Genomic DNA, 288,358 nt, shown 5'->3' with positions numbered 1-288,358 from the left:
CAGGTAGGAGTGATAGAGATGCAGTGTTCATGTATGAAGTTCTCAAAAATTAAACTGAAAAAAAAAAGAAAAATGTGGCAAACAAACCCTACTTACTGGAACTTTGACAGTTTATCTTTAGGAAAGATAAGGATGACTAAGCCAAAGATGACTCAAGTTCTAAAGCACCACACTAGAACAGCGTAAGCAAAGGAGTTTAGAGACCTAACATTAATGGTGGTTTATTTTACACAACTGACTTAGCACGGCAACAGCAACCAAGATTAAATTGTACTTTATTATGAAAATATGGACATTTTAAATTGTATTAACGAACAATCTAAGCATTCATTAGGTCATGTTAAGCTATGTAATTTTGTTTTTCATGGGGTAAAGAAGACTTGATTTCTTCTTTATTTTTTTAATTTTTTTGGTTTTTTGAGACAGTGTTTCTCCGTAGCTTTGGAGCTTGTCCTAGAACTTACTTTCTAGACCAAGCTGACCTTGAACTCACAGAGATCCACCTGCCTCTGCCTCTCAAGTGCCTGGCTGATTCCTTCCTTTACTTAGCTCTAGTGATACGTTATGACAACTTTTATGAGTTCTCACCCCTCCCCCAGTGTTAAGTAACCACTTTCTTTCTCCTCTTAACAGAAGTTTTGTTTTGTTTTGTTTTGATTGTGCCCTAGTGTATCTTCTTCAGTTAGTAAAACAAAGACAGAATTTGGTAATTAGATATTTTAGCTGTGAATTTACTACCATTAGCTTTATGACTTTAAGTAGCTTAATTTTTCCAGACCTCTGAGTCCCCACCTTTTACACTGGGATTAAAAAAAAGTTAAATAAAAGGCAAGCATATTGGGTAAATGCCTAGTAAAATATCTGGCACCTAGTTTAATAAATGGCAAGTAAAAAGTAATCTTACTACTTAGAGTTTGGGACATTTTACCTCAGTGTATAATACATATTTCTTGTCTTATAAATTGACTATGACAGGGTAGTGGTGGCACATGCCTTTAATCCCAGCACTCAGGAGGCAGAGGCAGGTGGATCTCTGTGAGTTTGAGACCAGCTTGGTTTACAAGAGCTAGTTCCAGGACAGTCTTCAAAGCTATAGAGAAACCCTGTCTCAAAAAAAGGAAAAATTGACTATGAAGAGCTAGGTGGTGGTGGCCCATGCCTTTAATCCCAGCACTCAGAAGGCAGAGGCAGGCACTCTGAGTTCAAGGCCAGCCTGGTCTACAGAGCAAGTTCCAGAACTACAAGGGCTACACAGAGAAATCCTGCCTCAAAATAAATCAACAAATAAACAAGCAAATAAATAAACAGACTCTCAGATGTATATGTATGTTTGTTTCATAAGCTCAATTTCAATAAATTATGTGTTAGCTTTCAAGATTCCCACTTGAGACTGCTTATGGTGGCACATACCTCTAATTCCAGCCTTCAGGAGGCTAAGCTGCTGGCAAAGAATGGAATTGGGAGTTCCTGCAAACTGCTCATTTCTTAGCCATTGTGCTCAACTAAGGGACTAAGGAGATAACAGTTATATTTGATGATGCTATTCAGAGGGTCTTATGATAGTCCTCTATATATTTTATGTAAATAAATTTTAATATATCTAAGTTTTCCAGTATTAGAAAGCTAGAATGAAGATAAGCTCCCCTCAAAAGGAAAAGATATTAACTCTATTTCATGATTAAAGCATTTGTAGTATATAGTCTTGATTGTTCAATGAATCAGGAAGTGAGAACCTATTTTCTTTTCGTTGTTATTGTTGTTGTTGTTGTTGTTGTTGTTTGCTTGCTTCTTTGTTTTTCAAGACAGGGTTTCTCTGTAGCTTTGGAGCCTGTCCTGGAACTAACTCTTGTAGACCAGGATGGCCTCGAACTCACAAAGACCCGCCTGCCTCTGCCTTCCAAGTGCTGGGATTAAAGGCATGCGCCACCATGGCCTGGCGAGAGTTTATTTTCTTTTTCTTTTTCATTTTTTAATATCAGAAATTTGAAAACAACCTGAACATTCAGCTGTACCAAGAATGAAATGCAAGTAAAAATATTTGAAAACCATGTTCATCTTTTGGAGAAACATGTCTTACAGTTCCAAGAGCATATTTTCTTGTAAAGATTTTTCTTTGTAAATTCTGTTATTGGAGCTGGAGAAATGGCTCAGTAGTTAAGAGTGCATACTGTTCTTGCAGAGGACCTAAGCACATCACAAGACTCACAGATAACTTCAGCTCCAGGAAATCCAACACTCTTTTCTGGCCTCCTAGGGTGTCTATGTTCATGAGCTTATAACACACACACACACACACACACACACACACACACACACAAAAATAAATAAATAAATAAATAAATAAATAAATAAATAAATAAATAAACATAAATTATATTATTAATTTTTGGTGTCTTTTTGTTTTGTTTTATTTTTTATTTTATTTTTATTTTTTTCCAAGATGGGGTCTTTATATTATATAGCCCTGGCTATCCTGAAACTTGCTATAGAGATCAGGCTGGACTCAAACTCACAGAGATCTATCCTCTGCTCCTTGAGTTTTGAAATTAAAGACATACACCACCACACTGGACTTGTTTGCTTTTTAAAAAAGTTCTTTCTATTTATGTGTTTGTCTGTACCACATGGGTTGTGCCTGAAGATGCCAGAAAGGAGCATCAGATCTTGGAGCTGGAGCTCCAGACAGCTGAGAGCCACCTAACTTGGGTGCCGGGAACTGAATTCAGGTTGTTAGAAAAAGCAGTGAGCCTTTTTTTAACCACTAACCCATCTCTCAGGCCTCCTATTACTGGTTGGTTTTGATTATTATTAAAGAGAGTAGCCTAAATTCAGTAGTGAAGATTTTTCTCTCTCGTGGGCTGAACTGCTCCTGGCCTGCGGCTGCACACTCGAATGACAGACACTCCAGGGCAATCAGAGAAAGAAGCAAGGTTGATAAGTCAGCCCGTGGCACACTTTCCCTGCACAGTCCTAACTCAACGCTTCAGTTAAAGACAAGGCTTTCTTTGTTTCTGAGGAGCTTGTCTAGGGAGTGACAAGATTGAAGGGATACCATTAATAGCCTCTAACACGTCTTTGTTTTATTGATGATATTTGTTGCAAAAGTCCAATTGTTGCTTGTGGAAACCTACAGAAGTCATTATTTAGATATTTTCTTTCTTAAATCCCATTTTTTTTCATCCTCCCTCCCTCCCTCCCTCCCTCTCTCCATTCCTTCCTTCCTTCTTTCCCTGTCTCTTCACTACATCATGTAGTCCAGGCTGGCTTAGAACTCAAGCTTCTCTCCCTTCAGCCTCCTGAGTGCTCACCACACCCAAACTCTTTTTAATTTTTTGTTTTAAATTAAAAAATGATGCCTCCTTCCCTGCCCTAAAGTATTTGACTAGGTCGCTTATGCACTAAGTTGTGCCAAGCCTATTCTTTCCCATAAAAGCTATGTTTTGCTGGTCTTTGGGGTGATTCATCCACTATGTATGCATACAAATTATACTTCAGAAGGCTGTTGTAAGAATTAATTAGTGTTTTCTGCATGCTTTATGATCTTCAGATGAAAGGCACAAGATGAATAGCCGTGTGTCTACATAAAATAATAATACTGGGACAGATTATAAAGAATGCGAGGAATCTTTCTGAACAAAAGGTTGTACAGAGTATTAACTACATTGTCTTTCTTATTGTTTAAAATAGAATGAAACAGTATTTGAAGGAACACAGAGGAACTCAAGAGATTGTTCAGGTGAGTATACAAATGGTCAAGATGGTCTTATAGACTTTAGCTTTGTATAGTAAATATCAAAAAGGAAAAAGGCAGCAGGAAAGAAATGAAGCAGGGTAGGGGGGCATATAAGATGGAAGAAGACAGCTTACAGCAATAATAAAGATCCCTTGCCCAGAGTCCTGGCACACATCTGAAATTCCAGACCCTGGGGGGGGGGGTGGATGGTGACGAGGGGATCAACAAACAGCTCAAGGCCTTCCTCATCTGCAAAGTGAGTTCAACAATGGCTGTGGACTACACGAGACCTTGTCTCCAACAAACAAACAAATAAAACTGATTCTTGAGACTTTCCTCACTGAGATAGACATCTATTTATAAATTGTCAGGAATTAGCTTACTAGAAATATTTATCTATCTATCTATTTATTTATTTTGGTTTTTCGATACAGGGTTTCTCTGTAGTTTTGGAGCCTGTCCTGGAACTAGCTCTTGTAGACCAGGCTGGCCTCAAACTCACAGAGATCTGCCTGCCTCTGCCTCCTGAGTGTTGGGATTAAAGGCATGCACCACCACCGGCCGGCTAGCTTATTAGAAATCTTTTATTCCTCAAAGTTTTACATGTAGGTGGGAAGAAAGGTTTAAAGAAACAGGACAAAGAAAGGACAAAGGAAAACTGCGTAAATATAAATATCAGTGAGCATAAGAGGAACAAGTCGCTTTTTAGTGTTTTGATTGTTTATTTGTTTTTTTGAGGCAAGGATTTCTCTGGATAGCCCTGGCTGTCTTAGAACTCACTATGTAGACCAGGCTGGCCTTAAACACGAAGATCCGGCTACTATCGCCTGGTGAGAAACCATTTTTTTTAACCTATCCTTTTTTAAGATTTATTTTTAATTTTTAGTTAGGTGCATATGCGTGGGGGTGGGGTGCGAGGACGTTAGCTGCTCTGAAGCTGGAGTTACAGGTAGTTGTGAGCCACCCAGTGCGGATGCTTGGAAACCAAACTTGCTTTCTCCACAAAACACAAACAAAATACTCTTAACTGCTGAGTCATCTCTCCAGCCCCAAACCTGAGTAATCTTCTATTTTATTCCCCTAATGATAAGACCTTCCAAGTATCAATGTATCCTGTTCATCCAGTCCCATCTGCTTCAGTTGGGTCCCTCGACATCTCAGACCTGGACTACCACAACCGTTCCCTCGCTACACACCTGAACTTATTTTAAGCCTGCATTCCCAACTAATCATGTCTAAATCCCTTTCTGCCTTGGAAGGCCTGCTGTTATCAAGCCCAATTTACCCATCCCACAGTGACCATCCATCCCCTGCCGTTGTTCCCCGGAAAGAATGGTCTCGTTCAGAACTCTGATGCCATCAGGGTGTCCCACATTTCCCCTTTCCCTGCTCTAAACTTAACTCACTCCTGTGGTTTGCTGTCAATTTAAAAGCTTTCCGTGATTACTCTAGCTCTCCGTAATCTTTCTGTTCTGTCCTAGTTGGCTTCTGGACATGTAGGGTTTACACCACAGGTTTTCCTGTTTGTTAGTTTTATCTACGTAAAATTGTGGGGTGAAGCTGTAACTTCCTGGATGCAGGGACCACTCTTTATGCACACGGTAGCTTGCCCTGGAGTTTAATGACTTACAGAGCATCATCAGTGTGGGTAAGGCCTTTATTTTCAAAAACAGGACAAATATTTTGACAATTACTATGTACGTCAATCTCAGTTTCTGACTCATGAAGAAAGACTTTAATCCTGAGACTATAGACCGTCGGCTGAGTTTTCTGGCATAGAAGGAATATTGACTATTGCATTCATCATGCAATATGAATATAAGGGAAATATTACCCCTCAAATTTTCTGTTTCTCTTGCTTGTTCCACTCTCATTAATAAAGTCTTAGGCATCCCAGTGAGGGTAGCAAACAGTTTTAATCCCAGCATTTGGGAGGCAGAAGCAGGCAGATCTCTGAGTTTGAAGCCAGGCTGGTCAACAGAGTGAGTTCCAAAAAACCAGGGCAACACAGAACAAATAAATACATAGAGAGAGAGAGAGAGAGAGAGAGAGAGAGAGAGAGAGAGAGAGAGAGAGAGATTTAAAAGTTCCCCCCCCAGGCTTTCTAGGTTCCCTGATAGCAAAGGACTGAGTTCCAGATAGGGAGAAAATGTTTTCTTACTGGAAAAAATGTGCCTTTGTGAGGTTGTAACAGTAACACCCTGTACATTTTATCAGTGTGGATTTCCTTCAAGATATACGTCATCTCTGGTTAATCGAGAGAATCAAGTTTATGAATCTCCAAAGCTGAGGAACAGTCACCAAGGCAATGGTGACCTTGCCAAGTCGTCTGGCCAAGAGAGGCTGCCAGAGCTGTGTTCACACAGCAGCAACCACGTCCACCAAAACAGAGAGCAAACAAGCAAACCTGTCCCACAGTTCTGCTTGTCAAAGCATCTGTCCTGGCGTGGGCTACTCCAGATAGGCCACAGGCTTTATGAGCCAGGCAGTCTCACAAACTGTGACTCATGCATCACTGTGATTTATTAAGTCACAGTGTTAGTCAGGTTTTCATCACCAAAACAAATGCCAAAGATAAGCAACTTAGAGGAAAAAAAAAAGATTGATTCGGGCTCACATTTGTAGAGATTTCAGTTCAGGATTGCTTGGTCCTACCGTTTTGTGGGCCTGTTGTAAAGCTGTAGCATAATGCTAGAATACAAAACAAAAAGCACATCTGTGTCCTCACATGCCGGGGAGCAAAGGGAGAGAAAGGGAAGAGAGCTACACTCTAACAGCTCCTTTCAAGGGCACACTACAGGTGACCTGTAGGCCTCTCTCACCTCAAGTTTGTACAAGCTCCCACTAGCATTTTCCCAAGCAAGGGCCTTTGGGGAGATATTTAAGACATAAACTGCCACAACCACACTGGGCCAATAGCCAATCATAATGTGTCTGTTTCCTCGTGTGAAATAGGATTCTAAGGAGTTGATGTGTGTAAAGTGACTGACTCATACAGTGCCCAGCATCTAAAAGCTAATAAATACCAGTCATGGAAAAAAAAAGCAAGCTCCAAAACAGATTATAATGATAAAGCTATCTTAGGCTCAGCCTACTGACTCATTTTGGTAAAACATAAGGATAGCTTGGCGAATTTGTTAAAATTTGGTGAAGATTTATAACTTCCTCCTTGTTTTTGTCAGTTTCTTTATACTGTAAATGTGTTTTCCCATGAACTGAAAGCAATTCTTTGAAAGAAAAGGGTCTGTAGATTTTCCTTCTGAAGTAATAAGGATAGCTGGAGGATGCTAGCCTGGAGTCTCATAAGGGATGCATAGACAGGTGTGATGGCAAATATAAAGACCGCGGGAATACAGGGTGAATGACACGAACCCCAGAGAAAAGAGAAGTGTCCGGGTGTCCAGAGGGGTCACTGAACTTGCAGAAATATTTCACAACATCCTTATGAAGAAGAACTGTTGTTGTAACTAAAGATGGGCCCAAAGCTTGCTCTCACGCTCAGCTCTGTCTTAAATAGAGTTTCTGAACCTTTGACTGATAAAATTATTTATAATACAAGTGAGTTCTTGCTTAATAGCCAAGAATGTGCTCCTTGTGAACACTTCCTAAGGTACTGAAATCCATCATGTTTAAGGAATTTTCTGGATTATGTAGAACACCGGTGGATCTTTGTCAAATGCACCCAAACCACCAACAAACATTTCTAAGTTTTCAACATTTTCTGAACATTCAAAATCAAACTTATTTATTGGTTTAACTTCAGAACCTCCATTAAGTATATACATTTTTTTTGCATATTCGGAAACATTGGGTGGTTTTGGTCCTACACCAAGAGACCCAATTCTGATTCCACTACAAAGCCTCAGTTACCAGCTCTGCCACTTTTTTGATGTATGACCTCTGGGCAATTAACAACCTTGCTATTTCCTCAGCCTCCTTGCTGTTTTTAATATGGTGATTATAATGGTGTTTGTTAGCTTTTGTCAACTTGACACAGCCTAGAGTCACCTGGCAAGTTGAGAAATGACCCTCATCAAATTGACCTGTGGCAATGTTTGTGAGAGCCCTTTTGCTTGTTTGTTTGTTTTAAAAAACATTTGAAAAAAAGTTATTTTATATGTATGAGTGTTTTGTGTGCATGTATGTTTATCCATATGAGTGCTTGGTGCCCATGGAAACCAGAAGAGGGCATTGGATATCCTGGAAGTGGAGTTACAACTGTTGTGGTGAGTGGCTGTGCATCTGCTCATTCAAACCCAGATCTTCTGGAAGAACAATCAGTGCTGTTAACCTCTGAACCATCTCTCTAACACCCAGAGGTGGTTTTGATTGGTGATTTGATGTGGGAAGTCCCAGTCCACTGTGGGTGGCACCATCCCTAGACAAACTGGCCTAAGTTTAAAAAAAGTTAGATGTTGCAGATGAGAGTAAGAAATGGCTGTGGCTCTTGTTTAGACCCACAGGCACTCAGGAAGTTGCACAGCCCCCAGCAGCTCCAGCAGTTTCTGTGCACCCAGGTAGTAGACGGTCCTGAACCATGATTAATGCAGCTCTTAGACGTCATCAGAGAAGTTTCTTCGTGCAGTGGATGTTGTTAATGCAAAAACTCACAATTTGTCAAAGCGAAGAGAATAAACGAGTGGAGATTGCCCAGTCACAAAGGGGACACCTGTATCACAACACCTTCTCAAAGCTCAGATACCATCTCAGAAAGAACAGAAAGATTGGAAGAGCCAGAATTCAGAGAGGATCAGAGCAAAATAGTGTCTTCTGCATTCATGAAGGCACAGCAGGTTGTAGCTGCCTTTCAAGACCTGCACAGAATCAAGCCACTCAACATTCTAGCACAGGGTGGGGAAGAGGTTAAGCCTCTGTCCGCAAGGAGGGGGCGATGGTCACTTCCTGGATTCTGGGCTTTGGAGAGTCAGGGTTTTGTTTTTGTCTTTTTTTTTTTTTTTGGTTCCTGTTTTTTGAGACATGGTTTTTACATATAATAGGCCTGGCTGTCCTGGAACTCACTTTGTAGACCAGGCTGGCCTCAAATTTAAGATTTACAGGGATCCACCTGTCTCTGCCTTTTGAGTACTGGAATTAAAGGTGTCCATCACAATGTCCAGCTCGAGTCAGGGTTTTTTTTTTTTTTTTTTTTTTAATGACTATGGTTTCTGGTAAATCAACCACACTCCAGTGGATGATCCAATACCAAAAAGTATATGGACAGAACAAATTCGAGTAGCTGAGTTATATAATAATAATAATAATAATAATAATAATAGTAATAATAATAAATAAGGCATGAAGATGGAGTTAGGGCAGGGAGGTAGGATGAATCTGGGAAGAGTTAAGGAGAAGAACTGGGTAAATATAATCAAAATATATTATACAAAATTATCAGAGAATTAATGAACATATTTTTAAAAGAAAAGAAAAGTTGAGTGAACTAGAGATCTAAGCCATAAGCACATAAGCAGCATTCCTCCATAAATTCTGCTTCAGTTTCTTCATAAGTTCCTACTGTGATTTCCCTCAATGATGAACTGTGACCTAGAACTGTAAGCTAAATAAACTCTTTACTCCCCAGGTTGCTTTTGGTCATAGAGTGTTATCACAGCAACAGAAACCAAACTAAAACAATTGCACTCCCCATTTATAATGCTGTTGTAAAATTTTTATTGGGAGCTAGAGAAGTGGCTACAAAGTTAAGAGCACTGGATACACCTCAGAAGCCAGCAGGCACCCACATGACAGCTCACAACTGTCTGTAGCTCTAGCTCCAAGAGAAGTCTGAAATTGTCTAATCTCTGTGAGCATGAGTCTTGCACATGGTATACATACACTCATGAAGGTAAACACTCACTCATACACATAAAATAAAGTAAACAAATATTTAAAAAGTAAAAAATAATTTTAAAAAATTTAAGTGAGTAAGTACACTAAGAACTTTATGTGATGCCAGGTGGTGGTGGTGCACTCCTTTAATGGCAGCGCTTGGGAGACAGAGGCAGGCAGATCTCTGAGTTCGAGTTCAGCCTAGTCTACAGAGTAAGTTCCAGGACAACCAGAGCTCCACAGAAAAATTCTGTCTCAAAAAAACAAATAACAATCCAACAAACAAACAGGAAAACCCTATATGTGACACACAGCAAACACTCAACGAGAAGATGGTACAGTGATGGGGCCTGTAACCACACCTACTTAGGAGGCTGAGATGGAAGGATTAAAAGTTCAATGATGCCTGGGCTACAGATCAAATTCAAGGCCACTATGGACAATTTAGTGAGACTCTGTCTCAAAACAAAAAAATGGAAAAATAGGGGTGGGAATGGGGATATAACTGAGTAGTGAAGCAATTGCTAACCTGTGCCAGGCTCTGGATTCAATCCCAATACCAACACCAGCAATAAAAAAGAGTAGTTACTATTGACATTTCTATTCTTGTTTAGTAGAACTTTCTAAAAATAAGTTTTAATACAGTTTATATAAAATTCAAAGTACAGTGAGCCCATGGTTTTAAGAGGCACTGTCTCATATAACAAAAGTCATATGCTTTGTCCCACTTGCCTTTCGGGGGACTTGGTACAATTACTCATCAAGCCTGACTTCTGTAGCTATCAGAATGGGCACATGACACAGTTGAGGCCTGTCCCTTCCTTTCCTGCTTGCTATGTTGAGGTTGGGGAGGGAGATGCTAGTTCACATTTGCCTTTGAATGAGTATCTATAATAATTTAAGACTGGGACTGCCAGCTATATGATTGGTCTCTATTTTATGACCAAGGAAAATGATGTCATCAGAATAGGACTGGCAGATAGTCCTACAATTCAGAGAGAATATCCATCTCCAATCCGCACATGGCCTTAGTCACAATAGGGAAACAGGAAATTCTATTCTGGACTTCCAAATGTGATTATCAACTTTGGAAAGGGGTTCTGGCATGTTTCCATCATCTCTGAGATTCCTGGAACACGATTTCCATACAGTACCTCTGGTATATTTGTACTCCTTATTTGGTATCCCATGGCATTCTGGTTTAATTAGTTCTCCTTCCTTGTTTTGAAAACATCTTGGAATTTGTTAAGGATGTCCTATTTGCTGTGCCAATTAGTCCTATCTTAATAAACATGACTGTTGATAGGTGCTTCTGTTTTATGTATATACACTTCTATCTACATATCACGTATTTTTGCCAGAAACCATCTCCCCCTGGTCATGGAAATCATCTCTCATCCCTCTGGGTTTTTGTTTGGTTTGTTTGAGGGGGGTTGTTGTTGGTGGTTCCACAGGAATTTAATCCATCTGTCTTACTTTTCCATTGCTGTGACAACATACCGTGACAAGGCAATTTATTAAAGAAGGCATTTAATTTGGGGCTCACAATTTGAGGCGGTAGAGTCCATGCCCATCAAAACCAGGACCATGGCAGCAGGCAGGCAACTGGACCAGCAGCTGAGATCTTATATTTATCTTATCCACACGCATGAGGCAGAAGGAGAAAGAGAGCTAACTGGGAATAGTGTGGGCTTTTGGAAGCTCAAAGCCCACCTGCAGTGACATTCCTCCTCCTAGGCCATGCCTCCTTATCTTCCTAAATAGTTCTACCAACTGGGGACCAAACATTCAAATATATGAACCCTTGGAAGCCATTCTCATGAAAGCCACCACACCACCATAGTGGGGAAAACTTGACAGAGTGTCTTCAGGCAGCTGCTCACGTACAGTGAACCAGGAAGCAAAAACTCCTAAGTGGGACTAAAATCCTGACCCCAGTGATCTACTTCCACCAGTCTGGCCTGCCTCCTCAAACCGCCACAGCATTCCAGATATCATCGCAAACAGTGACCAGCACTTGACACAGCCTTTGGGGAACATTCTACATTCTATTCATAGTCTATGCCAAATATTATTTCTTCAAGTAAGCTTTTCCTGAATTCTTCCCACACAGAGCTCACACACCTTCATCTAGTCTGTGTTTGTGATTCTGGTCCCTTTTTAGCATATCCTCATCCATATTCGCTACCTCTCTCTGTCTCCTGCTTTGAGATGAAAATTCCTGTGGGCAAGGATGTTTTATTCATCTCTGTATCCTCAACTTCTCCTTCCCCCACAGGGTTTCTCTGTGTAACAGCAGCCTTGGCTGTCCTGGAACTAGACCAGGCTGGCCTTGAATTTAAAGAGATCCACCTGCCTCTGCCTCGCCCAGTGCTGGGATTAAAGGCGTGCGCCACCACTGCCTGGCTGTATCCTCAACTCTTAATAAGTTCTTACCACAGAGTATTTTCCCAATAAAGGCTTCTGAAATAAATTAAATAAATGCATGTGACTCACTAACTCAACTTGATCTTTCTTTTGTTCAACAAGAAAGTCATTATCCTAAAAAAGATGTCTAGAAATGTAGATTTTCCATGGTTTTAAAAGATACTTGAATACTCAGTAGTGAATATCTGATACTTAGTATATCTGAACATCTATTTCCTTACTATGCAAACCATATTTGCTTGTATAGTCATGGGAATTACAGACCAGTAGCAAAACATCTGGACTGGAGTTCTGTCAAAGGCAACAGGGAAGACACAGCCTAGTAGCCATCAGGAGCTGAGGAGTTCTCTACGCAGGGATCCCCATTCAGGAAAAGCCAGATTCTTGACTGCCCTGAAGAAAAATTCGGGATGAGTCAGAGGGAAGCAAAGCTAATAGCTAACTAAGTAGAGATGCTTCAAACAGGGGTAAATTGGGCATTTAAAGAATGGCATGCAGTCAGGTAATTTAACAACAGATACACACTTAGGTATCTCCACAGTTGACACATAGCCCCCCCACACGCATGCACGCTCACACACACACACACACACACACACACACACACACACACACATTTCTGTGACTTTTTATGCTACATTGCTCAAAGAATGCCATGTACAACAAAGATTAAAAATTAAGAAGTTGGGGAAAGGGAAATAGTCTGATCAAAATATACAGTATGAAAAAAATTTAGTTAAAAAAAAATGGAAAAGCCAGAGGCGGTGACACACACCTTTATTCCCAGCACTCAGGAGGCAGAGGTAGACAGGTCTCTATGAGTTCAAGGCCTATTTGATCTACTTAAAGAATTCCAGTACCTCCAGGGGTACATGGAGAGACCCTGTCTCAAAAACCCTAAATAAATAAATAAATAAATAAATATTACAGGGGCAGTGGTGGTGCATGTTTTTGGGAGTTCGAGGCCAACTTGGTCTAGAAGAGCTAGTACCAGGACAAGCTCCAAAGCTACAGAGAAATCTTGTCTTGAAAAACCAAAAAAAAAAAAAAAAAATTACACTTATGTTTTACAATTACACTTTAAAATGCCAACAGTGGAGGGATTGGTATACTTTTTTTTTTTAATCTTAAGGATTTGCTTTTGTAAATGAAGCTGTAAGGTTTTATAAGGTGAATAATTTAGGTTTAGTGAGGAGAGAGGAATGTTTCTTTCCTCTACAGGCATGTGCACACACCTATACTCCACACTCAAGTACATCCAAAAACAGATACACAACACACATGCACACAAACAGCAATGATAATAATGATTTTATCTTCTCACCAGGAGGGTGAGAAGATGGAACCTTTAGTTCAAACTAGCAATATCCTATCTGTGACACTGGCCGGTGAAATGTCTGTACCAGGTAGATCTCCATCAGATTTAGAAGAGTACTTAAGTATCTAAATCAAACAGTTTTCACCCAAAAAATGGGAGTTAGGAAAGGCAACCCAGAGGTTAGCCACTAACACTGCCGGCTATAGAGACAAAGAGCAGAAGAAGGAAAAGAGTTCTGGGCCTATGATTACCTGCAGTAGCACCTAAGGCCTTCGAGGGTATAGGGTGTCCTGATAACACCTCAAGTGGTAGGGAGGCATCTGCAGGGAGGAACCTGGAGTTTGCACTCCAAACTCATTCCATCAGTCAAAGATGTCAAGAAGACACCTGACACAGGCACATCCTCTGTGGGCTATGGAGATCAAGGCTAAAAGAATCAAAGAAGCCCCTTGTGTAGACAGCATTTGGGGATCATTCAACAATGTTATCTTTTGTTTGGTTTCGTGTTTGTTTCAGTCAGAGTGTCACTGTATGGGACTATGGCTAGCCTGGAACTTTTATTGTAGACTAGGCTCATGTGAAACTCTTTGTGTAGACCAGGCTGGCCTCGAACTCAGACAATACCTTTAAGGTTAGCAATAACAAGTCACATAACAAATTTCACCACCATTCTGGACACGGTGGCAACACACCTTTAATCTCAGCACTCAAGAGGCAGAGGCAGGTGGATCTCTGTGTGTTCACAGCCAGCCTGGTCTCACAGAGTACCAGGCCAGCCAGGACTACATAGTGAGGCCTTGTCTCCAGAAATTAATAAGCAAACAAACAAATAAATTCATCATCCTTGTCATTTTAAGTGTATTGTTCAGTTGTATTAACTGTGTTTGTGCTCTAATCTTCAGATTTGTTCATTTTAGAAGCTCTACACTCATCAAACAACTTCCCTAAGCCCCTAGTTGCCATAACCACAGTTCTTTATGTTAGGAATTTTTCCTAATGCGAGCTCTCTGCTGACACAAAAATCCCAATCAAGCCAAATTTAAAAATGTCCAGGTTTAATGGGATTCCTGCGTTCTTGGGTGGCCCTGAGGGGGAACCAGGAGAAGAAAGAGACCCATGTTTTTCTTTTGGGAGCTCACTCAAACACCCTGTGGGAGTGGTCCTGACACCCCTCCCCCAGGGCTCAGGACCTGGCATGCTGGGATTTGGAGTCCAGACCAATACAACTCCCAGGCCTGGGGGCTACGCTCCCAACTTAACAACCTCCAGGAGTTTAACTACTTCAGATACTTCACATAATAGGAATCTTACAGTAGCTGCTGTTTTGAAAGTTACTTCATTTAGCATGATACTTTGTTTTGCATCTATTTATTTGTTTATCTTGTGCATGTGCGTATGGGGAGTACATGTGATACACTGCATGTGACAGCTTGTAGGAGTTGGCAGGCACCTTTACTCACTGAACCTGTGGGGAAAGAACTGAGTTATCATATCTTCAAGTCTGACCGATGTGACAGAATCCTCTTCCTTCTAAAATATAGAAATTGAATAAAAGCCATATGTGTGCACAGTTAAGCCATGCATTAGAAATTCATTCCTAATAGACACTGGGTTTGCTTTCTCCTGCCCTTTCTTCCTTCTTGTAACAAAGTGTTTTGCCCAAGTACCCTAAGCCAAGCATCTGTGAATGAGTCCTCTGAAACTGTGAGCCACAACAGACCTTCCCCCTTGAAACTGTTTCTATCCAGGGTTAGGTCACAATGACAACAGAACTAATGTGGCAACTATGTTTCAATGCTTTTAGATGTAGACTCATAAGTAGGGTTGCTGGATCACAGATTTTATTTTTATTGGTCTTTGTTTATCTTTTCAGGTTTTATTCTATTTACTTTTGTTTTATTTGATTGTTTATTTTTCAATACAGGGTTTCTCTGCCTAGCTATGGCTGTACTAGAACTCACCATATAGACCATGCTGGCCTTACTAAGATCTGCCAGTCTCTGCTAAAGGCGTGTACCACCATACCCTGCCTCTTTTCAAGCTTTTAAGACAGGCCATCTTGTAGTCCAGGTTAAAATCAAACTCCTGTTCCTCCTGCCTCCACTTCTCAAATACTGTAATGGTAGGCGTATGCTATCATGCCTACTTTTGATGCCTTAAAAACAAAAGATCTCTTTTATTTTGAATTATGTATGTGTGTATGTATCTGAATATGGGTATATGGACATGAGTGCAGGTGCCTAAGGAGACCAGAAAAGGGTGTCAGATGCCATGGAGCTGGAGCTACAAGTAGCTGTCAGCTGCCTCACATAGGTTCTCAAAACCAAACGGCTCCTCTGCAAAAGCGTACACTTGCTTAACCGTTGAACCCTCTCTCCGGTACCTGATGCTTTACTTTTATAAAAAAATAAACTCATCACGGCGGCACACACTTTTAATCTCAGCACCAGGGAGGCAGTAGAGGCAGGCAAACCTCTGAGTTTGAAGCCAGCTTGGTATACAGACAAGTGTCAAGCAGCCAAGGCTACTCAGAAAGACCCTGACTCTGAAAAACTAAAATAAATGAATAACTGAGCTGGGTGTGATGAGCACACTTATAATCTGAGGATCAAGAATTCCAAGCCAGGTTTGACTATATAGCAAGACCCTATTGCCAAACAACCATAAAATAACGAAGTCAAAAATCAAAACAAAGCAAAGCCTTGATACAAGACTTTTTCAAAGCATTTTACACCTCCACTGATAATACTTAAGAGAGCCCATATCTGATATAGATATGAATAATTTGAATTGGTATGGATTTTAAGGTCAATTTTGTTATATGTATATGTATTTCTGATCTTGATTAAGGTATTGTGATTGTGTAGTTCATTTTAAGAATGTAATGTATAATTAGGAAATATAGGTTGTTAATGGATAATCATCGATAATAGTAAAGCTTGTAGTCATGTTAATTAGATTTTCTAGATATATAGAGATATATTTCAATTAAATAGGCATTCTTCATGTCTTTAAAAAACTACAGAATATGGCATCTAATGTTTTAATAACTTAGGGTTTTTCATGAAAATGAGACACGTCTGCTCCTGGCAGCACCAGCTATTTCAAGAGGAAGATGGGCATCGAAGAGGCTCTTTATGGGGTTTGATAGCCATTTGGGCAAGAAACTGCTCTTGCGTGGACTGTTGCATAAACAGGACATGAAGAACCTGCAGAAAGAGGACAGCTGAACTTGCCTAAAGGTGAGATGGTCTTTCAGGGGTTCCTGATTTATGAAAGAGTCTACGAGACATTCTTCAGGACACAGCAAAAAATGACTAAACTGTCTTTGAATTTTTCTGCTTCATGGAAATGTCTGCTGGATACTATTGGCCTGTAGGCTGAAGATGGAAGCCCCAACGGTACAAAAAAAACCTTTGGGTGACTGTATAGGCAGCGAGATGTCTCTGTCATTTCTAGAGTTTTGGAAGTTGCTTATTTCTTGTTTACTTAGGAAATATTATATCCTTCTGGAGTCTTTGATGGAGTTGGAGAATGGTTAGTTATTGCTATAGTTTTCCTTAGGTATGATAAAAGATAAAATAGATTTAAATATTGTAACTATAATTCTTGCTTTATAACTGTTTTGTTATATGTAATTTTACTATGTTAAAGTTAAAGCCTTTCTTTTTTGTTTAAACAGAAGAAGGGGAAATGACGTAGAAGGGTCTTCTATCTATCTGTTGCTTTCATTGGTTAATTAATAAAGAAAACTGTTTGGCCTAATAGATCAGAACATAGGTAGGCGGGGAAGACAGAACAGAATTGTGGGAGAAAGAAAGCAGAGGCGGAACCACCATGAAGCTCTGGCCCAAGATGGACGTGGGTTAGAATCTTCCTGGTAAGCCACCACTTTGTGGTGCTGCACAAATATTAGAAATGGGTTAGATCAATATGTGATAGTTAGCCAATAAGAGACTGGAGATAATGGGCCAGGCAGTGTTTAAATGAATGCAATTTGTATGTTATTATTTCGTGTGTAAAGCTAGCCATGCGGGAGCTGGGTGGGACAAAAAGCGGGCCTGCTTGCCTCATCACTACACATATCCCTGAAAACTTCCATGTGTGGTCAGTCTTATGAGAGCAACATTTAAATGTCTAATTGAGGTAGTTCCCTTAAAGAAAAGTAGTGGGAAGCCCGGCAGTGGTGGCCATGCCTTTAATCCCCCACTTGGGAGGCAGAGGCAGACAGATATCTATGAGTTTGAGGCCAGCCTGGTATGCGTATTGAATTCCAGGACAGCCAGCATAACACAAAGAAACCCTGTCTTGAAACAATAACAACAACACACACAGTAAAAAAAAAGAGGGGGGGAGGCGAGTGGGCCCAGAGTAGGACAAAAACCAGGTGAAATTTCCTGAGTCTAAGGAAGAGAGGTTTTCAAGCAATGGAGTGATAAAGATCTTCTCACTCATTTGCCTCCAATACATTTTTTTACTCTTTTATTACAATATTATTTCCTTATCAAGCAAATCTTATCATGTTCCTCTTCTGTCTCTCAGACCTCATGTGGCTGTTTGGGAATGATCAGGATGTGTGACTTTATGTTGGAAGAGATATGTGGGTTTTGGTGTTTCAAAAGCTATTCCCAGTTAGGTCTCTCTACCTTGCCCTTGTTTATTAAGATGTAAGACCTCAGCTGCTTGGGGCAGGAGAGATGGTTCAGTGGTTCAGAGCACTGGATGCTCTTCCAGAGATCCTGAATTCAATTTCTAACAACTGCATGGTGATTCACAACCATCTATAATGGATCTGATGCCCTCTTTCACACAGGAATACATGCAAATAGGGTATTCATGTACATAAAATACATAAATAAATATTTTTTAAAAATCTCAGCTACTGCTCCAGCACCATTCCTGCATGCCTGCTTCCAGGAGCGTATGATGGTCATGGAGTCTTGCCCTCTGGAACTGTGATTCCCCAAATTAGATGCTTTCTTTAATAAGTTGCCTTGGCCAAGGTGTTTTGTCGGGTCAGTGGGAAAGAATCTAAGACAAGTGGTGACACAAGACTGTAATCTCGGCACTTTGGAGTCTGAGATAGGAGTGAATCCTGGACCAGTCTGGGCTACATAGCAAGGCCATATTTCAAAAATCAATTTCTGTGATTTTTTTTTAATGTGCTCACTAGAGAACAACTATGGTTTTGATTAGATGCTACAGAAACAAGGTTTAGACTCTCTGCACAAAAGAACTATAGACAAACATTTCAATTTGGCAATTTAAATATTTTTGCAAAAACTTAAAAACGAATCTTTTTTACATGCAATTTTAATGAGGAACATTTGATTGCCCCGGATGAAGTGCTTGATTAAGAAATTTCTTGTTGGCAAAAGGAATAGGAAGCACAATGTGCTTGTAATGATCTTCAGCAAAGAGAGATTCAGACAGCTCTTTCCCTTTGAGAAACCTGCAATATTGGTTTTTAAATTAGATACTAAATAGTCTTGGCTGATGAATTAAAAATTCGAATCAAATTGTGAGAAGAGTGCTTATTATATTTGGAGATAATCAGCTAAGTTCACAGGGGAAACATGTAGTTTCAGATACCTTTGTTCTAGTTACAGTGAAATGGATCCAGCCGGACCTTTAAGTTTTAAGGCTGATGACTCTGGTCATAAAAATCAGAGCACCGATAGGAAAATACAGACAATTCCAGTAAGCTGAGAAAAGGGCAGCTATATAAGAAATGGAAAAATACATTGTTACTGTAGTCCCTTGATTTTTGCTCTTTTCCTTGTTTGTGTTAACCATCCCAGTGTCCAGCTTAAGCAGAAGGGGAGTTGACTGGGAAAGATTGGGTAATGAGTAGTTCTGAAAGTCAAGAAGTAAGGAATCCAAAGCTAGTCTTGAAATGGTCTGATGTCACTGATACCAGGCATGAGTCCAGGCATTGCAGCCGTTGGTCTATGGTGTCCTTCCTGCTAGTCTCTGTGCACCTCTGTGCTGTGGGATGACACCTGCTTACTTTCCTGTAACTCACTGCAGATTCAAAGTCCAAACCAAGGACATATAGTTAACCAAGACCATGCCTTTAATTCCAGCATTTGGGAGGCAGAGGCAGGTGGATCTCTGTGAGTTCGAGGCCAGCCTGGTCTACAAGAACTAGTTCCAGGATGGACTCCAAAGCTACAGAGAAACTCTGTCTCAAAAAACAAAACAAAAAAAATTCAAAATTTTTGGGTTTATTTTTCAAGACAGGGTTCTCTGTGTAGTGTTGGTTGTCCTGGAACTCAGTCTGTAGACCATGTTGGACTGTAAATTCAGAGATCAGTCTGCCTTTGCCTCGCAAGCACTGGGATTAAAGGCATGTGCCACCACCCTCCAGCCTGAATTTAGCTTTTCTAAAACTAACTTTTAATCATATTGCTAATTAACCAGATCGCATAGCAGGAGATGGCTCAGCAGTAAAGACTATGGATGGCTATTGCAGAGGAACAGAGTTCCATCCTCAGCATCTACACGAGATAGCTTTCAACCACCTTAACAGAACTATGTGGATCTGACACTCTCTCTGGCTTCCAAGGACATGCACCACATGTCCATTTATCTCCACTACACACATATAAACATAAAAAAATCATAAATAAGAGTAAAATTATATAGCTACATAGCTAGTTGGTAGGAGACAAGGGTTTGGATTCAGTCTCTTTGTTGAAAGGGACAACAGAGCTCTTGTCTCTGGCAAGATGGCTTCAAGGTTCCTTCGTGGAGTGGGCACTCTGGTGGCTCAGGCCCTGAGGGCCCACGGGCCCCATGGCAGGGTTGCGTTCCTTGGCTTCTGGAGGTGGTGCTTCTACTGATGAGGTGCAGGCTACAGGGCTGGAGAGGGAGATCATGATAGCCACAGAGAAGGGACTGGATCCATACAATATGCTACCTCCGAAGGCAGCTTCAGGCACCAAGGAAGATTCTAATTTAGTCCTGTCCAACACCAACAAGAGGAATTATCCTGCATAATAGCGCTGCATCTGTGAAGAGGGCAATTGTACAGTCTTCTGGTTTTGACTGCACAAAGGCGAGACTCAGCGATGCCCAAGCTGTGGAACCCATTATAATCTGGTGCCCCACCAACAGCCCACTAAACCCTGCGTTAACTTTTCATAATGTGATGGAAAACTTCCCTCCAATAAGACTAGTCATTGTATTGGCTCCTGTCCATTGTTTTCCCAGCCGCCCACACCAGAATAAGCACACAGAAACTATATTAATTGCAACACTGTTTGGCCTATTAGCTCAAACTTCTTATTAATTAACTCTTATATATTAAATTAACCCATTTCTATTAATCTATGTATCATCATGAGGCTGTGGCCTACTGCTAAGGTTTTGGCATCTGTCTCCTTTGGCAGCTACATGGCATCTCCCTGACTCTACCTACTCTCTCTCTGTCTCTTCCAGCCTACCTATATTCTGCCCTGTTATAGACCAAAGCAGCATCTTTATTAACCAATGGAAATAAAACATATTCATAGCATACAGAGGGGAATCCCGCATCAAGATACATAAGAACTCTGACACTTTATGTGAGGTTTGCACCTGCAGGGACTCCCAGAGATATTTCCTATCACCCACCATTGCTACTCTGGGCTGTGGGAAAATGACTGGCCTAGTATGTTTGCAGAACAGATAGCACCGGTTTGAGAAGATGGGAACATTCAAAGACTTGATTCAAACTCCAAGGAAAACAGAAAGGAATAAATGGAAGTAGCAAATACGAAGCTGAATATTCAATCACCTTCTACTGTAGGCTTGTATTTCCATCTGGCTCATGACATGCCCTGAAGAGACAGAGATCAGAATAAAGAAGTCACGGGGCTAGAGAGATTGCTCATCAGTAAAAAGCGCTCCTGCTCTTCAAAAGTATGGTTCCCAGCCATGGCCTAGAATTCTATGGCCTAGAATTCTAGCTGCCTTTTTCCTTTCCTTTTCTTTTCTTTTCTTTTCTTTTTTTTTTTTTTTTGTCTCTTGGGCATCTAGATATATATTCACACAGATACAAATGTACACATAAAATAAAAACAAAATCTTAAAAATAGAAAAACACCCACAAATACCATAAAACAAACAAACAAACAAACAGACCTCCAGGTCTCCCTAAACTCAGAACCTACAAGTAAGGCATTGAGCAGAGAAAAGTTTCCTCTTTACATTGTGAAAAGCACATTTTAGGTTAACCTATCTTCTCTTCCTCTACTGCAAAATACCAGAAGTTGAGTAAGAAAAAGGTTTGGTCCCGAAGTGGTGTCACACACCTTTAATCCCAGCACTTGAGAGGCAGAGGCAGATGGATCTTTCCAAGTTCCAGACCAGCCTAATCTACAGAGTGAGTTGCAAGCCATCCAGGGATACACAGAGAAACCTTGTCTCAAAAAAACCACACACACACACACACACACACACACACACACACACAAATGCATACACAAAAAAAACAAAAGAAAGAGAGAAAGGAAGAGAAGAAGGAAGGAAGAAAGGAGGGAGGGAGGGAGGAAGGAAGGAAGGAAAGAAAGAAAGAAAGAAAAGAAGAAAGAAAGAAAGAAGAAAAGAAAAGAAAAGAAAAAAAGATTTGAATAAGTAAAGGAAAAATGATTTCAGCCAGGTGGTGATGGCACACACCTTTAATCCCAGCACTTGGAAGGCAGAGGCAGGCAGATCTCTGTGAGTTCAGGGCCAGCCTGGTCTACAAGAGCCAGTTCCAGAACAGGTTCCAAAGCCACAGAGAAAAACCCTGTCTCGAAAAAAAAAAAAGAAAGAAAGAAAAAAGAAAAGAAAAGAAAAGAAAAAGATTTCGCTTACAGTTTTGGAGATATGGAAAAATAACATCAATATTTATTCAGATCTCTCAAGGGTCCCTCAATAGACACATATCATGACAGAAGACCTTAAGGTGGAAATTTATAATTGTTATGTAATGATATACCCTCCATAAATATGTTGATACCCTCAGACCAGGTACTTAGAGATGAGATAGGACCTTCTAAAAAGGTAATTAAGGTAGTCAGGCGTGGTGACACAAACCTTTAATCCCAGTACTCAGAGGTTGAGACAGAATCTCTGAGTTCAAGGCTAGCCTGGTCTACAGAGTGAGTTCCAGGACAGCCAGGGTTACACAGAGAAACCCAGTCTCGAAAAATCAAAATCAATAAATAATTAAGGTAAAGAAGGTCAAGTGGGTAGGCCCTAATCCAAAAGAAGAGATTAGGACAGACCCTACAGTCTTGTGAGTATGATACTAGTAGGTGCCTATCTGGAAGTCAAGGAGAGTGGCCTCTGAGGGTCTAAACTGCTGACCTTGACTTTGGGAGTCTAGCCTCCAACAGGTAAGAAAATTGTTTATGCCGTCTAGTCATAGAGCTGTTTGGTAAGGCTGCTCTAACAAACTAGCACAAGAAGACGGCCAGGAGCTTCCAGTGCATTTGGCCTGGAGAAAAGTGGAAGTGCTCTCTCTTTGGCACTGTTTAGGGAAGTGCCTAGAATGCTCGCCATTGACTAAAGATTCTTTCGCTAAGGCCCTGTGTTTACTCTCACCAGGAGTTGAAGTTCAGATTGTTCAGTGTGGGGCTGGAGATTTCCAAGAAAGGCACAACAGTTTAGGAACAGTTTCATGCATGGCTCAGAAATATTTTTTAAATAGTTCTTTAGAAATCATGTCTCCAAGGATATGACTGTGTAAATTCTACTTGGGCTGCATCTTTTGAAGAGCGTTATGCTAAACCTAAGGCAACCATTTAGGGCTCCCTTACACATTTGATTTATGCTGGCTTTGGGCTGGACTCAGAGATGAAGGGGTAACAGACAACATTGGTTTCATATATCCTGAGTGTAATTGCTTAAGATGTCTCCCTGAAGCATTATTTCAATGAATACTAGTTTCTCTTCTTTTGTCCTCTTTCACCCACCATGTCTCAAATTGAGAACTTCAGGATACGTCAAAGTATTGTCACTGTTAAGCCCAAATCACAGAGTGCCCCCAAAACCAACCAGAGACCAAGTCCTCTATGTAAAAGCAAAGAGCCTTTATTCTAACACAAGTTTGTAAACTCAGACTCTCTATGTCCAATGTATTGGAGTGACTGGAGAGCCCTGAGCTCTGGTAGGGTTGGGTTTTTATAGTAGTGAAGGTGGGGGTGAGGGATTTCTAAGGTTCAGGACCCCTGATTGGCTGACATTTGTCTAGGGGTGTCCTGATGAAAAGCGATGTGGTGTGTTGGCAGGTGATCTTATCTACAGCAGTTAGAATGTTAGGAATTTCTTTTTTGGGGGGCCTGTTCCTGGGTGGTGCCTGGGTAATCTCAGTTTGTGGTCTTTCTTGGAACCAGGTATTTCTTTTGTATAAACTACTGAGACTCAGGCCTATATTGAGCTTGTCATGACTGGGTCCTATACTCACATGTCAGAACATTCAAAACATTAAAGAGAAGATTTAACTCTTGCGAAACTTATGATTTCTTAGCACTTTTTCTTTTCTGGGTTTTTTGCTTGTTTGTTTTGTTTTTTTGAGGCAGGCTCTTGATGGGGGATTCCCCTCTGTATGCTATGAATATGTTTTATTGCCATTGGTTTATAAAGAAGCTGCTTTTAGCCAATGTCTTCACAGGCTGAAATATAGTCAGGCTGGAAGATATTATAGATATAGATATAGATGTAGATATAGATATAGATATAGATATCTATCTATAGACATAGATAGATATGTATCTATCTATATATATCTATATATAGATATATAGATATAGATATAGACATATAGATAGATAGATAGATAGATAGATAGATAGATAGATAGATAGATAGATAGATAGATATAGAGAGTAGGCAGAGTCAATGAGACACAATGTAGCTGCTGCAGGAGACAGACATACCAGTACCTTGCCGGTAAACCACGAGCCTTGTGGTAAAATATAAAATAATGAAACTGGGTTAATTTAAGATATAGAAGCTAGCTAGTAACATATTTAAGCTATTGGCCAAACAATTTTGCAACTAATATAGATTCTGAGTGATTATTTTGGGTCTGGATAGCAGGGAACAAATGAGCAGCCTCTGGCAACAGGCTTTCTCTGTAGCTTTGGAGCCTGTCCTGGAACTCACTTTGTAGACCATGCTGGCTTTGAACTCACAAAGATCTTCCTGCCTCTGCCTCCTGAGTGAACTACCACTACCAGGTGCTTCTTTGCACTTTATAAAGGAGAGTTAGAAAGACAGGTAGACAAAGTCAAAGTGGGCACCCCTACCCAGATGGTAACCTCTTGTTCCCAGAAGACACTGTGAGCAGAAAGGGTGGGGAGGCACAGGGGCCAGTATCTAAACTAGCCCAATAGGGGAAATGGGAGGAAGTCGGAGTAGGAGGGAGGGTTCTAAAATGTCTAGTTGGAGTCCCAGACTTAGGACCTTCCTATCTGGAAGAAAAAAAAACCTGTTATTTTCCCCTTTTCAGAATTTTCCCAGACATTCAATTCTTTGTCCATTCCATGGGATGAGTTTGGTCACCCTACTAGATGACTGCATCCACCTGCATTCAGGTTACATTTCATACTTTGGTCATTAAAATGTGTACGTTATTAAAGCTGGATCATACAAGGAGTTCTATTTTTAGGATTTTATTTTTTCCTCTGTAATTTCCGGTATTGATTTGCTTTCTGTTGCTGTGCTAAAACACCATGACCTGGTTTTGGCTTAAGGTTCCAGAGGAATAAGAGTTTGTCATGGAGGGTGAGCAGGTGGGGTAAGGTAAGAGTATAGGGGAGAGGGAGAGAAAGAAAGGGCAGGGACTGGCCTGAGGTTTCTTATTCTCAAAGTCCCCCTCCCGTGATTGACTCTTCCCCAATGAGCACCACCAACTGAGGATGAAGAGCTCAAACTCCAACCTGTGGGGGCTATTTTCCACTGAAGCGATTACACCTCCGGACTGGTTTCTATGGCGGCTGTACCATCCCACTAGCAGTCCCAAATTAATTTTTCGTTTTCAGTCTTTAAACCAAAGACAGAACACAGTATAGCACGGGTATATTAGGAAACATTGAAAAATTAACAGAGCATCAGCAGATTTGTGTATATCTAAAAATAGCATCAATCTCTTTTAAAGTTCAAGGTAAGAAAAATATTGTTCTATAATCTGGTACAAAATTGTTCTAAAATCTGGCACTTGAGAGGTGAAGACAGGGGACTCAGGTATTAAGGTCCCCTCAGCTACATGGTGAACTTTAGACCAGTATAGGCAGAGTCTTCCTATCCAGACCACCTGCTTCCAAATAACCAACACGAAGATTTAGGATTACTTATGAATGCTGGGACAATAGTTCAGGCTTGTTACTACCTAACTCTTATATTTTAAATTAACGCATATTTCTTATTTACACTCTGCCACAAGGTGGTACATTCTTTCAACACAGTATGATCAGGCCAGCCTTGGCTATACAAGACCCTATCAAGAACAGCAAAGGTACTAACTGTAGTTAATGTCTTACATTGATTTTTGTTTTATTTTGCTGTCAGTTATTTGGTTGGTTTCTATTTCTTTTAGACAGAATCTTGCTGTGTACATAGCCTGGGCTAGTCTTCAGCTAGAGATCCTCCTGCCTCTGTCTTCTGAGTCTTTGTGTTACAAGTATGTGCCACCAATCAGCTCATTGTCATTACTTGCTTTATTTTTTTCTGTTTTTGAGACCGAATCTTACTCTATAGCCCAGGCTGCTGTCAAACTAGGGGCAATTATCCTGCCTCAGTTTCCCAAGTACTAAAAGTGTTATCCACTATGCTTGGCATAATCAGTAAAATAATGATTTTAATGATGTCCATAAAATGAATTTTATAAATTATTTATTGAGCTGCATATGGTGATTGTGATAGTTTGAATGTAATTGGCCCCCATAATCTCACAGGGAGTGGCACTATTAGGATGTGCAGCTTTGTTGGAGTGGGTAAGGCCACACTGGAGCAAGTGTGTCACTGTGGTGACAGGCTTTGAGGTTTCCTATACTCAGGATATCTCCCAGTGTCTCAGTTGACTTCCTGTTGCCTGCAAGATAAAGGACTCTCAGCTACTCCTCCAACACCCTGTCTGTCATGTTCCCAGCAATAATGATAATGGACTGAACCTCTAAAAGCTGTAAGTGAGCCCCCTCAATTAAATGTTTTACTTGTAAGAGTTGCTGTGGTCATGGTGTCTCTTCATAGCAATAGAAACCCTAAGACAGTGGCACACACCTGAAGTCTTAGCATTTAGGAGGTAGAGGCAGGAGGATTGTAGTAAGTTAGACTTGGTGGGTGTACAAAGTGAGTTCCAGGCCAGTGATGGATGCACAGTGAAACCCAATCTCACTATACAAAATTTACAGAGGGAAATAGAGACAGGGGGAGTCACTGAGTATTTACTATATGCTGCAAACCAGTGGTTTTACACAAAGTGGTTCATTTTAGTAGTATATTAGTGGTGGAGAAATGGGCAGAATTTAAATTTCTAACCATTCCACATTAAAGTTAAATAAACTAGTAAGCCGGGTGGTGGTGGCAGATGCCTTTAATCCCAGCCCTTGGGAGGCAGAGGCAGAGGTGGGGGCTGGAATCCCTGAGTTTGCAGCCATCCTTGTCTACAGAGTGAGATCCAGGACAGTTAGAGCTGCACAGAAAAACCCTGTCTCGAACACCCTCTCTGTTGTAGGAGGCCGCTTGTTTGTTTCCCAGCCGCCCAGATTCCCGAGATAATCACACAGAAACTACATTATTTAAATCACTTACTGTCCAATGACTCTAGTGTATTCCTAGCAAGCTCTTACATATTCAATTAACCTTTTTTTGAGACAAGGTTTTGTTGTAGTTTTAGAGTCTGTCCTGGGACTAGCTCTTTTAGACCAGGCTGGCCTCGAACTCACAGAAATCCTCCTGCCTCTGCCTCCCGAGCGCTGGCCACGTGGCTGTGGCTTACTGGGTAAAGTTCCACCCAGGAGTCTGTCTCTGGGAGAGGGGGCCACACTGCATCTCCCTGACCCTGCCTTCTTTCTCCCAGCATTCAGTTTAATTTTCCTCTGCCTAGCTCTGTTCTGCCCTGCTCTGCTATAGGCTCAAAGCAGTTTCTTTATTAGCCAATGGTATTCACAGCATGAAGAGGGGAATCCCATATCACTCCTCCCCCAATAAATGAAATAAAACTAAATGGCTTAGATTTCTAAGCACTTGACTACAAAATACTTAAATTGTTTGTCTTAAGTGACAGTTTTGAAACCAAACACTCTTACTATGTAGCCCAGAACTTGTAACATGACTAGTTTGGCTTCAATCTCACCAAGATCCACCTTTCTCTGCCTCCTGAGTACTATGAATGTACCACCACCCAGAAGTAACAGTTTTGCTTGTTTTTTGTTTTGTTTTGTTTTGTTTTTGCTTTTGGTTTTTGGTTTTTGGTTTTTGGTTTTTTTTTTTTAAGATTAATTAACTTTGGGTACAATCTTACACTATAACCTGAGGGGAAAGGCTTCCCCGACAGAAGTGTTGCAGATCTGAAAGGGGAGTTTTCCCCAGTGGAAGGGTCACAGCTCTGGAGGCAAAGATATCCTGACAGTCAGGAGTCAAGAATTACTACAAAGTCACACAAGAAACTTCACACAAGAAGTTTATCTATCAGGAAAGACACAAGAGGGTGGCTGCCTCTTCTCTGGGGGAGAAACAACAGAGAACTGAGCAGGAAGCAGACTTTATATAGGATTTCTTGGGGGTAGAGTTTTCTAAGGTAGAGATTTCCAGGGTGGGGATTGGTGAATTAACCTTGAAATTTTAGCCCTTCTGCCTCAGCTTCCTGAGTGCTGGGACTAAAGACCTATGTCAGCAAACTTAGTAGTCTTTGTCAATATATTTTTAATCTAATTAATTAATTAATTTAAAAAATTTAATTTAAAAAGGTCTGTCTTCCTTCCTTCTTTCCTTCCTTTCTTTCTTTTTTTCCTGCAGGGTCTCACTAGAAAGCCTTGACTGACCTGGAGTGCACTGTACAGACTAGGTACAGACTAGGTACAGAGGTACACTTGAGTGCTGTACGCTTGCCTGAGTGCTGGATTGAAGGTAACCAAGTCTGGCTTCAATTTCTAAAGGTTTTTGTTTGTTTTTCAAGACAGAGTTTCTCTGTGTGATAGTCTTGGCTGTTTTGTAGAACAGGCTGACCTTGAACTCACAGAGATTTGCCTATCTCTGCCTCCTGAGTGCTGGGTTAAATTATATACACATATAAACTTCAACCTCCTATCAAATACAATTTTTTAATTAGTTTCTAGCTATTTTCAAGACTTTAGTATTTTTTTGTTTTGTTTTAACTTAAACAGCAAAATTAAAAGGAGAGAGATTCATTTTTTTGTTTTTGTTTGTTTGTTTTTGTTTTTTGTTTTTTCTAGACAGGGTTTATCTGTGTATCAGCCCTGGCTGTCCTGGAAGCACTCTTTAGACCAGGTTTCCCTCGAACTCACAGAAAGCTACAGGTGAGAGATTAATTTACTAGCTAAAAAATTATAAATAGATATTAATTTGGGAGTAAAATTTACACTACCTCTTTTTTCCCCTTGGAGAATTACCACATCTCTTTTAAATAAACGTGGTCTCAAGGGGCTCATTATCTTCCGTATCTTGCTTCTAGTCTAATTCAAGACAAACGACTGCTTGCAGGTTAGTTTTATTATAACCAGTTGTTTCTTCAGAGATGTGTTCTTCTGTCAAGTATTTGCTTAATTATATAGTTAAAATGAACATTGAACAACCTCTGTTTTTAACTTATTTTTAGTTGAAATATTGAAACAAATTTAACTTTTTTAAAAAAAAATCATATTTCATATGGTATTTTGAAGGACCCTTGCCAACTGAGGTATTCCTATTCCTATTTTAAGGGACTTTCCTGATTGAGGTTGTTTGTAATGGAAGCTGAGTTACTTGCTTTCACCTAAACAGAGAAGTTGGCATGTCTGCCTAGCAACAGCAGCCGAAACCTTCTGTTGTGGAAGGTTCCCTAGGAGTGAGAAGGGAGGAGGAGGAGCAGGAGGAACAGATGAATCTGATTTTCCTAGTAGGAGACAGAGGCCTGGCTGTTTGAGGAGGGACAGGTTTTCCAAGAGATAGCTTTTAGGTTAGTACATGGCTGGACTAACCTTATGACTGATAGAAATTAGGCCTGAGTTTACTGCAAGAGCCAGACTCTTATCTGGCGATGTGTTCCCAGGTGTTGAGCAGACTACTAGACTGAAAAAAAATAGTACAGAACCCTCTCTGCGTTTACCTATGCAGAAGACTGACTCGGTTTAATTTACAAGTTAGGCACAGTTAGCAACTAATGATAAGTAGAACAATTACAACAATATATTAGAGAAATCCAAAACTCATAAATTATTTCTGGATTTTTTTCACAGCATTTTTGGTTTGCAGTTGTCCAGAGGTGACTGAAATCACAGAACCTTCAGATAAGTGGGGACTGCTGTGTTTAGTAAAGAGATTATAGATTTAGGTCACATCAAAAGCAGCAAACAGATTCAATAAAGACACCAAGAAATAATATAAATAAAATATAATTAATATAAATAAATATGAATATAAGCTGAAATTTTTACCGCCATGAAGTTACAATTGCCATCAAAGAACTTTTCCTAGATGTTTAGGAAAGGGTGTGGTATTTTGGAGATAATTATAAAAACTACTTGACCTGATGTGGTGGCTCACACCTTTAGTCCCCCAAAGTTAAGAGGAAGAGAGGCTACCCCTCCCCCCCAAAGAAAAAGAACCAAAGACTAGCCAGGCATGGGGACATACAGCTGTAATCTCTCAGGAGTCTGGGGATAGGGATTTCTAGCCAGTCTGTGCTACAGGATAACTTGTTATAAAAACAAAACAAACCCAGGCAAACTAAAACCAAACCAACTAACTAATCAACCATCAAAACAAACCAATAACAACCACCAAGTTATTGTTTATTGAGGAAGAGGTAGTAGTTGAAGTTGTTTTTGTTTTGTTTTTGATTTTGATTTTTCGAGACAGGGTTTCTCTGTAGCTTTGAAGCCTGTCCAGAAACTTGCTCTGTAGACCAGGCTGGCCTTGAACCCACAGAGATTCACCTGTCTCTGCCCTGCCTCCCAAGTGCTGGGATTAAAGGCATGTACCACCAAAGTCTGGTTATTTGTTTTTGGTTTTGTTGTTGTTGATGCTTTTCTCTGTAGCTTTGGAGTCTGTCCTGGAACTAGCTAGTTCTTGTAGACCAGGCTGGCCTCGAACTCAGATATCTGCCTGCCTCTGCCTCCCGAGTGCTAGGATTAAAGGCATTTGCACCACCACGGCCCACCAGTTATTTGGTTTTTTTAATTATACACCGAAGAAAGGACAGACTGGTCACAGGGCACATGTATTTAATCCCAGCACTCAGGAGGGAGAGGCAGGAGGATCTCTGTGAATTGGAGATCAGCCTGGTCTATAGAGTGAGTTTCAGGACAGCCAAGGCTACATAATAGAAACAGGATCTCTCAGAAAACAGAAACAAAATAAACAACACAAAAAAGAAAGGTCAGAATTACAAATTCTCTGCTTTCACAACCAAAGTTGAAGCAAAAAGCAGAGTGGGGAGTATTAAAACAGGTGTAGATCTGAGGATTGTTTTAATGAGAAATTAGTACTTCATTGTATCAGAATTCCATTTCTTTCTGTTCTCTATAACAAGTGTTTGGCTAAACTGAATTCTGTTAAAAAAAAAAAAAGCCCATTTTCCCAAACGAAACCAAGCATCTTTATTCCAGTAGGAGTCAAAATTGTCTGCAGAAAGTTCCAAAGTCTAGAAGTTCTTTCCTCCAAATCTTTTTCTCTCGTTTTGGTATGGAGTATCAGCACAGCTTAAGACACGAAGGGGCAGTCCCATAGAGGCCTTGGGGACAGAGGCGGGACTCTTTGAGGACTCGGTAAGAATGCCGACAAAGGCAAAACTGGCGGGACAGAGGCCGGGATAAAAGAAACCATCTAACACACACACACACACACACACACACACACACACACACACGACATACACAGACGGTCGGACGGACACACACACACACACACACACACAACACGACATACACAGACGGACACATACACAATACGGTTGGGAAAAGATGGGATGTAAAAAGATACAACAGTAGAAGAAGGGTCCAGCGTTGAGAAAGTGACAAGCTCAGAGCTCAGAGGCAGCGGGAGACTCCGTAGGAGAGAGCCTACGGGCACCACCTGGCTACTTGCCTGCCGGGATCAAAGGCACTGTGGCCACGAACCTGGCGGGCGGCGGGGGAGGAGGTGGGACCAGTTTCCCCACTCCGGGCGCGACGGCGCTCGAGACACGGGCGGGGCGCGTCGCCCGCTCGGGGCAGGGCGTTGGGGCTGGTGACTCAGAGTATTTCTTCGGGCCACGCCCTCCGCCGGCCCCGCCCTGCCTGGTTGACCACGCCCTCCACTCCGTTGGCCCCACCCATGAGGAGGAGCCTCGCCCTCATCTCCGCCCCACTCTCGGGGCGGGCCGGAGTCTGAGGAAGAGGAAGGGGACTAGGACAACGAGCGACGGGCGGCGGAGGACGCGGAGGAGGAAGGGGAGGCCGACCAACAAGATGGCCCCTGCTGCAGGAGCAGCCTCAGCAGCAGCAGGTGGGGGGCTGGAGGCGGCGCTGGCGGTGGCGGCTACGGCCGTGGTCCCGCGGCCTGGGACAGAGTCAGAGTCGATGGTGGCGGCGGCGGCGGCGGCTGCCGCGACAGTAGCGACGGCCGCAGGGACTCGGAGCTGAGAGGAGCTGCTGCTCGGACCAGCGCGGTGAGCAAGTGGCGGGCGGCAGCGTGCGGAGCGGGGCGGCTGCGGCCGAGAACAATAGGCGGCGGCGGCGGGGATGGGGCTGTCCTCACCCGCCCTGCGCTCGGGACCGGCCCCGGGGCTTGTCAGTGGCCGGCGTCCTTTAGGCCTCAGGCCTCCGCGTGCCGCCCGGAGGGCCTGCCGGAGTAGGTAGGCCGAGGGGCGGTGCAGACACCGCCCTGGACCAAAAGAAGGCTGGGAAGGCGGGAGGGGTAAGGGGTCCGAGGCTGCCGGGTCCGCTGTCCCTTGGAGGACAGCCGGCGGGCTGAGAGTTGCTCGCTCGCAGGAAATGTTGTTTGGACCCCTGTCTGTGCGGTGGGGGAGGGAGAAGGCGCCTGTAAACAGCCGCCGCTTCTGCCTCGCTGCCAGGCGTGGCTGCTCCCTCCCCAGCCCCCTTCCTCGGCCAAGTGGGTTTTAGGGTGTCGGTTTCCCTGGAGTTCCTGTAGATACACCCTATTGGCCAAGGCGAAACCATGTGCAGGTGCCTTTTTCAAAAAGGCGTAAGTACCACAACAACAAAAATACACAAAATATGGTTGTCGGTAAAGGATGGAGTTCTAAGGGGTGGACCTTTCCTAACACCATTCTAAACATCAGGTCTCTGTAAACATCACTGGACTCACATCCCTGTGAGAATGAACTGAAACAAGGGCTCTTTTGAAGCAGCAATAATATAACTCCTGACATCCCAGAATAGTCTGTGAAACTGGAAACAAAGCCACTTACTGGCAACGCAGAGACAGATTGTTAAGGTTTGAGCAGAACTTTTCCAGCTAGCTGTTTTGAATTGTGTACGGCAGAGGAAATAACATTAACCATTCTGGTACAGTGACGATCTTCTCTGAAACACTCAGGAGAAGACTGGTTCATTTGTCCCCTTAGGATTTCTTGTGTCTGTTACATGTCCTGATATTTTCACCAGTTTGCCCTCAAAAAGTAATTGGAATGGAACCTTTTTCTCTGTTTGAATTTTCACATTTAAAGCTTACTTTCTAAGATTTCAAGAAACTTTTAGCCTGACATTATGATGCATGCCTATAATCCTAGCACTCCAGAGGCTGAGACAGAAAGATTCTGAGTTCAAGGCTGACAAGACCAGCCTCAAAAAACCAAATCAGAGCTGGAGAGATTGCTCAACAATTAAAAGCAGTACTTCCAGAGGACCCGGGTTCAATTCCCAGCACCCACATGTCACCGAACAACTGTCTATAACTCCAAGATATGACACCTCACATGGATATATATGCAGGCAAAACACCAATGCATATAAAAATAAATAATTAAAAAAATCAATCAACCAAACACTAAATAGTGGAAAGTTTACTGATAATTTTCAAAAACAAGGAAGAGTTGTGCTCTTACGTGCCTAGGCTTAGGGTGAGACAACCCTTCTTTTATATTAGTTTGTTATACTTCAGTAATATCTTAAAACTTAAAAGTTAACTATTTCAACTAAACGTTAACTTTTCAAGTCGTTTACCACATGTATTTTCAAGTAAAGGGATAAGAGGAGAATTCTATTCCAGCTTCTAGTGCGTATGCAGAATATTATATTAAAAAGCTTGAATGCATTCAAGGAGCCTGCGTAATATTCACTTGCAGGATCTATTAGGGACTTTGTATTTCTTCCTTTTATTGTTTTAGAGACAGGGTCTTGTAACACAGGCTTGTCAGGAATTAACAGTTTTCCTGTCTCAGCATCCTGAATGCTGGGCTGAGTTAATGTTCTTTTTTTCTGTTTTTTTCCCGTTTGAGACAGGGTTTCTCTGCATCCCTGACTGTTCTGGATCACAATCAGTAGACCAGGCTGGCCTCAAATGCAGGGATCCACCTGCCTCTGCCTCCTGAGTGATGGTATTAAAGGTGTTTGCCACCACTGTGCAACTGAGTTAACATTCTTTTTTTTTTTTTTTTCAAGACAAGGTTTCTCTGTAGCTTTGGTGGCTGTCCTGGAACTAGCTCTTGTAGACCAGGTTGGTAGGCGAGTGCTGGGATTAAAGGCGCGTGCCACCACCGCCTGGTGAGTTAACATTCTTAAAAAGAAAGTTGACCTGTACAAACAAAATACTGGCCAGACAGTGGTGGTACTAGCCTTTAATCCCAGTATTCGGGAGGCAGAGGCAGGTACATCTCTGTGAGTTTGAGATCAGCCAGGTCTACAAGAGCTAGTTCCAGGACAGGCTTCAAAGCTACAGAGAAACTCTGTCTTGAAAAATGAGAGAGAGAATGAGAGAGAGAATATTGATTGATTGCTTTTGCCAAAATTTCTAGGGTAAATTCCTAATTAGAATTTATCTCTGTCATTGTTCAGTAATATGAAATTTAATTAGCAGTACTAGTTTCTAGTAATGCTGCAAGAATTGGTGGTGAATAATTATAACATAAACTGAGCCATCTTGTTTATGATTTGAAGTATAGTATAGCGGATTCATATCAGCAATCTTATTTTATGCCTTAGATAGCATTGTCATGGATGAATTGATCTTTGGAGTCATGGAGAAACAACTTTTACATGGTTCCTGCTAATGTTGCTTGTGACTTTTGGAGGGGGTGACTAAGAATTTCAGAACACTTTCTTGTTGTTGAAGAACTCAAATTGCTTTTTTTTTCATACTGAATTTTGTTAGACACAGATGGAGTATCATTTGTATTATAATGATACTTTTTAATTTGTAACCCTAAACATATTACAAGAAATACATAATACTAACTTATGAGTTTGTAGGGTTTTTTTTTTAAATCTTATTTCCTTTTTTGGTGAAGTTGCTTTATTTATGTTTTTATATATGAGTGCTCTGCATATATGCCTACATGCCAGAAGAGGGTACCAGATCTCATAACAGGTGGTTGTGAGCCACCCATCATGTGGTTGCCAGGAATTGAACTCAGGACCTCTGGAAGAACAGCCAGTGCTCTTAAAGGCTGAGCTACCTTTCCAGCCCAAGTTTGTAGGTTTTAAGTTAGAAAAAATACATTGTTTCATCAAGGATTTACTAATCTCATTTGCTACAGTTTTTCTAAAGACAAAAGTCTTCAATTAGGGAATTATGGAGAGATGCTCAGTGGGTAAGAGTGGATGCTGTGCAGGTGTGAGAACAGAAGTTCAAATCCTCAGCACTCATGTAAAAAATGGTGTATTATGCATGCCTCCAACCTCTCATTATGGTGGGGGCAGAACAGGAGGATCAGTGAGTGGGGTTTATTGGTCACCAGCCTAGCTTCAGGTTTGGTGAGAATCCTGTCTCAAAGGAATAAGGCAGAATGCTAGAGAGCAGCAGGTGAGCACTCCCTGTGTGTTGTTTATCTGCATATAAACACACACATATTAACCCCACACACTCTTTTGTTTGTTTGTTTGTTTTTGAAGATAGTTTCTCTGTGTAGCCCTGGCTGTTCTAGAACTTGTTTTGTAGATCAGGCTGGCCTTGAACTCAACTCCTCTTGCCTCTGCCTCTCAAGTGCTGGGGTTAAAGGCGCAGTATACCACCAAAAGAAAAATTTAAATCTGAAATTGGATATTGACCATTTGTGGATAGACTCAGTATCCTTTTGTTTTATTTTGTTGTTTTTTTTTTTGAGTCAGCATCCTTATTTTTATTGAACATTAAAATGTTTCCTAGGGTATTGTTTTGATTTTTTTTTGTCAAACTGTTTTAAGATATGATTCCTTAGTTTTCATATCTTCATATTTTAGTTCAGATTTTCTCAAATATTTAAACATTTCCTGTGTAAATCTTTGAAACTGTAGTTTAAGTATTAAATTACAGTTCTGTGTGGTGGCTCATGCCTATTACCCCTGCACTTAAGACACAAAGGCAGAAGTGTTGTCTCAAGTTTGAAACTATTCTGGGCTACAAGGTGAGATCTTGTCTCAAAAAAAAAAGAATAGTTTTAAAATTTTCTTTATTTTGTTTTTTTCAGACAGGGTTTCTCTGTGTAACAGTCCTGACTGTCCTGGAAATTGCTTTGTAGACAGTGCTGTGTAGGCCGGTCTCGAACTCACAGAGATCTGCCTCCCAAGCGCTGTGATTATAGTTGTGCACCACCACTGCCTGGGGCAGGGTTTTATTATGTTACTAAGTTATGTTGACTTTGTAGACCAGGCTGGCTTCAAACTCTTAGCGATTGTTACTTTTCTGCCTCTTGAGTACTGGAATTAAAGGCTTGTATCACCATGTCCAGCCTTTAGATTTACAGTTTCTTAGTAATAGAGTTAAAAAATTTGTTGACTCCTATGAAGAGATTGGAAAGGGAAATATTTAAAAAATTATAGGATTGGGGTGTATGACTCTGTGCTTGCCTAGCATTCATGGAGGCTTAGATTCTAGCCCCAGCACAAAACATTGAAACTCAAAAAAGACCCCCAAAGCTGTGGGTAATTGCTCTTAGCATTGTTGAGACAGAGATAGTAGGATCACTGTGAACTTGAGGCTAATCTGGGCTACAGAGTAAGTTTCAGATAAATCTGGACTAGAATGAGGCCTCCCTCAAGAAAACAAACAAAACTCTCTCTCTCTCTCTCTCTCTCTCTCTCTCTCTCTCTCTCTCTCTCTCTCTCTCTCTCCCTCTCTCCCTGTGTGTGTGTGTGTGTGGTTTTTGTGTGCATGTTCATTAAAACCATTTATTTAGTCCTTCCAGTTATGTTGCTTTGTTATCCATATTTTACACATACAGAATCTGGGGTTAGAAGCAGCTAAGTAAATAGCAAAAAGGTCACATAATTAATAGGTAAGAATGACCTCAAATCTAGCTCAAATTTGCTGTTTACAACAGCCACCATATGTATCATTATTAATCCTAAAAACATCTTTTGTAGTGACAAATATCTTTTTCCTACTATGAATTATGTTTTATAATAGTGTACTTGACCCCTAACTTACTGTTATTTGTATACTGCCAAACACTTATATGATCAAAAAGGTATACATTTAAATTCTTTTTTAAAAAAAATCCTTTTTTAAATCAGGTCCAAATGCTATAAAATATGGACATTCATATTTTTTATATCTCAATTTTTATTTTGTGTGTATGAGTGTGTGTACACCATTCTGGTTCCTGCAGAAGTCAGAAAAGGATAGATTTCTCCAGATGGCCGTGAGCCCCCAGATGGCCGTGAGCCACCATATGGGAACTAAACTCAGATTCTCTGCAAGAACAACAGGTGCCCTCAACCTCTAAGTCATCTCTCCAGTACCTTTGACCATTTTTAGAAATTGACCATTTTTAGCAAGACAGATTTTTGGCATTACTATAGTTTGTCACATAATTACTAAACTGTACCTTTGAATTACTTTATGAAAAATTAAAAATAATTTTAATAATATTTAATATTGTTAAGCTTGGTTATCTGTTACTTGAACTTCTTCACTGATGTTTTTCTTTCCTTTATTATGCCATAGCGCATTTAGAATTTTGCAAAGTCTTCAAGACTTTAGGGGCTTAGTATGGATTTGGTGGGGTCTGATTAGTCTGTTTTTCGTGTATCTATTAGTGGTCAGCCTGCCACACAGTGAATAAACTGTTAAGTGATCCCTGTTTGGTGACTGTCTCGGGTCAGGATGTTCCTTGGCAGGGTTTTCTGACCTGGTTTAGCTTTGGTACTGACTATATTTATGCTCAGGAGTCAGGAATTCTTCAGGATTTGGTTCCGAAAAACTTCTCAGATTTGTCTGTACCAGAACTCTTAAGATTTGAAAATCAGTGTGCTTCCTAGGATTTATTTAGTTCAATATCTCCTGGGCAAGACTGAATTTGAATTACCTTTGGAGGTTAGAATGTTTCATCAGACATTTGTACAAAGAAATTATTTTACTTTAGAGTTTAAGATATTTCTTATATTTTCAGGCATGAGATTTCTCAGTCTGCAGACCCTATGCATCCTTTAGTCCTTTAGTATTTTCTTTTGTGTGTATGTTTTTGTGTGTACATATGCCTATTAGCATGAGTATGTGTTTGCAAGTGAAAGCCAGAGGAAGGTGTTGAGAATCTTCCCGGTATCACTATGACCTTTGTGTGTGTGTGGGAGTGTATGCATGCCACAGCATGCATGTGGAGGTCAGGGGTCACCTTGAAGAAGTTGGTTCTCTTCTACTTTTTTGTTCCCAGGGGTTGAATTCAGGTTGTCAGGTACTTTTACCTACTGAGCAATCGTCTCTGAGGCCTGTCCACCTTTAATTTTTGAGACAGGATCTCTTAGTGAATTTGAAGCTCATCTAATAGCTGGACTGTCTGGCCAATGAGACTAGTGCCACCAACACTGTGGCTATAGGCACATTAACCTGTGCCCTTAGGTTCTAGGGATCTGAATTCAGGTTCTCATGCTTGCATGGCTAGCATTTACTGGCTTGAGTCATTTCCATAAGTTCCTTGTCTGTCTGTCTTTTTTAAAGATTTATTTTTTTAAAAAATATTATGTATAGTGTTCTGCCTGCATGCTAGAAGAGGGAACCAGGTCTCATTACAGATGTTTGTAAGCCACCATGTGGTTCCTGGTACTTGAACTCAGGACTTCTGGAAGAGCAGCCAATGCTCTTAACTTCTGAGCCATCTCTCCAGCCCCCCCCAAAGATTCATTCATTCATTCATTTATTGAGGCAGGGTTTCTCTGTAGCTTTGGAGCCTGCCCTGGAACTAGCTCTTGTAGACCAGGCTGGACTCGAACTCACAGAGTTCCGGTTGCCTCTGCTTCCCGGGTGCTGGGATTAAAGGAATGCGCTGCCACTGCCTGGCTAAAGATTTATTTTTAAAGTAAGTCTCTGTTTCTGTCTCTCTGTATGTGGCTCTCTGTCCCTCCCCTTTGTGTGTGGTATGTGTGTGTGTACCTGTAAAGTGCAGGTGCCCACAGAGTCCAGAAGAGGATGTCAGGTCCTCTAGAGTTATAGTTGTGAATTGCTGTGAACCACCCAATTTTGGAGCTGGGAACCAAACTCAGGTTATCTGGAAAGACCACCAAGGCTCTTAAGTGCGGATCAATCCTGCTAGCCCTCTCTTCAGTATTTCTTAATGAATACAGGAATCTTGAAATCTGAACAAAAGGAGCTAGACCTGGTTTTTTATTCCTATAATCTCAGCACTGGAGGGGCTGAGTCAGAAGGATGAGAAGTTTGCAGTCTGTCTAAGGTATATAGAGAGTTCCAGGACAGTTCAGACCCAAGGACTTAATTAAGCATCTTTGGAAAATGCCTTACTCATAATTATGCAAAGCTTGACTACCTTTTGTGTAGTTGTAAAGCAGAATAAAAGTTGTAAATTGTGAGAGTAGAAGAGCTATAGGTAAGATATTTAACAAGAAGACTAGTAAAAGAAATTGCCCTCCGCGCCCCCCCCCCTCCAGGGGGACTGGAGAGATGGCTCAGAGCACTGGTTAAGAGCACTGGCTGCTCTTTCAGAGGACCCGGGTTCCATTCCCAGCACCCACATGTCAGCTCACAACTGTCTGTATCTCCAGTTTCAGGGGATCTGACACCCTCATACAGACATACATGCAGGCAAAGCTTTAATGTACATAAAATAAACATAAATTAATTATTAAAAAAAGAAATTGCCCCCAACAATAACAAAAAAAATCCCACCACCTATGTTATCCTAGAGCAGCATCTACCTGCCTAATACTTGTAGACGTTTGAGAGTGTCATTAAATATTATGCCTTATATCCCTGACAATAAATTCATTGTGGAAATTTTAAAGTATTTTTGTAATAAGAATAATAAAAAAGTTATAGAAGTATATAGTAGAGTAGAAAATAGTAGTGGGTTTTGTGTTATTTTGTTTTGCTTTGTGTGAGATAGTCTCTTGTAGTTCAGGCTGGCCTCAAACTTAGGCAGTGGTGGTGCGCCTTTTATCTAGGCACTAGGAAGGCAGAGACAGGTGGATCTCTGAGTTCTAGGCCAACTTGGTCTACAGAGTAAATTCCAGGACAGGCAGGACTATTTCATATAGAAACCCTGTCTCGATAAATGAAAACAAAAAGATCCGCTGTGTAGCCAACTTCTCATCCTCCTACTTCCATCTGATTCTTTTGCCTCAACCTCCCAAGTGCTGGGATTCCAGGGGTGTGCTACCACATCTAGTTTTATGGTAGGTCTGGAATCTTAGGCCTAAGGCATGCTAGGCAAACATGCCACCAACTGAGCCACATCCCCAACATAAGAGAAAGCTGTTAGAGTATAGACTTTCAAGTGAAAACTATCCAAGTGCTCTTTTCTTTAAACAAGCTCCTTTTTTTTTTTTCTTTTGGCTTTTTCTTTTTTTCTTTTTTTTTTCCCCCCAAGACAGGGTTTCTCTGTGTAGCTTTGGATCCTGTCTTGGAACTCGCTCTGTAGAGCAGGCTGGCCTCGAACTCACAGAGATCCACCAGCCTCTGCTCCCTGCTCCCCGGAGTGCTGGGATTAAAGGCATGCTGAAGTTCTTTTAAGATTTACATTTTATAATCCCTCATCCTTCTTTTCCTTCCTTTGTTCCTTCGTTTGTTCCTTTCTTTCTTCCTTCCTTCCTTCCTTCCTTCCTTCCTTCCTTCCTTCCTTCCTTCCTTTCTTTCTTTCTTTCTTTCTTTCTTTCTTTCTTTCATTTCTTAAGACAAGGTTTCTGTTCTGGAACTCACTCTTGACCAGGCTTACCTTGAACTCACAGAGATCCGCCTGCCTCTGCCTTCCAAGTGCTGTTACAAAAGGCAGGTGTTACTACACCTGGCTTGTTTTGTTTTTGTTTTTAAATGTTGGAACTGGGGATTTAAACTCAAGTCCTTGTGTCTTTATAGCAAGTGTTCATACCCACTGAGCCATTTCACCAGCATCTTGAATGTAAGCTTTTAAATAGATTTTATTTATTGTTTATTTATTTTTGTGGCAGGCTATATAGGGTCTTGCTATATAGCCCTGGCTGTCCTGGATGGAACTCACTATGTAGACCTGGTTGGCAGAGATCCACCTGCTTCTGCCTGCTGAGAGCTGGAATAAAGGTGTATACTACTATATCTGGCAATAAATTTTATTTATTTATTTATTTATGGCTTTTTTCAAGACAAGGTTTTTCTGTAGCTTTGGTGTCTGTCCTGGAACTAGCTCGTAGACCAGGCTGGCCTCGAACTCACAGAGTATCTCCTGCCTCTGCCTCCCAAGTGCTGGGATTAAAGGCATGTGACACCACCACCCAGCAATAGATTTTATTTTTAAGAAACATTTTATTATATTTATTTAATTAGTTTGTGTGTGTGTGTGTGTGTGTGTGTGTGTGTCACAGTGCTTGTGGGTCATTGGGGCTTGGCAGCAAAGGTTTTTACCCAATAACCCCATCTCTCTAGGCCCTTATATAAATTCCTATTAGAGAAGTTTGGATTTATAGAAAAATTGTGCAAAAAGATTTATTTGTGACTTAATTTGTGACTTTTGCCAAACACATAATGCTATATAATCTCTGTGTATAACATATATCTATGTACATGTTGCACTTGTTTATTTCCTTCCCATTCCTCTTAAGCTCCAGGCAATGATTGCTCCTTTTACTGGCTCCATAGTTTTCCTTTCCCTGAATGCCAGGTGGTATGAAGCATTTTAGACTGCCTTTTTCCTTTCCATGGTATGTAAAGTTCCTTCATGTCTTTTCATCGCTGGATAGCTCATCCATTTACTACTGAATAATATTTTTGCTTGCATCAATGTAAGTGTCAGTTAAATAAAATTTAAAATTTAGTTCCTCAGTTGCACCAGCATATTTCAGAGGATTAGTAGCCATACATAGCTAGTGTCTGTTGCTTTGAGCCAGTCATAGTGGAGCATGCCTTTAGTCCCATCACTCCAGAAGCAGAGGCATACGTGAGAGTTCAAGGCTAGTCTTGTCTACATGGAGAGTTCAGGTCAACCAGGGTTACACAGTGAGACCCTGTATCCAAAAAATAGAAAAAGTTACGGGTTCTCTGGGTATTTTAGGAAATGCCATTTTATTATATAGGTCTCCTGTTGATAAAAGTCTGCTCACGGGGCTGAAGAAATGGCTCAGTGGTTAAAATGTATATTGCTTTCTCAGAGGACCCCAGTTTGGATCCCAGGATTCAGGTTGGTGCTCATAATTGCTTGTAACTTTAGTTCTGGGGGGATCTGATCTTCTGATCTCCTTGGGCATGCATATACATGTGATACACACAGTTTTAAAAAATGAAAATGGACCTTTAAAAAAAAAAACAACAGACTTACTCCTTAGAGCAAAAAAAGAAAGAAAGAAAGAAAAAGAAAGAAAAAACCTTCCAAATCACTTTCTACCAGTATAAATAAAATTTGATAGTTTTTTTTTTAGAAAGTAATTTTATTAAATTATAAAAGTTTCCATTTCCGCCCCTCCTCCCAACACCCTCCCACTCCCCCTACTCCCTCTCCTCCTCCCTCTCCATCCCTAAGAGCAGTCAGGGTTTCCTGCCCCGTGGAAGTTCCTCCCCCCTCCCTCCAGGTCCAGGAAGGTGAGCCTCCAAACAGACTGGATCCCAAAAATCCAGTATATGCAGAGGAAACAAGTCCCAGTGTCATTGTCAATGGCTTTTCAGAAAGACCCCGTGCCAGCCACAGATTCCAATTTATTTAAAAAAAATATTTATGCTGGGCGGTGATGGCGTATGCCTTTAATCCCAGCACTTGGGAGGCAGAGGCAGGCGGATTTCTGTGAGTTCGAGGCCAGCCTGGTCTACAAGAGCTAGTTCCTGGACAGGCTCCAAAGCCACAGAGAAACCCTGTCTCGAAACACCCCCCCCCCCAAAAAAAATTTATTTATTTATTATGCATATAATATTCTGTCTGTGTGTAATATTCTGTCTGTCTGGCTTGCAGGCCAGAAGAGGGCACCAGACCTCATTATAGATGGTTTTGAGCCACCATGTGGTTGCTGGGGAATTGAGCTTTAACCTCTGAACCATCTCTCCAGCTCTTAACCTCTGAACCATCTCTCCAATTCTTTGCTTTAGTGAACAAAGTATCAATAAACATGGGGACGCAGGTATCTCTATCGTAGAGTAGATTTCCCTGGGTATATGCCTAGGAGTAAAATAGCGGTGTAATATGGTGGGTCTGTTTTTTTTTTTTTTTTGAGAAATTTCCAAGCTAATTTTTACAATGGCTGTATTAATTTGCACCACTATCAACAGGGCATAAGGGGTCCTTACTATATTCTCTCCAATGTACATCAGATTTATTGATGACAGCCATTCTGACTGGGTAAGGTAGTTTTGATTTACATTTCCATGATGGCTAGGGATGTTGAACGCAAATGTTGAAAATAATTACTGGCTATTTGTATTTCTTTTTTAGAAAGTGTCTATCCCTATCATTTGCCTGTTAGTTGGTAGTTTTTATTTCCTTGGTATAACTTTTGCATAAATTCTGAATATTTATTCTCTTGTCTAAAGTGTAGCCAGTAAGTATTTCCTCCCATTCTATAGTTTGTTCTGACAATTTTCTTTGTTGAATAGAAACTTTTTTTTGGAGACAGGGTCTCTACATAATTCTGTCTGTTGGAGCTGGCTGTGTAGACCAAGACTCAGTGATCCCCTTGCCTCTGTCTTCCAAGTGCTGGCATTAAAGGTGTGCACTACCATACCTGGCAAATTTTGAATAGATCTTTTTTAAAGATTTATTTATTAATTATGTATACAGTAGTCTGTCTGCATGTATGCTGCAGGCCAGTAGGGGGCACCAGATCTCATTACAGATGGTTGTGAGCCACCATGTGGTTACTGGGAATTGAGCTCAGGACCTCTGGAAGAGCAGCCAGTGCTCTTAACCTCTGAGCCATCTCTAGCCAGACTTTTTTTTTCTGTACATGATCAAAGATGAGAATCTAATTTCATTCTTCTGCAGTTAGAAAATCCAGTTTTACCAGCACCATTCGTTGAATAAGCGGTCTTTTCTATTGTATATTTTTGCTTCCTTTGTCAAAAAATAAGTGGGCATAGCTTTGTTGTTTTATTTCAGGGTAGTCTGTTGTATTCCATTGATCTTCCTGTTTTTGCACCAGTTACCAGACTGTCTTTATGACTACATTCCTGTAGTATAATTTGAGGTTGAATGTTGTAATGCCTCTAGCAGTGTTCTTGTTCCTTCTTTGGCTATTCTGGGTGTGGTGGTTTGAATAGGAATAACCCCCTTAGACTCATGTGTTTGAATGATTGACCCATCGAGAATGGCACTATTAGGAGGTATGGTAATGTTGCAGTAGGTGTGGTCTGGTTTAAGAAAGTGTGTCACTGTGGGGGTGATCTTAGAGGTCTCAGATGCTCAAACTAGGCCTACTCATTCTTTTTCCTGTTTCCTACAGATCAAGATATAAAATTCTTAGTTCCTTCTCCAGCACCATGTCTGCCTGCACACTGCCATGCTTCCTGCCGTGGCATTAATGGACTAAACCTCTGAACCTGTAAACCAGCCCCAATTAAATGTTTTTTCTTTATAAGAGTTGCTGTGGTCATAGTGTCTCTTCATATCAGTAAAACCCTAAGACACATGGTCTTTTTTTGGTTCCATATATATGCTTGTATTTTTTTTTTGTCTAAGCTTGTGAAATATATCAAAATTTTGATAGGTGTTGCATTAAATGTAAATTGATTTTGGTAGTATAGCCGTTTCTACAATATTAATTCTGCCAATGTGGAATGGCTTTGTTGTCTAGTATCTTCTGTGATTCCCTTTCTTAGTATCTTGAAGTTTGTTACAGGGTCTTTTACTTTGTGGTTAGATGTATTTTCAAATACTTTTTTTCTTTTTATTGGAGTTCTTTTGAATGCAATTATTTTTTTCCTGACTTCTTTCCCTAAGAGTATACTGCTTATATTAGAGAAGGCTACTTTTCTTTTTTGCATTGACTTTGTATATTGCAACTTTACTGTGTTTGTTAGTCTGATAGTTTTCTAGTAGACCCAATTTGACTTCTTCCTTTTCTTGTTATCCATTTTATGTCTTGCTCTTGTCTAATTGCTATAGCTAAGACTTGGCGCACTATATTATGTAATAAAAGGGAGAGTGGACAATCCTGTCTTTTTCTTTATTTTAGAGAAAATGTTCTCAGTTCCTCTGTAATACTTTTTTGTTTTGTTTTGTGATCAGTTGTCAGTATGTAGCCCAGGCTGGCTTAGAATACACAATTCTCTCATCTCAGCCTCCTGAGTACTTTTATTACAGGTGTGTGCCATGAGGAAGTAACTCACTGTTCTTCCCACCTCCCTCACACACCTATTTTCCCCATTATATTTTTTTCCATTTGGCATATGTGTTTGCATGAATATCATGGTGCATATGTGGAGGTCATAGGACAACTTGGAGTAGTTGGTTCTCTCCTTTCATGTGGGTTTCAGGGACTGAACTCGGGTTGTCAAACTTGAGAGGGTAGGTGCTTTTTATTTAACTCAGTGAGCCATTGTGTTGGCTCTGGAACTCATTATGTTCTACGGAGTGAGAATGTCTCAGAAAATATGGTTGAGGATAGAGCATTATCCGGAATTAAGAAAACTTCTAGAATACCAGGGTTCAACTCCCAGCATTCACAAGGAGACTCAACAAACATCTGTAACTGTAGCTGGCCTCTATGTGTACCAGGTATACACATGGTGCACGTAGGTACATACGGGCAAAACACTCTTACACGTAAAAATAAATCAGTTGATCTTGGCAGCTGGAGGTGATGCTGCAGGGCAGAATGGAAGTGCCTATACAGGTTCTTGGATTCTGAGGCGAGCTCTGGCCCCTGCCCTACTGGCCATCCTCCTGAAACATGTGAGAGACTGCAGCTCTGCAGCAGAGTTACACAATATCTGAAGGGGACACTGTTGGAGACTGTGTCCATGGGAAACCCTCAGTGGTTTACTGGTTTTTCACATAGCTAGACAGATTTATTAATCCTGGCCTATCCTTTTCATCACTAAGGGTTATGATACTAGGCCTGAGTATTGTCTCCATGATTAGAGTTTACCTGTTACAGGGTTGATACATTGTGACCTTTGCCGTGGGAATTTACTACTTAAACCTTTTCATGGTGTTCCTTTCTCCCAAAGTGGATCCTTCTTCGATGGAAGACCCACACCATGACGGGCTCTTCATTACCAACAGAGTGAGGAGTTTCGCCCTTCATTCAAAGGCTTACAGAATTCAAATTTTAATGCAGCTATGAAAGGCATTATTATGTCTATGATCTTTACCTTCTGTAGTTGACTTTTTCTTTGGGTTGCCTGCTTGTGAATAACAGAGACTTAATATTAATTATGAAAGTTTGGCCTTAGCTTAGGCTTGTCCCACTAACTCTTATAACTTAAATTAACCTGCTTCTATAAATCTACATTTACCATGTGGCTTTTTTCCTTTCTCTCATTATGTTCAGTTCCCTCCATGTCTCATTGGTGTCTCACTGGAGTAATTCACTGGCATAATTGTGTGCCTAGGTTCCTCCTTAAAAGTAAGCCAGCTAGCCAACTGGAGGCAGAGGCAAGGAGATCCCCGTGAGTTTAAGGCCAGCCTAGTTTACTTAGGACAATGGTTCCCAATCTTGCTAATCCTGAGACTCTTCATTATAGTTCTCCACATTATAGTAACTCCTAGCTATAGAATCCTTTTCGTTGCTACTTCGTAACTATAATTTTGCTACTGTTATGAAGTCATAATGTAAAAACATATGATTTGACCCCTGTGAAAGGGTCTCTCCATCCCAAAGGGATTATAACCCACAGGTTGAGAATCACTGACTTAGCAATTTCCAGGCTAACCCTATAAGGGAATGTGGTACAGTAGTGGTATTGGGATAACCTGACTTATTGGGAAGCCAGGATATACTTAGAACCGCAATAGGAAAGCTCTGGAGGGGTAGAACCGCAGTAGGACAGCTCTGGGGGACGGAGTAAAGCCTGACAAAATTGGGAGCATAGGGGTGAGGGGAGAAAGGAGGGTGGAAGGGGAAGAGGAGGGGAGAAAAGGAGGGTTGAGGAGAACTTGAGGGAATGGAATAGTCGAGATGGAGGAAGGACAGAGGTGAGAGCAAGGAAAGAGATATCTTGATTGAGGGAGCCATTATAGGGTTAGCAGAAACCTGGCTCTAAAGAAATTCCCAGGAATCCATGAGGCTGACTCCAGCTAAGACCCTAAGCAATAGAGGAGAGGGGGCCTAGTCTTCATTTGCCCTGTTGTCAGACTGATGAATATTTTAAATGTCACCATAGAACCTTCATCCAGCAACTGATAGAAACAGAGGCAGAGACCCGCATCGAAAAAGGAATTTTATTATATACATCAAGTTCTATTTGTCAGGCTTTTAACCCTCTAACTCAATACCTTTTTACTTAATGTATGTCTTGGGTAGTTAGTTGTACATTTATAGAAACATTAGCATATGAAATATATCTAGTGTATTGTATTCTATATGGTTAGAATTCAATCCATATATTTTATGGAGAGATATTTTTACAGTCAGAATTGTGTCTTTCCTCAAAAAGGGTGTCATTACTAGAAACTTCTAATCTTCAAGGCTTAAACTATAATTTCCTCTGTACGTTACTGATGCTCCACTGGGAATTACATCACTTAAGTGTAATAATAAGCCTTTAATTTTCTTTGCGTTATTTCTTACTTAGCTTCAGTTTTCAGCACAGTTACAAATTTTCTCTTCTCTGATGTGGTCCCTTCATGCTGGTTGCTATAGAAATGTTTCAGAGAAGTGACAAATTGGGTTAAGGTCAAGAATAGTGGTTCTTAAAAAGTTGTTGTCTTTCTATTGCTGTGGGTTTTTATTGCTGTGAAGAGACACTATGACCATGACAACTCTTCATTATTATTTTTTATTTGGAAGCATTAAAAGCATCTTTTAGCTCTGGGATTCAGTTATATATATATATATATATATATATATATATATATATATATATATATATATATATATAAGAAATATTAAAAGCTCATCCCATTTTTATTTTATTAACATTTTTCATTTATTTATTGTTTGGAGAATATTTTTTTTAAGAAAAAAACTATCTTTTTTCATTATACATACCAATCTGAGTTCCCACCCTCTCCCCTCCTCCCATTCCCTCTACCTATCTTCCCACCCCATCCCCATCCAGTCCTCAGAGAGGGTAAGGCACATTGCTTTGGTGAAGGTCCAAGGCCCTCCCTACTATATGTAGGCTGAGCAGGCTATCATCCAACGAGAGTAGGTTCCCAAAAAACCAGAATATGCAGTAGGGATAAATCCTGGTGCTACCGCCAGTGGCCCCTCAGTCTGCCCCAGTCATGCAACTGTCAACCACATTCAGAGGGACCCCATCATGGTCTTGACCTCTTTGCTCATATTCTCATTCCTTCCACTCTTCAACTGGACATTGGGAGCTCAGTCCAGTGTTCCGATGCGGGTCTCTGCCTCTGTTTCCATCAGTGGCTGGATGAAAGTTCTGTGGTGACGTTTAAGATATTCATCAGTCTGACGACTACAGGGCAAGGCCAGATTGAGCCCTCTCTCGTCTATTGCTTAGGGCCTTAGCTGGGGTCATCCTTGCAGATTCCTGGGAATTTCTCTAGAGCTAGGTTTCTTGCTAATCCTATAATGGCTCCCTGAATCAAGATATCTCTTTTCCTTGCTTTCATCTATGTCCTTCCTCATTCTCGACTATTGTGTTCCCTCGAGTTCTCATCCCTCCCCTTCTCCTCTTCACTTCCCCTTCCACCCTTCCTTCTCCCCCTACCCCCATACTCCCAATTTTGTCAGGTGATCTTATCTGTTTCCACTTTCCAGGTGGATCTATATATGTTTTTCTTAGGATTTACCTTATTACTTAGCCGTTCTAGGATCATGAATTATTGGCTTAGTACCTTTTGTTTATAGCTAGTATCCACTTATGAGTGAGTACATACTATATTCATCTTTTTGGGTCTGGGTTTCCTCACTCAGGATAGTGTTTTCCAATTCCATCTATTTGCACGCAAAATTCAAGATGTTGCTGTTTTTTACCGATGAGTAGTACTCTAATGTGTAAAAGTGCCGTATTTTCTTTATTCATTCTTTGGTTGAGGGGCATTTAGGTTGTTTCCAGGTTCTGGCTATTAAAAATAATGGTGCTATGAGCATAGTTGAACAAATGCCTTTGTAGTATGATTGAGCATCTTTTGGGTATATGCCCAAGACTGGTATTGCTGGATCCTGAGGTAGGTTGATTCCCAATTTTCTGAGAAACCGCCATACTGATTTCTGAAGTGGTTTTTTTTTTCATGACTTGAACAATGCATGGCACATAAAAGTGAGATAGGCCTGAGTTCTTCCCCCTCCATTAAGGCTGAGCAATTTAATCCAGCATGGATAACAGGTTCCCAAAACACGGCAACTCTTATAAAGGAAAACATTTAATTGGTGTGGCTTGTTTACAGTTCAGAGTTCAGTCCATTATCATCATAGTGGGACATGGTGATGTGCAGGCAGACATGGTGCTGGAGAAGTAGTTGAGAGTCCTATATATTGTAGGCCACAGGAAGTGGCCTGAGACTCTGGGTGATATCTTGAGCATATATGAGACCTCAAAGCCTGGCTCCACAGACACACTTCCTCCAACAAGACCATACCTACTCCAATAAGGCTACACTTCCTAATAGTGTAAACTATTATAATTTTTTTATTTTAATAATTTTTATTTATTATTTTATTTTTTTATATTTATTATTATAAACAACTCTCAAACAACTCTTTGAGAGTTGTTTTCTTTCAAATTATCACAGTTGCCATGTGGGGTAGAATTAGAAGTGATCTAAGAATTTTTCTTTTCTTTTATTTATTTATTTATTTATTTATTTGGTGAGACAGAGTTGTGCTGTAGTTTTAGAACCTGTCCTGGAACTAGCTCTTGTAGACCAGGCTGGCCTCTAATTCACAGAGATCTGCCTGCCTCTGCCTCCCAAGTGCTGGAATTAAAGTCATGTGCTACCACCGCCCAGCTCTAAGAATTTTTTCTTTACTTAAGTAAGGTTTTGTTTTTAATAGTTTTTCTAAGGCACCCTAAACCTAAAGTAAACTAAAACCTGTGTTTAAGTCCTAACTCAAGACTTAATTAGCCTTGGCTGAATATTGCCCACTATCATCAAGTGTTTAGCATCTATAAACAGGTATACTTACAGTAGGTAATGATGAATTCTAGTTTCTAATTTTCTCTAAATTAGGGAAGTATAAAATTAACCTGTAGTTTTAAGGCAAATTATGGTGTAATTTAACTGTTTAGTAAGGCTATTGCTGTGCTCACAGAAAAAGCTGACCAGTGGACATTTGAAAATTAAAATAAACTTTTGAGAAACAAAGCTATAAAAAGACTTTTAATGATTTTAGTAGGTTTATTGATAATTTACAGAAAATAAAGTTCACATAAGTGTAGAATTCAGTGACTTTAGTTTATAGAGCTGTGCAACTATCACAGTTAATCTGGTTTTAGGTTTAAAGGTAGCAACTTAGGAGTTTGGCTTCCCTGAATCATAGCCCTACCATTTACTTTGAGCACCTCTCTGTATGCAACCTTTTAAAATTTTAAATTGGGTAGTAACTGTATTACAGCATTGATAGCACTTCATTGCAACTCCCTTGTCTTCAGGGGGTAATTTTCAAGACCCCCAGCAGATGCCTTAAATCATAGGTAGTGCTACTCTAGGGATAGAACATAGTACATAGTCTCTCTTGTGTGGTTCATACCCTGATACCTCCTTTGCATCATTGATTTTGTACTTCTTTGGGACCTTTTTTTTTTTTTCAGAGATTATTCAACACAAATGGGTACTTAGTGGGTTCCAGACCAGCAAGGCCTACCTTGTCAAGTCCCATGTCAGCCCCTTGCCCAACAGCAGGAGTATATCGTCTATAAATAGGTATAATGGTTCCTAAGAAGAAAAACTAGTTTAAAACAGGTATTTGATAAATTTTAAATTTAATCTTTCTCTAAATCAGGGATCTGAGAGCCAAGATGGCTATTAAGTAGCAATTAGATAACATATACAGTATAAATCAACAGTGACTCAAAATATATTAAACAAGAACTCCTGAAATAAGTCCTAAATTTTAAATTATACTCTATTCTGAGTAACATGATGGAATTGTGCTATCTGGGAGATGAGTCACCTCTTTGTCCAAGAATCTAGATATTAGTATTTTAATAATTTTATTTCATGTGTTTGCTATTAGCCCAAGTAGAAGAATGTTTATTGCATTCACTAAACCAAACTATATCTCCTGTATGGTGTGTGTATGTATGTGTATGTGTGTATATGTACATATATGTGTTGTATATATGTTAGAGATGATGTGAATAACCATATTTGATAAACTTTGAATATTTTGAATAAGTTAGAAAAAGAAACTTAAAGAATGAAAAAGTAGGAATTCTTAGATCATTTTCTACAGTTAACTCAAACTTTGAGAATCTTTGCTTTGTAGTTTATCGTTCTTGCAATAGTTTATGACTTATAGGGTTTTGGGTTTTTTTTGGAGTTTTTTGTTGTTGTTTTTTTTCCTTGGTTTTTCGAGACAGGGTTTCTCTGTGGCTTTGGAGCCTGTCCTAGAACTAGATCTTGTAGACCAGGCTAGCCTTGAACTCACAGAGATCCACCTGCCTCTGCCTCCTGAGTGCTGGGATTAAAGGCATGGCGCCGCCACCACCCGGCGACTTATAGGTTTTTTAAAATTGATTTTTAAGTTAATTAGGGAGAGAGAAAAATATGAATGAGTATGGTTTATGAGTATAGATACATGTGCATTTGATCTTTGAGACCACAGGACTTAAGGTAGCCTGCTCTATTACTTGCTGCATAATTCCTTTGAGATAGAGTTTCTTGTTAAACATGGCGCTAGGCTGATGACCAACAAGCACCATCTACCCTCTGTCTCCATTTATTTATGTGTATATGTATGAGCATGTGTGTGGAGCTGCCCACAGAGGCCAAAAGAGGTGTCAAGTCTCTGAAATTAAGGTTACAAGTTACTGTGAGCTGGCCTGCTTGTGTACTGAGAATCAAACTCAGGTCCTCTGGAAGAGCTAGTTCTCTTAACTACTGAGCCATCTCTCCAGCCCTCAAAGCTTTTTAATTGATGTAATCCAATTTCTATTCTTAGTTTTGTTTCCTGAGCTTTTTAGGGTAGCCTTAAACAATAATAACAACAAAACCCCAACTCATCGTAACATCCTGATGTTTTCTTGTAGCAGTGTCAGATCTCATATAAATCCATAATATGTTTTTATTTGGTTCTTGTAACTAATAAGAAAGAGGGATCTATTTTCATTCTTCATATGGATGTCCAATTTTCTCAGCACCATTTATTAAAAAGGCTGTTCTTTTCTCCGATTATATTTTTAGCACCTTTGTCAAACCAATGATTTGGCTTGAAAATGAAAGTGCATGAAATTCCACTCCTTCAAATGAGCACATACCATAATGAGTTGGAAGGTCTTGCGTTGAGCTCTGCTAATTCTTTTGTGACCACTCTCTTTTTAAATTAAGAAATTATTTTTATGTGTATGGGTGTTTTGCCTTCTTTTATGATTGTGTAGTGTGTATGTGGGGTTGCTGGTGGGGACCAGACAAGGATGTTGCATTCCCTGGATCTAGAATTACAGCAGGTTGTGAGCCACTATGTGGGTGCAGCTTGTCTGGAAGAACAGCAAGTGCTCTCAGTGGTCTCTGCAGCCCCATCTTTTTTTTACATGTAGAGTGTGTGCCATGACGCACATGTGGAGGCAAGAGAACAACTTGTAGAAATTCTCTCCTTCCACCACATGGGTTCCAGGGATTGAACTCAGGATATCAAATCTTGGTGGCAAGTGTCTGTACTCACTGAATCATCTCACTAGCCCTTGTGTTCTCTTTTAACCTTTCTTGTTGTCTGCTATATTTTGTTTTGTTTTGTTTTGTTGGCCTTTCACTTATTTTATAATCTATCTAGGCTCAGAAATCTATGGTTTTGCCTTACTTTACCTAGAATATTAGGAATTATTTTTACCATATCTTTTAACTTTCATTATAAATATCATTACTTTAGTGCACAATATCCCACACATGCCTTCCAAATTTGGTACAGTTCCATTGTATATATGTGCTTTTATCTCCCTGTACTATACCATCCATTCATAAATGTACAACAATTTGCAACCATCAGTTTAACTGTGATTATTGTTTATATAATGTAGCAGAAGGAGACATAATAGACTTGTGACTTAACTTACTTGCCACTGTAATGCTTAGCACCAGACTTAGCAAAGAACAAAAGAGCCAAAATAAGTATGCTTCTTAAAAAAAAAAAAAAAAAAGGCCAGGTATCCTTATGCAGTCCTGGTTGGCCTCAGACCTAGAGAGATCTACCTACCTCTCCAGCGCTGAGATGAATGATGTTAGCCACCATGCCAAGCCCACGTATTTTATTTTTACTGGGATAAATTATTTTAGAAAGGGTATCTTTAAAATGTATTATTTGGCAATTTTATATACTTATACAATGTATTTTCATCCTATCTATCCCCAATACTTCCTCTTACTTTATCTTAGAACATGCTGCAAACACATTTTATTGTAGCAGTTGACTCTGCAATACAAGTTCTATTTTAGTATCCACATGATGTCTCAAATAGTAAGTGTTAATAACTTAACACAAACCTGTTAGGTATTATTTATAGCTGAGATTTATTTAAAGTATTTATGATATGTTATAGAAGTTAAAATGTAGGCAGTTTTACAGTTTACTGTTTTTGTTTATGAGAACAGTTTGAACATATGCAAATAGCTGATTTAGAAATTGTATAGAATTTGGATCTGGTTAAGTTCAGCGTGTGATTTTTTTTTTATTTTCAAGTTTTTTTAGTATAGTATATAAAATTAAGAAAAAAGAAATGTTAGTCAGGTATGGAAGTAAACATCTGCAATCAAGACATGTGGGAAGGGGAGGCATATGAGACTCATTGCTAGCTAGAGGCCAGTCACACAGTGAGTTGTTTTGTTATGTTCCCCACAATTAATTCAGAGTCAGGTGCATAGTATTGTTTTAAGTATTTGTTGGATGAAGGTTTTTAGCATACCTAGTAATAGAAACTTTTCTCTCATCAACAGTGAGTTTGTGTTTGAGGTTGCGTGATTGATTTCTTTTTTCTTTTTGTTTTTGTTTGTTTTATTGAGACAGAGTCTCACACTATAGCCCAGTCTGGCCTAGAACTCACCATGTACTTTGCAGCAGCCTCAAAGTTGCAGTGGTCCCCCTGCCTTAGTTTCCCAAGTGTTGGACTTACAATTCTGAGCCACAATACTTAGCACTATTGAGAACTTTAAATAAAATGTGAATTACTTGTAATTACTTTAAGTAATTACTTTAAGAATAAGATGCAGTAGATAATTTTCTATTTAATTACAGATGAAATTAAATATGAAATTGTTTTCATATTTGTAAGCATACTACTAAGCATAATCAAATCATTAATAGTGTGTAATATTAGCCAGGCAGTGGTGGCACACACCTTTAACCCCAATACTTGGGAGGCAGAGACAGGCAGCTCTCTGTGAGTTCTAGGAGAGCTAGGACTGTTACACAGAGAAACCTTGTCTTGAAACAAAAAAAAAGTGTGTAATATTATATTGCTAGCTACTTTTCTCATCGCCATAAAAACATCTGGCATACTGGATGTGGCAACACACACTTTTAATCCCTGCACTGAGTAGACAGAGACAGGGGCTGTCCTGTAAGTCTGCGGCCAGTGTGAACCATTAGTGAATTCCAGGCCATCCTTGGACACATAGCAATACCTTGACCACCACCATCCCTTTACCCTCCCTCCCCAAAAATAAAAACCTAAAACTATTGGTAAAATTAAGTAATAGTTCAGATGTTTCGAAGACTGGAGTGCGAGCCCATTGGTTGGGATCCTGGCTTAACCTCTTTACAACAAAGAAATGTATTAAAGGTTTTAGGTTGGGTTATATAGTTCTGAAATTTTCTAATAGGGTGGGTGAGGTAGTAGCTCAGAGGGCAGAGAGGCTAATTGCCAAGACTGACAATTGTAGTTTAATCCTTGGAAGCCATGCATTAGGAAAGAACTGACTCCTGCACGTTATGTGCTAACTTTCACATGTATGCCAGTGCCCTTCTCCCATGAACAAATGAGAAGTAATTCTTAAAAATGAAAATATTTTCTGATATTTAGTTTTTATCTCTAACCAAAAAAAAGAATATTGAGGAAATTTAACTATGTATGGGATCTAGTTAATTGTAATTTTCTGGTCTTTAAATTAAGTTTTAAAAAAAATCTTTGAAGTAGATGTTTTAACCATCTTGTTCTCAGAATACACTATGTAGCAAAGACATGTAGGTCATACAATGACAAATTTTTTCTACTAGGATATAAAACTCATAGCAATGTCTAAAACTTATAAAAATAACATACAATCTCATTTTTCTTATTACTCCCACCAGATTTAATAAAGTAATTAGAAGTAGTGGGGATTTTGGTAAAGTAAGTTTTGTGTGAGACTTACCTCAAATTTGTTATAAGCTGAGGATGATCTTGAACATCTCCAGGGCTCGGGATTGAAGAGCTTTGTGCATCCTGGGTAAACTAGAGAAAAACAAAACAAGACTTTCTTTGTTGATGCATAACTTACAGAAAAGCACATACATGAGAATTCAATAAATTCTCACAACAGACACTTGGAGGTCAAGAAATGGAGTATTATGGGTTTCCTTAAAAAGAAACATGATGACCAGGTGTTGTGAGAGTCTTTAATCTCAGCACTTGGGAGACAAAGGCAGGGCATTCTCTTTCACATATCAAGACTACAACCAAGATGATATAGAGAAATTTGTTTTGTGTTGTGGCCATTTTTGTCATGTATGTGTCTTTAAGAGAATGAGATCCTAATTTCAACCTTTGGGCAAGCTAATTCACCCTTCTTAGAAATATGCTTCTCTCTAAAATGGAAGATGGAACTGATTATTTACCATAGCTTTGTTTTTATAAAAATGTGAAAAGAGATTATTATGATATTAAAGTGATATGAAGGTGGTAGAGTCAAAATTGGACTTAATGATTTCTTTTCAACAGTTTAATTGAAATTAAAAAAAATAAATGGCAAATCATTCTAATTTTTTTCCTTTCTCCATTTTCCAGGTTATATTTCACACTATGTGCTGACTGTATCTACAGAAGATATTTAAAAAAAGATAAACTTTTTTCCAAGATTTTGATTCCAGTGGAATCTTTGCTTTAGATTGTGTGTGTGTGTGTATGTGTGTATGTGTGTGTATTAGTGAATTGTAACTCCAGAAGCAATGCCTGTACAAGCTCCACAATGGACGGATTTCCTTTCCTGCCCAATTTGCACTCAGACTTTCGACGAAACAATTCGAAAGCCCATCAGTTTGGGCTGTGGCCATACTGTCTGCAAAATGTGCCTGAATAAACTCCACCGTAAGGCTTGCCCATTTGACCAGACCACTATCAATACAGACATTGAGCTCCTTCCTGTGAACTCAGCATTACTGCAACTAGTGGGTGCTCAGGTAAGATAGTAACTTAGTACTGATTATTGTCTTTAATTGACTATTTTTAATTATATGTGTCTATGTTTGGATATGTTTACTTAATTATGTAGATACAGATGTTGCATACAGAAATATTTATAGATATGTATATACATTGATTATTTGTGTATTTCCTTGCCCTATTAGCCAAAAATTTTTTCTTTTCTTAGGTTTTTTGAGACAATATTTTTTTGTGTAGGTCTGGAGCCTGTCCTGGAACTCATTCTGTAGACCAGGCTGTTCTCGAATTTTGAGAGATCCACCTACCTTTGTCTCCCAAGTGCTGAGATTAAAGGAATGCACCATCACTGCCTGGCCGCCAAGATAATCGTAAGGGCACCACAGTTCCAATAGCATTGCACATATTTCATGTTTAGATATTGGTTTCTAAACAACTCTTCAATAAAAGGAACCAGAACTCTTGGGAGAAATGGTCAGTTCTAGGGCTAGGACAGCATGTACTCAAACAATCCTGGAGTATTTTGTGCAAGTATTCAAACAAAGTGATAGGACCATGTCAAGGGCAAACCAGAGCTAGTTGAAAGAGCTCCCAGTGTCAAAAGCTGGAAGGGTTTGAGCAAAATAAATAGTCATATACTGAATTGTAACAGAGTATAAAAAGAATCAAAGACTCTATGCAGATAAAATTGAAATAGAAAGATAATACAAAGATATAGCTTTGTTTAGGTGTTCATAATTTTACTTTTCTTCCACCTGTGATTTAATTTCATTTAGGGAATTTAAGGTTATTGTCTCAAACCTGATTTTTATTATTTCTTCTTCTTTTTAAACCTTATTTTCAAAGACTTATTTACTACTTATTTATCTATCTGTCTATTTATTTATTCATTTTTGGTTTTTCAAGACAGGTTTCTCTGTGTAGCTTTAGGTCCTGCCCTGGAACTGTCTCTGTAGACCAGACTGGCCTCGAATTTACAGAGATCTGTCTGCCTCTGCTTGCCAAGTGCTGGGATTAAAGGTGTGCACCACCACCACCCGGCTCAAAGGCTTGTTTTATAAAGCTCATTTTCACTGGGCCAAAGTTGTGGTGCATGCCTTTATTCCTAACACTGGAGGGACAGGTGGGTGAATCTCTAGATCAGTTTCAGGACAGCAGGATAAATAAATAAATAATAAAACAAGTATTTTATTGTAATTTATGTAGCTGTGTGTGTGCATATGTTCAGGTACCCTCGGAAGCCAGAAGAGGGTATTAGACCCCCTAATGTTGAAGTTATAGGTGTTTGTGAGCCACCTAATGTGGGTGCTGGGAATTGAATTTGTGTCCTGGAAGAGCAACAACTATTCTTGGATGCTAAGCCACCTCTCTAGCCCTTTAAAAAGTTACCATATATACCCTATTGGGAAGTGGATTGTCCATGTAACCATCATTTTGCTATAACTTACAGTAGCTCTTATCTAAGTGATAAGGGCTGCATAGGCCTTCCTTAACTATTTATGTAGAATATTCATGTAAGTACTTGTGATGTTTGAGAAAGAGGAGGAAACAGGAAACAGAAAGAGCTTTCTCCCAACTGCATTATACACAAGATTCAAGTCATGATAAAGACACATATACAATCCCTCTAAGTACAACCATACCAATAGCATTTTAAAGTAAAAAATTTTAATTAGATATTTTTGAAAAGAAAAAAAAAAACATTCAGAGACTCTTTTCAAGTTTTCTGTAAATGTAAAATTATCCCCAAATAATTTTAAAAGCTTAGTGAGGCCAGAATTCATTTTGCTTTTTAGCTAACTACAGTTTGATTGGTCCTCTGAAAATCTGGTTTTTTATCTATGTGATATTATGGTAAGTGATCTTGTGTTTTTGGTTTTGTTTTTTTTAAGTGTGTTTTTTAAATTTTATTTAATTATTTATTTATTTTTTACTTTTATCTGCATTTATTTCATGTTGAATTTATTCCCGTGCCAGAAGTTTTTGTTTCTTCAATTTCTTCTGGGATATCTTTTTCTTCTGTGCAACCTCCTCTTCTGGCTTTGGAACAATCTATTCCTTTTCAGTGAGGATCATCTCAATGTGGCAGGGAGAGCTCATGTATGGGTTAATTCGGCCATGAGCTCTGTAAATTCTTCGGCGCATCTTAGGGGCTTTGTTCACCTGGATGTGCTCAATGACCAGAGAGTCTACATCTAAACCCTTCAGTTCAGCATTGCTCTCTGCATTTTTTAGCATGTGCAACAAAAATTCCGCACTCTTTTTTGGCCAACGACCCTGTGTCCAGCCCCACTGTTTGGCCTGGGCGCACCTACCGACTCCACCATTGTACCGTCGGAATGGCACACACTGCTTCTTCAAAGTGACATCTTTCAGATACTTGGTGGCTTTTCGGATATGCATACCCTTGATGGCCTGGGCCGTTTCACGGGTGTTCTTAAAGTGAGCCCGAAGGTTAGATCCTCTCTATTTGCATGATTTTGTAGGGTTTTCCGGGTCAAGAGAGTAGCGAACCATCTTCACGGGTCACCTCTGGCCGCTTACAGGAAGAGCAAGTGTGTTTTTAAAAACAAACAAACAAACTTATCTTTTCATTTTACAAACCAATCCCAGTTCCTACTCTTTCCTCCTCCCATTCCCTTCACCTACTCCCCCTTTCCAGCCCCTATCAACTCCTCAGAGAGGGTAAGGCTCATTTCTTTGGGGGAAGTTCCAAGGCCGTCCCTACTATATCAAGGCTGAGCAAGGTATCCATCCAAAGAGAATAGGTTCCCAAAAAGCCAGTATAAGCAGTGTGGATAAATCCTGGTGCCACTGCCAATGACCCTACGGTCTGTCCCAGCCATACAACTGTCAACCACAGTCAGAGGATCTAGTTTGGTACTATGTTGTTCTTTCCCTGTCCAGCTAGAGTTGGTAAGCTCCCTTTAGCTTAGGTAAACTGTTTCAGTGGATATACCCATCATGGTCTTGACCTCTTTGCTGATATTTTCACTCCTCCCACTCTTCAACTGAACTTTTGGAGCTCAACCCAGTGTGGGTCTAAGTAACCTAGAAAGGGGAAATAGACATGATTGCCTGACAAAATTGGGAGCATGGGGGTAGGGGGAATAGGGAAGGTAAAAGAGGAAGATGAGGGAAGAAGGGGAATAGGAAAGAGAACTTGCGGGAATGGGATAGTCATGGTGGAGGAAGGACAGAGATGAGAGCAAGGAAAGAGATATTTTGATTGAGGGAGCCATTTGGGAGCTAAAACCTGGCACTAGAGAAATTCCCAGAAATCCACAAGGATTACCCCAGTTAAGACCTTTAGCAAGTAGAGCAGAGGGTGCCCAAACTGGCCTTGCCCTGGTAGTCAGAGTGATGAATATCTTAAATATCACCATAGAATCTTCATCAGCAACTGATGGAAACAGACAATGTTTTTTTTTATTACACCCTTTTTAATTGTATTTTTTGTTCATTGCTGTTTTTTGTATCTGAAGATCAGATGATGTGGGATTCCCCTCCATCCTGTGACTATCTTTTATTATCATTGGTTAATAAAGAAACTGCTTCGGCCTGTGGCAAGGCAGAATATAGCTAGGCAGAAAAACTAAACTGAAACTGAATGCAGGGAGAAAGAAGGCAGAGTCAGGGAGATACCATGTTGCCACCCAAGAAACAAGAGGTAACAAACCATGACCCTCGTGGTAAAATAAAAAATAGCAGAAATTGATTAATTTAAGATATAAATAAGACTTAATTAATAAGAAGCTTGAGCTAATAGGCTAAAGAGTATGTAATTAATATTAAGCCTCAGTGGTTATTTCATAAACAGCTGTAGGATCCAATGAGTGGGACCAGGTGAGTGAAGAGAAACCAGTTCAGGGAGACCAGCAGAATAGAGAATATTTGTAGCTACAGTCACAAACAAAGGATTGGCTTCCTACTTCCACCATGTGGGTCCAAAATTGAGCTCAGGTCTTCAGGTTCAGTGGCAAGCACCTTCATCCTTTGAGCCATCTTGATGTTCCTTGTCATATTACATCTTTGAACTTTATTACAGTTCTGAAAATATATGTATAATCTCTGGCTTTTTCAGTTGTTCATTTAAGTAGCACATGTGTTCATTGCTGATTAAAGAGTGGTTTTGATGGATAACTTAAGTCATATACAAATATTTTTAAATTTATTTTTATTTTATTTGCATTGGTGTTTTGCCTGCATGTATCTCTGTGTGAGGGTGTCATATCTTAGAGATAGAGATAGTTGTTAGCTGCAAGGTGGGTGCTGGGAATGGAACCCTAGATCCTCTGGAAGAGTCAGTGCTCTTAACCACTGAGCCATCTCTCCAGCCTCCGTCATATACAAATATTAATGTTGGAGGAACCTAGCAAATGCTGTCTTAGCCAGGTGAACTAGATTAATGTGAACAGATATAAATCATATTGATAGTAGATCTTTGGCATGATGTGATGAAAGTGGGATTTTTTTCCTCTATGGACCTAATACCAAAAATATCTAACTCCAACCTCTTTATGAGAAAAACAATATCCTGTCAAAAGTCAGTATATATATAACATGCATACCAGAGATACATACAACTGAAAATCATCAAAACATAGGCGGTACTGGAAAATAGTCAAAACTTCTGGAATCTTATAAAAAGTAATATATTAGGTATCCTGGATGAGATTTTGGAACATAGGAAGGCTGTTAGGTGAAAGTGAGGCATTCTGAGTAAAATCAGGATTTTTAGCTGTAAGGATGATGAGTCTTAACTTTGGCTTATTAATATCAGTAATCCTACCAACACAACATTATAGTAAGGACAAGGTGTGGTATGATAAGAATTCTCTGAACTGTCTTTGCCATTTTCTTGTAAATTTAAAATGCTTTTATAAAATCTCTTTTTTTTAAACCAGAAAAAAAATGTTTAATCTTACTAATAATTAGGAAAATGCAGGTTTAGATAGTTGCTTTTTTTTTTTTTTAAACCTCCTCTGCTTGCCACAAACAGTGTCTGACTAGTGGTTGTCACAGACTTGGAAATGCAGACTTTTGTGTGTTGCTAGGGAGAGTGTTTTCTGGGAAGCTCTGGAAAATAAAACTGACGTGCATACAGCCCTGTAGCTGTAGCAGTTGCACTTCCAGGTATTTAACACATGCTTACAAGGGGGACTGGTAGAGGGATGTCACCATGTCTATAAAAGCAACATATTAGAAATAGCCTAAACATCACAATGATTCACTGTGTAGTCTGTACTGCAGAAATACTACACATTTACAGAAGTTTCCTAAATCCCCACAAATATATAAAATTATTTTTTTAAAAAAACAGAATCTTGTATATCTCAAGCTGTCTCAGATTCACATGAGCATAAGTGTTTATGAAGTATAATATGATTCCCATATCAGCCTGGTTTACATACAGATTGAGTTTCAGGACAGCCAAGGATGACCTTAAACTCCTGATCCTCTTGCCCTTTTCCCTCCTGAGTGCTGGAATTACAGGCACATGCCATCACCTGGTTTATGAGATGCTAAGGATTGACTACAGGACTTTTATGCATGTGAGGAAAGCACTACCAGTTGAGCCACATCCCAGGCCTCAGATCAATTTTAAAAGCCACTGACAGTTTGGGAGACAGAGGCCGGCTAATCTCTGTGAGTTTGATTGAGGTCTCATAGTGAGTTCCAGGGCAGCCAGAACTATATAGTTGAGAGTCTGTCTCAAAAACAAAACAAACAAACAGACCAAAAGATCCAGTGATAAAGTTTAGCATACTAGTAAGTTCTGTAAATTAGCATACACATGATTAGATATTCAAGGATATATTACTATGCATATCAAATACAGGGAATGAGAAGAGTCAAGGGGAACTCACAACATCACCTCAAGAAGGCATTTACATAGGCAAAAAAAGACATCCTTCCCACCAAAAAAACCATTGAGTTTTAAAATCTAAATCTTTTGTACCAAAATATTTTAAATAAGTTTATGCCAATCTTCGTGTTTTCATCAGAACAAAGGGCATTGTAGTTGAGTAGAAAATTTCCTAGGCCTCAGAGTTATGACTCCAAATACTAAACCTTGAATTAACTTTATATCTGTGTGATACATTTGGCCCTGAAAACACAAATTTTTCTTAAAAAATTTGAATGACAGTTTGAGGCATAAGCCACTCCTGCACTGCTTGCAGTTGGCTGTTCTACTTTGTTGAAGCTCCCTCTAGTGACACAAAAGTATATCTACTCCTTAAATTACTAAATTCCTTTCTCCTACTTAGTATCATACACAACAATATCTGAGCTTCATAAAAAACAAAGGCTTGCAGCAGTTAATCAGATTTTACAGATTAGGGACTGTAGAGATAGTTCAGTAGTTAATTGTTCCCAGCTCCCGCATCAGGCAGCTCTTCTGGCGTGAGTACTCAAATACAGACAGGTACACATAAGGAGAAACAAAGTTTAAATCTTTAAAAAAATTAACTTGTTTGTTTTGGTGTGTGATACTTATTTGCAAGTTTTTTATAATAAAGCTTTAATAAATGTTTAAATTATATACAGTTTAATCCTTTTACTTAGCTTTGGTATTGTTTACAATGTCAAGTGTTTTCAGCTTTGGTTTTGCCACCTGTATGTCTCAGCTTAAGCATTTTGTGTTCTATTTCATCGCTGATTCTGACCTCTTCATCCTGTATATTATCTGTAAAATCATGTCGGGATGTCAGAGAATTAAATACATAAACATTTAGCAAGTCTCAAAACGTTTCATATATATATATATATATATACATACTTTAGTATAATTAATGTTTATTATTATTATTAAAGCAAGGCTGGAGAGATCTGGCTTGATAGTTAAGAGAACTTGCTGCTCTGGCAGAGGACCCAGGTTCAGCTCTAAGTCCCTACAAAAGTCACTCATAACCATCGCTGTTCCTTCTGTACCTGCATCTGGCCTCTTTGGACACCAGACATGTTCATGGTGTACTTACATGCATGCAGGCAAAACATTCATACAGATAAAATAAATGAATAAATATATTAATCTAATTCATGTGTATTTTGAACTTTATTTTTAACTTTTGAGATAGGATCTGTGTAGCCTTGGCTGCCCTGGAATTTGCTATATAGACTATGCTGGTCTTGAACCCAAAGATCTGCCTTCCTCTGCCTTCTGAGTGTTTTGGGATTAAATCCATACACCACCACACTGACTGAAAGAGATTTTTAAATACTTTTGCCACAAGGTATCTGAAATGATAATAATCATCTTTTTTCTTCTTCTTCTTCCTCCTCCTTCTTTTTTGTTTTAAGTGGTTTTTCAAAAGAAACAAGGTTTCTCTGTATAGCCTTGACTGTCCTGAACTCGATCTGTATGTAAACCAGGCTCATAAGGGAATCATATTACACTTCATAAACGTTTATGCTCAACACTAAGACATTTAATTGAGTTAAAAATCATATGTTGAGGCACTACTTTGTACCCAATGCCATGACTCTTTAAGAAAACTAAATAGGGTATATTGAGACACACTTGTAGTCTAAGCACTAAGAGGCTGAAGCTCAAGACTAACCTGGGTTGTTTAAACCCCACCTCAAAAACAAACAAAAAAGGTGGGTAATAAGTAGGTGTTAAGTATAAAAGGGTTTGTAAGCAGATTATTTTATCTATTGGAGACCACATAAATACAATGAGATATAATTAAATAATGAAATAATAATTAAAAATAAGTGAAGTATTGAGGACTGAGGAAGTAGCTTAACTGGTAAAGCACTTTCCTTGCAAGCATGGAATCTTGAATTTACTTCCAAGAATCAAGATGGAAGAAGTGGGTATGGAGGCTAGAGAGATGACCCAGTGATTAAATCACTGACTAGTCTTTTAGAGGACCTAGGTTTGATTCCCAGCACCCATATGGCAGCTTACAACCCAACTAATGTAATATGTGGGGTACATAGACATATTTGCAGGCAAAATACATATACACATTAAGTAAACATTACAAAAAGAAGCGAGTATGGTAGCACATCCTTATAATCTCAGGGCTGGAAATTTATTTAGAAGTCAGGCTAGCCTACTTTAAAAGTTCTAGGCCAGTGAGAAACCCTGTCTCTAGGTAATTGAGAAACAACCACTGAGGTTTTCCTCTTTTCTCTGTATGTATTCATCAAAAGAAGAAAGTCAATGGGCTGGAGAGATGGCTCAGTGGTTAAGAGCACCGGCTGCTCTTCCAGAGTCCAGAGTTTAATTCCTAGCAACCACATGGTGGCTCACAACCATCTGTAATGAGATCTGGCGCCCTCCACTGGCATATGGGCATACATGGAGGCAGAATGTTGTATACATAATAAATAGTCAACCAGGTTGATTAATCCCAGTACTTCAAAGGCAGACTACCAGCATGGTCTGCATAACAAGTTCAAGATCAACCAGGGCTGCGATTGAGGCCTTGTCCCGGGGTGGGGATGAGAGTAGGGGCAAAAGAGTTTCCTTTGTGAGTGAGGAAAATTTTCAGTTAGTGGTACTGGCTGTTAATACTACAAATCATTGAATTGTGTGTGTTAAGCCTATTAATGATAGTATTTGAATTCTCTTTTAGTAAGGCTGCTATAGAAAAATAATAGATGGTGTATGTACAAGAAAATTTTTGAAAAGCAATTTACAAATTTAGTAGTTTTAATGTTGCAAGCATCAGGACTATCAACAGGTAAATTGTACTCAATAAAACATTTAATAAATTAATGAAATATTCAAAACTTTTCTTTTGGCCTCCAGATCCCTGAGCAACAGCCCATTACTTTGTGTAGTGGGGTTGAAGATACAAAGCATTATGAGGAAGCCAAGAAATGTGTAGAAGAATTAGCCTTGTACCTGAAACCACTCAGCAGTGCTAGAGGTAAATGCAATTATAAAACCCATGCCAAACAAACAGTAGTTTGTTTTTTGAGACAGGGTTTCAATGTATATCCCTGGTTGGCCTGGAATCTTCTATGTCGATCAGGCTGGCCACATTGATGGAGATCCACCTGCCTCTACTCAAGAGTTGGGATTAAAGTTGCGCCTCACCACACTTGGCCAAATGTCTGTTAAGGATATTTCTATTACCATAAAAATTGCATGTTATAAATGAATACTAATGTATGAAAACTTTCTCTCTCTCCTCCCGTTCTCATTCATTTCTCATTCTCATTCAAGAGAAATCTTGCACTCTTTTCCCTGCTTAGTTTTCAGTGTTAGACATTCTACCACTGAGCTATCTCTACTGCCAGCCCTAGTGAATGCTAATGAATTCGTTTATTCATTATAAACCAAACCTACTTTATAGTGATATTTCATTTGTATTTTAATAAATAAAGCTTGCCTGAAGATCAGAGAGTAAAATGGCCCCATTAGTCAGCCTTACAGACCAGGCAGTGATGACCCACACCTTTAATAATCCCAGCAGCCACACTAGTTTGCCATAGAAACCAAGTGGTAGTAGTGCACTCCTTTAATCCCAGCCCTAGAGAGAATTATAAGACGGGAGGTGACAGCTGTCAGACACAGTCTCATTCTGAGATTCCTGGAGGCAGGATTGTCATTTCAGACTGAGGTAGAGGTAAGAGTCAGTGGCTGGCTGTTTTGCTTTTCTGACCTTCAGGTTGAACCCCAATATCTGTCTCTGGATTTTTATTAATCATGCTACACTACTTCATGCTAAATAATAATATAAATCACATCAAATAAAGTAGTACTAAATCCAGAGTTTAAGTAATGTTGGAAATATGAATGGCTGTAGAAATGACTGCATATAATAGTGGTTTAGAAGGGCTTTGCATCAGTTGACAGCCCCTTCTTCCCCCTTGGAGACAAGGTCTAGTCCAGATTGGCTTAAAGTTGCCTTATAGCTGAGGATGACTTTGAACTACTTCTGATCCTCCTGTTTATACCTCCCAGTGCTAAGATTAATAAATAAATGAATAATAAATAGTATTTTGAATGTCATAATGAATGGTGCCTATATATATTCATTTATTTTACTTTTAAATGATAGTCTTGTATAGTTATTCATCTATTTTTTTTTTTTTTTCAAGACGGGGTTTCTCTATGTAGGTAGCTCTGTCTGTCCTGGAACTCTGTAGATCAGGCTGGCCTCAAACTTACAGAGATCTGCCTGCCTCTGTCTCTCAAGTGCTGGAATTAAAAACGTGGGACACCGAACTGATGACTTATTGTTTACTTTAAGTTCTCTGAGAGGACCAAGAACTAGTCACATGTCCACAAATCAGCCACTCTAGAGGAAGTGCTCTTGGATCACAAAATTGCCCAGTAAACCTGGAAATAGCTTCTTTGTTCTCGTCTGCAGGAGTGGGTCTGAATAGCACTACTCAGAGTGTTCTGAGTCGCCCAATGCAGAGGAAGCTTGTGACTCTAGTCCACTGCCAGCTAGTGGAAGAAGAAGGAAGGATCCGTGCTATGAGGGCTGCTCGATCTTTAGGTGAACGCACAGTTACAGAGCTCATTCTCCAGCACCAAAATCCTCAGCAGCTCTCCTCTAATCTCTGGGCAGCAGTAAGAGCTAGGGGCTGCCAGTTCCTTGGACCAGGTATGTAATTAAAGTTTGGTTGTTACTGTTGTTGTTGTTGACTGCCCAGTCCCACCCTTACAAGGTATTCTAAAAGTATAGGATAAAACAAACCCTTAAGTAATGTACAAATCCTCATCTTTTGTTAAATTCTCTTATCAAGTACTATCCCATTGATAATCCTGACTTGATGTTAATTTTTTCGAGAATTCACTGATTTTGAAATGTTTGAAAACATTTTGAAATGTTTTTTTCTATATCAATGACTTATCTACTTAATAAAATACATATAAGACAGAATTGTCCACAAGCATGGCTTTAAAATGTAATTTTAAATACATAGTATTGCTTGGGTTTTTTGTTTTGTTTTTATTTTTGTTTGAGACAAGATTTTGCTGTATAGCCCCGACTGTCCTAGAACTCAGTCTGTAGATTTGGCTTACCAGGAGCCCAGAGAGTGCTGGGATGGAAGATGTGCACCACTATGCCAGCTTGTTAATTGCATGGTATTATGTTGCTCTTCAGATAGTAGATTTATGTCATCATTGTTCATGATTTTGATTTGTACTATTTTTTCTAGCAATGCAGGAGGAAGCACTGAAGCTTGTCTTGCTGGCCTTGGAAGATGGTTCTGCTTTGTCACGGAAAGTGTTGGTTCTCTTTGTGGTGCAAAGACTGGAACCACGTTTTCCTCAAGCCTCTAAAACCAGCATTGGACATGTTGTTCAGCTCCTTTACAGAGCTTCCTGCTTCAAGGTATGAATCTAACTAAACTTGAGTTCAGGCTGGAACATTGCTTTCTCTCCAGACTTTAAATGTTGACCTTGTACTTTAATACAATTTTCTGTGCTTTTCTTAAAATAATCAGCATTTTTTTCTTTTTTAAAGAAGGCAGATTGTATAATACTCTAGTTAGTCCTATTGTATTGTTGTGTTTCATGTGTTTGGTTTTGTTTTTGGTTTGTCTGTTTGCACTGGTGGGAATTTAATCTAGAGCCTTCCATATGTTAGTCAAGTACTCTATTGCTGAAATATAGTCTCAAACCCTTAGACTTAAATGAAGAGACTAATCACCTGTTATTTCCCACTGTCTTAGGATTTCTACTTAGTTAGGGTTTCTATTGCAGTGAGAAAACATGACCAAACTTAGGAAGGAAAGAGTTTATTTTTCATATACTTCCACACCATAATCCATCATTGAAGGAATTCAAGACAGGAATTAAGCAGAGTCTGTGGAGGAGTGCTGCTTACTCAGCATGCTACCTTATAGCACCCAAGACCACCAACCAGCCCAGGGGTGACATTGCTCACAGTGAGTAGGGCCTGCTCACAACAATCATTGATGAAAAGAATGCACCACAGACTTGCCTACACACCAGTCTAGTGGGAGCATTTTTTTTTTCAGTTGAAGTTCTATCTTCCCAAACGACAATCTAGTTGACATAAAACTAGCCAGCCAACGCACCAAGACTCTTAAGTTTGTTCCTACCCAGGCTGTGGTAGCAAATGCCTTTAATCTCAGCACTCAGTAGGGAGAGGCAGGGTAACCTCTGAATTCGAGGCCATCCTGGTCTACAGAATGAGTTTCAGGGCTACAGAGTGAAACCCTGTCTCAAAAACAAAAACAAAAGTAGGGGAGAGAGGCTGTTCCTTTTGTAATTATGCTTGTACAGTTCCAGACATATAGTTACCATTTGACTTTAGTATAAAAGATAATGCTGGACATATTTTCTTGTATTCCAGGTTAAATCTTCACTGTCTCAAACATTGATAGTCATCATGTGTCTCTTATTGTTCATTCTGTTTCATTTTTCCTTTTTTTTTCTTATATTTATTTATTTATTATGTATACAATATCCTGTCTACATGTATACCTGCAGGCCAGAAGAGGGCACCAGACCTCATTAGAGATGGTTGTGAGCCACCATGTGGTTGCTGGGAGTTGAACTCAGGACCTTTGGAAGAGCAGGCAATGCTCTTAACCTCTGAGCCATCTCTCCAGCCCTTCATTTTCCTTTCTTTTTAAAAGTTTTCTTTCTTCTGATATAACCTACAACTAATACTTTATTAGCTTGCTAACTATAAGAAAACTCCTGAAATCACCATAATTCTTCAACTGATAGTTTACTGAATGGTGTCTCATTTTTTTGTATGGACTTATAACCACAATTACTCTCTTCAGTTCAGATTGTTTCTAGATATAGTATTTTACATTTATTGTAATGGTTAAAAAGAATAATGTAATTCTTCAGTAAATATAATTTAGAATATATTTGAGAATGTTTATGTTTTCCATGTTATTGTTCTTTATGTTGTAATTTAAAAAAAAAAGCAGTGAGAGAAGACTGCTTGCAACAGACCTCAGATGGAGTTTGAGGATGTCCTGGTCTACAAAGCTACAAAGAAGCCCTGTCTCAAAACAACAACAACAACAAAAATAATGTGTATATGTGTGTGTGTGCGTACACGCATATATGTGTGTACATGTGTAGGCACTCACATGCCATGGCACATGAATAGTGGTCACAGGACAGTTTTGTGACTTGGTTTTCTCCTTCCACTTTTGTGTGGTTTCTGAGGTTGTTAGGGTTATGCCAAGTGTAGAGCATCTTGCTGTCCTGCATGACCAGTTCTTGATTATTTTTAGAATGATGAAGGTGTTGGGAATATAGTTCAGTGATAGAGTGTTAATGGAATATCCAAGGCTCTGGATTCAATCCTCAGCAGTCACAACCCAAATAAAATGTCCAGGGAACCACTGTATCATGTAGAAAGCTTATTCTACCTTTTAAAGAGGGTTAGCCTATGTTGAGGAATTATTTTCATACATGTACATGTTTTGGGAGACTTTTGTCTTTGGAAAATGGCAAAGTGTAGTTAAGTTTTTCTGACTACAGTACTTTTGTGTTTGTTCACTTGACTTCCTAATGAAAACTTTAGTTAGACCTTACTTTGTTATAAGGATGAAGTTGTGTTGTTTCTTTTAACACCCATACTTGAATCTTTCTCTGAGACTGTACTTTTTACTTCATAAAACCCAGTATTGCTTTAGAAAAAATAAATAAGAGTACATTTTTAAATCTTTTAAGTAGGATCTATAATTTCTGACTGTTGTAGTTGGCGGTGTTTTTAGGTAAAAGGTTAAAAAATTGGAAATTTTCTATATTCGTAACATGGGTCCTTCTGGGAATAAAAGGTTAATATAATAAGATTTTTAATTTTGGCAATATGGGGAAACCACTCTGCCACAAGCTACAGCTCCAACCTCCAAATACCTTTCAAAATGTGTTAAGGAATTGGTGAGTCTAGGTTAGAATTATTTTAAGCTTTTAAGCCTTTGGCCTAAATCCCCCTGACTTAAAGTATCAGTTACTGGGATAACAATAACACTTATGTCAGACATGCTGCAAGATTTAAAGTGAGTTAATACAGCATTAAAATGGTTTCATTAGGTAATTTAACATACCAACTAGCACATACCAAGGTAGCTTTTTTAAAGAATATTTTTGAGCCAAGCAGTGATGGCACATGCCTTTAATCTCAGTGTTCGGGATACAGAGGCAGATAGATCTCCGAGTTTGGGCCTAACCTGGTCTACAGAATGAGTTCCAGGGCTACACAGAAAAATCCTGTATAGGAAAACCATATTTATGTAAATATATGGAGTGCAGATGCATGCAGAGGCTGGAGGCCAGCATCAGGTGTCTTCCCCAGTTGCTCTCTACTTTAATTTTTATGTGGGTGGTCTCATTGACCCTGGGGCTTACTGACTGAGATAGCTGGGTACAAGCCTAAGGAGGTCTGTGTCTCTTCAGTGCTCTTTATAGACGTGGGTCTAAAGTTATGCCTGGGTCGTTCCTCCCCACCCCCCAATTTGGTAGTACTGGATTTCTGAAGCAAGTAAGCACTTTACCATCTGAGCCATCTCTCCAGCTCCCTCCCTGCCCTTTCATTTTTTAAAAAAGGTTGTTTTTTGTCTTAAAAACAGACTTAGTTTTTGTTGTTTGTTTTTGTAACAGTGTTCTGTAGCCCTCCCTGATCTTGAACTTGTTAAATAGATAAGGCTGACCTTGAACTCCTGATTGTCTTGCCTCAACCCCAAGTATTAAGATTGTAAGTGAGTATTGCCACATCTAGCTGCAAGTCTATACTTTTTGACTGTGGCCTGTTTCACAAAACTTGATGGAAAAATTAAGATAGTTCAAATTAGTCACATTTAAAATTACACACATTAGAAGTTCTGTTATTAGTGTCAGATAACTTTATATTAGGTAAGCCCTAGAGTTGTAATCTACATTATGAATGGTTTTTTTGCACTCATTACATATTTTTTTAAAATGCCTGTGTACAAGTATAATAATTGTATTGTTTCTATGAGAAGATTTTGACATCTGTGGCTGGGTATGGTGTTGCAAGTCTTTAATCCCATCACTTGGGGGTGCAGAAGCAGACAGATCTTTGAGTTCCAGATCAGCCAGAACTACATAGCAAAAAGCTGTGTCAAAAAAAAAAAAGTGCAAGATTTTGACATCTATAATGGGATGTATTGAGGGCAGAATGATATATCTTGCTATTGCTGCTAAAAAGAAATTATTATTTTGAAATTTTTTGTTGGGACAATGGTACAATGGTAGTCTTGGAACCCACATAAAGAAGAGAACTAATTTCTGGGAGTTGTTTCTATATGCCTGCCACATGCAGTGCTTGCACACATCAAACTAAGACATACAAAAGTTAAGTTACAGTTTTGTCTACATGTGTTTACGTTATTAAATATTTTTTTGTATGTGTGTGTTTTTTTAGGTCACCAAACGTGATGAAGATTCTTCTTTGATGCAGCTGAAAGAAGAATTTAGGACTTATGAAGCTCTGCGACGAGAACATGACTCCCAGATAGTGCAGATTGCTATGGAAGCAGGCTTAAGAATTGCACCAGACCAGTGGTCCTCTTTGCTTTATGGAGACCAGTCTCACAAATCTCATATGCAGTCCATTATTGACAAGGTAGGCTCTTTTTGTTTCTTACCTCATGAATAATTTTAGAGTCTTGATAAGTTATTATTTTAACCAATAAATATTGACATGATAGTAGCATATATCAGGTTTCTGTAAATGTGGCTGAGAATCGGATCACAGTTAGTCCATCAGAATGACATTTGGTTAGTGTTGCAGTGCTTCAGCTGGTCTTCGCCCATATTCCTTATCATCATTGCTCTTCCTTTATTATTCTCTTGAATTTGGATCACTGTAATAGTTACAGCATATTTCTAGGTTTATTTATTTATTTTTATTTTATGTGTATTACAGTTTACATACATGTATGGCAGTGCTTCACATAGTGCCTGGTTCCTGAAAAAGCCAGAAGAGTGTAGTAGGAGGGCCTGCTCCTTAGGGTTTCTGTCCTGCCCAGTTCCCACAGCTGGCAAGTCCCAAAGAAAATCACACAGAGGTCTCCATAAGTTATAAACTGATTGGCCCATTAGCTCAGGCTTTATATTAGCTCTTATAACTTATATTAACCCATTATTCTTATCTATGTTAGCCATATGGCTCAGTACTTTTATCAGGAGGGAGGGAGCGGGGGGGGGGGGCAGGCCACATCCTGCTTCTTTCTTCATCTGGGCAGGACTTGGGGGAATGGGCTTCCTCTTTCCTAGTAATCTCCTGTTCTCATGGCCCCACCTCTACTTCCTGTCTGGTTGACCCGCCTATACTTCCTGCCTGGCCAATCAGCGTTTATTTGAAACATGATTGACAGAATACAGACAATTCTCCCGCACCAGAAGAGGGCTTTGGATTTCCTGGAACTAGAGTTACAAATAGTTGTGAGCTTCCACGTGTATATTGGGAGTTGAATATATATAGTTGAACTATATCTGGAAGAACAGCCAGTACTTTTAACCACTGAACCATCTCTCTAGTCCCTAAACCCTGTTTCCAAATGCTTTTATCTAATCTTACATAGTAGCAATTTAATGAATGATCTATTGAGGCTTTATGATTCTCACTCAGAATAATTTTTACATATACTAAAGTTACCTTCCATGGTGAGTTTGAAATTTTCAGTAAGCTCCTTCAAAAGGTAGGAGTAGAACAAAAGGACTGTATTAGCATACAAATTGAAAGTCATGGGGTACATTCATCGTTCATGCCCTAGATCTAACACTCTGTAGGCAAACCCTCTCCCTAGGTGGATTCCCTAGTTATTTCCATAAAGGGAACTAGAACTTAGTTGGATCCTTAGGATTACTTTAGGTAGGAACCAACTACTTCCCTACTTCAGGAGCACAATGTCTGGCAACTAGCCACACTCGTTGAAGATATTCTTGAGAGAACATAACTCTGATTTACAGATAGCTGTGACCTTTGTTTGAGTAGAAGCACAATAACCTTGAATGAACTAAAAGCAAGTCCCAAACTCTCTGACCTTTGACCCCTTTGGACCTCCACACTATAAAGTAACGTGGAGAAACCTTGTCTCAAAAACCAAACAAAAGTATTAATAATAATGAGTACTTGGAGAAAGAAACACGAGCTAGCAATTCACAAAGAAGATGCATTAGCATATCAAGATCTAGGAAAGAATTTGACCCTAGAGTATACATCTAAATATTTGGGCATGGTGAAACAAATGACTTGTTTGTATCACTTAGGAAGATCAAGATTTCACATCTAAACAGTTATTTAAGATACACAAACTGAGTTTGTTTTTGGTTGGCTGGCCTGGAACTCAAAAAGATATGCTGCCTCTGCCTCCTGAGTGTTGGGGTTAAAGGCGTGTGCCACCAAGCGTTACTGATTGAGTTTTAGTTTTAAAATTATATATATATATATATATATATATATAATTTTTTGTATTATATATATATATAGAGAGAGAGAGAGAGAGAAAGAGAGAGAGAGAGAGAGAGAGAGCTAGGCAGTGGTGTTGCACGCCTTTAATCCCAGCACTCGGGAGGCAGAGGCAGGTGGATCTATGTGAGTTTGAGGCTAGCCTGGTGTACAAGAGCTACAGGGCCCCAAAGCTACAGAGAAACCTTGTCTCAAAAAAAAACAAAAAAATATGTGTATATTAAAACATAAAGTCATCCCAGGATTCTAATGGTAGTTGTGTTAATTTTTAAAAAAAAAAAATGTATGTTTTTGAAGTAACCTTTTACAGAATGAACTTTTGAGAGAGGAATTAGCTGCCAAAAGAGCTAAATGTTTTCAAGTAAGAACTCATAATTACTGTTAGGAGAAAAATCAACTTTTTCCCAGCTGAAAATCATGTATGCATGGTCAGCAGAGGGGAGTTTGTGTGAGAGCATGTCTCAGAAGTCTTATAGAAACATACAACCTTTAAGAATCCCAAGCTAAATCAGAATATTTTTTACAATATTTTTTCTTTGACAATTTTATCTTGATCATATCTACTCCAGCTCCCTATTCTCATTTTCCATACCCCATCTTACTCAAGATGATGTCTTCCTACTTTCATATTCTCTCTCCCTTTTTTTCTTCACACTATCCCACTGAGTCTAGTTAGTGATACCTGCATGCACATGAATTCAGGGTCATCCACAGGAACAGGGGCACCCTACCAGGGCCCACACCTTAAAGAAAGGTAACTGTTTCTTCTCCAGCAGCCATCAGTGTCCTAGACATTCAAAATTATTTAGACTATTTAATGAATGAAATTTATTTGTGCAGTTTATATATTTAGTGTCATGATCTTTGGTCTTAAGAACTTGAACTCATTCAGTACGACTATACTCAGTGGCATTATTCTATCATCTCATTATTTCTAGGTTTTATGCCTTCAAATTTCAGTTATGTTTGGAAAGACTACCAATAACCCAACTAAAAGATAGTATCAGAAGAAAGGCCTTGCGTTTCAAGTCTGTGATAGAAGAGGACGCTTAGCATTGTACATAATGTACCAAGCTGTGGATAGAGAGATCTTGTTTAGCCAGCAAGTAATTCAGTCTGGCCAAAGTATAGGTTAGGTGGATAGATACAAACTAAATAAATTGCAAAAATGAAGGTGTAAACAAACTGTGTTTTTAAAAGGGGTTTTAATGTTTTAAATGGCAAATTAATGCTGACCTTTTCTTTTTAAGTTGCAGACCCCTGCCTCCTTTGCACAGAGTGTTCAGGAGCTAACAATTGCTCTCCAGCGAACTGGAGACCCAGCAAACTTGAACCGACTAAGACCCCACTTGGAGCTACTAGCAAACATTGACCCTAGTCCAGGTAAAACCAAGAGAAATTAATGAACTATTTTATATGTAACTCAGTACTGCTTGGTGATTCTTCAATTATGTTTTGTACATTCCTGTAAAGTTTCCCAAAGTAGTTTCCCAGATATTTTCAGCAGTATTTTAAGTTTTGCCACAGATAATGTCCTCTTTATCTCATTAGTTCACCTCAACTAAAATTCATTCAATACTTTATATTGTACTGCCTCGCTCACTAAGAAAATAGCTCTCCTGCCACACCATTCTGCATTTTACTCTTTTCACATCTGTGCCACAACTTGTTTCCTCAGGTTTCCTTTAGTGCCTTCTTCTTACCCCATCTTCACATATATTGTTCCATTAATAGTACTTGGGTATTCCTTTCTCACCCATCCTTGACCTGAAAATGTACCCAGTGACATGTTAGCTGAACAATATTTTAGCTGCTGTCTTCTCAAGGTTTCCTTCTAAGCAGAGGTAGCACTCCATACAGAGACTACAGTTTCCTAGTTACTACTCCCTGAGACAATGTCAAACTCTTAAGCTACTTCCTATATTTTCAGCACTTATTAATATTGGCTGCCTCTTTGCTACAGAAAAGCTTCTGCTGCTTTATTTTTAATATGCATCTCTGTTTGAGGAAGGCCCGCTTGTTCATCCCAGCCGCCTAGAACCTAAATAACCACACAGAAACTATTAATTAAATCACTGATTGGCCCATTAGCTCTAGCTTCTTATTGGCTAACTCTTATATCTTAATTTAATCCATTTCTATTAATCTGTGCATCACCATGAGGCCGTGGCCTACTAGCTAAAGTTACCAACATCTTTCTCCGGTGGCTCCATGGCTTCTCATTGACTCTGCCTCCTTTCTCCCAACATGCCATTTAGTTTTTCTTGCCTACCTAAGTTCTGCCCTATCAACAGGCCAAGGCAGTTTCTTTATTCATTAACCAATAAAAGCAACACATAGACAGAAGGACTGTTTCCCCTTTTCTGTTTAAACAAAAAGGAAAGCTTTAACATAATAAAATTACATATAAAACAGGTATCAAGCCAGAAATAGTTACAATATTTACATCTACTTTATCTTTTATCACAACTAAGGAAAGCTATTACTATAAATTCTTCAGCTCCATCAAAGACCACAGAAGAATACAATATTAGCTAAGTAAACAGGAAGTGCATTATAAGCTTCCAAAACTCTAGAATTGACAGAGACTTCTCGCTGCCTGGACAGTCAACCAAAGTTCTGTACCTTTGGGGCATCTATCTTCAGAGCCCATAGCATCCAGCAGACTTCCATGAAGCAGGAAATTTCAAAGACAGGTCTGCCTTTATTGGCAGTTTGTTAATCACTTTCTTCTGCAGAATGTCTGGCAGACTCTTTCATGAAGCAGGAACCCCGAAGGATCATCTCACCTTTAGGCAAGTTCAGCGGTCATTTCTCTGTGGGTCCTGCATTTCCAATTAAGCAGTCCAGGCAAAAGCAGTTTCTTGCCCAAATGGCTAGCAAACTCCATAAGGAACATCTTTGATGCCCATCTTCCTCTTGAAGTAATTGGTACTGCCAGGAGCAGGTGTGTCTCATTGTCATGAAAAGTTCTAAGTTATTAAAACATTTTAAATGCCGTATTTTTTAGTTCTCTGAAAGATTTGAAGAATACCTATCCATCTAAAATACATCTCTGTACATCTAGAAAAATCTAACTAACATAACGACAATCTTGACTATTATAGATGACTCTATTAAGTTATATTTCTTAATTATACATTACATTTTTAAATGAGCTGTACAAACACAATACCTTAATCAAGAGCACAATTATACATATAACAAAGTTGACTTTAAGTTTCTATCAATAAACCAAGATCCATACCAATGCAAATTATCTGTATCATATCCCCCTTTAAATATAAACATTTATAAACAATATTTAGGAATATGGGCATAGTTATTTCTCTCCAAACTGCTTCCTGCTGTTTATTGGGTAAAGTAAGTTTTTGAGGGTATTTTTTGGGGTGTTCACAGTGACCTTTCAGGGAGCCTTGGTCCATCAAACCACACCAGTCTGGAAGTAATCCACAGATTCTCATCCTCTGTGGAAACAGAAGACCCTTTTTTCCAAAGCAACATATCCTTAGACCCAAATTTGGAAGTCATGATACCTTATAATATACATGCTGGTTTAGCTTATTTAAAACACTGCTTGGCCCATTAGCTCTAGCTTCTTATTGGCTAAATCTTACGTCTTAATTTATCCCATGTTGACAGTGGCTTACAGCATGTCTCCATAGTGTGTCTCTGACTCCGCCCTTCTTCCTCCCAGCATTCAGCCTAGCTTTCCCTGCCTACCTAAGTTCTGCCTTGCTGTAGATCTAAAGCAGTTTCTTTATTGGTTAATGGTAATCACAGCACACCAAGTGGACTCCCACATCATATCACCCCACCCTACCCCCATCCGCAGAAGTAGTGTCTGTGCCCTTGGAGCTATTTCCTCAGCATTCTTAGTATCAAGTTTTACCTCTGTAAATAGATTTCCAAAGAACTCTGTCAATGTTGGTATCATCACTCCAGACCCATTTCCCAAATGCTTCCTGATATGCACCATGATTTGTCCCGTGTTTCAAAGTGAGTTCATCTTTGATGCCTATTCTTCTAGTTGTGTTTTTTTTTTTCATCTGAATGTTCTTTCACTTGTTCTGCATACCCTTTGAGACATAGTTTATCTGCTCTTCTTTAGTAAGTCCCTTGAGGCCAGTAGAAAGCACTGGATCCCCTGGAGCTAGAGTTACTGCTGTTTGTGAATGCCCTGTGTGCGTGCTGGCAACTGAACTTGGGTCTTCTGAAGAACAGACTCATTTTGACTGCTGCCCGTCTCTCCAGCCCCTACCTCCAGCATGGCTTGTCATTGTCACTGAATCAATTTTCTTGACTTCTAGGTCACCCTGTTCTGTCAGTTTCATTTGTCATTGCCATCTGCTTATTTCACATTTCCATAATCTCTGACTTTACTTTTTTTTTTTTTTTGGTTTTTCGAGACAGGGTTTCTCTGTAGCTTTGGAGCCTGTCTTGGAACTAGCTCTTGTAGACCAGGCTGGCCTCAAACGCACGGAGATCCACCTGCCTCTGCCTCCCAAGTGCTGGGATGAAAGGCGTGCGCCACCATCGCCCGGCCTGACTTTACTTTTTGAATGTCAATTTAAACTCATTCCCAAGAAAGATTATATCTTTAAATATCATTATTGAACAGATTTTCCACACTTTTATTACTTTGTAAATCCTTTTAATAGTTGTTTTTAGGATGGGTGGTTGCGCACACCTTTAATCCCAGCACTCGGGAGGCAGAGGTAGGCAGATCTCTGAGAGTCTGAAGCCAACCTGGTCTACAAGAGCTAGTTCTAGGACAGGCCCCAAAGCTGCAGAGAAACTTTGTCCCAAAAAAACTAAAAAAGAAAGGAAGGAGGAAAGAATGAAAGAAAGAGAAAAGAAAGAGTTGTTTTTAGATTTATTTTCTGTGTATCAAGGTTTTGCTTGCATGTGTGTGACTGTCTTCATGCCTGGTATCTTTGGAGGTCAAAAGAGGATGTCAGATTTTCTTTTTTTTTTAATTTATAAAAGTGTATTAATTTATAAAAGTTTCCATTTCCTCCCCTCCTCCCAACACCCTCCCACTCCCCCCACTCCCTCTCCATCCCTAAGAGCAGTCAGGGTTTCCTGCCCTGTGGGAAGTTCAAGTTCCTCCCCCCTCCCTCCAGGTCCAGGAAGGTGAGCATCCAAACAGACTGGATCCCAAAAATCCAGTGTATGCAGAGGAAACAAGTCCCAGTGTCATTGTCAATGGCTTTTCAGAAAGACCCCGTGCCCGCCACATTCAGAGAATCCGGCCACATTCAGAGAATCTGGTTGGATCACGTGCTCGTTCAGTCCCAGTCCAACTGGCCTTGGTGAACTCTCATTAGATCAGTCCCCTTGTATCAGTGGGTGAACGCACTCCTCACGGTCCTGCCTTTCTTGTTCATGTTCTCCCTCGTTCTGCTCCTCATTTAGACCTTGGGGGCTCAGTCCAGTGCTCCAATGTGGGTCTCTGTCTCAATCTCCATCCATCAACGGGTGAAGGTTCCCTCTGATCTTGCCTTCTTTGCTCACGTTCTCTTTCCTTCTGCTTCTCGTTTGGACCTAGGGAGTTAAGTCCAGTGTTCCAATGTGGGTCTCTGTCTCTATCTCCATCCATCGCCAGATGAAGATTCTATAGTGATAGCAAAATATTCATCAGTATGGTTATGGGCCAAGACCGGTTCAGGCACCCTCTCCTCTGTCCAGAGAACAAACTGGGGATCTCTCCTTGGACCTGTGATCCCGTTTATAATCAAGTCTCTTGTAAACCCTAAAATGACTCCCTTAGTTGAGATATATACTTCCCTTCTCCCATATCCATCCTTCCTCCCTCCCCCCCATCCCAATCCCCCGAGCTTTCCCCATTCCTCCCCTATTCCCTTCTCTCTAACCCTCTCCCCTTCCAACAGCCCCTCATCCCCCATGCACCCGAGGTAGCCTGGCACTCTTGTCAACTTCCAATCTCCAGAAGGATAACTACATGATTTTCTTCAGGTTCACCTTCTTTTTTAGCTTCTCTAGGATCATGAATAATAGGCTCAAAGACCTTTAATTATGGCTAGAATCCACTTATGAGTGAGTACATACCATATTCCTCTTTTTGGGTCTGGGTTACCTCACTCAGTAAAGCGTTTTCTATGTCCACCCATTTGCATGGAAAATTCAAGATGTCATTGTTTTTTACCGCTGAGTAAAACTCTAATGTATTTGTGTTCCACACCTTTTTTAACCATTCTTCTATTGAGGGAGATTTTCTTTTTCTTTTCTTTTCTTTTCTTTTCTTTTCTTTTCTTTTCTTTTCTTTTCTTTTCTTTTTTTTTTCTTTCTTTTACCAGGCCAGATTTTCTGCAATTGGAGTTAAAGATGGTTGTGGACCGTCATGTTGGATTTTTTTTTGTTTGCCAGTTTGTTTGTTTTTTTTTTAACTTAGTTTTTCTAAAACTTAAGTAAATTTGTACTTCGTACAGTGGTATAAATTCATCTCCCCCCTCACCTTTTGGTGGCACAAAATATAATGGCATGTATGTTAATTGATGGTCCTTTAGGTTCAGACCCTTTCCCCTAGCACTGTGTTGTTATGTGTGTGTCCATCTAGCATGTCCTTTTGAATGTCTCGTAAACATTTCAGACTTTATCTCTCCAAATGTGGGACCTTAATCCCTGTCCTCCTAGTGACTGCTCCATTCTTCCATTTGTTGGTCCAGAATCCTTAGAGAAATCCCACTCTTCTTTTTCTCATAATGTATATATGATTCATTGGCATATTGCCTGGGCCCTTTCAAAATCCAGTGGCCTTCCCTTCTATAAGCCTGATCTCTCCATGTAGATTATGAACTAACTGCCTGTTTCTCACGGGATTTGAGTTCTTCTTCATGCTGCTATTTCTGTGCTCAGAATTCTACTGTGTAGTTCCATACTCAGAATAAAGGTTAAAGTTTTTTCTGTGATGTAGGGTGATCTAAAATAATCTCTTATCATGGTCTTCTCTTCCATTACCTCTGTCTAAATTTGCCACCGCTATGGAAAACGTCATTTATACTTCCATACCAAGGTCTTTACACTTGCTCTTTTCTCTGAATAATGTTTCTCCCTTAATAACTTTATTGAACATGTTTAAACCTTTCTTTTGGGTCTTTAACCATATTTAACTTTGTTTCTCTCTTTTTGTTTTATTTTTAAGCCTCCAGGAGTAGAAACCAAGACCTTGGAGCATGTTAGGCAACATTGTATTATATCCCCCACCCTCATTTTCAAGGAGACCATCTCTGTCTAAAGTTTACATGTACTTGTTCCACTTTTGTAACATGAGGGCCGGCTTGTTGGGGTTTCTGTCCCACAGCCGGCATACCCCAAGGAAAATCACACACAGGACTCCATAAGATTATAAACTGATTGGCCCATTAGGTCAGACTTCTTATTAGTCCTTGTAACTTATATTAATCCATTATCGTTATCTATGTTAGCCACATGGCTCAGTACCTTTCTCAGCATGGCAGCTCACATGTTGCCTCTTCAGTGGTATGGGCAGGAATGAAGGAAGAGCTTCCTTCTTCCCAGAAGAAATACTCCTGTTCTCATTACCCCGCCTCTACTTCCTGTCTGGTTGACCCACCTATACTTCCTGCCTGGCCAATCAGCGTTTTATTAAAATACATGATTGATAGAATACAAACAATTCTCCCACACCACACTTTCTTTGCTCTGTTTTTTCAATTCATCATTATCTAAGTACTCTTACATTTTTATCATTCTTCTTATTGTCTAGATCTTCACCTTGAATATAGTAGGGGAATTTGTTTTGATTATTATTACTTCTGCAACAACTATAATAATAATAATGTCTGTTGCTTGCATTGCTTCTGTTGAAGCATTGCACTGCCATGCTTCTCACCATGAAGATAAATAATGGATGAAACCTCTGAAACTATAAACTAGCCCCAATTAAATGTCATATATTTATCAGGTAGGGTTAGTGGTCTTTTGTGTGCTTTTCCTGTATTTTCAAACCTGATTCTCCCTCCCAGAGTTAAAATGCCATTTGTGTTTTAAAACCCAGTTCAAATGCCATCAACAGTAGTCTTATATAGAATTAATCTATGAAAATGTCTTCTCGGCTGGGCAGTGATGGCCCACGCCTTTAATCCTAGCACTTGGGAGGCAGATGCAGGCAGATCTCTGAGGTTGTGGCCAACTTGGTCTACAGAGCTAGTTCCAGGACAAGCTCCAAAGCTACAGAGAAACCCTGTCTCGAAAAACCAAAACTAATACAAAGAAAGAAAGAAAAGAAAGAAAGAAGAAAGAGAGAAAGAAACAAAGAAAGAAGAAAAAGAAAGAAAGAAAAAAAGAAAGAAAGAAAGAAGAGAATGTCTTCTCACTTTATTCTGTGTTAGTATGTGTTACTGTGTGTGTTGTGGAGGCAGTTTAAGAGAGGGTTTATTTTAGCTCTCAGCTCAAGGTACTGTCTATCATATCATGGCTGGGAAGTTAAGGCAGGGTGAGCTTGAGGCAGGTGCTCACATCATATCAACTGTCAGGAAACAGAGAGGGATGAATGTAACTATTGCCTAGCTGGCTTTCCATTTTATACGATCCATAATCTTCTGCCTAGGGGATAGTCTTTTACATACGTTAACATAATCAAGAGAATCTCTCTCAGGCAAGCCCTGAGACCCACCCTCAGGTGATCCTAGGTCCTTGATCACAGATGAGTAAGTGTCTGAAAGCTCTGTAATGATCAACTTTATTGCATCAAAGTGTTAATATACTTCTTTCATTAGTTTAATATTGGATAAAACATTGCATAAGATTATAGATTTTGTTTAATTTTTCATTTTATAGATGCTCCTCCTCCAACATGGGAACAGTTAGAAAATGGCCTGGTTGCTGTACGTACAGTAGTACATGGACTGGTTGATTATATTCAGAACCACAGCAAAAAAGGAGCAGACCAACAGCAGGTAAGAGGTTGCTGTTTGAAATCTGCAGATAAGTCACTCTAGGTATACCTAGAAACTGGCCAGTATAGGTAGAGATATAAAACAGAAAATAATGATATGGATATTTTAAGTTTCTGATTATAGGGGCTGAAGAAAGTTTCTGTGGTTAAGAGTACTGGCTGCATTTCCAGAGAGCCCAGGTTCAAGTCCCAACACCCACATCATGGTTTACAACCTCCTTAACTCCATTTTCAAGGGAATCAGATGCCCTGTTCTAGCCTCTGTGGGTACCAGGCATGCTCTGGTGCACAGACAAACATGTAGGCAAAACACCCATACATATAAAATAATTTTTAAAATTGTTTTTCAAAGAAAAAAACTGTAGAAATTATAAGTTAACATGGTTAACAGTTAGTGTGTTTGTTTTGCTTAAGTAATTTTATTTGACAATAATTCTTATTGGTCATTGTTCTGGGGTTATTTTACATCTTATGCAACATTTGATGGATAAAATTTGATTCTGTGGTAAAGCTTATTCCATTTAAAAATGATTACTCTCTTCACTTTATATTATATTTCAGTATAATAATGTCACTTTTGGTACTAATGTTGTATCACTAGTATCTAAGATTTTTTTTAATCTGTTGGTATTTTAAGGAATTTCATTAATAATGTTTATATTCACATGTGTGCCAAGTCATCTTCTAATTTTAAAAAATATTTTTTACACTTATTTCTGTTTATGTGTGGGCATGCACGTTTAGGTGAGAGGACCTTGTGGGTCCTAAAGATCAAACTTGGGTTGATAGGCTTGGCAGCATTACCCACTGAACCATCTTGCTGGCCCAAGATTGGGTTTTTTTTTTTTAATGCACAGTTATATGTTATAACTACACAAATGTTAAAAGAGTATAAATTTTGAAAATTTTTTGTTTTATTTTTTGTGAGACAGGGACTCACATAGCCCACTCTTAATCCCACTGAACAAGTATAAAGACATTAAGTTAACTAAATTCTTTGGCCAAATTATGCAAGCTTTGTTAAGCGGAGCTATCTCCCTAAAATGGGGTTTATATTAGCCCCTACAAGACTAGAGGATTGGGTTTTTGGTTACATAGGAACTTGGCCCAACATCTCAAAAATTATTTGTTGGAACATATTACTTACCAGGGTGAAGATTAGGCTATAGGTTGTGGAACATACTAAATTCCAAAAATTTGGTCAAGATATGGTTGAACCCAAGTTTTACAGGAAACAGGAATGAACTTATTTTGACCTTATAACAAGATAGAGTCAGGCTGGTCCATTGCTCCTCTACCATGAGCTCACTGTATAGTTGAAAAAGACTTTGAACTGCTTGGTCTTCCTTCCTCAACTTCTAGATGCTGAGACTATTGTCAAAGTCTTAAACTCTTTAAAATATAGAAAGATAACCCTGAAATTTATTGAGGGGGAAAAAAGTTCAACATTTTATGTGTATGTATGTTTTTTTCTGTGTATATATTTGCAACATGTTTGGCCTGGTGCCCTCATAAGTCAGAAGAGGGCATTGGATCCCCTTGAACTCAAGTTATAGATACCTGTAAGTCTCCACCTGTGTGCAGGGAACTAAACTGAACCTCCCAGTATTCTACAAAAATATTCTTAACCTCTGAGTCATATCTAGCTTATTAATAATTAAAATTAATAGTTTTTGGTACCACATGTATTTGAGAATATCAGCATGTTAGAACTTTTTTTTATTTTCTTTGAGAAGTTTATATAGTGATGATCATGCTCATTCCCCAGCTCCTCCCCTTAACTCCTGAGCTCAGACTTACCTGTACCTCCAATTTAATGTCCTCTTTTTTAAAATTTAAATTTCATAACCCACCAATTTGTACTATCTATATACTTCTGTAACATGAAGGACCAGCTTGTTGGGGTATCTGTCCCGCCCAGTATCCCACAGCCAGCAAGCCCCAAAGAAATCACACACAGGACTCCATAAGATTATAAACTGATTGGCCTATTAGCTCAGGCTTCTTGTTTTTTTTGTTTTGTTTTGGTTTGGTTTGGTTTTTTAATATTTATTTTATTATGTATACAATATTCTTTCTGTGTGTATGCCTGAAGGCCAGAAGAGGGCACCAGACCTCATTATAGATGGTTGTGAGCCACCATGTGGTTGCTGGGAATTGAACTCAGGACCTTTGGAAGAGCAGGCAAGGCTTTTAACCACTGAACCATCTCTCCAGCCCCCAGCTCAGGCTTCTTGTTAACTCTTATAGCGTATATTAACCCATTATTCTGATCTATGTTAGCCATATGGCTTGGTACCTTTTTCAGCTGTCAGCTCACATGTTGCTTCTTCGGTGATCTGGGCAGGAATGGCAGAGGGAGCTTCCTGCTTCCCAGATTATTCCTGTTCTCATCGCCCCGCCTCTACTTCCTGTCTGGTTGACCCACCTATACTTCCTGCCTGGCCAATCAGCGTTTTAATAAAATACATGATTGACAGAATACAGATAATTCTCCCGCACCATACTTCTGAATGTGAGAGCAACCCTGGAGCACGGTCAACATACTTCAAGTTGTCCTCCTTCATGAGCCATCACTGTTCAAAGCTTCTCAGTTGGTTCAGGAGCTCATGAGCCTCTTCCTATTCCATGCTAGAATTGACTGACTCTTCTTTATGTAGGCGATCACAATTGCTGACGTTCATGAGTGCACTGGTGTGGTTATGTACAGTCTTTCTGCCAGACTCCTCACCCATGTTGAATTCTAAGCCTTGGGGGGGGGGGGTGCGCATATATGCGTGTGTTCATATAAGAGCAAGCAACATAAACACGTCTCATTTGTAGCTGAGCCCTCCATAGTCACCTATTCTTTTCTCTGTGAGCAGTTGTGAGTTTGTTAACCTCATCCCCTGCACAGAGAAACATCTCTGACACAGTCTTGAGAGCTGGCACTAACCCCAGTTCAGGATTGCTCCAACACTCAGGCCAGAAGAGGGTGCCTAATTCCCTGGATCTGGAGTTCTAGATGATTGTGAGCTGCCATGTGGGTAATTGAACTCAGGTCCTCCAGAAGAACAGCCCTAACTCTGAGCCTCCTATACTACTTTTAAATTTTAAGTTGAACTTAAAGCTCTCTCAGCAGGCAAAAGCTTTTATGCAACTAAAAAAGCAAACATAGACTTTTATGCAACTAAGTTCAATACCTGGAACCCAGGTAAAAGTATAAAGAAAGAACCAACTCCACAAAATTTTCCTTGATCTTCCATTGTCCACCTCTATACACATACACACACACACACACACACACACACACACACACACACACACACAAATAATAAATAGTTAAAATTTAAAAATTTAATTTTGGGGGCTGAGAGATGGCTCAGGGGTAAAGAACACTTACTGTTCTTTCAGAGGTCCTGAATTCAATTCCCAGCAACCACATGGTGTCTCATAACCATCTGTAATAAGATTTGATTTCCTCCTCTGGCCTTCAGGGATACTTGTAGGCAGATGGTGTATAAATTAATAAATAAACCTTTTAAAAAAATTAATTTTAAACTCTGGGATTTCCACCCCCTATAATACTTTTGTTCTGGATAGTTTAAATATGTGGGAAATAGCTTAAATTCATCTATGTTATCAGAATCCTAAACTGTTAACATAAAAATTACATTTGTTATTGTGTGTTTTGTTTTATGTCTAATGTTTGGTCTTGGTTTTAGCCTCCACAGCATAGCAAATACAAAACATACATGTGTCGAGATATGAAGCAGAGGGGAGGATGCCCTCGTGGGGCCAGCTGTACGTTTGCACACTCACAAGAAGAACTGGAAAAGTGAGTATGGAAACCATGTGACACAGGCTTTTGGATAAGAAATAATTTGTTGCCTTTAAAAAAATAAAAAAAGGATCATTGAATTCTCTTCAATATATAAGAAATCTTTATGAATTAAGTACATTTCTTAAAAGTATTTTTCATTTTTATTGCATTGTTTCTATAAATATGAAACTATATTTTATCCTTTACTAGATAACAAAATGAGTCATTTCTACACAAAGATCTAGTACTTTTTTAACAATTTTAACTGATATTTACTTATTGTATAGTATATTTTTAGTTGAAACATTTGCTTTTCATATAGATTTCGTAAAATGAACAAACGTCTGGTTCCCAGAAGACCCCTGAGTGCCTCTTTGGGTCAACTTAATGAGGTGGGCCTGCCTTCAGCACCTATGCTTCCTGATGAAAGTGCAGTGGATTTGTCAAGTAGGAAACCTCCTGCGCTTCCAAATGGAATTGTATCGGCAGGGAGCACAGTGACACAGCTGATTCCACGTGGGACAGACCCCAGCTTTGATTCTAGTCTGAAGCCAGGAAAGCTAGACCACCTGAGCAGCAGTGCTCCTGGGTCCCCTCCTGACCTGTACGTCTTCACATTTCTTCCTTGTAAACTGAATAGAGGGAAAAGAAATGTTTGATTCTAAAGCCAGTGTTTACTGGGTGTTGCTGTTTTTCTTCTGCTTTAAGTCAAAGTCTGTCCTTAAACTCACTTTGTGGCCAAAGATAACCATGAAAATCTGGTCCTCCTACCTCAGCTCCCAGGTACAGAGATTGCAGGCATGCCCAGCTATGTTGTACTGGGGTCTGAGCCCAACAACTGAGCTACAACCTGACCCCCCAAAATAAATTTTTTGCCTTTGTGTTGTTGCCTTTTACTTCTTTTTTTCTGTACTACTAATTTTTTTAAGGACTGTTAATTTTTTTTAACTTGAAGAGATCAGCATTCTAATATATCAGTTTTCTAAATACTAGCAGTTTTTTATTTGAAACATTTAATGTGCATTAAAAGTGTATTTTAGAGACTTTACATTTGTCTTGTATAATTTTGCTTTCTTAGGCTGGAATCTGCCCCTAAGAGTATTTCTGCCTTACCTGTGAATCCACATCCTGTACCTCCAAGGGGGCCAACAGATCTGCCTCCCATGTCTGTCACCAAACCAATTCAGATGGTACCTCGAGGTTCTCAGTTATATCCAGCACAACAAGCGGATGTTTATTACCAGGATCCTCGAGGAACTGCCCCAGCATTTGAGCCACCACCTTATCAGCAGGGTAATGTCTTTCATTTAAGTCAACCAGATTTATCATATAGGCAAAAAGGATAAAATCTATCAAATTTATAGACTGAATTAACATTTAGCTGACCAAGATTGGAAGAAAAAAAAGTATGTAGTGGCTACAAACTAAATTTACAGTATGATTTCTGTCTTAGTTAGGGTTACTATTGCTACAACTAGACACTCTGACCTAAAAACAGCAGTTTTTAGTTGGGGAGGAAAGGATTCATTTGACTTAAACTTCAGCATTGCTGTTCATCATTGAAGGAAGTCAGGCAGGAACTCAAATGGGGCAGGACCTTGGAAGCAGGAGCTAATGCAGAGGCCATGGAGGGGTGCTGCTTACTCTGGCTTGCTCCCAGTGGCTTCCTAGTCTGCTGGGGTTAAATGTGTGTACCACCACTGCCTGGCTTCTAAGGCTAACTAAGTATTGGCTTAGCTCCACATTCTTATCTTCAGGCAAGCTCTATTTGTTAGATTACAAACAAAATAGACTATGTTTTCCCCTTTTTTGTCTAAAATAAAAAAGGCTATAACTAATAAAAACTATATATAATAGGTACAATAACTATATACAACAACGTCTAGTCCATTTGCATTTGACAAATTCAGAGAAAATAATCCATATCTATCCTATATTGGTGAGTCCCAAGTCTTTTCCTAATTTACTCTCATAACTTGTATTACCATCCAAAACTATCTTTTGATGTCTCTCAACCTTATACACTTTACACTTCTTTAATGAGTTTTTTCTCTGCATCTGGTAAACAAGGAAAACTGTAACTATCTAATCTTCAGTTCTCTCAGTACCTGAGAAGGAAATAATAATATTAACTGAGTAAGCAGGAAGTGCGAGCAAGCAACTTCCAAAAAATGTGAGAAATGACAGAAACAGCTGGCTGCCTTGACAGTCACACAAAGTTCATCTGCAGCGTTTAGCATCTGTCTCTAGCCTAAAGACCTAGACTATTCAGCATACTTTCCTATGAAGCAGGAATTTTGAAAGACTGTCCTGCCTTGTTTTGACAAGGTTTGGCAGTCCCTTAATTAGGAAAACATACTGTCAGCAGTCCAGTCAAAGCAAGGGCACTTTCTTGCCCAGTGTCTTACTTTGCCACAAAGAAAGTAAATTCTATGTGGAGTTTCTTTGATGTCCATCATCTTCTGAAGTAGATTGGTGCTGCCAGTAGCAGACATGTCTCACTGTCATTTAAAAAAAAAAAAGAAGCTATGGTATTAAAACATCTTAAATGTCATGGTCTGTAGCTCTCTGAAGTATTTTAAAATGAACTGTCTATCTAAAATATATTTTTATTTGACCTTGTAATCATACCTAATATGACTGTAAGTTGTAATAGGTGACTAATTACTAACCTACATTTTCTTATTACCCAAAATAGTTGATGATAATAACTTTCAAGGACTAGAAATTTGTATTGCATTGTTAATTGAGCTGTATGGTACAATCCCTTGAACAAGAGTGGAAATGTATGTACAATATGTTCTAACAAAATTAGTCTCTAATTTATATCAATATCCAAAATTTTTATACAATATACGAAAGTCCAATCCAATTTAAAACTGCTTTTTTAAAGTAGATTCAATAATCTACCTTTTTATCTTTTCATATCTATATCTTCCCTTTTTTCTTTTCAGAGTAGATTCAATAATCCACCCTTTTATCATCTGTATCCCACTTCCTACCCTACTTTGAGGTTGCCTCTTTGTTGTTGTTTCTTTTCTTTCTCCATCAAGTTCAGGTTGTTACTCAGCTAATCTTGGGAGTGGGACCTGCTTGGTAGTAGTCAGCCTACCAGAAAAAATGTCTCCGTCTCTCAGCAGCTGTCAAATGCTAATAGTTCCTCATCTAGTGGTGGCTTACATATTCACCTCCCCTCTATCCTTGAACTGGCTGGAGCCTGTTCAGGTCTTGTGCATGCAGTCTTATGAAAAGTGGACTGTGGCATGTTACATCTAGCACTAATAGTTTTAAAGGTGAAACTCTACAGTAGCAGGGCCTGGTAGAGCAGGCCTATAATTCCAACTACTGACAAGTCTGAGGCAGGAGGATCTCAAGTTCTAGGTATGCCTGGGCTACAAAGTGAGTTCAGTGCTAATCTGGGCAACCAGAAGACCCTACCTCAAAATGAAATGTCTCAAAATGAAAAAGGAGCTAAGACAATAGCTCAATAACGAAGTACTGGGATTGAATTTACCAGTTCCAAGCAAACACTACCACTAAGCTACACTCTGGGCCCTAAGGATATTTGCTTGCTAATTTCATAAAGCTAACCTAACTATACAAGTATTGTGAAAGCTTATAAAGAAATGAATAAATTATAACATTTAAGTGTTTTAATGTCTTGAAAGGAGAAACAAAGCTTATATAGACAAGCAGGCATGGTTATTATTATTTTGTGTTCCTCTTTTGTATTATACAGGTATGTACTATACTCCACCACCATGTGTGTCCCGCTTTGTCCGACCTCCACCATCTGCTCCTGAACCTGGTCCTCCATACTTGGATCATTATCCACCCTACCTCCAAGATCGTGTCATAAACTCTCAGTATGGCACACAACCACAACAGTACCCTCCTATGTACCCACCTCACTATGATGGCCGCCGTGTATACCCTGCTCAGTCTTACACAAGAGAGGAGATTTTCCGGGAAAGCCCAATACCCATTGAAATTCCATCTGCAGCAGTACCATCCTATGTGCCCGAGTCCAGAGAACGATACCAACAGGTAGAGGGTTACTATCCAGTGGCCCCTCATCCAGCTCAGATCAGACCTTCATACCCCAGGGTACGCTATATTTTTTTTTTACTTATTACATAAACTTAATTTATATTTATGAGGATTTTTATTTGCTGTGGTAATAACTCTTTCAATTGATTCAAAAGTATGAAAACATTATTATTTCTTTTTCTTTCTTTTTTTTTTTTAAAGATGTATTTATTTACTATGTATGTTGACTAAGGTTTTTGTCCTGCCTGGTCTCTCTAGTTCATCCCCAAAGAAACACACAGATCTACATTAATTGTAAACTGATTGGCCTATTAGCTCAGGCTTCTTATTAACTCTTATAACTTATTAGCTCATAATTCTTGTCTTAGCCACGTTGCTTGGTACCTTATTCAGCGAGGCAGTCACTTCTTGCTTGCTCTGTGTCTGGCTTCTTCTGTCTTTGAGTGATGACTGCAGACTGACTCTTTCCTCTCCCAGAATTCTCCTGTCTCATTGCACCACCTCTACTTCCTGCCTGACTACTGGCCAATCATCAATTATTTAAAATACAAGTGCTAGGGTACAGACCATTGTCCCACAGCACTGTGTATAGTGTTAATCCTGCAACCAGATTTTACAGATGGTTGTATGAGCCATCGTGTGATTGCTAGGAATTGAAATCTGTGATTTTTTAAAAACTTTTTGGGTTTTGTATATGTATATATAATTGGTGTGTATGTGAGAACACAGATGTGTGTGTGTCACCACACATTTGGGTCAGAGAACAAGGCTTGAGAGTAAGTTCTTACTTTTAACCTTATTTGGTAAGGTCTCTCTTGTTCTTGCTGCTGCTCAGCATAATCCAGGTAAGCTTGTCTGATAGCTTCCAACTGATTCTTCTGTTTATTCCTCCCATATGACCATTTAGACTGGGATTGCATGTGTGCCCTGCTACATCTGACTCTCTCAGGGGTTCTAGAGCTCAGATATAAATTGTTAGGCTTGAACAACTAGTGCTTTTGGGTCATCTCCCTGGTCCTAAAACATAAATGGAAGCTTCACCAATCTAAACATAGTTTGTGTACTAAGTCTGCGTCAGCTAGGAAATTTGGAAGATCTTGAGAGTTTGGGCTAGCTTTTTCCTTTTATTCTTCCTTCCTTTCTTTCCTTCTTTCTTTCTTCTCTGTAGTGTTGATATTTCTGAATGTTAAGATGGGTATATATTCTGCTTCTCATTTAAATATATATATGCTTAATTATTATGTGCTAGAATTTTTTTTGTCAATTTTAAATAATCTTTCAATTTCAGGATCCTTCTTATAGTCGACTTCCTCCTCCCCAACCCCATCCTAGCCTGGATGAGCTACATCGCAGACGGAAGGAAATAATGGCCCAGCTCGAGGAAAGAAAGGTTATCTCTCCACCTCCTTTTGCACCTTCACCAACATTGCCTCCTGCGTTCCATCAAGAAGAAGTAAGCATGTCATTTTTAATCCTTCCTATTAATTTTAACCATCATTTTTAATGGTAATATATAACCTGTTTAAGAAATTATGAGAGCAGAGTGATTGGTGGTGGTACAAACCTTTAATATCAGAAAGTAGAGGCAAACATATCTCTGCCTTTGAGGTCAACCTGGGCTACAGAGTGAATTCCAGGACACCAGGACTACACAGAGAAATCCTGTCTTTAAAAGAAAAAGGAAGAAATAGATTGTGCTCCCGAGGAGATGTTTATCAGGTTTCAAAATCATGAGTCTAGTTTTCTTTTTTCTTTCAGAGATTTATTGTTTTATTTTACATTTAAATTCATAACCTATTTGGAATTGAATAGTTCATTTTTCTTCTATGGAGATAGTTCATGGGCCCTATACCATTTAATGAGTTGAGTGTTGTGTTTTGGGGTTTTTTTTGTTTTTTTTTTTTCCAGTGTCCTGCAGTCAGCTTTGTCATGATTACTTTAGGGTGGGTGTGATGGATATCTGTCATTTAGGCACAGTAGGATACTGAAGCAGAAGGGTTTTATATATTTGAGGCTAGCCTGGTTTACATAGAGAGGGGCCCTGTTTCATTGATCTATTTCTGTCCTTAGGCCAGTACTACATTTATTTATTCATTAATTTTGTGTGAAATTATTCATTAATTTTGGGGCTGGGACGGTAATGTGTGAAGGTGAAAAGATGATTCGAACGATCCAAACTTGGTCATCAGATGTGCACAGTAAACACTTTACTTGAGTCATCTGGCTGACCTCTCATTCTAATGACGATGTACTTTTACTTAAGTCTTGACTTACTGGTATAGGATTTTCAATATTAAATTCAAAAGTAAGTAAAAATGTTGGGAGTTGGGGAGTAAATTCAATATTAATGTTGTTTGTTCAACATGTATGAGACCTTGGGTTCAGTTCCCAGCACCTTTAAAGCAAAACAGAAACCCACAAAAGAATCAGCATGTTGATTCCATAAAACACATCTACTTTAGTTTATATTAGGGTTTATTGACTCTGAGATGGATTGATGCTGGCCAGGTATGGTAGTCTTTAGGCACATAACTATGTAGTATATATATATATACTACATATATATATATATATGTAGTATATATGTGGCTGGTTTAAATTCAGATGTGACATGCTGTAAACATAAAATATACACTCTCCACAAACATAAAGTATACACTAGAGTTTAAGATTCAGTACCCAAAACTAAAATCTTACGTTAATTTTTTTGTTTTATTTTGCTTTCTGAGATAGGGTCTCACTACACAGTCCCTGGTTGGCCCAGAACTCACTTATACAAACCACATTGGCCAGAATTTACAGAGATCTGGCTACCTCTGTCTCCTGAGTGCTTGGATTGACAACATACCTAAACCTGGCCTATGTTCATGTTTTTAATATTTTGGATGTGATAGATTAAAAATCATGATAAAAATTACATATATGGACACCACAGCCAACTTCTCTTGGGCAGTGTTGCTCTAGATAAATATTCAGAGAAATGACGCCTTTCCATCGGCACGATGTATCTGCATAACTAACTTCTTTTTTCCAAGACGGTATTTCTGTGTAGCATTGGAGCCTGTCCTGTAATTCACTCTGTAGACCAGGCTGGCCTCAGATTCACAGAGCTCTCCTGCCTCTGTCTCCCAAGGGCTTGGACTAAAGACTTGCACCACTACCTTCTGGCCATATACTTTTAAAAAACTAAATGTAATTATTTTTAAAAATTCTTTTTTTAAAAAACTGTATTTATTTATTTTGGGGCCAGGGGTGTGTCTAGAGGTCAGAGAACAATTGTTAGGGATCTATATTCTTTCTCCTGTGGGTCCTGGGACCAAACTCAAGTCATCAGGCTTAATGTGCTGAGCCATTTTGATCACCCTCATTTTCTGTGTTTGTTTTTTTTTTTTTAAGAAATAGACTTTAAGTTTATACACAGACTCATACACAAAGAATGTAATTACATTTTTTTAAAGAATTAGATTCTGGGCTGGAGAGATGGCTCAGTGGTTAAGAGTACTGTACTGACTGCTCTTCCAGAGGTCCTGAGTTTAATTCCCAGCAACCAGATGGTGGCTCACAGCCATCTGTAATGAGACCTGGCGCTCCCTTCTGGCATGTGGGCACACATGGAAGGAATGCTGTACACATAATAAATAAATAAATCTTTAAAAAAATAATTAGGTATTTATTGATTGACTTTTCAACAGGTTTGCTAAATTTCCTTCCTAATTCTAGTATTTGTTATATCCTAGTGTATAATAATCCTTTTTTTTCTATTCAGAATTACACATTTTCTTACCTTGTTGCTCTACAGTATGATGTTGAAAATGAGCGGTGCTCGGTATTCTTGACTCAGCTTTGGTCTTTGTGTGTAGAAAGCTTCTGATGATTCATCACTATGGTTTTACATTTGTGTTTTCTTATTTAAAAATAACACCAGGCAGGGTGGAAGTGGTACACACCTTTAATCCCAGCACTTGGGAGGCAGAGACAGGTGGATCTCTGTGAATTTGAGGCCAGCATGGTCTACAGAGCAAGTTTGAAAAAGTCTCTGTTTTGTTTCCATAAGCTTTTAATAATTGAGACATAAATTAAGATGTATTTTAATTTGATAATAAACCAGCAGTGTGGTCTTAAAAACAAACAAAAAAACAGGATAGATGTGCAGATGAGGATAGACCGCAAAACTTGAGGGGATGCTTGGTGTACCATAATGTCATAATTTTGACCATTACATTTATGTTTCTATTAAATGGTGCTAATAGATTTGTTTTGCTTTAGCGATTTTTTTGAAACAGAATCTCGTACTGTAGCTTGGGTTCACCTTAAGACTTATGTTGTAGCTCAAGCTTGCCTTGATGAGTCTCCAGCCTCAACCGTCTAAGTGCTGAGCTTAACATTGCTTATAGTTGTCATGAATGTGTTGTCTTCATTTTTCCATTTCTGATATTAATATTTTCCATTGGTTAGTCTTGTGAGGAATTTGTCAACTTTATGTCTTTTAATTAGGTAACTTGAACTGAGAATGTATCTAAATTGATAGAGTATTTGCCCATCATACCCAGATCTCTGGGTTTGATCTATAACACCTTGTAAATTGGACAAGGAAGCAAGAGGATCAAAAATTCTAGGTCATTCTTGTCTACATAACAAGTTCGAAGCCAGCCTATAAGATGAAACCTTGTCTTATAGTATATTCATAATAAATGTTATGTTACACATAATGAATCTAATGGAGTACAGATTTCTTTTTCATGTCAAATAATATGTGTAAAGATATGTTTTACACCAGATGTGGTAACACACACATTTAATCCCAGCGCTCAGAAGGCAGAGACAGTGACTTCAAGGGCAGCCTGCTCTACAAAGAGATTTCCAGGGCAGTGAGGGCTGCTAAAAGAGAAACCCTGTCTCGAAAAACAGACAAAGAATATATTTTATATTCTTTATATGTAGAGTTATGAGCCTAAACAATATTGCCAAATGCGTAACAAATAATGGAAGTTAGAAAGTAAAAGCTGGGCATGGTGGTATATATGCCTGTAATCTTCCCACTCAGGAAGTTGGGGCAGGAGGATCACCATGAGTTCAAGAACACTGGATTCCGTTTTTTATAAAACCATAAAGTGAAGGTTATTATACACAACCAATAGTAATTTCTTTAATGTATGAAGGTAATCTACGTAGTTCATAGTAATACTGTCTCTCCAAAGTGTTGGGGTTAATTAAGGCGTGCATTACTATGCCTGGACAGCTCTATATTTAAACTTCCATTCAGATTATAAGCAGCCTACATATAGTTGTACTAAATTCATACATTATAGAAATACATGATATCGAAAGAATTCTTTCTTCGAACTCTCATATCCTGACAGTTTTGTTATGCATTTCAACTTTTTTGAAATGCACATAAACACATTTAGTGTTTTTTGTATGGGTTTTTTTCCCCTTTTGTTTAACTTGGATGTCCATATTGATGTGCATTTATCTCATTCTTTTTTGTAGCTGCATGATTTATAACATTCAGGTGGAAGAGCATACTTATTAGGTGGTAATATGTTTTTAAAGTTATCTTTTCTATATGAGATAATATATGAAAGGACTTCAAAAATCTTAAGCATTATAGAAGTGTATTGGGTTTGGAGTGGGTATTGTTACTGGCTAACCACAGCCCTTGAGTCAAAAAAGGTAAAAATGAGGCATCTTACCCTTTTACTTAATCAACCATGGGGCTGAGAATGTTCTCATTTACCCGAGGTGTTACTAAGGCTCATTGGGGACAATCTAGCAAATGTGTGGCATGGTATATATTTACTGTTGACTTCATCTAAGATGGTGGATAAAGTGCTGAATAAACTTCTTAATATCCTAGCTGGATTCACTGAAGGATATTGAAATACTTTTTTTTAACTGCAAATAACAAATATAAAGGCTAAAATAATTTTCACATTTTTCAATCTATATAAATCTATTCTGACAATCAAATAACTATACATTGTATTGCTTCAATTTGATGTTCTAAGAAGTTCCCTATTTTCCCTGTTTTGTTAACTTATAGACCATTTCCTATTTTCTTTTTCCCCCTTTTTCATTTATAGTTTTTGGATGAAGAGTTCAAGATAGCTGGGAAATATAAAGCAAATGATTATAGCCAATATTCTCCTTGGTCATGTGATACCATCGGCTCCTACATTGGAACCAAAGATGCAAAACCCAAAGATGTTGTGGCAGCAGGGAGTGTGGAAATGATGGTATGTGTAATGACTAGGCCATAATTAATACAAATCTAGATGCATAAATGTTTATGTATTAAAGGCCAGGGACAAATTAAATTATTTTGCTTTGTTTCATCTAAGTATAAATTAAGTATTTTATTTATTATCTTGACAAAGAAGTATCTATTGTATCAATTAATTGTTCAGAGCCCATGTTAAATAATTTTAGGCATTTAATCAAGATCCTAGATTTTGGGTGGAGAAATGATTCAATAGTTAAGAGATCATATTGCTGTTGTAGAGGACCTGAGCTTTGTTCCAAACCCCCTTATTGGGCAGTTCACAACCACCTGTAACTCTGGTCTCTTGGTGTACATACCCACACACAGATGTGCAAAGACAACTAAAATAATTTGCCAGTCATGCAATAATTTGCAAGACTTTAATCTCAGCACCTGGGCGCCAGAGACTGACAGGGTTGTATAAAAAGTCCCTATCTCAAAACAAACAAACAATAATGGGAATTTTTTCCAAGATTTTAGGTTTATTTACCAAATAAGTTAAAACTTTCTTTTTACAGGTCTATAATTTAAACAACTAACTTGAATCAAGAAAACAAGTGTTGATTGGGTCAGAAAGTAAGGTTAAACTCTTTTACTGTTTAAAAACTTACTTTTCCTCCTATATGGGGTTACTACAAAAGCCTTGGAGCTCACACATGACATATATTACTGTCACCATCACTATGTCTTTAAACAAAAAAATTGTGTCAGGTTTAAAGATTGTGAGAGTAAAGTGACCAGTATGCTTGAAGTGTCTGGAGCATTTCTTTCAAAGACCCCATAAAAGTGAATGACAATGTGGTAAGGTACCCTGAACTTTCTAACACTGAGAGATTGCCTGTGGTAGTGTCAGAAAGAGTGTTTGTTTTAAATTTCTTGAAAATTCACTTCTCTGTAACCCAGGCAGGCCTTGGACTTTCAATCTTCATTAGTCATTGAGATTACCAGCTTGAGCTGGTGTATCCCTAGTTTCTCATTTCTGTAAATACTATTCTCAAAAAAAAAAAAATCTTTATTTTGGGATTTACAGTGTCGCTTTTAGCAGAATGTACTTCGAAAGGTCTGGTGGTTAAAGTACCTGCCATGCAAGCATGAGAGCCTTCAGAACCCATATAAAAAGCTGGGGGTGATGATGGGTGTCTATCATCCTGGCATTGGGAAACAGAGACAAGAAGATCACAGGGACTTGCTTGCTAGTCGGTAAACTTAGGTTCAGTGAAAGACACTCCCTTCAAAAGTCAGTTGAAGAGGAATATCAGAAATATTGACCTGAATATAAATCTCTCCCTGTTCCTAAGATAAAATCTAAGAAGCACATTGAGGGCTAGAGAGCTGTCTCAGTGCTGTCCTCAGAACCCACACTGTGGAAGGAGAGAACAAACTCGTGCAAATTGTCTTTTGGCATGCACTGTGCATATCCACTATGGCCAAAGGGTATATGCATCTGCACAATAAATAAAATAAATATGTAAGCAAACAAATGGGTTTTTTTCCAAATAAATTGGTTTTAAACACATTTTAATTTTTCCTTTTTAGAAATATACATAGTCAGGAATTCCTTGATTTATGTGTGAAAACTTTTTTGTGGTTAAAAAGAAAATTGCAATTGAGTCAGAATAGTTGCTTGGCTTATAATAGTTGTTATGAGTTTATAAGACCCTGAAATTCTCTATATTTAGTTTTCTGAATTTTTTTTAAATAAGAAATATATAGCTGTGTAGCTAGTAAGCCAAGGTATAATGTATCTGTTCTTTATATGTTAGTATTTTACATATTAATTATCCCTTCCCCTTAGCAGAAATAAAACTTTTGCAGTGATCTCATTTCTCTTTTGCTACTCCCTATCAGTAAATAACCTATTGCCCTGATTTTAATGCCTAGCTTTTGATGTACACACCATTTGTTTGTTTGTTTGTTTTTTCTTTTCTTTTTTTTTTTTTTTTTAACAGAGTTTCTCTGTGTAACAGCTCTGACTGTCCTGGAACTCACTTTGTAGACCAGGCTGGCCTCAAACTCATAGAAATCTGCCTGCCTCCTGAGTGCTGGGATTAAAGGTACGCCTGACCCTTTTTTAATTAAAACAAAACAAACCGCTGGTTTTCCTGTATTGCTCAGAATGACCTTACCTAAAGTATCCTCTTGTGTCAGTGTACTGAGCCACTATGCTCAGCTACTACTTCTTTCTTTTTGAGACAGAACCTAACTGGGTTTTCAGGTTAGCTTGGAACTCATTTATGCACAAGCTAATTTCAGACTCTTTCCTTCCTAATAGCTGCAATTATAGATCTTTGTTACCTGATCTTTTACTATTGTGGATAATTTTTAGCTTTTCATATTTTAGAAAGTTTTTTAGATTTGTTTATATTTATGCATATGAGTGTTTTGCTCACATGTATGTCAATGTTTCACTAGTGTGCCTGGTGTCCTCAGAGGTCAAAGGACATTAGATACGCTGAAACTAGATTTAGGGGTGGATGTGAGCTGCCTTGTGGTTGCTGGGATCCAAACTAGGGTCCTCTGCAAGAGCAAGTACTCTTAACTGCTGAACTGTTGCTCCAGCCCCTTACGTACAATGTTAATGGACACTTTCTAGAGTTCCTTTGTGTACACCTATGAAACTTATGCTTAGACATGGTATTCCTGGACAGATAACTTATATCTATAATTCCAGCACTGAGACTGAGGCAGAAGGGTGGCAAGGTCAGATCCAACATGAACTATATATATATAAAGAAAAGGCTAGATATAGTGTTGTGTACCTTTTATCCCAGAACTGGGGCAGGCAGAGATGGGTCAATCTCTGAGCCAAAGGCTAACTTGGTCTCCATAAGTGAGTTAAAGTCTATCCAGGGTAACATAGTAAGACCCTGTCTATTAAAAAAAAAAAAAAGTATTCCTTGTTAATTCTAAAATCGTTCCCTAATGATTTGTGTAGATTTTCATAGATAATATTTACCTAGCTGGCTAAGTAAGATAAAACCAATTGATGACAGACCAGAGAGAGAGGAATAATAATAATAATAATAATAAAACAAGCTGCAAAGGGACTGGGAGAGTGACACAGCTAGACCCTGCGCTCAGTCCCCAGCCCCAAATAGGATGAAGTTAAATTTAAGCGAGACTTTTTTCAGTGTGGGCTATGATTAGCTAAGCATATGCTTCTGCACACAGAAGACTTTACTGGAATGAGCTGAAGCAGAATAGTCATGTAAGGTGTTTCCAGGGGACTATCACACTGATGTAACAGTAGTACTTCATCAGTAGACAGTAATAAAATTACTAACCTAGTATAGATGATGTTAAAAGTTTTTCCAAATACTTAGCTTAGTGGTAAAGTTCTTGCCTGACAAGTTAATGTTTGTATATAGTACTTAGGAATAGGTGAATCTATCCTTTTCTACCATCTGTCATGTATTTCCTACTGTGATCTAAAAGCAGTGCTTTATGACAGCCAAAGACAACTAAAGACTTATTCTTACAATAAGAACATCTGTAGAGCTAGTGGAAATTATGCTAAACAGCATCTCATTTTTGCTTTTCGTCAGAATGTAGAAAGTAAAGGAATGAGAGACCAGAGATTGGAACTCCAGAGAAGAGCAGTGGAAACTAGTGATGATGACCTCATCCCATTTGGAGACCGACCAACAGTATCTCGGTTTGGTGCCATTTCTCGAACATCCAAAACACTGTATCAGGGTGCTGGCCCAATGCAGGCTATAGCACCTCAGGGAGCACCCACAAAACCTATCAGCATTTCAGGTAAGAACCCCTAGTAGTTAGTAGTCATGACTCTCAGTGTAATTCTACTAGTGCTTTTAAGAATCTTTGAGGCAATGATTTTTTTAACTTCCTATAAGAAAGCAACCACACCTCAGGAAATTTTAGGAGGGTAAACTAAAATTAACTGTCTATATATTAAGATTGCCTGAGGAGCTGAAATGTAGCACAGTTGATAAGAGTGTGCCTAATATAAATGAAACCAGAATCACATAAACCAGGTGTTTATGACACATGCCAATAATCCCAGCACTGGGAAGATAGAGTCAGAGAATCAGAAGGTTCAAGTTTATCCTTGGGTATATAATGATTTTGAGGCTATTTTGAGCTAGAAGCCCTGTTTCAAAAAAAATAAATTGCCTATGGTTTTTATCTTTAAATGACTTCATTGCTTTACTAAAATAATAGACTCTTGGAGTACAAGGAGGTGACTGTTTGGATAAAGATCTAAGTTTGTATCCCTAGTACCCACATAAAATTGTGTGGGCATATGTCTATAATCCCAATGCTTTGGGAAGGTAACCTGACATCAAGCATCACTTCTACATTCAAACACTCATGTGTACACACTAAGAAGAAAATAAATAAAAACTAGGTTCAGTGGGGAAGAAGCAACATTATGATCATTTTGGAATATAACTTTCTAGACAGATATATGTGCCTTTGCTTTTTTGATTATAGTACCATAAAAAAATGATTCAAATCTATGAATTACATCCTACCACAATAAATTGTTCCCTTACAGATTACAGTTCATATGGAGCTCATGGTGGCTGGGGAGATTCTCCATATTCACCTCATCCAAACATACCTCCTCAGGGACACTTCATTGAGAGGTACAATTCATTTTTTTTTAACCTGTTTAAACACTTAAAAGCATGCAGCTTTTCTTTCTTTTTCTTTACTTTTTTTTTAAAAAAAAAATATTTATTTATTTATTATGTATACAGTATTCTGTCTGTGTGTATGCCTGAAGGCCAGAAGAGGGCACCAGACCTCATTACAGATGGTTGTGAGCCACCATGTGGTTGCTGGGAATTGAACTCAGGACCTTTGGAAGAGCAAGCAATGCTCTTAACCACTGAGCCATCTCTCCAGCCCCCTCTTTTTCTTTACTTTTTTATTTGTTTGTTTTGTTTTATTCTTGTTGTTATTTTTCAAGACAGGGTTTCTTTGTGTAATAGCCCTTGCTGTCCTGGAACTAGCTGTGTAGACCAGGCTGGTCTCAAACTAACAGAGATTCACGTGCCTCTGTGCAGACAGAAGTTTCTGTTCCACCTAGTCCCATAGCCATTCAGTCCCAAATAAACACACAGAGGCTTATATTAAGTATAAACTGGCCTATTGGATTTATTACTAAGTAGCTCTTACAACTTAAATTCACCTATAATTCTTGTCTATGCTTAACCATGTGGCTTGGTACCTTTTCTCAGTAAGGCATTCTCATTTTGCTTCCTCTGTGTCTGGCTGGTGACGTTCCTCTTCCCAGAATTCTCCTAGTCTGGTTGCCCCACCTATACTTCCTGCCTGGCTACTGGCCAATCGGTGTTTTATTCAACCAATACAAATAAAAAATCTTTTATTACCCCACATCACCTCTGCCTCCAGAGTGCTAGGATTAAAGGCGTGCACCACCACTACCCAGCTCTTATTTTATTTTTTTTTAATCAGTAATGATTTCACAAAATAACTTCAAAATTTTACTGATTTCTTTCTTACCAAAGGGAGAAAATATCCATGGCAGAAGTGACCAGTCATGGAAAAACCCTTCTGTCTGCTGAAAGAGAACAACTACGGTTAGAATTGCAGCAACTGAACCATCAGATTAGCCAGCAGACCCAGCTTCGTGGACTAGAGGTACAGACCTACAGATACTTTTGTGTTGGAAGTTTTGATGTCAAGTATTACTCTGCAGCCCAACTGACGTTAAACGCATGATCTTCCTGTGTTGTCCACCCTTAGTACTTAAAGTGAGACTACAGGTGTTCAGCACTGCAACTGTTTTGTGCTTCAGTTTCTTAGGGTTTCCAAGGATTTTAAATTGGATTTATATGTGTTTGGTGGGATGGTATGTGCATATGAGTGCATGTGCTGGAGGAAGATTAGAGCTATAGGAAATTGTGGACATCCTGACATGGGTACAAGAAAGAAAACTCAGATCCTCAACAAGAGCAGTATGTAATCTTAACCACCAAATCACTTCTCCAGTCCCCTTAAATGGTAGTTTTTGAGGTACAGTAAAGATAGAATTTTAAAGCAATTGTCTGAGTGTTAGTATAAGTAACCATTAACAGAGAATTCAAAACTAGATTTAATTCTTGACTAATAGAAAAAGAATAATGAGGGGGCTGAAGAGATGGCTCAGAGGTTAAGAGCATTGCTTGCTCTTCCAAAGGTCTTGAGTTCAATTCCCAGCAACCACATGGTGGCTCATAACCATCTGTAATGGGGTCTGGTGCCCTCTTCTGGCCTACAGACATACAGAAAAAATATTGTGTACATAATAAATAAATAAATATTAAAAAAAGAAAAAGAATAATGAGCTGGATGATGGTAGCACATACCCTTAATCCAAGCACTCCGGAGACAGAGGCAGGCAGAGCTCTGTGAGTTCAAAGCCAGCCTGGTCTACAGAGAGTGCTCCAGGAGTAGCTCCATAGCTAAAGAAACAGAATAATTATCTGAGACTAGTACTCGGGTAAAAAAGAAAAAACAATCCTTGCCATCATGGAGGGTTTTTGTTTGTTTGTCTGTTGTTTATTTTATGTGCATTGGTGTTTTGCCTGTATGTATGTCTGTGTGAGGTTGTCAGATTCCCCTAGAACAGGTATTTTCTTTATTTCTGTCTGTCTGTTTGTCTGTCTGTCTCTCTTTCTTTCTTTCTTTTTGTTGTTATTGTTGTTTTGGTTTTTTGAGACGGGTTCTCTCTATGTAGCTTTGGAGCCTATCCTGGAACTCATTCTGTAGACTAGGCTGGTCTTGATCTCACAGAGATCCACTTGCCTCTTCCTCCCAAGTGCTGGGGTTAAAGATGTACACCAACACCACCTGGCAAGTTACAATTTGACCTGCCATGTGAGTACTAGAAATTGAATCTGGGTCCTCTAGAAGATCGGCTAGTGCTCTTAACCATTGAGCTATCTCTCCAGCCTCCATCATTGAGTTTTAATAGAAAAAAAAATTACAAGATTTATGTCAGAAAAAATAACAAAAAGATATACATTTATAATTGATTTCTTTTTGAAATAAGAAAAAACTGCATTTTTGGTCCTTGAGAGATGGCCACTGTTCTTTTGAGGTTTTTGAGACAGGGTTCCTCTGTGTAACAGCCCAGGCTCCCATGGAACTCACTTTGTAGACCAGATGGACCTCAAACTCACAGAAATTCACTTGCCTCTGCCTCCCAAATGCTGGGATTAAAGGTATGCACTACAGCACCCAGCAATGACTGCTATTCTTGCAGAGAATCCAAGTTTGGTTCCTGTTTCACAACTACCTATAACTCCAGTTCCTGGAGATCAGCACCCTCTTTGGGCATCCATCATAGGTACCTACACTTAAGAACACATGTGCGCGCGTGTGCGCACACACACACACACACACAAACACAGGTACAAACATTTTCTAAAAATAAAATACATCTCTTAAAAATAAAATCATTTTTACTCAAATGGTACTAAAAAGAGATTGTGTTTATTGTTGGATCCTTTCCATTGTAAACATGACTAGTTAGTGTGGATACTTGGATGAGGTGATCTCGATATGGCTAGTGTAGTGTGGATACTTAGGATGGGGCACTCTTTATATAGTGTGAAGTGTGCTGAGTTGTGTGTGCTTGACTTTGTGCACTAGGCTATTAATAACCGACTGGTGGTACAGAGGGAGGTGAACACCCTGGCAGGCCAGCCACAGCCCCCTTCACTGCCTCCAAAATGGCCTGGAATGATCTCAAGTGAGCAGCTAAGCTTGGAACTACATCAGGTGGAAAGGGAAATTGGCAAGAGAACGCGAGAATTGAGTATGGTAAGTAAGTGCTGATGTTGGAAAAGGGACTCGTTTCTTTTAGTTTATGCATTGCCACATACTTGTGGCATTACCTCATTTTCTACATGTCTTGTTTCCTTGGCGACTGGCTGGCTGGCATCTGCCCGACTCCAACTACTCTCTCTGTATATCTCTGTTTGGATTTCCTACCTAACTTTACTGTGCTAGGCCATTGGCCAAAAACAGCTTTTTTCATCAACCAATAAATGCAACGCATATACAGAAAGATATCCCACATCACACTAATATTTAGAGTAATTTGTATAAAGATGAGTTGTCACCTGCTTGTATCATTCCTCTCTTAGTTCCTGTTGTTTTGAGTTTGTCCTTTGTCATAGACTTGATTTTCTAGTTACATTTGGGGAGAAGAAGGCAATTAATTGAAAATCCTAAAGTTTCTATTTCACATATACATTAGAGAAGCAGACGGGATGATGTTTAATCTTTTACACTTTTGTGTAATATTAAGATATTAATTAAGATACAGCTGGGCGGTGGTGGTGCAGGCCTTTAATCCCAGCACTTGGGAGGCACAGGAAAGTGTATCTCTGGGTTTGAGGCCAGTTTCGTCTACTACAGAGCAAGTTCCAAGGCAGCTAGGGCTACATAGAAAAACCTTGTCTGGAAAAACCAAAGAGAGAGAGAGAGATTTACACAAAAATAATAGTTTTCATGGCCCTTGAGGTATTAATGACCTCTTTTTATAAAAGAGTTATCGCTTATACACTGTTCTGTGTGATGTTTTTTCAGTGTTAGTTTTGCATTTTTCTAACATAGTAGGCAGTTGTACTATTATGTTTTTGTGCATACTCTCTGTCATCTGCCTATTTTTTTGTTGTTGTTAATTAATAAACTAGGAATGGTTCTTTTTTGATCATTGTGTTGTTTTCATTTGCTCTATTCCTTTACAGCACAGGTTACTGACTTTATTTCCTCTTCTTTTAAAGGAGAACCAGTGTCCTATGGACATGAAAAACAAACTGGGTACAAGTAAGCAAGCAGAAAATGGACAGACGGAGCCACAAAACAAAGTCCCTACTGAAGACCTTGCATTGACATTCAGGTAAAGGGATAGTTCTATAGTTATATTAACCATGTACAAAAGAAAAAAATAATTGTATTATCTAGCCATACCCAAAGTACTGTATGATTTTTTTTTTTTTCCTCCAAGACAGGAAACTCGTTATGTAGACCAATCTGGCCTCAAACTCACAGAGATTCACCTGCCTCTGCTTTCCAAGTGCTGGGATTAAAGACGTGCATCACCACCACCTGCCATACCCTATGTTTTTTTTAATTATTTATTTATTATGTATACAATATTTTGTCTGCGTGTATGCCTGCAGGCCAGAAAGGGTGCACCAAACCTCATTACAGATGGTTGTGAGCCACCATGTGGTTGCTGGAAATTGAACTTAGGACCTTTGAAAAAGCAGGCAATTCTCTTAACCGCTGAGCCATCTCTCCAGCCCCTACCCTATGATTTTTAAAAGAACTATTTTTTTTATGAGAAAAGAATATGAATATATTGGCATAGCCCTGACTATCTTAGAACTCATTCTGTAGACCAGCCTGTTCTCCAACTCACAGAGATCCACCTCATGAGTACTAGGATTAAAGGTGTGCACCACCACTGCCCAGCAGGAGAAAAGAATATGTTTTTGCTAAATCTAGAAATTATAATACTCAAGAATTGGGGTGGAATATATCTATGGGCACTGGAAAGGCTGAGATAGGAAGATAGGAATTTGAGGCCAGTCTGGGCTACAAAGAGAGACTGTCTCAACATATACACATAGAGAATTTAGGATTTAAACAGGTTTGAATTATCTGTTAACCCCTAACAAATATATTTTCTTGTTATATTTTCTTCTTCTCATTGTTTAAGTATAGCTTTTTAATTAAAAACGTAGGGCTACCGTAAAAATTGAAGTTTAAAAATGATTAAAAGCCCACCCGTCTCCTACTTTATTTTGTTTTCATGCTGGGTGTTGAACTCAGAGCCTCACAAATTCTAAGCACATTTTACCACTAAGCTGTCTTCCATGGACTCCTCCCCCATTTCGGTTATATTATAAAAAAAAAAAAAATAAACCACAGGTGATTGAACTTTTTTAAAGTACAATTTTTTTTTCAAGACATTGTTTCTCTGTAGCTTTGGAGCCTGTCCTAGAACTCACTCTATAGACCAAGCTGGCCTTGAACTCACAGAGATTTTTCCTATCTCTGCCTCCCAAGTGCTGGAATTAAAGGCGTGCACCACCATAGCCCGACAAAAAGATACAAATTTTAAAGCACCCATAATTCTACATCCCATTGTTATCTTGCCTGTCTTTTAATGGCATTTAGTATTAAGCCTTGCTTAGTGTTCTGGGTAGTTTGGGGTTTTTTTGTTGTTGTTGTTGGTCTTTTGAGACAAGGTAGGATCAAAGGCATGCACTACCATCTCTAGGCCATTCTCAGCCACATCTTTAAACTGATCTATCATAACATGATACGTAATTTACTTTTTATCCTTATTTACTTTGTTGGCATCTTTGAGGCATTTGAATGCATAGTCCTTCGTCACCTTCTTCATGACCTATCCACAAATTAAGGCAGCACATAACTTTAATCCTGAGTTTGAGTCCCTGTTCTGCATAGTGAGTTCCAAGATAGCCTGGGCTATGTAGAAAGACCTTGTCTCAAAAACAAACAAAAAAGCAAATAAACACCAAGAATTTCTAATTGCCTTGTTGCTCTCTTCTTGATTTTTTGACTATTTTAAATCTATATGCTGTCCTAGGTTAAAAATAAATTTCCATGCAAATAAACTTGGTAAATCAAAGGTTAGCTCTTTTTTGTTTTTTGTTTTTTGTTTTTAATGCCAGGCAGCAACTATTTTTTAAAGTATGGGTCCTGATGTTGGGGGCTGGAGGCAGTGTGGAGGGGCGTCTCTCGCCACCTACTCCTGTCTACCGAGTGCTGGGTACCACCATAACTGTTTGTTGTAACTTGTAGCTCACTCTTCTAATGTGTAAGGCAATAGATACATAAACAAATACGCAGGTTATATTCTGACAAAAGCTGTATTTCTAAAACAGTAAGTTTGTTTGCTACAATGTGGATGAGGAGTTATAATCAAATTTTGGAATCTATTTATAGTTTTTTTTTTTCCTTTGGGGTTGAAACAGAGTCTCATTGTGTAACTTGAGTTGGCCTGGAACCAAGCTAGCCTAAAGTTGATAGAGATAAGCCTGCTTCTGGCTCCTGCTGGGACTAAAGGCGTGTGTACCACTACTCCTGACTCACATTTTTTGTACAATACTAAATGATAAGCCGTGTTGACTGGATTTTATTCAAAGTATTTGCTTTTTTCCTTTTTAAAATTCTAACCTTTTTCATGTAATTAACAGTGATGTGCCGAATGGATCAGCTTTGACACAGGAGAATCTCAGCCTTCTATCAAACAAGACCAGCTCTTTGAACCTGTCAGAAGACTCTGAGGGAGGAGGAGATAACAAAGATTCCCAGAGATCAGGAGTTACTTCCAGTTCTGCTCCCTAGAATACGGGTGCCCTGCTTCTACCTTCTGCTCCTAATCAATTCATAGGACATAGGGATAGAAGAATGGATAACTTCTAAACTTTTTCTCTGAGTGGTCAGCGGAATCCAGGAAAAGCACCGGAGGCAATGTGCACCAACACCACTACTAAACAAACCCTGCACATAGTTCACATTAATGCATTTTTTTAATTTAAAGAAAAAGAAAATTAGCAGTATCTGCAAGCAATTCAGATTAAATTTGTTTTTGTTCTGTGAATGAACTTTATTTTAATAACTTTGGACGCCTTGGATCCAGGGCTTAAAAAAAAGAAGATATTATATATATACTCTGTTTGATTAATTGTATGATCTTAATGAAGTAGGTTTTTCTTGTATTTTGGTATTATTACATACCCAGTGTAAAATTCCTTTCTTCCAGTCCTTTCCAACTCCACAACCGTGTAAACTAAAAGCACTGTTTCCAAGAATTCTGTGATATAGATTGGCTTATTAGAAGCTGTGCAGCAAACTAAGGTTTTTAGAGCTATTCTTCAACGCCCCACACCGCACCCACACCCACCCTGTTTCAGGATCACTAGCTTCCTGACTTTTCTTACAACATTAAAACTTCATTTGAGTACGGTAGGCTTTTAGTTTCAACAGGCTGTTGATTGTTAGAGCTGCATTCCTTGCATTCTCTCCATAGAATCTGAAAGCCTGTTTGGTGTGTACGTTGCTTAAGTAGATTTAAATGAAGATTACCTTTGAACTCATAACAGGACATGGTGGCTCATTTTGGTAATCCCAGGACTCAAGATACTGAGGCAGGAGAAAACCAAAAAGAAGAAAATAAATGAGCTTCAACTTGTTAATGGTGGAAACACAGTTCCTGTTCTCCTATGTTGAGCTCATGATGTAAATTGGAGCTGAGCTCAAATGCTCAAAAAATCACAACAATATCCATGTTCTAAAACTTGGAGAGATGGCTCACCAGTACTGGTTGCTCTCCCAAAGGACCCAGGTTCTTCCTAGCACCCACAAGATGACTTACAACTCACACCCTCTCACACCCTCTTCTGACCTTGTGGGCACCAGACACACATGGGTGCATGTACATACACACACATAAATAAGTTTTACATTTGATGGGAACTTTTAAATAAACGGGGACACATTATTTCAATGGAATTTTTATTTTTCTTTCAAAAGTATAGAAGATTTGGCAGATAAAAACTGAGTCTTGAAGATAGTTTATATATTGATTACTTGTGCTGCTCAGAAATTACTAGCATAACTAAATAACTTGAAGTGGATTTTTAGACTTCTTTCTGACATTAAAAATGTTTATGAAAACATTACTAAAGAGTAAGGAAGGATTTTTACTTAGTTCTGCTGCACATATTCTAATGCTACCAGTGTATGCTTAATTCACTAAGCCCCTGTAAAATGAGTTCATTGGGGGACTATTCTACAGTCACTCCATCCCTCTGACTGCCTGACATCAGTTTCCCTTTCTAGATACTACTACTAAACAAGAAGGCACTGGTTATGTAATAAGTTACTGCATTGCTTTGGTTGGGTAAAAGCAAAAGTTTATATTTTTCTTATTTCTTATATTCCTGCCCGTTAACTCCTGCTGAGGTCAGAGCCACCTCAGTCTGCTCTGTGTCTGTCATGTTGTTAATGGAAACAAATGGGTGGGGGTGGGGTGGGAAGGGTAAAATAGTCCTGCCATTGCCTACCAGTAGGAAATCCAAACAGAACACTCATTTGAGTAGCGATTATTTAATTTGCCCAGTCAAGGCACCGTGTTTATATACTATTTCACATTGAATTTGATTATGCCCTACAGACCTGGCTGGTCAAGGATTTGATATACACATATTGGCTTGGGATTCGAGCTTTCTTTTTTATTTAAATAAAAATTTATATATATATATTATATATATACATATATACATTGCTATATCTGTATATATATTGGGTATGTTTTAAAGATTTCTTCGCATGAGCGCAGCTGTTGCAATAAAATGACCGATTGGGAGGTAGAAGCACTGAATGACAGTGAGGCATTTTCAGTTGATACATACATTTTTCTTTTCATTTGAAATATACGTTTAAACATCTGCTTTCTTGGCCTTTTTTTTTTTTTAAGATAAAACATCTCTTACATGTATACTTTAAGTGCTCATTATTTATTGAGAGAAGGAAAGAAATGTTATGTCTGACAAGATTTTTGTTTTTATGCACATCTATAAAATGCCACTTTATTGGCCTCTTGCCTTCAGTAAACAAATTTGGGCAGGACTTATTTCTTTTGGACATGTCAGATAATCCCTAAGTCTGAGAAACCAGGAGGTTTGTTTTAGAAATTGCAATGACTAGGGGGGAAATCTGCATATTGGTTTTATTGGAGTTAAGAATAAAAGTAAATTTCCCTTGTGGTGCATGTGACACCCCCGGAATGCACTCTGCTGCGGTGCACTAGCATCCCTCCAGTGGTTATTCTCAGTTAGGGAGAGAATCAGCCTCTCAGATGCTGGGCTGAGTTCCCCAAGCCTAGCCTCTAGCCAGTCCGGGTGGGGTAGAAAGTGGGAGACGGTGTGCCTACAGTTTCTCTATTTTAGAAATTGGTCATTCCCTTACAAATTCTTAGGTGTGTTTTATGTGTTGGGGGAATGATTGTTTGTGCCTACTGGCAGATGTGGAGAGTCAATAAACCCCCACAACCTTGAGGATGTTTTCTCCCTTTAACAGATTTTGTATTATGAGGCAACAATAAACTGAAGCATAACTTCATGACTCTTAACTGCTGTTTTTGTCAGAATCTGAAAAGCATTGATTTTTATTTTTGTCTTTAGAGACATTAAGAAGCGACCCTCATCAAATAGAAAGTAAACTTGTACAGAAGCACCCCTTTGTGAGATAGAGTTTGCCATACAGCCCTGGCTGGTTCTGAACTCAGGATCCTTTAGCCTCTGAGCGCTGTGATTTCAGGCATTTGCCACCGTGCTCAGCAATATGTATGGTTTTTTTTTCCACTTAAATGGTTTCTTCTGAGGATGACTATTTGCTTTTTACTGTATTTAAGACCAGGAATCATCTAAGATGAACATGGACAATTCTGGAAGGGTTAGAAGCCTTACGTTCATACTTGTTCAGAAACAAAAAGCCAGTATATTATTGTACTGAATATAAAGTACTTGGGCTCATTCTGTTTTCAATGAGTCTTTGGAAAATGATAAAAATGAGAATGAAATATCTAGACTCAATTTACTAATTTATAGTCACAAGTCTAATAGCTACCCTCTTCTGGATAACTTACACAGTCTGATGTGACCAAAGAGCCATTCCTTACTACTTTTCTAATTAAACAGAACTTGTCGCCTAAGTTTCTAGTAGTAATGTTCAAGTGACAAGACACTATTATTAATGTCAATTACAAATATTCAACTACTCCAAATGTGTAAGAACTCATTTGGTACGGCATTAATGTGTGTTATTCCCTTCTCTCATTTTCCTTCCCTTTTGATTTTTTTTTCCCATTTATTTATTCTTTTGCCTAAAGGCAAGAGATTGACGTGATTCTCACTTGCTACTCGGATACATGGTCCCATCGGACTCCCATGAGCTTCATTGTGGGAGCTTGAAATTTAGTTTCTAAGTTTCCCATGATTATCTTTTTTCTTTTCTTCCTGACCCTTTGCCATTCTGCAGTTTCCCCTTGACTTACCCAATCTGTAACAGTGACAGTTTGCTGCCTCTAAACAGAGCATTCAAATGAATTCGCTTAGCCAATGACTTCTGTGAAGTTGCCTTTTCTAATGGCGTTATTACTCAGTGATGCACAGATGTGGTATTTGCCCTACTGGCAGGCAAGCAAAGGTCTGGTAAAAAATGATAACCTGCTATTTCTTTAAGGAGCGCCAAAGACTTGTGCTTTACTCTGTTTTGATTTTAGGGGAAATAGTAGCCATTTTGATTATGAAACCTGGTAGTATTTGTAAGTTGACTGTACTGTGTAGATGTCTGAAGTTATCTGTAAGGTTAGTTGGCCTTATAAAATGTAAAAGTAATGAAAATTCATCAGTTTCTCTAAACCAGTAAATATCATCCTTGACAATATTTGTTTAAGTAACTCACTCTCCCTTCTGGGGATTATCTTGATGAAATAGTATCTTCTGTGTTTTTCTGTACTCTCACCTGTGCCTACACGACAATGTATTTCACTATGGTCAAGTCATGGGGCTAGGAATTTTTCCTGAGCTTGAGGCGCGTGAGAAATAGTTAGCTGTAGTTAATACCTGTTCAGCTATGTTCAGGGTCAGCTTACTTTCACTAAATGGGATTCGTGTGCTATTATTTATATGTACAAATGGTGATAAAAATTAAATTTCACCATATTCTCCATTTGGGCTTTTAAAAATCAAGAGTTCAGTATGTAAAATCTTGTGTAGAAATCATCTGTAATGATTTATATTTTATTAAAAGATATGGCCTAATTAGTTTTAAGGAGGAATTAATAACCTTGCAAATAAACTACAGTTTATTTACGCTATTGCACCCTTACCCTATAAAACGTTCAAGTGTGTTAAAATCTTGTTAATACATGTTTATAGTGTTGCAAAGGGATCTCATCTGAAAATAGAGCTCAGATTAACTGACTTCACTGAGACAATTTACTCTCCATAGAGTTGAACACAAGTAGTCTACTACTGTTTTATCTGCATGCTTGTTTTGCAGAAACACGTCCATGTCTATCTTGGACAGCTACAGCTTTTATATTTATTTCTTCAGCTCAGCTTTTTAAAATTAATTGCTGAAATGACTTGCTGGGAGTTTTGGTAAATTTTTAGTTCTCAATCACCTTTTCTGAGCCACTTAAGAAAAAGAGCTGGTTTTGTTTTGCTTTTTTCAAAAGGTATAATTTCAAATAAAACCTTTTTGTTACTTGAAATTTTAAGATTCTATTTCTGCTAAAGGTATTTTCATAGGTAATCTATTCTAATTGATTAGTAATACTAGTTACATTAATAAAGAGGAAGCGGCCACCCCCAGGAGTAAGTAACACCTTCTAATGGTATGTTCTCTGTAGGTAGGTTTTTCATACCACACTGAATAAACTGGGGAAAGAGCCCTTGGAATCCCTTTGTCCCTTAGCACTAGGATTGCTTTCAGAGCCTCTGGATCTCAGACACTGAATCTCCCTGAACTTATCCTTGAGCAAAATAAATAGCTTTTCTTTTCACATTAACTCAAGGTGGAAAACTTAAACCTGAAGACAGTACTGTGTCAGAAAAAAAAAAAAAAATGTGTGTTTAGAAAAATAAAACCCTGTGGAGTTTGTTATCCTGATGTATGTTATTTAGTAGATAAGATGACTTTATTTTGTATAGAAGACTTACTTTCTGGTGACTGTTTTGTATTTTATCTTTTGATGCTGAGTAGACAGATCACAAGTCTTTGGCTCCCGTGTTAGATTGTACAGAGTCATCTTAGAACTGGAAACTGTCAGGTGGTCCCACCCTAATGAGGGCACGAAAGGTCAAGAAATGAATGCAAACAAATACTGGGTGGTTGATGGTCTGGATTTCTTGTTTGTTTTTTGATCTCCTTTAAAAAGTTATCATTTCTGTAATTTATTAGTGTAGCCTGTCTCTGGTTGGCTGGCATTTCACAGTAATATCCAAACCACCCCATAAATTTTTATTTTTCTACTTAAAAGGCCTTTAAAGCTTTTGCTTTTCAGCTCTGCATTCCCTGAGAGATTTCCCCCTTATGTATTTTGCCTAACTTTCCACTCATCCTTTGTTTTCCTACCTTCTAGATGTAAAAGAACTGAAAGAAAAATTGCCTTCCCTGGTCATGGGCCTCAGTGTCTTTCTTTGCAATGCATCTGTGACTTTCCAGGAGAAATGCAGAGGCTATGAACAGACCTTTCACCCACCTAAACATTTTCCAGTTGTGAGGTTCCTCTTTGTGTGTAGTCCTTCCTTTCTGCCCCCTGCCACTCTTCCCTGACTATGGTCAATTGGTCTCTTGGCTCATACCAGTCTCCTGAGACATTCTGCAGTCGTTATCACCTTTTTGGGTGCATTTTATTTACTTTGTTCTTTTGTTTTTTGTTTTTTTTAAAAAAAATAACTTTAACATTGATTCATATTTGCTTGGGATAGAGCTTGTGTAATTTACCAATCGTATTGATTGTATGTGATTGTGCCCTGCAGAGGTATACTTAACAAAAGTAATCTAAGTTAATAAAGGAGCCCATGAGATTTGAGTCAGAATAGAAGTGACTTTATGAAATTGCAGTTTTGGATAATGTGAATTCCCTTCTCAGAATCAGTGCTACGTAAACACCTATTTTTAAAGATTTTTTACATTCCTATATTTTCCCATGGCCTCAGCTCCCTATTTTTATGTAATTCTCTGCCCACCTGCTCAAATTCTTTTCATTTGAGCGTTAAAATAAGAATTGACTTTTAAATTACTGAATTTTGGGGAAATTTTACATTTTCCTTATGTTTCCAATTGAGAACAAAGGATGGGTTGAAATTCACCAGCCTGTGACTGACTACTTAGCATCTGGCCAACGCTGAGATTTTATCTGGAGGCATTATTTTCTGCAAGTTCTTTTTAAATAGGAAAAAAGGACCTTGCTTGAAATGGAACATTCCCTTTCTTGCTTAATCTGTTTGTTATTTCCATTTTTAAAATAGCCTTCAAAGCAAATGAGGTAAAAGAAAAGAAATAGGAATGTGTTCAGAGCTGCAGAACTCTGATCTGAATAAGTACATGTTCCACTGCTGCACATTTTTGAGAAAATGTAGGCCTTCTTTCTCAATCTCGCATTATTTGTGTGCATGTTGTTTATATTAAAGATGCCACATTTTGTTAAAATGCTATTTCCTTTATTACTTTGGGAACTGACTCAGCCTCTTGTTGCTCCTAATTAGGGTTTAAGGCTCTTGTGAGTTGCAGATAAAAGGATTCATTTTAACAAATAGAAGGAGGTGATTCACCTTTTGGATTGTAAATATATGAAAGTGTCTACAAGGTCTTTATCTGCTTTCTGTCAGCATTTATATTAAATGATAAATTAATGAGGAGGAACAATGTGTAGTCTTTTTCTTGTGAAGGAGTCTCTGTCATTTCACTCTTGTTTTGGGGATTGCTGATGAAAGATTTAAAGAGCTAATTTGTGCAAGTACACGAACTGGGGATCACTAGCTTTCTCTAGCGTGGGAATCAGTTCACACTTCAGTATGCGATGTTCAAACCAAGAACATCTTTCTGCCCAAGCAAAATGGTCTTTCTCAGACAAAATGTCTGTCTGTTTACTTGCTGACTCCCAGTCATGCTGAAGCCTCATTGGTCGCTCATGACAGAGAACAGATGTAAGTTTATGTGGTCTGTTACAGAGCGTGCACTAGGTAACAGTTGGGTGGCATGAAGGGAATGACTGGCTAGAGGACATGACTCAGGATTTGAAAATACTGCCTGCTCTTCTAGAGGACCAGAATTTAGTGCCTAGTCCCACAACAGGAAGTTCTGGACTGCCTATCATTCTAATTCCAGGGATCCAGCCCTGCTTCTGTCCTCTGTTGCATGCGCGCACACACACACATTTAAGGTCTTAAACAGCAAGATGAGTTATTACACATTTCAGAATGTTTATGAAATAAATGTAGATTCTAACAGATACATTTATATAATTAGAAATGTTTATGTGTTGAATATTAGATAGTAAGATCGGCGGGGGGTGGGGGTTGTTCAGGTGATAGTAGCAACAGTTACATAAGACAATATCTTTTTTTTTTAAAAGTAATTTTATTAAATTATGAAAGTTTCCATTTCCGCCCCTCCTCCTACCACCCTCCCACTCCCTCCACTCCCTCTCCATCCCTAAGAGCAGTCAGGGTTTCCTGCCCTGTGGTAAGTTCAATTTCCTCCCCCCTCCCTCCAGGTCCAGGAAGGTGAGTGTCCAGACAGACTGGATCCGCAAAATCCAGTATATGCAGAGGAAACAAGTCCCAGTGTCATTGTCAAGACAATATCTTTTTAAGGTTTGTTTTTGTTTTATGTGTCTCAGTGTTTTGCTTATATGTATGTCTGTTTACCATATGCATGCGGTGCCTGTGGAGGCCAAAGAAGGCATTAGATTTTCTGGAATTTGAGTTCCAAATAGTTATGAGCCATTGTGAGTGCTGAGACTAGAACCTGGGTCCTCTGGAAGAACAACATGTGCTTTTAACTGAAGAATCATCTTTTCAGCCCCTATATTTTTTAAAAGACGCATAAATTGATTGTTTGGAATTTACTTTAAAATACTTCCTAATGAAATTAATAGGCTTTACCAGCAATGGAGGTGGTGTTACACCTCCTATCAACAATTACTAAATTTGGGGACCACTGGTACCTGACCTGACCTTACTCAACAGGAGGAGCCACGGTAATGGGAGTTCAGAAGGTATGAGATAGTGAGTACTGGATCCATCCTTGAAAGATGGTGACGTCTAGAGGGAATTCCAAAATCAGACCTGTCTACCACTTAAACAGGAAGAAACTATCCGACCTGTTGGACTGAAGCTCATATAGACTAAAGTGGATTTATTTTGTGTACATAAACTTTTTATCTCAGTGACTAGCTAGTCTGCGATGGTCAGCTAGTTAAACCATGCTTTCCAACCTAGTTGGCTATTTAAAAATACGCTGGGCGGGCAGTGGTGGTACATGCCTTTAATCCCAGTACTCAGGAGGCAGAGGCAAGTGATCTCTGAGAATTCAGGGCCAGTCTGGTCTGCAAGAGCTAGTTCCAGGACAGGATCCAAAGCTACAGAGAAACCCTGCCTCAAAAAAAAAAAAAAACAAAAACACCTCTTTGTTTTGAACATCTAAGATTTAAGTCAGGCACTGGGTAGTTGGTGGTACATGCCACTGAGGCCAACCCTGTCTCTCTGTCTTAAAATGATCACACACCTTTAATCCGAGTACTAGGAGGCAGGGGCAGGTGAATCTTTGTGAGCTCAAGGTCAAGCCTGATCTACACAGCAAGTTCCAAGACAGCCAAGAGAAACCCTGTTCCCACCACCACCACTAAAAGGCTGCAGATGGTGGCATATGCCCCTAAACGAAGCACTAGAGACAAGAGAGGCCAACTTACATTCCATAGTGAACTACAGAACGGGCTACACCATGTCTCAAAGAGTGAATTCACCACCTACTAAACTATTTCTAGAGATTATTTATGCATAACAAAATGACGTGAGAAAAGTGCCATCTGCCATCAATGAGCTCTAATTATAGGACTTGACACAGGGTTTTGTAATAGCTTCATCTCACTGGATATGATGGCACACACCTTTATTCCCAGCCTTTAGAAGGCAGAGATAGGTGAGACTCAGGCAGCCTGATCTACACAGACAGTTCAATGTCAGACCACTCAGACCTACATAGTGAGAATGACTCAATAAAATAATGACAACAGTAAGCAGAATTATCAAAAAAAATCACAATTATCTTCAAAACAATAAGCTGTGAGACTAAACAAGATTTAATTTTGTTATACAAGACCCTACGTTTGATTCCTAGCACTATCCCAAAATAACAAAACCAAAAAAGAAAGTTAATAGTAATAAAATATACAAGTTGGCTGGTAAAGATTTCCTGGGGAAACTGTGGAGCATGGGGAGGGGAGTGGGATGTTAGAGATGAAGATGCCTGATAAGAGAAAATAAGGTATGTGGATTCTCAGGGAAGATGCTGACTTGATCTTCAAATGAAATGGGGCAGTCATTATAACTATTGGTAGGGCAGCTGGAGATGAGGCAGGGTTATCACAAGGGCTGCAGACCATACTAAAGTCTCTAATTCCAGGTTAATGCTTGGGAAGAAGTTCAAGGCCTGCCAGCTTCAGCTACACGGCAAGTTCAAGACCCTGAGCTATATGGGACCTGTCTCAAAACTAAAAATGGGCTTGTTCTGAAAGTAAAGAAAATGTAAGCAGAGGGTAATATGTGGGGAACAAAGGATCTAGATTTGTGCCTCTTTATTCACAACGATTGAAGATCCGCTTGCCTCTCTCACATGCACGGCATTCACTGAGACCCAATTCAGTCTGGGTCTCAGTGGGGCTTGGAGGAACATGATCACAGATGGTGCTGTAAAAGGATCCTATTTCTGGCTTTCAGAGATTTAAATTTTAGTGAAACTACCTAAAGACTTTAAGGGGAAGCGAAGCAGGGTGATTCTCCGCTGACTTTACATCTGAAAGAGGGCTAAGGGGAAGAGCAAGGGGTCTGCCTGGTAGTGCATGAGCGCTGCACCAAGTAATGAGTCTCAGCCAGGCTTCTCGGAGTTTAGGTAGTTTTTCTTGCGAATTTTTTTTTGTTTGTTTGATTTTTGTTTTTTGAGACAGGGTTTCTCTGTAGCTTTGGAGCCTGTCCTGGACCAGGCTGGCCTCAGACTCATAGAGATTCTCCTGTCTTTGTCTCCCGAGTGCTGCACCGAGTGCTGGATTAAAGTCGTGTACCACCGCTGCCCAACTGGGTCTTTTTTTTAAAAAAAAAAAAAAAAAAAAAGATTTATCATACATGTATGTGTGTGTGCCCAGTGCCTATGGAAGCCAAGAAGATGTTAAGGTGTTGGATTCCCTGGAATTGGAGTTACGGATGACTGTAAACCACCATAGAAATCAAACCTGGATTCCCGGCCGGAACAAGTGGACCTAACTGCTGAGCCAGCTCTCCAGCCCAGAGCTGAGCATAGTTTTAAGAGACTAGATTAAAATTATTGAATCATTTGGATTTTGTCTGCTAGCAATTAAATTCCAATACAGATGTCAAGCTGGGGCTTGATGTCATGGATCTGAGTGAGGCAGGGTTCCCAGCTGTGATTAACTTATAAGAAATTAGGGCCTGAGCCAGCTCAGAGGGATGAAGCAGAATGAAAGGGTTTGAGAGACTGGCAGATCTGCCCGATAACTTGAAGTAAACAGAGGACATGCTCCTAACATACCTTGACCAAGCAGACCATTTTTGTGACATCAAAGCTATTTGAAATAGTTGTAGGGCATAATTATAGTTACCTCAATCTGTCGTACTCCTAAACCTCCCAAGTCCTGTTAAAACCTACGGGTGCTGTCTTGTACTCCTTTATCTCTGCACATGCCTGCCATATTCCTCACTAGACTTTTCACTCCCTAGATAGCTAGGTTGTACCTAGATTCAAAGCATGTCTGCTTCCCCACAGTGGGAGGGCCTCTTTTTTTTTTTTCGAAATCTGTATAAGTTTTTTTTGTTTTTTACATACATGTGTGTTTGAACCACATGCATGTGGTGCTCAATGAAGCCAAAAGAAGGCATCATAGCCTCTGAAAGCAGAGTTAGAGCTATGGGCTGCCATGTAGGTGCTGGGAATTGAACCTGGATCCTCTGGAGAGTAGCCAGTGCTCTTAACTGCTATGCTATCTCTAGCCCTGGGCCTCAGATCTTTAAGTTCTAACAGGAGCCAGCTTACTGCCATTGTGCATTCCTTCCTCAGGTCTTCCTTGTCCCTGGAATGAACTTGGTGAGATTTTCTAGAACAAGGCTTAGAAGATGTGCCCAAGAGGCAACAGTCCTATTCCTGGGCCGCAGTCATCACAGCACACACGTTTGCCCCAGCTTTATCATGTTTCCTCCTGCTGCTTCCAGGGCAGACTAAATCCCCCCAGTGTCTCTGGGGACTTTGCTCCCACTGTCTTTGTGTTCTGCAGTTTCTCTTCTGTGGCTTTCTCCTGCCACCCACAGCTTCTGAACTAGTGGACACATAATGAGCTTTGACCCTGTGCAGCTCTCTTGTGCAACCTCCCAACCTTGCTTAGTATTTCTCTTAAGAAATGATAATGCCTCTTTTTTAAAAAAAAAAAAAGTCTTGATAATCTTTTCATTAAGGATGTACTATCTGATAATTCAGCTAACTTCAGAATCTGCACCTCTTCAAATATAAATGTGTATTGAGTCCTAGTGCATTCAAGGCCCATGGCTGTGTGCACTGGACATGTTCAATAAATATTTGCTGTTTGGTTTGATTTCCCTGAAACCCAAACTGAACTTTCTAACTGTTCCGAGGACTGGGGCAAATTCCAGTAAGACACTTCAAGAACCTGTGAAAAGCGGCCAACGTGATAATGCACCGTTTGTTTTTGATAAGCTTCATCCCACCTTAATTGTCACCCTAAGATGCTATTATTAGTCCAAGATCTTTTTGAACAATCCAGAGGAGCTGGAGATTCTCTTGCTTTTGTGCTTTGTGTTGTGCCAAAGCTCCATGGAAAGGCCAAGCCTTGAGTTACTCAGTAACCACAGGAGAATCCAAGCTACTCTTTGCTCCTTGCCAAGGTCTTACTGTGGGGGCCAAACAGAACACATAGCCCAGGATATGAGACAGCAGGCAAAGGCCACATGAAACACCTACCCATAAGAGTTACTACTCACACTGGAGGCTGGTGAAGAAAGGAGCTACTGACCTGAAGGAGGTCAGAAAAATGAGAGTGGGTAGGGTGATGGTGGCACACATCTTTAATCCCAGCACTCAGGACGCAGAGGTAGACAGATCTCTGAGTTCTAGGCCAGCCTGGTCTACAGAGTGAGTTCTAGGACAAGCTCCAAAGCTACACAGAGAAATCTTGTCAAAAAGAAAAAAGAAAAGAAAAAAGAAAGAAAGAAAAGAAAAGAAAAAAGAGAGAAAAAAATAGAAAGGGAACCAAATGTGATATTCTTTTCTCTCAATGGATTGTCAAACCAACCCCTAATAGCAAAGAATTGGAAGACCCATGCATGCTTCCCAATCTTGCTTCCACTCAGAGTGAAGAAAAATGATGAGGATCCTCCTGAAAATTTTTACCTGATACAAGCATTTTAGGAGCCAGAAAGATGACCCAGGAGGTAAAAGTGCTTGTGATGCACACTTAACCTGAATTCCATTCCTGGAGCTTCATACAAAGCCAATTGCAGTGGCACACACCTGGACACTCCAGTACTCCAATGGTGACACGGGAGGCAGAGACAAATTTCCCCAGAAAGTCAATGCCAAGCTGCCCTGGAATGTACAACATGACAAAAACAAGACAGAAGGGGAAAATCAACTCCCAGATAACTGTCCTCTGATCATACAGGTTTCAGAGTATATTCACAGCTGCACATGTATCACACACAGTAATGAAAGGATGTTTTTAGAGTTTTGTTTTTAGTGCTGGGAATCAAACCCTGGCTACCCTTACAGAGTCTGCACTCCCCCTCTGAACTGCATCCCTGGCCCCCTTATAAAATGTTTGCCCCCAGTTCCAGATACGACTAAAGTTTTCAAAAAAAATTAGAATGTTTTTCTTTTATTTTATACAATTATTAAGATATCAGCCAGACAGTAGTGGCACACGTCTATTATCCCAGCACTCGGGAAGCAGAAATGGGTGGATCTCCATGAGTTTGGGTCAGCCTGGTCTACAAAGTGAGTTCCAGGACTGCCAGGACTATTTTACAGAGAAACACTGTCTCGAAAAACCAAAAAACAAAAACAAGACAAAAAAAGCAAACAACAACAAAAAAAATATTCTTCATGAGAAGGGGAATACAGTTGCAAGTTAGTTTGCCTGGTATATAGCCTTTCCCCCTTTCTTGAACCAGCCTAAGATGAGCCAAAAGAAAAGAAATTTGGGATCCTTCAATGTAGCAGAAGCTGAGGGGAGCTGTGTGTGAGAGAGAGCTGAAGCCAGGCTGACAGGAAGGACTCCCAAAGAACTCTGGGTATTCTCAAAAGGCTGCTGCAGTATAGAAGTGAGCACAGAAACATTGTCTCCTGGCTGCGATGTCTTCCTGATGGCAATGTTGGACAGCTAAGAGGACTGTCTCCTGGCCATGCTGTTGTCTTTCTGATGCTAATGTTGCATAGTGAAGAGGAAGACAGGAATTTGCTTCTTGGTCAAAAACATGGTCAGGTTCTTTTTCTTTCAGAAATGGAATCCCAGGAGCATATCCCAAAACCATTGGGTTCAAGAGCTACTTTGGCTGGTAACTTCCGGGCCTTTGAAGTAGTTACTTCATGCAACATTGAAGCTGAGCTGCTAAAAAGAATTGGTTACACAAATGCAGAGGGTGTACTGTGGCTATGCTTATCTGGGATGCATATCAGAGACAAGCATACTCTACAATGTCTGCAGCCAAAGAAACAGCCTTTATGTTAATTTCTGGGACCTGGGTTTTGAGAGCATTATGAATAAACTCTGACTATCCAGAGGAAAAGAACCAGGAGGTGGGTGAAGGTCTAAGCTTTATGTGAAGAAAAACAACCAGTTGAGAAAAAAAGACAAAGAGTTTGGTACTAGCCTGGACTCCTTATTAAGTAAGACCTTGTCTCAAAATAAGGGAAGAGGGGAAAGAAAACCAGGTGAACCCTATTTTGTAGCCAGGGAAGACGTGGATAATTCCTTAGTAACACACAGAAGAGCAGCTAGAGAGAGATGTCTCAGTGGTTACGAGCGCACTTTAAAAAGATCTGTGAGTTGGGCTGTGATGATGCACGCCTTTATGCTCAGCACTCAGGAAGCAGAGGCAGGTGAATCCCTGTGAGTTCAAGGCCAGGATGGATAGCCAGGATTACACAGAGAAACCCTGTCTCAAAAATCAAACAAAACAAAAACAAAAACAAAGGTGAACCTGGCGTTTAGACAGTGGCTTGAACCTTACCACTCCCAACTGTGATGGGGGCAAGTACTCAAACCAAGTAAACAGCAGTTTTTCCCATCTGTAAGCAGAGTACAGCAACATCCCGGTAGAGCAGATGGGGTAATGTCTGGAAAGCAACCAGCAGAGATTCTGGTATTTATAGTATTTGAAATGGCACCTATCACCCTTGAATATTTGAAACATGAAACAATCCAATTGCTAACAGCAAAGTAATGTTTACAGACAATAGAACATTATTAACTAATAGAAATTATTTTGTCAGGCAGGCACCTAAATACCTCTCCTTGACCAGCAGACTGAAGTGGGCTTTTCCTACTCTTCCTTCCCAGCAACTCAGGAATTAGTCAGTCCCTCTTTTTGGGTGCTGCCACCCTCATCCTGCATAAGCCCCCCCCCCCTCAAGCCTCTGTGACATAGCATTGACATCCTTGTTGCTCATCAAGTCAAAACCTTTCTGCGTAAGTGACAAATCAGAAACCACCTGGTGGTGGTGATGCACACCTTTAATCTCAGCACTCAGAGGCAGAGGCAGGTGGATCATAGAATCAAGCTAGTTTTATGTCAACTTGACCTAAGCTACTATTTTGGAAGAGAGAACCAAAATTGAGATGATGCCCCCACTAGATTGGCCTCTGGGCAAGCCTGTGATGCATTTTCTTTTTTCAGACTGGATGTGAGATTTATTACTGAACATGATTTGGTAGGGTACAGGAGAGCACCGTGAAAGCCCTCAGGAGTGTAGGGTTCGCCACTTGTCCAGGGGACCATGATTAGGAATATATTTGACCCCACAGCCATCAGGAATCAGTCGCTTCTCAGCAACCATGTCTTCAAGTTCATCTGCATTAAACTTAGTAAAGCCCCATTTCTTTGAGATGTGGATCTTCTGGCGGCCAGGGAACTTGAACTTGACTCTACGAATAGCCTCAATCACATGTTCCTTATTCTGCAGCTTAGTGCGGATGGACATGATGACCTGGCCAATATGAACCCTGGCCACTGTGCCCTGGGGCTTCCCAAAGGCACCACGCATACCTGTCTGGAGCCTACATTGGAGACAGCATTGAGATCAAAGACAGCATTGAGATCAAATTGTTTCCAAGATCCCTTAGAGCAGCCCATACAGGTAACAGGCTGCATACACTACCAAGGAGGCTGCTGTTTGCAACCACTGCACACCAGGCCCCCATGGGGAAAGGGACCTGGTCGGCTTAATTAGTTGCGGATGTGATGCATTTTCTTGACTGATGATTGATGAGGGAGGGTCTAGCTCACTGTAATCACCCCTATGCTGGTAGTCATGGATGGAAGATGCTATATCAGCCTGCTATAATGTGGCAGGCTGAGCAGCCAATAAGCAGTGTGGGATTCCCCTCTGTATGCTGTAAATATCATTGGTGAATAAAGAAACTGCCTTGGCCTGTTGATAGAGCAGAATTTAAGTAGGCAAGGAAAACTAAACTGAATGCTGGGAGAAAAATGGAGGAGTTAGCAAGAAGCTATGGAGCCATTGCTAGAGACAGAGGAACTGAAAATTTGCTGATCTAAACTGCCAGGCAGCCAGAAAACAAACAAGCGGCCTTCCAACAACAAATTGGTATGCCATCATGATGGTCTAAATCCATGTAAAACCTGAGAATCCTAGACACAAAAGAACAGAGTTAAGTATGGTTTGGTAGCAGCATTTTCTTGGGTGGGCTCTATTTGCTAGAAGCAAGCAGAGGCATGGTTCCTTTAAGAGAGGTTTTCCTGATTCAGCGGTAAAAAAAAGCCACATTGTTTTGAAACTGCAGCTTTCTAGGCCATGCTGCCAGCAAACGCTGATGAGGTCCAGCTATACAGCATTTAAATGGGATTAGTAAAAAGAGTGCTATTGGCAACATAGACTGACTGTGTGCCTAAAAATGGGACTGTGAGCATGGCTCTTAGAGGCAGCAAACAGCTCCTCCATGCTGGACTGAGTGGGGCAAGCAGGAAGAACTGTATTTCCCCTAGCAACGGCACCACTTAAGTTCATATGAAAGGCTTAGCATTTTAAGAAGCACTTCTGGTCAGAAAATAATTACAGATACACAATAGGACAGATTCAGACATAAAAGACCTCTAAATGAGTCATAGTGTTGGATAAATGTACATAGGTTTCAGAGAGAGAAGAAAAAGAGTATAGAGAGTTATAAAAAGAAGTAAATGGTTTTTAAAAAATAAAACAAAGTCTTTTTATAATATTTATTTATTTATTATGTATACAATATTCTGTCTACATGTATGCCTGCAGACCAAAAGAGGGCACCAGACCTTATTACAGATGGTTGTGAGCCACCATGTGGTTGCTGGGATTGAACTCAGGACCTTTGGAAGAGCAGGCAATGCTCTTAACCACTGAGCCATCTCTCTAGCCCCCTAAAACAAAGTCTTTAAAGAGACAGTGTAGCCATAGATTAAATGAGTAAAGATAATAAATATTAAAAAGTAATATAGTAAAAATAAATAAGCCATGTAAAGATGGAATATACACAGAGAGTCTGGATAATGTATATTATTGTATCTTCTTTGAATTTTTTGACAGTGAAGGAGCTAAGTACAGAGAGACATTTCATTGTATGGGCTGCTAAGCTAAACCAGCATGTATATTATAAAGGTATCTTGACTTCAGAATTTGGGTCTAAGGATATGTTGCTTTGAAAAGGAAGTTCTTCTTTTGTTTCCACAGAGGATGAGAACCTAAGGACTGCTTCCAGATCAATATGATTTGATGGACCAAGACACCGGAAGGGTTGCCTTGAATACCCCAAAAATACCCTTAAAAAATTACTTCGCCCAACAAAAAGCAGGAAGCAGTATGGAGACAACGATGCCCATATTCCCAAATACTGTCTATAAATGTTTATTTACACTTAAAGAGGGATATGCTATAGATATTTGCATTGGTATGGATCTTGGTTTATTGATACAAATTTAAGGTCAATTCTGTTATATGTATATTTTTGCTCTTGATTAAGGTATTGTATTTGTCCAGCTCATTTAAAATGTAGTGTATAATTAAGAAATACAGGTTAATAGATAATCATCTACAATAGTCAAGCTTGTAGTCGTGTTAGTTAGATTTTCTAGATGGACAGATATGTATTTCAGTTTGATAGGCATTCCTCAAACCTTTCAAAGACTACAGAATATGGCATTTAGAATGTTTTAAGAGGTTAAGACTTTTCATGATAGTGAGACACATCTGCTCCTGGCAGCACCAATTACTTAAAGAGAATGATGGGCATCGAAGAGGCTCCTTATGGAGTTGGTTAGCTATTTGGGCAAGAAACTGCTCTTGCCTGGACTGCTTGGTGAACTGGACATTCAGGACCCACAGAGAAATGACTGCTGAAATTGCCTAAAGAAGGTGAGAAAGCCCTTCAGCGTTCTTGGTTCATTAAAGAGTCTGCTAGACATTCTACAGGACACAGAAAAATGTGACTGAAAAACTGCCAATATAGGTGGAACTATCTTTGACATTTCCTACTTCACGGAAAAGTCTACTGGATACTATGGGTCTGTAGGCTGAAGATGGAAGCCCCAATGATACAGAAGAACTTTGGATGACTGTCCAGGCAGCAAGATGTCTCTATTATTTCTAGAGTTTTGGGAATTTCTTGCAATGCACTTCCTGTTTAGTTAGGTAATATTATATCCTTCTGGAGTCTTTGATGGAGCTGAAGAATTTATAGTTATAGTTTTCCTTAGTTATGATGAAAGATAAAGTAGATATAAATATTATAACTGTAATTCTTGCTTGATAACTGTTTTGTTATATGTAATTTTTCTATGTTAAAGTTAAAACCTTCCTTTTTTATTTAAACAGAAAAGGGGAGGTGATGTGTGATTCCCCTCTGTATGCTGTGATTACCATTGGTGAATAAAGAAACTGCCTTGACCTGTTGATAGGACAGAATTTAGATAGGTGAGGAAAACTAAACTGAATGCTGGGAGAAAGAAGAAAGAGTTGGAAAGAAGTTATGGAGCCTCTGCCAGAGACAGACATGCTGAAACTTTGCTGGTAGGCCACAACCTTGTGGTGATGCATAGATTAATGGAAATGGATTAAACTAAGATGTAAGAGTTAGCAAATAAGAAGCTAGAGCTAATGGGCCAAGCAGTGAATTAATTAATATGGTTTCTGTGTGATTATTTCAGTTCTGGATGGCCGGGACAAACAAGCGGCCCTCTTTCAACAAAGCAGTGTCCTTCTAGCCCCTTTGCTTTAGTTTCTGCCTCCAGGTTCCTACTTGGAGTTCTTGCCCTGACTTCCTTGGATGAGGGATTCTGATTGGGGATTGTGATGAAATAAACCCTTCTCTCCTCAGGTTGCTTTTATGATCTTATCACAGCAATAGAACTGTAAAACAGACATCAACAACAAAAACAGAAAATCCAGTTGGTAGACTGCTTGCCTAGCATGCGGGAAACTCTGGGGGTAGATCTTCAGCACTGTGTAAAATGGGTATTGGCAGAGGCAGGAAGACCAACACTTCAGGGTCAGTCTTAGTTATGCCTCAAGGCCAACCTGAGATAGAGCAGACTCTATCTCAAAGAAATAGGGGTTGTTTACATATTTTTGGGTCTTACACTGTTTCCTCCACCACCCTCCCTTCCGTTACAAAGGCGCAGTACTGTAATACCTGCAGTTTCTTTCTTCCCACTTAGATGCTCTAGAGATCTTCCATTAGCGCAGGTAGAGAACCCTCATTGTTATCACAGAAAGGTAGTTCTCTATCATAAGGATGCTGCTGCTTCTTATTTATCTGGTCCCCTCTGATTGGGAATCATTTTCAGTCTTTTGCTATTACAAACTGGGTTCCAGACAGATAGTGGTAGTGCATGCCTTTAATTCCAGCTCCAACACTTGGGAGACAGAGGCAAGCAAATCTCTCTGAGTTCGAGGCCTTCATGGTTTACAAAGCAAGTTCCAGGACAACCAGGGCTGTTACACAGAGAAATCCTGTCTCAAAAAAAAAATTATCAGCAAGCATGTTCCAATTGCTGATGATGGAGTTTATGCTCATGTGCAGGTTGGATTCCTGATGTGGAATGGCAGCTCAAAGGGCAAATTTTCTATTAAGAAGTTTTGGCTATTTGCATTCCCCAGAGTAATCAGTGAAAGGGCCAGCTTCCTCATAGCTTTAGAAACGTGTGTCCTCCAGTTTGAATTCTTTTTCCTTTCTCTTTTAAAGATAGGGCAGCCACTGTGTAGCCCAGGCTGATCTCCCAACTCTCAAATCCTGCCTCAATTTCCTTATGGGTGTGCACTAGTCTGTGTATGTGTATGTCTGTGTGTGTGTGTGTGTGTGTGTGTGTGTGTGTGTGTGTGTGAGAGAGAGAGAGAGAGAGAGAGAGAGAGAGAGAGAGAGAGAGAAGCTTTTGGGGTGATAGAAATAATAGAGGAGAAATAGTGCTTAAAATATCATCAAAAAGTCAGGCGGTGGTGGCGCACACCTTTAATTCCAACACTTAGGAGGCAGAGGCTGGTGGATCTCTGTGAGTACAAGGCCAGCCTGGTCTACAGAGCAAGTTCCAAGACATATTCCAAAGTTAGACAGAAAAACCCTGTCCTGAACAAAGAGCAAAAGAGTTAAAAAATAAAAAATAAAAAAAAATACCGTTGAAAGTTACTTAAGTGAACAGGTGAAAACCTGATAAAAAAAATAGCATGAATATTATATATAGATAGTCTAAATAATGTTTTTTTTGCATTTATAATCTTCCAACATACTATTTAATAAAAAGGAAAGAACTGATTTTACTGTGGAGAAATGTGGCTGACAGCTCGCTTAGCCAAGTAATGAAGACCAGCTTGGGAAGACTGTCCATGTGCCTCGCAAAGACACAGGCTCAGGGCACCGTCATTCTTGTCCCCAAAAGGATCATGGGAACCTAATTGTGAGGATACCTACTGCACACCAGCAGAGATTTTCTTCAAAATTAACTGACCTATATGCTTCAAAAATGCCACTTACAATGAACAAAGTAACAAGCTGGATGAGGAGCCAGTTCACTTTGATCCCAGTAACCACATAAAGGTGGAGAGGGAATCAGCCCCACAAAGCTGTCCTCTGACCTCCACACACTAATGCCTACCATCACACACATACCACACAGACACACACACACTAATAAAGTTTTAAAATATCTGCATGTTTTCTCTCTGTTGTGTGTTCCTTCTTACAAGCATGCCATAGTGCATATGGAGGTCAAAGAACATTTGTGGGAATGGGTTCTCTTCTTTCACCATGTGAATCCTAGGGACCAAACTCAGGTTGTGGCAGGTGCCTTTACCAACTGAGTCATCTTGCTGGTCCTATACTCTCTTTGTGTATATTGGTTCTGTTCATGGCAACTCCCTGACCCTGAGAAGAACCTCACATGGTTCCTAACACATGCCCGTGCTAGGTTGTGCCTCTCCATTTGCTAAAAAGGCAACTTTTCAGTTTTCTTTCTTTGTTTTTTTTTTCTTGTTTTTTTGAGACAGGGTCTCTCTATAGCTTTGGAGCCTGTCCCGGAACTAGCTCTTGTAGACCAGGCTGGCCTCCAACTCACAAAGATCCGCCTGCCTCTGCCTCCCAAGTGCTGGGATGAAAGGCGTGAGCCACCACCGCCTGGCTTGACTTTTCAGTTTTCTTTGGTCAAGGGTGATGGGCTCCTGTGAGCAACCAGCTTGACCATCTGTCCTGGAAGTATCTTGTTCCATCAGGCAAGAACTCAACATGGCTGCAGTCTTGATGCTTTCCTGTCCAGAAAGGGAAGCATTTCCTACAGTTCTGGAGGACAACGCACGTCCTCACATCATAGAACATTGAACACAGTAACAATCATTCTGGTGATAGGATTTTTAACTGTTTAGAAGAAGAAAACAGGGACTGGGTGGTGGTGGCGCACACCTTTAATCCCAGTACTTGGGAGGCAGAGACAGTCAAGATCTCTGTGAGTTCGAGGCCAGCCTGGTCTACAGAGCAAGTTCCAGAACAGGTTCCAAAGTTACAGAGAAACCCTGTCTCCAAAAAAAAAGGAGGAGAAGGAAAAGAAGAAGAAGAAGAAGAAAAGGAAAACAGAAATAACAGCCCTTTGTCTCCATTAATTTGAATTTACTTAACTCCCCCCTCCCAAACTATTAGTAATAACACACACAGACACAACTTGGCTTGTTAGGTCTTTAAGAACTATTTTGAAGTTGAGCAATGGTAGCCCACACTTTAATACTTTAATCCCATCACTTGGTAGGCAGAGGCAGGTGGATCTCTGAGTTTGAGGCCAGCCTGGTCTACAGAGTGAGTTCCAGGACAGCCAGGGTTAAACAGAGAAACCCTGTCTCAAAAAACAAACAAACAAAACGAAATATTTTTGTCATGCTGGTCCTACTGAGGAGTTACCATGAACAAGGTTCCCTCCCCCCGCTCCCCCGAACTGAAGACATTTAAGGACAAGAAGCCATTGCTGACGTCAAACGGTGGCAGACATGTACAAAGAGTTCTGTGAGGCTTTGATCCCTTTATGAATCTGGTGATTGGTGAGTGTGTGGAGGTGGCAGCTAGTGCGTGCGATAGAACAACACCGGCACAGTGGTCACCTGAGGAAACGGCTTTATCATCTTAGAAGGCTTGGGAAGAGTCTAGACACTGGCCGTTCAGCAGAGGCGTCAACATGGCGTCCCAAAGGGCCTGTTGACTGTGGTCTAGAATTGGGCTGTGTACATATGAAACTTCTTTGCTAAATAAACTTTTGAGATTAAAAAATAAAAGGAAGATATTTCAACAGTTGCTGCTCTTGTGGACAGTAAAGGAAACAGGTGTGGAGGCACACACCCGGAATTCCAGCGCTGGGAAGGTAGAAACCGGAAGATCAGGAGTTCAAGGTCAACTTTAGCTTCACAACGACTGTGGGGCCAGCCCACTGAGGTGGGGAGCCATTACAGTGGCTGTTCCCATTTGCTTCCCTCCACTTCTGCTATCTCCTGATTTGATTAATCAGACTTCTTTTTTTCCTTCAGAGCCCTCCTGAGTCAGGTACCTCCTAAGCAGGTTTGAATTCTCCGTGTTCTTCCCTTTCCCTCATAAATGTGTTGGGAGAATGAAGGGCTGTGGGCAAGAAAGGGGGACCACACTTTCCCTAGGCCTGACTGAACTTTAACTTGCCTACTAACTAAACAACACTGAGTTCTATACTTTGCTTAACCCTGGGAATTGGTCATTGGCCTTTGACCTCAGCCCTTCTCTCCTGACCAGCTCCCTCTGCCTCCCCCACCTGGCCTCTGGACCTCTGTCAGATTTAGAGGAAAGAAGCAGTTTTCAGAGCGACCGCCTCAGCCAGCACCATCTCCTGTCCTCTGTAGAAGCACATCGGCCATGTATTCCAATGGGATGGGGAGTGCGGCTGCTGGAGACAGGTAAGGGATCTCGCTGAGTTTCCTGAAGGACTCACAAGGCTGACCTCTGACACTGAGAAGACCAGGCTCTCTCCCTGGTAGTTAATGACCTACTTGGAAGATGTCCTTTCACCTAAGTCCCATCTTAAGTTCTTAGCTCCGACGCAAGGGAGGCCTTCCCATGGGAAGAGATGGGCGATGCGGAGGACGCGGCCAGGGCAGCCATCTAATTTGCTCGCTGTTCCTCTCGGAAGCAACTGCCCCTGTCTCAGGGACCTCTGACTAACGCCCAAAGCCCTGTTCCCTTTTCACAGAGAGACCCCCTCCTGGATACCACACTCTTTTGATGTAAGTGTTGAAGGAAGCTGGAAGCGAGGGCAGCCTGATCACTGTGGTTTCTATTACGCTCCCCGCTTCCATTCACATTTCCAAATGCCCCGACGTACAAAATGAGAAACACCAGACAATGGAGAGATAGGGGCCATAGCTCTCTCTCCGTTCCCTCACCCCTCCTCCGTCCTGTCACCCTCCCTTCCTCCTTTCCCTTAATGGCTCCACTTCTCAAGCGGCAGAATTGGTTTCAGACCACACAAAAATCCATACCCTTTTGCCTGCCCTCAGCCTTGACAGCCCACCAAGGCTCCCATGGAGCAGACTTCCTCAGCAAGTCTTTTCTGCACTCTGTGTCTGACTTTTTTTTTTTCCCAGAAGGGGACTGGAAGGACTCAGTGTCCAGATACAGACTCCCTTCTCATGGCTCAGGTACCTCAGAGCAACTGCGGGTAGCCTGGCCCACACTGTTAGCTACAGACATATTCTGGGGAAATTATTCCTTGGTTTGCTTTACTGAGTGCCCAGATTCTCTTGCCAATCTCACTACATCATTTTTTTTAAATTGTGGTATTATGTAGGCTGCTTTCGTATTCATGATCCTCCTACCTCAGCCTCCCAAATGTTGAGATTAAGGATACATACTCTACCACACCTGGCAACTAAACTATTTCCTTTTTTTTTTTTTTTTTTTTTTTTTTTTTAGAAAGATATCAAACTGGGCATTATACCTGCCTATCATCCTAGCATTTGGAGTCCGGAGACAGGATAATCAGAAGTTCAAGGTCATTCTTAGCTACATAGTGAGGATGAGGCAGTCTAGGCTCCTGAAACACTGCTTGAATCCCTAATACCTTCAATGTGAGTGAGATTATCTTTACTTTTAGTGACCCCTATTAGAAGCTATGGGAAAAAATTCAGGGTACAGAAAAGAATTAGGGCAGAACCAAGGCGAAGGCAGTAAAGGTCAGAGGGTATGGAAGTGGCCTTAACAGAATCTAGGTTAGACTAAATGAGAAGGGGATCCAGGGTGACTTCCCGGTTTCCGGCCTGGTTCAGGATTCATGGGTTGCAGGATGGAAGAGCAGATGTGTGGGTGGGAAACCAGCTCAGCAGGTCACATCTCACGATGGCAGCGCCAGGCCTTCCAGACGGGACTATCGGGCCAAGTCAGGCTGGAGCTATGGATCTGGGAACCTTCAGCAAGCAGACACTGAACTGGCTGCATTCATTCTCTTACCCTCTTGGGCAAAGCCTCCTTGGCATCTAAGATTCAGGCTATATTCCATCTGTGTCTGGGGGGCTGGCTCCCTTTGCTTTTTGTCCCTCCAGTGGGCACATGTGTGTGTTCCACTCACCAAGGGAAACTGCGTTCTCCTTTTCAGAGCAAGAACACACACATACTTCTAGTATATAACTGTGTTCAGGCAAGGAGCCTAGGACTGGTCTTCTGGACAGTGAGGCTTAGTTCAAATGCAAAGACCAGAATCCGATGCTTCTCGGGGATAAGACTGTGGTGGCCAGTGGGCATGGGTAGTCACGGTTCTGTCCCCTTGCAGGAAGGTACGTCTTCTCTTCCTGCTACTCATTGGTGCCTGGAGTTGTGTGATCTGTGATGGAAACTCTGTGGATGACATCTGCATAGCGAAGCCCCGGGACATCCCTGTGAATCCCATGTGCATTTACCGCTCTCCAAATAAGAAGGCCACTGACGAGGACGGCCTAGAGCAGAAGATCCCAGAGGCCACCAACCGCCGGGTCTGGGAACTATCCAAGGCCAATTCTCGATTTGCCACCACCTTCTATCAGCACCTGGCAGACTCCAAGAATGACAATGACAACATTTTTTTGTCACCCTTGAGCATCTCCACGGCTTTTGCTATGACCAAGCTGGGTGCCTGTAATGACACCCTCAAGCAGCTGATGGAGGTACAGTGTGAAGTTCTCTACCTCTTTCTTTGCTGGGGAACATCTCTCAAACTTCTTCATGTCTAATGATCGTGTAGGTGAACTCACTGTGGGTCATGACTCTTTGAATCATTATTTCATGTCTTAGGATTTTCTTTCTTTTTCTCTTTCTTTCTTTCTTTCTTTCTTTCTTTCTTTCTTTCTTTCTTTCTTCCTTTCTTTCTTTCTTTCTTTTTTGCCTGCATGTGTCTCTGTTGGTTCCCCTGGAACTGGAGTTACATACAGACAGTTGTGAGCTGTCATGTTGGCGCTGGGAATTGAACCCGGAGCCTCTGGAAGAGCAGCAGCCAATGCTCTTAACCGCTGAGCAATCTCTCCAGTCCAGGACTATTTTTCAAAATGACCCTTCAGTTTTTGAGAAAGGTTTTTACTATGTAGCCCAGGTTGACCCCACACTTACTATAAGTAGCTCTGACTGGCCTTGAACTTGTGACGATCACTTGGCCTCAGCCTCACGAATAGCAGAATTACAAGTATTAGCTACCATGTGGCTATTTTTTTTAATTAGTCAAGTCGTTACTACCTGAATATCTTCTTTATAAATGTTTCCTAGTCTCTCGCATCTAAAAATTATTTTACTTATTCTTATTTGAGTGCTGCAGCATGTGTGTGGAGGCCAAAGACAACTTTCAGGAGTCGGTTCTCTCCTTCTACCTTGTTGAGCTAGGGTCTCTCCTTTCTGCCCTTCTGCAGAGTCCAGGCTAGCTTCCCCACAAACTTCCAGGTGATTCTCTGGTCTCTCCACCCCATATTAAAGGAGCGCTGGGATTGCAGATGCAAGCCACTCATGTGGCTTTTTGTGGGTTCTAGGGATCAAATGCCGGCTATCAGGGTTGACAAGAAGTGTTTGTACCTGCTCACTTCTCTTGCCAGCCCATGCTCTGTACTATTTATAAATGGGAGAAGGCTGGTGTCGCAACTTCTCTTGTTAGTCATTTTCTCTCTCTCTCATTTACTCATTTTTTGAAACAATGTCTCACTCATGTTGTGATGTGGGATTTCTCTCTGTATGCTGTGAATACCTTTGGTTAATAAAGAAACTGTCTTGGCCTATGGTAGGGCAAATGAATAGAGCTAGGTGGGAAAAACTAAACTGAATGCTGGGAGAAGGAAGGTGGAGTTGAGAGAAGCCATGTAGCCCTGCCGGAGACAGATGCCAGAACTTTACCCAATAAACCACAGCCATGTAACAATACACAGATTAATAGAAACGGTTAAATTAACATGTAAAAGCTAACCAATAAGAAGTTAGAGCTAATAGACAAGCAGTGATTTAGTGAATACAGTTTCTATGTGGTTATTTTGGGAGTCTAGGCGGCTGGAAAATGAACAAGCAGCCTCCTTACAACAATATTGTCCTTGAACTTGTGGTCCTCCTGCATCTACTTTCCAAGTGCTGGGATTACAGGTGTGTACTACTATGCCCAGTTATGTGTATATTCATTTACTTTATCATCTATATGTGTATGTATATATATATATATATATATATATATATATATATATAGTGTATGTGTGTGTGTAGCAAGTTGATAAGAAATACCATGAAGTAGACACTGGTATCACCCTAAACCATGGGTGGAAACATTAGATCCTTACTCTGCCCTTGACTTGAGTGCCCTGTTGGCTTTCTTCAGGTTGAATCTTATAGACATTTCCCAGGTCCCCAGACCCAAAAGAATTACACAGAAACTATATTAATTAAAACACTGCTTGATCTGTTAGCTTAGGCTTTTTATTAACTAACTCTTACATCTTAAATTAACCCATTTTGTTATTTTAAGTATTGCCACAAGGCTCATGGTTTACTGGTAAGGTTCCAGCATCTGTCTCCTTCAGCAGCTACATGACATCTCTTTGACTCCACCTTCTTTTTTTAAATCTCTGCTTAGAATTTCCATCTTGCTCTGTTCTGTGCTGTGATAGGCCCAAAGCAGCTTCTTTATTAAACAATGGTAATAAAACATATTCATAGCATACAAAGGGGAATCCTACATCAGAATCTCACTCTGGAAACAAGGACAAATGACAGGGAGGTAGAAGACCCTCCAGCATGGCGTACAGTGGTCCTGTGAATCCAAGTCACTGAATTCTGGAAGTTAGGAAGGTTTACCTCTATGCCAGTGGCCGGTTTCCACTAAGCTTCATTTGTTCAGACTCAGGACTGCTCTCCACAGAAGAGGGCTCAGCTTTCAGAGGCTCCACACTGCTTCTCCTGTGTCACCAGCACAGTGGACAAGAGACTCCTTTCCCTGTAGTCTGTTCCTGGTGCTCTTGTGAACGACGGCAGGCAGCACATTAGAAACTCCTGTCACACTGTTGCCTCCTGAGGCCTATTGTAAGCTTCCCACACACTGGCATCAGTCTCAAGCAGCTCCTGTCCCTGTCCCTAAATGTAAACTTAAATGTGATCCTTCCTATGAAAAGCAACAAGAGCTGGAGACGTGGCTCGGGGGTAGAGCACTTGACTAGTAATGCACAGAGCTCTTGGCTTAATTTCTGTCAACGCAAAATGAAAACAGGAAGAAAAACCCACCAGAGATTAACAAACATCACTTGTAATCCAAACATGTCCCGAGTCTCTTCTACAGCTCTTCCCAACGTGCACAAGTGATGTCAGATATAGAAAAAACGGTGTGACTCTCTCTCCAAGAGAAACCCACAAAGCTTTTAGCCAAGAGTGATTCAGAAGTGGCCTGGGGAGAGGGTGAAGAGCTTGCCTTGCAGGCACAAGTCCTGAGTTTGAGCTCCAGATCCATAAAGCTGGGCATTATGCACATGCTTGTAATTCCAGAGCTGGGGCGGTAGAGACGGGCAGATCCCTTGCGGCCAGCCATCTTACCCTAATCAGCCAGCTCCAGGCCAGTGAGAGACAGTCTCACAAAAGGGAAAGATGGGTCTGGAGAGAGAGTTCAGAGGTGAAAGGAGCTTCCTTCTCTTCCAGAGGACTCAAGTTAGATCCCCAGCTTCCACATCCGGCAGCTCATAACCTCCTGTAATTCCAGCAGCAGAAGATCCAGAGGCTTCCTCTGGACTCTTTACGCACACCCACACCCGAGGCATTCATTCACCACCCTGCAAATAAACATTTTTTTTTTCAAGAAGGAGAGAAAGGTATATGGTTCCTGAGTAACGAGACTCAAGGCTGTCCTCTGATCTCTATGGCATGTGCGCGCACACACATGTGCACATGGCACACACACAAGACAGAGTACATATTAGAACAAAATCAAGAAGATCTGAATTGCAGAATAAATAAAACCGAAAAGACTTTTTCCACCGAGGACAGAGCACAGAGCAGGGAGGGGTCAGCCTCCCCATTGTGTGCTGGTAATGAAGAAGGTGGTTTGGGTCTGTGGCAGCTGCTATGGCTCTGACTGATATGGGGGACTTTTAAGTCCTTTTAACCCCGAGACTCTGATTCTGGGTTCATTTATTTCCTTGCTGACGTAATCTTTGCCTTTCTCAGCCCTTCTATAGCCAGCACTGCAGGGCCCAGAAGAGGTGCTGACCCAAGCAGAGGCTGTGGAAATGCTTGTTTACAGTGAGATACACTATCTTGGTTCCCCCATCTGTCGAGAATTACCAAGATGCTTTCTCCCCTTATGGTTGGAAAGTACCCTGTGTTGGTCTGCAGTCCCTTAAGGAGCAGGTGGCTGTCCTGTCTCTTGGTCTTTCCCCATTACATTTCCCGCCTTTTACTCTTCTTTTCTTGCATAGTCATTTCAAAACGTGAGCTGTTCATGCTGTACCCGGCACTGTACTGCAGGGAACTTAGCCGCTGGGACGGCTGTTGGTCCAGCTCTGTACTTGGTACCCATGGTGACTGGACTGCCCAATCACACCTGCTGTTTTCTTTTGTCACTATAGGTTTTTAAGTTTGATACCATCTCGGAGAAAACATCCGATATGATCCACTTCTTCTTTGCCAAACTGAACTGCCGACTCTATCGAAAAGCCAACAAGTCCTCCAACTTGGTAGCAGCAAACCGCCTTTTTGGAGACAAATCCCTTACCTTCAACGAGACCTATCAGGACATTAGTGAGGTTGTCTATGGAGCCAAGCTCCAGCCCCTGGACTTCAAGGTGAGTTGTAGATGTCCGAGTCCTCTCCACTCACACTGAGAAGGGAGAGAAACACGATCCAAATTAATACTGTTATACTTGCCAATGGCTGGTGGAGGCTGAGGATGAATCAAAACCCTTGGCACACTAACCTTTACTCCAGACTTCAGAGAGCAACGGTACTCACGCCTTCTGTTATAGGGGGTACTCTAAAGAAGGTTTGTAAGACACTACTTTTTCATTTAATCTTACCAAGCTCACATATGTCATGGTAAAATAAAATTGATACATGCCCCCTTGGAGACTCATGAAGCACCCAAGCCTATAAAGGATAACACAACAAAGAAATACCTTGACTTCTGTCTTAGTTACTGTTCTGTTTTTGTGAAGAGATACCCCGACCAAGGTGACTCTTAAAAAAAGAAAGCATTTAACTGGGTGCTTGCTTACGATTTCAGAGGGCTTGGCCCATTTTCATCATGGTGGAAAGCGTGGCAGCAGACAGGCAGCCATAGGCCTGATCACAAGCAGGGAGAGAGACTGAGGCTGGCATGGGCTTTTGAAACCTCAAAGCTGATTCCCAGTTACATATTTCCTCCAGGAAGGACACACCTAATCCTTTCCAAAAAGCCTTCATCAGCTGGGGACTAAGTAAGCAAACATATGAGCCAATGGGGGCTGTTTCCATTCCAACCACCAAGCTTCATTCTGTCAGCATTTTATTTCACTCTATAGCCCTAGCTAGCCTTGAACTCACTCTGTAGACCAGGCTGTCCTTGAACTCACAGAGATTCATCTGCCTCTGCCTCCCAAGTGTTGGGATTAAAGGTGCACACCACCACCACCACCACATTTTCTAAACTTATTTGACTACACAGGAGTACTCCTCCCATCCTCTTATCACGTCATCACTCATTCCTTCCCATTCATGATCATGTTTGGAGATGATTGCTCCTGCGAGTTTAGGTTTTCCAGCATCAGAGTAGATAACGCCGGGCCTTCTGCCCTTCAGACTGTATTCCTCGTCCTTCTTTCCTGATCCTTGGTCTCCTCTTTCTTTCTCTTCTAACATTTATTAGTGGGCTGGTTCCTGGTTTGACTGCTGGCATGACAAAAGATTAACCATTGGAAAACATAAATGACAGTGTATCCGATGTGTGAGGCTTCCTCATGTGGGCTAAAGTGGTGACCTCTCAACCACTGGAAGAGAGCAGAGAAATGAAGAACAGAATACATTGTGCAGGGGGGACCTGAAATTCAAGGGTAATTGAGCTGCACAGGTCACAGGTTACTTCTATTTATTTATTTATTTATTCATTTATTTTTCCATTCAAAAATGTACACTTCCTCCGCTCCTCCCATTCCCCTCCCGCTCCCCCACTCACCCTCCTTGTTTTCTTTAGGAAAATGCAGAGCAATCCCGAGTGAGTATCAACGACTGGGTGGCTAATAAGACTGAAGGCCGCATCAAAGACGTCATCCCCCAGGGGGCCATCAACGAGCTCACAGCCCTGGTGCTGGTCAACACCATTTACTTCAAGGTACTCCAGCTGGTCCTGGAGAGACCCAGGGACTTCCCCTCACTATGAAGCTCACCCTCTTCCACATCTTGGGGCATGTGTGTCAGATCCCTCCTGAGAAATGGTCCGTCCATGATCTAGGCAACCATCTAAATTTTTGAAGAGCCCAGCGGTCTTAGACATGTGAACATGGGTAGAACATGTGAACTACAACCCACCATCCTTCAAGGCTAACAAACTTTTGCACTTGTATGACAATTTCTGCCGTGCAATTAATGTTTTCTTTTTTGTCTTCCTCTTCCTTTTTTAAAATTTGAGACACAGTATTATGGTATTATGCATCTCTGACTGTCCTGGAAGTTGCTAAGTAGACAAGGCTGGCGTCTAGAGATCCACATGCCTTTGCTTCCTGAGTGCTGGAATTAAAGGCGTATGCTATCAAACTATGCTCAGTTAATGGATTTAAAATCTGAGACAAAATGATTTTACTGATGGATTTCTCCACTAGAGCAACTTCTATTGTATACAGCTCCTTGGGATTCTGAAGGTCCGAGTACTAGGCTCACCTCAGACTCAGAAGGGGCCTGTGATGTGACCATGTATATGGCTTGCTTTCCTCAGAGTCCAGGGGTCTAACGACCACTCCAGTTTTATTACATTTGAGAAGGAGAGGGAGAATAGTGGGAACAAACACCATGGACACTCTGAGGACCATTCCTGCAGAGTAGCTGGAATTGTGACATTTTTTTTGTCCTTAGACATGCAATGTTGGTGCTTCTTCTTCCTCCCTGTGGCCCAGGGACTTAGCCAGTCACTGCTAGTGTCAATCACTCTGCCACTTGGAGTTCCCCTCTCCTCCAGAACAATAGTCTGCATTTCCACAACATGTTGTCACCCTACAGTTTATGGGACAAGTGGCTATTGACTGCAATAGACTGCATTCCCACAGCATGTTACCCTACAATTTGCTAGGGTAACTCTGATCTTCCTGCCACTGCAAGTGAGACCTTGGGCCATTTATGTAGTATGATTTTTTGTTGTAAATCTTGACTTCTTGTTTGTAAGTATATGATTTTTTTCTCTTGTTTTTGTTTTTTTTTAAATATTTATTTATTTATTATGTATACAATATTCTGTGTGTATGTCTGCAGGCCAGAAGAGGGCACCAGACCTCATTACAGATGGTTGTGAGCCATCATGTGGTTGCCGGGAATTGAACTCAGGACCTTTGGAAGAGCAGGCAGTGCTCTTAACCACTGAGCCATCTCTCCAGCCCCTCTTGTTTTTGTTTTTTTGAGACCAGATTTCTCTGTGTAACTGCCCTGACTGTCCTGGAACTCACTTTGTAGACCAGGCTGGCCTCAAACTCAGAGATCCACCTGTTTTTGCCTCCTGAGGGCTAGGATTAAAGGCGTGTACCACCGCCACCCGGCCCAAGTATACAAATTCTTGTGAGTTACTGGGGAGATATTCGGGACTTTCCTACGGCCTGATTTCTGCATCTACAAAATGGTAATGAGAATTCACCTACTTCACAGGATTACCAAAGGGACAGAGTAGGCGAGCACGTGAAATGCGCAGCGAGGTATTTGTACCCTCTGAGTACACAGTTAACATTCTAAAGCCATTGGCTCTTTCTAATGCCTAACTTGCTGGTGGGAAACCAGCACTCAAAAGAGTTAAATGACTTATTGCAAGAGCAAAGAGTAAGAAGATGAGAAAGACTGGTGCAGGAAGTCAGGCAGGATGTATTGTCTGCCTGGCAGGATTTCCAGACAGATTCCTGGGCTTGCTGTCTGAGTTTGCCCTCTAATTCATCAGGGATAGAGCAGTGAGCTAGGATGTTTTTTATCTTGTTTTATGATTCTCCAAACTGATATCTTTCAGGGCCTGTGGAAGTCAAAGTTTAGCCCTGAGAACACAAGGAAGGAGCTATTCTACAAGGTTGACGAGCAGACATGCCCAGTGTCTATGATGTACCAGGAAGGCAAATTCAAATACCGGCGTGTAGCAGAAGGCACCCAGGTGCTGGAGCTGCCCTTCAAAGGCGATGATATCACCATGGTGCTCATTCTGCCCAAGCCTGAGAAGAGCCTGGCCAAAGTGGAGCGGGAACTCACCCCAGAGCTGCTGCAGGAGTGGCTAGACGAGCTGACGGAGACCATGCTTGTGGTCCATATGCCCCGCTTCCGCACTGAGGATAGCTTCAGTCTAAAGGAGCAGCTGCAAGACATGGGCCTTGTGGATCTGTTCAGCCCCAAGAAGTCCCAACTCCCAGGTTGGTAAAGGAGAAAACTGCCTCCTCTCTACTCCAAGGTGGTGAAGGCTTGACCACATGTGGGGGAGTCAAGGAAAGCACAGAGAAGACTGTCAAGTCAGGATATCTGGGTTCTGATCTGGGCTCTGTGGTAAACTGTGGCAATCCCTTGCCCTTCCCAGCCCCACTGTGAAAGGGGGTGTTTCCAGGAGTCCAGTCAGTACTGTCATCCTATGAATTTGTATCTAATAGAGGAGATACAAGTGGGGAGGAATCGGGAAAAGCATCGGAATTCAAGGAGACAGACATTAAAAGCAAGGCACGCTGAGTCATGCCTATAATTCCAGCACTTGGGAGGTAGGGCAAAAGATAGTGATCCAGGCTAGCCTGGGCTATTTAAGAAGCCCTTGTCTCAAAAGTAAAAATAAAAAAGAGGTTAGAGAGATGGCTTAGCAGTTAAGAACGTAGATCATTATTGCAGGAGACCCAGGATCAGTTTCCAGAATCCAAGGCAGACATCTCACAACTTCTTGTTAATCCACCTCCAGGGGATCTGATTTCATAGGTGCCTACACACACACACACACACACACACACACACACACACACAGAGAGAGAGAGAGAGAGAGAGAGAGAGAGAGAGAGAGAGAGAGAAATAAGAAAATAAATCTTGAATAAAATAAAAATGAGATGACAGTAAATTAAAGCTAAAAAAAATGGACCTTAAAACACTTTTTATTTTTTCTGTTTTTGGTTGAGTCAGGGTCTTATGCAGCCCAGGCTGGCCTGGAAACCACTGTGCAGCTAGGACTGACTGTGCTGTTTCCACCCCGAGTGCTGGGATTATAGGTGTGTGCCACCACGTCTGGCAATATCTTTTGCTTATCCATACACTTATCTGTGTATGGGGATGCACAAGTGCCACGGTGTGCGTGCGTGTGTGTGTGTGTGTGTGTGTGTGTGTGTGTGTGTGTACAACTTTCAGGTGTTTAAAGCCATTTGTATCCCAGGGATCAAATTCAGGTTGTCAGGGTTGGGGGCAAAGTGCTCTTACCCAATGAACAATCCCATTGACCCCCGGATATCTCTATCAAAAAGAAGCCCAGAAGTGGGCATGGTGGCACACAACTATAATCTCAACACTCTGGGCTGAGGCAGGATGACAGTTTAAGGCCAGTCCGGGCTACCCAAAGAGACTCTATCTTAAAAAGGTATCAACCAGGTAATTGGATTTTATCTTTACTGAGTTACCTTTAAACTAGCTATGAAAGCCAAACCTCTCAAAATGTTACCAGTCTGGGAAAACATTTTTATTTGAGATAGTCAGGTTTTTCTTTTAGAACAGAGTCCCACCCTTCCACCTTCCCCAAGAAGCTGACATGAGATTAAATTCACAAGATCCAGGCCAAAGAAGCCCAAATACCTCCATTTTTAAGAGGTATCCATTGAGGGGGGTGGAGGTTATTACTAGGGGAGTTCAGCGTTCTACTTCTCAAACCACCCAAAGGGATGTCTTTATTCAGACTGATCTCCTGTGTGGCCTGGATTCAAATCACACACCCTCTTTCTTGATCTTCCTTTCTAGGGATTGTTGCAGACGGCAGGAATGACCTCTATGTCTCTGATGCATTCCACAAAGCCTTTCTTGAGGTGAGTCCATCTCCCTCCACCTCTGCCTTTTCTGCATTTTATCTGGAGTTTCTCAATCTATCTGGAGTTTCCTGCTGTGCAGTTTCCTAAGAAGGCAGACACAGCAGGTCTGTTAGCAGCAGGACAGAACTGGGAAGAGACAAGTTTACAGTATTCCTTTAATCGTGCACGCAGAGAAGCTTGAAGCCTTCTCCATGAGGTCTGCCTGTGTACGGCATTCAAGCTCTAGCTGTTTGACCTTCTCTCCTGCCAGAGAAGCATATTTAGAGGGAAGCCCAAGGAAAAGGAGCCAGCACAGGTCACTGAGAGGGAATTCTGGGATGTTTCAGGAATATGGAAAGCATGGGGCAAAAGACTAAAACCAAATCTGGACAGAATGAGAAGGGGTGTGTGTTTAAGTGAAGCGGGTGAAGAGCAACTGAACCTAAGAAAGGGGTAACTAATGAGTGTGGCTCACCTTAGTGTTCCCAGGCATGTTCTAGGAGACTATTGTGAGAGACAGCATTTCAGGAAACCTAGTTAGGTAGGCACATGTTGATCCTGAGAGATTAACTACACACAATAGCGTGCTGAGATTTGAGAAGTCTCCCCCAACCGAGGCGAGCACAGAACTGTGTTAGAATAAGTCGTGGCAGCTTGTAGTTCTGGTTCTCAGATACTCAAGTGTGGCTCCTTAGCATCAGGTGGAGATCTTTACCCTTGGAGACTGATAGGGGTGGGAGGAGCCTAAGAATCTGTTTCTTTACACAAATCCTCAGAGGGTTTTCACATACATTCAGGTTGGACACCAAGTGATGTAGGCTGTTCAGGAAATGGGCCAACATTAGACAAAGTTTACAGGACTTGAGTTTGTAAAAAAAAAAAAAAAAAAAAAAAAAAAAAAAAAAAAAAAGGCTGCAATCAGAGAGAAAGGTTCAGAGTAAGTGCCAGAGAACTAATTGTAGGAGCCAAGCTCAGTGGGATCTGAGGGAAGTAGAAGGATGAGGGACAAGAAGTGGGAGTCAGCTATATCTTATCTTCACACTACTTGGAAATTTAATCCTAGCATGAACATGGAATAGATGTGGGGCAACCAAAGGGAAGGAAAAGAAACATTAACCGCCCCACAAAGCACAGAGATCACAAGTGCTTAATGGTTCAGGAGAGGAGGCAAAGGCAAGAGGATTGCTACAAGTTCCAGACCAGCCTGGTCTATAAAGAAAGCGAAAAGCCAGCAAGGGGGTATATAATAAGACTGTTTAAAAGATACCAGAGTAGGTGGCTGATACAGGAGGATCCTGAATGACAGGCTAGCTTCAGCTACTAGAAAGCATATCAAGATCCTATCCCAGAGAAGACAATAACATATAATGTTATCAACGGTCAGATTTTTCGGAAGGCAGCCCACCCTTCGGATGTGTCATTCAAACACCGTTTGCTCAGGTTATTACTCCAGGAAAAACATCTCATCCAACTGGAGGACTGTCTTTTCATAAGGCACAGCTTCTGTGTAGCTGTTTGGGGGTAGTTATACCTAGGATTTTTTTATACTCCAAGAGTGAATCTATTTCAATTATAGATGTTCAATTATAATGAATTTCTATTAGCAGCTGGTTCAAAACAATGCCCTATGATAGCGTTCCACCAAGCTACCAGATTGTGACTTCTAGTTAGATAGATAGGTTCCACAGCTACCAGACTGTGACTTCTAGTTCAGGAATCACACTTGTGCAACTCTCACAAGACTTTGGATGAGCCCAGTGCATTACATCCACTGAATGTAAGAATGAGGAGGTTTCTGGAGGGAACCATTTGTGTCCAAGCCATATTAAGGCTGAAGAGATGGTTCAGTGGTTAAGGGCACTGCCTTAACTTCCAGAGGTCCTGAGTTCAATTCCCAGCAGCCACATGGTGGCTCACAGCCATCTGTAGTGAGATCCGGTGCTCTCTTGAGGAAGAGACCTGGTCGGTCAGTCGTCCTCATCAGCTTAAGACCATGAAACCCAATATGGAGAAGTTCAATGGAACCGCTACATCTGGGCTGCCCATGCATGCTTCAGCATTGTCAGGGCTTACATTTCATTCATACTAACTACTGGAAAACATCAGTATGAGGAGCTGCAGGGTCTGTGTGTCTGTAGATTAGCAGGGTAGCTAATGCTTGTTTCCTGTGTGACCTGCAGGTGAATGAGGAAGGCAGCGAAGCAGCAGCGAGCACTGCTGTCGTGATTGCTGGCCGTTCACTGAACCCAAGCAGGGTGACCTTCAAGGCCAACAGGCCCTTCCTGGTCCTTATCAGGGAAGTTGCTCTGAACACTATTCTGTTCATGGGGAGAGTGGCTAACCCTTGTGTGAACGAAAACAGTCTTACTCTTTGACCTTTTCCTTTTGCTGTTTGTGACCAGAAGTAAAAATAAATATGGCTGCCACCTCACAAGAATGGGCTCTTCCACTCAAAACGAAGACAAGAGAGGAAGCGCAGATTAAGATGCTGTTGGGGAATCTGGGAAAGTGACATTACCAATTTTTCTCTACCCAGTAACAACATCTGGGTAAATAAATGGGAAGAGGCCAGCCATGGCGGCACACACCTATATCCTAGACTCTAGAAGACAGAAGCAGAAGGATCAACAGTTGAGGCTGGACTGCATAGGGAGAGATCCTGTCTCAAGATGACTCCCTTTCCCCAAAAGTAGAACAGAAAACCATAAGAATAAAAGACGTAAATATGTTACTATTTCATCTTGGAGGAAAGCAGGCTTCTTAAAAGGGTAGAGGGCCTTAAATTCTCAGTCTTCCTACCATACTACAAAATTCTAAGAGTATAAACAAATTAATCTCTCTATATAGAAACGACAGAGATTCAAATTTGAGTATTAAACCTTTTATTTCTCAAACCACTCACATGCATATGTTCTTATACAGTGTCAAAATAAAAAGGAAATGCATTTTTATACAAACAGAATTTCAAGTATACATTAATAGACTTTTCAGATTACTAGCCAAGTTGCTAAGGTTTCATTCACATTGTTCTTAAAGCTGTTCAACAAGAAAGCTTTTGCTAACTGCTTTAAATATGTTTACATAAACCCACATCTTAACTCTTCTTTAATTTCCCTCCCCTGGCCCTCCTGCCCTCCCCCCTCCCCGACACAACAGGGCTCTAGGAGACATGCTAGCCCTCCAAGAACTTTTGGGCTTGTCACCAGGGGAAAGACAGAATCTACAGGAGGAGAGTCAGAGGACACCTGCTAAATTAAGGGGAAATGAACCCGGTACTTAGACATGATGTAATTCTGAATAATATTTTAGTGCTGTTGTATTTTCATTTGATTTTTAATCAAAAAAAGAAAAAAGCTTACCACAAATAACACAGACTTTTCTTTTTATACTTTGGTAGCTAAAAAAATAATTCAATAAAAATAAAATTTCCCTCAGGAAAAAATTCCAAAATCAGGGTAAGTATTTTGGACTCTTTTATTTAGTGGTTCCTTCCCCCTTTGGCAGGAGTGCTCGGTGGCAGTTCACAAACAGATGGTACTTTGTGTTCACTTTAAGATACTTGTGACTGGGGCAGCAGTGGCCTAGCACGTGTAAGGCCCTGGGCTCAATCCCCAGCACTAGGGGGTAGAGGCAAAGATATTTGGTTAAATCTTACAGGGTCTGGCAAAGAGTTTCCTTCTTCAGCTCTCCTCCTGAGTTCTGGCTTAAGGGCCAGAAACAGCCACACTCCTTAGGAATTAAAGTGCATACTTTTTGTGGTTTATATATATATATATATATATTTTTTTTATTCTCAGTAAAGGGGTGGAAGGGTATACACTGACGTGATGGTTAAAGGAGGCTGGGGAGAGAAACCCTACTCCTATATAGATCCTTATAACAAAGGTCACAACAACGACAAAACACAAAGTCTTAGAAGATAAGATGCACACAGTCCGCCCGGCGTTCTCAGAGGTGTGGGAGCACTTCCCAGAGCACCCTTTTCTGAGGCATCTTTACTATGAACGGAGGAATTGTAGATGAAAGACAAATCTCAAACGTTAAGACTCTTCATAGGAAGAAAACTGACTGGTAGGTTCTTATAGTTAAAAATATACCCCATTCCCGTCCAGAACTAATGTCTTAGAAAGTGATTGTCTGTTTCAGTATGCATTCAGTGTCCTTGATGAACAGCCATGGAAACTGTCTAGGTGAGTCTGCTCCTTAGAACTGCTACTGTGTCAGCTTCAGAAACAGGAAGAGACCGTAGTTGTTCTTGCTGTCACTCAGTAGCAGCTGAAGTGAAACCTTTCTGTGATTTCTTAAGGTGACAGCTATAGCTCAAATCTACTTTTCTGTTTTCTTGTAAATGTTTTACAGTTTCTTGGGAAGAAAACCCTCAAAGTTCTCAAAGAGAAGTTAATGCTACATTATAAGCTGCATGAAGAAGTAATGGGCTCAGGAAGAGGGATCTTGTCCTGGATTCTGGCCTCTGAGTCCAGTGTGACCTACTTTTCACAGTGACCAGTGGGAAGGCACAGTGCCAGGGACAGGTAGCTGGGAGGCAGCTGTCACCCATTAAATAAGCACCATAGAGTAGTTGGAGCTCCTTCAGAACAGGCCCATCTGAAGGAGACCAGCTTTCTGCTGCACTGACTTTTCTCTTCCAGTCCTCAGCCTTTCAGAGGCAGCGCCTGAGTGAGCCCCATCCTAAGACAGAAGCCAGGAGATATACGTGCTCTGCAACTGCTTCCCTCACTTAGGTAGCTACAGTGCTGCTATTAAGATGTGCTAAGGGGAAAGGAAGCCACTGGGCCCTGAGTAAAAACCCACCAGACAGAAAACAATGCCACAGGCTAAAGCTGTGAAGAGACACTGCAGGTGGGAATGGACGCTGAGAGCACAACCCCTTGGTCTAGAGTTCAGCAATGACTTTTGGTTTTACTGGGGGCCAGGAGATGGAGCAAGGTCACACTGTGATCAGACCAGCAGTTGCTTAGCTATTTCAGAAAGGATTTGGATCTGCAACTATATAGTCCAGTGGTAGAATGCTTGCCCAGCATGCTCCAGATTCTTGGGTTTAATACCCAGTGCTAAAAGAAAGACAGGCAGGGGCAAGAAAGCAAGAGGGCAAGGCAGAGTGAATGAATGAACGAGCAAGACAACACATTAGAGCAGAAGATGATCTGACTTTGCAGTAGTGCTGGAAATTTCTTTTACCCCTTGCTCAAAATATCAAAAGCTATCATATTTACCTTTTACTGCCACTTCCCCACTTTCCTCTTTTGTCTCTTCAAAACTTTAAAAGTCCAGTGTGGTACAATTTACACAAAGTTCACCAACTTTCCCAGTACTCCACAAAGTTCTCCAACATGAAAACTGCTTTCCTAGCTCACTCCCTACCAGCAAGAGTTCAGAGCTTCCTGAGGCTAGGGAGGCAGCTGGGTCTCTGATGCCGCGAGATTTACAGCCAGTCAACACCAAAGCCTTAATGCTACTCAGAACAAGTGTTCCTATTCCGATGCTATAAGTCCTCCACTCTCATCAGCTTTTTCCCTAACCCTCCTTTTCTTCCACCACCTATTTCTGAAGTACAAATTATCAATTACTAGTGGGCAATATATGAACAGAATTTTCTGTGTCCAGGATTTGCTGAGAGTCTGTCCCACTGAACTTGCGCTTGAAGCACACATTTCTTTCAGCAGATAGAAGCTGCTTCTTAGTAGCTACTTTGAAAAGCAGTTTTCATTTTTTATGGCTGCTGGAACAACTCTTCCCTCCCTATCATCACAGGTAAGGTTGCCACAGGCAGGTAATAAAGTGTCATGGCCATTACACATCTCTTCTACTTAGGGTAAGAACGGAAGCTATGGAATCTCACTCTGGAATAACTGGGTTAGGTCTTTTAACATTCTAGAACATAGTGTTAAAATGTCACATACTAGTCAGAAATAATTAAGCCTTGGCTAGTTCATTTCATTCAGAAAGAAACAGCTAGGGAAAAGGAAGAGTCCCTTGACAAAGAAATTCTACTAGGCTAAGAGACAAATAATCCAAAGGGTTATGATTGCCCAAGACAGGATTATTTTTTCTCCATTAAGTAGCAACGCAGCTTGTTTGATTTACAAAGAAAAGGAGCTGCAGACAGCTTGGACTTGGACTTGTGTTTCTACAGTACACTGAAGTGCTGCTCTATTTCAGAACTGAGCAAGCTTCACTCAAGTCACATGTGCAGAGGAAAAGAACTCTAGAGAACAGGCCTTGAAAACTGCTTTCATTTACTTACGCACACTTAGTATTTGGCACAGAGGATACTATATCGATTGTAGCATTTCCCTCCAGACATACTCTGAGAAGAAACAGATGAGGCTGAGCTCTCTGGCCCACTGCCAGCTTTAAGAGAGACAGCAGCAAAGGTACCTGGGTCAAGAAAAATAGCTCCAGGCATTTTTCTCCAAGGAGTTCTTTCTCTTTTCAAAGAACAATAATAAACGAACAAAATCCACTTCCATTTCACTTGGGGAGTTGGGGAGGTTATCCAGCCCAAGACCAGGAATGATTACCCACAAAGTCACTTCCAACCCTGGCAGGTTTCTATTGTTGTCCAGGGAATTGAACCCAGGGTCTTGTGCATGCTAAGTAGGAGCTCTCCAAGACCACCCTGCACGCCCACTCCATCCCTAGAGAACTTTTGAAAGCCTGGGCTGCAAAACAGACCAGTTAAACGTGAATGTCTGGAAGGGGTTTCAGGTGATTTTAAACGGACAAAAGTCAATGCTCATCCAAGCCAGAGAAGAGAGTAAGAATCTGTTTCCTTCTAGATTCGTGAATTTAACGTAACTTAGAAAACTACAGGGCACATCTTTACTTTTTTCTTTCCAAATAAATCAATTTGACCAAAAAGGCAACAACACTGACAAAGTATTAAGTAAGAATTAAGCATGTGTTTTAAAGTATAGTTTATAGCAAGACATCAGGTGGCAGGCCTAGGCCAAGACTGTGCAAAAACAATATGCCAGAGGAAGAAACTTTCCTAAGTACAACTTAATTCCTGAGTCTGAAATACTAGCATGGCTAAGACTGAGAGCTACTCTATGGTTTAGCAATGAAAGAGTTGTGAACAGACTCAATATATTTGTTTTACCTACCTTTCTTCCTGGAGAACATATACTGAATTTACTCATAAATTGTTCACAGTCACTTACATGGAATGCGTCTCTCCCTATTGGGAATTTCATATTGTGTTCCCTACCTACCCTTACCTCATGTCACAAGAAAAGAAAACAATACCCAGAAAAAAGTGGCAACCCTAAAGATCTGAAAATGGATAATTCACTGATTTTCATTTCTAACCAGAGAATTCCTGGTTTTGGACATTATAACCCAGACTGAGCACGAGAATGAAAAAGTAGTAAGCACTCTAGGATAGCTGGTAGAGCCAGCAGTTAGTCCCCAGCAGGAACAAGTGTTTAAAAGGTAGGTAAGCTGACTCGGCTCGGGGAACTACTACCTCAAGGAGAAATCAGTTCTGATGAGGTGGCATTTTACTGTTGAAATGAACTTTTCTGCCATGTACAAAATCCAAATCTTGACTATGATGACAATAATTGGTATTTTAAAAAGCACATCTCTTTTTAGAGTAACCAGAAGCAAAACAGATCTTTCAAAAATCCTTTTCATGTATACCCACGTAAGATATTGGTAGCAGGCTTGTTATCAAGAAAATGTAGTTAAAAATAAAAAAAGAAAATGTAGTTAATATTCTAGTCCCTACAAAATGAACTGCAAATGGCAATGAAGGAACAGTGATGCTTCAATCATTCAAAGGAGTTGCGGGCATCTTTAAGACCAAACACAAAAAGTGGGTGTGGTGCCACATGCTGGTAGTGCCAGCACTCAAGAGGCCAAAGCAGGAAGAGTAAGAGTCCAGGCCAGCCTGAGCTACAAAGCAAGGCCTAGGGTTCTTCCCTGGGAACATCACAAACAGCAACAATGGAGGCTGAGTCAAGAGGATGGAAAGCTTGAGGCCAGTCTGGGTAACACAGGAAAACTGCACATGTGCAGCACACACAGCAAACCAGGAAAGCCTCTTCTCTACCGCTACTAGACACTTCTACTAGACAGGTGCATGGCTTGGGCAAAATGAATCAAACATTAACATCTACATGATAACCTCTGTACTTTGAGTCTAGCTTTCCCCTGCTTGCTATAGAAAGCTAACCTGATTTTTTTCAAGCAAATGCCCAGAGGTAGAGGAGCTGAAATGTAGATAGAAAAGGATGGGGGTAGAGGAGCTGAGGAATTAGGCTCATGTCCAAGGGCTACCGGGCAATCTTGAATATGCTAATTTTCATATTAGTGGGAGGTAGGATATTTTACATCGACTTATCTGCCTTCATTAAGCATCTTTTCCTTACATACATGTAATTCACACACATACCTGATAACTCAGCAACATATTGCAATTCACAGCAACAGTAAGTTTATCCCAATAGCTACTTTCAGGTTGTATTTTGTATTGATCCCTAACCCTTTTCAGGTAGCGATATGCATATTTCTTTTTTGAGCGCTTTAAGCATATATATCATTTTAATATCTACATCTGTTGTCTCTAAAAAAGCAGCTGCACTAACTACTAGATGTGTTATAACATCTTTATAAACAGAAAGTGCAAGAAACGGTTTTTTAAGTCCAAATACAAAGTTAACTAAAGCTCTCATATCCCACTATGCCAAGAATTTAACTTTTAGTACAACACAACAAATGAAATGTTTCTATGCTATCAAGATCTAGGTGGGTGAGTAAATATATTTATAAATATACATTTATGAAAAGACATTAAGAAAATAGCTAAACTTCCCATAAAAGTTATTTGCATGAACTATCTTCAGTATACCATTCTGTGTTTAATATACATGCATATACAATTGAATTCTTTAGTGATATTTTTATTGAGCCATTTTTTTTCCCAGAAAGAAAACAGGCTCATTAAAAACAACAACAGAACTCATTACTGGATTTAAAGTTAATTTTGTAAAAACACTAGAAACTCCATATAAATTCTAGGTATGTTGCCATCTGATAGCATTTCAGAGGTGATGTTCAGCACACTTTTAGTGATCGCTTTAGTAATTTGGCTTCCAGAGAAAACACACTTAAGCTTTCTTCCCTGCATAGCATTTTTGTTTCTGAGTGGTTCTTAACCACTACAGTTGGGTTTCTACGACTTTGGGAACAGACCATTCTCTCAGACAGCTCTGACCATGATGCTGAAACCAAAGACTATCAACAGCAGGATTCCCTTTTCTCATCTTACTCTCTTTTTCTATGCAACCATCCAATGACTGCAAATTTGATACCACAGAGGTTCCAGAGAAGCTTCTGATGAGCCAGAAAACAACGCGTGAATCACAACATAGGTTACCACAGTAAAACTCATTTCCTGGGGTTGCAATTTCAAAGTTTCTCTGTCAAGAAGGCCAGAGTTTGTTGGGCAGTAGCAGTTGCACGCCTTTAATCCCAGCACTAGGGAGGCAGACAGTCAGGTGTCTGTGAGTTTAAGGTCAGCTTGGTCTACACAGAAAAGCCGCCTCGAGAAAAAAAGGGGGGGGGGGATAAATTATATCATGGTGGAAATGAAAATCAAGAAAAAAAGTTTTAAATTAAGTTCTATTCATTCTTTTCTTTTGCAAACTCTGTTCTTTTTATTCACTAAAAACTTCCCCCAATGTTTACATGATAAAATCTACTTAATCTCTACACTACCTTTGGATATCTAACTACAATACAAGTCCCTGGCTCCTAGAACCCCTCCATTTCCCTAGGCCTCACTTAGCAACAGACACCATTATACTGCATGAGAACGTGGAATCTACTCCTGTGATATCTCAAGCCTTCCTCTCTTGGAAGGGGACTGATTTGGGATAACTAGTAGAGTGCAGCTGATTCTCTACCATCTTCTTCTCAATCCAGAACTAGTGTAAGTTTTTCAGTCACCAGGGGCTTAAATAAAGTATTATAAATCTGACAACTCCAGCCTCAAAAAACTTGAGAGAGAGAGGCTGGTAACAGTTGCTAAGAGACTAAAGACACACAAAACTGGCAAATGATTTTCCTGTAAGAAAAGCAGTAAGAATGAGATCAACCAATTCATCTTTAAGCACAAAATTATATGAGAAGTGGTAGAGATAGAGGTGAGATAAAGAGAGTAAAACGTTTACTATCATAAGCTGCAGGTGTAGCTCAGTGGTTAAAGTGTGCAGTTTGCCTGACGTGTAAGACAAGAATCTTTTATGATCTCAACAATATGATATGTAGCCACACCACGGGAATTTTCCACTTAAACTTAAAATACAGCTGTCTCAAAACAAACAAACAAAAACCCCAAATTTCAAGCAGTAAGCTTTTTACTTCCTTGGGAGTAGTTTTGGCTCACCCTGTCTAACTATCATGATTTCACGGCAACATGAGCAAAAGCTCACAGCCTGGGACACAGTATAAAGTGGAAAAGGAAAGACTGCTATAAAATATGTAGAATTTGAGGTAAGGCTAATAAAATGAGCCTCAAATATTTGTCTCATTCTCCTTCTACATCTTTTACTATGCCACAACAGATCTAATAAATGGCTTCAATGGCACTAATAACTGACCCTCAAAGATTTAAAAAAGAAAATTCAAAACCTAATATTTCCTGTACATAATTCAACATGGCCTCGAATCTCTTCATATTTTTCATAAGTGTTAGGGTATTTCCTCTCTTCTAAGACCTAGGCTTACCACTGACTAAAGTATGACAGTGACCCCATGATGATTATAGGCCTGGCCTTTAAGAAGATCAGATCTTTTGCCCAGCTTTTAGCAGTCTATTAAGAGCTGCCATATTAAGATGCCCAACTATCTGCCAGGCAGTGGTGATGCACGCCTTAAATCCCAATACTTGGGAGACCGAGACAGTAGATCTTGGAGTTAGAGCCCAGGCTGGTCTACAGAGCTAGTTTCTAGAACAGCCAGGACTAGAGAAACCCTATTTTGAAAAACCAAAACTCCTTGAAACTCAATGGAAAGGCTAAAGCCAGCTTTTCAGGTTTCCCTACATTAGGCATGCATGACATAATCTTGGACCTTCCAGACCAGTTCAACCACCTGCCCCTTCTTCTTTAACCTCTAACTTTTTACAAAGTCAAGATTTATAAAATGGTTGTTAAGCCACTTTAAACTTTAGGGTACTTTGTTATGCAGCAATAGATAACCAGAAAAAAAAGATTCATTTTAAAATATTAACTCACCCAACTTACTCACAATTAGACATTCTAATGGGCAATTCTTTTGAGTAAGTGGGCAATATTCCTACTCAAGTCTGCAGAGAGACCAATTCTTGGGTTATACTAATCTTACTTATGTCTATGGTTGTTTTGCCTGCATTTATGTCTTTGTACAATGTGCATGTCTGGTACCTGAAGAGGTCAGAAGAGAGCTATTGAATCCTCTAGGATTATAACAAGCTGTGAGCTGTCATGTAGGTGCTAGAAAAGCAATTCTAGGTCCTCATGAAGAATAGTCAGTGCTTTAACCACTGAGCTTTAACCATCTCTCCAGCCTCTACCCTTGATTGCAAGTTCACTAAAAGTAGGAATATTACTAGATACTGTACAGAAAGTAAATGTGATACAGTGGAGGTAGTCAGGGCTTTGGAATTGGATTGGTAAATATGAGTTGTCAAGTTATATACACTTAGGCTCATCAGCTTTCTCATCTATAAAACGTGCCATAATTATACTCACTGAAGGCACTAGAGGCTATCCAGAGAATCTGGTGTTAGACTGCCTATGAAGAGACGAAGTGTGCCCTTCTCTCTGAGATGAAGGTAACAATAATCCCAACAGACTGACATGAGGATTAGATAAATTAAGAGAACCATGTCTGGTACATAAATACCCAAAAAAGTTGGCTGTTTTTCTTATACTCTTATCACCTCAGGAATATTTTGACGTAACTGCAGTCATGCTAGTAGACCACACAAGTATAGGTAAGTACTTTAGAACTCTCTCTATAGTAAAAAGTGCAACCTCTCTGAAGAATTATGTCTCAGACTCTCAACAAGTAGGTTTAAGACTCTCAAGAATGGGAAGCCATGCTGGGCATGGTGGAGCACACCTTTAATACCAATACTCAGTATGCAGAGGCAGCAGATCTCTATGAATTCAAGGTTAGCCTGGCATATGTAGTAAGTTCTAGGACATCCAGAGCTACCCAAAGAGACCCTGTCTCTTAAAAACAAAAAACAAAACAAAACAAAAAAACCCCAAAATCCCAAAACAAAAATCCCAATAGAATGGGAAGCCACAACTAAATAAAACTGGTTTTGTTTTACAAATTCTAACCACATTGTCAGGTACCAAAAGTATTTAACATTTTTTAATGGACATAGTTTCCTATATATTACCTATCAGTGAAGATAAGTAGTTGCATATGTTTCTATGAGATATTTTAACTTCTGGCATTATGGAATAATTCATATCCTAAGATTCATGGTATTAAATTATGGTGTTGGTCACATGGGACGCTCAATATAGATTACCTTATGCACTTAAGGTTCCTCCACAGGACCTACTGAGTAAACACAGATAACAAGCATTAGAAAAGCACCCTGCCACATACACTATGCTCTGCCTTCCTAAGTTAGCTTTGCTGTTTAAAGCTACTGGAGATCTTGTAACTGTGTTAAGAAGTGTTTCTGATATAGAAGGGGAAGGATGTGAGATTAGAAATTATTTATAAAAAAACATTTTTATACCCTCTGTAAAGATAATGTAGATTTCAGGTAATTGTGTGTCTTTCTAGCAATGCTGTGTATCATCTGAGAAAAGATGGTCTAACACAACCGAAATGATCTGTACAGACACCTCTAAGGGTTTTAGGTCACTGTCCTTAGCAATAATTCTTCTTTGTAATGTGACAAGCTCAGGTATTCTAACATACGCACACTTTTCAACTCTGGCCTACTTACTATATTAAGTAAAACGCCAGCCTGGGAAAAAGCACCATTTAAAAATCCTGCTCTGAAGACCAGGAAAAATGCTAGAAAGCAGAGAAGCAAAAACACTGAGATTTAGTCACAATACTTGGCAAACTCCAATGCTTTCAATCAATCCCTAAATGACATCTATTAGCAAAGCCTCAAACAGTGCACAGCTGAAATGATTCAGTTATGTGCAGCCAAGTTCTCTCTCAAGTAACACATCCCAGATCAACCAGAAAACCCATTATGACTAAGTGTAATGTGCTCTGAGACAAGTAGACTTAACTTAGAGGAATATTCTGAAACTTTACAATGAGGATTATCTATTTTTCAGAGGCGATATCACATAAAACACAGTAATATCTTATTAGAAGGTAACTTTAAAAACAAAGCAGTGGTCAGCAGGGTGACAAATGCCTTTAGTCCCAACACTTGGGAGGCAGAGGCAGACAGATCTCTTGTGAGTTCCAGGCCAGTATGACCTACATAGGGAGTTCTAGGCCAGCCAGAGTTACACAGTGAGACCCTGTCAGAAAACAAATAAACAAAAAACAAAAGTAAAAAAACAAAAAATTAGCAAAACTAAACCAAACCAAAACCAAACCAAACCAAAAGAACCAAAGATATGTCTTACGTGAAGACTAGTGACTCATCCTATCTTTATCTACAACAATAGGACTTATAACAACAAATCAAATTCACTGTACTACATTAGCATAGTCTAGAAAACTACCCAAATGAAACTCTGAAGCCCACATAGTAGTTCCAAATGGGGTAGAATCATATTCTCCTCTTACAAGGATTTCTAAGAAAACATTTAGCATTTCACATTTCTCCACACCTTGTATAACACTAAGAATGAATCTTCCCTAAGTAAATATGTAATAATTCAACATGTATTTTAACAAATTAAACAATAGCAGTTATGTAAGAATGGGCCTAAGAAAAATTTGAAATCTTGACATTTTACTAAGCTTTAAAACATCCAAAAGAAAAAGATTTGAGTTTTTTTTAGTCTAAATGAGGACAGAGTGAATTTACCTAAGAAGATTAAAATGAAGGGAAAAATACAGGTATCTAATCTAGAAAAACAGTACATTTGATAAGAATCAAAACATCTTTTGTTTTGTTTTGTTTTTTGAGACAGTCTCACATAGCCTTGGCTACCCTCAAACTTTTTATAGCCAAGGATAACTCTGAACTCCTGAGCCTTACCTTCACCTTCCTTCCTAAGTGCTAGGATACAGGCAAGAGTCACCACAACCAGTAATAACTATCCATAACAGAAATTACTCTTTAATCCTAGGAGGTTAAATTCATTTATGCCATTATTATGCAAATCAGTTTAAGCAAGATCAGAAATGGCAAAACTTACAAAGGCATGAACTTTTTGAATAGGGTACCCATTTAACTCCACACTGTTATAAGTGGGAATTTTTCTTATAAGAGATATTTTGTTATAAACAACTACTATGCTAAACTTAATTTGCTTATACCTTTCGGGCAAGGGCAAATCATAATCCTACTTCTTTTTTGGCTTATAACCCATTCTACTTTTCCTTTCTGGAATGGGAATCAAGCAGAAGAAAAACCAAGAGGGTTTAAGGGGACCTAGGAAAAGATGACACACTCTTCTCAAGTATCCAATACAGATGTGATTATGAATTTAAAGCCTCAATCACACTATGCTAATGGTGAAATATTAGGAGTAATAATTTAGAGTCAACCTTCCAAAAGTAAGCTGAAAATGACAAACCTTTGACACCTTTCAGACACAGTATTTTCAGGCTTTGTTGATCGAATACTCAACTTCACCATCATAGTACGAAGAAACCATAAACAAGAGCTAAATAAATAGGTGTTAGGGTATAAATTTCTTCATATTTGAAAAGGAAAAGAACATATTTGGAAGAGAAAAGTAAATTATGCCTGCTTACCTATAGGATATCAACTCTTTCTCATTAAGAGGTTTTCTACTACATTAAGAAGTCTTTCCTTGCCAGGCAATGATAGTAAATGTCTTTAGTCCCAGCAGAGGCAGGAGATCTCTGAGTGTGAGGCTAACCTGGTTTACAGAGCAAGTTTCAAGACAGCAAAAACTACACAGAGAAACTCTGTCTTGAAAACCAAAAGGAACAAGAAGAAAAAAGTCCTTCCTTTTCTATTTTCCACTGCTTCTATTTCTTTAAATTAGACCTTCTTGTTAAAACAAGAAATAATTGCGCCAATTAAAAGAAACAACTAGTATGCATTAAGAATAAGACTGTACAAAGCTATTTCATGGACAAAGGACTACTCAGTTATTACAAATGAAGTTCTGACATTACTCATCCACCAGACAGTCCCAACTAAAGCTGGATTCCCACTATGAAGAGGCAGGGACAGTCTCCGTTTACTCTCATACCATCTTTGTTTCACTGACGTCAAGGGAACTGGAAACAGGGAAAAAAGGCAAAAATACAAGAAAACTTTTAACTGCTTTCTTTCTTTTTTTGTTTTTTACAACTAACTCAGTTTTATGTAGTCCAGATTAGATTTAATTCTTTAGTAAAAAATAAAAAAAAAAATGGAATGGGGGCCAGGCGTGGTGGCACATGCCTGTAATCCCAGTATTTACGAAGCTGAGACAGAAGGATTCCTATGAGTTCAAGGCCCCGCTGAGCTATACAGTGGCTACATAGCAAAGGGGCTACATAGCAAAGACCCTGTCTCAAATACTAAAAACAAACCAAGATTCCCCCCAAACTATGAAGTTGCTTGGAATTTATATAAAATAAAATTCAACTCAGTTTAGAGGTAATTATGGTTCTGTGTAAAAAGTGAAGAAAAAAGAGAAGAATTCATTAGGAAGAGCCTTTCTGAGTAAATACAGTGTTACTGCCATGTGAACGCCACAGTTTATATCAGTATCAGAATTTAGAGAGAATACAAAGTGTATTTAGAGTAAAAATAGATACACATGTGACCAACTCTCTGCTTTCCATGGCAATACTAGATAGCTTCTCTGCTAAGTGCCCCTCAATGATAATAGTCCTGATACTGCAATTCCATGGCATTATCTACTGACTTAGCTCTCACTGCTAATGCAGTTCCCCTCACAAGGTGACGTGTGCAAGTCAAGATTTGGTAGTAAGTTTCAGCATCAGCTAAAGCCCATTTAATATACCCTTAATGAGCATACTCCTTGTGCATACCAATATTCATTAATATATATAGCATTCTACTTATGACCCAACAGTGATGCTAGCAGAAAAGTAGGACAATGTCACAGTGAATCTGGATAGAAATCCTGGATATTTGAATTAGGTACCACTTCTAAATAAAACAGATGATTATTTTTGAAAACTTTAATTTGTTTCGAAGGTAGCCTGGCTACAAGTCTCATGAATTTCATGACTCTGGCTAGACCAATTAGAGGAGAGACTAGCAAAGAAGATTGTGCTGATGTGGTCTTAGGACCGGAAGCACTCTATTCACAGTATCAATATAACTAAGAACCTATTAGAAAAGAATGAAAACAGAAGGGAACCTGCCAAACATGCCTGACATCTCAACAGTCTCTACCCATTCAAGATATTAGTGGCTGAACTTGATGGAATTTCTCTTTACAAAATTACTGCACATGAACCTTTATAATTTGGTAATAGTTAAAAGCTCTATTTTCTCATATATAGTCTAAACAGTTAACAATGCAAAAAACAACTTTTTAGCATACTGCTTAACTTTTCAAAAGTAGGGTAGATGTAAAATATTTTTGGCTGGTTTTAAAAAAAATCATCTAAAGCAGCATTTTCTGTACTTCCCAGGTACCTGCCTGTTCAGTAATGACAACGTCTGTCTACTGAAAGCCTTGAATATAAGCTAAAATGTTTCCCGAGAACTTCAACTCTATGTTTTTATGCCATAGAGCATAGCAATCCCTAAGGTAACTCTACGAGACAGTTTTTACTCTACCATGCTGTTGCCCAACTAAGTAGCAAGAAGCCTGCCTATGATTATCAATGATAAGACACAACTCGTCCCTGCTGTTTTTAAGGGCAGGCTCTTCTATTGGAGCATCATAATACTCCTTTTAAGATGAATTTCTTTTCTTTTTCCACAAGAGAAAACCTTTCTCTAGTGATACAGTATATACAATTATCAGATTGCTTAAAGCTACCCTTTGCATTCCAGTTTATCATCAAAAATGCATTTTCTCCACTTTTCCATACCCAAGGTGCTCACAAGGAGCACAAACTTCACATTGTCATAAATGGCTCACTAGTGCAGGCAGGACCAACCCCTCTCCCAAATTTCTTAGAATCATCCATATCCTTGTACCAAAACAATTACTTAAGCCATTACACCTTTAAATATTCTTTAAAAACCACTCAGGAGAAACTAGAGACTTCTACTTGCACTGTAGACTTCTGGCATCTTTTTGCCTGTACTGTCTAACATTCCTACTCCTCTCTCTGCATGCAAGACAGGGCATATAAAGTTCTATGTGTTTGGTAAATTCTTTCAGAGCTGGGTTAAGAATCTCAGAAAAACTCAAAATCATTAAAATAGTCCCTTGAAGTTTTAAAAATCTTAGGAATGATTTTGTAACCACACCTGCTAAAAATTGATCCCTTGATCATTTATTGCAACATGATTGTGCAAGATATTGTCTTGTAAGTGAAGTGCCCTGTAGTGTATTATTTAAAAAAAAACAAAAACAAAGAACTCTTAAGAGTTACCAGCAATTTGCTAATTGGTTTATGAATTATATATTGACTTGCAAAACCAAGACATAGACTTAAGTGAGGTTCTTCATTGGACTGAAAATATAAAGTACAAAACACGTAGAAGGGAATGAAACTGTGGTTGCAATAAGAACAACAGTGTTGAATCTCTCTTCAACTACAATATTGCGGAAAAAAATGTTTAAAAACTTCATATAAAAGTTATCAAATGTGGAGACCTGTGGATTTAAAAATACAATCCAGGCACATTTGACTGAAAAGTGACATTTCTGATGTACAATATTGCTGTTATAGGAAACTAGGAGCTGAAGAGGATGGAATTTTGGTAGTCAGCCTAACAGGATAACTCCTAACTAGAAACATTTTTATAACACCCAAGGAGGCATGCAAGTGTTATGGTTTACAAACACCAATCAGAAAGTTGCAGTTCTGCTCTGCGATGTATAGTACTTGCAAACATAAGTAAGAACACTTTCTTCCCTACTCCTCCTTCTCAAGCTCCCAGATGTGTAAGTGCCCACTGAAAACGCTTGGCTTCTCACTTTACTTCTACCTACCTAACATGCTTCAGGTGATGATGCTTGCTGGAAGGAAGGTAGCCAAAACAAGACAAAGTATTAGATGCCTCCCCAGGGCAAAGACAGTCTAACCTTTTAGAATAACAAGAACCACCAGTATACACTTTTTTTCTTAAAATACGGAAATGCATGCTCTGGCAGGGAAGAGGAAGGAAGATTCCTCTTTCTCACCGGTGTAACTACCTTTCCCACTTCTGATAGGCTGCTTCCGTTGGCCAAAGCTCCTGTTGTTGGTTTTTTTTTTGATTGTTTGTTTGTTTTTTAGATCTAGGATTTCACCCATCAAGATGATATGAACCTAAGTACAGTGTTCAATCATGACTGGTAGATAAATGACCATTCACTGATCAGTTTTGTTAAAAACTTTTTTTCTTATAAAGTTAACAAACCAAGGCTGTTGATCCCTGAATTAGAAGCTGATTTGCTTGATTATTTTCCAAAGTGTGAGTGAGGTGGGAAAGAGAAGAGCCTTTCATGCTTTCTGCATGTTGATCCTCTAATTTGGCAACACCATGGGAACATCTTCTAGTCAAGCGATGTGGCATTTTGTGAATCTAAGTACCAGCCCACGATCTTGAAATAGGCTGCTTACCGCCCAGAGGAGAAGAGGGTCGGCCCCTTCCCCCTCAATGTTTCAATCTGGCCCAGTAGTAGACACTGAGCCCTGGGCAGATTCCCCAGGAGCAATCATTTCTTCTTGAGAAGGTGACCCTTCCTCAGCTTGCCGGGATGTGACAGTCGTTTCAGGAGAAATGCTATGAGGCCCTTCCAGGGGTATACAGCCAGGGTGGTTTTTTCGAAAGTGTTGATTCAAGATGGCCTGGAAGGGGAAACTTTTGCCACAAACATGACAGTGAAAGGGCTTGTTGCCTGTGTGCTTTCGGATGTGATATTCCAGCTGATCTTTCCGGGTATACTTTTTTCCACACATGCGGCAGACAAAGGGTGTTATTCCCATATGCAGGCGCATGTGGCGGTCCAGACTTCCCTTTTGGTTGAAAGATTTGGCACAGTAGATGCAGGTGAGGCGGGGATTATACCGGAACCACCGCTCAGATACCTCCTGTTCTCGGAGATACTCCACATAGCCGCTTACTCCCATCATTGCTGACTCTTCTACCTGTGACAGAAGAAACTGAGTGAACATTATATAACATTAAGCATATATGTTAAAAGCAACCCAATCTACCTATTCCTGTTACTAAGATGTATACGTTTGTGTATCTGTGTGGTGTAAGGACTAGAATTTGCAAGCTAGGCAAATGCTCATTACATTTCTAGCCCATACACACTTATTTATAATGGAGAGCCAAGAGGGAAACTCATTACCAAAAAAGTAAACATATTAACATAATAATTTAAGAATTCTGAGAGTATTATTTTATTGCTATAAAAAGAACAGAGGGGCTGGAGAGATGGCTCAGAAGTTGGGAGCACTGACTGCTCTTCCAGAGGACCAGGGTTCAATTCCCAGCACCCAATAACACTCAAATAGCTGCTAACAGCTGCTGTAACTCCAAGATCTGACACCCTCACACAGACATACACCAATGCAGGCAAAACATCAATGCAAACAAAGTGAAAATAAATAAATTTTAAGGAAAAAAAAAACAATAAAAAAACGAGCAACACAAAGTTCTGGCTGATGAATTGGATGCTTATTAAGCCTCTGCTACACTTGAGAGGTAGAAACTTTAGAATTAGGAATTCAAGATTATTTTTTGGCTACATAGGGAGTTGAAGACCAGCCTGAACTACATGAGACATGTCTCAAAAACTAAAACCAAAAGTCAAACTGAAAACTTCTTCTTTAGTACTATTTTACAGTAATAGAAAAATATGAGCCCACAATACCATCCTTTGAGTCTATCCTTACAACTGTATTCTAGACAATCAACCACAGAGTATATAGAACTTTCTGTGATGGAAATGCTCTATAATTTGAACTATTCAATGTAGTAACCACATGGCTATTAGCATTTGTCATATCTAATGCAATTGAGGAAAAATTTCAATTGCTTTTAACTAATTTAAACAAAAATTCAAATGTGCTTATGTCTACTATACATGAAAAAATGGAGTATATAAAGGCAAATACAATCAAATTTCCTTTAGGACACTATCATTACTATGTTAACCAGCAGTTATCTACCTTTATAAAAAATACATACAATTTGTAGGCAATAATGTAATACATCAGCACATCATTATCATGCTATAAACTAAAAATCATTTTTTAAAATTTATTTTATGTATTGGTGTTTTGCCTGCATGTATGTCTATGCACCATGTGTGAACGATGATCTTGGAGACCAGAAGTGGGTGTCAGGTCCCCTAGAACTGGAGTCACAAACAGTTGTGACTTGTGGATGCTAGGAATTGAATCTGGGTCCTCTGGAAGAGCAGTCAGTGCTCTTAACCACTGAGTTATCTCTCTGGCCTCCTAAAAACTAAAAAGCTTTAAGTGATTTCAGACTAAATTGGCTGAAGACATTGGGTTTTCCCATCTGAAAGCTGGAAGGGTAAGAACATATTCTTTGTTTATTTGTTTTGCTTTTTGAGATAGGGTTTCTTTACCTAGCTGTGAAGCCTGACCTGGAACTTGCTCTGTAGACCAGGCTGGCCTTGAACTCACGAAATCCACTTTTTTCTGTCTCCCAAAGGCTGGGATTAAAGATGTGCACCACCATCGCCTGGCCAAGAATATATTCTTTTAAACAAGTAACTTATGAAATTTTAGATTGGTGTCTGGAAAAATGGCTTAGTTGTTAAGAGTGTGCATAACTCTTGCAGAGAATCAGAGTTTGGTTCCTAGGACCCATGTCTGGTGGCTTACAACTGCCTGCAGCTCCAGATCCAGGGGCTTCTGGCTTCTGCAGGCATCTGCACATAGCCCCTAACCACAGAAATAAGCATAATTTAAAAAAATAATAAAGCAGGGCATGGTGGTGCATGTCTTAATCCCAAAACTTCAAAGGCAGAGACTGGTAGCACTCTTTGAGTTTGAGGTCAGCCAGGACTACATAGTCAACTCTGCCTAATAAATAAGTAAATAAACCAATAAAAATAAATCTTAAACTATGTTTTAGAGTGATAAATACCTTTAGCTCAAAATTCCATGTTAAATATCACTATTCAGAAATTACTAATTTTTCTGGGGGGGGCTGTTGACTACTAAAGTCATTACAGTCAATTTTCTTAAACAAAATCATGCAGGAAATAATTACAATTTTGAACAGCAGCCAAAGTATTAATGCAAAGAAAATATTGTATTAAGTAGAGAAAGATTCAACTAGTTAACAATTACATAAGCTTTAGTTCCTAAAAACAATCTTTTGTCTCTTTCTCACATGCTAGCCTGACAGGGCTTTTCAGCATTTCCTCAGCAGATCTAGAAATCAGTACATAAAATCAAGGCTGATGGTTTTTTTTTCAGAAGGATCTCACTATGTAGCCCAGGCTGGTCTTAAACTTTTGGCAATCTTCCTGCCTCAACTTCCCCCATGAGGAGAAAAGACTATGATCTATAGCATCTAGCTTTTGAGTTGTTTCACAAAGAATTTCTATTCATTTCCCTGGGTCATCAAAACAGAACTCAGAGAAATAAGGAAGCATCTTACTAATAATCCTAAGTGACCAACGACAAAACACAGGAATTTCTCTGGGGTTCAGTTTTTCCATTCATGAAAAGGTTATCACATGGTGTTCCAACTTTGTAGGGCTGAGATTAAAAATTGCTAATAGTACCTTGAGATATATTTTTAAGAATCTTAAAAGGACATGATGGCTCATACTTGTAGTCTGTAATTCCAGCACTGAGGTAGACACAGGCAGATTACCAGAAATTCAAGATCAGTCAGAACTATGTGTAAGACTTGATCTCAAAAAAAAAAAAAAAAAAAAACAAAAACAAAAAAAACAGAAAAACAAAACAAAACCTTATTTTAGCAACAGAATCTCAATGTATTGTCCGGGACAGCCTCAAACATTCCTAGCTCAAAATATCTTCCTGCTTAGTCTCCTGTGTGAATGGTATTATATTGTCAAACTCAGGTACTTTGGAAAAATCTGAAAGCATTATATCACATAACAGTTAAGAGTGCCTTGGGTTCAAATTTAAGTTTCATTTATTATCCTTAGTTTTCTTAATCATTTCCTGCAGAGGCTGTGTTGAACACTGAATGAACTAATACACTCGAGTACTTTAGTTCAATAACAGTGATAACTAGCACAAAATCAAACAGGAAAGAAATAATTTATATGAATTAGTAGAGTATCAGGAAAAGGTAAGAGGCTAGGGATTTTCTTTGGTGTAGAGTGCTTGCCTCCCATCAAAAAAAAAAAAAAAGGAAAAATAACACACAGTTTGTTAAACTGTTTAAGAAAAAAGGGATCAAAAAACATTGGACTATTTAGAACTTTGGAGTGGGGCTTTCAGTGGATTCAGAAGAATGAGGAATCTCAGACTAAAGACAGAGAGAATCTGATGTAGTTATAGTATGCACTGACAAGTCTACATGTCAAAATAGACAGCAAATGCTGATTAGTGGGACAGCTGAGCTGGAAAGACTGTAACTTACATGTATAATTAGCCAAGTGGTAGTGGTAACTTTCCAGCGGTAGAAAAAAAGAAAAAGAAAATGTTTTTAAGAAGTAACTTTGGTATCTGTTCCAGATTCACTCTTTATAGTCAGAGTCTAGTCTATTAATGAGTTAGAAATCTTTTATTGCATTTATTTCTTTGTATGTCTGTTCATGAACTATGTGCACAGAAGTCAGAAGACAACTTGGGGGAGTCTATTTTCTCCTTCTGTCATATGGGTGATGGGGATGGAATTCAGGTCATCAGGATTGGCAGCAGGGGCTTTTACCCATCTTGCTGGTCCTAGTTTTTTTTTTTAGATCAAATCCAGAACCTAATACATGTTAGGTAAAACTTTTGTTTTCTTCTTATTTTACATGTTGGGCATTGAGCCTAGGTTTCATGTCTTTAAGACAGGTGTTCTGTTCTACCACTGAGCTACAGCTCCAGTATTTTTTTTTTCCTGAGACATGGTTTCTTTGTGTAGCCCTGGCTGTTTTGGAACTTACTCTGTAGACCAGGCTGGCCTCGAACTCAGAGAAATCAGCCTGCCTGCTGGGATTAAAGGTGTACACCACCACTGCCTGGTTGCTCCAATATTTTCTTGTTTTGAATGATTGACTGATTGATTGATTTTGAGACAGGGTTTCTCTGTAAGCTCTGGCTGTCCTGGAACTCACTCTGTAGACTAGGTTGTCTGGAACTCACAGAGATCTGCCTGTCTCTACCTTCCCACTGCTGGGATTAAACATGTGTGTCACCATTGCCCAGTTGCTCCAGGATTTTCAATACATCAGTTTTCTTTTCTTTTTCTTTTTTTGTTTATAATAATGTAAGTTGGTCAGTGAGTTATCTTAGCAGGTCAAGGGCCTTCCTGTTTGACAACCTAAGCTGATTCCCAGTGGCCCACATGATGGAAGAGAACCAACTCCTGCAAGCTGTGCTGATATCCACATGCTTTGTGGCATGCACATGTGCACATCCACACCCGCCACACACAAGTAAATATAAATCTTTGCTCCGCTTTGGTCTTCTGTGGCATAGGGAAATAACTGGTAAGTGGATTTACCATAATAAATCTTCTTATATATTAAATTGTGTAGATGTATTTTATCCTTTGAATCATTTCTAGATAGTACTTTTTTAAAAATTACATTTATTAGGGAGAGATGGCTTGGTGGTTAACAGTATTTGCTGTTCTTCCAGAAAACCTGTGTTCAGTTCTCAACATCTACAGTATCAGACAGACTCCATGGGCACTGTCCCCCAGTTATAAAAAAATTTTTAAAAAATCTTAAGATTAAATCTATTTATAGTGAGAAGGGGGAGGGAGAGGGAGGGACAGAGGGAGGGAGAGGGAGAGAGAGAGAGAGAGAGAGAGAATATATGTGATGTGTATGGAGGTTAGAGGACAGCTTACAGCACCCAGTTTTGTCCTTTTACCATGTGGTCAGGTTGTCAGGCTTGGCCTTACCTGAGGAGCCATTGCACTAGCATTATGTAGTACTATTTACATTCTATTTCTTTTTAGACTATCTCTTTTGCTTTAGCCAGTTAAACACCCCTATGTAATCCAATATTATTTCTATCCTAATTACAACTGAAAACTATGGTGAAATTTTGTTTGTGTTTTAACAAATATAGCTTGTCTGAAGATCAGAGTACGGAGCTAGTCACACTAGTTAGCCATAGAGGCCAGGCAATGGTGGCACATATCTTTAATCCCAGTGCTCGGAGACAGACATATACAGATCTCTGTGAGTTCAGGCCACCCTGGGCTATATAAGATTGAATCAGTCTAAAAGTCAAACAGAGCCAAGCAGTGGTGGCTCACACCTTTAATCCTAGCACTAAGAAGGTAGAAACAGGAAGTGATATGGCTAGGCGGAGAGAGGAATATAAAGCAGGAGGAGACAAGAGCTCAGGATTCAGTCTGAGACAGGATACCCATTTCGATCTGAGAATTTTGCAGTTAAGAACTAGTGGCTGGATCTTTCAGCTTCCATCCCCTAATATCTAACTTCAGGTTTTATTATTAGGACCAATTAGATTCGTGCTACAAAAACTACATTTAGGCCATGATGGTGTTGTATTTTTGTTAATTCCAGTATTTGGGAGGCTGAGGCAAAACTCAAAAACATTTAAATCCTGACAGAGTAGTGTATAACAGTAGCCCCAGTTACTTGGAGAAACTAAGGCAGGCAGATTTTTAACCCAGAGTTTAAGAACAGCCTGGGCAACATAGTTTCCTATTTCAAAATAGGGAAGGATAGAGCTAGACATATGGCTCAGTACTTAAAATCATTTGCTGTTCTTCTAGAGAACCTGAGTTCTATTCCCAGCATCCACAACCTCTTGAACTCCTGGAGGTGTCTTAGGGTTACTTCTGCTGTGATGAAACACTATTGCCAAGGCAGCATATACAATAAAGCATTTAATTAAGAGCTTGCTTACAATTTCAGAGGGGTAGTCCATGATCATAGTTGGGATTATAATAGGGTGTAGTAGTGGCTGAGAATTCACATCTGATCCAACCCTTACATAGGAGGCAGAGAGCCAGATGGCTAGGTATGGACTTTTGAAACCTCAAAGCCTACCCTCAGTAACACCTCTCCTCCAAGGCAACACCTCCTAATCCTTCCACAACCGGGAACTAAGTAGTCGATTATATGCGCCTACTGGGGGCCATTCTCATTCAAACCACTGCAGGCACCAAGGCCCTCTTCTGGCTTCTATAAGCACTTGTACTCATGTGTACAAAACTACACAGATACAGATAATTAAAAATAAATCTTTTTCTTAAGAAAGAGGAAGAAAAGGGAAGATGGAAACTGCATTTAAAATCTGCTTAGTTAGAAGAAAAAAAATCTACAGCTGGGGAGATGGTTCAGTCAGTAAAGTATTTACACGTCATGCAAACATTAGGACTAAATTCAATTCTCAGAACCCATGTAAAAAAGCTGGGTGTGGCGGCACGAGTTTTTAATTCCAGCCCCAGGAATGAAGAGACAAACAGGGATCCCTGGATAGTCAGCCTAGCAGAGCCTTTGAATCTGAGGCCAGTTAGAGACCCTTTCAAGAAAAATCAAGGTAAAAGGTGCAACGTCTGAGGTTTACTTCTAACCTCTACATATATATATGTGTGCATCACTCTCTGCACAAGTACCTTCACACATGAATACACATCTGTTTAACTGTACTTGCATTATGTGGATACTAAGTCTTGTAAATGCCTGTAAGTACTTGTATTCTTTCAGGACATTTGTATGATTAGTCTATAAGGATGTTAATATCTGCCCTAATCACTGCAACTATTTGCATAACTAGTTACCTTTGCATGCTATTATACAAGATTTGAGAGATGGGGAGAAAAAGCTTTCTTATTACTTTTCCACTTAGCTCTTAACATTTTCTCTACCACTCAACCAAAACTAAAAAATAATGCAGTATATTGGCATACATCTGAAATACAAGTCCAGAGAGGCAAAGGCAGGAGGACCATGTTTGAGGTCAGCCTGGGTTATGGAGACCATGCCTCAAAACATCACTACCACCACTAATAACAACAACAAAAAAACCCCAAAACTAAAAAATTTAGTGTGTAACAATATCTTACTGCCAGTACTATACCAATATACACAAAAAAATATATCCAGTGGCTTAGATAACAAGAAATTGTAATAGAGTTTAAATAAGCTATTCTTTTTTTTTTTTTTTTTTTAAGATAGGGTCTTACTATCTAGTCCTGGTTGGTTTGGAATTTGCTATGTAGACCAGGTTGGCTTCTAAATGACAGAGATCCAACCACCTGCCTCTGCTCCCCAGTGCTGTCATGTCGCATTTTTTTTTTTTTTAAAGTTTTTCGAGACGGGGTTTCTCTGTGAAGTTTTGAAGCCTGTCCTGGGACTCGCTCTATAGACTAGGCTGCCCTCGAACTCATAGAGGTTGACCTTCCTCTGCCTCCTAAGAATTAGGCAATCTTTTTTTTTTTTTTTCCCCAAGTCAAGGTTTCTTTGTGTAGCTTTAGAGCCTGTCCTGGAACTCACTTTGTAGCCCAGGCTGGCCTTGAACTCACAGAGATCTGTCTGAAGTTAGGCAATCTTAACCTACTTGTTTTCCTTTTTATGGACTAAAGTATCTAATTTATTGTGTTCTATGTTGTTACAGCTTTGAAAAAAAAATCAATTCTCCGTAATTAAAGGTCTGTAAAAGACAAACAAAAATGTCAACCAATCACTTCAATAGCTAAGGAGAGTTGGGAAGATTACAGAAAACATCATTTTCATGAGTCTTTGTTTTTAAGGATGGGGTTTTACTCTACAGCACTGACTGGCCTGGAACTTATTAAGCAGCTTAGGCTGACTTCAAATTTGCAGCAATTCTGCTTCCTCTATTTCCCAAGTGCTGGGATTAGAGTTGTACACCACCACATCTAGCCTTTAGAACTCTGTAGTATGATAGAAGATTCAGGATGCAAATACATAAAAAGATACATTCATACAAAAGAATAAATACATAGAAATGCACAAGCAATTTACTTATATGTACAAAATAAATATTATATAGACTAACAACTATATACCCATATATATTCCCTACATAGCCTAAATCAAATTATTTTTAATCTAAGTTCTAAATGACCCAAAGGTATAAGGCTAAGAAATTAATTTTACTTTCAGGCTTATAGGTATATCTACAATCAAGAAAAAATTCCACATTTCAAAAAAAAAAGACTTATTTTTGTGTAGGAGTGCTTTGCCTACACCTACACACACACACACACACACACACACACACACACACACACACACAGAGAACATAAATGTGCCTGGTGTCTGCAGAGGTCAGAAAAAGAAGGCACTGGAACTGGAGTTAGAGATGGTTGTGTACTGAGAACCAAACTAGGATTTTCAGCAAGAGCGGTAAGTACCTTTAATTGCTGAGCCATTATTCCACCCCCCAATTTTTTTTTTCTACATCTCAAATCCTAACTCTAGCATGATCACAAGTAAGATTAAGAAAAAAACTAATATATATCAAATCCAGTATTTAACAGGGCCACTGTTGTTTGTCCTACACCTTTCTTATTCATTATGTTCTGTTTATTCAGTGACAAGTTCTTCCACCAACACAGCAACCCTAAGTCCAAAACTACATACCTGGGAGCTAAGTTGCTTAGGCTCATCCACTCTCCCAGGAGACTCACTTCTTGCTCTGTATCTTTCTGTCATGGAAACAACACTGCCGGAGGGACTAAATCTGTTGGAAAAGGAGCATAAAAGGGACCAATAGACAAGTAGTGCCAAAGAACTTGAATGCTGTTTCTCCTCTATCTTATAGCTGAGGAATGGAACTAAATCAAACAGAAATATTTTCAAAGACCATACGAGAAGGTGAAGATAAGACTAAATACAAGCTTTCTATCCTAGTAAGCACTATAAAGGGAATAAAAACATTTATGAAACCCAGTCCGTAGTTTTGTTTTGCTTCTATGAGCTATGATTCTGCTATGAAGCCTTTAGTGGTCTGGTACTCACTATAGAGGCTCCGAAGTTGTCCTGAATTTATAGCAATCCTTCTGGCTCAACACCCCAAGTGCTAGGATTCCAGGCATGTTCCATTATGCCTGACACAATTTCTTAGTTCATATAGACTAAAGCTTTTTTTCCTATTTAAGAAGGTACTACTTCTGATATAGTTCTAATATAGGACAACAATTTCTAACACCAGGGATGAATATATATTCTGTGTTCAAGAATATTTAGACTATAAAGGTCACATAATGGGAAATACTCAAGTCAAAATCTATGTGGCTAAAATCTCCTACTAAATGTCTACATTAGTTATAAACCAAAGAAATGAGTTAGTTGGTTTTAATTGCTCCCAAGATCAATTTCAAACTTATTTATTTGTTTATTTATGAAGCATATATGTGCCAGCACATGTGTAGAGGTCAGACTATAACTTATTAGAGTCTGTTCTTTTCCTCTACCACGTGGGTTCCAGGGACTGAACTCAGATGGTCAGGTTCTAAGTGCCTTTACCCATTTCAATCTATTTTAAGAATAAATTAGCCTGTAATCTAGGCCTGGATGCATAAGGTAGGAAGAATGTATGAGTTTGAGGCTAGCCTAGGCTACATAGTAAGCTATAGATCATCTTGAGCTATAGAGTGAGACTGTCTCAAAGCTGGTGGTGGTACACACCTTTAATTCCAAAACTCAGGAGGCAGAGGCAGGCAGAGCTTGAGGACAGTCACGGTTACACACACAAGAAAAAAACCTATCTCAAAAACACAACACAACCAACAACAACAACAAAATCCAAACATGGTAGGTAGCTCATGCCAGTAATCCCAGAACTGAGGAGGCGGAGGTAGGAGGACTGCCCTGAATTTCAGAAAAACTTGAGCTACAGAAATCTTTTCTCAATAAAAAAGTGAAAAAAAAAAAGAACATAAAAAGTTACCAATCTAAACTAGTATCATTTTTCTTTCAATTGACTAGATGAAAGTGCTGGTTCCATCAAAAGGAAATGTTCTAAGATTTGGTACATTAGGAAGAAAACAGTGACGACCATAGGCCATGGCAGCACTGGTGAGGACATTCAGGCCCAGGGTAGTAGCGGTTCCAAGGGAAACATCACTAGGTGAGATGACACTTGAAAAAATTTAAAAAGTTTTTACTGCACTATATTACTCTAATCTGAAAAAGAACAATCACTGATAGCACCAGACTTTCTCTAATTTGGTAGGTAAAGGCAAATGGAAATAACACACAGTGCTAATAAGGAAAGTAAAGCTCCCCAAGGTTACCTACCTGTGTGGTGCTCTATAGAGAGAAAGGACAATGTTACTAGGCACCTTCTGACAATCGGCTCCTTGCCTAGAATCCAGAGAGCCCTGGCAATAACTGATCCTAGAGTGGCTGCAGATGCTATCTGATTCATGGTAGTAGCTGATTTTACCACAGTAAATCCATCATGAATACTTCAGAATCAGGAGCTTCCTGCTTTGAGAAAATAAAGCAAGTCTTCTGACATATTTCCAGTCTCCCAAAGTAAGTTGAATAGGAACATCAGGTAAGAAAAAACGCTCTCTGTAACCCAGAAGGCTCATTTAATTATGTTTACACAATTTTAAATAGGAAAGCAAAACTTACCTGTCAACTTCACTGCTGGTTGGCCGAGCTACCTTGGTTCCTGAAGACCCTAAAGTGTAACTTTCCTGTCCTATAGAACCATGGCCTGTGGTGTCAATCACCATGGCTGTGACTTCTTCTGCACTACTTCCATCTTCTCCAGAAGGCTGATTCTCGGGCCCAAGCCACTCTTCCAGATTTTCAGTTTTGATGTGCACTGCTCCAAGAACCCTAACTTCATCACCACTCCGCACCCCTTGGTCTGCTATTCCTGTTTCCACATACCACTGTCCTGCTCTGTTGATTCGAAGAATGGGCTCCCGGCTCTCTACATCAGAACTCTGCTCAATTATCTGAGGACTGGTGGACTCCTCAGGGGGACTGAGCTCTCTGATATCCAGCACAGCACTGACCTGTCCTCTCCAGTTTCCCTTTGTAGCATTATGTCGTGGGCTAAGTGAGCGGTTTAGAGGTGGTGTAACCCTGTGAGACTCTGGAGGTCTTTCTGGGTGCTTTGTCCTTGTTTGACTTAATTCTGCTTCAACCTCAGCCACATTAATTTTGAAATGAATGCCCTCTAGGATCTGTGTACATTTGTCTATAATATGCTGCATCTGCAGAAAACTAGCAGCTGTTAGGTAGCTGATAATATCTGCTAGTTGCAGGCATATCCGTCCTGTGTAACAGAAAGAAAGGAGCTGTTCAAAAACAGTAGGGTTCTTGATGACAGAAATGGACACAGTACTCATTTCATTCAAGGACATGTGATCCCGGAAATAAGGAGAGCTGGCAGCCAGAACTACTTTGTGAGCCCGAAAAGCTTGTCCTTGCACGTTGACCACGATATCACAGAGACGGCCTTGCATTCGCAGCTGGTTGAGATGGCTCAGAACTGAGTTGCTGAAGTCGGGGATCTCCAATTGTATGTTCCCACTTTTCTCCATGGTCATGCCTGGAAGTACAGGCAGACATTCAACCCTGCTGAGAGAGCAAACCATATTCTTAGCACCATCTTTATTCCCTTTGCGCTTTCTAGTTTAAACATCCCTAAAAATGTAAAATCTCCTGGCCAGAAGTGCCACGTACACATATATAATTTTAACACTGGTGCACTGAGGCAGGAGACTCTTGAGTCTTGGCTACATAAATAAAAACTTGTCTCAGAAGAAAAACTGGTACCTTCATGTATGAAGAGGTACCTTCCTCATGATGCTTGGATGCAGTAATAGAATTGCCAGCAGGTGTTTTGTTTTGTTAGAAACAAGGTCTCATTCTAAGGCAGCCCTCAAACTTGTGGTGACTCTCCTTATCCCAGGATTAGTGTGAGCTGCTAAGCCTGGCAAGAGGTGTTTTAGACTTCACAGTAAAACACAATCAAAACAACAACAAAAAGTGATTGCTAGACTGCCAAAAACATAAACTACAACCAGACTTTATTAATAATTATCTTTTTCTAGAGTAAATAAATTTTAAAATAAATGTAATTATATGCAGGTTGATTGTAATTTACATGTGGCACAGGCTGTTTAAGGGACTAATTTTCTAGGTGAATGGTCAGTATTATCACTTTTTTTTTTAAGACAGGGTTTCTCTATGTAGCTAGCCCTGGCTGTCCTGGAACCTGCTCTGCATATGGAACTCAAGAGACCTACGTGCCTCTGCCTCCCGAGTGCTGGGATTAAGACTGGCATTTATTTGAGACGGGCTATTCCTGGAAACTCACTATGTAGATAGATCAGGCTGCTCTCTAAATCAGAGATCTGACAGTCTCTGCTGAGATTAAAAAAGTGTGCCACCCCCATGCCAGGCTAGGCAAAAACTAGGTAATTCTTTATCCAACAAACTTGAGGTTGGAAATTCCAAAGTGTTAATAATACTTTAATTCAGGAAGTTGGTTTTCCACAGGTGACGAGAATAAAGCCTAAAATTTTACACTGACATACTGCAACTGCATCAAACGGTCTCAGTTGAGCGTAGCTCGGGGATATCACAATGATTTTGGCTCCCTGTGCATCCAATCTACCTCTAAATTTAGGAGACTACACAACACACCAGGAAGTGATCCTAACAGACTCACATTATCACCTCGCATTGACAACACACTTATTGAGTAAACAGGGAAGTGCAAACACCGCTTTCAAGAAGCAACTTTAGCCAATCTGACCTTTTTCCAAAGCGTTATTGTTTGTTTTGAAACTTTTAATCCATTAAGAGCCTCTGTCGATGCCATCACGAATTCAGATGTTTATTTTGGAGCCTACACCAGCGCCTTTTTGTTTGCTCTTTCCAGCAATTCCCCAGTGAGGAAGAAGCCCCTGGAGTAAAGTCTTTCTCTAGCGTCGGCCCTGGAGGGGCAAGAGCTGTAAAAGGGAGAATCGGGAAGGCTTGGGGTTGGCCAGTCAGGTACGGGAGCGGCTTCCGTGTGTGTCAGGGAGCACGGGGAAAGCGGGACCTGGCTAAGCGGGAAGATGGCACAGAACCCGGGAAAAGAGAGCAGGAGCGAGCGGAGGAGCAGGCGCTCAGGTGAGGCGCTGGAGGGGGAAGGGGGCGGCGCCCCGGGACCCGGTGCCGGGCCGCAGCGGTGGGGGTGTGTCTGGGTGTGTCGCCGCGGGGTCCTGAGGGAGGGGCTGGCGAGGGGGCGGGCCCGCGAGCTCAGCTGCCGCGAGCCTGGGAGTGGGGAAAAAGGTCGCCGAGTGCTGGCGGGGAGGTGGGGCCGGGCGGTCGAATGCCCCGGGAGCGGGCTGCAGCCGAGACGCGGGCGAGGAGCGTCCGGTGCAGGCTAACGGGGCGGGGGTACAGGGCCTGAGCCCAGGCAAGGAGCAGCACCTACCTCCGGGGGTGGAAATGGGCCGGAATGGGCCGGAACACCGTCCCGGAAGTGAAACCCCCCAACCCCCCCCTCGTCCGGAGCGGGCGGCGTGCCGGAAGGAAATCAGTCACCCTCACGCCGCCCCTCCCCCAGCGCTTTCCTGACGGGAGCCCCCTCCCCTCAACCCTGACTCCTCAGGGAGGCAGGGGCCGGCCTGACGTGATCGCGGGGACTCCGCCCTCAGGCCTTGTAGGGCGGGGCCGGCGGGAGGACTTGAGGGCGGGAAGGAGGTGGGGCTTAAGGAGGAGTCTGAGGGTCTGGGCGGGACTTCTGTGGACGCACGCTGCGGACGGCCTGCGTCGTGACGTCACGGAGAGCTTAAATACTGGACTCAGGCGCCATCTCGGTCTTTCGGAGCTCGGAGCTAACTTGCGTCAGGTGAGGTTTACGGTCTACATGGGTGGTGTCGGTACAGGCCTTGAATGTCTTGCGGTTGGAGCCACCGCAAATTTCGACGGGATTTCGCGGACAGTAATGCCCTTGTAAGGCCCTAAAGCTGAAGCTGAGGGGAACTTGGCTTTGCGTGCATGCGCGAACTAAAATGGTACTTATTCGTAGCATTTTTATTCTCGTGCTGTTTTACGGGAAGTTCAAGAAAACTTGGCATATGTGTTCTCGCTGTGATGAAGGTTATGTTGGTAGGGACAACTGACCTTGTTGATGAATACCAACAACTCTGATGGCGGACCATGCTGAGTCATATTGCGAGGCCTTTTGTAGTGACCATTTTTTCTGTTGTGCGGTTAAGGAACGCACTGAAATGCTACCTGATATTAAGGATCACCACAAGGTTAAAGGCTTTTGCGAAGAACCTGTTCAAAGTGGGATTTTGAGAGACTTCTAACAAAGCCCCTAGTGCAGTCTTAGGCAAGGCATGCGGTAGAAATTTGAGGAGATACTGAAAGATAGATTCCACAGCACCACTTAGAATAGTACGTGAGTTTTATCCTTTTGTGTAAAATTGTTGTAATTAAAAGCCGTCTAAATTAGCATGTCTTCTTTAGATATGCTGCCGTGGACCTCTCTGGGACCGTTGGCATCATACAGACAGGTAAGAAATAAAAGAGGGTGGATATCTTAAAACACTATCAACCCCAAGAGCCCATGATGGTATGAGAGTAGTGGACAGAAGGGATTTCTGAAAAACACTGTTCTGAGGCTTTAATTCAGAGAAAGGAAAGGGAAAACGCTGGAAAGAGGGGTTCTTACTGTTATCATCTTTTTTTCCAGTTCTTTGGCAAAGTTGGATGAAGAGTGAGGTGAGTACTGAATTGTGCCTGTGAGAATCCTTTCAGGGAACAGTGCCACAATGATGACATCATATTTGCTACTCTTGACAGTTGGATGACGATAGCCTTAAACCACCGAAATTTGTAACTGAGGCATACGGGGTAATAACAAAGGGGTTTCTAACAATCTTCAAAGATTTTACATTAGGCCATTTTCCTTATAGGAACTATGAAAGAAGCTGGATTAACCATGGGTGTGCACAGTAAGAAAATCTTTTTTTCTATGTGCCCTTGAAAGACATCTGTTAGCACAAAGGAAAGGTTGGCAAGTAAAGGGAGCTTACTGTGTAGGTGGGACTGACCTGGAACTACCCCCTAATTCGCAGATCTGCTTTTATATTAGTGCTAGGGTTAAAGTTGTAGACCTCAGCAAGTTCAATCCTCATTTTTAATTGTTCAGTTTCACATTGTCATTAGCTACTGTTAATGCTTCCAAAAGACTTGAGCTTTGTGCTGCCACCAACAGGCTGGCTTTCACCTTATTAGAGGTGCTGTGAAGACGATCCTTAGTGCTCCCTAGCTGTCCTTTGTGGGCGGACAGACAGTCCTGAAACTAGTTCTATAGACCAGGATGGCCTTGAACTCAGATCTGCCTGCCTACACCTCCTGAGTGCTGGAATTAAAGGCCTGTGTTACCACCATCTGAGCAGAAACTGGGAGGTTTCCCCCACCCCCCAAGCTAACAACCTATGCAGAGACAATTTTATGAAGTACTTGTAGAGCTACATGAAGCCAAGTAGGTCCTTGCTGTTGCCTAAAGCTGTCTGAAGAGGTTCGAGTTAGCTCAACATAGCTAGTTATTTATGCAACGTCAGAAAGGTGGGTGGAAAGCTCCATTTGGGGGGCTCTGGGCTTTACAAAGTTATATAGTAACTAATCAGCACCTGGAAGGAAGAAGCAAGATCGTCATGAGTTGAGGCCAGCCTAGCTTACAAAATGAGTTTCAGTATGAGCAGAGCTGTTAAACAGAAATCCTATTGTGTTCGTAGGTAGCAGGATAAATCAGATTCGCCACTTTGTGTCAGTTCTCTGATTATGCTGACCTAGATTTTTTTGCCTGTTTAGGTGATAGGGTGGAAGAACAAGATGAAATGGGAGAAGTTGGAGCAGATGAATGGGCAAACATGGCTTGGTATGTTCGCATATTTTAAGTGTTGCTTGCTATGTGCTAAGTGTCTCCTTTGTTAACTCAGCCTGCATGATGACAAGCAAATGCTGACTAACATGAAGGTCTTAATTAGCTCTATCTGATAATGGGCTTAGTTAGCATTTCACACGACAAATTCTGACTTTGACCATACTAAAATTTTTTTTCTTCATAGGAGACAGAATTGGACCAAGTTTTAAAGTAAGTGTTGGGAAACAGTGACTAGACTGATTTAAGGAGGCATGCAAAGATTATAGATCAGACATCCAACGTTTACTTTTCATGGGTGTTTGCTGTGCTCTAATCAGGGTTTCTGTAATGATGTTGATCAAATGTCTGACCTGAAAAAAACCTGTAGAAAACACATCTTAACACTGAAGAACCCTGGCACAAACAATTAAGGATAATTAAACAGTGCTTAACATATCTGTAAGAAGTTTTTCCTTTTAATTCTAGCTACTGGTTGCATGCTTTCATTTGGATGGCTTGCTTGGGTAAGAAGCTAGTTTCTTGACTCTTGTGCTAATGAGGGTTGTGTACAATATTTAGACAGTAAATTTTTGAGCATACGTGTGTTTCTTAACCAATACTATATGTTGCCTTAATTTTTGTAATCTCCAATTTGGTCTGTTAAAAGAATGTATTTTCTTAGGTATGAATGCTTTGCCACCTTACCAGAAGAGTGCATTGGAGAAGCAGCCCTTAAATTGACCTTTTAAATGAAGGTAAGGAATATTTTTTGTAGTCTATTTAGAAATACAACACCACTGTTAGTGATGTATAAAGTTAACAGATGGGAATCTCTCTGAACAAGATTGAAGACTGATTCTTAAGCTGAAACAGTACTGAGGAATTTGTTAAGTGTGCATTGTGAATGTCTTTTTATAAACAGTTGAATTTCTACAGGTGTCTTCTATGGCTTTCCCTTGACTGAAGGCACCAGAAAGCTCTGAAGGTAAGTGTCCTTGGCTCATGAAATGTACATGATAGCGATTTTTTTAGAATCAGCTATTCTAAATGAAGGCCGATACTGTGATGATAACATAGTTCAGCAGACATAACCTGATGAACAATCCTATGTCTTTCGCTCCTATCTGATGTATCTGGCTGTAATGTTATAAGGATTTTTTTGTGAAATTTACAGTATTAGTTCACAATAGAAGTTTTGTGATTGTGTAAGACTGAAGGGACAGTACATGGAACCTTGGCTTTGGCCTCAATCCCAGTCCATAAAAGCTGTTAAGGCTTTTTAATTGCCAGTGTAGTTTTCTAAGTATGGTGGCAAGGAAATTATCTGAGAGCTAATCTAGACACTTCAAACTCATTACCTACCTCAAAGAATAGTAAAATGGACTGAATGGCTGGCTCATTTATTTCTGGGCTAAAATTTTTTTCTTATCTCCAAACAGATCCTTCATTCTGAATTTTCAGGTAAGTAACCTTGGATTTTTATAGATTATAATTGCCTGTAACCAGTGATGCGATGATTCTGCCAAATGAGAAAAAGTGATATCACCTTTAAAACCGTTCCATTTTATTTCTGAGGTTACTGTAGTAATGTGTAATCTACAGGTAGTCTAAGCCGGAGGAATAATGTGTTCTGTTTTTTTTTTTTTGGGTAGGACTCTCATGGCAGAAATGGACAGATTGGCAGTTTCACCTCACTATTTAAAAGGTGAGAAATGAAGATGTTAACCATGAATCTACTACAGAATATGTGATGATCTCATAACTTGAACTCTCTTACTGATCACTTGATGACTGTAAGGATCTGATATTCTGTCTTAACAATTAACCATTTAAATGAAAATGTGGAGATGTGCCTAACAGCTATCTCTGTTTCAGGTGACTGGATGGAGACTCAGAAGATTATACATCAGGTTTTCCCATAAGTTAAATTCAAAAAGTTAATAAATGGAATTGGAATTAAATACATAGTGTGTTTTTTTTCTAACACAGGAACAAGTAGAGAAGACTGCTCAGACATGGGCTTATGTCTGTCTATACTTGTGTTCCTAAGCCTTTTTCAGGATGAGCTTTTAAAGCAAGCACAGAAAGTATGTCCTGTCATAATTTCAGTTAAAAAGTTTCCTAAACTATGGACCTTGATTAGGTCTTTGGTTTCATGTTGGCAGGTAGTGGTGCCTGCTTGAGTTGATAGCAATGAAAAGGTAGACATCTAGAAAAGATGCCTATTGAATAGGTGTGAGGACTGCAGGTAAACTATCACCAGTTATTGGAAGCATTTGGTCTGCACAGCTGGGAGTCTGAAACTAGAGGATTTCAGAATGCAGAAGTGAGAATCTGCATTTTACCCTCCTGGCCTATGGGTTCTTAGGAGTTGGAAAATGAAATGGGAAGGAATTGGGAGGAGGGGTAGACAGGTCCACTGGAATTGTGCCCATGAGATGGTCTGCTGTTGAGCTGGGAATAAGAAAGTTCCCATTTCCCTCCAGGAAATGGGACTCCATAAAGCAAAGAAGTCCTATCCACCAGAGATGGTGGTGGGGGCTGACCAGTGAGCTTTGCTAGGATTAATGATGTGCCCCATCACACTGGCCTCATGGAGAGCTGAACTACATTCCTTACTGATTAGCAACATCCCAGGTCAGCTCCAAAATTAGGTCCAGTCTCTCACCATGCATTTTAAGTGGACAAAATCCAAGTCTCCAAGGCAAGTACCCTTATCCAGGTTGCCATCTTGTTTGCCTGTGGTCTCTGGAAATGGAGTTGTGCAGATCAGGCTGGTCTCACAAGTGCTAAAATTTTTTGTATGCAGCGCTTTGTCGGCATACATGCCTGCATGCCAGAAGAGGGCCCCAGATGGCTGGCGATAGTGAGCCACTGTGGGTGCTGGAACTGTTAAACCTAAGCGATCTCCAGACCTTAAGGGCTTGGTGGTCCTTAAGTTTCTTACAGAACACAGTGTGACCTTTTCTATAGGGAAGTGCTGTATCCCAGTATTTTTAATTTATGGGAACAAAAAGACTCAACATCCTGAGCACTGTATAACGGGATGATGCTGGTGACTGAACAAAAAGTTGTGTTCTATACAAGTGCTTTGCCACTGAGCTGCTCTGGTTTGAAAAAGTCCCTAATAAACTCATTTGAATGCTTAGCAGGGAGTATCACTTAAAGATAAGGGTAAAGGTGTGGCCTTGTGCGTTTCCGGCCCTGCTTTACAGTATTCCAAGTCATTTCTACTCAACTGATTCTGGCAACATGGATTCTGTAAGATAGCCAAGACAAGTGTCATTAACATAAAAGTGACAAAGGCTAAGTATTCTATTGTGTCTACTCATTATACTGGTGTCTAAAAGGTCACCAAGCTCAATTTATATGGCTCCAGTTAAGCTAGGTGAATTTAAGACCTCTCCTCACATTTGGTAGTCTACAGAGGTAAATATTCTGACTGGCCTAAATAACCTATCTTGGGTTATGTGAAGCACACTAGAAAACATGACTTGCCGGGGTGGTGGTGGCATATAGAATTTGTGAGGCAGGCGTGAGTTTGAGGACAGCCTAAACTACAGAGCAAGTCCCAGGACAGATTTCAAAGCTATACAAACTCTCAAAGGAACAAAAACAAAAATTCCAGTAGGTTTTGTTTTTACAATTCTTCAGTTAAAACTTGCACAAAAGTCAATACCACAGAAAGTTCTAATGTTACTAAATAATTGGGTAGCTTCTGTTTCTTACGAAGCAATGATGACTGCTTCCACTTCGGAACTAAGACAAAACTTAAGAGCTCAAGTTTTTGGAAGGTGTGGCTGCTGCATTCTCCTCTTCTGAGTCTGCTGGCCATGTGACCTGGATGTGGTAGGGCTTCAGTTCTTCAGGAGGCACAGAATCTGGGGCATTGCTCATGAGGTCATATCCTCGGTAGGATTTGGGGAAGGCTATGACATCTCTGATGCTTGGGGCTCCAGTGACAATACACAGCAGTCTGTCTAGCCCTGTGATAGAAAATACAAAGTTAACAGACGAGAAATGCACAGAACTTAACGTTTGGGAAGAACTTGGTATTTTCTACTGCCCTTTTTGAAGATGAGGTTTTACTATGTAGCCCTGGCTGTCTTGGACTTGCCCTGTAGACCAGGCCGACCCTGAACTGAAAACAGAAATCTGCCTGCCCTTGCATCCACAGTGCTGGAATTTAAGGCATGTGCCACCAATGCCTGGCCCATTGTTCTTTCTTTAAAAGATGTAGAGAACTTTTTTTTTCTTAACCTGGCTTCATACATTCTAGATAAGTACTCTACCGCTGAGTTGTGAAAACCTCAGGTCTGTAAAGAACGTGCATTCATTTTTTTGTTTGTTTGTTTTGTTTTTGAGAAAGGATATCAATCTTTGCTGTAGGGGTGAGACAAGATTTCTTTGTCTAACAATCCTGACTTTCCTGGAACTCACACTCATTCTGTAGTCAGGCTGGCCTCGAACTCACAAATCTGATGCATCTGTCTTCTGCTGGGATTAAAGGTGTGTGCCACCACCACAAGATTTCACATACTCTAGACTGGCCTGAAGCTCTCATATTTTTACTATTTTTATTGTGTTGTCTGTGCACATGAATGCAGGCACCCACTGAGGCCAGAGGTGTCTGATCCCCGTTCCCCAACACTGGAATTATGGAATTGTGAGCTGTCTGATGTGGGTGTTGAAATTAAAATTCAGGCTGTATCTGGTGCACATAAGAAAGCAGACTGGCAGTATGCACAGACTCAAGGCCGACCGGGGTCCCAGTGGTGAGAGGGAAGTGGACATGAGCTCCCCTCACCCCTAAGAAACTAGCTCTAATCAATTTGAGCTTCCCATCCCTAACCAAGAAACTATCTCCAATCAACTTGTAAAGGAAACTTAGTCATCTCAAATTGAATCCCAGTGGGTATATTAACTGGCAGGCCCTATGCCCAGCAATAGATGGTAAACACAAAAGGAACCCAGTGATATTTTCATAGAATTTTTATAGACTTTTTCTCTCATTGCTCTGTTCAGGTATTCTTTATCTTTCTGGTCTTTTGTTTTTATATTATGGTTTTTTTTTTCTTTTTAAATATTTATTTATTTATTATGTATACAATATTCTGTCTACATGTATGTCTGCAGGCCAGAAGAGGGCACCAGACCTTATAGATGGTTGTGAGGCACCATGTGGTTGCTGGGAATTGAACTCAGGACCTTTGGAAGAGCAGGCAATGCTCCTAACCGCTGAGCCATCCCTCCAGCCCCTATATTATGGTTTCTGATTTTGTGTTTTTATGTTTGTTTGGTTTGTGTGTGTGTGTGTTTACTGATGTTTCTTTTTGTTTGCCTGTTCTCTCTTTCTCTGTGTGTGTGTGTGGCGGGGCGGGGGGGGGGGAGTGTTTTGAGACACTGCTTGGCCTGTTATGTTTCTAAAAAGAGGGAGGAAGAGGCCAGGTGGTAGTGCTGCAGCCCATCACTCAGGAGGCAGAGGCAGGTGGATCTCTCAGTCTGAAACTACCTGGTCTACATGGTGATTTTCAGGGCTACACAGAGAAACCAAAGAAAGAAAGAAAGGTAGGAGGAGATCTGGGAGGAGCTGGGGGACAGAAAGTTGTGATCAGAATATTTTTTTGTTTGTTTGTTTGTTTTGTTTTGTTTTTTCAAGGCAGGGTTTCTCTGTAGCTTTAAAGCTTATCCTGGAACTAGCTCTTGTAGACCAGGCTGGCCTTGAACTCACAGAGATCCGCCTGCCTCTGCCTCTCAAGTGCTGGGATTAAAGGTGTGCACCACCACCGCCAGGCTCAGAATATATTTATTGTATGAATTATTTCTCTTTTTAAAATTATCTTTTAAATGATATGTTTATATTTTATGTGCATTATTGTTCTGCCTGCATGTATATTTGTGTGAGGGCATCATTTCCCCTGGAGTTGGAGTTATAGACAGTTGTGAGCTGCCATGTGGGTACTGGGAATTGAACCCGGGTCTTCATCGCAGTCAAAAGAATGAAGCATGATGAACAATGCCTTGGGGAACTGTGTGAGAGACCAGGAAAAAAAGGCAGAGGCCCTTTCACCTCAGGTGCATTTTGTTCCCTGGATTGTTCTAAGATGTGATCTTGTGCCTCCTGTGACAAATACTGGCATTAAATTTTAAGGCATGTTTATTCTCGCTGGATATCAGAATATAGCTATAGACCCTAATCTGCTGAGAGGACATGCTGAGTACTATTCTCAGTGTACCCTGAATCTGGATATGGCTGCCTGCCTCGCTTTCATGCTTTTCCATATAATCTATCCTACGTGTCAGGCAACTGTGCTTAAACTGTGCTTTCTCTGTCCTGAGAAAGTTCTGGGAAAGGGCTGCTCTGTTAATAGTATGTGCTTACTGGTGTTTATTTACATGTTTTTCTGAACCCAAATAACCTTCCTTGGATCATTGCTTTATTTCATTAGTGTATTAAAGTACACTGAAACCAAAGAAAAATTGTCTACAGCATTAGACTGTTGTTTACCCATTCTTTAAGGACCTCAAATTCCAGGTCTCACAGACAGATTTGGATAGATCAACAAAAAGTTGACACTAGCCCCTAATTTTTTTCTCCAATTAAAAGGAAAAAAACTAAAACCAAAAAACAAATTCAAGTCCTCTTCAACAGTAGTAGGTGCTTTTTTGTTGTTGTGTTGTTTTTAAGGGGGTGTAGGGGAAGGGGAGATTGTCACACTGTAGCCTTTGTTGATCTGGAACTTGCTATGGTGACTAAGCTGGCTTTGAATTCACAGAAATCTTCCTGCCTCTGCCTCTCAACTCTCCCAGCTGTGTTTCTCCTCTCCTCTCCTCTCCTCTCCTCTCCTCTCCTCTCCTCTCCTCTCCTCCTCTGTGTGTGTGTGTGTGTGTGTGTGTGTGTGTGTGTGTGTGTATGTGTGTACGCGTGCGTGTGTGCACCACCACACCTAACAGTAAAATAAAAATGAAGTGTGTTCATATCTGCACAAAGCTCTGGGTTCAATCTCACCTCATAAATTACTGAACAGAATGAGACTCACATGGAACTCTTGGACTGATGTAGGTGTGTCTTTCTATGTGTTACTTTCATTGGTTAATAAAGAGACTACTTGATCTGATAGGTCAGAACATAGGTAGGCAGGGAAGACAGAACAGAATGCTGGGAGGAAGAAGGCACTGAGGCAGTCGCCATGACTTTCCTCTCCGAGACAGCCGCAGGTTAGAATGCTCCTGGTAAGCCACCACCTCGTGGTGCTACACAGATTATTAGAAATGGGTTAGATCAATATGTAAGAGTTAGCCAATAAGAGGCTACAGACAATGGGCCAAGCAGTGTTTAAAAGAATACAATTTGTGTGTTGTTATTTTGGGTGTAAAGCTAGCCATGGGGGAGTCAGGCGGGAGTGCAGCCCACCGTTCCTTCTACATTGGACTCAGCTCCTCCCAATTCCTTCCCTTTAAATTGGGAGTCTGAATTTGAGATGGTGCTATGGAATGGAATTTAGTGTACAAAATGACAAGTTGTTTACCTAAGGCAATTCCTCCATGAGGGGGTGCCCCATAGTCTAAAGCCTGGAGCAGATGAGAAAGCAATTTCACATCTTCCTGAAATGCAAAACACGTTTCATTTAAATATACTGAATGCAAGTCTTTTGTCACAGACTGAAATAAACAGTATGGGAAATGAAGTTCATTTTAAACATGACATGACTTAAATAACGCACTAGGAGATGTTAATATAAACACAACAACAAAACTTTAAGAGGGTTAAAGTTCAGTGTATTAGGACAAGTCCACTCCAGCACCCTGGAGAAGGCAGGATGACAATGAGTGCCAGCCTGGCCTGAGCAACAAGCCTCAACCCAAAAGACTACTAAGTCCACAGAAAGGCCTACCTGGCTTTTCCTCTAAATATTATCATTCACTGGGAATGACGCTTTAGGAGCTGGTCTCAAGAGCCATCCTTCAGTTCCTATACTACCCGAGACAGGGCTTTAGTAGCCCAAGCGGACTCAGATTTGCAACTCTACCTCAGCCTCTTGAAAGCAGATTTCAGGCTTGTGCCACCTCTGTGCTTTGTGACTTGGCCTAGCACCTGCCTCAGTTTTTCATCTTTAAAATGAGCATAATGAGGGCATCCACTCACAGAAATTATTGTGAATGTTAAATAACACATCAGTGAATATATGGTAGTGTTTTGTTTTATTTTGTTGTTGTTTTTCATTTTTTTTTAATTGATTTTTGTTGAGCTCTACATTTTTCTTTGCTCCCTTTCCTGCCTCTCCCCTCCCCTTCAACCCTCTCCCAAAGTCCCCTTATTTTGTTTTTAAGTCAGGGTTTTGCTATATAGCCCAGGATGGCCTGGAACTCAAGGCAGTCCTCTTATTTTAACCTCTAAGTGTTGGAATTAAATGCATGAGCCACCACATTTGGCAGTATATCATGTAGCCCCTGGCACATAGTAAGCATGGTGATTTGAAAGAAAATGACCTCATAGGCTCATAGGAGTTGGCACTATTGGGAGTTGTGGTCTTGTTGAAGTAGGTATGGCCTTGTGGAGGAAGTGTGTCACTGGGGGTGGGCTTTGAGGTCTCAGATGCTCAAACCACACCTGTTGTGGCTGTCTTTTCCTGCTGCTTGCTAATCCAGACATAGAACTCTCAGGTCTTTCTCCAGCACCATGTCTGCTACATGCAACCATGCTTCCTGCCATGGTGACAATGGATTAAACCTCTGAAACTGTAAGCCAGCCCCAATTAAATATTTTCCTTTACAAGAGTTGCCATGGCTGTGATGTCTCTTCACAGCAATAGAAACCCTAACAGTAAGCATTAATAAGCAAATAATATTATCATTTGCTTGTCTCAGTTCCTACATATAAAAGCTGACATTTTGTATCTATCAACTCTCCTTTTTAAACAAATGTTTCATAAAACAAATACATGATCAAAAGAAAGGCAAGGTTAGAAGGCATTTGTTACCTTTAATAATGTTGCCAGGATGTACCTCTGTAGCTGTGCATCATGAATTCGGATAGAACCACCTCCTATCTCACTGCCATTTAAAACCAAGTCATAGTGTTGGCCACGAACCTACAAGATTCACAGGATTTCCATGTTAGAGAAAATTCCCGACTTTCAATTCTACAGGACCATGACATTGTACTTAAACACAATTTATTAACAGTAGGCTCAGTTTTCCCTTGGTTCTCCTGAGTGAATCTTGAAGTCCTTTGTGTCTATTTAGATATTTCCTTTTTATTTGGAAGAACAAAATAAAAGATCAATACCTTTTCAGGCTCAGTATAGAGGAGATGAATGTCACTAGGGTTAGGAGCAGTGAATGGGTGGTGGGCTGACTCCAGCTCTGTGGGACTCTCTTCCTTAGTAACGAAGAGTGGGAAGTCCACCACCCAAAGGAAAGAAAACAGTGCTGGGTCACGGAGTACCACTCCTCTCATTTCCAAAAGGTCTGCACACTGCAGTCGTAACTTTCCCAACAAAGAGCACTGTAAACAAAAGACATAAACATTAAGTTAGTTTTAGTCAGAGTGGGCATTGGATAGACACAACCTAAATTTGGAAGGCCAGACTCTAGTAACAGACTGACCAATTACTAGATGAGACACATTTTCTCAGGGGACAAAGATGATAAGCACACATGGCCAGCAGCCTGAACTGACTGTGTGAGCAGCTCATACCAGTGACCAGGAACACAGGCTCCAGAGCCTCACAGACCAAGCTCTGAGCCTGTTTGTCTACTTTGCATCTCATTATAAGTAAATGGGGATAAAATAACTACTCCAACACTGAAGTGTTGAGGTGAGGTAGGGTACTGCTTTATTTTCCAGGTTGGCCTTGAACTACTGAACTCAAAACTGGTTCAACCCCAAGAAGCTGGGACCACAGGTGCATGGATAAGATTTGTAGAGTTAAGTGAAACAAGGTACGTAAGATACAGAACTCAATAGAGTATGGGGGTCAGTTTCATTCATTCTAATTATTATTTTAGTTCCTGAAGGGATATGGTAAGGATTTGATGAATATGCACTTAATAGTCAGAAATGTTGGCTATGATTAGAGGTGACATGAGTTAGATGTTGATGTAAGGCTGAATTCTGAAGGTTGGGAGGCAACTCGGTAAAATGCCTGTCAGGAAAACATGAGCGCCAGCTGGATCCCCAGTACCCATGTAAAAGGCAGTTATCTGTGACAGCAGCAATTGTGGGGCAGAGATGTGGGATGTCCTTCTGTATATGTATTGCTCTTACTGGTTAATGAATAAAGTTGCTTTTGCCTATGGCAGGGCAGAATATAGCCAGGCTGAAAGAGATACATATATAGAGAGTAGGCAGAGTTAAGGAGACACCATGTAGCTGCCGAAGGAGACAGACATTGGAACCTGACTGGTAGGCCACACCCTCACGATGACACATTGATGAACAGAAATGGGATAAATTAAGGTGTAAGATATAGCAAGGAATATGCCTAAGCTATTGGCCAAACTATTAATATAGTTTCTGTGTGATTACTCAGGTCTGGGAGGCCAGCAAATGAACAAGCAGCCTTCAATTACAGAGACAAGTGGATTCCTGGAACTTACTGAGCAGCTAGTCTAGCTGATCAGAACTCCAGGTTCAGTTCAGTAAGAAACACTGTCTCAGAACATTAAGGAAGAGATTGAGGAAGAATACTCAGTATTAACCTCTGGCCTTCACACAGGCACTCATGTGTGTATACATTCACATACCACACATTTATCACATACACACAAAATGTGAATTTGGGAAATAGTAATGATTTAGATTTGATTTATCCACTTTCTAGCTGTGTTATGATAAGAAAATCATTCACCTCAATATCTCTATGTGGTCTCAGATATGTGGCCTAGGTGGCTTTTCTTCCTGCCAAGGTCTCCTGAATGCTGGTGTGAGCTAGCATGCCCAGTTCTACAAGTTTTAATATTCATGTGGGTTTTTTTTTTTGGTAATGTTTTGTATATTTTACAAGGCTTTTCTAATTACATCCACTCTCCTATCTATTTCATGACAAAAAGTGGTTTGTTGGTACATGGCTGCACTCAGCACCTGTGACTGAAAACCAGTCCCGCCTTGACCATAGCAGTTATCAGCCAGCAGCTCCCCCTCCAGTGGACTGAACTGCCCCTCCACAGTTTTAGGAATACATACAGTGTGTACAAAAGTTTGTAATTACCAATTCCTTTCTTTTACAAACCTTCAAAATATTTTTTCATAGTTGTATTGACTTCATCGTAAGAGCCAGATCTGATTGTATAATGCCAATCAAGTTGATAACTGATAAAGACTCCAGTTTTAAAGTTTTCATTGTGTGTAAGAGAGAGATTGGGAGAGTCGGGGATGGAGACAGGAAGACTGACAGAGAGGAGACTTTCGGGAAGTCAGTTCTCTCTTACCTTGTGGGTTCCCAGGGACTGAACTCAGGCCATTAGATTTGGCAGCATGTGCCTTTACCCACACAACCACCTTACTGCCCCAAAATTCCAGTTGGCTTGCTTGTTTAGTTTTGCTTTATTGAGACAGGATCTCACTATGTAGTATAGGATGGTCTCCTGCGCTCCATACCACAGAATGGCTCTAGTTTTTATATAATGTATTATAAAGTAGTGAAATACATTTACTAACAAGTTATGCAGAGCAGCCCTGCTTTATGAAACTAACAGTCCACTTTAAATACGTAAACAAACGGGAAGAGGCAGCCTTTTGCACACACCCATGTGCTGAGACAATTTTGCTTACTGCTTTCTCATGTTCCCCAGCAGTCAGGAGCACCATGTCTTCCTCTTGGATCTCCATCAGTCTGGTTAATTCCAATCTTTCCTCCTCCATTATGAATTTAGCAAATGGTGAACTCCAGTTCCTCTTGGCATTCAGAAATACAGGCAGGACTTCCTTGGTAAAGAAAACAGTTTATTATCTATCTATCTATCTATCTATCTATCTATCTATCTATCTATCTATCTATCTATCTATCTATCTATCTATCTTTTTGTTTTTGTTTTTTGTTTGTTTGTTTATTTGTTTTTTGGTTTTTTGAGATAGGATTTCCCTGGAACTAGCTCTTGTAGACCAGGCTGGCTTCAAACTCAGAGATCTGCCTGCCTCTGCCTCCTGCTGGGATTAAAGGTGTGTACCATCACTGCCCGGCTATTGTTAATTTTCGAAAGTGAGATAGATTTGTTTTCTCACAGAACAAAGACTTCTTGTTCTAAGCAGAAGACAACTTATATGATACTGTGTCTTTTCTATCATGAACCCCTTCAAAGTGATACACAATAAACAATTTAAAAATTAGGCCTGAGGTGTAGGCCTGGAAGCCCAGCTACTCAAGAGAATCCAACAGGAGGCCTGCCTGAGCTACAGAGTGAGTCAAGGCCAGCCTAGGCAACTTAGTGAGACTCTGCCTTAAAAAAAAGGAAAAATCAAAGGACAGCAGAGGATATAATTGATCTTAGAGCGCTTGCCTACTTGAGAGAGGCCCTAGAAGTGTCTGTGATTTTTTTCCCTTTCCCTTTTGGCGGACTGCAAGTGAATGGAATAAAGAGTGACTGAGTAGGGGCCGGTAAGACAACTCAAGTGTGTGACCTCGACATGTATCCCCACCCCATCATGTACACACACATATACATACAACAATAAGAAGTAAATACATTTTTAACAAATGTAGTAACAGTCCCACCAAGTAGAGAATGACTTGGTCTCCCATGTGTTGGGATCATAAACATGTGCCACTACATTTCGCTTGTCTTTGTTTGCAATAGGGTCTTGCTACCTAGTCCAGGCTGGTCTGGAACTCACAGTGGTTGTGCTTTAACTTCCTGAATAGGGGGTACAGATGTGTGCCACTATGCCCAGTCTAAAAGAATATCTCTATAGAGAAAAAGAGAAAGAAAGGATGGTTCCTTGATTTTTTATGAATAGTTTTTTCAGTCTTTTAATTTTGGAAATCCCTTTCTTCCTTTCTTTCTTCTTGAACTAATGACTGAACCTAGAGCCTTGTATTGCTAAGCAAGCACTCCCTACAAGTACCACCCCAGGCAGTCTCAGTCTCTTTAAAAGTTTGAGACAGGGTCTCAGTATGTTACCCTGGAGGCCTTAACTCACTAGATAGCTCAGATATGCCTTGGACTTATGACCTTCCTGCCTCAGCATCCTGTCCTCGTGTTTCCTTTTTATTAAGAAGGGATATCAACCTCTTTGAGCTTGAGCTACAAGGCAAGCGAGGTAAGCAGTCCACTTAAAAAGAAATTTGAGAGGTGGGTGTTATGGTGCACACTTATAACCCAATACTCGATGAAAACTTGATGATCAAGAGTTCAAGGAAGCCTTGGCTACATAAAATCCTGCCTTAAAAGAGCAAAATAACAAAAACCAAAAGGAATTTTAATATTAATTTCTTTGTACCACAACTTATTTAAGCATCCCTGTATGTTGACTCTGTTCTTGTTATAAATGATACTGTGGTGAGCATAAAATCTCACTATATCTAGGATACTTCATCTAAAATATATCACAGAGAACTTCTGACACTAAGAGCATGACTCTTCATTTTATTTTCTGGGTTTTGTTTTGTGAGACAGAATCTGAAGTAAACCAAGCTGCCCTTGAACTCCTACCTACACATAAGTACTGAGACTACAAGAGTAAGCTATCATGCCCAGCTGCCAGGACTCTGGTTCCAAAATGGCCAAGGCAATTTACATGTCTAGTGATGTAAGAATTTTCTGCTCCTGCTCTTCATTTTAGTAAGATTATCCCCTAAGCCCAGAACATAAAAATATGTTGGTCAAAGGTGTACTCATAATTTAAAAAATGAACACAGGGAGAAGAACCAATAAAGCTTCCCACCCTAGTCATGCCACTGTCAAACCTTGACCACCAAGGAACTATTAATTTATTTAACTTCTAAAAAATAATCTATTTATATATATTTTATGTACATTGATGTTTTGCCTGCTGCCTGCATGTCTGTGTGAGGGTGTTAGATCCTCTGAAACAGAAGTTATAGATAGTTGTGAGCTGCCATGTGGGTGCTGGGAATTGAACTGAGGTCCTCTGGAAGAGCAATCAGTGATCTTAACTACTGAGCCATCTCTCCAGTCCCATTTATTTAAATTTTAAAACTGGATTAAAATACTTTTGTGTATGTTAAAAGAATATGGCTTAACTTTCAGTATGATAGTAAATTCAATTGTTGGCTGGAGAGATGGCTCAGCAGTTAAGAGCAATGGCTGCTCTTCCAAAGGACCCGGGTTCAATTCCTAGCACCCACCTGGCAGTTCACAACTATTTGTAACTCCTGTTCTGTGGGATTTGACACCCTCACAGAAAAACACATGCAAACAAAATACCAATGTACATAAGATACAAATTATAAAAAAATTCAATTGTCTAAATTGAAGTCTTTCAGTAAAAATAGATGCATAATAAAAACATGATCTGAAATAATGACTCTCAAACCTAGGAGCTCAGCAGTGAAGGGCACCAGTTGCTCTTGCAGAGGATCTGGGTTCAGTTTCCAGGACCCACATGATGGCTCACAATTATCTCTAACTCCCGTTCTAGGGGATTCAGAGGCCTTTGTGGGTCCACAGGTAGCAGACATGCACTTGGTGCACATACATATATGCAGGCAAAAATACTCACACACATAACAAAAATAAATCTAAAAATGCAAAACCAAACCAAAACTAGAGCCTGCAATTGTTAGTAGAACAGATTCTCACAGAACGCTGCCCTTACCTGACTGAAATGGTGAGTTGCAAAGTCTCTAATGAACTCAATGTCTTGCTTTCTCAAGTACTTCTGATGAAAGAAAATCAAAGTAAATCCTTCAATATGAACAGGTTCACAATGTCAAATAAGAATATAAGCACATTTGTTCATGTCTTTCCATTACGAGTGGGAATTAATAAAAATTTTAATCTCTTCTTCAAAATGACATACGTTTTAAGGCTTGCTGCAACTTTCATGGGATCTCAATGGAGACTGCTGTGACTATCCCCAGCAGACTGTCATGCAATGTGCAGGACAAACAAAGGTGAGTTCTACAACTATCTGATCAAGAGGATCCAGATTTTGATGATTTCTGGTTCCATTAAATATATATGTTTTCTAAATTATCTGATTTTTTTTTCTTTGTACAGGGTCTCTATATAGCTCAGGCTATCAAGTGTTTATGTACCAACATTGAATATATTCTCTTTCAAAATATATATTCTAGAGAAAACATAGAATTGTGCTTCACTTACTGCTCCTTCAGGAACACAGATCGCTTTAACAGTTCCTTGGGGCTTAGCCAGTGCATCTTGAAGAAATCTGATCTCTGTGTTTCTGAACACATCACTGATATCCACAATCTATAAAACAGATAAAAATAGATAAACAAAGCCATTTTCACCGCAAAATATTTTACAAATAATGTTTTTTTCTTCTTTATATTTTCATATGTATTTGGGTGTGTGTGTATGTGTATATGTACATACAGTTGTACTGTTGCATATATAGAGGCACATGTATGTGCACGTACATATAGAGGCTGGAGGTTGTCAGGAATCATCCTCAATTGTATCTTTTGAGACAGGGTCTCTCAACCAAATCCAGAGCTCCTGATACAGCTAATCTTGCTAGTCCGTTTGTTCTGTCTCCACTCTTAGGTGCTGGAATTACAGGCAGGGCCCATGACTATCTAGCATTTGGATCTGAACTCAGGTCTTTACATTTGTGTATCAAGCATTTAACCACTGAACCAACCATTTCTCTATTTCATATATATATCTTACACACACACACACACACACACACACACACACATTTTTTTTTCTTTTTTTCCTCTCTTTTCCCCCTGAGACAGGGTTCCCCTGTGTTGCTTTGGAACCTGTCCTGACACTCGCTCTGTAGACCAGACTGGCCTCAAACTCACAGAGATCCACTTGCTTCTGCCTCCCGAGTGCTGGAATTAAAGATGTACACCACCACCGGCGTAATGTAAGGCACTACATGAGCAAGCGTCTTAACCTTACTCTTTCTGTTGTTGTTTTTGGATTTTCTCCCTGCAGTTCTGTTCTCCCCCCCCGCCCCCCCCCCCCCACCAAAAAAAAAAAAAACCAACAACAAACCAGGGTTTCTCTGTGTAGCCCTGACTGTCCTCAAAGTCAGAGACCCACCTGCCTCTGCCTCCTGAGCGCTGGGACTGAAAGCACACACCACCACCTTAATTTTGCTCTAACTGCATATGATGGTGCATACTTGTAACCCCATCACCTGTGAGGCTGAGGCACAAGAATCTCAAGTTTGGAGTTATTAGCTTCAGCTACATAGCAAGCTTCAGGGACCCTCATCTTAAACCACACACACACACACACACACACACACACACACACACACACACACACACACGTCTTGCTTTTGCAAAGGTAACTTGAAAGAATAAGTAGCGCAACACTAGCATGCCATTATTCTTTTTGTTATAGTTTGTTAACAACAGAGGTAACAATATAATGGGACATTAAAAATTTTATCCAAAAATGTAACACTCATAAATTTATTCAAAATGTTTGAAAAGATGGCTGAACTACTTGGGGGGTGGTCCTGGAAACATGAAGAAAGTACCTTCATCCCAAAGCGAGTATCTGGCTTATCAATTCCGTAGGTGGCTAGTGCCTCAGCGAAAGTCATGGAAGGAAAAGGAATCTCCACAGGATCTTTATCATCAGGCCAGGAATACTTCAGCAAACCCTCAATTAAACGCTGAATGCCAGTTTGGTCTACAAAAGACATCTCTATGTCAATCTGAAACCAAAATAACATGGAAACTAACATGAATAGTCACAATATATATTTCTTGGCTTTACGTTACCATATAAATAACTGCCCAGAAAAAATACATAGGTAAGGGTATAAATATTATACTTTAGTTTTATGACTGCTATTTCATAACATACACCAACTTGTTTAGTTCCCACGGCTAGCTCATGGCTGAGTCTCAGAGAAGCTAAGTAAATTGCTTCCATACTGCAATCAGTAAGTAGCCAGGCTACATCTGATCCTGGTCTTTATTATTCCAAACTTGTGATTTGTGCATTTAATCACACTGATTAATGTGATCTTAACAAAACCAAATAAGGGTTCTGATAAATCTGTAGATTAGATAAATGTCAGCATATAGAATTATTTGCTTTAAAGGTAGCATTGCCCCCCTTTTAATATTTTTTTAAAGATTTATTTATTAATTATGTATACAGCATTATACTTGCATGTGTCCCTGCAGGCCAGAAGAGGGCACCAAATCTCATTACAGATGGTTGTGAGCCACCATGTGGTTGCTGGGAATTGAACTCAGAACCTCTGGAAGAACAGTCAGTGCTCTTAACCTCCGAGCCATCTCTCCAGCCCCCCCCCTTTAATATTTTATATGTATGTGTGTTTTGCCTGTATGTGCACATACATACTTGGTGCTCATGAAGGCCAGAAGAGGGCATCTGATTCCCTGGAACTGGAGTTACAGACAGTTGTGAGCCATGTAGGTGCTGGGAATTGAACCCAGGTCCTGAGAGACCAGCCAGTGCTGCTAACCGCTGAGCCATCTCTCAGCCTCAACTCTGTCCTGTTTTTGGTGGAATATTAATTCTCCTTTTTAACTTTATTTTTGTTGTTGTTTGTTTGGTTTTTGAGACAAGTTTTCTATATGTAGCCCTGGCTTTGAAGATCATGCTGACTTCAAACTCAGATATCCATCTGCCTCTGCCTCAGGAGTGCTGGGATTAAAGGTGTGCACCATCATGCCTGGGTTAACTTTTTTTATTTATTATTCTGTTTGTGAATGTATAATGCAGATGTAGGCACAGGTGTGCCATAGCACACATATGGAGGTCAAAAGACAACTCTGGAATCAGTTCTCTCCTTCTACCTTATGTGGGTCTGGGGCACAAACTCAAGCTGTTTGGCTTGCACTTTTTTTTTTCTTTTTTTTTTTTGGTTTTTAGAGACAGGGTTTCTCTGTAGCTTTGGAGCCTGTCCTGGAACTAGCTCTTGTAGACCAGGCTGGCCTTGAACTCACAGAGCTCCGCCTGCCTCTGCCTCCCTGAGTGCTGGGATTAAAGGTGTACGCTACCAACACCCAGCTCAGGCTTTACCTGCTGAGCCACCTCACTGGTCCCTGGAGTACTAATTTTTGATGGATAAGATTTGTTTTAAGGACTTTATCATATCGCAAACATTAAACCACTAGGAATATCTAGCATGCCTTAGTTGATGACCGCACTCCTTATGAAAAGGATGAAAAGGATGAATGAAATAGATTAAAACTACTTTGAGATTCCGTCTCTCCCCTGGCAGAATGTCAAAAAAATCAATCGAGATGGAGGGATGGTTTGTCCAATGGGTAAGAGCACTTTCTGCTCTTGCAGTGTATCTATCAGTTTCTAGCAACAGCATGACAGACAACCATCTGTAACTCCAGTTCCAGGGTCTCCCATGAGAACCAGGCATGCACATGGAGGCAAAATATTCACACATGTAAAATAAAATCTTGCTGGGCATGGTGGGGCACCCTTTCATGTCAGAACTCAGGAGACAGAGGCAGGCAGATCTTTATGAATACGAGGCCAACTTATTCTACTTAGGGAGTTCAAGGCCAGTCAAAGCAACACAGAGAGACCTAGAACTTGTCTTAACTGTGCTATGCTATGCCTGGAAAAAAAGTATTAAAAAAATCTATAAAAAAGATCACAAATGACAATAGATGCTGGGCAGAAATTGGGGAAATATGGAGCCCTTATTCACTGCTGGTGAGAGTATAAACTGGTGCAGCCTTTATGGAAATTAGTATGTAAGTTTTCGAATAACTAAAACCAACTACTACATGATCTGGTTTCCCACTCTTGGTTATATACTCAAAAGCTCTAAGACTTAGCACAGAGATACTTGCACATCTGTGTTTATTGCTGTAGCACTCATAATAACTAAGGACCAGAAACAGCCACGATACCCATTAACGGATGAATGGATGAGGAAATTGTGTTTTATATACATATACAACGAAGTTTTATTGAGCCATAAAGAGCAATAAACTCATGACATTTGCAGGAAAATGAAATTGGAAATTATGTTCGATGAAGTATCCCAGGTGCAGAGAAACAAGTACCCCATGCTTTCTCTTATACGGTAGAGTCTAGATTTTAATTGTTACAATATGTGCATATATGTGTGCAGGTATAGGTCATGAAACTATAAAAGGAACTATAAGAGTGGAAAGAAGGGATCTTAAGGGAGAGCAATAATAAGCAGGTAGGATGCACGTGATATAAAAGAAGGAGGCGGATGGCAGGGGAGGCAGAACAGTGGGGACGGAGCGGACTAGAGAGGAATGAAGGCAAGAGGACCAACAAAAATGAAGTGTGTATGAAAATAAAACATGAGACCCATTACGTTTTATGTTAATTTTTAAAAACTCATAAAATTACTGTCCCAGTATTGAAAATCCTTAGTTGTAGCAAACATGAATTTGTAAGAGCAAGTGTATATAACTGAGTACCTGAGTAAACTCCGGCTGTCTATCTGGTCTTGAACCTTCATCTCGGTAACACCGGGCAACCTGAAAATATCTGTAATTGAAAACTAGAGTTAAGGGCTGGAGAGATGGCTCAGAGGTTAGGAGCACTGGCTGCTCTTCCAGAGGTTCTGAATTCAATTCCCAGTAACCACATGGTGGTTCACAACCATCTGTAATAAGATCTGATGCCTTCTGGTGTGCAGGCACACGTAGGCAGAACACTGTATACATAATAAATAATCTAGAAAACAAAACAAAACAACAAAAAAGAAAACTAGAGCTAACCTAGCTTTGATTTCTCTCTCTCTCTCTCTTTCTTTCTTTTTTTTCCCCCGAGACAGGGTTTCTCTGTAGCTTTGGAGCCTGTCCTGGAACTAGCTCTTGTAGACCAAACTGGACTCGAACTCACAAAGATCCACCTGCCTCTGCCTCCCAAGTGCTGGGACTAAAGGCGTGCACCACCACCGCCCAGCTAGAAATTAGATTCAGAGGTAACGGTAACTAGAGGATGTGGGTATCGATCCCACTACCTCTCGCATGCTAAGCGAGCGCTCTACCATTTGAGCTAATCCCCCAATCTAGCTTTTATTTCAAATGACCCAAATAATTTTCCCCAAGGTTTTGGCAATTCAGGCTATGAAACATATTAATACTGCTCCTTAAAAGAAACTTTAGTTTTTCATTTTATTTGTGGTGCTACAGCTCAAACTCAGGCCCTTGCACATGCTGGGCAAGCATTCTACTATTGAAGTTGTATTCCAGTCTCAGGAGCTTTATTTTATGATGCTCAAGTCTAATGAGATACATAGCTGACCTATGAGAGACTAGTACTTTATAGATTTATTTCAAAATATAACACCTTTGGATGCTCATATATTAGGTGGGCATTCAAACCGGTGCATGTCTCTTTACATATGCACTTCTACTTTTACAAGCTGAAATACTGCTTTATCAATGCATGGAGTCTTCCTGTGCTATGCCATTCCAACTCTCACCTTCACCTTCAGAGATGAAGCTTTGTCTCAGCAGGTCTAACACACAAGGCTTTCTTAATTTCTCTTTAAAATTATTTTTAAAAATTGAAATTAAATTATGTGCATGTGTGCATGTCTATGTGGGGGCAATACATGCCTCCAGAAGTCCATAGTGGCCAGAGGTGTTGGATCACCCTGGAACTGGAGTTACAGATGGTTTTGAGTATCTGACCTGGGTACTTGGAATTGAATTTAGGTCCTCTGCAAGAGCAGTACATCCTCTTAAGCCCCAAGACATTACTCCAGTCTGACTACAATGCTTACTGTATTTCCCTAAACAATATAACTTCTTTTTCTTTCTTGAGACAGGGTCTCTCTGTATATATAGCTCTGGCTGTCCTGGGACTTCCTCTGTAGATCAGGCTGGCCTTGAACTCACAAAGATCCCCCTGCCTCTGACTCCTGAGTGCTAGGATTAAAAATGTGCGCCACCACCACCCAACCAATATTAATTAATCTAACGATTAATATTTTGTAAATTTCAATATACTTTCCGTTTATATTTTGTGTTTTTCACAGTTGTTTTTATTTATTATCCCATTTTATTTACTAGTCTTATTCACTGGAGAGCAGAACTTTATTATTTATTTATTTAGCATGTGCAAGGGCCTGAGTTTGAGCTGTAGCACCACAAATAAAATGAAAAACTAAAGTTTCTTTTAAGGAGCAGCATTAATCTGTTTCATAGCCTGAATTGCCAAAACCTTGGGGGAAATTATTTGGGTCATTTAAATCAAGGCTAGGTTAGCGCCAGCTTTCTTTTTTTTTTTTTCCAGCTTTCTTTTTTGTTGTTTTGATTTTTAGATTATTTATTATGTATACAGTATTCTGCCAGAAGAGGGCACTAAATCTCACTATAGATGGTTGTGAGTTCACCATGTGGTTGGTGTTTTTAGATACAGGGTTTCTCTGTCTAGCCCTTGATGTCCTAGAACTTGCTATGTAGAGTTAGGTTGACTTAGAACTCAGAGATCCATCTGCCTCTGCCTCCCAAGTGCTGAGATTAAAGGCGTGCACCACCGGCAGTCCAGCTCAGAACTTTATTTTTAAGCCCCTGCCAGAACTACCTAATGCCAGCTTTCTATCTAATGCCAGCTGATAAACTTTAAGAGATGACTACTACAATTTTTAGGGAACAAGCAATCTCTAAAATTCATGTGCAAATTTTTACCTTCTCAAATCAGACACAACTTAAAATTTTTCTTATTACTATTGAATGACAGGTGGGGTATACAGGTGTGAGGGCACACACATGCAGGTCAGGACAACTTTGTGAAGTTAGTTCTCTCCTTCCACCTGTGTGTGGGTTAAAAGGATTGAGCGTACATCACTAGTCTTACGGTAGGAGCTTTTACCTTCTGAGCCATCTCACCACTCCCAGAGCAGACAAGTTTTGTCCCTTCCCTCCCCCTTGATCTTTCTTCTTCCCTTTTTGGATGAATAATAGCATTACCAAAAACCAAAAAAGCCAATTTACCTGTCTAGACCACCAACCATCAGAAGTTGCTTAAATTGTTGAGGACTTTGAGGGAGAGAATAAAACTTTCCAGGTTCCCTGGACGGTACTAAAAACTCTTTGGCACCCTTTTAAAGAGAGGGAGAGGTAGAAGAGAGAGAGAAGAGAAATATTACTGAAAAATAAACTAATGAAAAACCTAAACCAGGTATGGCAAATGCCTGCAATTCCAACACTCAGGAGACTAAGGAAGAGGAATAGTAAGTATAAGGGCATTCTGACCCACAAGCTAGACTCTGTCTTAATAAAACAAAACAAAGCAAAAAAAAAAAATAGTGCAAGTAAATACTTAAACACACCAAGGAAATTAAAGAGCAAAGTTCCTGATGACAGACAATTTCTGGTTCATCCTAAAATTCCTAAAACAATCTGCATACAATAACTATCTATCTATCTATCTATCTATCTATCTATCTATCTATCTATCTATCTATCTATCTATCTATTATGTATACAGGGTTCTTCCTGCACATATCCCTGCAGGCCAGAAGAGGGCACCAGATCTCACCACAGATGGTTGTGAGCCACCATGTGGTTGCTGGGAACTGAACCCAGAACCTCTGGAAGAACAGCTAGTGCTCTTCACCTCTGAGCCATCTCTCCAGTCCTATTTATTTATTATTTATTTATTTTTAGAGACAGAGTCTCACTATGTAGCTTGGTTGGACTGGAACTCACAGAGATCCACTTGCTCCTGACTCTTAAGTACTGCAATTAAGACATGTGCCATGACCAGCTACAGTAAACTTTATCTTTTTTAATTTATTGTATTTTTTTACGTGTCTGTATGTGAGTGAGCATGCAAATGTGCATGTGGGTACACACAGGCTAGAAGAGGGCATCCAAACCTCTGAAACTGGAGATACAGGCCGCCGAAAACCACTTGGCTTGGGTGCTGGAAACTGCACAGGGACCTCTGCAAGAGCAGCAAGTGCTCTTAACTGTTGAGCCATCTCTTTAGCCCCTACAATAAGCTTTAAATACTGCTTGTATATAGTAGTTATTAAGTATGTGTATGTGTAAACAAATTCTCAATTTTACTATTAGCAGAACAAATTTTGTGTATCATTGTACTTCCAAAGCAAGCAATTCTTTATCTAAATTAAAATAAAAAATTTATCTGCATTGCTGTTTTGCCTGCATGGATATCTGTGTGAGGGTGTTGGGTACCCTGGGACTGGAGTTACAGACAGTTGCCATATGAGTGTTAGAAATTTAAGATGGTTTTCTGGAAGAACAGACAGTGCTCTTAACCACTGAGCCATCTTTTCTTTTTCTTTTCCTTTTTTTGGTTTTTCAAGACAGGGTTTCTCTGTAGTTTTTGGTGCCTGTTCTGGAACTTGCTCTGTAGACCAGGCTGGCTTCGAACTCACAGAGATTCGCCTGCCTCTGCCTCCCAAGTGCTGGGATTAAAGGTGTGCGCCACCACCGCCCAGCCCTTAAATGTTTTTCTAAATGAAAAAGTAGGTATTTCTTTGTTTTTGAGTTTAGGACCTTGAAGATGTTACACAAACACTGTACCACTGAACTATATACCTAGTATATAAACTCTTGTTTTTTTTTTTAAGATTCATATATTTAGTTTATGGATATGAGTGCTCAATCTGCATGTATGCCTGCATGCCAGAAGAGGGCATCTGATCCCACTATAGATGTCTGTGAGTCACCATGTGGGTGCTGGGAATTGAACTCAGGACCTTTGGAAGAGCAGCTGGTGCTCTTAACTGCTGAGCCATCTCTCCAGCCCCTAAACTGTTTTTTTTTAAAGTCTGTAGTGAATAGTTATTAAATATCAGTGTTTTTGTTGATTTTGTCTTTTTAAAATCTCAGTTCCTTTTTGACAGGATCCATGTAGACACAGTCTCAAGGTTGTGATCCTCCTGCTTTAGCTTCCCAAATGCTGGTCTCTCAGGCATTCATTATCTCGCTTGGTTCTTTTTTTCTTATTAATATGGCATTTGTTTTCCTTGTGTCAAATCCCAAGCCAACCATTTTCTGTGGAGACAGATCCTTTTGCCTAAGGGTGATCTATCTTATTCTCTCCATCAATGAAGGATCTGTCTCTGCTCCCCATCTTTCCCATGTAGCTAGCTATTCTTCCCGGTATATTCTTTTTCCTGTACTTTTTAAGGAAGTGGGCAGAAAATAGCCTAGTTGATGTCAAGATCAGGAGGTAGCAATAAAAGTAAATAAAAATGAGCAAAGTGATAATAAAGGCAATGCAATCACTTTTATAATGAAGAGGATATTAATAGTAAGATGATAAGTAATATACATACCCCTGGAGTTCTCTTAAACAATGTTGGGGTTTCTACATCCACAAACCCTAAAAATAGAGAAAAAGCAGTTAGTACAGAGGAATTTGCCAAGTATGATTGTTGTAATCTGCTGGACTGGTCTGTCACATGGGTGCCCTGTCCCTTTAAAAGACAAGCTCCGCCCACTCCAAACCTCCCTTCTGCCAAGGCAAGAGGTTCTCCCACCTCCTCTCCAGTCCTCCCTCTCCCTTTCCCCCCACCCCTGCTCTTCCTCTGGAGAGGCAACTTCTGCCTCTCTTCCTTCTCCCTCTTCACCTCTTCCCTTCCCCCTCCATAACCCAGACAAAGGGACCTGCTAAGGTCTCAGGTAGCCTGCTGCTGCCCCTCACGGGACTGCTGCCCCTTGTAGGACTGGCCTTGGGTCCCACCTCTTTATAAATGATAACAATGATGTCAATAGTAAAGTACAAATTAGAGGCTCCCTTTAATTAAGAAGATGTCTGAAGTAAGACAAGTTGGTTTCCACAAATTCAAGGAGGCTAACACTTGTAATTCCGCTCATAAAGCTGATGCTTATGCCAGGGAATGATCCTAGATGTCTGATGGATCCCTGTCTACTGAAATGCTCTGGTGTTCCAAGTGTTCTGCTAGTACAACAATGATGAAACAATAAAAAGTATGCAGGAGTGCGCTACTTTAACTCATGGGAAATTTCAGACTTCCCAACAAATGGTGTATAAGCATGGGCATTGTGGTCTACACCTGTAAGCCCAGAATTCAAGAGGCTGAGGGTTCAAAGTCAGCCTGAACATATCCCAAACAAACAAACCAATAAATAAACAAAAGCTGGGTGAAGCTGCTCATACTGTTATTCTAGAACCTGTGAGGCTAAAGCAGGGGAATTGTTTCAAGTTACACAGTAAGATCCTGTACCCTGGACTGCAACAGTGAGGCCTTGTTTCAAACAAAAAGAAATTACAAGAACTTAAACTGTTAGAGGTGCGGATGTTGTTAGAGGAGGCCCAAAAATATGAGCCCATTTCTACCTTGTCTGACGTTCAGAGATTAAGGGGTTGCTCAAATGGCTCACAAGCATAGTTGCACACCCCAATGCAGGATGTGATTGTTTGTTTTTCTTAACATTAAAATAGTTCATTCAAGTAGGTCCATGGCATCCTGACAGGTGGTTAGGATATGCAAATGTACTTCTGCTCCTTTTGTAACTATGAGGTCACCTGGGGAGGGGCTGCCTTCAGGATACATGATCTAGAGCAGCTTTGCTATCTAGACAACAGAATGCTAATGATTTGATGTCTCAGAGTGATGAAGCCATGAACTGTTTGAGTTGTCGTGTATCACGTTAATAAAGCCTTTTGCTACCTCCCCACCCCCACCAGTTTGTATTGGGTATAAGAGCTATGGAAAAATAAACGCAGGTGATTTTCAGTAATCACTGGAATGCCCTCCCAGTATTATTCTATGGTTTCTGTTCTGTTATTCTTCACATGTCTCCATATTTATTACTTACATTTCTAAATTTCCATGCCCCTACCCTGGCAAGAGGTGTGTCAAGGCCAGCCCTTGAGAGGTTATAGGAGAGAAACTTACTATGTAGAAACAAACAAAGACTGTCCTCTAGTGACTGGAAAAACTAGCTACTCTGATAAACATTATTACCTTTAAAGGACATGTTTGTGACCCAATAAGCAACCAGTCTACACACTGATCTAGTCAGACTTTTGGGAATAGGTGACCCAACAATGAAGAGTGTATATAATGCAGCAGAATGGATTCAGGCTTACCGTGTAGATTGCAGAGATATTCCCGCATTCTCATGACTATCTGGGACCTCAGTCGCAGGTTATACTGCATTTGGAAACTTCGCAGGTCTAAGTACCGATACTGCAAACGAAGAGCCTCCGTCTTCTACAAAGATGAAAGATTTTTATGCTTAAACATTTTGGAACATTAAAAAAGGTAGCTATCTTTAATTTTTTAAACTTATATTTATTTATTGGTGGAGGGGTATGTATAGGTGCATGTGTCTGTGCTGAGTCTGTGTATATGGGGGCAGGTAGCCTGGGAGTTAGAGGCATTCATGGAAGTTGGAGTTCCAGGTAATTGGGAGCCACCCGCTGCACTTGTTGGGAACCAAATCCATGTTCTTTGTAAGAGCAACACATGTTGTTAACCACTAAGCCATATTTCTACTTCAGGTTTGTTTATTTTTAGGGCTGTAAATCCTTATATTTATTTTTTTACTGAAAACTAAAAAAAAAAAAAAAAGGAAAAAGAAAAAAAATTCTTTAATGTAGGTAGCTCAATTCTTTCAAACCAGAAATAATAAGCAATGCCTGTAACTTCTTTTTCTGAACATTTACTTTAGGAAATTTATTTTCTTTCTTTGCCAAAATAGGACCAACTTTGTAATTATATATTTTTTCAAGCAATAAACTTGAATATAAGACTTAGTGGTCATATAATTAAAAACCTCTCAGTAGGGCTAGGGAAATCAGCCTAGTGGTATTTCGTTGGTGTTCGGTTTAACGAAAGCAATGCAAGTGAGAAAGTTTACTTTGGCTCTCAGTTCTGGTTCAGCCCATCACTGCAGGGAAGTCAAGGAAGCAGGGCCTAAAGCAGCTGGTCACATCACAGCCTCAGCCAAGAGCAGAGTGCAAGAGATCAATGCACACATGCCAGTGCTCAGCTTCCTCCTTTTCATTCAGTCCAGGGACCAGGACATGAAATGATGCCACCTACGTTACAGGGTTCATTTTCCCACATCTATTAATCCAATTCCCTGAAGGCATGCTCACGGGCAACCTCATCAAGACAATCCCTTATTGAGACTCCTTTCTCATGTGATTCTAGGTTGTGCCAAGCTGACTTAAACCAACTATCACTGCTGGTAAAGGATGTGTCTTGTGAGCACAGGTGCCTAAATTCAATCCGTAGGACCTAAGGAGTTGGGTGCACATTTGTGATTCTAGCACCCTGGGGCTTTCTGACCACCCAGCCTAATCTACTTGGTGAGTTCCAGGGCAGTGAGAGACCCTGTCTAAAGGTAGACAGTGCCTGAGGAATCACACTCAAGTCCTTCTTTTAGCTTCCACATACACACATATGTGCACATGCATACACACAAACACCTTAGTAGACTGGCTTAAAAAGTAGAACTAGGCTTAGTGGTGCCTGCCTTTAATCCTAGCACTCAGAAGGCAGAGGCTCTCTGTGACTTTGAGGCAAGCCAGGTCTACAGAATGAGTTCCAGGACAGCCGGAGCTACCATAGTAAGACCCCGTCTCCAAAGCAAACAAAATCAACCAACCAAACAAACAAAAAAAGGTATATACAAGTCTAATTGTGACAAAGTTAAAAATTATCTAGATACACTTTTTTTTCTTTTTCTTTTTTTTAAATTTGGGTATAATCAGTGCTGACTACCTTTATCACACTTTGAAACTTTTGGCTAAGATCATCCTAAATCTGAAGCTGGAGAGATGGTTCAGTGGTTAAGTGCACTGGCTGCTCTTCCAGAAGACCTGGGTTCAATTCCAAGCACTCACATGGGAGCTTACAACTGTCTGTAACTTCACTCCAGGGGATCTGATACCTTCACCCAATGCACATAAAATAAAGTTTAAAAGAAAAAAATCATCCTACATCAATAATTCTATGGTTGGCAAGTCAAGAATTGCTCTAAGCATATATTTTTTTACTGTTAGCAGTTTCAACTTAATAGGAAAAAGATTCCCCTATGCAACTTAGCCATTTCCAAGCCAGATATAAATTTTCTTTCAACACTTTAAACAATAGCAATGGAAAAATTTGAACAACAGAATACACCAAGTCTTAAAGTCAAAATACATTTCAACCTGTCTGGACTCCAAGAGCATAAGTTGTCAGTATTGTAGAATTCATTAGGATAATTGATAATAAAATACTCATCTTATAGAAGGTAAACTTCTTTAAAAAAGAAGTATTTAAAAAATGATACTTTTTGATCATCACTTTTTGGATACTGGATTGTATTAATGAGAGGCCCTCACCTTCATAAAGTCTTTAATCTCAAAGGGTAGCTTCTTGCAGGCATTCAGGAGCTCAGCTGTTTTAACTCTGATTTCAATCTCACCTGTTGGCATTTTCTTAGAAAAAAAAACTATTTTAGAAAATCATTTTTTCAGGACATGTATGCAATACACATTTGTAAAACACATGCATTTATATAAGATGTGTCAAGCTACACTGTAGGCTATAAATAATAAATATATAATTCTTACATTCTTATTTATATCTGTGGCTCCTAAGACCAACAAATATCATCATGTATTTGTCAAGGTCGACATGCCTCTTTGTGCACACTTATATGGGTGGTTCACATCTGTGAGTTCATCTGTGGAACTTAAGAACTTTAATTCTAAGTGTCCACAAGGAACTCAATCTATGTGGTTAATGTATATGCAGACACTGCAAATGCACAAAGACAGACTTTCTATAAACTACTAACTGGATTCTCTTGTCCTGGAGGCCGGGAGATAACTGTCCCAGTTACTTTCACCACAGATTCCACAGGGGCTTCACACAAAATCTTCTTCACAGACGCAGCCGACTGCAAAATGAGGGGGACAGGGGTCGGTTCTAAGAATAAATGAACTTACAGAACTCTTCAGTAAGCCTATAGTTTAGAAAAATGATATTCACAGTTTACTTTCTTGGAGCTGTCTCACTGATGTTATTACAAGCTTTGGTAAATCCCATTGCTACTCTGGCTCCATAGAACACTGCCAGCCAGACCACCAAGAATTCTCCCAACCTCTTTTCCTTTGACAGGGTCTCACATTGGCCTTGAACGCTCAGCCTTCCTGCCTCAGCTTCCCAAATGCTGAGATTGTAGGTATACACTACCTTGTCCACTGGCTACTTATTTTTCCCTTTTTTTTGAGACAGGGTTCACTATGGAGCTCTGGCTGTCTTAGAACTCACCATGCAGACGAGTCAGTCTGGCCTCAAACTTACAGAGATCTACCTGCTTCTGCCTCCCAAGTGCTGGGATTAAAGACATGTGCCACTATGCCTAGCTTGCCAGCTATCTTTATTTTGAGACACAGTCTAAGTTGTCTAGGCTGGCTTTATTTAGTGTTTGTATGACTGTGTACACATATGTGCACATGCCATAGCTTGTATGCAGAGGTCAGAGGACAACTTGTAGGAATTGGTTCTTCTTCTACCACATGGGTCCAGGGATCAACCTCAGGCTGTCAGCTTGGTGGCAAGAATTTTTACCCACTGAGCCACCTCCATGGTCCTAAATCACACCTTTGCCTTTGGTATACTTCCATGTATGTGTGTGTACGTGTGTACACATTATCTATATGTATTTCAGATAGGAACTCATGTAGTCCAGGCTGGTCCTGATGGACTATAATGATGAAGCTGGCCTTGAATTCTTGAGCTCATGCATCTGCTTCCCAATGATGAAATTTTTTTTTTTTTTTTTTTTTTTTTTTGTACCTGGAGGGACAGCCGTGGGTGCTGGGAACCGAACTCTTATATTTTTGGTTGTGAGCCTAGCCTTTAATGGCTGAGCCATCCCTCCAGGCCCCAATGATGAGATTTTAAGTGTATGCTATTATGCCTGACTTATATTTTTTTTGAAAATTATTTTTAGGTTATGTTTTCCATAAATCTCATCTTCACATTCTGGGTCCTTTATTGATTTTTTGGTAGCTAGTTTACTGCATTTATTTTGTATGTGTGTGCATGCACAGGCACTCATGGCACACATGGAAGGCAGAAGGCAACTTGTGGGAGTTGGTTTTCTCCGTCTACCATGTGGGTTTTGCACTCACACTGTCAGGCATGGTGGCAGGCACCTTTATACTCTCTGAGCCATCTTGCCACTTGGGCTGCCTTCCCTTTTGTGTAGTTTTTTTCATATTAGAGAAACTGGCTCTTTGTCTCTGGTATTAGCTGTGTGCTTTATGTGAGTATAATATACATATGCCTGGTGCCCTAGGAAGCCAGTGAGAACATTGGATTCCCTGGAACTGGAGTTAGAGATACTGTGAGCTGCCATATGAGTATTGGAACTTGAACCCTGGTCCTTGACAAAGGCAGCAGGTGCTCTTTGCAAATCAGCCATTTCTTTATTCCCGCAGTTTATCATAACATAATGTTGTATATAATAGTAGTTTTCAGTTTTTATTAACAATTAACTTCTGAAATTAACACTTCAAATACACTGAACAATCTACTTAGCTTACACTACATCCTATCAAAGAAGCTCTTAGATAATGGTAGGAAACCTTTTATTACCTCATCCTGGGGAATGATAATTTGAACAAGACCGTGGCAATCTCTTAGGACTAAGAAGGTGTTTTGCCTGAATAATGGAAAGAGAAAGAATATTTTAGGATAAAGTCTCTCAACTCAAGATTTAAAGACAAAACCAGTAATAAAAATTCCATGTAGTTTCCTCATTTTTATAATTATGTGCTTTAATAAGCTATATTTATGTAACTATCTTATGACTTTTTTTTCTTTTTGAGGAAGGCCTTGTTGCCCAGGCTATCCATGAACTTGAGACATCGTCCTGCCTCAGCTAAGATAGGCATGGACTACCATACCTGGCCAAATTGTCTTTTTTCAACTTGAATTTTGATTAATTATTTATATAGTTACTAAATTGCTATATGTATGTGGTTTATCCATGACAAAGAAAATTTAATTTTTTTTTTTGAGACAAGGTCTCACCGCTTAGCTGTGGCTGGCCTGGAATTCATGCCACAAACTCTCAGAGATCTGTTTGTCACAGCCTCTCCAGTGTTCAATTAAAAGCATGCACCACCACTCCTGGTTAGAGTCTAAGTTTTCAAGTGTGGATGCTGCCAGCATCTCTTCTGAAGTGTCAGGGGAGCATGCAAGCACTTGTGTGCACGAAATTCCTCACAGAGACTCTCAGACCAGTGCACCAGGTTCTTAAGGCACCATGAGGAGTATGCAAGAAAGCAGAGGTTTCTGTTGAACTAGAAGTTGGGAATCATGGCAAAGAAAAGCATGAAAACTACTTTTAAAGATTCATCTTAATCTCAATTGTGTGTCTGTGTGTGGGTATGTGCGTGTGAATGCAGGTTCCTGGATGGCTAATGGCATCAAATTCCCCTAAAGCTGGAGTCCAGGCAGTTGTGAGCATGATGGAAGTGCTAGGAAACCAACTATGGGTCCTCTGCAAATGCAGAATTCAACCTTAACTTCTGAACCACCTCTCTAGCCCCTGAAAATGATTCTTCATCTTATCTGTCACATTGAAAATGGACTTCTTATATAAGGGGATTGAGGACTATAGATTTTGTCAACTATGGCTGTGAAGATAGTCATGAGATTTGATGGGTTTTGGAGAAGAGTTTTTTATTTCTCCCTGATGCCTTTCTTCTTACTTGTAGAAGACGATAAACCATCTTTCTCATTTGTGCTAGTATCTTACAAGAACTCAATGTGCTAAAATCAAATAAATCTTGGGAGTATTGTTGTGACACAGGGTCTGGAATCTTCTGGAATCTTCTTTAACTATACCCTGTGTACAAACAATGATGTACTCAGATGATGCTTTAGGGCTGCCTGACTTCTTCATCAGGCACACTGTACTGTGGTCACTGTTCTTGAAAGTAGTTGACTATAAGTCTTTTCTCTGAGAGAGCTAATGGTCCAAGAAGGAATCTGGGCACATCAGTTTTACTCAAATTGGGAGTATGGTTTTATTTTTCATAATAACTAACAGTTTAATTGCTGGTTACCGGATATGGTGGCACATGTCTTTAATCCCAGCACTCAGGAGGCAGAGGTAGGTTTATTTCTGTGGATTCCAGGCTAGCCAGCTACACAGTAAGATCCCGTCTCAAAACAAAACCACAACAAGAAAAACCAAGATTGCTGGTGGCCTGGAATAGTAAAAGGGGAAGGCAGCTTTTAACAGTTGCCCCCTTTAGGAAGAGGTGCTGGATTAAGGTGTGAAAGTGTCAAGAACACTGAACACCATTCTAGAGCTCACACTGTTGCTCAGGAGTACATGGAGTACCTGTGCAGAGAGTCTGAAGTACAAGGAGTTTATGTTGCCAGCTGCATTAACCAGTATATCACTTACTTTATTTTTGTTTGCCTATTCTTTTCTATAATAGCTGTAATCATAAAAATGGAATAAATTCTAAGAGTAAGTTTTTATTATTTAACTTAACTTAAACTGTTCCTTCTTTATTTTAAGTAGTTTATTAATAAAGGGAAACGGGATGGAGAGATGACTCAGAGGTTAAGAGGGTTTCTTGCTCCTCCAGAGTACTCAGGCTTGAATCCTAGCACCCACATGGCAGCTCACAACTGTCTGTAACTCTATTTTCATGGAATTAAACAATTAAACATTTTTTCTGGCATGCGCATGGTACCCAGACAAACATATATGTACACTTGCACCCATGCAGATAAAAATAAATAAAAAGCAAACAGAAAGGGAAAGAGACAGCCAATTTATGTTCTCTAGGCCTCTTGGATAGCAGAGGTATTCCTTTGTCCACATGCATGTGACTCTACAAGACATCAAGGGAATAAATACAGTTTAAAAAGAAATGCTCCAAGAATGTTACTATGGAAAAACTATAAGGGTCTACACTGTCACTCAGTATAGTGTTGACACAGTTATGAATAAGGAAGTTAAGGACAAGATTCTTGCTAAGACAATGCCTGTACTGAGAGTACTGAGTACTCTAAGAGCCAAGGTAAACTTTTTAAAATGGCAAATATCTACCCACATTTTGGACTTCTTCAATATGAATGAATATGCTAATATGCTTTGGAACATACAGATGAACAACAAAAACAATAAATGGGTTTTGAACCTAAGGAATCACTCACTGCTAATGCTTTTAAGCTTTTTCTCTACTTAACTTTTGACTAAAGTAGATTCTTAACTCCCACGCTACTGCCGCTTCTCAGTTGGCTTACAGATTCTAGTCCGCTCCCAGCTGCGAATTATAAGAACTTTTCCATGTTAGTGCAATATTATGTCAGCCCACTGGTGGCCTAGGTTTTGTCACTACGCCCTTTAACAGATGACACTGGTACTTACTGAGAGTGACACTTAGAATTTTTCAAAGCAAAACAGGACAGAAAATGCAGTGAATTCTGAGAGAATGACGAAAGTGGCAAAATATAATTCTCTGACTGGATAAAAATTAGTAAAGGTTAGAATAGTTTGGGAATAAATCCAATTCATGTATTCCTAAACCATTTGCCTCAGTTTACCTTCGGTACTGAATCCATCCACACAGAGTGACTTCTTGGCCTAAGTGGGAAGAACGCAATTCTCCACATGTGTTGGTTCGAGCAACAAAGCTACTAAATTCTTTAGAAAGAGAAAAAAAAATGTATAAGGCAACAGTAAAAATATTTGTAGTCTGTTTAAAATATTATCCATTCATGGTATATTAGTTGTTTCAGGTCAATGGGTGAAGTTAGTAAAAAATTTTAAATTACATTTGTGTGTATGTGTACCATACAGATGGGAGCTCACATGTCATGGTGCACCTGTGGAGGTCAGAGTTGTTGGATTCTGTTCTTGCATCCACAATGTGGGCCCTGGAAATGAACTTGGGTTCTCGGGCTTGGCAGTTAAGTGCCTCAACCCACTGAGAGCCTGATGAGATTTATAAATAGGCTGGATCATACAATTCCTCCATTGTGTTTATCCGCAAATGTGCTAAAGCCCAAGTGAATTTTGCATTGTTTAGAAATCTAAACTTTCTACATGACCTAGCACTTGCATGGACCTAAAATGGTAATTGTCCAATTTTAAATACTACGGTTCCTTGTCAAGTGAAATATGACCTTAGAAATTATCTAAGTTGAAAGTGCAGTTACTATTCAGATTTTTTATTTTGTAGTATTGATTTGAATGATCTGCTATAAATATGCAGTTAAGACTGGGAAAACAAGCTATCGAAAACAGGCGGAAGGTCGTTGCTGCTTTCACCTGGAATTCTTTGCGCACCCAACGCCATACTTCTGGAGAGAGAACCCCAGATTGGCTGGGTGGTCCGTCTGATGGGTCTGGATAAACCCCTGCATAGTCGACTTAACCAAGAACCAAGATACATGTTGAAGTCGCAGGACCGCGAGTGACAATCACGAATCCTACGCTGCGGGTGTGACGCTCAAAACTCCGTTTCCGTAATACCCAGGCCCTTAAAATTCTAGTTTCCAATCAAATGCATCCAGACCCTCCTCCGCAGAACGTTCCAATATTTACAAAGCAGATCAATCCGCAAGATCTCTAGGGCCCTTGGATGAATGGATAGGGTAAAACCTTTGCTTCCTTCGGTGCATCAGTTCCCACTTAATTAAACAAGGCTGCGGCAGGAAGACCAAAATATTCCAAATCGCAGCGCTAGCCGGACCCCAGCGCAGTCCAGGCGCGGGGAGGCCGGTCACCAGGAGCGCGTCCTTTCTTTATTTCCACGTTTTCGCGAAGGTGACCAGAGCATAAGAAGAAGGCAGTTCAACCTCGTGAAACACGAACTTCTGAAGGCGAGCGAATGGAAAAGGTTCCGAGGTTCGAACCCAAACACAAACCGCGTTCCGACGCCAGTTCCTCTAATGCTCCGCGAGCGCCAAACTCACGTAAAGTGTTCGGCCAATCAGAACGAAGGTACTTCCGTCACGTTTATTGTGGGCGGAAATTTGAGAGCAAGCTTCGCAGCGGTTGTAAGACGGAAGAGGAACGCGGCGCAATCGGGAATTTGATGGGACAAGCCCTGCCCTTAGTTAAAATGGCGACTTCAGTTGCTAATTTACGTGAAATCGGCGGGCCAGAGGCGAGGCTGTCTGCGTCGGTCGCAGAGCATGTCGGGAAATAATTTTAAACTGGCGGCTTGGAGTTCGCGGGGCTGCGCCTTCGTTCGCGAAGGGAGGTTTCAAGTCTACTTTCGATCACAGGGGAGCTTCTGAGAGGGGGCTTCCGGGACGCCTTGTCTTTCGTGGGCAGACGCTAACTCCCGAGGAGTGAGGGTCGCAGAGCTCGCCCGCTAGGGAAGCTGTACTGTCTCTCCCAAGGTGACGTCGCAGGTGTTGGCCGCGTCTGAGGGAGCCCAGGTTCCCTCGCTGGCCTTGATGTCCCTTCTGAAGTCACCAGGAATTGCTTCGGTTCCCTCTGAGCTGTCATTTTGGTCGCTTTCTTTCTTTTTTTTTTCCCCCCACGAAAACAAAAAAAATCAAAATTTCCTTTTCGTCGTAGTCTTGGAGCCAGACTTGAAGAATGATTCGTGAATCCGGAATGGATGACAACGTCATCACGACATATTTTTGGTAAGATGTTTTGAGTGGGTCCTGGACTGGCTATGTACTGTCTTGAGCTCTGTTGTGTGGTCATTGTCTTTGCATTGCTTTTGTGTATTTAGATGGGAACCCAGAGGAGTTAACGTGCAGGTGAGCTTTGGTATTGGAACAGTCGATTGACAGTTGTGGCAGTATTACACTGATTAACTCAGGGGCCCTTTTTTCATGAACTAGCCACAAGAGGCGTTTTGGCGAGAGATGTTCTGTGGATACTAAAGAACTGCTGAGAGGGTTAAGACTTGGGAAATATTTCGGACCCTCCTTTTCTGTCAACTGGCAGCACAGTAGCTTTACATAATGGGTCATTTGATGAGTAAATGCACCACTAGTACCAGATATGTCCCAGCATAAGGGAGGCTGAGGCAAGAGAATTGCCGTGAGTTCTAGGCCAACCTGAGCTACACAGTCATTATAAACAAAACACCCCCAAACAAAATGAGAATAGTTGTTAAAGGCTTGATATTTGTTAAGTGATTGCAAACAAACTTGGAAAATAGTGAATGCTTAGCAATTATTTTCCCAAATAGCACACTTCTCAGAAAAATTCTGTAACCTAAACCTAAGTGAAGTTCACACCAGGAGGCTCACCAGGAGTGTGGCCAAGGTCACATCATGGAAATACTTTATGTCTATGACAAAATGAAAAGTGCCTGTTTAAATGCTGCATCCCTATCTGTGGTGGTTTTTATTTTATTTCTTAAACATTGTACATGTGTGTTCACATGTGCTTTGGCGTGGGTATGGTGTCAGAGGAAACTTGCAGAAGTCAGTTCTCGCCTACTGTTTGGGTTTCAGGAATTGAACTCAGGTTATCTCACTTAGCTGCAAGTTCCTTTGCTAGCTGAATCTCGCCAGCCCTGGAGTTTTGAGAATCCAGGTAAAGCTAAGGTGCCAAAGCAGATGGAGGAGGAACTGATGACATGAGATTACTGTTCCCCTAATATAGACAACTGACTCTTCCAGGTGATTTACCCTCCTCTGTGGTATACCTCTCCTGTGGAGTAGGAAATGGCCATGCCCCCTGAGGTACTTGTGCAGGTCATCTTGCTTTCCAGACCATCCTTGTTATGAGAGCGACTCTAGTCTCAGTTCGTCCATCAACAGGTCCATTGACAGTTGCACCATCTTGACTCTATATCCTGTTTAGTTTTGTTACGTTTCTGGCTGAAGGAGGGTTGGTAAGAAAGGAAATCCCTCACACAGGCAGGTTTGGAAAGCAACAGTAGAGGTATTTCCTTTGCAAGTCAAGTTTTGGCTACAGGGTCTTGCTGGTTTGGAGTTATGACTGTAAAGATACCCTACAGTTTTTTGACTAGAAAGTTCACCTCTTTCTGGCTGCTGAGAGTGTTAAGTGGCAAAGCCGGCAGGATTTAGCAGTGCTCCAGCTTGGGAACACGGTTTTCTTTCTCTTTGTTGATCTGGGGTCAGTCTAGTGCCTGGACATTTGGTTGCTGTTGCTTTGCAGCCTCCTTCAGGAAAGGGGGGGGGCGGGGACGATGACTGTGAGGTGGCTGCCTTTTCTCTTAGGACTAGCCTTTGCTCCCTTGGGTCTTCCAGCCTCCAAGGGCCCTGGAAGAGAGCCATCCCCCACCGTGCCAGTTGCATAAATGTTCTGTCTTTCTTTCTATGTGCTCATGCAAACTCACCTCGTGTCTTCCCTCTCCTTTTGAACTGGGCAGGCCGATTTAGAGGCAGCTCCAAGGTCATCATGAAGCCCCTGCTGTGCCCTCGTTCATGGCGGTCTTGCAGCTTTCCTTGGCCACACATAGATCACATTATTTGACTTATTCTAGAGCTTGTACTGTAAAGTTCTTGTTTTGGTATTTCTCGTCACAGCAAGAGAGCAGTGACTAAGGCAAGAACTAAGAGGATGTTGTGGAAAAGGTGGGAATGGGAAGGAAACAGAGTTGGACATTCCTGTAGAGCAATGTGCAGGAATTATTTTAGTGCTTAGAATTCTAGAATTACTTTTTTTTTCTTATTGCAGACTATGGATTCTTATAATTCACCTGGACCAACTTCTAGACGAAGGACCTCAAATCTGAAAGACTATTTTATAGGTGCCACCCCTCTGCAGAAACGGCTGGAATCGGTCAGGAGGCAGAGTTCATTTTTTCCCAGTCCACCTCGGAGAAAATTACCCCAGTGTTCACAGTTGCAGGTATGATTTGTTTGCCTTTGGGACAGTCAGTGATTGAAAATATATGAATAAGGATATATAAATTGTATATCGATTTCTAGCTGACAGGTAATGAGGAGCAGTTCAGGAAATAATTTCACATTTTAACCACAGTAGCTTTTGTTCCTCCTAATCTCCATTAATCCAGTTCATTTCCTCAATATTTTTCTTCTATTATTATATTATTATTATATTATTATATTATTCTACATTGGCATTTTTGAAGAATACAGACTCATACTTTCCCCTGTTTGACTGCAATGTTCCTCAGTTTTGTATTTCTTATGTTTCCCAATGTTTGAAGTTTATATTCTTGTCTAGCATTTTTGATAAGTTCATTGGATCTTTGATTCTTTGGTACCTTCAGTGTAGCCTTCTCCTCTTGCCCATGATATGTGTCTAGTGCCTTTTGGGTTAGGAGTCAAGTTTTGCTTCTTATGACGTTTTGAAGAGAAATTGCTAGTGCTGGTACTGAAAGTAATAGTTCTCGGCCAGAAAGCTTTTTGGGAGTTTAGGGTGGGGCTACTGGGGTTTTAATGCAGAGCCTTGTATATGTTAAGCTTAGTTCTACCCCTGAACTATATCAGCCTGAGAGACCTTATCCATCCTTCCTTCCTTCCTTCCTTCCTTCCTTCCTTCCTTCCTTCCTTCCTTCCTTCCTTCCTTCTTTCCTTCCTTCCTCTTGCCAACTGAGATTATGTGTGTGCAGCTACGTGACTTTCAAGTGTGAATTATTTTGTCTACATGTATATATTGTACCACATGTGTGCCTGAGTAAGTGAGAAGAAGGCACTGGGCTCCTAGAACCTGGACCATCATGTGGATGCTGAGAATTGAACCCAGCCCTTCTGCCATTTCTCCAACCCCTCTGAGATATTTTATGTAAAGATAGAAATGTCTAGTTTAGTGCTTTTTAATATAATTTTCCCATCTATTTAATAAGGAAAAGTATGTAACTATTTCAGTGAATGCTGTAACTATGACAAACATTGTTCTCAAATCACACCCCCCCCCCCACACGCCCCTTTGTTCTAAAAGATAGCTGGAGCTGTGAGAGGGTGTCAGAAAGTGTGGACTGCAGAAGTTCCTCAGGAGGAAACTAGGAGCTTTGAGGCTGTCAATACTTTTATACTCTCCTTGGGGTTTTTTTGTTTGTTTTTCATTTGTTTACTTTTGTTTTTGTTTCTTTGAAACAGAATGTTAGCTTATAACTCATTGTGTAAACTGGGCCAGTTTGGCTTTGAACTTGTGGTTGATCTTTCTGTCTGCCCCAGAAGAGTCGTATACCACCATGCCTAGCACACATTTATGTTTTAAATTAATTTTTTTAAGTGAGCATACAAACTGGCTGATTTCCCCATGGAATGCTCATATGTATGTTATACTTCATTGTTATCTATCTTCTCTCCCCCCGCGCCCCGTCTGATCCTATTCCTCCCAAATAGTTCTCCTTTCTGTGTGTTGTCTTATCTTACTATCCCTATCCTTATGAGCTCTTCCTTCCCTCTCATGGTCCCTTTTCTACTTCCATGACTACAGACAGACACACACACACACACACCCCTAAATTCTGAATGTTAGAGAAAACATGAGGTACTTGTCTTTCTGAGTCTGGCTTACTTTGCCTAACATAACAATCTCTAATTCTGTCCATTTTCTTACAAATGTCATGACTTCATTTTTCTTTACAGCTTAAAAATTTTTCATTCTGTATTTATACCACGTTTTCTTTTTCATTTTTTTCCCCTTTGCCTTGGCTGTCCTGGAGCTCACTATGTAGACTAGGCTGGCCTCAAACTCCTGCAGATTTACATCTCTGCCTCCTGAGTGCTAGAATTAAAAGCAAGCCTGGTCTAACTCATTTTTTTTTAAAAAATCTAATATGCACATAAATTGAGCATGTATCTTTCTGGTGTGTTATTCAGAGTCCTGTGGATACATACCCAAGAGTGGTTAGCTGAGTCATCTTTTAGTGTTTTACAGAACCTCCACACTGACTTCATAGTGTGCACTGGTTTATTTTGTTTTCGATGGCACTTGTGGTCCTAATAGAGGATAGACAAATATATTTTCAAGTGTTGTTGTATATATTATACTGAATTAGGCTTTGTTGCAGAAAATGAACTTGCTGTCAAATAATTCTTTAAATTACTCAAGACTAATCAAACTAGATCCTTCAGAAATATTTTTGGTGTCTGGTGGAAGCTCAGGCTGTGAACATGCTAGGCAAGCACTATGCCATTAAGTGACATCACCACTATTTTCAAAATACATATGTAGTAGAACATAAGTGTTCATCTATGAAATATTTATTAAAATTCTCTGAAATGCCATTCATTTATATCCAAGCATCTAGAGTCAGTAAAATAGATAAAATCCTGTCCCCAACAAGCTTATACCCTGATTGGAAAGGGAGACAAGAAAAATAACACACACACACACACACACGCACATGTGCATGCAAATGCTAGATCATAGTAAATACTATGAATAAAAATGAAAGGCTTAGGAGATAGTGACAGACTTGGCTTGATACATTTACTTTAGAGTGGCCTCCTAGATAGGAACTGAGGACAGATATGAATGAAATGGAGAACTGTCTTGTTTGAACATTCAGTAGAAAAGTTTTCCATACAGGAAGGGAGGCAAAGGCAGAGGATCATTTAATGGCCTATAAAGTCCTGCAAGCTCCATTTGAGATTAATCTTAGGACCACAGAATCATGTACCAAGTAGTAAATTTATATTAAATATATAAATTGCTATGATTAAATTTTTATCCATGTTTTTTACTTTTTAATACTTTTATCTTAATTTTTTGTTGTTGTTGTTTTAGGAAGAAATTGATCCTGAGAAGGTGGCATTTCTCCTCCACAAACAATGGACTGTATATAGTTTAACTCCCCTGTATAAATTCTCCTATACTAACCTCAAAGAATATTCTAGACTTCTAAGTGCATTTATTGCTGCTGAAAAGCAAAAAGGACTTGCTGTGGAGGTGGGAGAAGACTTCAACATCAAAGTGATTTTCTCGACTCTACTTGGAGTAAAAGGGACACAAAGGGACCCTGAAGCTTTTCTTGTGCAGGTATAGTAATATGTGTGTAGCATTTGCTTCACAGAGGGGAAAAAATTTGTGTTTTGTTGGTTTGTAAAGGAGATTATAGTGTTTTCTTATTGCTTGTCTGTTTTTTTTGTTATTTTTAACTCCTAAGTTTGAGATATAAAAAGTTTTTTGATTACATTTATGTATTTATTTAATTTTATGTGTATATGTATGTGATTGGGTGCCACTGTGTGCTTGTGGAATTTGGAGAACTTACTGGAATTGGCTCTCTCTAACTTGTAGGATCCTCAGGATAAAACTCAGGTTGTTAGTTGCAGTACCAAGTGCCTTAATTTGCTAAGCCATCTTGCTGGTCCAATTCTTGTATTTTGTTTTGTTTTGTCTTTTTTTTAAAATTTTTATTTTGTATTATAATAATTAGATATAGCTAACATAATTTGTTTCCTACATGTGTAGGAAACTTTTTATGGGTGGAATGTGATGTTGACTTTAGAAAACACACAGCAGTATAAAGGAAGTTATAGGAACTTGTGCTTGCAAGATGGCTCAGCAAGTTAAGGCACGTGGGCAAGGCTGGAGGTCTGAGTTCCATACCTGGAACCAAAGGTGGAAGGAGAGAACTGTTTCCACAAAGGTGTCCTCTGATCTTACATTCCATTCTGGGCACACACACCCTTGAATCATGCACTCACATACACACAAGAATACCTTTTTAAAAATAATAATTTAACATTTTGGTATACATCTATTTGTTTATCTGAATCAGTATAGTGTTAAAATTGGAATCTAACTGTCCATACTTTGTGTTTTGGCTGTAGATAATTACTCATAATTAGGAATTCTACATTTTTGTAGATATAGAGATGAATGTTCTAGTTCTTTTCTTTCTTTCCTCTTTTTGTTTGTTTGTTTGTTTATTTTTCAAGACAGGGTTTCTTCCTGTCTATCCTGAAACTTGCTCTGTAGACTAGGCTGGCTTCGGACTCACAGAGATCCACTTGCCTCTGCCTCCAGAATGCTGGGATTAAAGGTGTGTGCCACCACTACCTGGCTTCTACTTATTTTCCGTTGAGATAAAACACTGACCAAAAGCAACTTGGAGAGGAAAGAGTTTATAAATTGGCATACCCTTCCAGTACATACACTTTGTGAGAAAAGCCCAGGCAGGAACTCAAGCAGAGACCAGAAGGAACGCTGCTTACTAGCATTCTCCCCACAGCCTTTTCAGTTTGCTTTCTTACACAATCCAGGCCCATCTGCGCACAATCCCTTATCAATCATTAATCAAGAAATGCCCCAGAGACTTGTCTACAAGGCCAGTCTGGTGGAGAAATGCCTCAATTGATGTTCCCTCTTCCCAGGTGGCTGTATGAAGTACGATTAATAAAAACCCAGAGAGAGAAGGTCCAAAAAGCAAAACAGCCAGTCACTGGCTCTTACCACTGCCTCAGTGCAAAATAGCGATCCTGCCTCCAGGAAACCTTAGAATGAGACTGAGAGCTGTCTCTTTCCATTTTATATTCCTCTCTAGGACTGGGATTAAAGGTGTGCACAACTGCCACCTGGTATCTATGGCGAGAGCTAGTGTGGCTCCTGGGATTAAATGTGTGTGTTATTGTGGCTACTGGGATTAAAGGTGTGTGTTACTGCTGCCTGGTCTATAAGGCTGACCAGTGTGGCTGTTTTATTTTTCTGTGATACACAGGCAAATTTTATTTATTAAAATACAAGTGAAATGCCCCTACAGCTGTAGCTGTAGCAAGGTAACTGAAAACTAACACACTATTATTCATTGAATCTTTTTTTTTTTTTTTAGGTTTTAGCTCCTAGAAGAAAAAAATTAATAAAATTATGGCATTATATCATCCCATATGGTACGTGATGCCATGTGACTCTCAGAAATACAGTGCTTCATATCTTTTCCTGTAAATTGTGCAGGAAAACCTACCTTTTGATTAGTTAAGAGATTTGCTTTTGTTTTTGAGACAGAGTCTTACTATATAGCCTTGGATTTGCTGACTTAGAACTTTCTGTATTGACCAGAAGGTCCTGGAACTCAGAGATCCTCTTGAGATCATCTTGAGTTCAAAATTAAAAGTGTATCCTGCCACACCCTGCCACATTTGCCTCTCCCCCACTTTTCTTTCTTTTTCTTGACACAAGGTCTTCCTGTTTAGCACTGGCTGGTCTGGAACTCAGAGAGATCTGACTGTCTCTGGCTTCTACTTTCTGGGACTAAAAGTTTGTGTGACTGTGCCCAACTCAGATGAACTAATCTTAACCTTTGAAAATGGAAATTAAATGTAGCAAGAATAATAAAAACCCAGAGACAGATATTGGGGTTCAACCTGAAGATTAGAAAAGCAAAGCAGCCAGCCACTAGAGAGCTCTTACCTCTAAGAAATCCTCTTAACCACTGAGCCATCTTTCCAGCCCCAAAAGTGAAAGTTTCTTTTTCTTTTTTTTTTAGTTTTATTTATTTATTATGTATACAGTATTCTCAGTGCTCTGCCTGCAGGCCAGAAGAGGACACCAGATCTCATTACACAGATGGTTGTGAGCCACCATGTGGTTGCTGGGAATTGAACTCAAGACCTTTGGAAGAGCAGGTGGTACTCTTAACCACTGAGCCATCTCTCCAACCCCTGTCATATTCTTAAATTTACTTTCTGCTGTCTGGGGGGGGGGGGTGTATGACAGCAATTTTAGAGAATCCTGAAAAGAAAATTTTTGGTTAATTGTCAAGTCCTGAGAGGGGTAGCTTTATCATTTGTTGTTCGGTCTCTGAGTAATGGGAAAGTGCAGGGTTTATCTTAAGTCGTAGCTAGAGTAGTTTGTAAGGCTGGATCTTCTCAGTTAGCCACCTCAAAATTGTCCTGAACATATTGTAGTCCACAGCCAATCTTTAGGAGTTGTTTTTCAGTTTAGTGGTGTTATCATAGTCCTGGAAGAATTGTTGTTGTGGTGGCCCATCCTCCTCATGAAGACTTCAAAGCTCCCTGTTAGGCTCATAATTCACTGCAGGAAACTGATAGAGACACAAACCCGAAACCATGTATAGGAAGGTAGAAAAAACCTTTTTCTAATATTAGTACTCTATATGACCATTAATATCAAGACAAAAAGTTTTTTTTAATTTATTTTTTTTGGTTTTTTGAGATAGAGTTTCTCTGTAGCTTTGGAGCCTGTCCTGGAACTAGGTCTTGTAGACCAGGCTGGCCTCGAACTCACAGAGATCTGCCTGCCTCTGTTTCCTGAGTGCTGGGATTAAAGGTGTGTGCCATCACCACCCGGCAAGATAAAAAGTTTTACATATATATAACACACACATATATATCTTATAAATTTTATACCTTAAGAAATGCTGTTAAAGAGCCAATATAAAACTAAAAGATTATGAGATTACTAGCACTAAAATAATCCTTAAAATTTTGTTTTTCTTCTGTTTTATATCAGGTGACTCTTCTGACATGAGACAGAGATTTTGGATTTCACTTTTAATAAGCATGCTTGGGTTTAGAAAAGGAGAGAGCCCATAGGTTGACTATTAACAGCTCTTATATCTGTCACCATTCTCCATTTTCTAGATTTCCTTTTAACAACAATTACAGAAGAATTTCAGGGGCTGGTTGATTTTTCAATATGCTGAGCATCTAGCTGCTCCTGTACCAGCTGTTCTAAAGCCTGTAGTTTCTCTTTTGTTAAAGACCATTACTTATCCCATAAAGTTTGTCTGTTAACCATTTTAAAGGTAAGGCTGTTGGTATCTTTGAAATAGCAGGTGTTGTGCCCTGTTCTTATACAACCTGAATGGTCAGTGACTGTTCTTTATAAAACCTTCTAATAATTTTCACAGAAACATACATTAATTTATAGTTTGTTTCTAAGATTGGGGGAATGTTAATCTGACTTCCATTGCTATAACAAATCTTGTCTTCTCACAAAGTTAGCCCCATATTGTTTTACTAGTCCTCTCTGTTCTTCTGACCCTACACATTCGACCCATCTTGTGCTCTGCTGTAGCTAAGATAAAGTTCCAGTCCTTAAAAACTGAACATTTACATCCGGAATTTGGATAATAAGATTCTGATGAAATTATTGTTACATCTGCACTAGTGTCTGCCAGACCTTCAATGACCTTATTTATTCATATTTTTAATTTTGGTATTTGTTCATTTATAGAAATTTGCAGAAATACTTGCTTTATAATTTGTCTTGAATTTTTTGTTCTCTTTTCTATAGCTATTCTATTATCTACAGCAGTATGGTTTCTTACAGTAGGCATTATGTTCTTTAATTTACTGTTAAAGTCAGTCTTTGTAAGAAATCCATAAAGGCTTCCTTTGGGCCCTGTATAGCTTTAGTAAATGACTCAATTTTCTTTCCTATTTCTTCAGTTCTGTCTCAAGCATTCAAAGCTGCTGTGTGGTCTAAAACCAGGATGTGGTCATCATATATAGCCTGCCTTTCCATAATATTCTCCTCCAAGAATTTAATCTTGGGAGATTTCCCTACCTGTGGCTTTACTCCATTGTTCAATAATCTTATCCTCTTCTCAGAACCAGACACTCCATTATAATTATGGACCAGACTTTAAAACACCTTTAACCAAATCTATCCAGTTGTTAGGGATAATTGTATTACAAACTGACCATGAGTTTAACTTTTGTTTCACAAAAGGTGAATGCTTGCCATATGAGACTGTTGCTTCCTTGAATCTCCTTAAATCTAACATTGGCACAGGAGTCCAGTTAGCTGTAACAGAGCCTCTGCCATTTGGCAATTCCTTTAAGGTTACTGGATATATTAAGGTTGGTTGTTTGAAAACCTTAGGCTGTTCCTCTCTATTCTTATAATGCAGTGCTGACTCTCCATGAAATTCTTCTGTCTGGATTTGAATGTCTCTGATTTATTTGTTTTTCCTAAGGCCTGTATCTTAGCACTCAGATTAACCAACTATTAATGATAAGACGAAAATGATAAAAGCTGATGTTTACAATTGATATTACATAAGTCCCATCTAAATTAGATATCCTCTCATTTAATCGTTCCATTTTCAAAATGTTTAGCATATTATCATATAGAGACCGAAATTTCTCCATTGTAATGGTTTTTCTCACTTTTTTTTTATTTTGTAAAGCTTAAGTTGTTTTATTTTTTGTATTTTCTTCATGCATAAGCTTTGTAGATTAGATTAGTGATAAAGATGCCCATAGCTAAGGATAACTATGCCATGTTATTATTAAATCTATTTAGTTACTTAATATCAATAAAGAAATGATTTTGCCAAACAAACAAACAAACAAACAAAAAAAACCACCAAAATTATACAGCCGGGCATGGTGATGCATGCCTTCAGTCTCAGCATTTGAGAGGCAGAGGCAAGCAGATAGGTCTTTGAGTTTGAGGCTATCCTGGTCTATGTAGTGGCTTCCAGTATAGCCAGTCTCAAAAACAAAGCAAAATAATAATAATAAATGTGCCTGAAAGTGTAGAGAACTTGGAACCCTCATTCAATGCGGAAAAATTTTGCAGCTACTTTAGAAAGCAATGGGTTTCAAAATCTCATTTCTTGATAAGCCTACAAGACCTACTTAGGTCGTGAAAGTGTAATACGTATGGTACATTTGGTCTCGAAGGTGTTTAACTCCTTTATAGTCTCTTGAATAAGGAGATATGATAAAAGAAACTAAATGATCCTTTATAATACATTGGGGTCAGGTGATAGTGGTGCGTGTCTTTAATCCCAGCACTTGGAATGTAGAGACAGGTAGATCTCTGAGTTCAAGGCCAGCCTGGTTTACAGAGCAAGTTCCAGGTTATTTTTATCTTTGAAGGCCCACCACCCAATAAATACACAGAGACTTTTACTTAGTTATGAATGCCTGACCTTAACTTGGCTTGTTTCTAGCTAGCTTAATTCCATCTACCTTTTGCCTCTGGGCTTTTACCTTTCTCTGTTCTATGTACCTCTCTTTCCTTCTTACTCATGACTGGCTGGGTGGCTGGATGCTTGGGTGGCTGGTGGCTGGCTCCCGGCGTCATCCTTTCCTTTTCTTGTTCCTTTCTCTTCCCTCTCTTTCCTCTTATTTGTTCTCTTTGTCTGCCAGCCCCACCTATTTCTCTCTCCTGCCTAGCTATTGGACATTCAGCTCTTTATTAGACCAGTCAAGTGTTTTAGACAGCCAAAGTAACACAGCTTTACAGAATTAAACAAATGTAACATAAAAGAATGCAACACATTTTTACATCATTAAACAAATATTTTACAACAAAATCCTGCCTTGAAAAACAAAAGCTATGATGGAGCAATGATTTAAATGTTGCCCTGGTTTAGTACTTTAACAAAAACTATCATGAATGTTTTGAAGGTATGTTTGCTATGTAATTCACAATGGGAAATTTGATTCTTTGGGAAAATAAGATTTTAAACTATCTTGAACAAATTTGCACAGTGGACCAGAATGAAAGAACTTTAAATTTGGTAGAAATAAATTTACTGATTAATCGTGGTTGAGGGGAGTTTTACATTTTACATATAATAGCAAAAATGAATGTATTAGGCCTTAAATTTTAATTAGATTTGTTAATTTTATTTTATGTGTATTTTGCCTGTATGTATGTCTGACTACATGTGTGCTTGGTGCCCTTGGAGGTCAGAAGAGGCTATCAGATCCCTTGGAACTGAAATTATGGATGGTTGTGAACCTCCATGTGGGTGCTGGCACTCAAACCTGGTCTTCTGCAAGAGCAACAAGTGCTCTTCACTGCTGAGCCATCTCTTCAGCCCTGGGCATTTTCTTTAAAGCTGTCAACTAAAAACTAGAGGTCTGTAATCTTAGTTATATTAATAGTACAATCTAGGTCAAAGATGGTGATCTAATCAGGTTTTTTTTTTTTTTCCTGACCTAGAGCCTTGTATACATTACATACTTTTTCATAGAGTTTGTTTCTTAGGGCCTTGTGTGTAAACTTCTCTGAAATAAACATATTCACTTTTAGATGGCTCTTATGCATAAGAAGTTCAGAGAAGAATCTTGTGAGTGTATGTCCTAGGAAGAATGGGTTGAAGGCAGTGGAGACCTTGAATTTGACCATGTATGTGTTATAGACCAGCAGATGTCTGAAGGGCTTTTCCTATAGAAGAGAGATTAGGTTTTATTTGTCTTACATGCCCATAACGAAGAAGGCGATGCAGTGGATGGGAACTGTATGGAACAGTTTAAGCTGATGGAAAGAGCTGCTGTGGGAATGGCAAAATGTAAGCTGTTGGTGTGGTGAACTCGTGTAGCCCCTTCTAGAGTTGAGTTGTTATTTTTCTTCCCCAAGATATTGTACCTGAATGTACCATATAAGGGTTTCCTAATTTGATTTTTGGCGAGATCTTGTCATCTACTTTATCTGTAGTATAGAAAAATATTGGCCAAAAGTCATTATTTTGATAAGCCCTAATAATGATTAGAAAAGCTCCTCTTTGTGATTTTGTATCAACTATTGTTATTACTTTTAGTTTTTTTATGAAGCAAAGTTGGAGTTTATTAAGAATCAGTTTTAATACATATTTAATTACAGATATTAGGGAAGAGAGACAGTGTTTAAAAAAGGACAGTATTTTAAAAAAGGAGCCAGACATGGTGACTCACACATGTAATCCAGCACTTTGTTTTGGGTTCTTACTTTGTGTTCTTGTTTAAAAATGTGTTTTTATTAGCACATGTAAATTACTTATAATTTATAATGATTTTCATACATGTGTATGATGTATTTTGATCATTATCCCTTTGTCCTCCCACTCCTGCTGTTCTCCCTCCTCTTTCCAACTAGTTCTCCTACTTTCCAGGAGTTTAATTTGGGCTGCTTACAGGAACATGGCTGAGGGGTTATTTATTGCCACATAGGCACCTCCAGTGGCTTTTCCACTAATGAAAACCATTAACTGCCTATATATCCTCAGGGGTGAGTGGGGCTTGTGAGTTTCTCCCTCTTTCAAGTCAGAATGTTTATGAACCCAATCTTCTGCAGGTAATCCCAGCTGCTGAGAATTCAAGAGTGCAGTACTAGGTCCTGCCCAGAAGACAGCATGCCATATCACTTCCACCTCTTCCTCTGGCCCTACCTGCCTATGTGTGCTATTCCCCCAGGGTTAGGAGTGATATAGGTCTATTTAATCTCCACTTACTCTCAGCACTGGCCAGTTGTAAGCGTCTGTGGTAACTGTGGCCCATAATAAAAAGAAACTTCTCTGATCAAAGGTGACAGCAGTATTTATTCATATGAGCACAACATAAATATTTTTAGAAGGCAATTTGGTGGGGACTTTATGTCCATTAAGCAATAAAACAGAAGCACTTTGCCCACTAGAGCCTATGTTTATAGTCCCATACATGAACTTCCTGTGGAGCAGGCCTCTAATCGGAAGTGGTTGGTTACCCCTACAACAGTTCTGTTCTCTCTGTCTCTCTGTCTCTCTGTCTCTCTCTCTCTCATTTGGGACAGTATCCCATAGACTAGGCTAGCCTCAGACTTGTCCTGCAACCAAGGCTGACCTTGAACTCCTTGTCTTCCTGATTCAACCTGGAATTATGGGCATGTGCCACCATGCTTGGCCTTGTTTCTAATATACTTACTAATTTTTGAGAAGATAAAATTTAGGAGCAAATGGTATTTTGAACTTAATGAACTTGTTTTACTTTCCCTTGTAGATTTTCTCAAAGTCTCAGTCATCACGTGAGCAGAGAGAGGGTAAAGTGCTATGGACTGGTTGGTTCTGCTGTGTGTTTGGAGATAGTCTTCTGGAGACTGCTTCCGAAGACTTCACCTGTCTACCCTTGTTCCTTGCAAATGGAGCAGAGGCCAATACATCCTTGATTGGAGGCTGGTTTCAGAAGACTTTTGACTGTTGCTTCAGTCCTTTAGCAATCAGTGCATTTAATCTTTCCTGGATGGCTGCCATGTGGACTGCTTGTGAAATGGACCATTACACGGCTACCACTGAATTTTTTTGGTCTGTGCCCTGTAGCCCTCAAAGCTTGGATATTTCTTATGCAATTCATCCAGAGGATGCAAAAGCTTTATGGGACAGTGTCCACAAAACACCTGGGGAGATTACCCAGGAGGAAGTTGACTTATTTATGGACTGCCTTTATTCACACTTCCACAGGCATTTCAAAATTCACTTATCAGCCACAAGATTGGTTCGTGTCTCGACATCTGTAGCTTCAGCACACACTGATGGGAAAATAAAGGTTAGTTTGAATACATCTAATTAAATTCCTTCTTGTGTTTTCTATATGTGTTGTGATTATATTTTTACATGGGGAAATACACTTCACTGCATAGTACTACCAGTGCCTCTGACCACCTCGAGCCAGTCTGAAAGAGGAAGGGTACTGTGTGCTGTGCACTATAGAGCTGAATAATGTGAACTACCCTCAAGCAACCGAAATTTTCAAAATTGACAAATTTTGAAGTAATTATTAAAGTAACAGCATTTTATGTGTGGGATAAGATTATAGCCAATGACAGAATATCTTCTTTGCCTTTTAGACTTTTTTAAAATTACTATTAGACAGAAAGTCACAGAGAAATGGTTTTTATGTTCTATAGAGAAACAAATAGTTGGCTCCTAAGATGTGTGTGTGTGTGTGTGTGCAAATTTTTATTTCTGCACATGGGTGTTTTGCCTGCATGTATGTCTCTATGCACCATGTGTGTGTGCCATGCCCAGTACCCATAGAGGACAGAAGACAAAACCTTTGGATCCACTGAAACTGGAGTTTGGTCATGAGCTGTCATGTGGGTGCTGGGAATTGAATCTGGGTCCTCTGGAACAGCAGCCAGTGCTCTTAGCCACTCCAGCCCTCTTGAGACATATTTAAATACATGTTTCTGTATACATCCAGGGACTGTTTGCTATTACTTTGTCATTGTTAATGCTCTTAACAGAGTTTAATTCTACCTTTTCTTTCTACTTTTAAATTTTTGATGTGTTTTGTCCTTTTGTGTGTGTATGGTAGGAATTCAACATAGTGTCTTGAACACTAGGCAAGTACTCAGCCACTGAGCTACATACCCTCTTTCTGTCATATTTGTACATACTTATCTGCATGGTATGGCACAGAAAAAGTGAGTTATAGTAATTAGCACTCCTATCTCTATCTTATCCTAATACTTTGAAATAGTTCAGAAATTATAGACTGTAGTCTATAAAACTGTGCTATAAAAGCATTAGAACTAATTCCTCCCGACTGGGTGTATTTTGCTACCTATTATGTAACCCCACCCCATCTCTTAGCTGTTGGTGACCACTATTTTCTTCTATGAGATTTGTTTTGTTTTGAGGAAAGGCTTCATGTAGCCCAGGCTAGCCTTGAACTCATTAGCTGAAGATGATGTTGAATTCCCAATCCTCCTGCCTCCCCTCAAAAGTATTGGTATTATAGGTGTGTACCGCTACTCATTGGGATCAATGTTCTTAGCTTTTACAGATGAATGAAAGCATACCATGTTTGTCTTTCTGTGACTAGTAGATATTAATTCTATATTTTAGAACTACACTGTATATTTAGTCTATGTTTTATTTTAAAACAAGGAAATCAAGGCCAGCATAAATTTAAGTGACACATTCAAGATAGACCAGAAAGAAAAGGATGTATGGGGCTGGCCTTGTGGGTATGGTATGGCTCAGTGGGTGAGGACGTTTACTGCAGACCCAGTAGGATGACCTGAATTTGGTTCCTGGATCCCACATGTTGGAAGGAGAGAACTGACTCCTGAAAGTTAGCTTCTGACTTACACACGTGCTGTGGCATGCACACACATCCACAAAGGCACAAAACAAATAATTTCTTATAAGAAGGAAAGGAGTCACTATTTGAACTGAGTACTGAATAACTCACATTTTTAAACTAGAGGTCAAAATGAAACAATAAGCTGGAAGTAATTTTGATGAGAAGAACTAAGGATTAAAAACAAAAGGAACTTAATATAGTGGGATATGCTTCTAATTCTAGCACTTGTGGGTAGAGGCAGGAGGATCAATAGTTCAAGGTCATCCTTGGCAACATAGGGAGCGCAAAGCTGGCACTGACTACTTCACACCCTGTCTCAAAAAAACTAAAATGAGGACTGGAGAGATGGCTTAGTGATTAAGAGCATGTACTGTTCTTGCAGAGAACCTGAGAGTCTAGTTCCTAGTACTCATACTGAGTAGATCACAACTACCTGTAACTTAGCTCCAGAAGGACTGGCCTTTTAAAATTGGTTTTAACCAGGCTCGGCTGGTGGAGAACTGCATTGCTCTCCCAGCACCCATGCCAGGCAGTTCACAACTACCTGTAAATCCAGCTCTGGGAGAGCAATGCCTCTGGCCTCTTCTGGCACTTGGATTCATGTGCGTATACCTACACATACAACTATGTAATTAAATAAGTAAAATCAACAAAAGCCATGGCAAAAATAAAACAGAAAAAAAAACCCAATATCAAATTGCTTTGTCATAATACTATCTTAATTTTAAAATTTTTTCTTTTTTTTTCTTTTACAGATTCTGTGTCATAAATACCTTATTGGTGTGTTGGCCTATATGACAGAACTGGCAATTTTTCAAATTGAGTGAATTCTAGTATGGACTCTAAGTGATGCATTATAAACCCTTTCAGTTACTTTCTGAGTTGCTATTCCAAGTGGGACAGTGGAGGAAATGTAGCACCTGTTTTCTCATGGTGCCTTTGGAGTTGCCCGGGTGGATCTGAAACGCAGCAGTGGTCATGGGGTGAGCCATGGTTATGTGCTTGTGTGTCCATATATCACTGTGGTCCTGTTATGTATAAATGCTGTAGAAGATGCTGAATTGTTAACATAAAAGTATCCAGCTTAATCAAATAAACATATATAAAATCTGGTGTTTCTGATTTAGGTTATTTATTCTGTTGATGAGACTTGCCTCTGAGGTTCCTTTTTAAGTTCCTCAATTTTTCATTTCCAGATTTCCCTCAGATTTTTTTTAAAAATTAATTATTATTGATTTTATTTCCACTTTTAGATCTTGAACTATTTTTATCAATTCCCCTCCACTGTTGCGTTTTCATAGATTTCTTTAAGGGATTTATTCATTTCCTCTTTAGAGACCTCTATCATATTCGTAAAGGCTGTTTTAAGATCTTTGTCTTGCAATTCAGCTATGGTGCACTTCTCAGTGCCTACCATGGTAGGGTTGCTCGGCTGTAGTGGAGACATTGTCCTGTTAGTAACATTCTGTTAAACTCATACATCAGTGTCTAACTCATCCAGCATTGGAGAAGCTTCTTCTTTCTGCAACAGATAGGGGTAACAGAGACCTACAACCAGATATTACACAGAGAATGAGCGACCAAAGCTCATATGAACTTGCAGAGACTGAAGCAGGCACACTGGGTCTGCACCAGGTCCTTTGCAAATATATTATGGTTTCCAGTTTAGTGGGTTTTTTTTGTTTGTTTGTTTTGTTTTGTTTTGTTTTGTTTTTTCCCCCCGAGACAGGGTTTTTCTGTGTAACCCTGGCTGTCCTGGAACTCCCTCTGTAGATCAGGCTGGCCTCAAACTCAGAGACCCATTTGCCTGTGCCTCCTGAGTCTTGTAACTAAAAGCATGTGACACTACCAACTGGGTAGTTTAGTGTTTTATTGGATTCTGAGTGTGTGACTGAGTCTGTTTCTGTGCCTTCTCTTGGCACTGTTCTCCTTCAGTTTGCTCCTTTTGTCCGATTCCAATGTGTTTGTTTTTGCTTTATTATTATCCTTAGAAGCCTGTTTGCTTCGTGTGTTTGTGTGTGTGTTTGTGTGTGTATTTTCCCCAGATGGTTGTGAGCCATGATTTGGTTGCTGGGAGCTGAACCTGGGTCTACAAGAACAACAAGAACTCTAAAAGCACTGAGCCATCTCTCCAGCTCCCTTGTGTGTTTTCTAATGAGAGCGGTACATAAAGAAAGTGGATTGGGACGAGAGGGGAGGTAGGGAGAAACTGGGTAGGGAAACCATAATCAGAATTGATTATATAAAGGAAAAAGATGTTTTCAATAAAAAATTTTAATCTCTTTAAGAGCATCTTAGATTTGTGTTAACATTCTTCGTTCCTTCCTCCTCATCCTCTTCTTTTCTTCTTTCGGAGACAGGGTCTCATAACCTAATCTGGATATGGAGTTAGGGTGGACCCCAGCCCTGGAGTGCAAAGATTACAGGAGGTGTGAGTCAATGTTTATATGGAACTGGGCCTCAAATTCTTGGTCTGGTACACACTAGGCAAACACTATCATGTGAGCTACACCCCCAGCCAGAAGTTTTATCTTCTAGACATATTTCTAATGTCATTTTGCTGTAGAGAACTTGCCATCAAAACCTTCTGAAAAATGAAGATAATAAATGGTCTTGAGCCACCAATATATTTTTGTTTTTAATTCTATTGCAGTATTGAATTAAATATATACCTGAAAAATCATTCAGTGTATATTAATGGCATGTTTCAATTAGTGCCTCGGTAGTGTTAGCCTTTGCTTCAGCACACAAGACACAAACTTTCAGAATCATATCTAGGACAGCGGGAACATCACCCCTGAGCTCCATTAGCAGGAAGAAATAATCATGCTTAACCTCATATTTAGACCAGTTCTCAGTAAAAACTAATAGATCAAATACATTTTAATTAAGTCTTCTATTGTATAGGTCATAACTGAGGTGAAGCAACCTAAGAAACTTGCCTGTGTTACATCTCAATGTCATTTTACTTTATGAGCATAAGATTTTGTGTTACATTTGAAGCTTTTTAAAAAATAATTTTTATGTATTTTATGTCTCAATAAATAACAAACAAAACCCCCCAAACAAACAAAACTTGTGTCTGTTGGTGGTAGGGAATATTTGGTCACAGTTTGGTGCTGCCACCTTCATTAGTGTTAAGGCACCAGCAGTTTGCCTACCCATCACAGTGAACAGCCAAACATGTAGTTTTACTAAGAAAATTGCTTTGGTTCATGGATGCTTTGAAAGAATACTGGGGCCTGAAGCTGATACTCTGAGAATCATTTATCTATTATCTTAATCAAACTAATTTTGAATGTGAGAGCTTTCTGGAGCTAGGGACTGTTCCGGCTTAGTGAACCCCAAACTTCCACTCATCCAAATCACCTTGGGCATGTGTCCTCTTCCTATAAATTCAGACTTATAGAAACATCCTTTTGTTTTAAAATAGACCTTTGAGAGACATTTATGATTCAAACAGTATCAGTTTTATTGTACTTATTGTAGGCTATGTTTCAGATAACTCAGGTGGTACTGTGGAATGAAAACAGGCAGAATGGAGCTTTGGGAAAATATGTACTACCAGTCCCATCATTAAATATACAAGCAGACTTCCTTGGTATTCAGATTTAGGCAAGTGTATTAAATGGGTTTGGACTAGAGGATTAGTCCTTTCAGTCAAAATTGTAGGCCTCTTATATATTTTCTTACTTAAGGAAATATGTTTATAGATTGGTTAATATAATATAAAATACATGAGAAGTCTTGAATGTCTTTCAAAATGAAGCACTTGAAACTATATAAAACTAATGTAAGATGCAAAAAATTAAAAAAGTCCATATAAACAGTAAAGTTAGAAGTACCAAATAGCAGTCATTAGGACTAGAGAGATAGCTCAGAAGATAAAGACACTTTCTGCCAAGCCTGATGAACTGAGTTTGATTCCTGGAATCCATAGGACGGAAGGAGAGGAATGATTCCTGCAAATTGTCCTTTGGTGCTGGGGCATGCTCCACCTCACCCCTTACACACACACACACACACACACACACACACACAGTAAAAAAGTTAAAAATTTTCAAACATTTTATGGTAAATACCTTTATTTTAAAAAGTTATACATGCTAGAAAAAAGCATAAATGATACATGTAAACAATTGTTTACCAAATACTTATTTTTTCCTTGAAAAAGGTGCAAATGATGTTTAAATGTAAACACAAAAGTTGCCAAACATTTTGTTGGAGGGGAGAGGAAGAAGGTCAAGATTATTCCTTTTGGTTGTGGCTAAGTCTCATTCAAAGGTTTTCCTGCAAAATACACTGAAAAAAAAAATCAGTCTATGACTACAATGGGGGAAGACTGTAGGCACTAAAATTTTCATTTATTTCCTTAAAAATGTTAACCTTTCATCAGAAAGTGCAACTTAAGAGACACAGTAACGGTGGCCTTATAGGATGAAAGACTGTGAGATATTAGCATGAAGACCCCAGATTGGATTGGCTGCTTCGGCTGGTCTGACATCCCTTCACTTGTACTGCTCACATGAACTGGAAACAGCTTCCATTTAGAGCGTGTTACTGAAGGTCAGCTCAGATGCACCAGCCGCAACAGCCAGCGTAAACTGAAAAATAGAATCCATTGCTGAAGAGAGGTCACTTCTCCTTGGTGGCCCCTAGTGACAATGAGGAGATAGGAAAGAAAGTTGCAGGGGGTAACATCTGTGAACAAAAACTCTTACAGAGTTGCACTTGATTTTACCGGAGTTCTCAAGAAAACGGAGGAGACTCACACTGTTTTTAGAAGAGGCACTGAGCAGAGACCTAGGTATATGTGGCAGGAACTGTGAAAATATTACAGGAAGGAAAGGGAAATGGAGTAGAAAGCAAGTTCAGTTAGAGATGTAAACGTTATCTGGTGAATTAAAACTGTAGCTTGTCCTGCTTTTACGGATTCAATATTCCTTCTGAAGTGTCCTATTTAGCGAGATGTTTTCTTGTTATTTTTTCTTTTACACTTAAAAAAAATTTATTTTGAATTACTCATACTTGTTGGGTATTTGTGTGTTTGTGTGTACTGAATGCACAGGAATGCAGGTACTTGCAGAGGCCAGAACAGAGTTCTGGATCCCCTAGCTTAGCGGTTCTCAACCTGTGGGTCATGACCCCTGTATGTGTGTGTGTGTGGGCAGGAGGTTGAATGACCTTTTCACAGGGGTTGCGTATCAGATATCCTGCATATCAGATATTTACACTACAATTTATAACAGTAGCAAAAATTACAGTTATGAAGTAGCAAATGAAAATAATTTTATGCTTGGGGGTCACCACAACATGAGGAACTAATTGTATTAAAGTATTGCAGCATTAGGGAGGTTGAGAACCACTGACCTAGCTGGAGTTACATACAGTTGTAAGCTGCCAGATGTGGGTGCTGCGAACTGAACTTGGGTCCTCTGCAAAAGCAGCACACAACTCTCACTGGACCGTTTCCAGTCCCCTTTACATTTCGGAGTGCTCTAATATTTAGTGCAAGAATAGTAACTAGCGAGTATACTTTGCATATCTGTCTTTATCACTGGCAATCTTTGTAGATGGATAGTATCTAACTGGAGTAACCATAGCCCTTCTGCCCTTATCAGTATTTTCAAAAAAGAAACCAAACCTAGAAAGCAAAGTAAATTTTGCAGCTTGGAATTTTTTTTTCTCCTTTTTGCCCCCTCTGATATGAAAGATAAGTTAAAAAAAAACAAAAAACCCCCCAAAACCCAAAACAACCCAACCAACAAAACAAAAATAGAAATCACCATCAAAACTCCATGATAAATTAAAGCCCAAAATAAATGCTCTCTGCAGAGAGCAGAAAGGTGTTGTGCAAAGGTGGCATCTGCAGGTGAGTTCTGTCGTTAGACTTGTAGTTCTGTATGTTGAGGCACCGGCAAAGAATAACATTTGTTCTAATGTTTTCTCGAGCTGTACAAAGCTTCAAAGCCAAGGCTCTTCCAAATATAAAGGAGCGTATACAAGACTTTTTTCCTGTGTTCACCATATATGGGATTCACAGTGTGTCATTTTAATAACTCCTACGCCACCTCCTAGCCGACGATAATTCATCCCTCCATATAACCTGCAAAGATAGAAACGAAAGCATAGTTTCTAACTGGAAAAAGCACTGTGCCTTCTCAACGAAGACGTCACAGTATTTTCAGCTTTATGTAACTCTCCAAAGATTAGAAGCAAACTGATCACAGTCAAGTAGCAGAATTCAGACCAGAGCTGAAAAGCTCTCTGTGGAATGAGGCTGTCTGCTCACCTTTTTGTACTAGAGCTTTACACACTGACCGGCTTTAACACACATAACCTTATTTCTGCACTTTTGTGTCTAATTTTATGCCTGATATTTATTTTCCCAGATACATTTTCTCTTTGCCTAAAACTTTCTCAATTATTAATTAATGTTTTATTTTCTGAGATAGGCTCTTGCTAGGATCTTCCTAGACCTACAGCTGTGGAGGTGCTGGTATTATAGGTATGTATCACTGTACCAGCCTCAATTACTTTTATTTTTTATTTCATTTTATTATTATTATTATTTTTCAGCTGTTTTTACTCCAGTCTGGTTGCTTCAAACCCATGGCAATCCTCCTGCCTCAGCTTCCAGAGGGTTGGGATTATAGGTATGAGCTACCAAGACAAGCTGCTCTGTTTCTCCCTTCCTTTCCCCTCCCTCCCTCCTTCCATTTCTTCTTGTGTATCTGTATACACTGTGCAAAGGTGCACACATGTCTGGAGACCAGAGGTCACCTTTGAGACTGGGTCTCTCAGTGGCCTGGCACCTAAATAGTAGGCGTGGCTGACTGGTCAGGGAGCCCAGGGGTCTGCCTTGTCTCTGCCTCCCCTGCTCTGCTATGTGTCTGACTTCTTATGTGGGGTCTGTGGATGAAATCAGGGCCACACACTTGCACAGTAAGCATTTTACCAACGGTCCTTTCTTTCCAGTCCATCAGTTCTGTGTTTATTCCTTATCTATGTAGCATCATAGCAGCATTTAGTTTGTGATTTGTGAACAAGATCGTCTTCAAAGCTGAAGACTTTCAGGGCAAAAAAACTTACCTCCTCATTCAGGAATGAGAAAATTGATTTAGGATGTGTACTAGGTATGATAACATATACCTGTAATCACTGACCATGGAAGCATAAGGCAGGATGATTATCTGAGCTTAAGGTTAACCTTGGCCTACATAGTTCTAGGCCAACCTGGACTATAGAGGGATATTTTTCATACCTATAATCCTAGCACTCGGGAGACTAAGGTAGGAGGGCTGCTGTGGGTTCAAGGGCAGCCTGGGCTGCAGAGTGTGCTCCAGGTTAGCTTGGGCTATAGTGAGACCTTGCTTCAAAAAGCCCCAAATAAAAACAAAATAAAAGAGTTTGGGCTGGGCATGGTAACGCACACCTTTAAGCTCAGCACTCAGGAGGTAGAGGCGGGCGGATCTCAGAGTTTGAGGTCAGCTTGATCTATTATAGGAAGTTCCAGGACAGTAAGGCTACAGGAGAGACTCTGTCTCAAAAATGAAACAAAACAAACAAACAAAAAACTCAAACCAACAAAAAAGTTTGAGATACTTTTTGAAACTACAGAGATTTAAGTATCAACTTCTCTGTAGTTTATTTTTAAGAATTTCATGTGTATTATTCACCATACACCAGTAACTCAAGTGATGGCTGCTGATAAAAGTTTATACATAAATCACAACAACTATGAGACAGGAATAAATGTAGCTATTTTTTAAACTGTGCTCTACTCTGAATTCCCACAGAAAACTGTATAAAGGAAAGAACATTCCTTAAACGGCAGGCTTTTCTTTGTGTAAACCTGCTCTTCTCTGTCCTTACCATTTCAGTGGTGCTTCCCGGGCCACCCTTTACAGAAACATTCCTCCCTGCCATCTTAGCCCCCTTCTGAGCTTGTTAATCACACAGCACCTCCACCTAGCATGATATGACACTACAAAGCCAGAGCTGGGACTGCAAGGAATCTGTCTCCTTCACTTTTGTTTCCTCTGGGATCAGAATATTCAGTAAATCTAATGAACTGGTCATGAAAAATGTAATGTCTGAGCAAAAAGTACCATTAATTAAGTTGTTATTAATCTGAGCTCAGTAATGTGACTACTCAACCACAGAGAATCTCAAGAAAGCGCTCTCAGTCTCTGTAAAAGGAACTGGAGGGGGTGCTTGCTCAGCATCTGCCTCTGGATTCTGAGATGGGGAGAGCGCTAGAGGGTGAGGTCGGGCTCTCATCCAGCTAGGCATGTACTCTACCACTGTGCCCACCCCTCGGCCTGAGGAGTTAAAAGAAACATAAAATCTACAAAATGAAGTTCAATATAGCTAAACTCTCAGAAATAAGGTATAGCTTCCTACCTAAAAGTGAAAATTAAAACAGGCTGGATTTCACAACAGAAGACTCTATAGCAATACACTTTTAAAAGCTAAAGAAGGAATAGGCTTTAAAATATTTTTTGAAAGTAACTACACTTTTGCCTCCAGAAATAAGGCTTCTCAAAGAGAAGAACCTGTACAGACAAACTGAGAACTGAAGGCCCAGGCTCTGAGTCTACTAATGTCACTAGCTTATTTAAGTAGACCTTTTATTTTCATGGTGTTCTGGTTTCGCCAATAGGATGTGATGAGGATAGAAATGATATTCATTGTTTTCCTCACCTCTACTTATATAAAATGAGATGATTATTAGAAGAATTTTGGAGTTTTTTATCAGACACTTTAGAACAGCAAGTTAAAATGCATCATCATATCTGGGTTAACTCAGCTCCCTTCAGGAAACCACATGAGGACTTCAGGGCCCTGGCCATCCCAGTTTTGGTGGTCATGATCCTTCTCAAGCTCATGATTTTAAGTCAGCAATGAAAAGACTTGCAACAGTCTAAAGGTTACCTCCAAGTATTGGCATCTGGGTCGAAAACTTCAATGGTCTTCAAGTACGTTGTGCCATCAAAACCTCCCACTGCCATGAGCTGCCCGTTGACCACCGCCAGACCAACCTGGAAGGGTAGAGCACAGTGGTGTTGAGACAACCACTGGGGAATTGTAGACTTTCTCAAACCTCTTTTGGCTTCATTTTATAGTTTACATGAATTCAGAAAGAAAAAGTAGCAGTAATCTATGACATTATGGGACCTGTTAAATTCTGTATCATACACAAGAACAGAGCACATATTTGTAAAATTTAGAAAGCCATTCACTAAGTGTGAGCAAGAACCTCCAAACTACGTCTGAGCCTGCTTTGCTTACTCGAATCCACTTTCTAACAACATGTCACTCCCCTCTGCCCAGTGACAGATGTAAGGTCCATAGTGTTACTCAGGCCTGCCAGAAATATGTTAGAGGCACCATGTTTGGCCTCAGCTCCTACATTTCCCTCCCCTAATGGACTCGATGCTCTAGTCATTCTACTGTTAGTCTCTGAGATAGCGTGCAGGTGTTAACAATGCATGTGAATTAAGCCCATTCTCCCATGTCCTTCTGTCACATACACTACGACCATAGCACATCTTTACTGCAGGTACTGCAAACACCTTGGTTTCCTTCACCAGACTAAGAGCTCTATAAGGAGAATTTTGTAGACATTTCTGCCTTCCAAATGACTGGAAATAAAATCAACATGAAGCAGTCAGAATAACAGGAATATAACTAAAAGTCTGTTAAGTTTCCAGTAATAAATGGCCACAGATATGTGAGTCTTTCACTTGATGCTGCTTTTCAGTGAGGCCCCTTGATTTTTGCAAACCAGATTATGGAGTCCTTAGGAACTGTTTGCTTCTCTTTCCTTTTGAGTATGTGTCCTCCACTGAGGGACTCCTGCCATGATTAATGGTTAATGGGTTAGGTTTTGCTGAGACAAACAATCCCAGAAGGGAAGATTTTATATTCTACTTTGGATATCTTTTAGTGACAGGTCATTTATTCATGGTTGAGATCATGACAACACTCAGCAGATCTGGCCTTCACTGTCGATGGGACAGACTCAAACCAGTTTTGGAAGATGCATAGAAGGGCCAGATGTTTTACCTAAATATTTGTATTAGTATGCAAAGTCTACTAAGAAAAGTAGCTAGAAATATTATGTAGGAATAGCTAGTGCTAATATACAGAACTTAAATAGGGAGGTAGACAATATAGGGAAGATACTTTCTGGAGAAGTAGCTGATAGAAGATAAATAATAAAAAATAACTATATAATTAAATATATGAATGGATAGAAAATATCTAGCTAGATATTTAATGGATAATAAATTATTATCCAATAATAAATAATTATATCCAATAATAAATATCTAATGGAGTTAGAAGCGATCAACAGAAACATAAGCTGTTTTGGTTTGGGGTTCCCCCCTCACTTTGTCTAAAAGCATCTTGACAGCTGAGACAACTGAAAATAAAGCACGTTGGAGACCAGCACTTCACCTCCTCAGTGCCCTAGTGTAGCTCACACAGCCTTCCATCTGGACACCCCTCCGTGCTTGTTTACAAAGCACTGGGCAGCTGGCACTTACTCCACTCCTGCGGGATGTCATGGCCACCACGGGAGACCACTGGTTAGTTCTGGGGTTGTATCTCTCAGCACTGCTAAGCTCTGTAGTGTCGTCTCTCCCTCCTACAGCATAGATCATGTCCTGGTACACTGCACAGCCTAGGTGTTTCCTTCGGGTCCCCATAGGGGCTATGGTGTGCCATCTGTTTTCCTGAGGATTGTAGCGCTCCACTGCAGGGAAAAGAAAAGACCAGTAAGTGACCACTCACCCGCTCTCTTCATAGTCACCAAATGGGATGGCATTTTTTTTCAGTATAGAATATGATAGGAACCAGTTTCCTGCAGTCAACTTCCGAGGAAAGGACATGTGTTAAATTCTAGTTTGGGCTACATAACTAATTCTGTGCGCTTATTCTCTTCCAATGGGGTGGAACTAAATTATGTTTTATAAGATCAGTTTAGCACTAAGTTTTATTGTAATAATTGAATAGTGTTTATATTCTTGTACTCCTCAGAGTATTTATCTAATTACTTATTTATGGAGCCTTGCTCTGTGGTGCTGGCCTAGAACTCATTATATAGCTCAGGCTAGCCTCAAACTCATGATTCTCCTGTTCTTGCCTCCCAAGTGTTGGGATTACAGGCATGCTCTCCCATGCTAGTGTCTCTTAAGCCCCTGAAGAGGCATAACAATGAATCTCATGGGTGTGCCACTGACACATCCTTAGATGAAAATACCTACTATGTTTAGACAGAAAAGGCAAAGAAGCTTGTAGTTCTAAGGTTTTATTTATTCTTATATTAAAAGAATTATTTTTTATTAAGGGTAGGTTGTAATTATGGGAAGAAGAGAAGTCATTATTTAGAAAGTAGATTTTTTTTGATTGTAGCCTACATCTTATTTATCCATTTATTTATTTAATGTGTAAGTGTTTTGCCTTCATGTATGTATGCACACCCTGTGCATACCTGGTGTCCTCAACAGATCCCCTGGAACTGATGTTACTGGTCATCAGCCACCATGTGGGAACTGGGAACTGAACCCAGGTCCTCTGCAAAAACAAGTGCTATTAACCATTAACCCCTGATCTATCTCTGCAGTCTCAGATTTTTTTTTTTAAAATTCAGTATAAGTTTCTAGCAGCTTATAAAGTATATAGAGAAAGAAAACTTTGGGAAACATACTAGAAGTCATGAATTGCATTTCTCTAGAGAGAAAAACATAACATTTTCTTAAATATCAAGTACATTCATGAATATATAAGCAGAACAAATTAGACTCAGTGGGTTATTAAAAAAAGAAAAGGGATAAAAGGGAGGGAATGGATCTGGGAGGAGTAGGAAGGTGAACATAATAAAAATATATTGTATGAAATTCTCAAAGAATTAATAAAGATGTCATAGTGAAAATTATAAAATAACTTGAGCTTTTTATATTTTGTATAAAGGATGTCTTAGGGTTTCTATTGTTGCAAAGAAACACCATGACCAAAGAACAAGCTGGGGAGGAAAGGATTTATTGGTTTATACTTCCAGATCATAGTCCATTACTGGAGGAAGTCAGAATAGGAACTCAAGCAGGGCTGAATTCTGGAGGCAGAAGCTGATGCAGAGGCCATAGAGGAAAGTTACTTACAGGCTTGTTTCCTCTGGCTTATTCAGCCTGCTTTCGTATAGAACCCAGGACCAGTAGCCCAGGGATGACACCCCCCACCATGGGCTGGACCCTTCCCCAATGATCACTAATTGAGAAAATGCCTTACAGCTGGATCACATGGAGGCATTTCCTTATCAGAGACTCCTTCCTCTTGGATGGCTCTAGGTCTTGCCAAGTTGGCACAGAAAGCCTGCCAGTGCAGAGGGATTCTCCCCAGAAAAACATGCTGCTTTCGGAACTTAGACTGCCTTATGGGGAACTAACCTGTGTTGAGTGGAGACGTTCCATCAGAGCCACCTACAGCATATAAGAACCCTCCCAACACAGCCACAGCAACCCCTAGTCTTCTAGTACTCATAGAAGCCACCCGAGTCCACTTGTTCTCCTTTGGATCATACCTGCAGGGAGGAAAAACATTCCTGTTGGCCCAAGTAGTTTCCACAGGCCTGAAATCACAAGAGATATAACGGATACAGAGATTTATCATAGATTAAAAAAAAATGTATGGGCACACACACACCTACTATTCAGTTTTTTTAAAAGCCATATTTTGTTATTTGTGACAATAAGAACATGGGGGACATTTTGTTAAGTAAAATAAATCAGACACATGAAGAAAAATACCATATGATCTTGAAGATAGAATATAAAATTAATCTCATTTGTAGAAGCAAAGAATAGAATGGACTCCTCTTGCAATGAGGGGTTGGCAGGATCAGAGAGATGCTGGTCAAAGACTAAGTTAAAGAAATCTAAAGTACAATAGGTGAGTAGTTACTGTTGAAACTGTTGAGTGTAGATTTTAACTGTTTTCACCAAAACCCCCAAAGTATGTAAGGTAATAAATCAGTTAATTAGTTTGACTTATCCTTTCTACATGGTTTAAATGTTTAAACATATCATGTTTACCACAAATATATTTTTAATCAATTAAAGAACAGATGGTGGTGGTGGGAGCTACAAAATGGTAGGAGAGAACCAATCTCTCAAAGTCATCTTCACACACACACACACACACACACACACACACACACACGTTGTCTCTCTCCTTCATAGTAGGCTATTTAGGGATATATAGAAAAGCAAAAGGACTTTGTATATCCATTAAAAAAATTGAAAATTATTTTGATTTAAAATAAATCACCTCTCAACAATATTGAGGCAAGAGACACCATCCTGTCCACCCACAGCATAGAGAAAACCTCCAAGTACTGCCACACCAACGCTTGTCCTGCAGGTGCTTGTAGGGGCCACATCACTGCTCCACTGGTTTGTTTTGGGGTCATATCTGCAAAGAACACATTGAGAGCTTGTATTACACGCTAGAGCTTAGCTGTGTTTATAGTATTTTGTTGTGGAATAATCTTTTTGTATACTGTGAAGATGTGTCCCTGCCAAGGTGCTTTCTGATTGGTTTAATAAAGAGCTAAATGTCCAGTAGGTAAGCAGTAAGAGGTTAGGTGTGACTTCTAGACAGAGAGAGAGAGAGAGAGAGAGAGAGAGAAGAGGAGACAAATCTAGGCATGAGAGACACCAGAGGACACAGAAAAGAAACAGGAAGTGTAATATGGAAGAGAGAAAACGTTACAAGGCAAAACACAGATGAATAGAAATGGGTTAATTTAAGTTAAAAGAGCTAACGGAACAAGCCTAAGCCATAGGCCAAGCTTTCATAATTAATAATAAGTCTCCATGTCATTTTTTGTGAGCTGATGGCCCAAATAAAAATTCATTTCAGTATTTGGAGCATATGAGCATATATTTCTATTTAAGGGCTGTTCTTTCCTTCAAACAGGCTGACTAATAATCAAGCATATGAAAACTGAACTGAGCAGTGCTGGGGATTGAACTGGGGGCCTACATGTTAGCAACTGTGCTGCTATAGACCTATACCCCAACCTAATTAACTTTTAAAAATTTATTTTAACATTTATTTTGAATATGTTTTTCTTTAAAATATCAGGATGCTACAGAATTCCATTTCAATTCTAGTCTCTTTCCATTTGGATTTGGCATACATCCCTTAAGCCACTGTAATAAAATATATTATCTACTTATGCATTAATTTAAATGCAGAAATGTTTATTTATATAATATTAAACACTGTAAAATTTTCTCCTTTGATGTATTTTTGAGATTTTTTTGTTAATATAATTCTAGATTTTTCCTTTGAACTCTTTTGTTATATTGTAATGTGAGATGCACTGTTTAACCCAATTTTTTAAAAAAATGACTTTTTTATTTATATGTATGTGTGTGTATCTGTATGTATGTGCTCATGAGTGTAGTACCCACAGAAGCTCAAAGAGGGTGGTGGAGCTCCTGAAGCTGGAGCTAGAGACGGTTGTGAACTGCCCAACTTGGTGCATGAAACTGAATTCAGTTCCTCTGTAAAGGTAACAGCGTTCTTAACCACTGAGCCATCTTTCCAGTCCCTTAATCTGATTCTTATTGCTATATTCTTATGTTGTTTCTGATACTCTGATGATTAAAATCAGGAACTACAAGGCTGAGCACATAGCTCAACAGTAGAGTGCTTATCTAGCATGTACAAGACTCTTAACCACTTAAAAAAAAAACAACAAAAGAATACTAAGTTGCTCCTTGTGTAGCTATATCCATTTTTCCTTTTTAAGTTTTCATTATTTTTTCTTTCTCTCTCATTTTTTTCTTTCTATTTTGCCAGATTTTTTTGCTCTTTATAACTTCTTGATTTAAAAACATGGTTTGCTTTCTCTCTCTGACACAGGGTATCACTATGTATCTCAGACTGGCCTTGAACTTGTGATCTCTCCTGCTTTGGCTCCCAAGTGCTGGGATTACACGTGTGTGCCACCTATTGCTTTCACTTTTCTTACTTTCAAAAGCATGTAGTGCCCGGCGATGGTTTGCGCACGCCTTTAATCCCAGCACTGGGGAGGCAGGGGCAGGTGGATTTCTTTGAGTTCGAGGGCAGTCTGGTCTACAAGAGCCAGTTCCAGGACAGTGGGCTCCAAAGTTACAGACAAACTCTGTCCCGAGAAGCCAAAAAAAAAAAACAAAAAACAAAAAAACATGTAGCATATCATTCATGTTTGCCTCTGTGTACTACCTTAGTTACATTTTATACATTTGGCATATATTAATTTCATTGTTAAGCTATAAATATTTAGTCATTTGCACTTTGATTTATTTAGCCCACTGATTCATTTCTAAGTGTCATTCTAGCTGTCATCTCCCCCCAACCCCCCCACCCCCAGTTTGTAGAGCCAAGTCTCTGGGTTTTGTTTTTTTAGCTATGCCATATCTAGAACCAATATCCAGAACTGGTTACACTAGGTTTTATAGATATGCTATGGAACTATGACAAAATCATTATAGGTCAACATTGCTTAATGAAAGAGAGTATGTGGTAATAAGAAACTTAAAAAAAAAAAAAAACACTCACTGTAGAGTTCCAATGTGCCAGGTACCTCAACAATTGACTAATACAACATGTAAAAGCATACTTAAAATATTCATGAAAGAGCAGAGAAATGAGTAGCTCATCTGTAGTCAAAGAAGGTTTTATGCAGGAAGTAACATTTCAAATCTCATAAGCCTTAAAGTGTCAAAGATATTTCAGGGGAGAAGAACAGCATGCATATATGCAGGGATTGAAGAAGGCAAGATAATGGCATGTCCAAAGAGTTGTAGCAATTTGTTGTATCTGCAGTTGCAAGCTTAGAAAATGGTGTACAACGGGGAAGAGATCAGAAAGATTGGTAGAGATCAGATCACAAAGGTCTTGTGTGTCATTCTAAGGAGTCTTGACTGTTAATTGGTCTCACAGATGTAAGACTAAAATAGTAAGTCACATCTGTTTCTTAATTAACATCTCAAACAAAATCATTGGGACAATAGGGACTTTTTTCAAACTACCCTTACCTTTCAACACTATTGAGATAGGAGGATCCATCATGGCCGCCTACTGCATACAACAGGTCATCAAGAACACTGACTCCAACTCCACATCGCCTTTTACTCATGGAAGCTACCATTCGCCACTCATTGGTCTGTGGGTCATACCGTTCAACACTGGAAATGGCGTCTCCACTGCACCAACCACCAACTAGGGAGGGACAGAAATTGTTAAGAGAACACCTGTTCTAAGGCAGACTGCTAGCCTCTCTGTGACCTAATGCTCTGACTCTCCAAGTACATGGCAGAAGCAGGTCAAGTTATAGTCACCAAAAGTCACCAACAGTCACTGGACTGTAACCTTGATCTTGGATTTCAGTCTCCAGAACTGCAAGAAAATGCATTTCTTTGGTCTGAACTACTAAGTCTATGCTATTTTGTTATGGCAGCCTGGTTAGACTAGTATAGTGAATAAGAGTTAAAATAACTGCCAAGCCAAGTTCCATTATCCTCTTCTAAATGACCATGGGGGTGGGGCTGTGGTAATGTTAGATATACTAAATTTGTTTTTCTTTCAAATCATCCCCATTTCAACATAAAATAAGAGTGATTCTGAAACATAAAAAAAATAAGTTTATTTTATGCTCAAAACACTTTGGGAATTACTAGTTTTTAAAGGATGTCAAATAAATTCCTGAGCTACATTAAGAACAGAATAATATTAACTATCTTCTAGACAGGCCAAAAGTTCACTTTCTTTATTGCAAATCTCAATATGATATAATTTTACTTTACTGTTGTTTCACACAAATTAGAAGAGTCACCTAGTACTAAACCACAGCAAGTCTTGTATATAGTAATTTGCTTAAATGTGAACTGTGTAATGGGGCATATATAAGAAATTTCAGTATCAGAGAAAATATCCTAAACTCTAAAATGGCCCTAGGCTGGAAATGTGAGGGCTCATAATCTTTGAGATCAACCAAATAGCCTAATCATTAAATCTCTGGTACAACTAAAGAGTAGAAAGCTTAAAACCAGCTTTATATTGGACTGATGGTTTCATATCAAATTAATGCTACCTGGTAGTGGTATTCTTCATTATCAAAAGGGAAGAAATGGACCCTTTAGGAACAAAACTTCAATCTTGCCTGTTGACTTAGAGAAGTCCGAGACCATGGTGGTTTTGTGTGCACTGTGATCCCCATGTCAACCATGGATGACATAATTAGATATTAGAGACTTAACTGTGGAGCTCCAAAAGTCCTATGTTGAAGTCAGAGTTCCACTGTGACTGGAGACTGCCTTTAAAGAGGTAATTAAAGTGAAATGAAGTAAAAACGGTGGACCATTATAGTGGGACCAATGAGAAGAAAAGATCTCAGAGACTTGTCTCACCCGTCACCGCACACACAGAGAAAAGGCTGTGTGAGGCCAAAGGCACTCTGCATGTGGAGGAGGGAGGTCTCAGTCAGCAGCAGGCAACACTGCTGGGACCTTGGCTTTGGACCTCAGGTTTTTTTTCTATGTAGCCCTGCCTATGCTGGAACTCCTCTGTCACCCTGTAGACCAGATTGGCCTCTAACTCAGAGATTCATCTGCCTCTGTCTCCCAAGTGCTAGGATTAAAGGCATGTTCCACCAAACCCAGTTGAAAAGACAGATTTTGAAGAATAGTATTATTGACTTACTTTGTGTATCTTATGATCGCAGGTATCACAACTATGTAAATGATTATTCAAACACACATGAGAATATTTTGCTTAATCACTGTATATTAAAAGTTAAGCTTGTACTGGACATGGTGGTATATAGACAGAAGATGATGTGGGAGGACCTATACCATATAGAAAGTTCCAGGACAGCTTGGGCCTCACAGTGAGATTTAACTTAAAGAAAACAAAAAAACTAAACAAACAAATAAATAAAGATTGACACCTGCAAAGAGCACTTCTCCACATCGAATGGGTTTCCGTGGCCTTGTCCTTGGTCCTTGCATTAGTGGTCGTTCTTGAGGCAATAGGAGGTAGTTTTTAGCTTCATCTACCAAGTCTCTGTAGAAAAAAAACTTTGCATTTATTCCAAATGGCTAAATCAGGTTGCAAGTTAAGTCCTTATATGATGTAAGAAAATATGTTAGCAAAAGGGAACAAGCACAAATTAAACTAAACCCTGTTGCCTGTCAATATAAAATTGGCACAGACATGAACCATGATGAAAGTCATACTAGGATTTCTGAGTTGATGGGCATTTCTAGCATAACTTCATACTTGAGGCAAATTCTAACCTAAAGCTCAACAATCAAAGAACAGAGAACATCTTACCCCTTCCCCTAAAAAACCAACCTGATCACCAGCTTGCTTAGATTCTACAAAGTGTCTGGAAAGGACAACAGTGAGAGCAGTAGGTATCTGCTAAGAGTGGTTTCATACAACTAGTCTACTGACATAAACAAAACATTTCCCAACATTCCTTTAAGAGCACAGCCTAGAGATTAACATAGTACAATATTCTGTATATGAATATTTTAGGAGATTCAGTAAATTTTTAGGAGATTTACATAAATTCTACCACACTGTTATACTTCAACTCCAAATGTACCCTGAACTACTGTGTTTTAATTTCTCATTATTTACACTACAACGAGTAATTCATACATGATTGGTGCTATGTATTCTAAATACATAAAATGTATTTTACTCCTCTTAATATATTTATCCTAGTAACAAAATAAACAGAAAACAAAACAAAAATTAAAAGGAAGTCAAACCAAAGATTAGGAGTTTTTTCTGGTTCCTCAAACTTGAAAGATTGACTCAGTCAGCTTTTACTACAGATAAAGGTTCTAAAAAGACTGCAGCACAGACAACACTTAGCATCCAACAAAGAATTAACAGCAGCAATATGGCGACCTTCTAGTTTCTGCTTTAAGCTCTTAATATATGTACTCATATAATTAATAGTCATGTGGAACAGGTACTTATTCTCTCGCTCTTTACAGATGAAGGAGCTATAGCACAGAGTAAGCACTGCCCAGTGCCAAGGCTAGGGTACCAGGCGTCAACTTCAAAAGTACTTTACTTCTCATATCAGGATCAATATAATCTGTTTTATGTTTAACTAGGGGAGGGACAGCTCTGTATTATTTCTTTATATTTCATCCTGTGTTAATTTACATATCTCCCTTCTGCTATTCATATAATTAGGGGAACTGACTGCTAGTGATCTATGCTGTTCTATTTTTACAAATGTAAAAGTTTTTATTTAACTTGTATTTATATGTATGGGATGCGAGTGTCACAGCATGGATGTGCAGACGTCAGTTCTGTTCTTCTACCATGTGGGTTTTGGATTGAACACAAGCTGTCAGGCACGGTGGCAAGCTACTGTATCCCCTGAGCCATCTCATCAGTCTTTCCCACCCCAAACATGTACTTTTTCAAATTGAAAATACAAATATCTAATCTCAAATGTTGCATTTCTCACTGATGGCAAGCCCAAGATCACAGAGGAAATGCAATGGATTATGTGCCCTACCTACGTTCTAGAATTTGGGATAATTCTAAATTTCTTTATCTATTACAGAGATAGCTCAGTAAGTCAATAAGGTCTTCATTCTTAAGACTATCTGGAAATGATTTCATTGAGCTATATCAATGACCTTCCCAAAGCTATGTAAGGAGGGGCAGGACTTTTAACTCTGTCTATAATCTTCAAAGTGAATCTATCCTATTTCTTTTAGACATTATGTGATCAATGAGAAAGTACTCACAGACAGACTCACGGCATTTTTTATTTCATGGAAAAACAATAGAAGAGAATTGACTCTTCAAAGTCAAACTTGCATCAAAACTTAGAAATCTACTTCTTTATTGCCACTTCTCCAATAAACACCACACATTAAAAAACAAAACAAAAGGGGCTGGAGAAATGACTGAGCAGTTAAAAGCACTGGCTGCTCTTCCAGAGGACCCAGTTCAATACCCAGCACCCACACGGCAGCTCACAACTGCCTGTAACTCCAGTTCCAGGGAACCCAACACGCTCACACAGACATACATGCAGGCAAAACACCAATACACATAAAAATAAAAAAAAAATAAATATTAAAGCAACAACAAAAACTCCTAAGGGAACAGAATACTCAAAGCTCAGTCCTCTCTTCCTTCTCCCTTTGATCCTAGTCCAGAAGAAAAACTTGTTAAATACTCACTACCCTAGTTTTGGCATAGGAAATACAATATTCAGAAACAATACCAGTAAGGAGAAAAACAGAAATTAGGAATGTTTAGTTGTTGAATTTTCTCATCCACTCATACCTGCATTCTTCATCACTTTTAATGAGGGGATCAGAGCCGACGGTGCCCACCAGGAACTTGGGACTAAGCAAAGGCAGGCGAACATGCTGCAGCACCTATGGGGTAACAAACACAATTAAGGCACAGCTCCCATTACAATCTGTTAGGAGTACTGACTCATGCTTACTGACTGTGCGGACAGGAGTTTTGGAATCTAACTGGACATAATCAATTTGGAAGGGTGGAAGGGATAAAGAGTAAATCTAAAATTTATTCTATCAATGTAGACTAGTTACAAAACCATAAACATACTAGTATCACTTTAGAATGCTTTCATCAATAATTTCTAAACTCTTAGACTATACTTTCCATGTTGCAGAGATGTCTCAGCTGTTAAAAAGTACTTGTTGCTCTTGCAGAGGACCTGGTCATAATGCCCAGTATCCACATGTTGAATGTAACTCCAATTCCAAGGAATCCAAAGTCCTATTCTGACCTTTGTGGGCACCAGGCACACACATAGCGTACTTATATACATGTAGGCAAAACACTCACACATATAAAATAATAGAATAAATAAGAAAATATTAAGAAAATATACTTTCCCCTTATCTTTAATTTTGTTTTCTACATTTTCAGTTATTGGTTGTCAACTTTGGTCGGACAACAATAAATGAGAAATTCCAGAAATAAAAATTTGTAAGTTAAGTAACTTTTATTACAGTATACTACTATAAATATTCTGTTTATAATTAGTTACTGCTAGTCTTTACTGGATCTAATTTATAAAAAAACTTTATCACAGAATATATATATATATACATATATGTATATATATATTAAAAAAAACCACAGTATATATAGGGTTTGACATTTTAGGCATCTTTAAATATCTTGGAATGCATCTCTTCTGAATAAGGCGGACTAGACTCATGACAAGAATGAATCTTAAACATGTGACCGCTCAGTCCCACTTACTGTTCAAAGTGTGGTAGGACTTCCAACCTAAGGGAGCAGATACATTCCTGCTTTCTTTTGTAATTTTATATAATTCTGAATTGTGTAACAGTTCAAACAAAATGAATACCAAACAGACAGGAAGCAAAGGAGCAATAAGTTCACAACAATAAGCAGGCAAATGCTTCTGAAGGCTTACTGCCTAGACCATATGGAAACAAGGACTGTTTTGTCTCTGCACATTACTTGTGTCTAGTACAAAGCAACCTCTCGGAGAAGCATTTTGACTCTTACCTGGGGTAACTGAGGACGCCTTTCCTGAATACTGTATTTGACCCAGGCCATCACTGCATTGAACACTTGTTCTTCACTCCGAACATTGAGCTCGTCACTAGATATTATATCAATGAGTTGGTTGGCTGGCAGTAACATAAATTCTTCACTCTCCATTACCTGTTCAGATTTAGGTAGGAAAAAGGAACCTATAAGCACAATTTTTGCCTTTATTTGTTTTTATTGTTGTTGTTATAGGGAAAAATTATATTCTACAATGGAGCTAGTGTTTAAAACACGGAGGAGGGTTGGAGAGATGGCTCAGAGGTTAAGAGCACTGGCTGCTCTTCCAGAGGTCCTGAGTTCAATTCCCAGCAACTACATGGTGGCTGACAGTCATCTGTAATGAGATCTGGTGCCCTCTTCTGACCTGTAGGCATAATTGTATACATAATAAATATATAAATCTTTTTTTTAAAAAAAAAAAGGAGGAAAAGAAAAGTTTCAAAAGAGAATAAAGGAGAGCAGGAAACACATACAATGTTACCAAAATTAATTCTTGTTTAGTTGAAAAGTTTTCCCCTTTAAAATATTAACAAATAAGATAAAAATTTATATTCAAAATAAGCTACACAATCATACTAAATTAAAGCTTCATAATGATAGGAGGTATATAAATTCCAGGAAAAACTTTTAGAAGAAGATCAGCTGCTAAAAGGACAGAAACATCATGGGCTCAGTTTACAAGAATATAAAGTTACCACTGCATGCATAAATATAATGAAGAAAGAATTGGACTGAGGGAAACTTCTGAGGACAAAATCACTATGAGATAATATTCTAGTGAGAAATTATACACATCCATGCTTACTTTTACCCAAGTCTTAGAGAGAATTATCAGAACGGAAATGATGTGGCAATAAAGACATTGCTCTGTACAGGTCAGCCACGAATTTGAAGATCTATTTATTGTGATGTGGCGGAAAGGGTGAAAGTGCAGGAAGGGAAACACTGTTGCTACCCTCTAGGTGGTTTCTCTATTATACTATACATGATGTCTGGTGGCACAGACAAGGTACTGCTACAAGTTCAGACTCTGTGTTGCCTTTAATGAGCACAATGGATTATTTTTGGGACAGGGCTATTTTCTTATTCATCAAAAGGTTATAATATTTAGCAGGACATGATAGGACTTAATAATACTCTAAACATTTGATCAAGAATGTTTCTTTCAAAAACATTAGAGAAAATACAAATCACAAAATTAGCAGTCAGGAGCCATAGTTATTTATTACCTTTTATGGCACGAAGATTCAAATTATCTGACTTTCTAGGGGTCAGGATATGCAACAGTTAACCTTGACATTTCACCTGAGTAACTAGTTAGCCAGATGAAACAGTAATGAACATGGTTGCATTTCACTTCCTGTGAAGGGCTGCCAGATTTAGGGGAACCCCCCATAAACCAGACCCTATCTACAACACAAACAATGTGTTGCTTTTCTGGAATTTATATTTAACTGGAGCCCATTTTACTGGGCAAGTCTAATTTGGGTGCTGTGGGTTCTTCAATGTCCAGAAACAACATTTGGGCCACTTCTAGTAAGAGTTCTGGCCTCTGTGGTCTACAAACTTCAGCTGCGGCTACCTTTCACTGTTACCTTATGTATTTCCCAGTTTATTTTTGTTTGAGTTCAAGTTTGGTATTGTGTATCTTTAAAAATGCCTTAACATTCTTTTAAAATTTCATCAGAAGATAATTTTTTTCTATTATATGGATTAAAAAAAATATTAGCAGGCTGGGGAATATAGCCCAGTGGTAAAAGTCTTACTTTGCGTGTGCAAGGACCTGGGTTCTATTCCCAAACTATAAACCACCACAAGTCTGTACTGAGATTTTCTCTTGCCATAATCAGAAGGGCTGTAATGAATAAAACAAGCTAAATCAAATGCTGAAAAAAATGAGGGTAGGAAAGACCTCTTATGCATGGTTACTAAGAACATATATTAATTTTGCTGCTATGGAAAATAGTACGTAAATTCTTAGACACTAAAGGGAGAATGATCCTGTGGCATGACTTAGATACATAATCAAAGGAGTCAACGTCAGCATACAGTAGATACCTGCACAGTCATCTTCACTGCAGCACTGCTCATAACAGCCAAGCCAGGGCGTCCGTCTGGGGTTCATAATGGACAAGTGAAGAAAATGTGGTATACACAGTGGAAAGGTTTCCCTTACAGAGTACAAAGTTAGCTGCCTATAGTGGCTCTGTCAGTAATCTCAGCACTTGGGAGGCCGAAGTGGAAGAATTACTGTCAGTTCAAGGCCAATTTGGGCTCCTTAACACTACTAATCTGTTTTCTATTATTAAAATGCTTATATTTACTTAAGGCCAATGACCTTAATATTAATTTTCAGAAGCTTCCTGGAAATATACATATAAGTAGGAAGTAATGCAATATATGTAAACCTTCTTTTGAAAAAACATGTTCATTTTATTATTTTTGTGTGTATGAGTGTTTTGCCTGCATGTATGTATGTACCACGTGCATGCCTGGTGCCCATGGAGGTCAGAGGATGTCAGATCCCTGGGACTGCAGTTATAGATAGTTGTGAGCCACCATGTGGGTGATGGGAATTGTACCCAGGTCTTCTGCTAGAGCAACAAATGCTCTTAAGTGCTGAGCCAATGCTCCAACTCTATGTCCGGTTTTCTTTTCTCCTTTTCTATTACCCAGTGCCAGTCACTCTTTTGCTAACCACCAGTCAGTACTGGGAAGACTGCAAGGTGCTCCTTTATCTCTGCAGGGGCTCTCATTGGCATTATTTAATCACATTTATGGAGCTGTTTTAAAAACAAAAAAGCTTCACATATTTAGAAACTAAATCTAATTTTTTCCTTTATGGCTTCTGGGTTATATCTCATTTAAAAGAGACTTGAACCAAGATATAATCTCAGTCTAACCCTTCAAGGAATATAGATCCATAGAAAGAGTTGCCTGTTCAATACCAAATACAGAACCTCAATCTACCTCTTCAAACTCTTCTGCTTTCTTGTACACATAGTATAAATTCCTGAGAATGCCAGGTTTAAAAGTGGGTGTAAAGAGTTATCTTTATAGATACTGTCAAGTTTCCTTTCAAGAGGGTCGTGTCAATGCATATTTATACCAGCAATGAACCTATGTTCCACAGCCTCACCAAGAAGATATATTACATTTAAGGATAATTGCAACCCAAAAGATGGTGCTTTGACCAGATATACTAGGTGTGTCTACAAATGCTAGCATGTAAGGGGCTGAGGATGGTTGATGCTGAGTTCAAGGCCTGGGCTGAAAAGTAAGACAGCATCTCAAAAAACAAAGCTGGAGGGAAACAGCACTTTGGTGATTTGTAATTTGTCTTTTCATTTTTTTTGAATAAACAAGTGGACTTTCAGGAATTTAAGAACAGTCAGAATTTCTATCTCTCTATATTGTCTATTTTTCTGCTAGCTCACTGGTATTAATTACTGGTGCTCTCAATGCATTAAGTAGACTAGTCTTTTGATAGTAAATAAAGGTTGCAAATATTTTCCTCAATTTGTATTTGGCCTTTGTTTTAGTATCACCAAAAAATTCTATATGTGATAAAATTGATGTTTTTGACTTTTAGCCTTTCTAGTTTATCACTTAGAAATGCTTCTTCATTTCCAGATCAAATTGGGATTGTTTCATATTATTACTATGTTGAATAAATAATAAAAGTGAATTTAATGAAAATTCTTTTGGTGCCATCTAAATTTCTTTTTTTTAATTTACCAAATAGTTGGTGTATAACTTATCCTGTTGAATAAACTGTCTAATCAGGAGGGAAATGTTATAGGAAATCACTTCTCTGATGCACAGGTTCTCTCATGCATAAATAAACCATGCTTTGGCTTATTAATAAACCCCTTATGAAGATGATTAGGGAGAAACAACTTTTGCTGGTAGAATACAATATTGGCCTTTAAAAATCACTAATACGTGCCAGGTGGTGGTGGCGCATGCCTTTAATCCCAGCACTTGGGAGGTAGAGGCAGGCAGATCTCTGTGAGTTTGAGGCCAGGCTGGTCTACAGAGCAAGTTCCAGGTCAACCAAGGCTGTTAAACAAAGAAACCTTGTCTAGGAAAAAAAAAAATCACTAATAGGCTTAATTTATGCAACCTATTTATTTGATACTGTAAGCAAGAACCAGAATACAAAACAGGAGTTAGTTTAGGAGAACATAAATTCTTAATTTATGTTCATAAGATAGCATAAATTATGCTCTCTTAAATTAAAAAGTATTTATTGTTATTGTTGTTGTTATTATTCTTATTGTGTGTATATGTGCTACGGCACAACATTCTCTTCTTCCACCATAGGTTCTGATGATACAATACAGATTTACCAAACTGGACTATCTCACTGGCCCCCTGCAGTGGTTTGAAGGAAAACGGCCTTGATGGAGGAAGGGTGCCACTGTGACGGCAGGCTTTGAGGTCTCTTTTGCTCAAGCTTCCCTCAGCATAACTCTGAGTTGATTTCTGTTGCCTGCAAGATGCAGCGTTCTCAGCTGTAGCATTATGTCTGCCTGCACGCTGCTCTGCATGCTGCCACGCTCCCCATCATAATGACAATGGACTGAACGTCTGAACTGTAAGCCTCTACCCCAATTAAATGTTTTACTTTATAAGAGTTGCCGTGGTCATGGTACCTCTTCAAAGCAATAAAACCCAAAATAAATCACCCCCTGTTGCTCTATTAACAAACAGATTATGAATACATTCAAATCACTTAGTACAACGTGTGTGTGTGTGTGCACATGTATGTGGTGCACGTTGTCCATGCACGTTTGTGTAGAGATCAAAGGTCAATGTTGGGTCTCTTCCTTTATCATTCTTATTATTCTTATATTATTATTACTATTTTATTTGAGACAGGTGGGGCTTCTCACTGAACCTGGAACTGTTTCAGGAAGACTGGTTGGTCAGCAAGCCCCAGGATCTTTCTGTTTCTGTGCCTCCAAAGCTGATTACAGGTGCCCACTGACATGCCAGGCTCCTATATTGGTTGTCAGGAGCTTAACTCAGGTCTCTGTGTTTGCATGGCAAGAACTTTATCCAGTGAGCTATCTCCCTAGCCCACAACTCACCTCTTGAAAGTTATGTTGTGTGAACTTGTCTGCAATCCTTAGTAACTCACGGCAAGAATGCGTGTCAGCAAAAGCCCGAATGCCCAGGCAATTAGAAGGGTCTAATTGTCTCTTTAAGAATTCACAGCAGGCTTCCTGTATTTCTGCCAGCTGGAGGAGGCAAGCAGCAGGCAAGAGGGTCTGAACATTGCCTTCTTCCACAGTTATCTGGGAGGTATATGCGAAGTCAATCAGTAGTTCCATAGCCCTCTCATCTATGTCTCGGATCACTACTTCTGTCTGGCGGCTTTCGGCCAATTCTCCTGTAAACATTGCTCGGAAGTAGGGACTGCAGGCCGACAAGATGACTCGATGGGCATATATCTTCTTAGCGCCCACAACTAGCACCACATCACATAGCTCTCGGTGCTTTCTCAGAAGGTTGATCACTTCCAAGGTTTGCCGAGGGTGCTTGTCTGAGATATAGGGCATGCGAGCAGGTTGGGGAACCCCTTCTGGCAGTTTGTTGGGGTCTCCAAGGGTGCAGCGGCTTGTTACATCCATTCCAGTCTCTCCTGGTCGAATGTTGGTACACCTACGGGAATGAGGGAATGGAGAGAGATGGAATTATTATTAGTTCTCTTTTTGTTCTAAGGTATTGATAAGTGGTAAGAAAACTTGAAATTGCCTAAAGAAAGAACTTTAAGAACTCTAGAACTCATACATTTCTTCCCAGGTTATTAATTCCATTCCAGACTACTTTTATTATATAATTTCATGAAGAAGATATTTTTTTCCAGAAGTATCAGACTATCTTTGGCCACATTACTTACATTAATAAAACTGATGAAAAGCTGACAGGTGGAGAAGAAGAACCAGTCAAAACTAAGACTGTCTGAGAGAGCCCTAAACAAACCTGTCATTTTGCATATGAATTAAGAACTAAAATTTATGTAGCCTGTTTTCTGCTTCCCTCTGCTTTGGGATCTGTGGACACAAAGGACTCTGTTCTGGGAACCTACTGGTGCTTGGTGGGCTGATAGGGAGGAAAATTTCCCTATAGGATGCTGGGATTCTGTCTCCATGTCCACATCTCACAGTGGATGAGATGCTGCCTGAATTTCAAGTTGTGTCTAGCCAGCCATTTGTGAGCAGAGTCCTGGCTGCCTTTGAGTTCATTTACCCTCTTACCTCTTGTGGCACCAGAACACAATTTCTTCCATGGGTACTCTCACTGAAAGTTCATGCTCATATGAACCCATGGTTTTCAATATCAGAGCTTATTTCCTAATATCATGCTCTATTTGAAGAAAGTATAGATTTAATTTACAATGAATGATAGAAGTTCATATGGGGAAACAACCCAAGGACCACTAGCAATGAAAAACTCAACATCAAACCACAATGTTATATGAATATTGTTCCTTTGTTGGATTATCTAAATTTTCTTCTTCAGTCCTAAGTGGAGGAAGGCAGCTATAAATTTGGATGATTAAGGCTGCCTTAACAACCTTGTACCAACTACATGAGGATGACATCATCTCTTTTAAGTTGGAGAGGTGCCTATTTATTATTTCCCAGTTTTTTTTTTTTGGTTTGTTTGTTTGTTTTTGTTTTGTTTTGTTTTTCGAGACAGGATTTCTCTATGTAACAGTCCTAGCTGTCCTGGAACTCATTCTGTAGACCAGGCTGGCCTCGAACTCACAGTGATCCACTTGCCTTTGCTTCCTAAGTGCTGTGATTAAGGATTTGTGCCAAACCCAGTCAGCAGTCTTTTCAGTTTTTTTAATGTGCTTTCTTTTTTCTTCAAGACAAGCTTTCTCTTTACAGCTCTGCCTGTCCTGTAGACCAGGTTGGCCTCGAACTCAGAGATTTGCCTGGTGCTACCTCCGTAAGTGTTAGGATTAAAGGCATGCGCCATCGCCAGCTTGCTTTAAAATGAGTTTGCTCTTCTGTATTCACTTACTAACTCTGTATGTTTAAAACGGAGTTTTCTCAAACTTATAAAATTGTAACAAGTGATTTAAAAAATAAAGGTTTGAATATAGAAAATAAAAATTTAAAAATTCGTAAAAAGCCATTTAAAATTTGTTTCTGGAAAAAACCCCACCCCTCCCAACAGACAAATCAGACCTATAAAACTGTTTTAAGACGTTGACTATGCCTATTTTCTTTAAAGATTTTTACACTTATTTATTTGTTCAGTGTGTGTGTGTGTGTGTGTGTGTGTGTGTGCATGCACACATGTATGCCATGGCACGTGTGGAGGAAAGAGAACAACTTGTGGGAGGTGCTTCTCTCTTTCACCATGTGGAGTCTGGAAACCAAAGCAGAACATCAGTCTTGCCTTTACGCACTGAGCCATTTTGCTGAGCCTAAATTTCAATTTTTTTTTAATTAATTAATTACTTTTTTTTTTTGAGACAGAGTCTCTGTGCATAGACCTGGCTGGCCTCTAACTCAGAGATCATCTGACTCTACCTCTGAGTACTGTGTTTAAAGGTCTGCGTCACTTGCCTGGCTCTAAAATTTTATTCTTAAACTTAGTTTGATTCAAATCTTGATATTTGTTACTTTCCTAAAGTAGTTGGCATTGACTTTTCCTTTTCATTATATTCACTTTGTATTTCTAGTTACAGTTTAGCACAAAGTCTGTAACACAGAGTTCATATTACATGAAAAGTCAGGAAGAAAACAAGACAGCCATAACCCCCCAAATCAATACAATATATTTAATACTCTATTTCTTTGACTTAACTTTCAAGGGATGAGCTATTACTACAAATGACATGTAATTCATCTTAGGAAGTCTTATCAGTCAGGCATGACTGTAATCCCAGTACTTAAGGCTGAGCTAAGCCGATCAAGGGCAGTCTTGGCTACATAGCAAATTCTTGTCTCAAAAACAGCCTTATTTAATCTAATAAGGTGTGTGTCGAAAATATACTGTCAATTATAATGGCTCTAAAGAACTTTTTAAAAAGTCAGCACATACCCGCCCACATACACATTTTAAATCACAAAATCAAAAGCACAGTTATATAAAGTACAGCATGCCAACTTGATGCCAGGCAACTGCTGGGAGTCAAACATAGTCAGAGGGTTCTGCGATCTCTAATGAGAGGAGCTTAAAATCGAACTGTGACTAATAGTGAAGAGTTACGTAAGTGCGAGGTTTTTCACCAGTAAGAAAAGCTCTGAGTAACTCTAGTATTGTGTCTACATTTTTTTTTTTTCAAGACACACACATATACAGATAGAAAAATTAAAAGTAAATTTAATATTTAAATTTATTCTGAATTAAGAATTCTGCAAGTCTTTGACCCTTTTGACAGTGTCAGGTATGGGCTCTATCTCATGGAGTGGACCTTATAGCCAATTAAAAAGTAGCTGGTTACTCCCAGAACATTTGTGCTACTATTGTACTAGTATATCTCGAAGGCAGGTCATGTTGTAGGTCACAGGGTTTGTAGCTGATAATACTGATGATTACTCTTTTTCTCTGGCAGCATGAAAAATACCTTCTAGCACCATGCATTCTAGTCAGTAGGGGTGAAGTTCCTAGTTGGGCACCAGCTAGAAAGTCATGGTCAATGACATAAGTAATGTATCTCCAGCAATAGGGCCTGACCAGGTTATAGAAAGAAACTAATTATCTTGACAACAGCCCGTGATATTTGAGTGGTGGTGGTGAGCTCTATGGGACCCAACAACTCAACAAGATGTAATCCATTCCTGGTACTGGAGGTTTTACTTGGCAGCATAAGTTGGGCATTGTCTCTCCCATTATATCGTGATTCCATTTAAATTCCTTTTGTACATGTATATATTTTTAGGAAGCTTCTACAATAGTAAGCTTCCATATGGCTTTTCAAAAGGCTTTTTACTATTGGTTGTTCCTCCACATATGCCTACTTTACCGTTCTCTCCCATCCTCATCCCATTTGATCTTTCTATTCTACTTTACCTTTTATTTCTTTCTAACACTTTTGGACTAGACAGAGCACCAGCTCTAGGGAAAAACTTACTTCTATTATTCTGTTAAAGGCACATAGTAATAAAATTACTCCTAATGGCATACTGCTATACCCATAGCTCTGCCTTCATCAGAGAAGTTGCTTTTTGCAGTAGACAATAATTAACACAAAGACCTACAACTAGACAGAGAGTACAGAGAGTGAGAGACTTTGGAGCTCTCAGCCCTAAATGGTTCTTTTTCAAAACCCTTCTTAAAGACTCGGGGATCTATTAGAAGAGGAGGCAGAAGGATTTTGAGAGCTAGAGGTGGTAGATGACTTTAAGCAGCATCTCCAGATACAACAGGATGGATGCACAGATGAACTCATAGACTATGACAGTACACACCAGACCTGCACAGGTTCAAAGTAGACAAAATCCCAGCATGATAAGGGGAAGTGGGTAAAGTCCTACCTCTAACCAAGAAGCTATTTGAGATTGATTTTTGCTATGAGTGGGAAAATCAGTTTTCTCCAACGATGTGTCACTGGGTGTATCAGCCACAATCCAGGGCAGGTCTCATGCCTAGGAGTAGTTGGTCAACACACAACAGACTCCATGTTTGTGTGTGTGTGTGTGCTTTTTGTTTTTGTCTTACTATTTTGTTTTGTTTTTTATTTTTTTCAGAGAGGAAGAAAATGAATATGAAGTTGGGTGAATAGGGAGGTGGGGAGGATCTGAAAAGAGTTGGGGGATGGGAAAGAATATGATTCAAATATACTGTATGAATTTTTTTGTTGTGTTGTTGTTGTTTTGAGACAGGGTTTCTATGTAGCCCTGGCTGTCCTGGAACTTGTCCTGTAAACCAGGTTGTCCTCAAACTCAAGAGATTTTTCTGCCTCAGCCTCCCAAGTGCTGGGATTAAAGGTGTGTACCACCACTGCCTGGCAGAAAATGCTTTTAAATCAAAAATATTCGTTAAAAAATTCTGTTTTTAACAGGAACAAAGCAGAAAACTTTTAGACCTCAAAGATACAGAACCTAAAGTGATTGCCTTAAAAACCGAGTCTTACTAGGTTCAATAAAGACATACTCCAAACAGAATTTCAGCTGAACCCACCCATCCACTCGTGGCAGGGGAAGCCAGGATTGGAGATCCAGTGGTAACCTCCTCCCAACCTCAGCTAATTTTTTTTAACTGACAAACGTGAAGTGATCAATTAGTGATCAATGCAGATTTAATATTCAACTTTTAATTTTCAAACCTGCCAATCATTCAGCCCTCCTACTTGTATTACTTATTTGTATACAAAGGTTTTATTCATAAATGAAGGGGATGAGGGATAACCCTCCCTTTGACTAAAGTATCAAGTATTCTACCTTAGTGATAATCACGTGATGTGATGCATTTACTCTGTTGCAGGTAGTAACAGCTGGAAACAAAGAACTGGGCTCTTCTTTCCATTTCTGATCAAAAAATGCTGGAAAAGACTTTATATTATTTGTGATAGAATACAAAAGTATAAAGTACACCAAATCTCAGTTGGGTAAAATAAATTCTGTCATACTAACAATTTTTTTCCCTCTCACTAGCAGTGAAGAAAACCCATACACATTTAATGAACAGAAGCTGGAATCACATTTCTTCCTGGTTTTGGTCCATTATCCTCTCCTGTGGGTTTAGTGTAAATGAGCAGTCACCAACAAGGAGGGATTGTTTTTCACTCTGTAGAGAATACGGAGGACGCCAGTGTCATCACTCTATGTCTAAAGTAACATTCTGCCTGTATTTACCTCCACTTGGTCACCACTGAAGTGCAGGAAAGGATGCAGTTTCGTCAAGTGAGTCCTCGAGAGTGATACAGTGAGGTGGTTCTTAGGCTCTGCATCTTTGAGATCTAAAGTTTCCTACTTCTGTTAAGAGTCCTATCTTTGGGAATCATCACCAAAGAGACCAGAGAGACTACATCCAGCAATGGGAGCAGATGCAGAGTCCCACAGTCAACATTAGGCAGAGCTCAGGGAGTCCTACAGAGGATGGGGAAGAAGGATCAGAGGAACCATTGTGGTCAGAGATGCTATAGAGACTTGCAGAGATCAAGGAGCCTGTAGGGGTCTGCCCTAGGTCCTCTGCAAATATGATATGGCTGAGTAGCTTGGTGTTCTTGTGGAATTCTTAACAAGGGGAGCAAGGGGCTGTCACTGATTCTTTTGCCTACCTGTGTGACTCATTTTCTCCTACTAGGTTGTCTTGTCCAACCTGGATGTGATGGCAGTGCCTGGTCTTACTGTGGCTTGTTTTGCTGTGCTTGGTTGATGTCCCTGGGAGGCCTGTTCTTTTCTATGGAGAAATGGTGTAAGGGTGGGGAGAGGAGGGTGGTGGGCATGGAGGTGGATCTGGAGGAAAGGAGAGGTGCAGAGGGGAAGGAGGCGGAACTGTAGTTGGATGAAATGTATGAGAGAAGAATAAAAAAAAATTCTGTCCATGCCATCAGGGCTAGCTCTCCCTCATGCACAGCACCTGGGCCAGCTCTCCAGCACTGCCCAGACAAGGGATGGAGCCAACTCTCCCACTCTCATGCCCTCAGGGCCAACTCTCCTGCGCTCCTGCCCAGACCACCAGGGTGAGTTCTACTATGCTGCCTAGGAGAGTGTAGAATCTGCTCTCAAGAATATAGTAGCCAGTGAGGGGTGGGGCCAGACACCCACTCTCAGGCCTTCAGGACTAGCTCTCCTACACCGCCTAGGTGAGGGGAGGGACCAACTCTCCTGCACTCACACCCTGGGAGCCAGCCCACCTGTGCCACCTGCCACTGTGTGTCCGAAGAGAGGCGGAGTCAGCTCTCTGAGAGCACACCCTGGAGCCAGCAGTTAGTGAGGAGTGGGGCCAGTAAAGCATGGCATTCAGACATCAACATGGCGTCAGGAGGCAGCCCAGTCCACGGACAAGCACTTGGCTTTTGTAGTAACACAGATCATGGTCATCAACACAGATCACAGCTACAGTAGGACTCAAACCCAGACATAGATCCCCAGTGCCATCCTGGGTCAGGTATCTCCATGGCCTCAGGGGGAAGCCCAGGACACAAACATCCCAGTGGTCCATGGTCTCAAAACAGGTCACAGACATCACCATGGACCCAGACATGGCCCTTGGCAGTAGTTGGAGCCCTGACATCATCATGGCCTCAGGTGGCAGCACAGTCTACTCAGATCAGTATGACCTCCAGTGGCAACATGGCCGCAGGACATCGCACGGACGGGGCGGGGGGGGGGGGGGGAGACACAGACTCCTCATACCGGCTTATTCTCACCACCATCACATCTCCAGCTCCACCTCTCTCCCTGAGCACTCTATCTTCCCAGCTCTCCACTATGGATCTGCTCATCAATAGTGGCACCTGCTGCCTCACGGGCCAGGACAGGTGCTTGGTGTCCCTGCACCACTCTCAAAAGTTTCTAGACCAACATTAGATTAGATTACTTTGGACCCAAGAATACTAAGCATAACAAGTCTTATTTAAAAGCACCACATGTGTCAGATCAGTTAGAAGCAGTCAGGTTTTACTATGATTATAAAAAAAAATGTGTAAGTCCACAGGCATTCTTTATTTTATACATAGTCTTCTGAAAGTTTAATTTTACATCAGTTGTTTGGAGGTCTGGATTTTTCTAAAACAAGAGTGTTATAAATAAGATTAGATTTAGTTGTAAAATGGAGAGTGCCTCACAAACAGCTAAAAAAAAATTAAACAACAGGCAAATAGGCAAGAAAATAGTTACATGCATTCTATTTAGTCAGGAATGTGGGTACAAAGGGAAAGGACGCCTCTCTTAAAAAGTTATTCTAAAACTTGTTGCTATTGGTTTTGGTTTTCAAGTAAATATGTTAGGGTGGGATGACAGCTGGAGCTCTGGAACTGCATTTGTATATAAATAACCACTGCTAAAGCCTGTAAGCTGGGTATTTCCTGTATATTAAGTATGTGTGGTCCAAGCTGTAGCTCCAGATCCAGGGCATCTGACATGCTCACGGGCTCGTCTGCATGTGAGCTCCTATATGAGGACACTACACACAGTGCACAGATGTACATTCTGGGAAAATACCCACACATAAAATAAAAATAAACAAATCTTTTTTTAAAGGACATGTTCTATAGGCTACAAAAATTATTTTTCTTTAAGATCTGAAACAAACAACAACAAACCCAGAAACCACATAACCTAAGTGGAGTGGGAGAGCATCTGTAAGTCACTTCAATCAGACGCTCACTGCATTAGAGAACAAGGTGTTTTGCCTGTGTGTGCATCTACAGTTTTTGCATGTTGATACTCTCCAAGTTTCAAATATGAAAAGTGTCTTTCCTCATTCCTATATTTGTTATCCTGCTCAAAACAGGTAGATCTAGATCTAGAATAAAGTCTTCGTTCTATAGATAAAGAAGCCACTGTGGTTATCTGTGACTTTCGGCCCTCAGAGCAGGTCTCCTGAAGCTTTGGGACAAACCTCGTGTGAGTGCTACAAGGAGGGCAGTTTGTAGGACCAGTCTGCAACAAAATAGAGGTTTATTATTATTATTATTATTATTAGTAGTAGTAGTAGTAGTAGTAGTAGTAGCTATGCAGATTTCTGCACTACTCTAATTCTTTAAAATTAGAACTCCAGGAACTCCACGAAGTACAGATTATTTTGATTCGGTCATCATGAAGACCTTCACTAGTAGGACATGGGAGATTCAAATAACTTGGAAAAAGAGGCCTACAAAATGAATTTCAGATGTAGCATAACAAAACTGAATTTAAGCCCCCCCTTTCCCAGATAAAAGTAAGTGAAATGATGTAAGAAGATTTTTTTTCTTTGCTTTCAGAGACAAAACTTCTTTCTCTGTAGCATTTGAGCCTGTCCTGGAACTCGCTTTGTAGACCAGACTGGCCTCGAACTCCCAGAGATCCGCCTTCCTCTGTCTCCTGAGTGCTAGAGTTAAAGGCATGCGCCACCACTGTGTGGTGATATAAGAAGATTTATTTAATTTTTTATTTATTGTTAATGTATCTCTCTCTCTCTCTCTCTCTCTCTCTCTCTCTCTCTCTCTGTGTGTGTGTGTGTGTGTGTGTGTGTGTGTGTCCCCGTACAGAACATTTGCGCTTGGAGATCAAGGGACAACTTTCTGAAGCTGGTTCTCTCCTTCCACTAATGGGTTCTGGGCAATAAACCCAGATCATCAGTCCTGAGTGTCAAACATGGACATGCTAGGTTTCTTGCCAGCCGCTAAATTTCAATATTATCTCTTAGTTTCTAAAATACATTTAAGGTTTATTATCTTTAAAAAGGTTATTTCCATTAATATATGAGAAGCAATTTATAGTTTATGATCCAGAAATGGAAGTGCAAACCATGTAGATAACCAATAGTTTATATAGCTGGCAAATAATTAGAATTAAGAAATTTGGATTTTCATAATCATTATATTGTGAACACACAAAAAAAGAGAACCTATGTCTATCTGTTATATAATATACGAAGTTTTTTTTACTCAGAACTGAAGAAAATTCACATGCGCATCAAGAAGCAACTGGAAAACGTAATTACTTAAGAGTGGAAATGTACAGGTAACCAGAAAGAAGGCAAACAAGCTGTGGTTTGTAGGTTCATGCTGTAATTCTAGCACTTAGAAGGCTGAGGTAGCACACTGTGAGTTAAAGCCCAACTCAGTGACACTACAGATCTTATTTCAAAAATAAATAACCCAAACCAGCAAACGAAAAACTGCAAACCAAAACCACTCAACACCAACCAACAAAACAAACATAACCCAAACAAAAAAGAAAAGGGGAAGGAAGGAATAAATCCAGATAAAAAATATGGCCCAGACAAAAGCATTTTTACTTAATAAACTATTATTTTATTATTTATTTTGGGGGAAGATGAAGGGAATAAGGTAAACGCTCTACCACGAGTTATACCCAGATCAGACAAAGTGACTTTCAGAGTGATGGATATATGCAGCGTTGTGTGATGGTGATACAGACGTGAGGGATAAACTCCCCAATCTCCTGAGAGGCACGCTTCAGGTCCATCTATCTGGGAGGGACTGTCTAGATTAGGTTAACAGAGGTGGGCAGGTCCCCTCAAATGTGGGCAATGGCAGTGCATGGGCTGGGGTCCTGGACTGCATAGAAAGGAGAAAGTGAGCTGAGCAGTAACATTTGTCACTCTTTTCCTGACTGAATGCAGCGTGACCAGCTTTCTCAAGCTCTTCCCAGGACTTCCCTGCCATGTAAGATGTATCCTCAAATATGAGCCAAATAAACTCCCTTAAATTGCTTTGGTAGATATTTTGTCGTACCAACAAGAAAGTAACTAATACAACAGGTGTTCATAGGTTCAAACTCATCAAAATGTATACATTAAATATGGGCAATGTTTGTATATTATTTATCAAAAGCCTAAAAATATAGTTTGCAGCCAGATAGTGGCGGCACACACCTTTAATCTCAGCACTAGGTAGGTGGAGACAGGAGCGATATGGCTGGGCAGAGACAGGAATATAAAGGGGAAGAGACAGGAATTCAAAGGAGTGTGGAGTCTGAGGATTCGTGGAGACAGGACCTTGCCCTTTGGTAGAAGTAAAAGGTCTCTCTAGTGGTTGGCTGCTTTGCTTTTCTGATCTTCAGCTTAAATCCCAATAACTGTCTCTGGTGTTTATTATTCATGCTACAAGCAACATTGTTTATGCCTGACAATTTAAAAATGGATACTTAAAGCTGAGTGAGTGGTTAAAGAATAATCTTACCACCCACATAAACCATCAACATATAGATATGCGTGTTTGGCTTACATGCATGTCTGTGCACCATGTCTGTGCCTAGTAGAGACCAGAAGAAAGAGTCAGATCCCTGGAAACTTGAGAAAAAAAGTTCTGAGCTGCCATGTGGTTACTGAGAATCAAACCCAGGACCTAAGGAAGAGCAGCCAGTGCTCTTAACTACCGAGATATCTCTCATAGCACCTAACGGTCTTGTATGTAGCAGATGATGGAAGAGAAAATGACATGGTTAACGTTCATACAGATCAAGCTTCTGAAAGAAAAACAAAATCACCATTAAGGAAGGAAGACTAATTAGAAAATTCCTATAGCACTGATATTAAATGTTGAAACCAAAGTGTTACTGCTCTGACTCAAATCATGAAGTTAATTAAATGAGATAGTATTGTTGAATTCTTATCTAAATACATCTTTTTTCAGTTAAATATAATGTTGATAAGCTAATTTTTGCATAACTACTTAGTTCTTTTAAAAGTATAACATTAAGTGAGGTGTAGTGTAGTCCCAGAACTTGGGGAGGCTAAGGATGAAACCTGAGGTACATACCAAGGCCCTATCAACAAAATACAGCACTCCCCCAAGTCTATCTTAGCATTACATGTACATATATCAACATATAAACTATGTGTTCTGATTACTATATTAATATATATTCTTTTTCCTTATTATTGTTATTTTTTTAACATACCAATCCCAGTTCCCCCTTCCCCATTTCCTCCCATTCCCTCCACTGTCCCCCACTCAGAGAGGGTAAGACCTCCCCTGGGAAGTCAACTAAGTTTGTCCCATCACCTCACTGAGACAGGATCAAGGTCTCCCCATCCCCCGCTCACTTTTCTATAGTCTCGTTAATGGTCTACTTTTCAAATTTAGAAAGTAATTCTATTTCTGTCTTGTTTTTCAAGGCGGGGTTTTGCTAAGTAGCTTAGGCTGGCCTCCACCTTATTATGATCCTCTTGCCTTAGCTTCCTACTACTGAGCTCTAAGGCATGTACCACCATTCCTGAGTCAAAGAATGGAGTCATTCTTCCAAAGCACTTAATTCTCCTTAATTCCTTAATTCTCTCCTCTGGATAAACAATTTGGAGGAATTGATCTACTGTAACAGCTCCCATCACCCACATACAAATGGCTAAAGGATTCCTATTTCCTACTTGGGTAATACTGAATCTGGATCCATGTTAATGTCACACTATCACCAAAACTGATTCCTTGGTTCTCTCCCTTAAACTTCCCCAGATTAACAGATAAAATTGTCATTCTTTCAGCTGCTCAATCCAAAACTCCTGGAGTCCCTTTCTAAACACCCTCAAACCCAACCATCAGTAAATCCTGCTAACCTACCTTCAAATAGGATCCAACTGTTTCCCTACGTCCTTACTAGGCTGAATTTCATGTTAATTTGGCTATTCCCATGTTTTTCTCATCTAGACTATTACAACAACCTTAAGAATTATAGTCTTAATTTTCTTTTGCCAGCTTATATTTCCTTCACTAAACTACAACCAGAGTTCCTTCAGGAAAGTAAATTGCATCTCTAGAGCCACCCCTGTGCTCAAAATCCTTTGAAAATGTCCACAGAAGGTTAACAAAGCAGAGCTAAGGTTGCAGGCTTTTAGGAATCTCTCCTCTCTAAGTCTTTAACCCGTCTCCTTGTATCCCCTTGCTCCCTGCTCTCCAGCTACACTTTCTTGCTGTTTGGGGACAAAGTCAAGGCTTCTTTTGCTTTAGACCTTTATTCTTTCTTCCTGAAAGTTCTTCCCCACAGATTTGTAGAACTCACTCCTTCACTCATTCCATGCATTTGCTAGATTACCAATTCGTCAGAGCATCTCTCTGAAATAACTCATACGTCTACTACTCAGAATCATTCACTTTGTTTAATGTTTCTTCATAAATACATAAAATATTGGCTCTCTCCTGCAATTAAAATGAAAGTGCTTTGAGAACAAATGCTCTGTTGTCTTCCACATGCTGCTATACCCCAACACTTGGACCCAGAGCCCATTAAGGAGCTGTTTCAAAATAAAGCAATGTCCTCCAAATCTTCTTATCTAGTTCTCATGCAAGAACGCCAGATTTGTAACTAGGGAAACACTGATCAAAACTAGGCTGGGAAAATTACCTAACCTGTCTTGTCTTAGTAAGGGTTTCTATTGTTGTGATGAAACACCATAACCAAAGAGCAAGGTGGGGAGGAAAGGGCTTATTTGGCTTACACTTCCACATCACAGTCCACCAATAAAGGAAACCAGGACAGGAAGTCAAACAGGGCAGGAGCCTGGGGGCAGGAGCTGATACAGAGGCCATGGAGCAGTATTGCTTACTGGCTTGCTCCCTGTGGCTTGTTCAGCCTGTTTTCTTAAAGAACCCAGACTCACCAGCCCAAGGGTGGCCCCACCCTCAATAGACTGGGCCTTTCCACATCGATCACTAATTACGAAAATGCTCTGCAGACTTGCCTACAGCCTGATCTTTTGGAGGCATTTTCCCAATTGAAGTTCCCTTCTCTCAGATAGCACTAGTTTGTGTCAAGTTGACATAAAAGTAGCCAGTACATGTCTCACCTCCAGGTCCATCATGTGTATGTGGGGAATAACTATACTTATTTCATAAAGACTGACAATGTTGAAATTTCTCTAAGTTAGCTCCTCTGACTCCAAGTGCAGAACTTTATTGTTACAAACTGTCTTAGACAACCAAAGTATTTAAAATGGAAATGATTTTGGAAATCTGCTCTATGTGCCTATTATTCTTAGGAGAAAAAGCAAACATGTAGTCTCATGGCTGTATTATGCTGTTCTTCTAAAATAAGATGGCATAAGAACAGGAGTCACTAGTAGGCTGAGATTTTAGCTTTAAATATTCTGGGAAGCTGTATTTAACTCTAGAATTATGTAGGTCTAGAAATTGTATTTAGTTCTATATATTTAGATATGTTTCTCCTGTTTCTGCTATTTATCTTTGTAAATGTACTTAAGAATCTAGCTTCCTTTCCTAGTCTCATCTTCTCCAGAGAGTTTATGGAAGAACTATTTTATGTTTTCTTAGGTACCTGTAATGAAAAATTAAAAGAGACCTAGAAATACACGTTTGTACCTTGCTCATACATATGCCCATGGCTTCTCTGCCTGGTAGAACAAATGCACTGCAGAAGTAAGTGGTCCATTGGAGAGTAATAAGGTATAAGATTAAAACACAGAAGAAAAGTTTCTTAGGCAGAAGGAAGAATTTCCCTTGGAGATTAATTTGCAGATCATTTGCCGGCAGTCAGGAAGAGAGGTGACAGATCATGGGAGGAATGGATAAGGATGTGGGCTATTTGCTGTGTAGAATGATGAAGCAATGAGTAAGGACTCACAGAACTACTGCTGGGTAACATTGTCAGCCAAGTGATATTCTACACCACGAACACAGTAGCATGGACTCTCTGTGGCTGGCTTTATTTGGCAATACTCACTACTATGGATCACAGAATACAAATTCCTGAATTAATCTAGAGTCGGGAAAAACAGTCAAATATTCCCAAAACCTATTACTATACTAACAGCAGTCTCCATTAAGGAATCCTTTTTCGTAAATGGCTAATTTTATACCTTTGCCTAGCAGTGTAAAAAAAAAAGTGGGTTTTTACCACCACTACTTCATTTTTTTTTAATTTGGAAATTAACAGCCTGTATTTTAAGATTTGTTTGAGCTAACTCTCATTTATAGCTATAAACACACTTGAAAAAAATAATATCTCACTGTGCTAGTTCTGCATACCAGAAGGACACCCACTAGATACTAGATCTCAATTTAATTCCAGACCAAAAAGTCTGGTTGTCTATTTAAAAAAGATTTGTTTTTATTATGTTTAATTATGCATACTTGTGCATGTGTGGGTGTGTGTGCAAACAAGTGCAGGTGCTGCAGAGGTCACAGGCATCAGGTTCCCTTGGAGCTGGAGTTACAGGTGATTGACAGTTGCCTGATATGGGTGCTGGGAACCAAGCTTGAAGGACCCGCTACAAGAACAGTATGTGCTTGTAAATGCTGAGCAATCTCTCCAGTCCCTGCCTGTTTTTAAAATTAGAAATAAGTTGTAGATGTTTTAACTCTAAGACATTTCATCACTGTTTACCAGATAAAAGTCTAAGTTCCACCCCGGTGATCAAGGAAAAAAAAAGGGAAGGGCAAGTAGCCATGAAAGTAAACTGTTTCCTTGTAAGTCAGGAAGTAGAAGACAGTTCTAGAGTACACTCAAACCTTGTCCCAACACTTCATTAGAAGAAAGCCAGGTAACAGAGCAATCTCCAAAGGAAATGAAACACAGCACTCAGTTTTCTTGTGTCCCAGAAAGGAAGAGGAGGTGTTTGTGAGCAAGGCACCGTACAGCACATGCATACCACCCTGGGGAACAATCAAATCACACTGATCTATCTGCTACTATTTTTAAGAATGCATTTCAGACTAGCTGGAATGAACAGGAAACTTCAGCTAAAGCTTTACTTGTTTTAGAATGTTTACTTGTCTTCTTTTCAGGTCCTACTCAATCATTCCAGGTACCAAGGGTCTCTCTCTCCTTGGTGTCATCCCTTCTATTCCCTTATTCATACCATAGCTTGAAGAACCTTCTGCATATTGATTGACCCATGATTTACGAAATTCCAGCATAAATCTCTTTTCTATCCATTTATAAGCCAGGCACTGCTAGTTGGTTCCTTAGACACAAAACTCCTAAAACATATGAGAACCTGCTGGAGGCTTAGGAAACTGGCTCATTGTTTTTATTGTATTGTATCCCACCAGGGCGGCACTCAATTTTTTCAAGCTGAAACCTTTGGAGTTGTTGGGTTCTCCTTAACATAGATCTACACCAGGTAATCTTTCAGTTAAACTATCCGAACCCTTTCATGTTCATTTCTCTACTATTGTTTTCTCCTTTTTCTTGCTTATCTACCACCTGCCTAGAATTCAGCTCAAACAAATCTGATCTGTATGTCAGTGTACATTGGTTCCTAAAGTAACAAAATGACAAAGGCAAACTATTTCATGGTTATGGTCTTGAATTTCACAATTTTTGTTTGCCCTTCTTCCTTTATAAATGACATAATTAAATTTAAGATACACTTACCATGCATATAACTCAGACACTTAAGTCTTACTGTCTCCCTCCCCACAAGACTTTCCTTCTACATTTCTTCTTCATTACAGTGTCCTTACTTACCCCTGTTCACTTCCATGCCCACCCTTTGCACCCCTACCCGAGCCGAGGGCCTCACACATGCAAGGCAAGTGCTGTGCCACTATGCTGAGTGTGTCTCCAGTTCTAACAGCCTTTTTATAAATTTCAAAAATTAACTTTTGTGTGTGCAGGTGTGTGAGTGTGTGTGTTGTCACAGTGCATATGTGGAGGTCAGAGGACAACTTTTGGGAGTGGGTTTTCACCTTCCACCTTGAGGAAGGATTTCTCGTTTCTGCCTTCTCAGCTTTCAGAGGATGCTCCTGTCTGCTTCCCATCTCATAGTAGGCATGCTGGAATTACAGATATGTGTCACCGTACCTAGCTTTTCATATGAGTCCTCAGACTAAACTCAGGTTGTCAGGTTGTACAAGGTAAGCACTTTTATCTACTGGCCCATCTTGCCTGTACTTAATCCCTTCTTTAGAGTTCTTGGACAGTCAGATGGTGCAGTGGATAAAAGTTCTTGCTGTTTAAGTGCAAACACTTGAGTGTGATCCTGAGAAGTATATATTATGTACATATTATGCTTACACATTTGAGTAAAAATCACCTACATGGATGTTCACTATAGAACTTGTTTAAGTGTGGTGTGTAGAAATGTCATAACACTATGTAACTATAAAAAAGAATAAGAGATGTTTATGTGTATTGGTTACTTAAAAAAAATAGAAATGGGGTCTTGCTGTATAGCCTAGGTTAGCCTCAAACTCACAATCTTCTTGCCTCAGCTCCTGAGAGTAGGGATTACAGGACTATGCCATCACACTGGCTCACAAGATAATTTGTCAAGTGGTAAAGAAACGGAGCAATGTGCACGATATGTTGACATTAATGTTTTGTTTTTCTAAATCTTTCCTTTCAGAACTATTCAGAATCCAACTTCAGCTCTAGCCAGTGCTGGACAGCAACCTCTTAGAGTCTGATCTGTAAGTCAAGGCACATTGACTCTTAAAGGGATAAAATGATAAAGGACAAACTATTTCACGGTTACGGTCTGATTTACACAATTCTTGTTTTGTTTGTCCAGCTGCAGCTAAAGAGAGAGGAAACCCAGAGCTGTTGTTGTAGTTGTTGTGTTTCCTCTTCCTCCTCCCCTCCTTCTCCTTCTCTTCCTCCTCCTCTTCTTCTTCTTTTTTTTTTTGGTTGTTGTTTGATTTTTTGAGGCAGCAGCTTGTATAGTCCAGGCTCCAAATCTGCTATATAGCTGAGTCACTTTACAGTAATGTGCCACTCAATTCTGCTTATTCAGTGCTTGGGATCAAACAGGACTTTAAGTGTAAGAGGCAAGAATTCTACCAACTGAGCCAGTATCCCAGCCCTAATATTTTTTAAGAGAATATATTCTATGCTTGTACATGAATTACAAGGCCTTAAGAATAAGAACAAACAAATGCCTTTGGGAGAAGAATAGTGGGACCTGGGGTCTGTCCTGGAAGACATCCTTTTTTGTCATTTTTGTTGTTTTAAGACAAAAATAGCCTACACTGGCCTCGAACTTGTTATGCAGCTAAGGATGACCTTGAATTTCTGATCCTTTTGCCTCCACTTAACACATGCTGAGATCACAGGCATGCACCACTATGCCCAATTGTGAATATGCTATTGTATCTTTTAAATGTAATGCCATATACACATACATACACACAGTTAAATAAATGAAACTTCTGCTAATAAAAAAGACAGCCAATTTTATAAAACTGCATAGTTATGAATTATAATACCTTAAGTATTTATATTTATCATTTCTTTGTGCTGGGAACCTTTGAATTCCAATTTTCCTCTTCTTATAAGAGGAATTCCTATAAACCTTAACCTATTGTGCTGAAAAACATTAGAACTTACTGTTCTTATTTGGGAACCTATTATTCAGTCTCCTTAAATCCCCCAACCTCTTGCTTTTTCTAGTAATATTCTATTTCTACTTATCTGAAATCAGTTTACTTTAGTTTCTACTCCTGGGAATATGCAGCTTTTTTTCATACCTGGCTCATTTCATTTAACATAACGATAACAAACTTCTATGAAGGTTGCTGCTAATGATAGGATGTCATGGGGCGGGGGCTAAATAATGGTGCATGGATGTGGTTATATAGACTTACTATTATACTTTCTCTATTCAGCGGATACTTCAGGTGATTATACACTGTGTCTGTGTGCTGCAATAAACATGGCAGGGCAGGAATCTCTCTGATACAGTGATGCCATTTCCTTTGGATATAGATATCCAGTAATGGGATAGCTAGCCAAGTGACAGTTCTAATGTTAGTTTTTGTTTTGTTATTAGGATTTTTCATAATGTTTTCTATAATGGGTAAAAAACCATATTAGGAGATAGACTATTTTGATTTGATCATTACACATTTTATATATATGTATGTTAAATTATCACACCTTACTACATAAATACATACAATTAAAAAGAATGTTAAAACTACAAAAGAAAACCTTTAATGATAATTTTCAATCTTTTCTTGTCCATAGGCCCTGCTCCCACCCAGGGAAAAGCTGGAGGAGCTGCTCATTCAGACAATTATACATTAATCATTAGGTGTCATGCATTAGGTGCAATGGGTGAACGTACAGTCTGTGAAGGAGATGAGCACGCACCCAGATAATCACAATAAAGAGTTACTTCTATCCAATTTCTTTAGCAGCAGCTGAGTACAGACCTAGCATTGCCTTGCAGGTTTCAGTTGAAGGAAAGGATAGGGATACATGACCAAAGCTTAATGTAGGCAGCACTAAGTAAAGGTAAGACTAAAGAATAGTGGGTAGGCTGGCCTCTGGCCAAGTGATGACAATAAAGAGCTATGAGTCAATAAATGATGGAATTAGAATTATACAACATCATTTTGAAGAACTAACAGTATGATGTAATAAAAATAAGACAAGCAAAAAAATTCCTCAGATTGAGTGATTAAGTGAATATTTTATATAGAAATTACTAGTAAACTAAAAATATTGCCATAACCTGGCTTTCCTTTATAAAATTTCCACACTGAGAAGGGGATCTGGGCACAAAGCCTTACCCCTAACCTAGAAGCTATTTGCAACTGAGAGTTACTGAGAGAGGAAAAGTCAGTTTTCTCTAGGTCTATCAACCACACTCCAGGGTAGGGTGGTCAACACAAAACATATACTAGTTTTCTGTTATTGTTGTTGTTGTGTGTGTATGTTTTAAGACAGAGAAAGAACATGAAAGTTGCATGGGTAGGGAGTGGGGAGGATCTGTGAGGAGTTAGGGGAGGGGAAAAATATGATCAAATGATATCATATGAAAAAAATTTAAATAAAATTTAATTAAAAATATTAAGTTCATATTTTAGCAATTACTGAGGATGAGGCAAAATCAGTGGCTTTTGTAATCATGCTAGAAAATGAAGTGGTAAAGCACTTACTATTGTGTAGTCGGTTTCTTCTAGTACTTTATAGTCTTATATGATTCATATTGTATGGTAAGATGTAAGTAGGGTAATGGAATGTGTCACCTCTATGATGTCTTTTCATTTGGACATCTTAAAGCACCTGTGAACATTTACTAATTCTAAATATCATGGCAGATACACCAATGAAGTTAACAGGGCAAGAAACAGTAAAACAGTTAAAAGCCAATTAATAAATCAACAGCAATCTGGAAAAGGACATATATTCCCACTCCTTTTATTTGAACTTTATCCTGAGAGCTTGCTGCCTCTGCCTGCAAGGTTCTGGATTTTATAGGTTTGCACAGTCATGACCAGCCCTGTTCTTACCCTGTAGTTTCTCTTTTCTTAAAAAGTCTCTGTGTTGTTTATCTTTGATGTTAAGTAACATGACAAAATAGGGTTTGATAACAATAATATGAGTTTAAACAATGAATAAATAGAATTGACTTGTTTCAATAAAGATTCTAGTATAATTTGTTAGGATGGATTGAGAAAAAGTATTATTAGTAAATTCTAGAGGCAAGAGAACCTGTAATTGTACATAGTTTCCTCACACTTCTATTTTCCTACATCTATTTTAGTCCATAATCTTCCCTTTTATGCAGCTATTTAATAAAAAATAATATACTTACTGAACACCAGTAAGATAGATAACCAAACCATAACTAGAAATGAAGTACAGTGCCTTAAAAATAATATTTTTATTTGGCAACATAATCTTCTATATATTCCCTGTATATTCTATACAGGGAATTTAATTTATAATAAGCACACAAAGCATCATGGTAACTTATGGTTATGCATAACAAAAATTACTGTGCAAAAAAGCAGATTTAAGTATTCAGAAAAATTTAAACTCTCTTTAGAAATCTAACTCCAACATTTCATTAACAAGTTGCAGAGTGAGTTGGTGCACACCTTTAATTCCAGCACTTGGAAGACAGAGGCAGGTGGATCTCTGTGAGTTTGAGATCAGCCTAGTCTACAAAGCACATTCCAGGACATCCAGAACTACACAGTAAATTCTTGTTTAAAACAACAATCAAAACAACAACAAAAACCAAGCAACAACAATAACAAAAACCAAAACAAACAAAAGAAGCTGCTAATTTCTGACATTATTAGTTTTATTTGAAACAAGAATGATTAATTCCAAGCAGGATTTAGTAAGGTTTGTGAATAAAATAATTTTAAATGATGCACCATTAGTAGCCGCTAAACTTCAATCAGTGAAATCAAAGCTTTTTTTTCCTTCTTCTTAAATGGCTTACCTGCGCATTGGCTTTCCTTCCATGCACCATGAAAAGTATCCTTCACCGTATTCTAAAGCCGTACCTTAAGCAAGAGAAAAGCAGCAACTTACTAAAAACTGTTTCTGATTTCTCCAGCAACTTTCATAATCATTTCACTTATTTCGTTTGTAATCAAGAATCTTGCATCCCGATATGTTTGTGCAGACGCACAATCATAATGGAAGGTAGTGCCTTTAAGATGACCATCATTAATTGAGGATGCTAAGTCGATTAATTATATGGAGGGTGAGGGAAAGTGTGAGAGTGGTCATGATAGCTAGTCGGTTTTGTCTGTGTTCGAAACGCGCTTGGAGTCTCTCTCTCTCTCTCTCTCTCTCTCTCTCTTTAAACTTTGCCTTCAAGTATATTTGCTGAGCAAACACTAGATACCTACAGCAGTACTAATTTAATGAGTCGGATAGGAACACTGGATCTGAAGGTTAACTTGTTGTGAAGTGACAGGGGGCAGTCCGAGGCATTTGCTTTTAAAAAACAACCCAGTTTCCAACCAGCCCGGACAGCTTGAACAAGGGCAGGGAAAGTACATCGCCAGACTAACACTCTCCCAAGCCATCGTCTTACTTCCCGAAATACTGTCCACCATCAGGATCTCGCTGGCTTCCAAAGGTAAAATGGGAGGCATTAGTGCTCACTCCCTCAGAATCCCAAGTGAAGCTGTTCAGGATGCTGAGCCCTAGCGTCCCCAGACAGCACAGCACAGGCTTTCTCTGGCGGCAAGACACCGGCAAGTAGCGCAGTCTGGCGCCCCGCAAGGCCCGACCCAGGCGCCTCAAATAGTCTCTTTTCTGCACAGACTGACAGGCGACCTACAAAGAGCTCCCCTAACCCCACTGGGCAGTTCTGCAAGTTGAGATCACAGATCTGCGGAGTGAGACCTGGAGCTCTGCTCTCCATCTCCTGCTCTAAGGCTCTGACTTACTGGCTTTGACACTTTTTTCTCTGCGGCACCTTTCGCTGCCTCCTCCGCCCTCTCTGTCTCCACCTCTGGCGCCGCTAGCGCAGGGAGGATGCGGCTCCCGCAGCAATTTCCTTTCTCCGCACCCGCCCCTATCCAGAAGCAGGAAGTGGTCCTGTCCCTAAATCCTTCCCGCCGAACTGTCCATGTTCGGGAAAGTGGTTCCGTTCTGTGTCCGGAAGTAGCTGCGCCGCTCGCTGAGTGTTTTCCAGTACCGGAACCGTTAGTGTGTCCGGATAATTTATTGATGTATTTAAAAACGGAGGTTTCCTCCTTCATCCTCCTTCCTCACCATTCCCTGACATGTTTCATAGCAAAAGCAATAGGAAGATGAAAATAGTTGCCGGAAGCTAGGAATTTTGATTTGCTTGTAGCTGCTGGGTTCCCCACCCCCGCCTTTTTATTTATTTATTTATTTTTGGATACAAATGTCCGTGATTGTGGACTGAATTCTTACCACATGCACACAAGCACTTGACTAGTTTATATCAGGCCCCTACTATGTGCAAGTCTGAGGACGCTATCACAGGTACCTTACCCTCTAGTTTTTCCTCAGCACAGTTTCAAGATATTGGAGTTTAATCCAAGATTCTGATGGCGTCCTTTCTCCTTAATTTAGATGCTTCTTTTGTGAACACACTTTAGTACTAAGAGGAAAAACGCTTTTTGTATTTTGTTCCAAAATTTTCCTCAATAATTGGCCGTCTTATTTTTACAATATATTTAGAAAGCAACCAACAAAATCGGTAGAAAGTGAGGGTTACAATTTTAAGTATATCAGTAAAAGACTGTTGCTGATTTGTTGAAAATTATACTAGACTTAACTAAATTTTTTAACTGATCTTTACATGAAATCCACAGACTCTGCAGTTGTTTCTGAGAGGAAATATACCTTTTATTAATAAACTTGTAGTTGGAGATGATTGGTCTTCAATATAAAAGAAGGATTTATGACCATCATTCATATTTTGCTGATGGCACCAAAGCATTATATAACTTGCAAAAGGGCAAGGGTACCTGCAAAGCACCTTTTTGGAATACACAGCAGGTCGGTTACAGCCTGGATTTACGTTGTCTCCCTTGGCAAAGGTTCAAAGGTTCTTGTTCATCTATATTATTGGTACTTTCAACTTTAATTTTGTTTTGCCAATCTGGTGGCTATCAAATGGTTTAGATGTACATTTCTCTCATCAATTGAAACATCATTTTATATGTGCAGCTCGCAGTAACGTTTCTTTTTGTGTGAATTGCCTAAAAGGCATCTTCAAAGTGACCCTTAGAGTCTCCCAAAATACATAGCTATAAATTTCAATAACGAGGTATAAAAACCACTAAGTAATGCTAGTAACTAAAGATGAAATTTAAGCCTATGGCCAGGGAAAAAAGTAATAGTTTCTATTTTTGACAATCTATGATTCATTCTTCAACCCACTGTAATCTGGCGTATGCTTCTACTTCTCTCTTTTCAAAGGGAGCAGTTCAGTGTGAATCAGCTCTTTCTGTTTATGTCAAGACCTATCAAGGGGGCTGGAGAGATGGCTCAGTGGTTAAGAGCATTGCCTGCTCTTCCAAAGGTCCTGAGTTCAATTCCCGGCAACCACATGGTGGCTCATAACCATCTGTAATGAGGTCTGGTGCCGTCTTCTGGCTTGCAGACATACACACAGACAGAATCTTGTATACATAATAAATAAATAAATAAATAAATAAATAAATAAATAAATAGACCTATCAAACTATACCTAGAAATAAGCATAATGAAAACTTGACATTTCCAATTATTATAGAACTCCTACAATCCCACTAGGTCTTCATCTTTGGGGATCACAAATTTCTAGTTGAAAATATACTTAAAAATTGGTTTTACAATATGTGAGACAGAGGTAACAATTAATACTTTAGAGACCAATGAGCTTAACTTTTAGACTTTCAATTAGAAATAATATCTAGTTTGTCATGTATGAACTACATAGACCCCAAAGTTTAGGTGTAAACAAGATCCATGGGACTCTTGTTTTGTCAAATATTAATTCTGGAGGAAATAGACACTGTAATGATAAATAAAAAAGAAAAGTGAAGTGGGTACTTTCTGGAGGGCCCTGCCAAGGTCTGCTACTAAGCAAACATGGCATGTGCAACAGAGTTAATGCAAGAGGTTTATTGGGGGAAGGAGAGAGTGAAGGGCCATGATGGAGTGGTGACATGAGAGAGGAGGCAGGCAAGCAGTCAGACAGACAGACAGACAGAGAGACAGAGAATAGGGAAAGGGAGCAAGAGACATGAAAGGCAAGAGAGGAAAGAAGAAGCAAGAGAAAAAAAGAGGAGGCAAAGAGAGGAAAGAGGAGGTAAAGAGATGAGAAAGAGGCAACACCCTTTGTGTTGCCCATTCGCCTTTGGTCACTAGTGAATGTGGTATCAAAAAAGGCATAAATTAATGCTTTGTAGCCTTTTCTTACCCTGGAGTTTGGTACCTTGGGTGTAGGAGCTGCATAAGTAACAGAAAATCAACCCTAGCTTGTGTGTGTGGGGGTGAATGTACTGCCCAATTCTGGGAGTGTGGTTTCTTTTAACTGGTTCTTACTCGTTTGGCAGGTGGGTGTCTGAAGCTGACCAACACCTCCAGAGTGACACGGAGGAGCTAACAGGTGGCTTAGGGGTGTCCTTAAAGATTTGGAAATTTGGTCTTTAGAAACATGGATGACTTACAGTTTTTAAGAGGTGTGTCAGGACACTGGATAGATGAATGGACACTTTGTAACAAGGCTATGAATAAATATTTAATAAACTGCTTTGAAAAAAGGAGGCAAGAAAAACAAGAGACAAGAGAGGAAAGAAGAGGCAAAGAGAGAGCTGTACTTGGCAGGCACTTTTAAGGGTTGTACATTTCACACAGCTGACGATGGAAAGGCACCTGGCAACAGGTGATGATGATGTAACTACTTTGGCAGTGGCGGGAACTGACAGACATTATAAAATTAAACCACAAATTACATGTTTGTTTAGTTACAATAGTGGTATAACCAAAAATGACATACAGGATGCTAAGAAAATAACTAACAGGGAGCCCAAATCTGGTCTCAATGATAGAGGAAGTATGGTTAGCAGCACTTAAGATACCCTTCAGCATTCTTTGACCTCAGCAATTGATACCTTAGTCATCTCCTTTTCTGCTATTGTGATGTATTAAAATATATTAAGAGGGTGGGCTGTGTTTTTCCAAGATGAGATGCAATGTTGTTTGACCACTCCAGCCAAGCATGAATGAGCTCATCAAACTTCTTTATAAATCACCTGGGCATAGATATTTTGTCATAACAACACAGAGAGCCCTATTATGGGGAAACAGAAGACCTGGGTCCTGGTGCTAACCTCATGATCTCAAGCAAACCTTTTATCATAACTTCAGTTTTCTTACTTATATGATGTTTCACTCCTTATAATGTTCTGATAGAGGGTTATTTTTAGAGTTTGAGGATATAACTTAGTTTTTAAAGGGCTCATCTTGCGTTCAACACCCCCAGCAAAGTCCTATCGGAAGTTCTGAGGTTGCACTGTGTAACAAAACTTTTCCTGGTGGGATGCAACACACATGTCTACTCACCGTAGACAGGGAGCCCATTACAGACCATAGTACGATATCACCAAAGTCCAACTTGGTGAACCAATGAGTTTTATTGAAGTTACAGCATGTGAGTAAGGGGTTACTTACAGGAGCAAAAATGACTCAAAGACAACTGCATCACCAAGATCTACTCCAGCATGGGTGACATCTTACAGAGCTGAGGACTTGGAATCAGAGCCTGTGGGCAGCTCAACAGGATGGAGGGTGTCCTTTCCAGGTGTCTCAGTTGGTCTAAATCTCTTCAAGGCAGCTGATCTGGTTTGAAAGACTTTTTTTGTAACTTTTCTCCTCTGAGAGTCTTCTTTGTAACTTAGCTTGTCTAAATCTTCCTGGCAGCTGAGTTTATTCAAGAGTCTTCTTTGCAGATCAGCTTTCTTCTGTCTTTTTTTTTCCCTTCTTAAGGCAGGGAGGGGACTAGTGAATCTGGTCAGCTTCGGGGACTTCCTGAAGCTATTTTTTGGTTGTTTACTTTCCTGCTTAAGGAGCTTCCCTATAGGATGGGATGTTCCAATCTCTCAGGAAACTATTTCCCAACAGGTTACAATAAAACTTTAGTGGTCTCAAATTGGCATGACTAAGTTGGGTCATTATACCCTACAAAAGTCAAATGTGTTTAGAATATAAATAATGGAAATATACAAGTAGGGCAAGAAAATATGGATGCATTTCTTGAGTGGAAAAATATCTCTTTGACTGAAGAGATTGGTATTAGCTCAGACATTCCAAGACCAAGTTTTCAGCACAAAGGAAATTTATTTGCCCCAGAGAGCCAGAGGACAGGGAATAAGACAAAGACAGGAGTTAGATGATGAGGGAAGAGGGGAAGGGAACAAGGGAGAGGGAGAGAAAAGGACTGCTTCTGGATAGAGAGAGACACAGGCATGGCCTATAGAAACACGGTTAATAAAGGTAAAAGGGGAACCCCCCAGCCCGTATTAGGATGAGGTGTTTAATTTTAATTAAATGTGTTATTAGGTGATCCAAAGAGGGCTTTTGATGGCTGGACTTCAATACTTTGAGAGTTAGACCTTGGTAGTCAGCCCCAGGAGGAGGAAATGGCCAAATAAGGATATAAACCTTGCCGGCTGATTTTAGAAATGCAAATGGTTTAGCAAGGCAGAGGGAATTGGGGAGAAGGGTGAGGCCTGCCAGGGCCATGTTTGTCATGCTCAAGCTGCTAGAATCCTTTCATTGACCACAGCTGAATGTTTTTTAAGGGTTAAATAGCAGGGAGATGGGTCAGTGGGTAAAGTGCTCGTGGTACAGCATGGAGATCTAAGTTACTGGAATGGATACTTATTCTGGGTATGAATTTACCTTTCCTGGATGCAATGCTGCTGCCAAACCTCACCGTCTATCATTGTATTCCTCCTGGAATCACTTCTTCCCACAGAACTCATTTCACAAAGAAGTGGAGCAGTGCACTCAGAACGAATATTCTTCCCTTGTACCCACCACCCTGAAGAACTGACTTGATAGAATGATAGAATGGCCTTTCAAAAACAGTCACACGACAACTACATGTCCATAGCCTGGAGAGTGGGATGGGGTGAGGGTGCAGTATTCTCTAGAAGGCTGGGTATACGCCAATTCAACATCTAATATATGGTACTGTTTCTCCTATAGTCGGGATTCATGGGTTCAAGAATCAAGGTCTGGAAATGCCAATGACACTGGAGTCTGCATTAGTCAGGATTCTTTAGAGGCACAAGAGTAATAAAATGAATATATATTATAAAGTAGGAAGCAGTTACAGACTTGGTATAATGACCAAGTCAGATGTATGGGCAGAAACTCAAAAGTAAGAAAGGACTGTCCTACCAGCTTTATGTCTACAGTATAAATCATCCTAACATGAATCTCCCAGTTCAAGAAGATTTATAGTTTCAGTGGACCTTGCTTCTTCCTCATGCATCAAAAAAGAATCCTCAGCCTGCCTGGACAACCAGGTTATCCTTTTCCAAATTCTGCCAACAGATGGGAGGGAGACCTTCTTCAAAAGCTAGACCTTGTCCCCACAGCGGCTGAAAACACTGCTGTGCAGGGCCTCTGGAAAACAGGTGGGTTTGAACTCTGCTTGCAAACAAAGCCACTGGACTTCCTACTAAGTTCTACTGGGAACTGATCTTGTTAGCTCCTAGCTCTCATGTCTGATTTTCATTTATATCAGAGAGGCCAAATCAGAGGGTTAGCAAAAAGAGGGGCCGTCCACGGAAGCACATTGATTATGGCTTCACTATCGATAGTGTCCAAACTGCCCAGGAAGCCCTTGACATCAAGCACTTGCAGAGCGTTAAGAACCAAAGGGTCTTGTATATGGTATATGCAAGTGCTCACCTGTGCACGACAGCAGTTAGGGAGCCTGTGCACATCCAGGTGTGTTTAAAGTGACATACACATTGTGTGAGCAGGCTGTGTATCTTCTTCAGAACTGGCTTTGGTTACACTTTCAAAAGATTCACAATTCCTAAATTTTCCACTTTGGGTGAAATTTTTTTTTGTTTTTTGTTTTTGTTGTTGTTTTTTCGAGACAGGGTTTCTTTGTAGCTTTGGTTCCTGTCCAGTAATTCATTCTGTAGACCAGGTTGGCCTCAAACTCACAGAGATCCTCCTGCCTCTCTCTCCCAAGTGCTGGGATTAAAGGTGTGCGCCAGCACCGCCCAGCTCACTTTGGGAGAATTTTTAAATGTGAAGATTTTTAAGGGAAATTAGGCTTTTGTCTGATTTTTTAAAACTTAGATTATTCCCAAGTCAGGGGACCAGAGTATATTATTGTCCTGGCCACGTCAGCCTCTCTTAGGTTGTCTGTTGGAATTCCAGACATGAACAGAGCAGGCCCGTTCCCAGGTACTCCAAAAAGGCAGGAAGTCAAGGCAGCACGTTAATTGGCTGAACACCTAAATCCTTCATGTTGTGTGTCTCTGATAACTCCAGGTAGAAGGAATCACATATCTAGTGACTCTCAAAGCAGACCCTCAAACAAGAAGAATCTCCTATCAAGTGTACATAGATCTTCTGGGTGAGTCTCTCGCTTGCTAGCATCAGATTGACCAACAACATTTTCTTCAGTTGAATTTGTGGCTAGGGCACCTGTTCTACTGCCAGCATGTCCAGATTCCATGCCTAAGCCTAGAGGACTCTCAGGTGCCTGCATCCTCCTACAGCTACAGAAGCGCAGTGGTGGTGAATGTTCAGTTTGTTTCTGGGTATTGTGCTGTGTGCTCCTGGGCTCCTGACTCATCTGGAAATGGTCTCAGTGCCTCATTCGGTTGTCTGGCCTTCTTTGCTCACTAGTTGTCAGTCTTGTTTCTAATTTATTAAATAATTCTAGATATACTGGGGCCACCTATCAAATAGGCAAGCATTGGAATTGGGCAATTTGCTTTGCTGACATAACTGAGGGGAAGTGTTCATGTATGCTGGTGTGTGTGTGTGTGTGTGTGTGTGTGTGTGTGTGTGTGTGTGAGAGAGAGAGAGAGAGAGAGAGAGAGAGAGAGAGAGAGAGAGAGAGAGAAAATGGTAACATTTCTATGGAGAGAGATTTGGCAACTTCTAGCAAAATTACATTTGTGTCTCTTTTTGACCTCATAATTCTGCTACCCCAAGGAAATAGTTGCAGAAAGAAAAGAAAAAGTAAATGTGAGAAGACAGTGAGAATGAAGGGTTGAGCACAAGGCTAGTCACTGTAGGACTCTTAGTGATAGCAAAAATGGCAAACAAATGAGAAGCCTCTCAGGAGGGGACTGATTAAACAAACCGTGGGATGCCCATAGGATGGGGACTGTGCCCTGTAACATAAGGAAAGGAAAGATCTATTAATACTCTTTGGGTGTTTAGTGAAAACAATCACTTCCATGCTCGATTCATCTCATTGTTTTGGAGCCTGGGAAGAGGAGCCTTCCAATGCGGTGTTCTCATGTCAAGTTTGGATGAATGTGGTTAGAGGATACAGAAGATTGTGACTATCTGATTCAGACTCTTCACCACTGCGTCAAAATACCTAAGAAGAGCAACTTAAAGGAGAAAAGATAATTTTGACTCCTGGTTTTCAAGGTTTCTATGTCTGTCTTGTTCTAGCTATCTGGTCCTGAGCAAGGCAGATTATGATAGCTGTGAGGAGGTCATGCATCTAATGGCAGTCAAGTCAAGAAGCAGGGGGCAGACAGGAAGGGGCTGTGAACAATGTAAACCCATAAGGGTACCCTCTCACCAGTGACCTACTTCATCTGCATAATTTCTAACCCCTCCATTAAAGCCTTCAGATTACAAGTCCCCTGAGGGTCAGAGCCCTAATATCAGTCACTTTTAAATGACTGATTCCACTAGCCGAGGACCAAGTTTTTAACATTCAAGCTCTTTGGGTAATGTTAAGTCTGAGATGTAACAAGGGGAGTGAGTATGCTGTGCCTGGGCTATATTTGAGCCATGAATCTCCTTCACAAATCCCTTTCTAACCCTATCTGCCTAAATGCATCACTCAGTTGTTACTGACATGAGTTCAGAGAACAGGATCCAGTTAATTTATATTTCTCAAATCTATTGAGTGTCTAGTCTGCTGTATAGTACTAGCATTCAGAACATTAAAAACAATCCTTAAGAAACTGGGGTTGCAGAGACTGCTCAGCTTGTACTACTCTTGCAGAGGATCTGAGTTCTGTTCCCAGCATCTATGTGAGGCTGCTCACAACTGCCAGTAACTCCAACTCCAGGAGGTCTGACACCCTCTTCTTGCCTCTGATGGCATCTGAACTCATATGCACATACCGCTACCCGACAAACACAAATACACAGAGTTAAAAATAAATCTTGAAAAAAATCTATTTAGCCAGGTGGTGGTGGTGCACACCTTTAATCCCAGCACTAGGGTGACAGAGACAGGTGGATCTCTATGAGTCTGAGGTCAGAGAGAGTTCCAACACGGTCAGGACTATACAGAGAAACCCTGCCTCGAAAAAACAAAATAAAAAAAAAAACTTATTTCAAGCTAACTGTCCATCTGCAATCCCAAGAGATAAAAGCAAGATTACTGCCATTTTGAGGCCAGCCTACGTTACAATAGTGAGTTCTAGGCACAGTCTGTACTACATAGCAAGAGCCTATTTCAAAGAACCAGAACCAGGCCAGCAAGGTGACTCAGCAGGTAAAGAGGCATTTGCAGCAGAGCCTGCAGACCTGAGTTTGACCCTTGGGACCACACGGTGAAAGGAGAGTCTGCTCTGCAAGCCATCCTGTGACTTTCACACAGGAGGGTGCCCCTGCTCCAATAAATGTGTAAAAAAATACAAAATAAATCAAGCAACTCTGTGAAAAACTCTGACTTTTACTTAATTCCATTTAAAGCTTTCAAGAAACATTCTTGTTTGCAAATTCTTTGTAGTCACTAAAAACTAATCAAAAATACAGTTGCCTACAATTATGTATTATATCATCTTCTATTCAGATATTAAAAACAAACAGACCTTCCTCGGCAAAAGGCTACAGTAAAAGGAGAAATTATTAAAATGATGTGCTAATAACTAAGGTATATCTGACTGCTCCTCACTAGTAGGAAATGGACTTCAAGAGAGAAATTCATTGAGTGGTGACTGCAGAAATAAGCTGGAAGCTCATCGAGCATCTGGCTTGTGTTCCTGTCTATAATGTCAAAGTCTAAAATATACAACTTCGTTGAATTGAAAAAAAATCCTAACATTTAAAAATTAAGGTTCCTTCTTTCTTACATTACAGAATTTCAGCTCCCTAGTGGTTGATATTTTGCTTGAGTCTTAAGTCATACATTCACTAGACAAAAGGGGAAATGCT

General features: G+C 39.9%; 8 protein-coding genes, 12 non-coding genes and 2 pseudogenes across 29 annotated transcripts; 16 read left to right on the top strand and 6 right to left on the bottom strand.

The window, feature by feature from the left end:
* Positions 1-20,038: 20,038 nt before the first annotated feature.
* On the top strand, positions 20,039-20,456 carry LOC125391503 (cytochrome c oxidase subunit 5B, mitochondrial pseudogene; annotated as a pseudogene).
* An 11,426-nt stretch (positions 20,457-31,882) lies between these two features.
* Positions 31,883-115,600, top strand: Rc3h1 (ring finger and CCCH-type domains 1). 2 transcript variants are annotated; one of them, XM_048421518.3, is made up of 20 exons: positions 31,883-32,145; positions 56,304-56,695; positions 65,443-65,563; positions 67,013-67,252; positions 67,812-67,987; positions 72,035-72,235; positions 75,334-75,466; positions 82,907-83,025; positions 86,729-86,841; positions 87,149-87,430; positions 87,905-88,119; positions 90,566-90,933; positions 92,165-92,329; positions 96,960-97,112; positions 100,684-100,897; positions 101,661-101,751; positions 102,640-102,772; positions 104,768-104,938; positions 105,907-106,022; positions 108,355-115,600. In XM_048421518.3, the coding sequence occupies exons 2-20, from the start codon at positions 56,465-56,467 to the stop codon at positions 108,503-108,505; spliced, it is 3,393 nt and encodes a 1,130-aa protein (XP_048277475.1). In that variant the 5' UTR covers positions 31,883-32,145; positions 56,304-56,464; the 3' UTR covers positions 108,506-115,600. The 2 variants fall into 2 exon arrangements, with proteins under 2 accessions (XP_048277475.1, XP_048277476.1); XM_048421519.3 differs by lacking the exon at positions 87,149-87,430.
* Positions 115,601-123,922: 8,322 nt separating this feature from the next.
* Positions 123,923-124,426, bottom strand: LOC148122099 (large ribosomal subunit protein uL16-like). The gene has a single exon (XM_087905989.1). The coding sequence runs from the start codon at positions 124,238-124,240 to the stop codon at positions 123,938-123,940; it is 303 nt and encodes a 100-aa protein (XP_087762115.1). The 5' UTR covers positions 124,241-124,426; the 3' UTR covers positions 123,923-123,937.
* LOC125391991 (small nucleolar RNA SNORA70) lies at positions 124,298-124,432 on the bottom strand. Its single transcript, XR_007229352.1, has one exon. It is a non-coding gene; the product is annotated as a small nucleolar RNA SNORA70 (small nucleolar RNA).
* A 6,188-nt stretch (positions 124,433-130,620) lies between these two features.
* LOC125391784 (small nuclear ribonucleoprotein G pseudogene) lies at positions 130,621-131,144 on the top strand (annotated as a pseudogene).
* A 328-nt stretch (positions 131,145-131,472) lies between these two features.
* Positions 131,473-145,820, top strand: Serpinc1 (serpin family C member 1). The gene is made up of 7 exons (XM_048421371.3): positions 131,473-131,632; positions 133,501-133,870; positions 137,780-137,995; positions 139,378-139,515; positions 141,382-141,772; positions 143,337-143,401; positions 145,564-145,820. Exons 1-7 carry the CDS (start codon positions 131,592-131,594, stop codon positions 145,756-145,758), a joined length of 1,416 nt encoding a protein of 471 aa, XP_048277328.1. The 5' UTR covers positions 131,473-131,591; the 3' UTR covers positions 145,759-145,820.
* A 428-nt stretch (positions 145,821-146,248) lies between these two features.
* Zbtb37 (zinc finger and BTB domain containing 37) lies at positions 146,249-176,352 on the bottom strand. Of its 3 annotated transcripts, none has more exons than XM_048421370.3 (5): positions 176,237-176,352; positions 175,571-175,766; positions 173,428-174,387; positions 171,427-171,526; positions 146,249-162,805 (listed from the first exon to the last, which is right to left on the bottom strand). In XM_048421370.3, exons 3-5 carry the CDS (start codon positions 174,354-174,356, stop codon positions 162,320-162,322), a joined length of 1,515 nt encoding a protein of 504 aa, XP_048277327.2. In that variant the 5' UTR covers positions 174,357-174,387; positions 175,571-175,766; positions 176,237-176,352; the 3' UTR covers positions 146,249-162,319. The 3 variants fall into 3 exon arrangements, with proteins under 3 accessions (XP_048277327.2, XP_048277326.2, XP_085544151.1); XM_048421369.3 differs by having other exon boundaries at positions 173,428-174,384; XM_085688025.2 differs by lacking the exon at positions 175,571-175,766 and having other exon boundaries at positions 176,237-176,269.
* Positions 176,175-180,642, top strand: LOC125391785 (uncharacterized). Of its 4 annotated transcripts, XM_085688468.2 has the most exons (12): positions 176,246-176,653; positions 177,280-177,326; positions 177,506-177,534; positions 177,729-177,767; positions 178,630-178,696; positions 178,887-178,912; positions 179,168-179,205; positions 179,364-179,436; positions 179,618-179,666; positions 180,121-180,142; positions 180,334-180,386; positions 180,557-180,642. In XM_085688468.2, exons 1-3 carry the CDS (start codon positions 176,261-176,263, stop codon positions 177,531-177,533), a joined length of 468 nt encoding a protein of 155 aa, XP_085544594.2. In that variant the 5' UTR covers positions 176,246-176,260; the 3' UTR covers position 177,534; positions 177,729-177,767; positions 178,630-178,696; positions 178,887-178,912; positions 179,168-179,205; positions 179,364-179,436; positions 179,618-179,666; positions 180,121-180,142; positions 180,334-180,386; positions 180,557-180,642. The 4 variants fall into 4 exon arrangements, with proteins under 4 accessions (XP_087762485.1, XP_087762484.1, XP_085544594.2 ...); XM_087906358.1 differs by lacking the exon at positions 177,729-177,767 and having other exon boundaries at positions 176,181-176,653; XM_087906357.1 differs by lacking the exon at positions 179,168-179,205.
* Positions 176,885-176,964, top strand: LOC125391993 (small nucleolar RNA SNORD74). The gene has a single exon (XR_007229354.2). It is a non-coding gene; the product is annotated as a small nucleolar RNA SNORD74 (small nucleolar RNA).
* On the top strand, positions 177,375-177,436 carry LOC125392004 (small nucleolar RNA SNORD75). The gene has a single exon (XR_007229365.1). It is a non-coding gene; the product is annotated as a small nucleolar RNA SNORD75 (small nucleolar RNA).
* Positions 177,578-177,660, top strand: LOC125391986 (small nucleolar RNA SNORD24). The gene has a single exon (XR_007229347.1). It is a non-coding gene; the product is annotated as a small nucleolar RNA SNORD24 (small nucleolar RNA).
* On the top strand, positions 178,758-178,816 carry LOC125391994 (small nucleolar RNA SNORD44). Its single transcript, XR_007229355.1, has one exon. It is a non-coding gene; the product is annotated as a small nucleolar RNA SNORD44 (small nucleolar RNA).
* Positions 179,025-179,093, top strand: LOC125392002 (small nucleolar RNA SNORD78). Its single transcript, XR_007229363.3, has one exon. It is a non-coding gene; the product is annotated as a small nucleolar RNA SNORD78 (small nucleolar RNA).
* On the top strand, positions 179,477-179,556 carry LOC125391990 (small nucleolar RNA SNORD79). The gene has a single exon (XR_007229351.2). It is a non-coding gene; the product is annotated as a small nucleolar RNA SNORD79 (small nucleolar RNA).
* Positions 179,736-179,817, top strand: LOC125391995 (small nucleolar RNA snR60/Z15/Z230/Z193/J17). The gene has a single exon (XR_007229356.1). It is a non-coding gene; the product is annotated as a small nucleolar RNA snR60/Z15/Z230/Z193/J17 (small nucleolar RNA).
* LOC125391992 (small nucleolar RNA SNORD47) lies at positions 180,182-180,259 on the top strand. Its single transcript, XR_007229353.1, has one exon. It is a non-coding gene; the product is annotated as a small nucleolar RNA SNORD47 (small nucleolar RNA).
* Positions 180,421-180,493, top strand: LOC125391989 (small nucleolar RNA SNORD81). Its single transcript, XR_007229350.2, has one exon. It is a non-coding gene; the product is annotated as a small nucleolar RNA SNORD81 (small nucleolar RNA).
* Positions 180,643-182,303: 1,661 nt separating the features above from the next.
* On the bottom strand, positions 182,304-213,761 carry Dars2 (aspartyl-tRNA synthetase 2, mitochondrial). Of its 3 annotated transcripts, XM_048421361.3 has the most exons (17): positions 213,097-213,759; positions 212,370-212,469; positions 209,394-209,460; positions 207,586-207,687; positions 207,128-207,223; positions 204,881-205,004; positions 203,100-203,146; positions 200,782-200,888; positions 198,253-198,322; positions 195,330-195,509; positions 193,970-194,077; positions 193,461-193,523; positions 190,458-190,610; positions 187,971-188,189; positions 187,663-187,773; positions 186,211-186,286; positions 182,304-182,667 (listed from the first exon to the last, which is right to left on the bottom strand). In XM_048421361.3, exons 1-17 carry the CDS (start codon positions 213,218-213,220, stop codon positions 182,453-182,455), a joined length of 1,962 nt encoding a protein of 653 aa, XP_048277318.3. In that variant the 5' UTR covers positions 213,221-213,759; the 3' UTR covers positions 182,304-182,452. The 3 variants fall into 3 exon arrangements, with proteins under 3 accessions (XP_048277318.3, XP_085544148.2, XP_048277321.2); XM_048421364.3 differs by lacking the exon at positions 186,211-186,286 and having other exon boundaries at positions 182,530-182,667; positions 213,097-213,760; XM_085688022.2 differs by lacking the exons at positions 207,128-207,223; positions 207,586-207,687 and having other exon boundaries at positions 213,097-213,761.
* Positions 198,773-198,845, bottom strand: Trnaa-agc (transfer RNA alanine (anticodon AGC)). The gene has a single exon. It is a non-coding gene; the product is annotated as a tRNA-Ala (tRNA).
* A 185-nt stretch (positions 213,762-213,946) lies between the features above and the next one.
* On the top strand, positions 213,947-231,605 carry Cenpl (centromere protein L). Its single transcript, XM_048421372.3, has 6 exons — positions 213,947-214,175; positions 214,357-214,427; positions 216,445-216,618; positions 219,472-219,723; positions 228,405-228,947; positions 231,248-231,605. The coding sequence occupies exons 3-6, from the start codon at positions 216,448-216,450 to the stop codon at positions 231,317-231,319; spliced, it is 1,038 nt and encodes a 345-aa protein (XP_048277329.1). The 5' UTR covers positions 213,947-214,175; positions 214,357-214,427; positions 216,445-216,447; the 3' UTR covers positions 231,320-231,605.
* A 2,954-nt stretch (positions 231,606-234,559) lies between these two features.
* On the bottom strand, positions 234,560-279,042 carry Klhl20 (kelch like family member 20). Of its 2 annotated transcripts, none has more exons than XM_048421140.3 (12): positions 278,899-279,042; positions 277,938-278,001; positions 257,252-257,825; positions 252,111-252,269; positions 250,881-250,975; positions 248,500-248,615; positions 246,590-246,773; positions 243,828-243,971; positions 242,948-243,081; positions 241,049-241,257; positions 239,430-239,536; positions 234,560-236,598 (listed from the first exon to the last, which is right to left on the bottom strand). In XM_048421140.3, the coding sequence occupies exons 2-12, from the start codon at positions 277,958-277,960 to the stop codon at positions 236,514-236,516; spliced, it is 1,830 nt and encodes a 609-aa protein (XP_048277097.1). In that variant the 5' UTR covers positions 277,961-278,001; positions 278,899-279,042; the 3' UTR covers positions 234,560-236,513. The 2 variants fall into 2 exon arrangements, with proteins under 2 accessions (XP_048277097.1, XP_048277096.1); XM_048421139.3 differs by lacking the exon at positions 278,899-279,042 and adding an exon at positions 278,541-278,871.
* A 2,261-nt stretch (positions 279,043-281,303) lies between these two features.
* On the top strand, positions 281,304-281,436 carry LOC125391997 (small nucleolar RNA SNORA13). The gene has a single exon (XR_007229358.1). It is a non-coding gene; the product is annotated as a small nucleolar RNA SNORA13 (small nucleolar RNA).
* Positions 281,437-288,358: the final 6,922 nt, after the last annotated feature.

Source organism: Myodes glareolus, chromosome 5, assembly GCF_982192425.1.
Source record: "Myodes glareolus chromosome 5, mMyoGla1.1, whole genome shotgun sequence".
Taxonomy (NCBI): Eukaryota; Metazoa; Chordata; class Mammalia; order Rodentia; family Cricetidae; genus Myodes; species Myodes glareolus.
This window is presented reverse-complemented; position numbering and strand designations above follow the sequence as displayed.

What these genes read in the sequence shown, in the direction of transcription:
- Rc3h1 (XM_048421518.3), top strand. Translation starts at nt 56,465, where the DNA reads ATGCCTGTACAAGCTCCACAATGGACGGATTTCCTTTCCTGCCCAATT. An exon ending in TGCAACTAGTGGGTGCTCAG is followed by an intron (nt 56,696 to 65,442) that starts GTAAGATAGTAA and finishes TTTGGCCTCCAG; the next exon opens with ATCCCTGAGCAACAGCCCAT. An exon ending in TCAGACCTTCATACCCCAGG is followed by an intron (nt 90,934 to 92,164) that starts GTACGCTATATT and finishes TTTCAATTTCAG; the next exon opens with GATCCTTCTTATAGTCGACT.
- Serpinc1 (XM_048421371.3), top strand. Translation starts at nt 131,592, where the DNA reads ATGTATTCCAATGGGATGGGGAGTGCGGCTGCTGGAGACAG. An exon ending in CCCTCAAGCAGCTGATGGAG is followed by an intron (nt 133,871 to 137,779) that starts GTACAGTGTGAA and finishes TTGTCACTATAG; the next exon opens with GTTTTTAAGTTTGATACCAT. An exon ending in TCAACACCATTTACTTCAAG is followed by an intron (nt 139,516 to 141,381) that starts GTACTCCAGCTG and finishes GATATCTTTCAG; the next exon opens with GGCCTGTGGAAGTCAAAGTT.
- Cenpl (XM_048421372.3), top strand. Translation starts at nt 216,448, where the DNA reads ATGGATTCTTATAATTCACCTGGACCAACTTCTAGACGAAGGACCTCA. An exon ending in CTGAAGCTTTTCTTGTGCAG is followed by an intron (nt 219,724 to 228,404) that starts GTATAGTAATAT and finishes TTTCCCTTGTAG; the next exon opens with ATTTTCTCAAAGTCTCAGTC. An exon ending in ACACTGATGGGAAAATAAAG is followed by an intron (nt 228,948 to 231,247) that starts GTTAGTTTGAAT and finishes TTTCTTTTACAG; the next exon opens with ATTCTGTGTCATAAATACCT.
- LOC125391785 (XM_087906359.1), top strand. Translation starts at nt 176,261, where the DNA reads ATGGGCCGGAACACCGTCCCGGAAGTGAAACCCCCCAACCCCCCCCTC. An exon ending in TCGGAGCTAACTTGCGTCAG is followed by an intron (nt 176,654 to 177,279) that starts GTGAGGTTTACG and finishes TGTCTTCTTTAG; the next exon opens with ATATGCTGCCGTGGACCTCT. An exon ending in CGTTGGCATCATACAGACAG is followed by an intron (nt 177,327 to 177,505) that starts GTAAGAAATAAA and finishes CTTTTTTTCCAG; the next exon opens with TTCTTTGGCAAAGTTGGATG.
- Klhl20 (XM_048421139.3), bottom strand. Translation starts at nt 278,601, where the DNA reads ATGCCTCCCATTTTACCTTTGGAAGCCAGCGAGATCCTGATGGTGGAC. An exon ending in GGTGGACAGTATTTCGGGAA is followed by an intron (nt 278,002 to 278,540) that starts GTAAGACGATGG and finishes CTCTTGCTTAAG; the next exon opens with GTACGGCTTTAGAATACGGT. An exon ending in GGCGTCCTCAGTTACCCCAG is followed by an intron (nt 250,976 to 252,110) that starts GTAAGAGTCAAA and finishes GTTACCCCATAG; the next exon opens with GTGCTGCAGCATGTTCGCCT.
- Zbtb37 (XM_048421370.3), bottom strand. Translation starts at nt 174,356, where the DNA reads ATGACCATGGAGAAAAGTGGGAACATACAATTGGAGATCCCCGACTTC. An exon ending in ACCAGCAGTGAAGTTGACAG is followed by an intron (nt 171,527 to 173,427) that starts GTAAGTTTTGCT and finishes CTTTTCCAACAG; the next exon opens with ATTTAGTCCCTCCGGCAGTG. An exon ending in CTAAGCAACTTAGCTCCCAG is followed by an intron (nt 162,806 to 171,426) that starts GTATGTAGTTTT and finishes CTTCTGTCACAG; the next exon opens with GTAGAAGAGTCAGCAATGAT.
- LOC148122099 (XM_087905989.1), bottom strand. Translation starts at nt 124,240, where the DNA reads ATGCGTGGTGCCTTTGGGAAGCCCCAGGGCACAGTGGCCAGGGTTCAT.
- Dars2 (XM_048421361.3), bottom strand. Translation starts at nt 213,220, where the DNA reads ATGTATCTTGGTTCTTGGTTAAGTCGACTATGCAGGGGTTTATCCAGA. An exon ending in GGATGGATTCAGTACCGAAG is followed by an intron (nt 209,461 to 212,369) that starts GTAAACTGAGGC and finishes TCCATTATTCAG; the next exon opens with GCAAAACACCTTCTTAGTCC. An exon ending in CTCCAGGACAAGAGAATCCA is followed by an intron (nt 207,224 to 207,585) that starts GTTAGTAGTTTA and finishes TTTTTTTCTAAG; the next exon opens with AAAATGCCAACAGGTGAGAT.